The following is a 288,358-nucleotide window of genomic DNA, read 5'->3' on the forward strand; positions in this document are numbered from 1 at the left end:
CAACTGATCATTAATTAATAAATAAGTAAACAAAGATATCAATTATTCATTAGCTCTGCCTACCCCTAGTGTGTGTGTGTGTGTGTGTGTGTGTGTGTGTGTGTGTGTGTGTGTGTGTTGGAGGCACTATCTAAGGATGATCTGACAGGCCAACCACAGTCCCTTTACATGGCCAGATGGGCCCAGCAAGACTCCTTTCAGTCTCGAGCCAGGCAAAGTGTGTGTGGTTTAAGTGGTTCGATTAGGGGTGGAGAGCAGTTGGGTACAGCCAGAGATGGGTGCAATGGGGGTAGCTACTGTGGCTTTAGCTGAGCTGACAATATCAGCAAATGCCTAATGATCCTAGCTGCTATCTTATGCTGGACGAGGTTTATGCACAGAAGCATACATGATTGATAGAGTTTCCAGATTGTGGTGCTATAGAATTGCATGTTGAAGAATTGTAGGATCTCTGTATACTGCTAACATACACATACTGTAGAATTGTTCTTGCAATCAACTTGAATCCACACATTACAATGGATGTAGACTACTTTTCCAAGGTTACGTTTGTCCCTGTTTCCGGTGATCATTACAATGGATGTAGACTACTTTTCCAAGGTTACTTTTGTCCCTGTTTCCGGTGATCATTACAATGAATGTAAACTACTTTTCCAAGGTTACGTTTGTCCCTGTTTCCGGTGATCATTACAATGGATGTAGACTACTTTTCCAAGGTTACGTTTGTCCCTGTTTCCGGTGATCATTACAATGAATGTAAACTACTTTTCCAAGGTTACGTTTGTCCCTGTTTCCGGTGATCGTTACAATGGATGTAGACTACTTTTCCAAGGTTACGTTTGTCCCTGTTTCCGGTGATCATTACAATGGATGTAGACTACTTTTCCAAGGTTACGTTTGTCCCTGTTTCCGGTGATCATTACAATGGATGTAGACTACTTTTCCAAGGTTACGTTTGTCCCTGTTTCCGGTGATCGTTACAATGGATGTAGACTACTTTTCCAAGGTTACGTTTGTCCCTGTTTCCGGTGATCGTTACAATGGATGTAGACTACTTTTCCAAGGTTACGTTTGTCCCTGTTTCCGGTGATCATTACAATGGATGTAGACTACTTTTCCAAGGTTACGTTTGTCCCTGTTTCCGGTGATCATTACAATGGATGTAGACTACTTTTCCAAGGTTACGTTTGTCCCTGTTTCCGGTGATCGTTACAATGGATGTAGACTACTTTTCCAAGGTTACGTTTGTCCCTGTTTCTGGTGATCATTACAATGGATGTAGACTACTTTTCCAAGGTTACGTTTGTCCCTGTTTCTGGTGATCATTACAATGGATGTAGACTACTTTTCCAAGGTTACGTTTGTCCCTGTTTCCGGTGATCATTACAATGGATGTAGACTACTTTTCCAAGGTTACGTTTGTCCCTGTTTCTGGTGATCCATTACAATGAATGTAGACTACATTCCCTAGGCTACCTTCCGTTACTATGAATGTAGACTGCATTTCCTAGGTTACATTTGTACCTGTTTCTGGTGATCCACTTGAGCAGGTATCCAGGTTAAGTGGCTGGTCTAGAGGTCCCTGTGGAGAGACTGCTGCCAACAGGCTAACTCGGCTATTCCCCAGGGGTGCGCGCAATGCTGTCAGAGGTACGCAGCAGATTTGAAATGGAAAATGGAAAAGAAAAGGAAAAGGCCTGATTGTGACGCTAGAGGAAAGGTCAAGAGGTCACCAAATCAATAAATTTATTCCACTTGGAGTCTAGATTTTCCAACTGGGCTGTACATTTGGGTGATGTTTTTTTCTCGACTGAGTAGCCTCGTTTCACTGCCAAAAATAAAATTAAACCATCTAGTGTTCAGCGAAATAACAACATAATGTCAAATACAGGTAGCCTAGTCAAATAATTAACATCCAATCACATTAACCAATACTCTCTCACGGGAATTCCACTAACGGTCCGTATGTAGCCAAACGTACAGTAGATGCTGCTCATTCCGTTTCCTCGAAAATGGATAAATGGTTAAGAAAAATTAAGGCCCATGTCCATAGAGACACATACCAGCTCTACTGGTAGTACTGCTACTACCAGCAGTACTACACCTGCCCCTGTTGATATCACAAGTTGTTCTGCTTCCACGAGCACATCCAATGCTAGCATCAGTAATTCTACATTTGTTGTTAGCCCAGCTAGCATGGACACTGACAGTTGTGAATCTGACGCAGCCGAAGAGCTACAGCCCCCTTACCCGGGAAAGCACCGAACAACAAACAGGGATGTTGGACCATCAAAGAGGCGCAAATATGATGAGAATTACATTGATTTGGGGTTCACTTATATTGGGAGTACTGACTTTCCAACGCCACAGTGTGTTATATGTGCAAAAGTACTATCTCACAACTTGAAGAAACCTTCACTCTTGCGCAGACATTTAGAAACAATTTGAAAAATAAGCCACGGGAGTTTTAATAAGACATGTATAAAAGCAACCGATACCATTAATAAGAAGGGGCCAGAAGCGTCTTATATGGTGAGCTACCGAGTGGATAGGACAGGCAAGCCCCATACTATTGTAGAGGACTTAATTCTTCCTGCTGGGACAATGCTGGAGGAAAAGGCCCAAAAAAACTATACAGACAATGCCTTCATCAAACAACACTGTTTCACGACACATCAGTGACATGGCAGGTGTCACGTCCTGACCATAGAGAGTTCTTATTTTCTATGGTAGAGTAGGTTAGGCCGTGACTGGGAGGTTAGTCTAGTTTATTATTTCTATGTGGGGTTCTAGGTTTGTTTTCTATGTTGGTGATTGTGAATGATTCCCAATTAGAGGCAGCTGGTAATCATTGTCTCTAATTGGGGATCATGTTTAAGCAGCTGTTTTTCCCACCTGTGTTTATGGGATATTGTTTTGAGTTAGTGCACGAAGCATCTCTGTTGTCACAGTTTCACTTTCTATTAAATAATGTGGAACTCAATATCTGCTGCGCCTTGGTCCGACATTTATTCTAGCGAACGTGACAGCAGTAGATGTTTTGAAACAATTACTGCTTTGCATACAAGTCAGTTAATTATATGCGTTACAGCTGGATGAGTCAGCAGACGTGGCGGGCCTGGCACAGCTCCTGGTATATGTCCATTACGTTTATGGGTCAATTAAGGAAGACATCCTATTCTGCAAACCACTGGAAACCAGGACAACAGGAGAGGATGTTTTTAAGGCACTGGACAGCTTTGTGACATCAAATGGACTTTGGTGGTCAAGATGTGTTGGTATCTGTACTGATGGAGCAAAAGCCATGACAGGGAGACATAGTTGAGTGGTAACGCTCGTGCAAGCAGTTGCTCCCGGTGCCACTAGGGTAAACTGCAGCATCCGCCAAGAGGCTCTTGCTGGCAAGGGAATGCCTGACAGCTTGAAAGACGTTTTGGACACAACAGTGAAAATGGTTAACTTTGTTAAAGCAAGGCCCCTGATCTCTCGCGCCCATGTAATGCTTTTACAATATACAGAAGTGCACATATGACACATTTTTATCAAGGCACATTTGACAATTTTTTTTAAATTGAGAGACGAGGTTAAAGTTTTCTTTACTGACCATAATTTTAACTTTTCTGACCGCTTGCATGATGACGAATTTCTCACACGACTGGCCTATCTGGCTGATGTTTTTTCTCGTCTGATGTTTTTTCTCTCCGCATCTATATTCAATGTGCGGGACAAAATTGAGGCTATGATTAAGAAGTTGGAGCTCTTCTCTGTCTGCATTGACAACGACAACACACAGGTCTTTCCATCATTGTATTATTTTTTTGTGTGCAAATGAACTCAAGCTTACGGACAATGTCAAATGTGATATAGTGAAGCACCTGAGTGAGTTGGGTGCTCAATTACACAGGTACTTTCCCGAAACGGATGACACAAACAACTGGATTCATTATCTCTTTCATGTCCTGCCTCCAGTCCACTTACCTATATCTGAACAAGAGAGCCTCATCGAAATTGCAACAAGGGTTCTGTGAAAATATAATTTAATCAGAAGCCACTGCCAGATTTCTGGATAGGGCTGCACTCAGAGTGTCCTGCATTGGCAAATCGTGCTGTTAAGACACTGATGCGCTTTGCAACCACGTACCTATGTGAGAGTGGTTTCTCGGCCTTCACTAGCATGACAACTAAATACAGGCCCAGACTGTGTGTGGAAAAGGATTTAAGACTGAGACCCTCTCCAATACAACACAACATTGCAGAGCTATGTGTGACCTTTCAAGCACACCCCTCTTATTAAACTGTGGTGAGTTATTCACAATTTCTGATGAGCTAGTAAGGTTTTATATGTAAACAGGGGTGCCAACAGGGATTTTGGGCCCCATAAAAAGATATCACATTGGGCCCCACCACCACAGGCCACACCAACCCTGCTCAGTGTCTGTAACCACACACCTGCAGAACCCACACACACCTCCAGAACTCCAGAAGCTTTAAATAAGTCTACCTTTGCAGGCTTGCAACTCTCTTGTAGTCCAATATTTACTGTACAATATTTACTGACAGTGAGCTGTGAAAATATAACACTGTGCAGACATGCATGCAACATTCTGCATACAGTGGAATTCACTATTTGATGCAAGACTGATATGAAATGTGCTAAAGGCCATCTTTTACAGTCTAAATGTCTAAATGTAATTTTAACGGAGAAATTCTTGAAAATTCTCTTAACATTAATGAATAACTTAAAATAAATATAACTTAAATATACATTAACCTCTTTAACCTCAATTAACATGATCATCTATAGAATGATATAACAAACAAAATAATAAAATCTGCAGCAGATTTTTGAACTAAGTATACATACCAACTAGAAAATAAGCAGCTGTAAAAGTAGAAATGGAAAATGGAAAAGAAAAGGGAAAGGCCTGATGGTGGCGCTAGAGGAAAGGTCAAGAGGTCACCAAATCAATAGATTTCTTCCACTTGGGGTCATGATTGTGCACAACAAATTGTATGGCAATCCAGGCATTATTTTGAGATAAATATTCTTCTCAGTCTTGTTCTCAGTCTATTCTCAGTCTTGTTCTCAGCATGTGGGCATCATGTGTGTAGTGATCCAATATCCATAGCCATGCCATTTAACAGATATCACTGGCCCTCGCTCAGTCTTTACTCACCAAGAGCCCAGCGCCGAACCCTCTTGCTGGTAAAGTCACTGATCAAGTCTTTGATGTCCCGCTTTCTAGCTAACTGACTTTCAATGGACAGCATGGCAAGACTGCAAAGCCTGTCCAGGGACATAGTGGACCTCAAATAGTTTTTTTTATCAGTTTTATCTTACTGACAACTCTCTTGCCACCAGCAGTCACAGCCAGTGTGCAAAATATACGTAAAGCAATGCACACTTCTCCCAAAATGCTTTGCAGCTGCATCTTACAAATTACATTCAGGAGACCAAAAGGGGACAAGTTAGGGGGAAAAGTGGCAGCATATACAGTGTTCAGGTGTCTTACTTCATGATGAAACTCAGGTGTAAGATCTCTGGAATATTTCATGATCAGTGGTTGGCACACAGAAGGGGGACTTTATCCTCACTAATCTGCCAGACTTTCAGAACAGCAGAACATTCTTCTACAATTTTGCAGTGGTGTGGAACCTAGTGTCCAAGTCACTTATGATGTTGTCCATAGCAGTAAAAAACACTGTGTTCCGAAACACCGTTGCTGCACTGTCCTGAGCAGTCTCCTCTTGAGAGGTCTCATCATGGAATCTCTTCCTTTTCCTCTGGCAGCTGTGTTCCTTGCTAAATTGAGGTGCAACATCCACTACAGCCTAGGATTCAGAACTGGCCATGACCAGGAGTCCCATATGGCGGCGCATAATTGGCCCAGCGTCGTCCGGGTTAGGGGAGGTTTTGGCCGGGGGGAATTTACTTGGCTCATCAAGCAACTCCATGTGGTGGGCCAGGTGTCTGCAGGCTGACTTCAGTTGTCAGGTGAACGGTGTTTCCTCCGACACATTGTTGCAGCTGGCTTCCAGGTTCAGCAAGTCGGTGTTAAGAAGCGTGGCTTTGGCGGGTCATGTTTCGGGGGACTCGACCATTGCCTCTCCTGAGCCCATTGGGGAGTTGCAGCGATGAGACAAGATCGTAATCACGAAATTAGAGAGAAAAAAGGGGTAACAATTACAACAACCCCCACAAAAAATGTTTTAATAATAATATATCCCTTATGTTCCTTCCATAATACACTGTACAGTGAAGCTTATAGGGGTTTGGACAGCTTCAAATAGTTATGTTCTGTGGCTGATTGTAGGCAGTGGCGATTTTAGCATGTACATTTTGGTGGGAAAAAACAAGTGGGATGCATGCCAGCAAAACCACTACACTACACTAAACAATACATTAATTGCACTACAACGGTGACTAAATTGTGCCCACAAATTGTGCCCACAAACTGGGCCTACATAAAGCTGTCCCAGCAGCAGTCCCAACATCTTACCGCTGTCAAGTCAGCGAAGCCTCGTCGCCCAGCGAAACAGTTCATTCAGCCTCATTTACTGCCTTTAAAAAAACATAGCTGATATGGCTGACTTGCTTAAACAAATGTGGTTTCTAATGACATTTGACATGTACAAACTATGGCATAAGGGGACGAGAAGAGGATAAGAGGCAATCCGTAATTTCGATGAAGACTTTAATGAGAAAGCTGATGGATGTAGTCAATATAACTATTTCTTTAGCACTTTTGAAATGTACAGCGACAGAATTCAGAACATGAGCCGTTCTTACAGTGTTCTCCCTGTACACCAAGTCAGAACCGTAGGATAAATAATGGTGGCATAAAAGCAGACAGTGAAAGCTCTTACAATATTCAATGATTTAATTTCTTTAAAACAGGATATAGGCTACATGTGCACCACTAAGTCAGAACAGTAGGTGAAATTAAGAGGGTCTATGCCCCTTACTTCTGTCAATCTTTACTAACGACATGGCTTTGACTAAAGCCACAATATAGTAGGGGGTGTAAAGCCTATAACACATACGTTTTTCCAGCAGCAGACTATGATCAATAATCAATCAAAAGCCGGACTGAAGTGTAACAAAACAGCCACACAATTTTTTTATCATCAATTTCTCTCATCCAATCGTTAGTAATTTGTGTAAGTGCTGTGCTTGTTGAATGTCCTTCCCCAGAAGTGTGTTGAAAGTCTGTAAAATAACATTGTATCTGGTCAAACACAATGTTTTCCAAAACCTTACTACGGGTTGGTAACAGGCTGATTGGACAGCTATTTGAGTCAGTAAAGGGGACTTTACCATTATTAGGTAGCGGAAGGACTTTTGCTTCCCTCCAGGCCTGAGGGTGTACACTTTCTAGTAGGCTTAAATTGAAGGTGTGGCAATATCATCTGCTATTATGCTCAGTAATTTTCCATCCAAGTTGTCAGACCACCGTGGCTTGTCACTGTTGACAGACAACACAACTTTTTTTGACCTCTTCCACACTCACTTCACGGAATTCAAAATTACAACGCTTGTCTTTCATAATTTGGTCAGATATACTTGGATGTGTAGTGTCAGCGTTTTTTGCTGGCATGTCATGTCTAAATTTGCTCATCTTGCCAATTAAAAAATCATTAAAGTAGTTGGCAATATCAGTCGGTTTTGTGATGAATGAGCCATCTGATTCAATGAATGATGGAGCTGATGGAACTGAGATGAGGTTCAATTCTCTAAATGTCTTGGACAAGATGACTCAATGATGCTGTAAAGCACTTTTGATCAGATTTAGCAACAATAGACATATTTTGAGCGCTGAGAGATAGTTGGGTAGGTGGTATTATATTATTATCACACTGTCAGTTTTCTCCCATTCCTTCAATTTAGAAAATACTTTCCAAGTGCTCCCAGATCAGATAAAACAGTAGGAGAAAATCAACTTTCCCACGTAGATGTTCTCAGTGTTATGATGCTGACATGCTCACAGAAAGGATCATGTCCGGATGGCTTTGGTGAGACTATGTGGGAGTTGGAGGTGTAAACTCACCCTTAACTTTTTGATACAGTCTACTGAATATTTAGCCTGATCCAACATCATGACCGGACTGCTGCAAAGTGAAAATGCAGTCCAATGGGTATAACCAATGTTCCCTCTAATATTTTGGGGCACTGAGCAAATGTTTGGTCTTGTGAGCGGAAACTTGAACGTTGGGAGAATTTTTGTGCAACTTCCGGCGCGTGTTTACAGTGAACACTGAGGTTGTTTTAGTTTTAGACAGTAGCCAATAGCTATTTGAACATAATGTAGGCCTACCAACTAAACCAATGGAGCAAATCCCATAACATTTTCACATGGAAATAGCTTTTCTATGATATAGCCTACAGTAGCCTAAGTGTAGTGTTCAATGCAGGCCTACATTGCATGAGACTTAAAATTGTTTATATATTATGAAGGCTTGACATGAATTCATTATTCTTTACTTGGTCTAACACCATGAGCCAAATTGGTGTCGTAAATTGCATTGTATTGTGTTGTATAATGCAAGGAACCACTTAACAAAATACAATTAATTATTATTACCATACAGAGAATTAGACAACGTAGGCTACCCCTCTGCCTATTGACTTATTTGCATATTCAAGCCTGTCTTAAAATACAACACTGGCCCTTTAATTGCTTTTTACTGGCTTTTCAAAGACAGCTTGCAATGTAGCCTGTTGATGTAGATGGGAATGTGCTCTCTCTGCTGTCTCCTGTAGTCTATGATCAACTCCCTCGTGCTGTTGACCTTGAGGGAGAGGTTATTTTCCTGGCACCACTCTGTCAGGGCCCTCACCTCCTCCTTGTAGGCTGTCTCATCATTGTTGATAATCAGGCCTTACAATGTTGTGTTGTCAGCAAACTTGATGATTGAGTTGGAGACGTGTGTGGCTACGCAGTCATGGGTTTATTTTGGCAGTACCAAAATAAATGATCTATTGATTCTGTCCCCTCGCAACAAAATCTACAGAGCTGAGATTGTTGTATGCCCCATATACAGTTGAAGTTGGAAGTTTAAATACACTTAGGTCATTAAAACTTGTTTTTTAATCACTCCCCAGCCGTCATACTGCTCAGGAAGGAGACGCGTTCTGTCTCCTAGAGATGAACATACTTTGGTGCGAAAAGTGCAAATCACACCTAGAAAAACAGCAAAGGACCTTGTGAAAAGGCTGGCGGAAACAGGCACAAAAGTATCTATACCCACAGTATAACGGGTCCTATATCGACATAGCCTGAAAGGCCGCTCAGCAAGGAAGAAGCCACTGCTCCAAAACCTCCATAAAAATGCCAGAATACGGTTTGCAAATTCACATGGGGACAAAGATCATACTTTTTGGAGAAATGTCCTCTGGTCTGATGAAACAAAAATAGCTGAGTTTAAATATGTTTTGCTAAGGTGTATGTACAATTCATACTTCAACTGTATATAGCATTTTGATGGTGGCAAGAATTGTACATAATAATTGAAATTGAAAAACTCTAAGTGTTGAATCAAGTGTCGTTTTTTTGTACCCGTTTATAAACCATGTGCCATGGAATTGGTACATCAAAAATCTCCTCCCGTTTCTTTTGCAACCTGTATGGAGCAGCTGTCAATATTTATGTCCTCAGATAAAACTGGTATATTTGTATATTCATGCAAGTTCCTTTCCGACAATTTGTATCTTTAATATTCAGCAGACAAACAAGTCCCCCTACCTTCTCCTTTTCTACTTGCCTCCTTCATTTTTGTGGTGCTGCTGCAATCAGCTGGTTTTAAGTTTGGATTGAGCAGATATTCCCATATATTTTGATAACTGCATATGTGACATAACTCCTCCGTTTCTATTTTAAAACATTTTTAGCATAAATCATGTTTTTTTCATTCATCAGTATATTTGAGTTTAACCATAACATGTGTTGTAATATTTGTAATATATTTTCTGGAGGATAAAACTGAAATTGTAACCAGCTTTGTATGGCTTGGTTGAGAATGGGCGGTACTTTAAACTAAATTCCATTTTCAATTAGTCAGAAATTAGAAGTTGTAATCTGAATGAAGGCAAAAAGGCATTTTTTTAACAAAGGATGAGCCTTTCTTAATAATAAACTGTAGAACCATTTGGGGTTTAAGTATAACTTATGTATGAGTGAAGCTTGTAGTGAGATGTTTAAAGCTTTAATATTTTATAATTTTAGCCCCCCAAACTCATATTCCTTATATAAATAGACATGAAATATTTTTTGCTCATATGGTTTAAAAAATTAGTCACCTGGAGTAGGCAGTGCCTAAGTAAGTAAACTGTGATAGGATCAAAAAGTTAATCAATGTGATTTTCCATAAATAGACAAGTAAACTTTCTATTGAAATTAATTGTGGTAAATTCATTAATATTTTTTGAGATGTGAATAACAAGTATGTCTACTTCATCATCTGTCCATTTTATTGGTAAACTACAAGGTAGTGTAAACACTGTATTTTTTACCAATCCAATATGTAATATGGTACACTTGTCATAATTAGGTTTTAATGCAGAGAGGCTAGAAAAGTGATCAAGATCTTCAATGAGACTGTGCAGAGATTCAGATTGCAGACTTAAGAAAAAACTAGAGTCATCGGCATACATTGACACTTTTGTTTTTATCCCCTGGATTTCTAACCCCTTGATATTTTTGTTGGATCTCATTTTAATAGCTAGCATTTCAATGGCCATAATAAATAGATATGGAGACAACAGACAGCCTTGTTTTAATCCTTTTAAAAGTTCAATACTTTCTGAGAAGTATCCCTTATTTACTATTTTACATCTGGGATTGCTGTATATAACTTTAACCCGTTGTATAAGAGATTCACCCAACTTAAAGTAATCCAGGCATTTATATATCATTTCTAGTCGTACTTTATCAAATGCCTTTTCAAAATCTGCTATGAAGACCAGACCTGGTATCTTTGATGTTTCGTAATGTTCAATTGTTTCAAGTAATTGTCGTATATTATATCCAATATATCGTCCATGAAAAAAACCTGTCTGATCAGGATGAATAATATCTGGTAAAACCTTTTTTATTCTATGTGCTATGCATTTCGCCAGGATTTTCGCATCACAACATTGAAGTGTTAGAGGCCTCCAGTTTTTTAAATGGACTGGATCTTTATACTCACCACCTGGGTGCTGTTTGAGTAGTAATTAAATCAGACATTCTTGTTGAGTACCTAAATGTCTACCATTTGTATAAGACTAATAAAAACATGCTAATAATAGATCTTTGAGTATATAAAAAAAAAAGGTCTGATATACCTCTACTAGTATACCGTCAAGCCCTGGTGTTTTTCCAGATAGAAAAGTTTCTCTTCCGTAAGTTGGCCTTCACACAGGTATTTTGTAAGTTTGTTAATTTTACATTATTATTATTATTAGGATAGAAATCCTTACAGTTAACATCATTCAGTGGAAATTGAGGAGGCTGAAAAGAAAACGTATGCTTAAAATCTTTTTCAAAATATCATTCCATTTGTAACAAGTTTCTGTAAATTATTTTTGGTAGAATTTCTATGTTGAAGATTCAAGAAAAGTTTGGGGCATTTTTCACAATTTTCCATTCAATTCGCTTTATTTTTGTAATATATTACACTTGATCGTTCTTGAATAAGTACCTCCATTTATTTTTGTTTTTCCTCTAACCTATTTTGTTCCTCTATAGTACAGTTTCCATTACCATCTATCTGTGCTGTTACTTCCTCTATTTCCTTTATTAGCCTAATCTCTTTTGACCTAAACTGCTTTTGTTTTAATGATGAGTATTCTATTGAATGGCCTCTAAACATACATTTGAAAGTGTCCCATACAATAAGAGGATCTGCTGTACCTATGTTGTACAAAAAAAAAGTAAATAATGATTTATTTTGTCTTAGTTAAGAACAAATTGTCATCCAATAGGCTTTGATAAAATGTCCAATATCCCAGTCCACGTGGAAATTCAGTAAGAGTTATATGGAGGACAATTAGATGGTGGTCCGATCGCATTCGGTCTCCTATTAATACTTTTAAAAAACTTTTGATGCCAGCAAGAACAAGAATAGGAAGTAATCAAGACGAATAGCTCTCACTAGATCAGGGTTTCAACCTCCATATATCCACTAGTTCTAATGTATCCATGATATTTATGATCTCCTTAAGTGCTTGAGGGTGATAGTTTGTAGAATGATTTCCTTTACGATCCATTGAGGTACGTTAATCTATTATTATGGTGGGAGATTATAATACGGTTTATTTTGTTGCTTGTGAGCTTTTCGAAGAAGTGTGGATCATCATTATTTGGCCCATATAGATTAATTATCCAGATCTAATTTTGGTCCATATCTAAAATAATCCATCTTCCTTGTTGATCTGTTTTCACAGTTTGCACAATCGGATCAAAATGTGTTTTAATTAGTATTATCACCCCTTTAGAGTTTCTTTACACATGACAAATCTATTTCTCCTTCCCAGTCCTTTTTCCACCCAACCTCATCTATATTTGTAGAATGAGTTTCCTGTAAATAAGACATTATATTCTTTATTTTTTAGCAATGTAAAAATGTATATTTTTTACGATCTGCTAAGCCGTTACAATTATAACTTGCTATACTTATTTCCCCACTTACCATAATGATACCCAATTTGCAATTATACTTACCACAACCAATGTTTAAAACCATTAAAAAGCACCATGATGATTAAGTGTCCATATAGCTGTAACATAATAATTTGCACTGTTTAGCATACTGTAGCTGCAACTTTGTAAACCTCCAATTGTCCTAATATTCCACCCACTAAAATCTCCCCCCATATCTAGGTCTGTTGTCACTAAGACCATCAGATCATCTCCCTGACTCATGACGCACCTTTGCGTTCTAAGGCAAACCCTTGGTTGCCAATTGGCGTTGGCCAGAGGGAAATATGGGCAGTCCCATGATAACATAAATATCTATGAGGATGCTTTAGAGAACTAACCAAATAACATGGAAAACATTCAGAAAAAAATAAAATGTAACAATAATAAATCATATTAATAGAAATAAATAACAGCACAATCTTATAAATGCATGCTCATATTTAGAAAGTCCTAGCAAGGCGGTAAGCATGTCAGCCCAGCCTGCTCAGTTCATTGGATTCAATTGTTCAAAAGAAATTTGAAAAAATGAAGAGAAAAAACAAGAGAAAACAAGACCAGTCCTTTTTTTTATGTCCATTACATGTAAGACATATTTCATGTAGGTCCTCGTTATGTCCTGTTGTATTCTGACAAAACAAGACCAGTCCTTTTTTTATGTCCATTACATGTAAGACATATTTCATGTAGGTCCTCGTTATGTCCTGTTGTATTCTGACAAAACAAGACCAGTCCTTTTTTAATGTCCATTACATGTAAGACATATTTCATGTAGGTCCTCGTTATGTCCTGTTGTATTCTGACAAAACAAGACCAGTCCTTTTTTTATGTCAATTACATGTAAGACATATTTCATGTAGGTCCTCGTTATGTCCTGTTGTATTCCGACAAAACAAGACCAGTCCTTTTTTTATGTCCATTACATGTAAGACATATTTCATGTAGGTCCTCGTTATGTCCTGTTGTATTCCGACAAAACAAGACCAGTCCTTTTTTTATGTCCATTACATGTAAGACATATTTCATGTAGGTCCTCGTTATGTCCTGTTGTATTCCGACAAAACAAGACCAGTCCTTTTTTTATGTCCATTACATGTAATACATATTTCATGTAGGTCCTCGTTATGTCCTGTTGTATTCTGACAAAACAAGACCAGTCCTTTTTTTATGTCCATTACATGTAAGACATATTTCATGTAGGTCCTCGTTATGTCCTGTTGTATTCTGACAAAACAAGACCAGTCCTTTTTTAATGTCCATTACATGTAAGACATATTTCATGTAGGTCCTCGTTATGTCCTGTTGTATTCTGACAAAACAAGAAGGACGGACACTAATGACTACAAGTAAAAATGTGTCTTAGGCATCACATCACATCCTGCTGTATTCCTTTTGCACCGTGCCATGGTTGTGCCTATCTATCCACGATTTTTGGTTTGGAGAAGTTCTAGTATTGGTTTCCTTACCGTAAGCAGTCCAAGGACAAAGTAATACAGGTAAGGAAACCAATATGTTGAATGTTGGGTGAACTTTCCTTTCAAAGAGGTGTACACTAATTATGATAAACACAGAGCCCAAATGACACACATAATCTGTTATTCTTAGCCTGACATAACATAATTTGTTGGTGGTCTGCCTATCCCTTTCCCCTCTTCCCCCTCCCCTATTTTCTGTGGTGACTGACTCTTGGGTACAGCTAGCCCCAGTGCAGTCTCTCTCCCCTGGTTGATAGTTTAATTACCCCAGATAAATCCATTGGCAATTTGTCATGCTGTGTCTGTGTCTCTTCCCTCCCTCTGCCCCCCCCCCCCCCCCTGGTTCTAAGCCCCTGTAATTAATCACTGTTCACCCGGTCTATGAAGAGAATCTCCAGCACATTATCCCATAATTACCCCACACTAGTAGAGGCATTTGATTCTGGTCAGCAGAGGGCACTCTGGGAAGTGGAGTCCTCACATAGTTGAAGTAAATCTAATCAAGTGTAGGCCAATTTTTTGTTATGTGTTCTGTATGTTTTTATGGGATAAAATGTTTGCTGCCTTGTCTGGCTATTTTTTCTGTCAGATGTTCAGTCCAATGAAGTTTCAGTCAGTGACCATCGACCATCTCCTTGTCCAATGGATCCAAAATGGAGAGGTAGTTTGAAAGCCTGCTGGATGGGGCAGGGATCAAATAGAAGCTGTCTTGTTCTCCTTCTCTACCTCTTGTTTGGCAGAGAAGCCATCTTGTTTTCCATCTCTTCCTCATGTTTGGCAGAGTAGGGTCTAAATGGTTCTCCTGTAGAGTGTTTGGGCCACGGCAGAAAATGGAGGCCTAACTCCCTATCTCACTCCCAGAGTAATTTGCAGATGCTATACGGGGGCGTGTCACCGCGGACCAAAGATGAAAATTGGAATTGGCAGCTGACATGGAACAGGGTCAGTGGATTTGATCTCGACACACACAGATTGTGTGATGGGGACACATCTTGTTTACAAGGGGGTCTGTTAAATCAATGGAATTAGGGGTGTATAATAGTCGAGGAATGTCATTCCAGTCTTTGCAACATGATACAGAAATCTGCTAGATGTGTTAATGTTTTTAACATTCTCTGGAACATCTCCACATCCTAGGTACACTCCACTGATTCCACTCTGATGTAGAATGAACTGATCCAAATATAAACGTGGATTTGTGGGAGGGTTTAGACACAGGTCAGAGTGTTTTGGGGATTCAGAGTGATGAAGCAGATTTACTAAACAGTGTGTGTGCTGGGACAGAAAGGTTCCCGTAGTGCTTGGTCTCGAACTGAGAAAAGAGCAATGAAAAGGGTCTCTAGATCACACAGCATCGGCCATCTTTAACATATGCCTAGATGTCGCTTTCTCACAAATGTGCGAGATCTCATCACTTATTTAATAACCTTTTTAGTATAGCCTAAATAATGTTTTCCAGAATACATTTTCAATGTTTACCCGACTTTATCTGGGGTACTAAATCGTATTCTTGAACAAAATCCTCTATGGTCGTTTTGGGATCCTGGTGTCCGTTTTTTTGTCAGTGCGGAGGTGAAAGCCTGTCAGAAATGGTTAGCTTCTCCAGTGAAACTACTTCTTTGCATCTTATAGCTCCAGGTCTTGCCCTGTGTCTGCACAATTTCTTTCTATCCTCTTGTTTCTCTCCTTTTGTTTAGATAAAGCGAAGGATTAGGGAAGATTTGCCCCCATAAAGTAGTGGTTTGATAGGCTTTTATCCCTCCATGTTGCTAAAGCTGTGTCTCCCCTGGATTAGGCTGCCACAATAGAAACCCTTGTGCTAGGCTGCAGCCCGAGGGTGGACAACCAAACACTGGCTTTGGGAGAAAGGGTGGAAACAAACCTGCCAACTTCGATATGTCAAGTTGGCCAGAGGAACCGTTCGCCAGAGTGGCGGTGGAGTATGTATGGTGGTGTGTTGATCAGTGCTTCCCCATTCCAGTCCTGGAGGGCTGAAACACTTCTGGTTTTTATACTCTCCTTCTTATCAGGGATTAATTCAAACCTGGACACCAGGTGGGTGCAATCAACTACCAGGTAGAAACTAAAAACAGAAGTGTTTCAGCCCTTCAGGCAGATCTAGATTCTACAGGGTCCATTGGAGTCAAACCCTTCAAGGGTGCTACTGACACAGAATATCCAATACCCATTACTAGTACCCAATATGACTTAAAATCAACCTTTCTGGTTACACTATACATTACAGAGCTAATAGGGGCACCAGGGTCCTATTTATGTCAGTTATTATGAGTATTAACACCAATGATTCTCAACCTACGCACCTGTTGAGATGAGTTCTGTGGTTACCCTAAGAGTTGTACTGCCCAGGAATCCTATGGCAAAATGATGCCTTATATCTTTCATATTTAAAATAATCAACAGGGCAATGGACGCTAGGAGCTAACCGAATCCCATTGTGATGCAGGGAGGGACAGTATTTGGTAGGCAGACACTATTTGGCATGAAAGGCCTCCCGAGTGCTGATCTAGGATCAGTTATATTTTAGATCATGATGAATATGATTATTATAGACAGGGATGACTTGATCCTAGATCAGCTCTGCTTGATAAACACGTGCCCAAAAGGTTTGACATCTTTTGTATGCAAGCATGCAGTGTCACTTGTCTCTTAAAGGTCAAATGCAGCCATTTTATCTCAATATTAAATCATTTATGGGTAACAATTAAGTACATTACTGTGATTGTTTGACGATTTTAAATGAAAACAAACAAAAAAAGCTTCTTAGCAAAAAGTATTTGTCAAGTAAGAATTTTGCTAGGACTGTCTGGGAATGGTCTGAGGGGAGGGGAAAACGTTATTGGCAGAGTAACCTAAAGTAGCAGGCGTAAAATAAACTACACTGCTCAAAAAAATAAAGGGAACACTAAAATAACACATCCTAGATCTGAATGAATGAAATATTCTTATTAAATACTTTTTTCTTTACATAGTTGAATGTGCTGACAACAAAATCACACAAAAATTATCAATGGAAATCAAATTTATCAACCCATGGAGGTCTGGATTTGGAGTCACACTCAAAATTAAAGTGAAAAACCACACTACAGGCTGAACCAACTTTGATGTAATGTCCTTAAAACAAGTAAAAATGAGGCTCAGTAGTGTGTGTGGCCTCCACGTGCCTGTATGACCTCCCTACAACGCCTGGGCATGCTCCTGATGAGGTGGCAGATGGTCTCCTGAGGGATCTACTCCCAGACCTGGACTAAAGCATCAACTCCTGGACAGTCTGTGGTGCTCAGTTGGTGGATGGAGCGAGACATGATGTCCCAGATGTGCTCAATTGGATTCAGGTCTGGGGAACGGGCGGGCCAGTCCATAGCATCAATGCCTTCCTCTTGCAGGAACTGCTGACACTCTCCAGCCACATGAGGTCTAGCATTGTCTTGCATTAGGAGGATCCCAGGGCCAACCGCACCAGCATATGGTCTCACAAGGGGTCTGAGGATCTCATCTCGGTACCTAATGGCAGTCAGGCTACCTCTGGCGAGCACATGGATGGCTGTGCGGCCCCCCAAAAGAAATACCACCCCACACCATGACTGACCCACCGCCAAACTGGTCATGCTGGAGGATGTTGCAGGCAGCAGAACGTTCTCCACGGCATCTCCAGACTGTCACGTGCTCAGTGTGAACCTGCTTTCATCTGTGAAGAGCACAGGGCGCCAGTGGCGAATTTGCCAATCTTGATGTTCTCTGGCAAATGCCAAACATCCTGCACGGTGTTGGGCTGTAAGCACAACCCCCACCTGTGGACGTTGGGCCCACATACCAACCTCATGGAGTCTGTTTCTGACTGTTTGAGCAGACACATGCACATTTGTGGCCTGCTGGAGGTCATTTTGCAGGGCTCTGGCAGTGCTCCTCCTGCTCCTCCTTGCACAAAGGCGGAGGTAGCGGTCCTGCTGCTGGGTTGTTGCCCTCCTACGGCCTCCTCCACGTCTCCTGATGTACTGGCCTGTCTCCTGGTAGCGCCTCCATGCTCTGGACACTACGCTGACAGACACAGCAAACCTTCTTGCCCCAGCTCGCATTGATGTGCCATCCTGGATGAGCTGCACTACCTGAGCCACTTGTGTGGGTTGTAGACTCCGTCTCATGCTACCACTAGAGTAAAAGCACCGCCAGCAAAAGTGACCAAAACATCAGCCAGGAAGCATAGGAACTGAGAAGTGGTCTGTGGTCACCACCTGCAGAACCACTCCTTTATTGGGGGTGTCTTGCTAATTGCCTATAATTTCCACCTGTTGTCTATTCCATTTGCACAACAGCATGTGAAATTTATTGTCAATCAGTGTTGCTTCCTAAGTGAACAGTTTGATTTCACAGAAGTGCGATTGACTTGGAGTTACATTGTGTTGTTGAAGTGTTCCCTTTATTTTTTTGAGCAGTGTATATACCCTACATACCGGTCATCACAAAAATCTAAATAACTGTTGGGGGAGGTTCTCTTCTGCCCTGTTCGACCAATCCAAGACGGAGTGTCACCTTGTTAACATCCAAGAGCGGAAGTTGTGTCACAGGCTCTCTTTACATTTCCCCTGAAAACCGGATCATCCGGTTGTTGGGGACTCAGCTGAGGCTATTGGTAGAGAGATTTTAAACTCTTTCTTATTGGTCTATCAACTCATTTACCACCTGTTGATGTCACCAGCAGAGGAACTATAGGAGGACAGGCTCATTGTGATGGCTGGAATGGAATGAATGGAACGGAGTCAAACATGTGGTTTCCATACGTTTGATGTGTTTGATACCGTTTCATTTATTCCATTTCAGCCTACAAAAAGTCTGTCCTCCTATAGATCCTCATACCAGTCTCCTCTGGTCACGAGGCGGGCCAAAACTCCCTGCCACCAGTCTCCATTTCTGTCTACCAAATGTGCAAGCTGAGGGAAAAGAATTCTAGATCACCTGTACTCCAGACACAGAGACGTGTACAAAGCTCTCCCTCGCCCTCCATTTGGTAAATCCGACCACAACTCTATCCTCCTGATTCCTGCTTACAAGCTAAAACTAAAGCAAGAAGCACCAGTGACTCGGTCTATAAAAGTGGTCAGATGAAGCAGATGCTAAACTACAGGACTGTTTTGCTATCACAGACAGGGACATGTTCCGGGAGTCTTCCAATGGCATTGAGGAGTACACCACATCAGTCACTGGTTTTATCAATAAGTGCATCGAGGAAGTCATCCCCACAGTGACTGTACGTACATACCCAAACCAGAAGCCATGGATTACATGCAATATTCGCACTGAGCTAAAGGGTAGAGCTCCCGCTTTCAAGGTGCGGGACTCTAACCTGGAAGCTTACACGAAATTCTGCTATGCCCTGCGACAAACCATCAAACAGGCAAAGTGTCAATTAAGGGCTAAGATTGAATTGTACTACACCGGCTCCAACGCTTGTTCTATGTGGCAGGGCTTACAAACTATTACAGACTACAAAGGGAAGCACAGCTGCGAGCTACCCAGTGACATGAGCCTACCAGACGAGATAAATCACTTCTATGCTCGCGTCGAGGCAAGCAACACTGAGGCACGCATGAGAGCATCAGCTGTTCCGGACGACTGTGTGATCACTCTCCATAGCCGACTTGAGTAAGATCTTTAAACAGGTCAACATACACAAGGCTGTAGGGCCAGACGGATTACCAGGACGTGTACTCCGGGCATGTGCTGACCAACTGGCAGGTGTCTTTACTGACATTTTCAACATGTCTCTGATTGAGTCAGTAATACCAACATGTTTCAAGCAGACCACCATAGTCCCTGTGCTCAAGAACACAAAGGCAACCTGCCTAAATGACTTCAGACCCGTAGCACTCACGTCCGTAGCCATGAAGTGCTTTGAAAGGTTGGTAATGGCTCACAACAAAATTATCCCAGAAACCCTAGACCCACTCCAATTTGCATACCGCCCAAACAGATCCACAGATGATGTAATCTCTATTGCACTCCACACTGCTCTTTCCCACCTGGACAAAAGGAACACTTATGTGACAATGCTATTCATCAACTACAGCTCAGCGTACAACACCATAGTACCCTCAAAGCTCATCACTAAGCTAAGGATCCTGGGACTAAACACCTCCCTCTGCAACTTGATCCTGGACTTCCTGACGGGCCGCTCCCAGGTAGTGAGGGTAGGTAGCGACACATCTGCCACGCTGATCCTCAACACTGGAGCTCCACAGTGGTGCGTGCTCAGTCCCCTCCTGTACTCCCTGTTCACCCACGACTGCATGGCCAGGCACGACTCAAACACCATCATTAAGTTTACAGACGACACAACAGTGGTAGGCCTGACGAGAAAGCCTATAGGGAGGTGAGAGACCTGGCTGTGTGGTGCCAGAATAACAACCTATCCCTCAACGTAGCCAAGACTAAGGAGATGATTGTGGACTACAGGAAAAGGAGGACATAGCACACCCCCATTCTCATCGATGGGGCTGTAGTGGAGCAGGTTGAGAGCTTCAAGTTCCTCTGTGTCCACTTCAACAAACTAGAATGGTCCAAACACACCAAGACAGTCGTGAAGAGGGCACGACAAAGCCTATTCCCCCTCAGGAAACTAAAAAGATTTGGCATGGGTCCTGAGATCCTCAAAAGGTTCTACAGCTGCAACATCGAGAGCACTGGTTGCATCACTGCCTGGTAGGGCAATTGCTCGGCCTCCGACCGCAAGGCACTACAGAGGGTAGTGCGTACGGCCCAGTACATCAATTCTACACCTGCATTGCTTGCTGTTTGGGGTTTTAGGCTGGGTTTCTGTACAGCACTTTGATATATCAGCTGATGCAAGAAGGGATATATAAATAAATTTGATTTGATTTTGATTTGATCACTGGGGCTATGCTGCCTGCCATCCAGGACCTCTACACCAGGCGGTGTCAGAGGAAGGCCCTAAAATTTGTCAAAGACCCCAGCCACCCCAGTCATAGACTGTTCTCTCCACTACCGCATAGCAAGCGGTACCAGAGTGCCGAAGTCTAGGACAAAAAGACTCAACAGTTTTTACTCCCCAGGCCATAGGACTCCTGAACAGGTAATCAAATGGCTACCCGGACTATTTTTATTGTGCCACCCCAACTCTTTTTACGCTGCTGCTACTCTCTGTTTATCTTATATGCATAGTCACTTTAACTATACATTCATGTACATACTACCTCAATTGGGCCAACCACATTGGCTAACCGGGCTACCTGCATTGTGTCCTGCCACCCACCACCCCCTCTTTTACGCTACTGCTACTCTCTGTTCATCATATATGCATAGTCAATTTAACCATATCTACATGTACAGACTACCTCAATCAGCCTGACTAATCGGTGTCTGCATGTAGCCTCGCTAATTTTATAGCCTTGCTACTGTATATAGCCTGTCTTTTTACTGTTTTATTTCTTTACTTACCTATTGTTCACCTAACACCTTTTTTGCCTGTAAGTAAGCATTTCACTGTAAGGTCACTGGGCACTGAACACCTGTTGTATTCGGTGCATGTGACAAATAAACTTGATTTGAAGACAAGAGAGCAATGTGATTTGTTAATGAGGAGTCGAATGCTACCAGAAACCAAGGAATGTGAATGATTGCAAGCAACATGAAATCTATGAAAACACTTACCTTTAGACTCCCATTTTAAAATGTGCACTTCATGCATGAAACATGCAGAAACATGTGTTTCAAGTTAATGAAATGCTTACTTGCAGGTTCCTTCTCGACAATGCAACAAGAGTAAGAATTAGAAAAAGTTACGAATACGAACATAAAGTAAATGGATCAGTAGAACATAATAAACATTTTGTAACGGATGTTGGAAGGAGTGGTACGTGTTCATTTTTATTATTTAAACTGAACACTGATTAACAAAAACAACAAGAGACTAAACGAAACCAGAACAGTTCTGTCTGGTGCAGACACAAAAACAGAAAACAACTACCCACAAAACCCACGTGGGAAAATGCTACCTAAGTATGGTTCTCAATCAGAGACAACGATAGACAGCTGCCTCTGATTGAGAACCACACCAGGCCAAACAACAAAGAAATACAAAACATAGAAACTGAACATAGAATGCCCACCTTAGTCACAGCCTGGCCTAACCAAAATAGAGAATAAAAGCCTCTATGGCCAGGGCGTGACACATTTCAGCATAAGTTTAATACAGGAAGGTACAATTTATAGAACAGTATTTACAGGTGTTTCAAATGCGCAGTATTTCGCAATAATAATAATAAGAGTCTGGTAGCAGTAGTTGTGATGTGTGTGTAGCATGTATGCATCAGTCAAAAGTTTGGACACTACTCAATCAAAGGTTTTTCTTTATTATTATTTTACAATGTAGAAAATAGTAAACATAAAGACATCAAAACTATGTAATAACACATGGAATCATGTAGTAACAAAAAAAGTGTTAAATTAAAATATATTTTATATTCTTCAAAGTAGCCACCCTTTGCCTTGATGACAGCTTTGCAAACTCTTGGCATTCTCTCAACCAGCTTCACCTGGAATGCTTTTCCAACGGTCTCGAAGGAGTTCCCACATATGCTTATTACTTGTTGGCTGTTTTTCCTTCACTCTGCGGTCCAACTCATCCCAAACCATCTTAATTGGGTTGAGGACGGATGATTGTGGAGGCCAGGTAATCTGATGCAGCACTCCGTCACTCTCCTTCTTGGTCAAATAGCTCTTACACAGCCTGGAGGTGTGTTTGGTCATTGTCCTGTTGAAAAACAAATGATAGTTCTACTCAGCACAAACCAGATGGGCTAGCGTATCACTGCAAAATGCTGTGGTAGCCATGCTGGTTAAGTGTGCCTAGAATTCTAAATAAATCACTGACAGTGTCACCAGCTATGCCCCTTCACACCATAACACATCCTCCTCCATGCTTTACAGTATGAAATACACATCCGGGGATCATCCATTCACCCACATCGCGTCTCACAAAGACACGGCAGTTGGAACCAAGCAATGAAGGCCCGATTCACACAGTCTGCTCTGAACAGTTTATGTTGAGACGTGTCTGTTACTTGAACTTTGTGAAGCATTTATTTGGGCTGCAATTTCTGAGGATGGTAACTCTAAAGAACTTATCCTCTGCAGGGTCTTCCATTCCTGTGGCGGTCCTCATGAGAGCCAGTTTCATCATAGCTCTTGAGGGTTTTTGTGACTGCACTTGAAGAAACTTTCAAAGTTCTTGACATTTTCCGGATTGACTGACCTTCATATCTTAAAGAAATGATGGACTGTCATTTCTCTTTGCTTATTTGAGCTGTTCTTGCCATAATATGGACTTGGTCTTTTACCAAATAGGGCTATCTTCTGTATACCCCTCCTACCTTGTCATAACACAACTTATTGGCTCAAACGCATTAAGTGTCACGCCCTGATCTGTCTCACCTGTCTTTGAGCTTGTCTCCACCCCCCTCCAGGTGTCACCCATCTTCCCCATTATCCCCTGTGTATTTATACCTGTGTTCTCCGTTTGTCTGTTGCCAGTTCGTTTTGTTTCGTCAAGCCTACCAGCGGTTTCCCCTCTGGTCCTGTCCCTCAATTTGTTCCTGTTTCCTAGTTTTCCTGGTGATGACCATTCTGCCTGCCCTGACCATGAGCATGCCTGCCATCCCTGTACCTTTGCCCCACTACTCAGGATTACCAACCTCTGCCTGACCCTGAGCCCACCTGCTGTTCTGGTGCCTTACACGCTCTCTGAATTATTGACCCCTGCCTGCCTTGACCTGTCGTTTGCCTGCCCCAATTGTAATAAACATTGTTACTTCGGCAGTCTGCATTTGGGTCTTACCTTAAACGTGATATTAAGAAGGAAAGAATTTGCGGAATTTAACTTTAAGAAAGCACAGCTGTTAATTGAAATGCATTCCAGGTGAATACCTCATGAAGCTGGTTGAGAGAATGCCAGGAGTGTGCAAAGCTGTCATCTCGGCAAAGGGTGACTATTTGAAGAATCTCAAATGAAATGTATTTTGATTAGTTTAACACTTGTTTGGTTACTACATGATTCCATGTGTCTTATTTCATAGTTTATGTATTCACTATTATTCTACAATGTAGAAAATAGTATTCAAAATTATTATTTTTTAAATTAAATGAGTAGGTGTTCTAAAACTTTTGTTAGTTGTTGGTAGTGTATGTATGTCTGTGTGTGTGTGTGTGCGTGGGTAAGTGGATGTGTTCTAAGGTGTGGAGAGTCAGTGCAGTTAGTCCAGTTCAGCTCTGTGCCTGTTGGTATCAGACCTTATGCTCTTATACGGTCTTGACGGAAGCGAGTGAACAGCTCACGGCTGGGGTGTGTTGGGTCCTTGATGAAGCTGCAGGATTTCAACTGGCATCGTTTCGAGTAGATGTCCTGGATGGGTGGGAGCAAGGTCCCAGTGATGTACTGGGCTGTCTTCACCACCCGCTGGAGGGCCTTGCAGTCGTGGAGGGAGCAATTCTCATAGCAGGCCGTGATTCAACAAGTTGCAACCGCTCAGGACGCTCTCGATGGTGCATCGGAAGTGGAGACGCTGTTACGCCCTCTTGACAAGAGTGGTGGTGTTGTCAACAATCAACTTCTTTGTTTTACTGACGTTGATGGAGAGGTTGTTGTCATGGCACCACAATGACAGTTCACTTACCTCCTTGGAGTTAGTGTCTCGCAAAGTCATACAGTCATGGCTCGTACTTGTGTTAAGGGTCAGTGTGGAGGAGGTGCTGTTTCCAATCTTCACAGCCTGTGGTCTGCCCTTCAAGAAGTCCAGGATCCAATTGCAGAGGGTGGTGTCCAGACCCAGGGCTCTGAGCTTGGTGTCCAGACCCAGGGCTCTGAGCTTGGTGTCATATTTGGAAGAAACAATAGTGTTGAATGCTGAACTGGGTTGCGAAAACCTCATAATGACTCAATGTGCTTTGAGAGACTCCATTTTCCACTCTATTAATGCAAAATATCAGTCTAAAATGTGCTCTATTTTTAAGCTGTAAAATTAAAGCCTATGCGTAATAAACATGATTAAACTGTAATCGAAAGTCCTTTAGTTACCATTTAGTGTTTTACCGCTGGAGTTAGTTTATTAAGGCATGTGCTGCCCAAAGTCCTGATATGACTGGATACAGTTTTAGATCCTGAAAGCAGGCAGGCCTACGTCATTCAGAGATGAAGAAGAGCAAAGACACGGATCATTAGAGGCTTCAACATGATAAAGTCTGAACTGACCAGATGCCGGGTATGCAGAAAACAATGAGCCCTAGAGCAATAAAGCCCTTAAATTGAATTGTATTGAGAGAGAAATATCGCTGTAGGCCTAATATAAATTAGTCTTCGTCATGACCCTTGGCTTTAAACCCTTTCGACGCGCTGGACATTAGCCCGCATTAAGTTCTGTAGAAAGCTGATTTGAGGAAGAGCAGCTGGGGGGTGTACCTTCTCGCTTTAATTGCTTTAGAAAGTGTTCCCACAAAGAGACACTGCCCAGATTTGCCTCCCGTTCACGTTCTTATTTCCATCAGTTCACAAGTTAATCCGATTTCTCTCGCATACCCAAATACTCCGTGATATATGTGATGACAAGAGGGTCGGCTTGAAGGAATAAAAACTTTCCCAAAAATAACAACAAACAATGGGAAACGAATGTGCATTTATACGAATTAACTCCCAATTCAGCTTTATTGATGCATTGCCAAACGTGTTGTCGTTATTTTCATTAGGTCTATTAACCCTATAGATAATTAGACTATCACTTAATAGGCTTATTAGTTGAATATTGAAAATTACTATTAGGCCTAAATCATTGTCATCATTATAATAAGGGATTATCATGGCTATTAAGTCACCAAGACCCATCAAGACTCAAATCGGGAACAATTTTTCTTCGACAATAAATCAAAGATTTAAAACAAGAGAATAGCAAAACACACATTCTGATGTTGAATAAACCTCTCATTAAAATGACTGGATCTGCCTAGATCATTGTTGTAGTAGATAGGCCTAATATGATAAAGTATCACAAATAAACATGATTCATAGAGATATTGAACAGTCCATCTGTTGCGCGTAATGATCTCCAGGGCGCGCAGTAACTCGTCCTGCCAACCTGCTCAATCCACCAGGCTATGCCAAAACGGCTTATTCATTCCACAACAATTTAATATCGTTAACACTATTTGCATCATAAGTTTCCCAATTGTCTCATGTAGTCAATCAAGATGTGAGAATTGCACGACCTACAAATAAAATACAACAACATATTCACCTTGAGTGTATTTTTAAAATAATTTCTCCGGCATAGTTGTTATTGACAATTCACCTCTTGACTGGATTGTGACTGTGTCGTGAGTGCCTACACGTTTTCTTTCCGTGTAAAGTCGAAACTTCCATGTATGAATATGACCAAAGATCAAATTGAGTGTAAGATTCACCCCCCCCCCCCCCCCCTCACTTTCTCTCCTCTTGGAGAAATTCGACACAATATGCAAGCACTACATTAGAAGGCTACCCTTAATTCCAGCCTAAACGATTTTTCTCCAGAATAAATCATTTCTAAAAACCTTGAAGAAGAGAGGGACATTATTGTTTTAATCCTCTTAGTAGCAGTCATTTTAAGACCGTTTTTTGGAGGCTGAAATGGCGTCTTGTCTCTGCAATCCTAAACTAAATCCCTTGGGTCCGGGAGAGTTTCTAAAGGCAGCACCCTAGCATCTATTAGCCAGCTCTCCACCGCAGTCTCCTCTGCAAGTGGCTCGACAAAGTCGAAAAGCAAATAAAATTAAAGCATGAGTAACTTAATAGCCCTTTAAACACCTCATGCAAACCATTGTAATTGAAAACGTCATTGAAGCCATTGGCACTTCTTGAATGAACAATCATAAGTTCTTATTTACCACAGATTTGAATGAACCTATTATTAGTATTATTATTGCTATGATTATATGTAGGCTATTATAATGTTACATGTGTTTACAACATGACATGGAAGATTTTAGTCAATATTCCGTGTTCCATTTGAAAATAGACTTCATATTGACCAATTATATACACACAGTAGGCTACAAAGGGCCGACATGCAAAACAATTACCAAATGTATATTTGAATTAAGATAATGAGTCTCAAGGAAACACATATTTCTGCATATCAAAATATAGACTGAGCAACATGCGGGTTTCCCTAATGCATGACCTCTACGTACAATTAAAAGTTTATGGCCTAAGAAAATGAAATTAAAATATGTTGGTGTAGGCCTATATGGCGAGAATAATAATAATAATAATATTGATATTTTGATAGGCTTAATGATACTATGATTCTAACATTAATGTCCAGGAAATGATTAATAAATTAATAATTTAAATCAGTAAAGAGAAAGCTTGGAGTAGAAGAAACCTCTTTTGGTTGACACAGCAAAGGTCCATTTGAAATCCTGCATGACCTCACCAGGCGCTCGAGCTCCTTAAAGCCCATTCGTCGTGCGCGAGCCCGTTAGATGGCAACTCTCGGTATTCTCCAACGACTGGAGAGTGAGAGCACCGCGCGCAGAAAACGGACTACAGTATTCCTGAGGAGTTTGAGTTTTAAAAAATGAGTATACAGGACTAAACAGCACGGAATTGAGAAGTAATATACAAGGTGATACTTTGAAAGCTAATATTCCATTTGAAAACAGCCGGACATAGGCTATAGGCCAAGACCCCACGGGCAGCGTACGTAAGAGGTAAGACCTTTTTGAAAGGCATGCATCTGTATAAACAATCAGGTTGGACCTGTTAGTAAAGTAACATGATGTGTGTCTGTCACAATTCCAGTTTTATTGCATTTCCTTGCAACTTTAAACCTCTTCCATTTAAACATTGGAGCAATATATTGCCCGGGTCTTCTCATTATGCATGGAATACAAGCATTTCGCTACATTCGCATTAACATCTTCTAATCATGTGTATGTGACCAATACAATTTGATTTGAAAAGTCTAAACTGAAACTTAGACTTCAACATTATTTCATGACATTGTTTAAATCTCCGGAATAGTTTCTTAATTTAAATTATCCACGTCTACGGGGGTAATTTTGGGCAAAACTTGAAAAAAGGGTCAATGTAGAAGAAAGAGTGTGTCGCCTGTACAGGCATATCAGCGGGCCGATATGTAGCCTCTACCGTGTCTGGGATAGAACTAAATCCACGGCAATTAGCATAATGAGTGTTAAATCAGCTCCCCAAGGCTATCTGACTTTGTCCACATCGAGAGATTCATATTTTTAGTGATGAAAATGATTTAAAACCTCAATAAAGCAATTGTAAACAATATGTAGGCTACAGGCAATGACACTTATGAGGAACAGTCATATTCAAAAAAGGACGTTATTAATCACACACACACACCTAGTAGTTGAAACCTATTTGCACCTACATTAAACGAGTAGCCAACAGGCGTACCCTATGCATATACTTAACCTTACATCTACCCGCCACTGCAAGCCTCCGGGTAGTGGGGCGGGAGCCGCCATAGACCAGGAGAAACGGCTCCCATTCAACTCCAGTACTCAGGGAGCTAAATAAATATTTTGAGAAGCACCTTCTGTCCCGTTCCTGGCCAAAGTAAAGTGTTCCCTAATGGCCTATGGCATATTCCAGTTTATTGTAAATCATTCCATTGTAAAAATGTTTTTAAAAAATAATAAAATACATGACAGTAAAAAGTAAGCCTATATTTTAGGCCTATGATAATCTCTGTAAATTTGTACTGTATTATTATTCCATCATAAATGATAAATCAATGATAAATGATAAATCAAGATATGTATAGCATTCAGACATAGATCTTAGTAAATGTTCATGCTCCTGCCTTTGGTGACAATAAGAACGTGACTTTATATAAGGTATATCCAGGTTATGAGCGTTCGATTCTGATTATAATTCTGATTATATTAAGCTTTTATTACCAATTTTTATGTAACTTCGAGCATTCTACATTTCTGAATGATCAATTACACGCTGAAATGTTAAGGTCTGGATAGCGGTCTGATACTATGATTTTGGTACTGTATTTCGCTTTATTGTTGGGGTACAAATTCCCGCTGTCACCCTTCGGGCTTTTCATTCCCAAGAGCATATAAAACAAAATAATACCGTTGGCTGTATAATCTTTTCGACATACGTTTCAACTCGATGTAAGTCTACTAGACGAAGAAAATAAATACATCCAAAAGTGACATATTTTAATCCACATTTTTGAGGGATTAAAATGATATTCAAACAAATATTATTGTAGGCCTAGATACATTTTTTGAACAATTCTGTAAAAACTAACGCAATATGAACGCACATGAAGCTAGGCCAACTTTTCTTACAATTAAATAAAACACTAAAACATGATTCGTTTTGACTTGTTTAATTCTCAGGATGCGATTAAATTCGGAACGCACTGACCAACTTCTGATTTATGTGGTAGGTAGCCTTTTCAACAGCAGGCTTGGGGCATTTTCTATCGTAATCTATAGGCTTAATCTGTGTAAATAAAAATGGTTAGTTATGCTATTATGCACGCTATTGTGCTACACATTATGGATAATGACAATAATTAGGCAATTTATAGGACTCAATGAAAATATGATAATATCATTTAATAAATTAGTCTGGTCACACCAATTTATTTTGTGTTCTTTTTCAGAGAAAAGTCCCTGATTAATTTCTGATCATTGTGTAGTTTTCTGTTGACGTTTTTAAATTCTGCTAGCGCTGTAGGGGACCTATAGTTTGCCTATTCAGTAGGCCCACGCCACTTAGCTATTCAGGCACAACGTCAAGTGCGACATTAAATTAATGAATATCAATATACGCATTAATGTTGCGATAACACAGGAGAGTAGGCTAATTATTTCACACAGCCCCTCGGGCTTTAGTGGGGGGAACTCTCATGGGAAGGACTGGTTAAATAGCGAGCTCTCCGTCGGAAAAGGGGTTTATAGGTTTAGTGGCTGGCTAGGTTTCTCAATGCCGTCATATAATAATGTCACTCTCAGCTTGAATCTTCTTAAAGAAACATATTTACAGTTATAGACATATAATAACTGATGTAATATTGGATCATGTCCAAATGCAGCTTCGCCATTAGTTTATTTGAAATCAGCTACTGACAGTTTTAATAAAATGGGCGGCAGGTATCCTAGGTTAGAGTGTTGGGCCAGTGATGGAACGTCGCTGGTTGAAATACCCGAGACGACAACGTGAAAAATCTGTATGTGCCCTTGAGCAAGGCACTTAACACTAATTTGCTCCAGGGGCACCTTAATACTATGGATGACCCTGTAAAACAACACGTCACTGCACCTATCCGGTGTATGTGACAATAAAACACCTTAAATTAATGGAAATAAAAAACGAAGTTTAATATACATACATAGCCTGCATAAATACAAGTGTAATACGAAAATGTTCGATAATCATTTAGGCCACTTGATGTTTAAATCTAGGCCTACATTTGCAGCCCAAGACTTGCTTACAGGTACATAAATCAAACACTGATATTACTGGTTGTACTAATTCAACAATATCGAATTGTTTGAAACAACAATTTATCCCTCTGTATTTACAGGTAACAGCAGCCATGCAGCACTACGGAGTGAATGGATATTCTCTCCACGCCATGAACTCACTAAATGCCATGTACAATCTTCACCAGCAGGCGGCGCAGCATGCCCAGCACGCGCCCGACTACCGGCCGTCCGTGCACGCGCTCACGCTGGCAGAGAGACTGGCTGGTAAGAACTGGTTGCACATTTATTCATTCTACTGCGTAAATCTGTCCATAAGTCAGGCTATCATGCTGTGTGATGGACAAAAATGGCTGTCTTATGTTCAACATGTGTTCTTGAGTTCAATGCAATAAATTGTTACATTGTTTCAGAAAGGCTTATTGATAAGCACTATATGACCTGTTCCTCAATTAAATTGGCCCAATCTCTTTTCCTTCAAACGGCTGCACATTTCAAGACATAATCCTCGAGGCCCGGTATGGCTCCCAGCACAGGAAGCAGCGGCGCAGTCGCACAGCCTTCACTGCCCAGCAGTTGGAGGCCCTGGAAAAGACCTTCCAGAAGACCCACTACCCTGACGTGGTGATGCGCGAACGCCTGGCCATGTGTACCAACTTACCAGAGGCCCGTGTGCAGGTGAGGATACTACTTAGTCAAAATAAATAAACTATTTCACCTGCATCTTAACTTTCAGTATTGGTTGTGTAGAAGAGGGGGAGTGTGGGTGATGAAGAGAAATACTTACTTAACCGTCTTCGTTGCTGGGGGAACATAGGACGATGCTAAAGATCTCCAACATTGCTCGGGGAATATAGGACCATGCTAAAGATCTCCAATGTTGCTGGTGGAACATAGGACGATGCTAAAGATCTCCAATGTTGCTGGTGGAACATAGGACCATGCTAAAGATCTCCAATGTTGCTGGGGTAACATAGGACCATGCTAAAGATCTCCAACGTTGCTGGTGGAACATAGGACCATACTAAAGATCTCCAACGTTGCTGGTGGAACATAGGACCATGCTAAAGATCTCCAACGTTGCTGGTGGAACATAGGACCATGCTAAAGATCTCCAATGTTGCTGGTGGAACATAGGACCATACTAAAGATCTCCAACGTTGCTGGTGGAACATAGGACCATGCTAAAGATCTCCAACGTTGCTGGTGGAACATAGGACCATATTAAAGATCTCCAACGTTGCTGGGGGAACATAGGACCATGCTAAAGATCTCCAATGTTGCTGGTGGAACATAGGACCATACTAAAGATCTCCAACGTTGCTGGGGGAACATAGGACCATGCTAAAGATCTCCAACGTTGCTGTGGGAACATAGGACCATGCTAAAGATCTCCAACGTTGCTGGGGGAACATAGGACCATGCTAAAGATTTCCAACATTGCTGGTCTCAGCTGCTTTTTTTTGTTGCTTCTGGCCATGACAAGTGGATGTTTTTGAGTTCCGCTGTCAAGGAGTTCAAATGCAATTAGTTAAAATGATATTAGTGAGAATTATTTTTTCAAATTTACAGGTTTGACACACCAAAGCCATGTAACAAATCACCAAAATGGACATTATCAGAAGCCTTGGCTATTAGAGAATTATAGTTTATTACAAAGTGATGAAATTGTGTTTATTACTGTATAACAACTGAAATCCGTCCTCTCTCCAGGTGTGGTTCAAGAACCGCCGCGCCAAGTTCCGCAAGAAGCAGCGCAGCCTGCAGAAGGAGCAGCTCCAGAAACAGAAGGAGGCCAACAGAGAGGGAGGTGACGAGGAAGAGGTCAAGACCACCGACCCTTCCACCCAGACATCTCCATCTCCATCCTCCCTCTCGGAGACCATGCGGCCCCAGCCTGCGGAGATGAGTGTGGAGGTGAACGTCACCTCCCCGGAGGCCTCGGACAGCGAGTCGGCTGCAGAGGACAACGGTGAGCGAGATGAGGAGCTGAAGTGGGAGAGGCTGCAGGATACTCATCAGTATCAGCATCAGGGGGAGGTGCAGCAGGGGGGTGCAGGGCTGCAGCCGGGAGGAGGATCTCCATCCTGCAAACGCTTCAGCCCCACACCAGGTGAGAAATCCGATAGACAAAATGTATTTATTATACTGTAGATGCACATATGTCAATTTGTGTTAGTGTGCTCATCCCTTATCTGCAGGATTTCAATGTATTCTATATTATTATGAATTAGTCTTGAAAGCGGAAAATACATCTTTCTCTCTAAAATATTCTCTCTCTCAGACTCTCCCTCCCTCCCCTCCTCTAGCGGTGGCAGCAGTTGTGTGTCCCAAGGCTCCTATGCCTCGTCCCCCCTCAGCCTCTTCCGTCTGCAGGAGCAGTTCCGCCAGCACATGGCTGCAACCAACAATGTGGTCCACTACCCCTCCTTCGACATGAGTACCCCCTCCTCCCTGCCCTACCTGGGCATGAACGTCAACATGCCCTCCCCCCTGGGCTCTCTGCCCTGCCAATCTTACTACCAGTCCCTGTCCCAGGCGTCCATGTCCCAAGTGTCCATGTCCCAGGCCCAGCAGGTGTGGAACAGCCCCTTGACGGGTCTCCAGGCCCCTCCGAGCAGCCTACCCAGCCTCAACAGCAAGACCACCAGCATCGAGAACCTGCGTCTGAGGGCCAAGCAGCACGCTGCCTCCCTGGGCCTGGACACACTACCCAACTGACCCCCTGGACACGCTACCCAACTGACCCCCTGGACACGCTACCCAACTGACCCCCTGGACACGCTACCCAGGGCAGGGCAGCTAACTGGGACACAGTCAGATGTTATGACCCTTTCTACTGACTGGACATTATAGACACTGCATCAGTTTTGTACACTGGGACTGCATGGGACTGGACATTATAGACACTGCATCAGTTTTGTACACTGGGACTGCATGGGACTGGACATTATAGACACTGCATCAGTTTTGTACACTGGGACTGCATGGGACTGGACATTAGATAAGAACCCTACCGGACTATACTTATTTTGACACCCTTGCAGGTGAGATACATACACCCAGTGCAATCTCACTACTATACTGAACAAAAATATAAACATGTAAAGTGTTTGTCCCATGTTTCATGAGTTCAAATAAAATATCCCAGAAATGTTCCATACGCACAAAAAGCTAATTTCATGGTCAAATTTGTTTGCATCCCTGTTAATGAGCATTTCTCCTTTGCCAAGATAATCCATCCACCTGATAGGTGTGGCATATCAAGAAGCTGATTAAACAGCATGATTATTACACAGGTGCATCTTGTGCTGGGGACAATAAAAGGTTACTCTAAAATGTGCAGTTTTGTCACACAACACAATGCCACAGATATCTCAAGTTGAGGGAGTGTGCAATTGGCATGCTAACTACAAGAATGTCCACTAGAGCGGTTGTCAGAGAATTCAATGTTAATTTCTCTACCATAAGCCACCTCGAACATTGTTTTAGAGAATCTGGCAGTACGTCCAACCGGCCTCACAACCGCAGGCCACGTGTAACTACGCCAACCCAGGACCTCCACATCCGGCTTCTTCACCTGCTGGATCGTCCGAGACCAGCCACCTGGACAGCTGATGAAACTGAGGAGTATTTCTGTCTGTAATTAAAGCTCTTTTGTGGTGAAAAAGTAATTCTGATTGGTTAGGCCTGGCTCCCCAGTGGGTGGGCCTGACTCCCAAGTGGTTGGGCCATTGCCTTCCCAGGCCCACCCATGGCTGCACCCCTGCCTAGTCATGGGAAATCGATAGATTAGGGCCCAATGAATTGATTTCAATTGACTGATTTCCTTATATGAACTGTAACTGAAATGGTTGAATTTTGCATTTATATTTTTGTTCAGTATAACTACACATCCCTCCCAAATACATGATCACTGTTAACACAATACACAATTAACTTTCCATGTTACGCAACCATGCACAGAGCTGAAGTCCCGGTTTCAGGACTCGTCTCAAACAGAACACACACACACAGCCCATGTCACTTGTCCACCGAATGCAGAGTAACTAATCCTAAAGGAAATGACTGAAGCACAGTGTCAGGCTCTAAAGAGTCCCCAATCCCCTTCCTCCACGTCCCTTCTCGGCCCTGTCAGTCAAGGTTTGGCTGCACCGAAACAGAATGCTTTGCCATAAGAAGGATTACCTTGGGTTGGGATATCGATGGATTAAGTAAGAATAGAATAAGATGAAATAGAACTGAAAGGGTTCCTAGAGTTTACCATGGTCCACCCTCTCACTCCCTCAACCCATAAAATCAGAAATCTCTGTCCCACTTATGTAACGGAAGGATATCAAGTTGCAGAGTACATAAAAACGATTTTTTTTAAATCAATACAAATAAAAACTTCCTCTGTCATTTCAAATCTTTTGTTGATATTAAAAATCCTGCCAGAGAAATATTGGGTTGTTCAAGCCTGTGATTATGTGGTCATGTTACGTTAATCAGTGGGGTTTGTGTATGTACACACATTTGTATATCACGAGTTTGTGTGGTGACTGGTTAATGCGAATGCTGTGTGTGTGTGTGTGTATGTGTGTGTGTGTGTGTGTGTGTGTGTGTGTGTGTACACGACACTGCTAAGCCACTGAAGGAAGGTTTCCATGAGCTCTTTGATGTGTATCTGGGTAATGTGCTATTAGGAGGGACTTTCCTCGTTGACAGCTCAGAGAATGTGTGGATGGAATTGCGATGCCAGCGGTCTAAGAGAATGCTGGAAACAGGATTAGGCTCATATTCTGGCAGCGCCTGTCACTTCATCAATGGGCTAAGGTTCCCTGGGTGACAGCACTCTTTCTCTGCCCAGCTAAAACCTTTAGTGGGCCCATAAAGGGAGTGAAAGAGGGGGGGGGAAACAATGATTAAATGAATGGTGCGCTATTATTTGGGTTGTGCTGGGACTGTGCTGGGATCAGGGGGGGTATTGTGTTGGGAGGTCTAAGGGGCATGGATTTGGAGGAAGGGGTGGGGGGAGGAGGGGGTACTGGGTGAATGACTGGAGTCTGGGAAGTTATGCTGCATTCATAACATCTCGTAAATTGGTAAATACCAACAAGCGACTAGGAAAAATCTACTTGAACACCCCTCAAACGGGTACATTCTAGTGGGAAACATATCTATCATCTCTGAGCGTTGACTTCTCCCACATGCTAAACTCTGACATGACATATTAAAAGGAAATTACCTACATAACAGCATTTTTGGCAGTTAAATGCAACAAAATATTATTTATAAAAACAATCCATTCTGAATGTTTAACACTATAAATAATTTACGAGCATGACAGCTGTACTTTCAGTTCATGGTTGACGCAGCTTGTTTGCCCTCAGCGTTCAATGAGTTCAAAGCCTGTGAAGGCACAACAGCCTGTGAAGGCACAACAGCCTGTGAAGGCACAACACATTGCGCCCAGTTTACAAGCAGTATTTCCAGAGTTTCCCCAGTGCCGCATTACACATGCATGCACGCACAAAAACACAGACCCAATCCATTGGCTGTTCATAAGGGAGGGCTGTTACACTGATGCTATCGGACAGGGAGGAGGCATGGCAATGTCCCCATAAGGAGAAACCGCAGAAGGTGTATGGTGAAGAACAGTGTCCTGTGAATGTTGACTTCTAGTAGAACATTCCCTTGTATCCAACTGTATCAATCATGCATGTACTACATTTGTTGTTGAATGATGAATAGTTTCATACACATAGTTGTCTGAGCTCTATAGCGGTCTGAATAATCCAGTGATCTCTATAGTAAAATCACTGATGTTTGGTCCATTCGGGAAAGTCAGTAGCGACCAATTAGATGAGTTGAGTATACAGATGTAGGATCTGAATTTGATCACCCTATTGCAGGAGAACTTTCCTGCAATGCATGTCCTTTTCAACGTGTAGGGTGCTTGGAAGTTAAAAAAAGGTTTCTGAAGTTCATATTTTCCACTGATATTTCAGACTTGATTTTCCCTTACGAATGCATTAACCTCTACAAAAATGTCCATTAAATTATAAAACCACATTTCCTGTTGCTGCAGGATTATTTTCCTGCTGTAGCAAACGAGCTCAAATTATGATCCTATGTCCGTACTCAACTTGATGGTTTGTGTTGAATTTACTCAGATCGTTTACTTGATGGGGTGTTTCTGCATATGACTAGAGGAAATAGAATAGTTCATATAACAAACAATGAACAGACTATATAAAAATATGTTTTGTCAAAAACACCGGATAGATGCAGTGAAATGTGTTGTTCTACAGGGTCTGCCATAGTAGTAAGGTGCCCCTGGAGAAAATTAGGGTGAAGTGCCTTGCGGAAGGGCACATTGACAGATTATCAACATTTTTTTTTGTCGGCTCGGGTATTCGAACCAGCTTCCTTTCGGATACTGGTCCAACTCTCTAGGCGTTAGACTACCTGTCTTCATACGCATATGAATGCATTCACAGCCATGACTGCAGGATTACTTCACAGACTTCTCCGCTGAGAATGAGAAAAGTCACCATGACAGGGGTCAAAGGTTAGCGATGCTCCATTCAGCACCACCCACTCTCCCCCCGCAAGGACTGGGTCCATATGCCTGGGACTCTTTGCCAGTGAACTTCTCTCTACATAGTTCTCCTTGTTTAACACTAATGCTATCTGAATATACAACCACTTTTGTTATAAAGACACAATCCCACACATGACCACTTGTTTGCATTCAGCACAGGTCCTTAGAATTAGAACATCTTAGTTACTGAGGAGGATCGGATGCTGACTCTCAGCACAACTCACTCAAACTCCATTCATTTGTTTCCTGACTTAATTTATTAAAATACAAAATTCAGACTTTGAACGTTACATGATGTAAAACACGGCATGCCGGATGCATTTCTGCCTGCTTGAACAGCAATAGCTGAGATATATATGAAAACAGGAAATGACCACAGGGAATCGATAGAACGTCGCACAGAGATGCACAAAAACGACATGACATTCAAAAAGGGTGAATCTTTCCATTAAGCGAGATCAGCCCAAAACAAGTCTACAACCTCTCCTCACAACTTAACCTCACAAGCCTGGACTTAAAGCCATGACTTCAAGGACAGAAGAACGTCAAAATGTTACTAATGTTAGGCCTGGTTAAGGTCAGGGTATGGGCTGCTACTACTTTCCTAGACCTGCTACTATTTCCCCTTTAAAGCAGGGGTCCAACCCAATTTCTGGAGGGCTGTACGTCTGCTGGTTTTAGTTACGTCCTTTCAATGTGTTCAATTAAGACCTAGACAACCAGGTGAGGGGAGTTCCTAACTAATCAGTGACCTTAAAAACCTCTCTGGGATGTGGGACAGTAGCGTCCCACTTGGCCAAAAGTTAGAGAAAATGCAGAGCACCAAATTCAAATAAATTACTATAAAAATCAAACTTTCATGAAATCACACATGCAAGATAGAAAATTAAAGCTACATGTGTTGTGAATCCAGTCAACATGTCAGATTTCAAAAAGGCTTTTCGGCGAAAGCAAACGATGCTATTATCTGAGGATAGCACCTCCACAAACAAAAGAGAGAAAACATTTCAACCCTGCAGGCGCGACACAGACAAGAGGTTTTTGGCATTGTAAAGGTGCAACCATTCAAAGACATAATCAAGGAGACAGTTGTGGTTGCTTCGTGTGATGTATTGTTGTCTCTACCTTCTTGCTCTTTGTACCATGTTTTGTGCTGCTAACATGTCATGTTGCTACCATCCTGTGTTTCCTTGTGTTGCTGCCATGCTACATTGTTTTCTTAGGTCTCTCTTTATGTAGTGATGTGTGTTTTGTCCTATATTTTAAATTGTGTGTTTTATTTTTAATCCCAGCCCCCATCCCCACAGGAGAGCTTTTGTCTTCTGGTAGGCTGTCATTGTAAATAAGAATGTTCTTATCCGACTTGCCTAGTTAAATAAAAGTTACAAAAATAAATACAAATACATACACACAAAGCCATGCTCCGTTTGTTTTTATGACATCGGCTTTGGTACAGCTGTCTAATAAGAATTGCCTAGTTGCCTTGTCTGTTCTAACAATTCTCACAGGCAAAGTATAATGATTCAAGTGATTGCTCGTGATGCGCGCCCCTCAAACTATACAAATGTAACATCCTGAGCGTACCAGACTTGAAACAACGATACAGACGTAGCTGTGCCATTCAATGTATTATATGAGCGGCACTGGTGCTCCAAAGTAAAAATTCCACAGGTCACATTTATAAGTGTGTGTTCCCAAAAATAATCAATTGAATTTTTGTTTGCTGCACACCTGAGAGTTCCTCATGGCGCCACTGCACATTGGTTGAAAACCACTGCAATAGAGCATCACCAATACCAACTGATCCTAGACCTGCTACTGGGCCAACTTCTCCTACGGAAGAACCAACAAGACTCCCTCCACCAGCAGCGCATAGTAACTCCCAGGTCTGCTCACCAGTTTGAAACAATACTTTCACAATACGGCGTAAGGAGTTTGATTGTTGGCCGACAAGTTCTATAATTCTCAGAATTACAGACTAGCACGCAAAAGTTAAATCCTGCTCTGAAAAGTGGATGAGCAGGCCTGTATCTGCAGGCTTCACTAGCGGCTCCTCAGCTTTGTACGGCCGAGATGCTCTTCTTTCTCCCCCTGACTTGGATGCTAATGCTGACACGCACTGTCTGCATTTTTGACTGTATGTGTTTAAGCGCATTTGCAGAGCATTTATCTCCCCAATGTAAACCAATTTGGCTAAAAGGGCTGCATGCCAAGCATGCCGCCAGAGGGAAGATAGGGAAAACTCTCAAACCTAGCAGATTGTGCAAGAGGTGCGTGCAAGTGATGGTGAGGTAGTGAGAAGAGAGGGAGGGGAGGACGAGAGGAAGGGGGGGGGGGTTGATGAACACCTGAAAGCAGCAGAAAAAGGGAAGTGGAACAAACTTAAAAAATAAATAAGTGTCCTCTTGTCCAGAGGGGAAGCTTTTCAACGTTGGAATAGTGGCTCTTAAAACCACTAGAATCTGGATCACGGAATTGTTGAGTCACAGAATCTTAGGAAATGATTGAGAACTCTCGGCTAATCCCGTCACAGAGAGATTTTCAGGCAAATACTTTCAAGATATCCCAGCCCCTATGCAAGAAGAAGCACAGTGCCTGGGCTGGTGCATTGAAAAAAAGCTCCCTTGTGCCACTCCATGTACACCTGTGTCAGCTGTTTGGTAATCTCCCCCATTCTGCTCCTCCTCCCTCCACATGCTCCCTCTTCTGATTGGAGAGTAATGGTGGTTGAAATGGACCAAAGTCCTAAAAGCTGCCAATCTCACTCTGATGTCCCTTTGGAAGTGGCTTTCAGGTCTCAGAGGCAGAACTCAGCACTTTGAACATGCAGGAGCCAGGAGTCATGTTGCGACAGACATGACCTGCGAGTCTACGGCACTAGAAAGACCACAGGGCTCCTTCGTCCCTGAAATGGCACATTAAGACAGAATCATATTAGTTTAGTTGGTGCGATATCGTGTTTTTTGGGGTGTGAATGGGTTGTTATGGCTTTTGAAGTACCTGATTTCATAGCCTGAGGTTTCTGTCAATGAGGTGTTTGGACCTCTAACCACTGGGCCATGACATGAGGACCCTGCTAGATGGTCTGATATGTTGTGTTTTCTTGGTCTGGAGCCAGGTAAAGCCACAGTTGAATGTTGAGCTCTAACTTTTCTCTAACTCTTGTTAGAAAACTCCCCAGTAGTATAGTGTCCATATCAGGACAGCCTTAGTCTCAGTCCTGCTGAGATGGACAACGTACCTCAGGATTCAGTCTGAGTAAATGCCGTAAAGGTGTTTGTCCAACCATGCCCAGACCATAGGTTGATCATCAGTACAGGGTTGTTATTAGCAGAATGTGTGGTGTGGTAGCAGGTACTTCTACCTCTGTGAGCATGATAGTAGGGAACCACTACAGGAGCTATATTAAAAACACACAAGTCATTAACTACAATCAGCTAACATTATTAAAACAATGACATCATCCTGATTACAGTTTGAAGTCAAGCGTTTAAGTAGAACAATTTGAATGTTGTGAGAGAGAGAGAGTGTGTCACTGTAGGTAAGAGACCCGTGTTTGGAAGACACTTGACCTCAACATGATAAATGTGCTCATTCCTAAAGCTTGCACACAAGAACAGAATCACAGAGGGCTATATTAAATAATTGTTTAATTTGAGATACGAAAAACAGACATTTACATTTTAGTAATTTAGCAGACACTTATCCAGAGCGACTTACAGTTCGTGCAGTCATCTTAAGATAGCTAGGTGGGACAACCACATATCACAGGCATAGAAAGGACATTTTTCCTCAATAAAGTAGCTATTAGTAGAGTCAGAGCTAGAAGTCAAATTCATTTTCCTATATAATGATAAATGCATATGTTGATTATAATTGACAAATACCAAGTAATGTCTTACTTCATTAGGGTTCCCTTACATTATAAGTGTGTGTGTGGGGGGGGGGGGGGGTTTAATCAACTGAGGTAAACATAATTTTTCAATTTCCTTGAGTGTGTAAGAAAAATATTACTTCCCATGTACTTCAATTACTATTTAAAGGTCTGGTGCGCTGATAGCAGCCAAGAACGACCCTTAGTGTTTCTCAGTGCACTTGAATCAGTCTTCACTCCAATCTGCTTTCTTAGACATTTAGGATTATCTGGGCGAGGGGGCCTACTCAAGTTACCTCGCATCACAAGAACAATGTTATATTGAATTTTCACTACTTTAAAACCCAGTAACATTTATGTACATAAATGTTTTAACTGTTTGATCAAACAGGTCCCCGTTACCATCTCTCCCTCTCCGTCGACCTCTCATTTCTTATCCTCTCTGACCAGCATCTCAACCTCTCTCATGAATCGCAGACAGAGCTCATCCTGCCAGGGCAGGGCCACACACTGGACGGCCACAGGAAGCCCCTCTCCACCTGTCACTGCCTGTAGACACACACAGCATGCCAAACACATTAGTCCCAACAAATGATGTGCAGATCAGGGCCCGTACTCATAAATCGTTTAATCAGAGTAGGAGTGCGGATCTAGGAAGTTGCCCACAGTCCATCCCTAGTAATCTAAAAGGCTAAACTGATCCTATATCAGCACTCCTTCTCCGAGACACTTTTTGAACATGGGCCCAGTGATCTGATCTCTGCAACACAACAACCAGGACCTCCATCTACTGGTTAAATGTGGAACTGCAGCCTAAGATTCACAGGTTAGTAGCTACATGAAGACATACATTAATGAACAATTATGAGACCATAGTGTTGTATCATGTGCTTAGGCTACAGGTTGTGCCAGCTGAAATGGGTAGAATGGCCACTTCAAGTCAAGATGTAAATATATTTGGAAAGGGCTAAATGTACTGTAAATATTTTAGGAGGAAGAGTTTGTGACTCCGACTACCTTTTTGTAGAGCTTGTCCCAGAGGTCCCCATAGTTTCCCTTGTAGTGCCTGAGTTCTTCCTCATCCTCTGCTGTAACCGTGGAGACAGGAACCACCCCAGCAGGGAAGTTAAGGAGATTGTAGATAATAGTGTAGGTGAGTGTACCTGGAAAGAGAGAAGGAGAAACAACCTAATCACACCACTATCTTGTTACGCATTGGAAAATATGGCATGATTAAGTCAAAAGAAAAGTCTCAAAGTCTCAAACCCCCAAAGGTTAAGTGAATCTTTGAGTGACTCCTAAGTAAATTATACAAGTGGCTTTGGACAACAAAATCAACTCTAAGCAAAAACAGTTAACTTCCTATGCTATAAAAGACAAACCTAAACCCCATTTCATAAGGTGTTAATTTGCCACAGAGAGAGGAGAGGTGGGTACAGACTGGTAAGCTAGCCACAGAGAGAGGAGAGATGGGTACAGACTGGTAAGCTAGCCACAGAGAGAGGAGAGGTGGGTACAGACTGGTAAGCTAGCCACAGAGAGAGGAGAGGTGGGTACAGACTGGTAAGCTGGCCACAGAGAGAGGAGAGGTGGGTACAGACTGGTAAGCTAGCCACAGAGAGAGGAGAGGTGGGTACAGACTGGTAAGCTAGCCACAGAGAGAGGAGAGATGGGTACATACTGGTAAGCTGGCCAGGGTAGTTATGGATGTAGGCTGGACCAACCATGGGACACAGCAGCACATCCAGCTCACACCTCCTCCACTCTGCAATCACCTCATGTATGTAGTCCTTAGAGAACAGATAGAGAGCAACATTTCCCTCAGAACATTGACGCTCACAGCCTTCTCACCAAAGCTAGATGTGTTTTCCAGAACAAAAATATAAAACGCAACAATTGCATATATTTTACTGAGTTACAGTTCATATGAGGAAATCAGTCAATTGAAATAAATTCATTAGACCCTAATCTATGGATTTCACATGACTGGGAATACAGATATTCATGTTGGTCTCAGATACCTTAATAAAAAGGTAGGGGCATGGATCAGAAAACCACCATTTGCCTCATGCATCTCCTTCACATAAGAGTTGATCAGGCTCTTGATTATGGCCTGTGGAATGTTGTCCCACTCCTCTTCAATGGCTGTGCGAAGATGCTGGATATTGGAACACACTGTCGTACACGTCGATCCAGAGCATCCCAAACACGCTCAACAGGTGACATGTCTGGTGAGTATGCAGGCCATGGAAGAACTGGGACATTTTCAGCTTCCAGGAATTGTGTACAGATCCTTGCGACATGGTGCCGTGCATTATCATGCCAAAACATGATGGGTATGGTGGCGGATGAATGGCACGACAATGGGCCTCAGGACTTCGTCACGGTATTGCTAAGCATTCAAATTGCCATTGATAAAATGCAATTGTGTTCATCGTCCGTAGCTTATGCCTGCCCATACCATAACCCCACTGCCACCATGGAGCACTCTGTTCACATCAGCAAACCACTCGCACACACACACAACGCCATACACGTGGTCTGCAGTTGTGAGGCTGGTTGGAAATACTGCTAAATTCTCTAAAACATTGGAAGCAGCTTATGGTACAGAAATTAACATTATCTGGCAACAACAACAACTGGTGGATATTTTTGCAGCCAACAGGCCAATTACACGCTTCCTCAAAACTTGAGACATTGGTGGCATTCGTTTGTGTGACAAAACTGCACATTTTACAGTGGCTTTTTATTGGCCAAAGCACAAGGTGCACCTGTGTAATGATCCTGCAGTTTAATCAGCTTCTTGATATGTCACACCTGTCGGGTGGATGGATTATCTTGGAAAAAGAGAAATGCTCACTAATAGGGATGTAAACAAATTTGTGCACGAAGTACATTAGTGCCTAGTTTGAGAAACAGACGCCTCACAAGTCCTCAACTGGCAGCTTCATTAAATAGTACCCGCAAAACACCAGTCTCAACGTCAACAGTGAAGAGGCCACTCCGGGATGCTGGCCTTCTAGGCAGAGTTCCTCTGTCCAGTCTCAACGTCAACAGTGAAGAGGCGACTCCGGGATGCTGGCCTTCTAGGCAGAGTTCCTCTGTCCAGTCTCAACGTCAACAGTGAAGAGGCGACTCCGGGATGCTGGCCTTCTAGACAGAGTTCCTCTGTCCAGTCTCAACGTCAACAGTGAAGAGGCGACTCCGGGATGCTGGCCTTCTAGGCAGAGTTCCTCTGTCCAGTCTCAACGTCAACAGTGAAGAGGCGACTCCGGGATGCTGGCCTTCTAGGCAGAGTTCCTCTGTCCAGTCTCAACGTCAACAGTGAAGAGGCGACTCCGGGATGCTGGCCTTCTAGACAGAGTTCCTCTGTCCAGTCTCAACGTCAACAGTGAAGAGGCGACTCCGGGATGCTGGCCTTCTAGGCAGAGTTCCTCTGTCCAGTCTCAACGTCAACAGTGAAGAGGCGACTCCGGGATGCTGGCCTTCTAGGCAGAGTTCCTCTGTCCAGTCTCAACGTCAACAGTGAAGAGGCGACTCCGGGATGCTGGCCTTCTAGGCAGAGTTCCTCTGTCCAGTCTCAACGTCAACAGTGAAGAGGTGACTCCGGGATGCTGGCCTTCTAGGCAGAGTTCCTCTGTCCAGTCTCAACGTCAACAGTGAAGAGGTGACTCCGGGATGCTGGCCTTCTAGGCAGAGTTCCTCTGTCCAGTCTCAACGTCAACAGTGAAGAGGCCACTCCGGGATGCTGGCCTTCTAGGCAGAGTTCCTCTGTCCAGTCTCAACGTCAACAGTGAAGAGGCGACTCCGGGATGCTGGCCTTCTAGGCAGAGTTCCTCTGTCCAGTCTCAACGTCAACAGTGAAGAGGCGACTCCGGGATGCTGGCCTTCTAGACAGAGTTCCTCTGTCCAGTCTCAACGTCAACAGTGAAGAGGCGACTCCGGGATGCTGGCCTTCTAGGCAGAGTTCCTCTGTCCAGTCTCAACGTCAACAGTGAAGAGGCGACTCCGGGATGCTGGCCTTCTAGGCAGAGTTCCTCTGTCCAGTCTCAACGTCAACAGTGAAGAGGCGACTCCGGGATGCTGGCCTTCTAGGCAGAGTTCCTCTGTCCAGTCTCAACGTCAACAGTGAAGAGGTGACTCCGGGATGCTGGCCTTCTAGGCAGAGTTCCTCTGTCCAGTCTCAACGTCAACAGTGAAGAGGTGACTCCGGGATGCTGGCCTTCTAGGCAGAGTTCCTCTGTCCAGTCTCAACGTCAACAGTGAAGAGGTGACTCCGGGATGCTGGCCTTCTAGGCAGAGTTCCTCTGTCCAGTCTCAACGTCAACAGTGAAGAGGTGACTCCGGGATGCTGGCCTTCTAGGCAGAGTTCCTCTGTCCAGTCTCAACGTCAACAGTGAAGAGGTGACTCCGGGATGCTGGCCTTCTAGGCAGAGTTCCTCTGTCCAGTCTCAACGTCAACAGTGAAGAGGCGACTCCGGGATGCTGGCCTTCTAGGCAGAGTTCCTCTGTCCAGTCTCAACGTCAACAGTGAAGAGGCGACTCCGGGATGCTGGCCTTCTAGGCAGAGTTCCTCTGTCCAGTCTCAACGTCAACAGTGAAGAGGCGACTCCGGGATGCTGGCCTTCTAGGCAGAGTTCCTCTGTCCAGTCTCAACGTCAACAGTGAAGAGGCGACTCCGGGATGCTGGCCTTCTAGGCAGAGTTCCTCTGTCCAGTCTCAACGTCAACAGTGAAGAGGCGACTCCGGGATGCTGGCCTTCTAGGCAGAGTTCCTCTGTCCAGTCTCAACGTCAACAGTGAAGAGGCGACTCCGGGATGCTGGCCTTCTAGGCAGAGTTCCTCTGTCCAGTCTCAACGTCAACAGTGAAGAGGCGACTCCGGGATGCTGGCCTTCTAGGCAGAGTTCCTCTGTCCAGTCTCAACGTCAACAGTGAAGAGGCGACTCCGGGATGCTGGCCTTCTAGGCAGAGTTCCTCTGTCCAGTCTCAACGTCAACAGTGAAGAGGCGACTCCGGGATGCTGACCTTCTAGGCAGAGTTCCTCTGTCCAGTCTCAACGTCAACAGTGAAGAGGTGACTCCGGGATGTTGGCCTTCTAGGCAGAGTTCCTCTGTCCAGTCTCAACGTCAACAGTGAAGAGGCGACTCCGGGATGCTGGCCTTCTAGGCAGAGTTCCTCTGTCCAGTCTCAACGTCAACAGTGAAGAGGCGACTCCGGGATGCTGACCTTCTAGGCAGAGTTCCTCTGTCCAGTCTCAACGTCAACAGTGAAGAGGCGACTCCGGGATGCTGACCTTCTAGGCAGAGTTCCTCTGTCCAGTCTCAACGTCAACAGTGAAGAGGCGACTCCGGGATGCTGGCCTTCTAGGCAGAGTTCCTCTGTCCAGTCTCCACGTCAACAGTGAAGAGGCGACTCCGGGATGCTGGCCTTCTAGGCAGAGTTCCTCTGTCCAGTCTCAACATCAACAGTGAAGAGGTGACTCCGGGATGCTGACCTTCTAGGCAGAGTTCCTCTGTCCAGTCTCAACGTCAACAGTGAAGAGGCGACTCCGGGATGCTGACCTTCTAGGCAGAGTTCCTCTGTCCAGTCTCAACGTCAACAGTGAAGAGGCGACTCCGGGATGCTGGCCTTCTAGGCAGAGTTCCTCTGTCCAGTCTCAACGTCAACAGTGAAGAGGCGACTCCGGGATGCTGGCCTTCTAGGCAGAGTTCCTCTGTCCAGTCTCAACGTCAACAGTGAAGAGGCGACTCCGGGATGCTGGTCTTCTAGGCAGAGTTCCTCTGTCCAGTCTCAACGTCAACAGTGAAGAGGCGACTCCGGGATGCTGGCCTTCTAGGCAGAGTTCCTCTGTCCAGTCTCAACGTCAACAGTGAAGAGGCGACTCCGGGATGCTGGCCTTCTAGGCAGAGTTCCTCTGTCCAGTCTCAACGTCAACAGTGAAGAGGTGACTCCGGGATGCTGGCCTTCTAGGCAGAGTTCCTCTGTCCAGTCTCAACGTCAACAGTGAAGAGGTGACTCCGGGATGCTGGCCTTCTAGGCAGAGTTCCTCTGTCCAGTCTCAACGTCAACAGTGAAGAGGTGACTCCGGGATGCTGGCCTTCTAGGCAGAGTTCCTCTGTCCAGTCTCAACGTCAACAGTGAAGAGGTGACTCCGGGATGCTGGTCTTCTAGGCAGAGTTCCTCTGTCCAGTCTCAACGTCAACAGTGAAGAGGTGACTCCGGGATGCTGACCTTCTAGGCAGAGTTCCTCTGTCCAGTCTCAACGTCAACAGTGAAGAGGTGACTCCGGGATGCTGGCCTTCTAGGCAGAGTTCCTCTGTCCAGTGTCTGTGTTATTTTGCCCATCTTTTCTTTTTATTGGCCAGACTGAGATATGGCATTTTCTTTGCAACTCTGCCTAGAAGGCCAACACCTCAGAGTCACCTACAACATTCACTGTTGACGTTGAGACTGATGCTTTGCAGGTACTATTTAATGAAGCTGCCAGCTGATAATGGGCCTCTGTATGCATATGTTGATATTCCATTTAAAAAATGATTGCCGTTTCCAGCTATAATAGTCATTTACATGATTAACAATGTCAACTGTATTTCTGATCAATTTGATGTTATTTAATGCTTTTTTTTTTTTTTTTTTTAAAACAAGGAAATGTCAATGTGACTTCAAACTTTTGAACAGTAGTGTACATATTACCTCAACTAACCGGTGCCCCCACACATTAACTCTGTACCGGTACCCCCCTGTGTATAGTCTCGCTAGTGTTATTTTATTGCTGCTACTTTTTACTATTATTTCTTATTCTTATCCGTATTCTTTTTGTGTTGTCTTGGCTGTGTGCTTAGGGTCGTTGTTCTGTTGGAAGGTCCTGAGCGCTCTGGAGCAGGTTTTCATTCAGGATCTCTCTGTACATCTTTCCCTCGATCCTGACTAGTTTCCCAGTCCCTGCCGCTGAAAAACATCCCCACAGCATGACGCTGCCACCATCATGCTTCACCGTAAGAATGGTGCCAGGTTTCCTCCAGATGTGACACTTGGCATTCAGGCCAAATAGATCAATCTTGGTTTCATCAGACCAGAGAATCTTGATTCTCCCTGACCAAGGCCTTTCTCCCCCGATTGCTCAGTTTGGCCAGATGGCCAGCTCTAGAAGTCTTGATGGTTCTAAACTTCTTCCATTTAAGAATGGAGAGCGCTGTGTTCTTGGGGACCTTCAATTCTGCAGACATTTTTTGGTACCCTTCCCCAGATTTGTGCCTCAACACAATTCTGTCTTTGAGCTCTACGGACAATTCCTTCGGCCTCATGGCCTGGTTTTATGCTTTGACATTCAAATGTGGGACGTTATATAGACAGGTGTGTGCCTTTCCAAATCATGTCAAATCAATTGAATTTACCACAGGTGGACTCCAATCAAGTTGTACAAACTTCTCAAGGATGATCAATGGAAACAGGATGCACATGAGCTCAATTTAAAGTCCCATAGCAAAGGGTCTGAATACTTATGTAAATAAGTAGTTTAAAAAATATATATATAAATTAGCAAAAATGTACTTCCGCTTTGTCATTATGGGGTATTGTATGTAGATTAAGGAAAAATAACATTATTTAAACCATTTTAGAATAAGGCTCTAACATAAAGAAATGTGGAAAAAGTTGAGGGGTCTGAATACTTTCCCGAATGCACTGTATATAACAAACATAATATTGTCTATGACTTGTTCAATCGAATGCAACATCATTTTTAATAGACAAAGATATCAAGGTGTGAAATAATATTTATATGGCCTATGTAATCAAAACAAAAATAGTAATTGTGCACACGCATGAAAGAGTCGCCCACAAAATAGTTTTCTGCTGCGGCCGTCACTGTAAAATATAACTCATGGTGCGGTCACTTCGTTGACCTCTAGACTGATATGTGAACCACACCGATTACCAAATGTATACCTACTTCCACATCCGCGTGATGTCTCCACAGGTCTTGCACGGAGCTGGTGAAACAGGAAATGGAGTAATTCATTATGGTTACTTCTGTATTTCATAAACACTGTTACTGATATAAACCTGGAGAACAGGGCTGATCAGACAGCTCACCCAACTCCACGCAGGCTATCCAGAGAAGCAGCGATGCGGGGAAACTGAGGGAGGAAAACGTGTCAGAAATATTCCCAGTCGACCAAATTCTCCAGCACTTTAGACCAAATGCAAACTACTCTTCACACCCTTATACCCCTGTTAACTGCTGAGGGCAGGTGCACGTCATTTGGCGGATGTATGACCCCTATGTATCTATACTGAATTTCCTTAAGCCCCCAGAAAGTATTTGGAATTGAAAAATGCCTGTGGAATATAATCAAAACCAAAGCATTGATGCTACAGTTTCATTAATTGAATATGAAGAAGAAAGACACACTCCTCCACAGGAATTACAATGACGCAGAACTGTGAAGGAGTCATTGGGCGGGGGAATGGGTTCTCCATGGGTTCTCCAACCTTCCCCTTCACTTACTATAGGCTTGAGGAGAATGGAGAGGATTTTCTTCACAGTGCGAGGCAGACTGTAGGGGATAATCTGATCCCTGAGACACAGGTCAACAGGCCCCCCTTTCCTGAAATAACACACAAAACAGAGATTCTTTCATTGACAACATATTTTAGTGTACTGGATAGTTCATTTCACTCCCAGGGACGTTCATTGGGGTAGTTTTGCTAAACTCGTTGGGATTACCAGGGTCATGTTCATTAGGCCCAAAATGGAAGTAAACAGGTTGAAACAGGGAACAATAACATTTTTATTTAACTAGGTAAGTCGGTTAAGAACAGATTCCTATTTACAATGACGGCCTACACCGGCCAAACCCGGACGATGCTGGGCCAATTGTGCTCCGCCCTATGGGACTACCAATCACGGACGGTTGTGATACAGCCTGGATTCAAACCAGAGTGTCTGTAGTGACGCCTCAAGCACTGAGACGCAGTGCCTTAGACCGCTGCGCTACTCCGGAGCCCACCAATATGGACTTGTCTAATGAGAAACACACATTTTTCTAAATATTTTGCTACGGTGTGCCTTACTGAACACAACCCAGGGAAATTTGACTCACAGGTGGCTAAGCAAGGTAGTGCCTCCGTCGCCTAAGAGACCCCTGACAATCAGCTCATGCATGGCATAGATCAGCCTTGGGGGACTGAAGGAAACCAACTAGAGAGAGAGGGAGCGAGAGAGATGGGGGGGTGGAGCGAGAGATGGGGGGGGGGTGGAGGGAGAGAAAGGAATGCAATTTGCAATTACATATCATTACAGTCATGGATCAAACTATAAACTAATTATGCTTATTTTTATGTTTCTGTCATTCAGCAGTCCAAGTCAACACTGTCTGATAAGTGTTCAACCAAGCTCTGATCTGGATTATCACAAATAGATCAGACTGGGGCTGGGGGGTACTCACCGTGTGCCCTGCTTTCTCCAGCAGGGCCTTGGTCTCCCTCAGGGCTCGGCCCATGCTTGGAGAGGGCATGGCATAGCCGTCATTCTCATAGTTACCGATCCTCAGGGGCTTGGAGCTCTGGTATACCTGGAGGAGAACAGAGGAAGAACATAGCAGATGGAAAATCGTTCTATCACAAAATATAATAGTAATATATACTATATAAACGCAACATGTAAAGTGCTGGTCCCATGTTTCATGTGCTAAAATAAAAGATAACAGAAATGTCCCATAAGCACCAAACAACGAAATTTAGACACCCGGTGATTGTCGAGCAAATAAGTGTCGGTCTCACTGTAATTGACGGTTAATTAGCGAACACATTTAACATATCCTGGCTTCCACACATCCATCCATTATTTTAGACAGGTCTAAAGAAGCATGATGTGAAGAAAATGTAGTCTACTTCAGAAGAACAGAATGGTATACAGTGGGTTGTCCTTAAGTTTGGTCCTGATTTAGCTATGGTCCTGATTTAGCTATGGTCCTGATCTAGCTATGGTCCTGATCTAGCTATGGTCCTGATTTAGCTATGGTCCTGATCTAGCTATGGTCCTGATCTAGCTATGGGCTAACACTAGTTCATTTAGCAGACAAGATTTGCTTAGTATTCCGTTGCATTATTTTATATAATGAAGAATACAAGTGAACAAAGCTGAATAAAATAGAAAGGATATTTTCTCAAAACGATGAAGGAGTGCGCTCATGCGGTTAAAAAAGAAATAGGTACTCCTATATGCTTAATTTAGGGTTTGTTCTACAAATGTTGTTTGGATTTTTAATATATTGTAAGGCTGCATGATGCTACTCCAATGATAATGATTTGAGAGAAAAAAATGCTAAAAAAAGGCATGAGCTCTGCTTTGTTTTTTTTTGTGCAGGCTGTGCACACTGTCTGTCTCTCATTCACAATTTGAGAAGCACTTGATAAGCACTTGATATATATATATAATATATATATAAATATTATATATTAAAAACATATATATATACATACATACGTATGTGTATATATATATATATATATATATATATATATATATATATATATGTGTATGTATATATATATATATATATGTGTATGTATATATATGTATATACATGCATACATACATACATACATACATGCTATTTTTTTATCCCAGCGGGAGGCCTTTCGGTAGGCGGTCATTGTAAATTAAAAATAAAAAAAATAAAAAAATCTTAACTGACTTGCCTAGTTAAATAAAGGTTAAATAAAAAAATAAAAATTAACTGCAAAAGTTATGTGCACTACGTCACCACACACAGCCTTTTATCCACAACAAGTCATTTTTGATGTTAACAAATCCCTGGTGGGGAAAATGTTTTGTTTTTATACAGATTTTACACGATTCACATGAAAATCTGTCACCAATTGGATGGAAACCTAGCTAATGATACGTATTCTAGGATACGAGAAACTTCCCCCTGGAGCCTAAGTACAGATCATCTCCCACAATCTTAACCGTAACCATTAGTGGGGGAAATGCAAAACTGACCCAAGACCAGCATCTGGGGGCAACTTCTCCCTATGATAGAGAACCCACCTGTTGGTTGAATGGGATGGGTGGTACCGTGGGGTCCAGTCTGAACATGTGGTCACAGAGCAGAGCCTGCATACAGAGAGCCAGGCTGTCTACGTCTCTAGCCATGGGCCCAAGGGACGACAGCACTGGAACAAGCACAACACAAACAACTTGTGTTATCGTGACAGTGGAAAGTCAGTCACTAAAAGCTAACAAAACCATTAGTTACCATGTCGTTACTATACCAGAGTTACTGTATATAATGCATTAAGCACCCTTTTGAAACAATGACTATATGTTCCACAGAATCAAAGCAGTGCTCACTTTTCTTTTGGAAATGCTTTTTTTGTAGACCTTATGAAGGACTGACAGAAGGGTCAAGTAAAATGTTATCTATTTATTTACTATGCATGAGCAGGGATAAAAGTTACATATTCGAGCCGTACCGGACTTTTGGCCCCGGATACAGGAGCTAGCACCTCGCAAACTAAAAAAAACAAAACAAAAGGAACAAAGAAAGTCAGTCAATATCTAACCAAGAGGTTAGTCTTGTGACGTACTCTTTCTTTGAACTGTGCTCAAGGTTATGAGCATTGTAAATGATAAACATGTTAGGCTGAGTCACCATGACACACACATTCACTAACACACACTAACAGATACATTTGATAAAAACACTAAGGAACACTGACAGACATACTAAGAGTAACAGACCCAATAACACACCCACCCACCTCAGCCTGTTGGCCGTGGGCTTGAAGCCACAGATCCCACAGAAGGATGATGGGATGCGGATGCTGCCCCCGATGTCGGACCCTAAGCCCAGAACCGAGCCCCCTCCTCCGATCAGCGCCCCTTCCCCACCAGACGAGCCCCCTGACGTCTTCTGGGGGTTGTGGGGGTTCAGAGTCTGCCCATAGATAGGGTTACCACAGTCAAAGCTGGAAATTAGGACAATAAACATATTTTTAGGACATATTTAAAGGACTGCTTGCTAACATGACACATGGTATGACCAACCAGCTTTACTCTGGGTGCGGACTAGCCTGGTCTTAGGGCTTCGACGAGGACCACGTCCATACATTCCTCAATCACATTACTCAAGTCAAAGCTCTTGCACTAAATTACATGGCTTACTGTGGTGCACATCTCACCTACTACAGTGTGTCAATGTAGTTCAAGTGTATGTGGCAATCAGTCACCAGTTGACATTGTTTGGTATCCAAATAATATTCTGAAACTCATTTGTTGCATTCACAAGTCTAAAATAACTATATACTTTTGCAGGCCTTGGGGCACGTTGGTCTTGACGAAGGGAATGGCGCCTTGTCTCTTCAGCACTTCAACTAGCACACTGTCCCCTGTGGCAGGCAGGTCCAATTTACAGATTACGCCACACGTAGAGTCATGACCCTAAACATAAAAACAAGAGGAAAAACTAAAACAAGGAAATCATTCATGTAAAAATATATTATTTCAGCAGACGTGCACATCTCTGAACCATCTTACCGGTAGGGCTATTGTCACGCGAGATTCAACTATACTGAACAAAAATATTAACGCAACATGAAACAATTTCAATGATTTTACTGAGTTACAGTTCATAGGGAAATCAGTCAATTTAATTCAATTAATTAGGCCATAATCTATGGATTTCACATGACTGGGAAGGGGCGCAGGGAGGACATAGGCCCACCCAATGGGGAGCCAGGCACAGCCAATCAGAATGAGTTTTTCCCTACAAAAGGCTTTATTACAGACAGAAATACTCCTCAGTTTCATCAGCTGTCCAGGTGGCTGGTCTCAGATGATCCCGCAGGTGAAGAAGCCGGATGTGGAGGTCCTTGGCTGGTGTGGTTACATGTGGTCTGCGGTTGTGAGGCCGGTTGGACGTCCTGACAAATTCTCTAAAATGACGTTGGAGGCGGCTTATGGTAGAGAAATTAACATTAAATTCTCTGACAACAACTCTGGTGGACATTCCTGCAGTCAGCATGCCAAATACACCTTCCCTCAAAGCATCTGTGGCATTGTGTTATGTGACAACTGCACATTTTAGAATAGCCTTTTGTCCCCAGCACAAGGTGCACCTGTGTAATGATCATGCTGTTAAATCAGCTTCTTGATAGGCCTCACCTGTCAGGTGGATGGATTATTTTGGCATAAAATAAATGTTCACTAACAGGGATGTAAACAAATGTGTACACAAACAGAAATTTGCGTTTTGTGCATATGGAAAATGTATGCAATATCTTATTTCAGCTCATGAAACATGGCACCAACACTTTACACGTTGCATGTATATATTTTTTCAGTATAGAAGCACAATCTCTGAACCCAGAACCATGTTACCGGTTGGGCTTATGTCATGAGAGAGTCAACTAGAAGCAAACAAACATATGTTACAGACACGCCTACTGTGGAGCAGCTTCCTGCACACAGATTAAGCCTTGTCCTAAAAAGCATACTCTATGGAGAATCTCCATTTAAAAGTGTTTTAGTCCAGGACTAGGTCTAGGTACAGGGGAAAAGGGCAATGAAACACCTAATCAACACTACCTTGTATCCAATATTTTCCTTGATGCTGACAGGGACCCCATAAAGGAGACCATCCTTGTGAGAGTCAACATCCTCCAGCTGATCCCAACTTTCCAGCAGGACCTCAGTGCAACAGTTCAGTCTCCTATTCACCTCCAAGGTCTGTGGGGAAACAGCATGGGATAAATCAATGGGACTGCTTTGGTAGATTGATAGGCCTAGTAGCATGGTCCCAGATGTGTTTGTGTTGTCAACTCCTATGGTCATGGTAACAAGAGCACAAACAGATCCCAAACAGATCTGGGACCATGGGGGAAAAATGATGCAGTCCACAAAAATCCACAACATGCACATTAGAAATATCTGGTATAAGCTATATGTGAATACTGGGGGTGTTGATTGGATTGTGCATTACCTTTTCCATGTATGAGTGGAACACAGCTTGTGGAGTTAGTGTTCCGTCCTTCAGTTGTTTGGACAGCTCAGCCAGGGACAGTGAGAGGATGAGAGAGGTGTCTGTTTCAGGGTGCTGACATGGGATTCAAAGAAGGAGAATATGAACATTGGGTAGGCCTATACCACCAGATGTCTCTCTCTAACTACACTTTCTGAAAATAAAAATGAAATGTCATGTTATCTGTCATGTCAGTGGGCTAGTCGTGTAGGGGGTCCTCTGAATACCCCCTACTCCTCTTTCCACTTGATGCATGCATGGCTAAGTGAAAACTGGTTTGAACTTGGACTGAGTTTGACATGAAATTGATCAGTTGTGATATAGTAATAGAGTGTCTGACAGCAAGTTCCAGTCACAGCTGTGTCTGACTAATCAGCCGTGTTGAATGTTCATATGTTGATAGCTAGCTTTCGCTTAGCCTATTCATAGAGGCAGAATCCACCCTCGGGTTCTCGAGAGCAAATTTTTGCTAAACTAAAGTCAAATTTACCGACTCGTTGAACTGACAGACAGCATGCTCTGCTCGTTGCAGCGACCTTTCTCTTCGCACTTTTGCCTTCTGAATTTTCTTCCACGACTGTTGGTGTCCGAACCATTTCAACAAAAGGACCAAGGCACTTGCACCGCATGCAGTGACTGTCAGAATCACTGTCCATTTCGGCTTTGCTCCAAAAATAAGTTGTTTATAGTTATCCATTTGGTCCATGACGCCTTTGTTAAAGCTATCCATCCACCTTGAACAACAGACTTTCTAAACTAATGTGGGAACGTTCCATGTTTCATAAACATATATGGTGTGTGATTGCGGCCCGCAATTCGGGGCGTTCCTTAAATGTAGTTTATTCATGCGTCTACAGAAACGCCCCCTATCGAGCATCCCATTGGTTCCGAGCACGCCATCTTCCTACTTGTGTGATACTTGATATTCGGGATTTCCCCTGATTGTCTATGCGATTAAAATGTGTGTCAAATGGGAAATAAAACTATTATCTGAGTTTTTCAGTGGCGAAAGACATGGTCTACCGGAGTCCTAGCTAGCTAACAAGTTAGTAGTGTCCTTCGCTCCGGGCTGCCGATCACCTGCCCTCGTGGTTAACAGAACTGCTGGAAAGCAGTGCCGGACATGCGTGGGCGAAGTACACCTGTCTACGGGTGTGCTAGGTATCGTTAGCTACCGAGGTAAAGCTGGTTGTCACAGAATCATCAAGCTAGATATGATGTATTCTATAAATGTCTAGCATACTTTTACGACCTTTGTTTTGAGTAGAAATGCCAGTGTTGACTTGATAGAAATACATAAAATCTATAAAATGCAATTTAAAGCGGTATAAATCAATAACTAATTCACTGTTTGTTACAGAAACATCAAACTAGGTATGATTTATTCTATAAATGTCTAGCATACTTTTACAACCTTTTTTGAGGAAAAAAATCCATTTTGATTTGATAGAGGGCATGTAGTACGTCTAGAGGGCGTGCGATCAAAGTTCTAACGAGTCTGTTATTCCCTATTAGAAGGGGCCTGGCAGAAGATTCTGCATCTTCATTCATATTAAATTAGATTACAGGATGAAACTACGGGATGAAGGGGTCAGGCCTGACTAACAAAGAAGACAGGTGGATGGATCATGAGAACCAAGAGGATCAACATGGACATTCCACGGCGGAGATAAGGAAAACTAAGAGTGAACCATAACATACATTTTTACTGTATATATATGTAAACATATATATATATATATATATATATATATATGTTTATATAAGCATGGGTAAGCATGGGTATTGAAAGATACCAGAGGGTGGATAACAAAAAAAATCATAATATAAGAAGTACATGTTTGGTTTTTGGGCTAAATGTATACATTATGATTTGCCTTTGAACTGTATGTGAACCCCTCTGCAATCTACTGGCACTAACCATTAAAACTAGGACTTCAACCAGGCTCTACACTCAGTTGCCACTTTATTAGGTTCACCACCCTGATTCACAAAAATAAATTGCTCCTACATACAGCAAGTCCAGCGGTCTTGGCTTACTAGGCACTAAAGCATGCAGAGAAGTATTCAGGTATTCTGTTACTGTTTGTTTGAACTTTAGAACGTGCAAAATGACAACACAGTCTGTGATGGTCTACAAAACTGTTTTTTTTTTTAAATAATTCCAACACTCAGCTTTTACTGACTGTAATAAACTCCAACTGGACTTAAGAACTACCTGCCCTCCAGGACACCTACACCACCCGATGTCACAGGAAGGCCATAAAGATCATCAAGGACAACAACCACCCGAGCCACTGCCTGTTCACCCCGCTATCATCCAGAAGGCGAGGTCAGTACAGGTGCATCAAAGCTGGGACCGAGAGACTGAAAAACAGCTTCTATATCAAGGCCATCAGACTGTTAAACAGCCACCACTAACATTGAGTGGCTGCTGCCAACACACTGACTCAACTCCAGCCACTTTAATAATGGGAATTGATGGGAAATGATGTAAAATATATCACTAGCCACTTTAAACAATGCTACCTAATATAATGTTTACATACCCTACATTATTCATCTCATATGTATACATATATACTGTACTCTATCATCTACTGCATCTTTATGTAATACATGTATCACTAGCCACTTTAACTATGCCACTTTGTTTACATACTCATCTCATATGTATATACTGCACTCAATACCATCTACTGTATCTTGCCTATGCCGTTCTGTACCATCACTCATTCATATATCTTTATGTACATATTCTTTATCCCCTTACACTTGTGTCTATAAGGTAGTAGTTTTGGAATTGTTAGCTAGATTACTTGTTGGTTATTACTGCATTGTCGGAACTAGAAGCACAAGCATTTCGCTTTACTCACATTAACATCTGCTAACCATGTGTATGTGACAAATAAAATTGGATTTGATTTGAACAGTCTATCTCCTTTCCCAGTTTCATCAACAGTTTTGAATTCACGCTGTTCCAGATGCAAAGGGGGGTTGTACCTAATAAAATGACCACTATCTATAGACTTTCCAGAATGTGTTCTGGGAATACCCGGGGTTATTAAACATTTGGCTGTAAGTGTTAAACAGTTGAATCCATTACCTCAAGGGAAAAAGCCTGAAAAAGGAAATACTGATAATGTAGGCATTCGCCTACGTTAGCTCAACCATCTCGTGGAGGACCTACCGATCCTGTAGAGGTTCAAATGTATTTTTCTTTTGGAAACCTTGATAAGTATGTAACTTCTCGAGCCTTGGTCGTGGCACTTCCCTACAGTGCCTCGCTCCACTCCTATTACCCAGGTGCTCTCATTTGTTGACTTCTGTAACCATAAAAGCCTTGGTTTCATGCATGTTAACATTAGAAGCCTCCTCCCTAAGTTTGTTTTATTCACTGCTTTAGAACACTCTGCCAACCCGGATGTCCTAGCCGTGTCTGAATCCTGGCTTAGGAAAACCACCAAAAACCCTGAAATTTCCATTCCTAACTATAACATTTTCCGACAAGATAGAACTGCAAAAGGAGGCAGAGTTGCAATCTACTGCAGAAATAGCCTGCAGAGTTCTGTCTTACTATCCAGGTCTGTACCCAAACAATTCGAGCTTCTACTTCTAAAAATCCACCTTTCCAGAAACAAGTCTCTCACCGTTGACGCTTGCTATAGACCACCCTCTGACCCCAGCTGTGCCCTGGACACCATATGTGAATTGATTGCCCCCCATCTATCTTCAGAGCTCGTGCTGCTAGGTAACCTGAACTGGGACATGCTTAACACCCCGGCCATCCTACAATCTAAGCTTGATGCCCTCAATCTCACACAAATTATCAATGAAACTACCAGGTACAATGCCAAATCCGTAAACACGGGCACCCTCATAGATATCATCCTAACCAACTTGACCTCCAAATACACCTGCTGTTTTCAACCAAGATCTCAGCGATCACTGCCTTATTGCCTGCATCCGTAATGGGTCTGCGGTCAAACGACCACCCCTCATCACTGTCAAACGCTCCCTAAAACACTTCATCGAGCAGGCGTTTCTAATCGACCTGGCCTGGGTATCCTGGAAGGATATTGACCTCATCCCGTCAGTAGAGGATGCCTGGTTATTCTTTAAAAGTGCCTTCCTCACCATCTTAAATAAGCATGCCCCATTCAAAAAATGTTGAACCAGGAACAGATATAAGCCCTTGGTTCACTCCAGACCTGACTGCCCTTTACCAGCACAAAAACAGCCTGTGGCATACTGCATTAGCATCGAATAGACCTTGTGATATGCACATTTTCAGGGAAGTTAGGAACCAATATGCACAGGCAGTTAGGAAAGCTAAAGCTAGCATTTTCAAACAGAAATTTGCATCCTGTAGCGCAAACTCAAAAACGTTCTAGGACACTGTAAAGTCCATGGAGAATAAGAGCACATCCTCCCAGCTGCCCACTGCACTGAGACTAGGAAACACTGTCACCACCGATAAATCCACTATAATTGAGAATTTCAATTAGCATTTTTCTACGGCTGGCCATTCTTTCCACCTGGCTATCCCTACCCCGGTCAACTGCCCTGCACCCCCCACAGCAACTCGCCCAAGCCTCCTCCATTTCTCCTTCACCCAAATCCAGATAGCTGATGTTCTAAAAGAGCTGCAAAATCTGGACCCCTACAAATCAGCCAGGCTAGACAATCTGGACCCTCTCTTCCTAAAATTATCTGCCGAAATTGTTGCAACCCCTATTACTAGCCTGTTCAACCTCTCTTTCGTATCGTCTGAGCTGGTTATGGGTGCACCTCAGCCACACTCAAAATCCTAAATGGTATCATAACCGCCATCGACCTGGCCAAGGCTTTCGACTCTGTCAATCACCACATTCTTATCGGCAGACTCAACAGCCTTGGTTTCTCAAATGACTGCCTCGACTGGTTCACCAACTACTTCTCTGATAGAGTTCAGTGTGTCAAATCGGATGGCCTGTTGTCTGGGCCTCTGGCAGTCTCTATGGGGGTGCCACAGGGTTAATTTCTCGGGCCAACTCTCTTCTCTGTATACATCAATGATGTCGCTCTTGCTGCTGGTAATTCTCTGATCCACGTCTACGCAGACGACACCATTCTGTATACTTCTAGCCCTTCTTTGGACACTGTGTTAACTAACCTCCAGACGAGCATCAATGCCACACAACTCTCCTTCTGTGGTCTCCAACTGCTCTTAAATGCAAGTAAAACTAAATGCCGGCTCTTCAACCAATCGCTGCCCGCCCATCCAGCATCACTACTCTGGACAGTTCTGACTTAGAATATGTGGACAACTACAAATACCTAGGTGTCTGGCTAGACTGTAAACTCTCCTTCCAGACTCACATTAAGCATCTCCAATCCAAAATTAAATCTAGAATCGGCTTCCTATTTCGCAACAAAGCATCCTTCACTCATGCTGCCACACATACCCTTGTAAAACTGACCATCCTACCTATCCTCGACTTTGGCGATGTCATTTACAAAATAGCCTCCAACACTCTACTCAACAAATTGGATGCAGTCCATCACAGTGCCATCCATTTTGTCACCAAAGCCCCATATACTACCCACCACTGCGACCTGTACTCTCTCGTTGGCTGGCCCTCGCCAAACCCACTGGCTCCAGGTCATCTACAAGTCTCTGCTAGGTAAAGCCCTACCTTATCTCAGCTCACTGGTCACCATAGCAGCACCCACCCGTAGCATGCGCTCCAGCAGGTATATCTCACTAGTCACCCCCAAAGCCAATTCCTGGTTTGGCTGCCTTTCCTTCCAGTTCTCTGCTGCCAATGACTGGAATGAACTGCAAAAATCACTGAAGCTGGAGACTCATATCTCCCTCACTAGCTTTAAGCACCAGCTGTCTGAGCAGCTCACAGATCACTGCACCTGTACATAGTCCATATGTAAATAGTCCATCCAACTACCTCATCCCCATACTGTATTTATTTATCTTGCTTCTTTGCACCCCAGTATCTTTATTTGCACATTCATCTTCTGCACATCTATCACCCCAGTGTTTAATTGGTATATTGTAAATACTTTGCCACCATGGCCAATTTATTGCCTTACCCTCTTATCTTACCTCATTTGCACACACTGTATATAGACTTTCTCTACTGTATTATTGACTGTATGTTTGTTTATTCCATGTTTAACTCTGCGTTGTTGTATGTGTTGAACTGCTTTGCTTTATCTTAGCCAGGTCGCAGTTGTAAATGAGAACTTGTTCTCAACTAGCCTATCTGGTTAAATAAAGGTGGGAAAAAAGTACAAATATGCTCGGAGCTCCAGCAAGGGTAGAGGTGTAAATAGTCGGGACTGTAAAACCTTGCCACATTGCTCAACAGCAGCCTCTTGTGTTCAGATCGGGCACCTGTGAGTTCAACCTTGGAAGTATAGTTGCCGAATGTGTATATCCTTCTGCAAAAATGTGCCGACTAAAGGCTTCTGTGTTGAGCAAGCAGTGTGACAAGAATCGGCCGGCTGCCGACACTTGCTTGAAGGAGGCATATGCGTACCCTTGACTATTCCGCACCTGCTGAGTAGTTGCCCGGACAGAATGAGAATTTGGAAATGAACAAATGGGACGGAAGAAAAAGTGGGTCAAAAAATGTTTTTACTTCTTTTAAACATCGATCAGCTGGATGTGTCCATTTGTATTCCATACATTACCAATTGCAGAATGACTCTCTTGAACAATGAACTCCCTACTTTGATATTGCAGTCTTGGCAATGTAGACCAGCCTTCCAATTTCAGTTCAAGGCAAGGAACCATTAGACTGGCAACTAACCATATTGAGATTGGAAGCAAATATAATCTCATAAAAATGCACACTGTTTAGCACTAAAATACAATTCCAAGGTTGCAATTGGTGAGCGTTTAATCTTGAAAAAGCTTGACATGTTCTTTTTTTTTTTACGACCAAAAAAAACGCCTCGCTCTGGAGAACCCTTTGCTACAGGGTGTGGGAAAGGGTCAAAGCACAGACAGTGAGAGAACAATGTTGTATGCAACGGTGGTGGACAGATTGTGTCTTTGAAGCACAACCGTTTATAACTATGGGTTCCAGAAAACATCTGTAAATGTGTCAACAATGCACAACAAATGTGTGTCCTCTTTTTTTCCAGTCTTCAATGCGAAGCAAGACTGCTCAATGTGTGCTTTGCATCATCCACAGAAAAATGATGACCATCTGGCTTTGTTTTTGTGTAATTTTTATTCAAAGACTGACATTTTGCAATTGAATAAAAATCCTATTTAATTTGAAAATTTTCCTCATTGCAAAAGCATGTAACAGAATTTGGGTATTCCAGAACTGTAATTTACATGTAAATAAACATAACCCTGTTTTATGTTTTTAATACTGCAGATAGAATGCTCTGTGTGCCAGAGATGGCACCATTCAGTTTGTCTTGGGATGACAAAGAAGAACTTCAACAAAGCCAAAACAGAAAATGATTGAAAGGGGCTTTTTTGCTGTTAAATTAGAGACGTATAAATAAATGACTGGTGTGCCTTGTAACTACTTTAAAATGTGGAACTGTTGCAATAAAATGCAGACATTGATTTGACATACAATTTAAGATTGTAAACATTGTACAATCTTGTAAACATTGTCTAACTTCATATATAACAAATGTAACTTGAAATTAACACTTCTTTAAAGTTATGCAAATCAATGCATATTTTCACTTTTTTTCTGTGACAATCACTGAATTAGTTAATGATTTTTTCATCTGTAAATGCAATATTTGAGATGATGTATTTCTATCAAATCAAAACTGGAACATGTATGATAGACATGTATAGAATAAATCATACATCGTTTGATGTTTCTGTGACAAACAGTGAATTAACGTTAGTTATTGATTTTTACCGCTTTAAAATGGCATTTTATAGATTTTATTTATTTCTATCAAGTCAAAACTGGAATTTCTACTCAAAACAAAGGTCCTAATAGTATGGTTGACATTTATAGAACAAATCATAACTAGCTTGATGATTCTGTGACAAACGGTGAATGAGTTATTGATTTTTACATTTTTAAATGGCTTTTGGCGAATGTGCGAATATAAAACCAACTTCGCCTCGATTCGTTAGCTACCTACCTATCTCTTCTGCTGTGTACTGGGGTCCTAACTAGCTAGCAAAATGTCCTTCGCTCCCGCTTGCTGTACACCTGTCCTCGCCGTCGTTAATAACATAACTTCGGGAAACAGTGCCCGATAAGCGGGGGCGAAGTTCACCGGTGTGTTAGCTAACGTTACCTATCCTGCCTGCTGTGTACCGGAGTCATAGTTTTCCAACTCGCAAATTATTACCCAGAGTCCTAAACGCCTGCCAAACAACTGACATCGTTAACAGAACTGCGTCTGCGAAGGACGTGTCTATCTACTGTTGTCCTAACTAGCACATGGTTAACAAAACTGCGGGGGCGAAGGACGTGTCTATCTACTGTTGTCCTAACTAGCAAGCTACTGTTGTCGCCCCCGCCCCTTATTCTGTGGGGTTTACTGTAATGTACTTGAGCGCTCCCGCATGTGAAACGGAGTCCTATTTTAGAAATGGACCTATAGAAGTATAAAGAGGGGTTCCTGCAGATGCAGGAACGCCCCGAATTGCGGGAGCCCTTCCGGGCGAGCACGAGACAAGATGAGGAACTAACTAGCAGAGGAAGCCTGGTTTTGCCTGTGTACGGTAGAGGACGCAGTTGATGGTCCAGTTCATAGATCCTATTAAATTAGTATACAAATTCCGAATTCTATGGTCCAGTTTGCCTTCGGATGATTGCCTGGCTACCCAGTCTCATTGCTCTGGCCAAACGCCACGCCACGGTCTTCTCTGCAATGAAGTAGCTATGTAGCGATCAGTAGAGGCACAGACATTCGGATGGGGAACCTGTGATACATATTTCATGGCACATTAGGCTACTCTTGTGCCATATAGTATGATTGTATCTTATCAGGCATGCAATACAAGGTTTTAATTATGTGAAATTGCGTTTAAGCTAAACATAAAACAATTGTAATGCTTTGCAATTATCCAGTTTAGACCAAATTAATGTATGCTGCACTTGTCAAATTGATGCATAATTCCGTCTCAATAGCTATACCGCCAGCTGATAGACAAGATTAGACACATCATCCAATATATTAAATCCAACCACAGAAAACAAACACTGATTCAACACTTAATTTATAATTTATTCACATGAACAAATACAGTGTGTATGAGGTTACAACTTAGACTCAGAGGAATCCTTTAAAACCAGGTACTTGTCACTTAAGTTAAATGGTAGTTGTCTATATCTGACAAGGAACTTCTGCCAGTAGTGCAGGGAGCTGGAGGGACTTTACTTGACAGAATGGAAGACTTTGTGAGCCACCTGTAGGACAGAAATTAAAGGACAAGTTATTGCAAACTGTCTTGTACAAATGTATGCAAAGTGAGTGACACTTGCCTCCTAAAGTAGCTAGTCATCCCATCCAAAGTTGGGAGTATTTTCTATTCATTCCTCCTGTCTGACGATAGAAAGCACCCAGACTTATCACCAAATGAGGTTCGGTCCACTCATATGTCCCTGTTTCTCCACAGCCTTCTCCTCCATCCTGCTATTCAACTACTGTTCTCAAATTATAACATCTCCAATCATGAGGAACTTAATGAAGGAGGAGCATGCGATAGAGTAAATCCACTGACTCCTGGATATAATCTTGCTTGTAGAAGTTCAAATGTTGAGTCATCTAATTTACCCATGCATCAGTTGTGGTGGTACACCTGGATGATTAGCCCAATGCTGACAGTAATACTAGGCTATTATTTTCCCTAGAGATATAGGGAGGGAGTATACTACTACGCATCTCAATAGTCTTAAGTCGCTTTCTCTCCATCATCTGCACTGACGTGAAGGAACTGGACAGGTGAATGCAAACACCCAGTATGGTTTCAACCACAGTTCTGTCAACTGTTTTCAGAACAGTACAGATGAAGGAGAGGAGACAAGGAGAGGAAACCACTATATACTATTGAGATGAACCCACTGATATCACTCTCCTGTCAGTCTGACAGCCAGCCTCAGTGTCATGTTCATTATTGGCAGACAGAGAGATCTACCTCCAGCCTACATACAGTACCAGTCTGTAATATCTATGTGTTTCAAGCAGACCACCATAGTCCCTGAGCACAAGAACACCAAGGTAGCCTGTCTAAATGACTTTCGCCCCGTAGCACTCACATCTGTAGCCATGTAATGTATTGAAAGGCTGGTCATGGCTCACATCGACACCATCATCCCAGACACCCTGGACCCACTCCAATTCACATACCGCACCAACAGATCCACAGATGATGCAATCTCTATTGCAGTCCACACTACCCTCTCCCACCTGGACAAAAGGAACACCTATGTGAGAATGCTATTCATTGACTACAGCTCAGCGTTCAACATCATAGTGCCCTCAAAGCTCATCAATAAGCTAAGGACCCTGGGACTAAACACCTCCCTCTGCAAATGGATCCTGGACATCCTGACGGGCCGCCCCATGGGGGTAAGGGTAGGTAACGACAACACGGGATTCTCAACACGGGGTCCCCTCAGGGGTGCGTGCTCAGTCCCCTCCTGTACTCCCTGTTCACTCATGACTGCACGGCCAGGCATGACTCCAACACTGTCATTAAGTTTGCTGAAGACACTACAGTGATAGACCTGATCACCAACGACGATGAGACAGACTACAGGGAGTAGGTCAGTGACCAGGCAGTTGTGTTGCCAGGACAACAGCCTCTCCCTCAACATCCGCAAGACAAAGTAGCTGATCATGGACCACAGGAAATGGATGGCCAAGCACGCCCCCATCCACATCGACGGGCTATAGTGGAGAGGGTCGAGAACTTCCAAGTTCCTCGGTGTCCACATCACTAATGAATTAACATGGTTCACACACACCAACACAGTCATGAAGAAGGCATGACAACGCCTCTTCCCCCTCAGGAGGCTGAAAAGATTTGTCATGTGCCCTCAGATCCTCAAAAAGTTCTACAGCTGCACCATTGAAAGCAACTTGACTGGCTGCATCACCGATTGGCACAGCTACTGCCTGGCATCCAACCACAAGGCGCTACAGAGGGTACTGCGTACGTCCCAGTACCTCACAGTGGCCGGCTCCCTGCCATCCAGGACCTCTAGGTGGTGTCAGATGAAGGCCCTAAAAATGTTCAAGGACTCCAGGCACCCAAATCACTGATTATTGTACTTTTAAATTTAAAACATGGCTATTAATCTAACCAAACCTGTACACGAGTTATCTGTGGTTCCTCATATGTAAGACTACAGTTGATGATAGTGTTGTTGTTGTTGTTAGAATGATATATTATTGGATGTAATGTATTGGTATTTTGTATTGTTTTAGTGAGTTTTGTATTGTGGCTGTGTAATTGTCCTTAACTGCCCAGGGACTACGAATGCAAATTATCTTTTGGCTATCCCCAGCACATTTACATGGCCGTTGCATTATTGTAATATTGATGTTGATTAATGTGCATTGTCCCCTATAAATAAATAAAACAATACATTAGACTGTTCCCTCTGCTACTGCACGGCAAGCGGTACCGATGCACCAAGTGTGGAACCAACAGGACCCTGAACAGCTTCTACCCTCAAGCCATAAGACTACTAAATAGTTAACCATATAGCTACCCAGACTATCTGCATTGACCCTCTTTTGCAGTAACTCTTGACTCATCACATACGCTGCTGCTGCTACCTATTATCTATCCTGTTTCCTAGTCACTTTACCCCCTACCTATATGTACAGTTGAAGTAAGAAGTTTACATTCACTTAGGCTGGAGTCATTGAAACTAGTTTTTCAACCACTCCCCAAATTTCTTGTTAACAAACAATAGTTTTGGCAAGTCGGTTAGGACAAGTCATTTTTCCAACAATTGTTTACAGACAGATTATTTCACTTATAATTCACTGTATAACAATTCCAGTGGGTCAGAAGTTCACATACACTAAGTTGACTGTGCCTTTAAACAGCTTGGAAAATTTCAGAAAATGATGTCATGGCTTTAGAAGCTTCTGATAGGCTAATTGACATAATTTGAGTCAATTGGAGGTGTACCTGTGGATGTATTTCAAGACCTACCTTCAAACTCAGTGCCTCTTTGCTTGACATCATGGGAAAATCAAAAGAAATCAGCCAAGACCTCAGAAAAATATTTGTAGACCTCCACAAGTCTGGTTCATCCTTGGGAGCAATTTCCAAATGCCTGAAGGTACCACGTTCATCTGTACAAACAATAGTACGCAAGTATAAACACCATGGGACAATCATACCACCATGGGCCGTCATACCGCTCAGGAAGGAGACGCGTTCTGTCTCCTACAGATGAACGTACTTTGGCGCGAAAGTGCATCTTAATCCCAGAACAACAGCAAAGGACCTTGTGAAGATGCTGGATGAAACGGGTACAAAAGTATCTATATCCACAGTAAAAAACTGTCCTATATCGACATAACCTGAAAGGCCGCTCAGCAAGGAAGAAGCCACTGCTCCAAAACCGCCATAAAAACGCCAGACTACAGTTTACAACTTCACATGGGGACAAAGATCGTACTTTTTGGAGAAATGCCCTCTGGTCTGATGAAACAAAAATAGAACTGTTTGGCCATAATGACCATCGTTATGTTTGGAGGAAAAAGGGGGAGGCTTACAAACCGAAGAACACCATCTGAACCATGACGCACAGGGGTAGCAGCATCATGTTGTGGGGGTGCTTTGCTGCAGGAGGGACTGGTACACTTCACAAAATAGATGGCTTCATGAGGTAGGAAAATTATGTGGATATATTGATGCAGCATCTCAAGACATCAGTCAGGAAGTTAAATCTTAGTTGCAAATGGGTCTTCCAAATGGACAATGACCAAGTATACTTCCAAAGTTTTGGAACAATTGCTTAAGGACAAAGTCAAGGTACTGGAGTGGCCATCACAAAGCACTGACCTCAATCCTATAGAATATTTGTGGGCAGAACTGAAAAAGTGTGTGCAAGCAAGGAGGCCTACAAGTCTGACTCAATTTACACCAGCTCTGTCAGGAGGAATGGGCCAAAATTCACCTAACTTATTGTGGGAAGCTTGTGGAAGGCTACCCGAACCGTTTGACCCAAGTTCAACAATTTAAAGGCAATGCTACCAAATACTAATTGAGTGTATGTAAACTTTTGACCCACTGGGAATGCGATGAAAATAAATAAAACCTGAAATAAATCACTATTCTGACATTTCACATTCTTAATAAAGTGGTGATCCTAACTGACCTAAGACAGGGATTTTTTACTAGGATTATATGTCAGGAATTGTGAAAAAAATTATTTTAAATGTAATTGGCTAAGGTGTATGTAAACTTCCGACTTCAACTGTGCATATCTACCTCAATTAGCTCGTACCCCTGCACATAAACTCGGTACTGGTAGCCTGTGTATATAGCCAGGTTATCGTTACTCATTGTGTATTTATTCCTTGTGTTTTTTTCTATAATTCTTTCTCTGTATTGTTGGGAAAGGCCCGTAAGTAAGCATTTCCCTGTTAGTCTACACCTGTTGTTTACAAAGCATATGACATAACATTTGATTTGAGTAGGCTCTACCAAGACCTGCAGGCATTATCAATGAAGTCACATGCACTCTCATGCCTGCTTGTATGTATTCCCTTGCACCCCCTTCTTCACTGTTGGTGAAAGTTTATGGGTAGATCTCACATACACAGTGGTCCCGCGCATGGAGGAAGTCGAAAAGCTCCTCGGTGCAGTCCTCTCTGGTTTCGGACTTGGAGCCGACCCTGGATTCACAGTCCTCCAGTTTCGCCCTGGCGTGGACGCAGTGCTCTGCCTGCGCACACTTGTCCCGCACCACCTCAAGGGGGTCCTGGAACAGATAAACCAAGGTCAATAAGTACACAAACCATCTATTCCCCTGCCTGGTCTCAGATCTGTTTGTGCTATAGCCAACATGTCTGGCATAACAAACGACCATAGACTTGGCTATAGCTCAAACAGATCTGGGACCAGGCTATTAATTCCCTCCAGTTAGCTATGTTAGAACATATGATGTGGGTTTTAGAACAAATGCAAGGTGGGCAGATTATGCTGCATCAAACAAAATCGATTCATACCACCATATCTTCCTCCTCCTCCTCTTCCTCCTCCTCCTGAAAGAAAACACATTTTAAACCACTCGAAACATTACACCGATGTTACACACCCTAGCAGATTATTGGCTAACTAGCTAGCGAGTATGCTAACGAATCTGCTAGCCACTTTGGCTCTCTCAAGTTTGGCCTTTAACAAATGAGCCCGTTCATTATTTAACGAGATATTGAATATAACATGGTGAGTTCACGTCTTACATCTTCAGGTTCCCCGTTCAGGATCATTTTCTCCTCGAAAACCATGACGTTTATGCTCTTGACCTGGTATGACCCACTGTTAGATGATGAATTTGATGTTGGAGGACGGACCAGTCCAGGTCACTCACCGGATGTTATCGTGTCGTCACATTACTTCGAGTGTCCACTAGTTACCACAGCCACAAAGTCGATTATATGGTTATATCGTAGACATATTTTTGTTATTCCTTTTTGGTCTTCATTTAAGGTTAGGCATAAGATTATCAGTGGGTTACGATTGGGGCTAGGTTTAAGATCACATTTTAAGAAGATAAATTGTAGAAATGAGCGAGGTTTATAACTTTGTGGCTATGGTAACTGGTGACGACCCGCTACTTCTTCTATGTTTAATAATGGCATCTAGTTGAGTCACTGTACGCTACTGCTGCATTGTGCAACGGAATAGTTACATACCTTTTAAAGGGACTCAGTCACGTACAGGACAGCCATTTCACATCTAGACCTATTTCCCAAATTCGAAATCCCCCCCCCAAAAAAAATTCTAAATGAAACACCCCGAAAATTGTTTAAGAACAGAGTGAGTTCTCCAAGATCAAAGGGCAAAGTCCAAGAAAAAAGAAGAAAAAAATTGATTGGCCTTTCTAGTGTCCATATTCAAATGATTGTTTTTACTTCACCTTTATTTAACCAGGTAGGCCAGTCGAGAACAAGTTCTCATTTACAACTGCGACCTGGCCAAGATAAAGCAAAGCAGTGCAACAAAAACAACACAGAGTTACACATAAACAAACGTACAGTCAATAACACAATAGAAAAATCTATGTACAGTGTACGCGAATGTAGAAGAGTAGGGAGGTTAGGCAATAAATAGGCCATAGAGGCGGAAAAAATACAATTCAGCATAAACACTGGAGTGATAGATGTGCAGATAATGATGTGCAAGTAGAGATACTGGGGTGCAAAAGAGCAAGAGGATAAATAACAATATGGGGATGAGGTAGTTGGGTGTGCTATTTACAGATTGGCTGTGTACTGGTACAGTGGTCAGTAAGCTGCTCAGACAGCTGATGCTTAAAGTTAGAGAGGGAGATATAAGACTCCAGATTCAGTGATTTTTGCAGTTCGTTCCAGTCATTGGCAGCAGAAAACTGGAAGGAAAGGCGGCCAAAGCAAGTGTTGGCTTTGGGGATGACCAGTGAAACATACCTGCTGGAGCGCGTGCTACGGGTGAGTATTGCTATGTTGACCAGTGAGCTGAGACTTATAGATGAGCTGGAGCCAGTTTGGCGACGAATATGTATTGAGGGCCAGCCAATGAGAGCATACAGGTCGCAGTGGTGGGTAGTATATGGGGCTTTGGTGACAAAACGGATGGCACTGTGATAGACTACATCCAGTTTGCTGAGTAGAGTGTTGGAGGCTATTTTGTAAATGACATCGCCGAAGTCAAGAATCGGTAGGATAGTCAGTTTTACAAGGGTATGTTTGGCAGCATGAGTGAAGGAGGCTATGTTTCTTTGCGAAATAGGAAGCCGATTCTAGATTTAATTTTGAATTGGAGATGGTTAATTTTGAATTGGAGATAATGGCTGTTGTCATATCGATCCCGTTAACGGGATCTCAGGACTAAGAAGTTAATGTGAGTCTGGATGGAGAGTTTACAGTCTAACCAGACACCGAGGTATTTGTAGTTGTCCATATATTCTAAGTCAGAACCGTCCAGAGTAATGATGCTAGTCGGGCGGGCGGGTGCGGGCAACAATCGGTTGAAGAGCATGCATTTAGTTTTACTTGCATTTAAAAGCAGTTGGAGGTCACGGAAGGAGTGTTGTATGGCATTGATGCTCGTTTGAAGGTTTGTTAACACAGTGTCCAAAGAAGGTCCAGATAGAAACAGAATGATGTCGTCTGCGTAGAGGTGGATCAAAGAATCACCAGCATCAAGGGCGACATCATTGATGTATACAGAGGAAAGAGTCTGCCCAAGAAATGATCCCTGTGGCATCCCCATAGATACTGCCAGAGGTCTGGACAACAGGCCCTCCGATTTGACATACTGAACTCTATCTGAGAAGTAGTTGGTGAACCAGGCGAGGCAGTCATTTGAGAAACCAAGGCTTTTGAGTCTGCCGATAAGAATGCTGTGATTGACAGAGTCGAAAGCCTTGGCCAATTCGATGAAGACGGCTGCACAGTACTATCTTTTATCGATGGCGGTTATGATATCGTTTAGGACCTTGAGCGTGACTGAGGTGCACCCATGACCAGCTCAGAAACCAGATTGCATAGTGGAGAAGGTACAGTAGGATTTGAAATGGTCAGTAATCTGTTTGTTAACTTGGCTTTCGAAGATTTTAGAAAGGCAGTGCAGGATAGATATAGGTCTATAACAGTTTGGGTCTAGAGTGTCTCCCCCATTGAAGAGGGGGACGACTGTGTCAGCTTTCCAATCTTTGGGGATCTCAGACAAAACAAAAGAGTGGTTGAATAGGCTACTAATAGGGGTTGCAACAATTTCGGCGGATAATTTTAGGAAGAGAGGGTCCAGATTGTCAAGCCCAGCTGATCCAGATTTTGCAGCTCTTTCAGAACTTCAGCTGTCTGGATTTGGGTGAAGGAGAAGCGGGGGGGGGTGGGGGGTGGGGGTGGGGGGGGGGGGGGGGGCTTGGGCAAGTTGCTGCAGGGTGTGCAGAGATGTTTGCTGGGGTAGGGGTAGCCAGGTGGAAAGCATGGCCAGCCATAGAAAAATGATTATAGAAATGATCCTTAATCGTAGATTTATCGGTGGTGACAATGTTTCCTATCCCCAGTGTAGTGGGCAGCTGAGAGGAGGTGCTCTTATTCTCCATGGACTTTAGAGTGTCCCACATTTTGAGGGAATTAGTGTTACAGGATGCACATTTCTGCTTGAAAAAGTTGGCCTTTGCTTTCCTGACTGACTGCGTGTATTGGTTCCTGACTTCCCTGAACAGTTGCATATCGCAGGGACTATTCGATGCTATTGCAGTCCGCCACAGGATGTTTTTGCGCTGGTCGAGGGCAGTCAGGTCTGGAGTGAACCGAGGGCTATATCTGTTCTTAGTTCTGCATTTTTTGAAAGGAGCATGCTTATCTAAGATGGTGAGGAAGTTACTTTTAAAGAATGACCAGGCATCCTCAACTGACGGGATGAGGTCAATATCCTTCCAGGATACCCGGGCCAGGTCGATTAGAAAGGCCTGCTCGCAGAAGTGTTTTAGTGAGCGTTTGACAGTGATGAGGGGTGGTCGTTTGACTGCTGGCCCGTAGCGGATACAGGCAGTGATCGCTGAGATCCTGATTGAAGACAGCGGAGGTGTATTTAGAGGGCCAGTTGGTCAGGATAACGTCTATGAGGGTGCCCTTGTTTGCAGATTTAGGGTTGTACCTGGTGGGTTCCTTGATGATTTGATGATTTGACTTCTATTTCTGACGCAGATCGCGCTGCAAGTCATGCCCCTCCCATCTACTCATTGGTTTATAGAAGCAGGTACCCACGTGCCATCTCCCCGGTATCTTATTCGTGCCATTTCCTCATTGATAGGATGCAGCATCATATGGATATGTATGCAACAAAAGTTCAACATTCACCTTCTGTTACCATTTCTGTCAAGCCGTCTACACATACAGTTTGACTCATACGTTTGATAAATCCAACTTATACGTCAATCACACCAACAGCGTCGTTGCATTTCGGTACACCAGAATTACATTCTGAAAGACTGCATTTGCCTTGCAGCATTGCGTTGCAGAGGCAGTTGCAGTGCATTCGGTGTGGTGCATACAGTGGATTTATTGAACATATGTGTCAAACTGTATGCATAGAGGAGGGAGCAGAAGGTGAATGTTGAACTTTTGTTGCATTCATATCCAGATGATGCTGCATCCTATTTTGAGCAGCGTGTTCAAAGAGTTATGCACCACACCTAACGCACTGCAACTGCCTCTGCAACGCAATGCTGCAAGGCAAACTCAGCATTTAATTGGAAATGAATGTAATTCTGATGTACCAAAATGCGATGACTTATAAGGGCACAGAGCGAGACCCAGATGCAGACATGGGAGGCAGACGGTTCGAGTCTCTTGATATTTATTATAATCCAAGGGGCAGGCAAGAGAATGGTCGTGGACAGGCAAAAGATCATAAACTAGGTCGTCCAGGAGGTACAGAGTGGCAGGCAGGCTCGAGGTCAGAGCAGGCAGTATGGTCAGGCAGGCTGGTTCAGAGTCAAGGGTCAAAACTGGGAGGACTAGCAAAAACAGAAATAAGGAAAAAACCAGGAGCACAGAAAACCACACTGATTGATTTGACAATACAAACTGGCAACAGACAAACAGGACACAGGAATAAGTACCCAGGGACTAATGGGGAAAACAGGTGACACCTGGAGGTGGGTGGAGACAATCACAAAGACAGGTGAAACAGATCAGGGTGTGACAATGACGCTGTCGGTGTGTTCGAAGTGTAAATCATGCAACACGAATTTATTTAAAAAATATTTTGTCAGTATACGATGAAGAATAAAGGGATATAGTTCACAAACTGCATAAGAAGTCTATAGCATTATGTTCACACAATGAAGTACAGTAATTAGCTAATACTGATTAAAAACTGTGTGGTTCAAGCCCTGAACGCTGATTGGCTGACAGACATGTTATATCAGACCGTATACCACAGGTATGACAAAACATTTATTTTTACTGCTCTAATTATGTTGGTAACCAGTTTATAATAGCAATAAGGCTCCTCGGAGGGTTGTGGTATATGGCCAATATACCATGGCAAAGGTCTGTGTCCAGGCACTCCGCGGTGCGTAACACCAGCCCTTAGCAGTGGTATATTGGCCATATACCACAAACGTCAGAGGAGCCTTATTGCTTAAATCTACCCTCCTGTCTCTCCTCCAGGTAAACTAATGCGTCTGGGAGAGAGCTTGACCAGGATGGAGCAATTCCTCTTCTTCACCTTCATACAGAGGTTCTTGTTCTCCATGCCGCCCAGAGTGAAGCCCGTGATGGGACGACAACTTTGGCATCACCCTGTCACCCGTTCCCCATGACATCTGTGCCACCCCGCACCAATGAGAGGGCACGGATCCATTGAGATGGCATGGTTTCTTCACGCCACAGTAACAGTTAACATAATTACATGAGCAGTTTCACTCATCATCAATAAGCTCATAATAATCATACACCCTGTTTTGAACGGTCATGAGACAGTTATTTACATAGACGGTTAAAATGATCATTAGTAAGCCCATGTCTTGTTTTGCAGAAGATTTTAAATTAGTATGATTAAGGTAAGTATAGATAAAAAGGACTTGCCTTGACTGACCTTTGAACTATATTCTGAACTCTGATTATATATCGTCAAGGTAGTATTTTGAATTTACCTGCCACCTTACAGGAGCAGAGTATGTTCAAGCTATAAAAAAAAATGCTATGTTATGTTTTTCAGGGAAGTAAATAAGTAAAGTAAACACATTTTGTATACAATGTCTTCCAGAAATATAATTTCCAGTAAAAAAAAATGAAGAAAGAATTTGAATGCAATTCTAATACACCACTCTTACAATATAAACATCATGATGCACCAGATGGATGCTGGAATTCTCTCCACCTCTACTACCATATATTTCTTCAGTTAGAGTACAAAATATTTTAGACAGGCTTGACAAACAATGCTATTTATCTTCATCAACCAGTTCATGCAGGGCCTAGTCCTACACAAAGCACAAGGAATTCATATCAATCGTATTTTCTTGATTCCTCAAATTCTCCCTCCTCGTCTCCTTCTCAAGGCACATTCCTCCAATGTATTTTGAGAAGGAGGCAAGGAGACAGAACACAAGGAATCAACAAAATACAATAGAGATTCACCCAAGGCGTCTCATCGAGGCAAGGCACAGATTTTGAAGGGCTTTGGTCCACTGGTGATGCCCACCTGGCCCTCCAGGCCCAGCTCCCAGCCCTGTGGAGGTGTGAAGGTGAACCTCTGGAGCAGAAAGGTGAAGAACAGAAACAGCTCCATCCTGGCCAGCTGCTCCCCTGGACACATCCTCTTACCTGAGCAAGAGTAGAGCACACACACAGATACCTTTAACATGAGGATGGATTGTGTGTGTGTGTGTGTGTGTGTGTGTGTGTGTGTGTGTGTGTGTGTGTTTGTTCTCCACTCTTCCACCCTCCGTGTCTTGGCAGAATCTATGGAAAATGAAAACCCGAACAATCCTGTTTAAAGACCCTGCAGTAGCACATTTGGTTTTGAACAACCATTTCTCTGGTAGGGAGGATTGAAGGAAGATAGCTTTGTGATACACGTTTGGGAGACAAATTAAGGGTTTCTGTTATGAATTAACAGTAACATTTTACATTTTAAAGGGTAATGGAAACAGAAAGTACATCTAAGCAAAGAGATGTATTCAATCCACTAATACTAAACATGTGTATTTAACATAAACACATCTCTACATTTAGTATTTTGATCATTGACAAGGTTTATTTGAGCTATGGTCAGCGCCATTTTAAATTGCCATAGTAACGACTGACGCCAGTGCGTCACTGGCAGGAATCATCAAATTGTCTGTGGTGTTGAGGCTTCGAACACACCGACAGCGTTCGGCACACCAGAATGACATTGATTTCCAATGAAACGCTGCGTTCGCCTTGCGTTCAGTGTGGTACAAACGGTGTGGTGCAAGCTATACTGTTACTAGCTGCCCAGTGTAGTTACCATTCCTTTCCAATAGATGGGAGCAACAGCTAGTTGAAGTCACTGCTCTAGCGACAGGGACACGGGATTAGTGCGCGTTGAGAGTTATTTTATTTTATAAGCAAGTTTCTGGTTATGCTTGAACCTGTCGTTATAGTGGACAAGCTAACCAATACTATTTTTTACAAAAGGCGCAGGCACTATGTCTTGAAAAAAAGGATAGATTTACTAAATGAACTGGTTTTATTCAAACTCTATGTAAATGCCTTTGCTTCTGGGTATGCGCGCCTTAGGGAAGAAACGACACACGCCGTACACCTCGTCTAATTCTCCCTTGTGCCCATAGGGTGAACTGGCGATAAACTGCCAGCCTGTATGGTAAGCAAACAAAATCATTGAAGTTAGTCTGATACCGAAACTAAATCACAATGTATCTATGAGCACGCCCCGTTATTGGTTAGAATGAGGTTTCATAAATCATGACGCTGTCTGCGATTAGAACTCCGGTCGTCTAATCAAAAGGTAAATGTCTTACCATCGCGCCAAAAGGCGCTGGTGAAACACATCGTTATAAGATACTGATTATATATTGTAACGACCCTGGGTTTATAAGCACGGAAATCGACCCTGCCGCACGAGCATGGTTTTGCGGCACAGTCGATAGCGCGCCGGACCTCGGGCTAAAAGGTCGAGGATTCGAGACCTGCTCCCTGCTGTTTCATTGCAATATATTGAGCACATAACCACTACTGATATTAACCTTACATTATTTCATTCTCTGTAATAAACTAATTCCCAGACTTGGAGCTACTCTGTAAATTCAGCTATTTTTGGGAATTCCAAAATTCTCTCCTGCCAGTGATGCAGCAATGCTAATATGGCGATGTACAGTTCCAATCCTAGTGTTTCCATTCCCCTTTAAACGCATGTTCATAATACATTACCTATAGAAAATGGGATAAAATTGTCTTTTTTGACAAATTTTCCATTTTTATCCAGGAAATGTCCAGGATTGAACTGGTTAGGGGTTGCATACTCATCTCTGTCCTGTAGGATTGGTTTTAACATTGGAAGTACCATCATTCCCTGTGCAAAACAGAAGAGTCAATTTGTCAAACACCATTGCCAGTAAAACCTTCAGTGTGAAGTCAACATGCACTATTGAACCAGCACGCATCAACTCAAACATTCAGTTGATCATGTACTCCAGCAGTAGAATCACAACATATCCATCGACCCTACACCCACCTTGGGCACTAGATAGCCCGCCACGGTGGTGTCCTTATTGGCCACTCTGGGAGGCGTGAAGGGGACGATGTTCCCAAACCTCTGGATCTCGTGGATCACAGCGTAGGTATATGGCATGTCGGCTCGGTCATCCATTGAGGGCTGGCGTGCCGAACCTATGACCTCATCGATCTCCGCTTGCACCTTCTCTACGGACGGAGTCAGAATGAGGAAGTTAGTGATTGGCTAGGGCAGATGGCTGCATAGCGCATGCAATATAATGGATTAACAAAGCCATAAAACAAGTCATTTTCCTGCTAAACACTAGGCTATTATAACAGAGTACTGTTAGGGCCTGTTTACGCTTAGCGCCTATTTCCTGAACACAGATGAAGCCTAGTTCTGGATTAAAAAACATGCTCAATGAAAATGTTCTATTGTATCTGGGAAACCAGCCATTTGAAACCAATTTTTTTTAATACTAATAGATGTGTTCCTGCCAGTGTCACACTTTGAATGTCGGGGTACTTGGCCATGTACAGCATTGCCCAGAGAAGGGTGTTGGACGTTGTTTCTGTCCCGGCACCAAACAGATCCACCACGCAGTGCAGCAGGTTCTCCTCAGTGAAGCCAGCCGCCCCATCCTGATTCTGTAGGGGGAATGGTTAAGTTGAGGGCAAATCATCATGCATTGTCAGGCTGTGGGGAGTTTGCTGACAAAGTCATATTAAACCACAAATGTACAATTGTCTTGACAAAATTTGCCCAAAATATGACAAACTATATTAACACGGCTATCGTAATTCTAAAGAAATGAGAGTAGATCACAGGGAGTAACTGTTAAAGATAGAATAGAGCTGAAAAGGTCAGGCTGTGGTATTACCTTCTCTATCTCTTCCAGGTAACAGTCTATGTAGTCTCTGGGGTTGGACGGGTTCCTGTCCTCTTTGTGTTTCTCTACTTCCTCCTTGATAAACTGCTTTATGGTACCAAGGTTGATAAAGGCTGATTGGTGCCTCCCAGGTAAATAGTGCAGCAATGTGGGAAACTGATTATACATCTGTCGAAAGAACATGAAATTAGCCTGAGATGGTAGATTTCCTGATTACAATGTGTGTCCTTGCAGATGCTGTGCACTATAATTCACTTTGCCAAAGAGATACACTGATCACCCAACAGAGAATAGCAGACACGTCTGTGTCGTTGTAACCATACCCGTCCACAGAAGGTAGCAGGCAGCTGTAAAATGTCCTCAGAGCATTTCAGCATGTGTTGGAAGTGGTGGTCGTTGTATTCAAACCTACAACCAAACACCAGGGTGCAAACGATGTTGGCCACTGCATTGTTGGTGATGTCTTCAGGGTTAAAGGGCAGGCCTGAAACAGTTCAGAGGTTGGGTCAAAGATGGTGGATAAATGAAGATGTCTTACTCAGACAGTTTAGACACAGATGGAACAATGAGCCAGATATTTCACCGGATGTAAAAGTGTGAAGCAGCTGGTTGACGGTTCCAAACAAAAACAAATACGGTGATGAGAGGAAGCCCAGTGGCCATCAGTGGGAGATCATGGACCCAGATGGATTGTGGCCAACATTATGAAACATTTGATCTCAATACAGTTTTCTGTTCCAAAAACTAAAATCTGTTATGACCAGATTGGACTCAGTTTTGTAGATTTTACCCTTTGCATAAAAAAACAACAACAACAAAAAAAAGCATTGTTTAGAACTAGTGCAAGGGTGAATTGAGTTATTGCACATGCACACTTCACAGAGTAGGCGTTCCCCAATGGAAATATGCAAATAACTACATCTCAAGATGCTTGTTCATAGCATTCATTTAAAAGTAGAGAGAGGATACCTTGATCAGAGACTGTTGGAAATTAAAGCTAAGAAACATCTGGACTTCACAATAGCAACGTTTTGGGTTTGAATGCCAGATAGCAATTAACCATACAACAACTAGCCATTCTGGATAAGAGTGCCAGTTAAACAACTGAGACGGTGGTTCATTCCCTGGTTTGGGCACCATAAAAGTGTAGCATAAACGCTGACTTCACCTCTCTCTGCCAAGTAGACATCACACAGGAAGTGGCTTTCCTGGAGGATGGAGGTCTCCAGAGTCTTCTTCCCCACTCCAAAGTATTTGAGCGTGGACACGGCAAAGCGCCTCTGCTGCCGCCACATGTGACCGTTAGAGGAGATCAGGCCTAGATAACCATCATCCGGTCAAGACATAGAGACAATGACAGAATTACTAAGATTAAATATAACTAAATAAGACCCAATATGATTGTGTGGTTCTGCCTGATGGGTCATTCTTGAATTGTGGTGGTATTGTGGCTTTCCGATAACTTTGGCACCATTTTGTAAAAACACAAAAACGTGACAAATAATAAATCTATTGCTGTTTTATTTAACTGTTATTTAATGTGCAAACCAATGTAAGTCCTTTATACTGAAAAACATATATTTTTATGTATTGTAGAAAATACTGGGGGCTAGCTAATTGGGGCGGCAGGGTAGCCTAGTGGTTAGAGTGTAGGGGCGGCAGGGTAGCCTAGTGGTTAGAGTGTAGGGGCGGCAGGGTAGCCTAGTGGTTAGAGTGTAGGGGCGGCAGGGTAGCCTAGTGGTTAGAGTGTAGGGGCGGCAGGGTAGCCTAGTGGTTAGAGTGTAGGGGAGGCAGGGTAGCCTAGTGGTTAGAGTGTAGGGGCGGCAGGGTAGCCTAGTGGTTAGAGTGTAGGGGTGGCAGGGTAGCCTAGTGGTTAGAGTGTAGGGGTGGCAGGGTAGCCTAGTGGTTAGAGCGTTGGACTAGTAACCAAAAAGTTTCAAGTTCATATCCCCGAGCCGACAAGGTACAAATCTGTCGTTCTGCCCCTAAACAGGCAGTTAACCCACTGTTCCTAGGCTATTATTGAAAATAAGAATTTGTTCTTAACTGACTTGCCTAGTAAAATAAAACATTTACTTGTCCCACTGGTGATATTTAGAAGTGTTGTGAAATGCTTTGGGGATTTAGAGATATTATTTTGAATGCTAGACAGTGAAAAAAAAGTATTCATGTCAAGTTTGTCGTATAGAGGAGACCAAGGCGCAGCGTGATATGAATACATTCTTCTTTTAATAACGAAAGAACACTAAATTAACAAAAACGACCGTGACGCTATATAGAACGAGTACTGACATGCAACTACACATAGACAATAACCCACAAAACCAAAATGGCAACCTAAATAGGATCAATAATCAGAGACAACGATAAACAGCTGCCTCTGATTGGGAACCAATTCAGGCCACCATAAACCTGCATTACCTAGACATACAAAAAACCCATAGATATACAAAAACCCTAGACAGGACAAAAACACACATACCCACCCTCGTCACACCCTGACCTGACCAAAATAATACATAAAACATAGATAACTAACGTCAGGGCGTGACAATGAAAGATATTGTACAGATCAATAAAAACAAAGAAGACTATTAAAACACTTGCATAATGTGTTTCCTTCAGTGTTATGTCATTGAAAATCACTGATTACAAAGATATACAAGGATCTTGAGCATCACCTCAAGTGGCAAACTGTTATTGGGGGAGGGGTCTATATTAAAGAAAATTATGTCATAAATGTGAGGATTCCATTGATCATGTGGTGTGTCTAAATCCAAAGCCTCACTTGGTGTCAATTTAAATAAAGATAAATAACATTGTGAGCAAAATGATTAATCATATCACTTTAGTAAATGTTTTTTAAAGGATTGTGACCTCCATTCTAGAAAATGTAACAAAAAATGTCTCATTGGTGTTATTACTTTTACTGGTGGCACAATGTCATACTGGTCAAACTTATTTCAATTAATTAAACCAAGGTTTCCCAAACTCGGCCCTGGGGCCCCTCCTGGGTGCACATTTTGGTTTGTGTACCCGGGGGGGACCCAGGAGTTTGGGAACCCCTGCATTAAGCTACCATATTAGCCTACCCAAGCCTCTGCTTATCCTGTCGTTCAGGGGGTAAGATGGCCGATCGGTGAAGGCATCGGCCTGATCCACAAAGGCTTCCTTAAAGCCTCGGAGACCTGAGAGGAGCACACAGCGGTTCCCTCCACCCAGGTCTAGTGTAGTCACATCCCCGTAGGTCTCTACAAACTATAGAAAACACACTTTAGTGAGCATGCCACACTAAGCACACTAATTACATCATAATTTATTAGATAGGTTATCTACAAAAACAATGGATGATTACAGAATGACTAGATCCAATTGGTCACTGAGTATAGCATATTTTGTTCTTGTGGAAAAGCCTATGGAGATGTGGGGAAAAAAATGTGCTTTCTAGAACCTAAAAGGGTTCTTCGGCTGTCCCCATAGGTTAACTCTTTAAAGAACCCTTTTTGCATCCAGGTAGAACCTTTTTGGGTTCCATGTACAACCTTTTCCCCAGAAGGTTGTACATGGAAAGCAAAAGACTTCTAGCTGGAACCAAAAAAGGTGTTCCACCTGGAACCAAAAAAAGTGTTCCACCTGGAACCAAAAAAGGGTTCCACCTGGAACCAAAAAAGGTGTTCCTATGATGGACAAGCGAAGAACCCTTTTGTAACCTTTTTTTCTAAGAGTGTATAATTTGAGCAGTTACACACGACCTTATCTCTCACGTGTCCTTACCTTTTTAAAGGAGCCTATGTGGTCCTTGATGCTGATATTCAGCATATTCCCAACAAAAGGCAGGGGGAAGGGGCCTGGTGGGTAGTTCTTAGGCGGCAGATCATGGATGTACTTGGTCACCAACAGAACCAAGAGGAACAGGAGGACCCCCTTGGTATCGATCCACTGTCCCACCAGACAGACTAACGCCTCCAACATGGTGGAAACCCTCACTGAACTCTCTGGTAATGCGTACAGAGGCAGTAGAAACCCTGAGTATAAGTCTTTACTCTTAAGGCATGTATTAGAAGATCACATGTGGTCAGCGGACAAAACCGTAAACTTTTCTCTAGAATAAACAAGTCTTATTCTGTAAGAGAACATAAATCCATGGAGGACTGCAGTGATATAGAGCAGAGTTCAACAACTTCTACCTTTCACAAATGTAAACACATTCCTTGCCTCTCCGGCCAAACCAATGAGGAAAAGGTTTCCTAAAATGGTACTTACATTTGTAGTTTTGTGTGACCCAGCTGTCTCAGCCTGTTCAGACGGACTTTTACTGGGGCAAGAATTCAGTCTGGGATATTCGTACATTTGTTACGCAATAGCTGCACAATGAAGGTCTCTGTGATAGGCTAGTTACACAAGGGAATATTTGCCTGCAATGTGCCAATACAGACTACTACATTCTATTTCCTAATATTTTCACGTGTAGACAATCTACATAGAGAAACTTTCACTTTATTATATCATTGATGATTTTCAATACATGAAATATCACAAACTATAAGCACGTGAGAGCTATATTACATAACAATACATAACAGCACTATCCACGTAGTAAAGGTCAAATCCAAACTCGGTACACAAGATCAACAATAATCAACTAAACTGTGAAGGGCTCTCTTGCATTACATAACATGTTTTTAAAAACATTATTTTCCCTTCCTACAGAAATCTTCCCTCCCTGTCACCCTCCTCAGGTGAAGAGAACCTGCCCAGAAACAGAATGGATTGGGTCTGGTTGTGTCTAATGAAGAAAATTAAGGGGTGGTCTGCCGTGAAGTAATGCATGTTACTGAAACCGTACATTTTGCCCTCTGCCCCTGTGGACGCGCCTGCCTCTGTGCCTCTCTCATTCACGTCTACGAAGGCCTTGTGGGCTACAGTGGATAGGTAGACTTCCTCTTCCATCGCTGCGCTCATCCCAGATAGGTCTGCTCTGCCCTGGTCGAACACATCCACCATGCCCAGCGAGGCCAGGGGTGTGTTCAGCTGATAGTCCTCCTGCAGTTTAAACTTGGGGATTGAAACCTGGACTTTGGTCCTCGTGCCCATTTTCTGCCGTTTGGTCCACTTGTGGATCCTCTCCGGTGTCAGCTCTCTCTCCAGCTGTGTCAGACAGTGGAGAATGACAAACAGGGGATGATGTAACCACAGGAGGTTGGTGGCACCTTGATTGGGGAGGACGGCCATGTGGTAATGGCTGGATCGGTATACGTGGAAAAGTATCAACAACATCAAACACATGGTTTCAATGTGTTTGATTCCATTCGCTCCGTTCCAGCCACTATTATGAGGCGTCCACCCCTCCACTGGATGTAAAACAGCACAACTCTATATTGGCGGTATATGAACCTTGCTGCCAGTCTTACATACAGTATGTTAACGCATTTAAAAGGTAAGAAGAGATATGTTTTTGTAGTCAGTTTGTGGAGAAATTTGCTTTGTGACATATTACTTTCCAAGCAATTAAATGACGGCAGAGGTTTTCACTATATCTACAGTGCCTTGCGAAAGTATTCGGCCCCCTTGAACTTTGCGACCTTTTGCCACATTTCAGGCTTCAAACATAAAGATATAAAACTGTATTTTTTTGTGAAGAATCAACAACAAGTGGGACACAATCATGAAGTGGAACGACATTTATTGGATATTTCAAACTTTTTTAACAAATCAAAAACTGAAAAATTGGGCGTGCAAAATTATTCAGCCCCCTTAAGTTAATACTTTGTAGCACCACCTTTTGCTGCGATTACAGCTGTAAGTCGCTTGGGGTATGTCTCTATCAGTTTTGCACATCGAGAGACTGACATTTTTTCACATTCCTCCTTGCAAAACAGCTCGAGCTCAGTGAGGTTGGATGGAGAGCATTTGTGAACAGCAGTTTTCAGTTCTTTCCACAGATTCTCGATTGGATTCAGGTCTGGACTTTGACTTGGCCATTCTAACACCTGGATATGTTTATTTTTGAACCATTCCATTGTAGATTTTGCTTTATGTTTTGGATCAATGTCTTGTTGGAAGACAAATCTCCGTCCCAGTCTCAGGTCTTTTGCAGAATCCATCAGGTTTTCTTCCAGAATGGTCCTGTATTTGACTCCATCCATCTTCCCATCAATTTTAACCATCTTCCCTGTCCCTGCTGAAGAAAAGCAGGCCCAAACCATGATGCTGCCACCACCATATTTGACAGTGGGGATGGTGTGTTCAGCTGTGTTGCTTTTACGCCAAACATAACGTTTTGCATTGTTGCCAAAAAGTTCAATTTTGGTTTCATCTGACCAGAGCACCTTCTTCCACATGTTTGGTGTGTCTCCCAGGTGGCTTGTGGCAAACTTTAAACGACACTTTTTATGGATATCTTTAAGAAATGGCTTTCTTCTTGCCACTCTTCCATAAAGGCCAGATTTGTGCAATATACGACTGATTGTTGTCCAATGGACAGAGTCTCCCACCTCAGCTGTAGATCTCTGCAGTTCATCCAGAGTGATCATGGGCCTCTTGGCTGCATCTCTGATCAGTCTTCTCCTTGTATGAGCTGAAAGTTTAGAGGGACGGCCAGGTCTTGGTAGATTTGCAGTGGTCTGATACTCCTTCCATTTCAATATTATCGCTTGCACAGTGCTCCTTGGGATGTTTAAAGCTTGGGAAATCTTTTTGTATCCAAATCCGGCTTTAAACTTCTTCACAACAGTATCTCGGACCTGCCTGGTGTGTTCCTTGTTCTTCATGATGCTCTCTGCGCTTTTAACAGACCTCTGAGACTATCACAGTGCAGGTGCATTTATACGGAGACTTGATTACACACAGGTGGATTGTATTTATCATCATTAGTCATTTAGGTCAACATTGGATCATTCAGAGATCCTCACTGAACTTCTGGAGAGAGTTTGCTGCACTGAAAGTAAAGGGGCTGAATAATTTTGCACGCCCAATTTTTCAGTTTTTGATTTGTTAAAAAAGTTTGAAACATCCAATAAATGTTGTTCCACTTCATGATTGTGTCCCACTTGTTGTTGATTCTTCACAAAAAAATACAGTTTTATATCTTTATGTTTGAAGCCTGAAATGTGGCAAAAGGTCGCAAAGTTCAAGGGGGCCGAATACTTTCGCAAGGCACTGTACATATGAGTGGAGGCTGTTAAGAGGAGGACGGCTCATAATAATGGCTGGAACGGAGCAAATGAAAAGGCATCAAACCATGTTTGATGTATTTGATACCATTCCACTGATTCTGCTCCAGCCATTATCACGAGCCCGTCCTCCCCAATTAAGGTGCCACCAACATCCTGTGCTTCATACTGGAAAAGTTGTGGATGTATGATCCACAGAGTATTGAACCATGGTCTTCCACACAACACAAGACTAATAGTCCTCTGAGCTGTCGTGACTTGACTTTAACATTAATCTGAAGACTGTTATTTATCTAAATTACTGAAATATGTTTAATTGTTACCTAATTAAATTAATCATGCAACGAGTAACTCATTAGGATCTGGGGCACCATGAGAGCGGTTCTTTAAAGAGTTACCATCTCCCCAATTCAACTCTAAAGGGTCTTTACCTATCACATCTATAAACAGTCAACTTATTAATCATAACCTCGTATCATATCGTCATTCTGAACAGTCGTAACCTCCTTGCATCTGCAAAAACCCGAACCTTACTTCAGTACTACATAAATTGGTATATTTATTTACTAGCTAATTAAATGGTAACACAGGATAAACATACACAGTTAATATGTTAAAAAACAGGTCCCTAGCGGAATGACAACAACGTGGCTGCTTGTTACAAAAGAGATGGAGAGGGAGGGAGAGAGTGGGACAGAGACACTTAACATTGGTACTTTCAGAAACTACTCTCACTTACAGTAACCATATACTTTGCACACGAACTGCCGCCTTCTTTGAGTAAGAAATCATGAATGCATTTACATGAAATGCCTTGGTTCGCCGGATCTCTCTCTTGGAAAGGGAGTTGGGTCTTTTCGCGGCACACTTGTAAGGCTCTGATTGTTCAAAAGAGTTCCAACAAGTCTTCTACCTTTGTTCTCCTCTGTAGTTGTCTGGTATCTGGTGACTTGTCGTGTAGTCCTGAACAGAACTACATAGTTTATTTTTCTTCCATTTGAAGATGCTTCTTTGAAGATAGGCTAGCCAGACGTGTAGATGGTTCCCAGTGGGGTTATGAGAGTAGCGTAATACGATTGTTTGAGCAGAGTATTAGAATGGTCCTACTTAAATTTGCTTTCGAAGATACTTTACTTAGGACAGCTAATCAGCCATACCAGAGATTGTCCGGGAGGTGACTTTATCGTCTCTACCTCATGTTGAGATTCACAGTTCAAACCACTTTAAATGTGCAGCTGCAGCTTTATGCTTTTCTGGTCTAGTATGTTAATTTCTTGACAGTTTGTTTGAAATGGGCGGTTCCGTCAGGCTGACACATTCTCTGACCTCACTCTGGGGGCGTGACTTGTCACCTGTATAAAGTTTTATGTAAAATAATTATCTCTTATAGTTTCTCAAATCACATTCCTCTCTTAACAGAAACACTTTCATCATTTTTCATATTACATGCACAACGCATAGTATGGAAACTTCGTACATGTAGTGAGTATACTTTCCAAGTTACAGTAGTTCCTTCATAACATTTTTAATGACATCACAAAATAACAAACAAAATTACATTAGTGTTCTCTAGATTGCCTCTGACCATTCCCCACGTTCTATGTTAGAAATATTGTTCCAGTATTTGCTTTTGAACGTGTTAGAGTTTCGTCAGGAAAGGTCTCTTGAAACAAAGGACATGCCTTGGTGAATATTGGAGAGGGAGACCTGAATCTTTGTTAGTTGAGAATTATCTGTTAATTGAATGATTAGAATATTCCGCCCTGAAACATATAATTGTATGGAATTGATTAGAATGTATGAAATCATAATCAATAAATGTGTAGTCCTAGTCAGAATTAGGGTAAAACAATATGTCTTTATGGTATTTTAAAACACAGACTGTCTGAGCTCGGTGCCGACCTGACTAGAGCTTTGGGAGAGAACGGGGAGTATGTCTCAAGGACAAGGTCACTATCTCTGTCGGCTGGGTAGTGAGACAGACAGGACAAGGTCACTATCTCTGTCGGCTGGGTAGTGAGACAGACAGTGTAGCAGGACAAGGTCACTATCTCTGTCGGCTGGGTAGTGAGACAGACAGTGTAGCAGGACAAGGTCACTATCTCTGTCAGCTGGGTAGTGAGACAGACAGTGTAGAAGGACAAGGTCACTATCTCTGTCGGCTGGGTAGTGAGACAGACAGTGTAGAAGGACAAGGTCACTATCTCTGTCGCCTGGGTAGTGAGACAGACAATGTGTGTGTAGCAGGACATTGTGTGCGTCTGTTTGTGTGTGTGTGTGGTGTGAATGTATGGGCGTGAGAAGTCAGTATAAAATGAAGGTCTATGTATTGTGCTCGCCAGAACGTTCCCGTGAATAAACCTTTTTGACTATTTAGCTGGGCCTCCGTCTGTTTCATTCGACCAGGATCTTACAAATTCTGCTTTGCCATCTGTTCGGCGGTATCTCCTTTGGCCCCCAGATAGACCATGGCCAGAGCTGAACTGATGCTCAGAGGGGAGAAAAATATGTTTCCATCTGCATGGTTTTCACTCAGTGTACGATAAAGGCCCAGAGCAAACGCTGTGTTTGAGTTCCGAACAGTGGATGAAGGGTTGCTGAAAGGTATTGCCTCACCTTCTTTGGACTTATTTGGACTTTGTTGCCGAACGCAGCCGCTGAAACCAGATCCCATCTCAACTCTGCGAAGAATTATGGATGAGAAAGGCTACTCATCCATAATTGTTTTTAATGACATCAATATAGATTATATTAAACAGATGTCTGTCTATAAACAATGACTGGTTGCGGGACTATGGAAAAATAGAGATAAATATAGTCTACTTACATTGGTGTTTGTCGTTGCTCTGAAACCCCTTTTCCTTCTACCGTTTATCAAGGAGGACACTTCTTTTCTAAGTGGGAGTGGTTGCAGGAGAAGGAGATGAGGATGTGGTTTCACTTTTCTCAGTGGTTCCCTCTCCCATCGACTCTGTGTCAGTATCATAATCCTGGCTTAGTTACCACTTTACAAGCTATAGAAATAGGCCTCATTGTAAATATACATGCATCTATGTGGGTCTTACAGGCACTAAATGGTATTTTGACCAACCATATCAGATCTTTCCACTTCAGATCTTTTTCAAAGCTGATCTGATTTTCTATTCCCAAAACTAGATTATGAACAGAGTTGACTAAGTTTTGTAGGCTTTACCCTTTGTAAAAGTTTATTAAAACCGAGATGTTTAAAGGAGTACAAATGGTAATTGAGTTTTTGCACACACGCACTTCAGAGTAGGCGTTCCCTAACGGAATTATGCAAATACATGCTAGAACGCGCCAATAGGCTCATACTTGACTTCTTGCTTGTTTTGCCCACTATGACTCGTTGGTTCCCAATAGAAACGACAGATTGTGGTCTATCATGGTTGAGCTATAAACATCTTTGGTTGGGCGTTGCCAAGATGTACACTCGTTTGAATTATTAAATGGCGACATCATGTGGGCAAGGCAGAAATACACACAATGAAAGCAAGGCGGAAAGAGTTTATGAATCTATTTCTTTATTTCAAATCCCTAAGGTCGATGTCCACGCCCCCCGCTGAAATCTAATTAGCATAATACAAAAATCTCCATACAAATCCATCAGTTTAAACTAGAGATATCTGTTATTTGCATTGGATGCATCTCAATCCCCTCTGGAAAGATGAGACTCACGAACACGATGGTGTTTTGCTATACGACCCCCACAAGCTTGTTGGGACTCCTCTGAAGTCGATCTGCCAATTTATGTCTGTAGCGTCCGAACAGTTTGGGCTACACGCTAATATGACCCCTCTGTGGGTGAGACTCTCACAACAAGTACATGTCGGTTGTTTTGCTCAAGGACTAGGACTCACAAGACTCACAAGAATGGAAGTATATAGAGACTGTTTGGTGGCAAAAAATATGTCCAAAATAAAAACAAATGTTTCCTGATCTTTCTTAAATCTTTCAGATATTTTTCATGTAGTGATACTTTAAGGGGTCTTAAAATTCAAAATGTACATGACCAAGGGTGCTCCATTCTTAAAGGGGACATCAGTAATTAGCAGAACATAACACTTGGTATGACCTTCTTTAAACAATTCCATATAGCTTAGGGGAACCCCTGTCCCCACCCACCTTCATTAATACCAAGCAATAGACTTGCAGCGGGGTCTATGTCCTATCTCCTCTGGATTCTTTCCTCCATGACCCAGAAACCGATAAGTGTTGGTGGAGTGTGTCAATTTGTTAGTAAGCAAAAGGAAAACGGTTCTCCCCTCATCGACAGCCTCCTTTCAGCGTGGAAGGCAAGTGTAGGCTATCCTACCAATAGAGATAGATAGAGAACTCATCTTTGTATCTGGGGAACCACTACTTCAAGGTCTCAGAGCAAGTGACGTCACCGATTGAAACGCTATTTAGCGTGCACCGTTAACTAAGCTAGCCGTTTCACATCCGTTACACTAGTGATGTGTAGATCAGCAGTTTTTACACCTGCAACCGCCTACAATTGCTAATAACCCATCGGAAACCGCAAGACTATATGTCAAAAAGTGAAAATCTGAGGCCCGCACCCGACCCTAACCAGCTAATATAGAAAATGAACTGCAGGCTACAGTCCGAGACAGCGGAATGATTTTTTTGACAGGCGGTGCATGATTTTTGTGCCTAATTAATAATGTTTCTGCTTATAATTTCCTACATTTTGGTAGGCTACTTGTTAGTCAACTTGTTTATAAATAGATACAGTGCATTCTGAAATGATTTTTTTACACATTTTGTTACAGCCTTATTCTAAAATGGATTAAATAGTTTTTTCCCCCATCATTTATCTACACAAAATACCCCATAATGACAAAGCAAAACAGGTTTTTAGATAAAAAAAAAAGTTTCTCTCATTCCTCTCTGCAGATCTTCTCAAGCTCTGTCAGGTTGGATGGGGAGCGTTGCTGCACAGCTATTTTCAGCTCTCTCCAGAGATGTTTGATCGGGTTCAAGTCCGGGCTCTGGCTGGGCCACTAAGGGACAATCAGAGACTTGTCCCAAAGCCCCTCCTGTGTTGTTTTGGCTGTGTGCTTAGGGTCGTTGTCTTGTTGGAAGGTGAGCCTTCGCCTCAGTCTGAGCGCTCTGGAGCAGGTTTTCATCAAGGATCTCTCTATACTTCTCTCTGTTCATCTTTCCCCGATCCTGACTAGTCTCCAAGTCCCTGCCACTGAAAAACATCCCCATAGCATGATGCTGCCACCACCATGCTTCACCGTAGGGATGGTGCCAGGTTTCCTCCAGACGTGATGCTTGGCATTCAGTCCATTGAGTTCTATTTTGGTTTCTTCAGACCAGAGAAACTTGTTTCTTAGGTGCCTTTTGGCAAACTCCAAGCGGGCTGTCATGTGCCTTTTACTGATGAGTGGCTTCAGTCTGGCCACTCTACCATAAAGGCCTGATTGGTGGAGTGCTGCAGAGATGGTTGTCCTTCTGGAAGGTTCTCCCATCTCTACAGAGGAACTCTGGAGCTCTGTCAGAGTAACCATTGGGTTCTTGGTCACCTCCCTGACCAAGGACCTTTTCCCCCGATTGCTCAGTTTGACCAGGCGGCCAGCTCTAGTAAGAGTCTTGGTAGTTCCAAACTTCTTCCATTTAAGAATGGTGGAGGCCACTGTGTTCTTGAGGACCTTCAATGTTGCAGACATTTTTTGATACCCTTCCCCAGATCTGTGCCTCGACATCATCCCGTCTCGGTTTTTGCTTAGACATGCACTTTCAACTGTGGGACGTTATATAGACAGGTTTATGCCTTTCCAAATCATGTCCAATCAATTGAGTGGTGGACAGGTGGACTCCAATCAAGTTGTAGAAACATCTCAAGGATGATAAATGGAAACAGGATGCATGCACCTGAGCTCAATTTCGAGTCTCATAGCAAAGGGTCTGAATATATATATATATATATATATATATATATATATATGTAACGGATGTGAAACGGCTAGCTTAGTTAGCGGTGCGCGCTAAATAGCGTTTCAATCGGTGACGTCACTTGCTCTGAGACCTTGAAGTAGTAGTTCCCCTTGCTCTGCAAGGGCCGCGGGTTTTGTGGAGCGATGGGTAACGATGCTTCGTGGGTGACTGTTGTTGATGTGTGCAGAGGGTCCCTGGTTCACGCCCAGGTATGGTTTAAAATTATACTGTTACATATATATTTTAAATAAATGTGCAAAAATGGCTAAAACCTGTTTTTGCTTTGTCATTACGAGGTATAGTGTGTAGATTGATGAGGAAAATGTGCAAAATTTCCAAATTACATCCGTTTGACCGGTTGTAAAGATATTAAGATGATGTGAGAGGTTATAGACTTACAGTCAGTGTCCAGATTTCAGTTTCCACCATGCACCTGAGCTCAATTTCGAGTCTCATAGCAAAGGGTCTGAATACATATATATGTAACGGATGTGAAAAGGCTAGCTTAGTTAGTGGTGCGCGCAAGGGAACAGTAGACTACAGTTCCCTTGATGTCCCCATCTTGTGACTGTCTAATTTGTATAGCGCCTCACAATCATCACGCTCCTATCATCCTCTTTAACTACTTCACCAAATCATTCCCAAACATTACTTTTCTGGCCCTCACTTCCCTTTATTTTAAACTCTCAATTTTGCAGCTTTTCTCTTATTGAATTAAACTCCGATGTTGTCCTTTTTGCCTAAGTGGATCGACAACCTTTTTCTGCCCGCTCCCAAAAGCATATGATTGGCGTAAGTAGTAAAGTTAGATGGTGCGTCATCAGCACTCCATTATTGGTTAGACCGGCCATAGCCACTCGTTTACATAGAGGGTTAAGAGAACTAACGTAGCAGGTTAGGATAATTAAGGTGGCAGGTTTAGAGAATTAAGTTAAGGTTAGGAAAGGAGTTAGGTTTAGCTAAAATGCTACAGTTGTCAACAATCGACATGTTGTGCAACCCAATCAGTCAGTCAAAACGGTATTGAGTGGCAACAAAAATGCCCAATGAGCTGATTCGCTTTTCCATACATCCTGTTCTGTTCATCCGCACACTTCTGTTGACACGCCCACTTCCAGACACTCCATGAATGCAGTTACCCATGATTTTTAAAAAAATCAGCTATTGTTTTCTTGAAGGAGTAAAGTATGCGAACAGACTAAAAGTATACGCTACTTATCCCTTTGTCTATAAAATGTCTTGCACAACTAGCTACATTTGTTTTTAATCACTTTATACATTTATTTTGTAAACGTCGTTTGCGTGACTGACTGATCTACAAATAACATGGAGTAGTAATTTATGAATATTTATTTTTGTTGATCAGTCTGCCGGCAGTTGCCTGCAATGTCAACTGCTATGTCAATCAAGCCCTCTCATTTAATACAAGCGTGTTTTTTAAAAACACTTTCCCTCTCCTCTACTACCTTTAACGCGAGGCCAGAGAGGAAGGCTCAGAGAGGACGCAGGAGTTGAGCAAATGCAATTGAGACAGGGAAAGGCCACTGACTCTCGGTTGTTGGATCGACAATGTCCATAATGAACGTGCTCTTGTGTTATATATATATCTTTTTTTTTTCATCAAGCAATTCAGTATTAAATTGCACTTTATATTAATTAATTTAACTTTAACTTGAAAACGTAAGGATAGCAAGGCAAACTTAAAACAAAAAAGTCAACCAATGTTTGACGTCATAATCAGTTCTCTGAGACTTGATTATGACGTTAGTCGATGTAATTTGAACAGTGTCGGGACAACAACCCGAGTCAGGGATCTTCTTCACTGACTGTAGACTGAGAACATTATACAAGATTTAGGTAATATTTTCTAAATGTGATGTCCTTGGTTTTATCATATGTGCATGTTTAGCCTATTTTCCCATACTTTTATTAATTGATTTCACCTCGCAAGATGCAAAGGAAAGTTGCCACGATTATTAATGAATCATTCAATAGAAAGGGGGGGAAGAATTGTTGCTGACCAGATATTGCCACAGGGTGACGCGTAAAAAAGACGAGAGCACCTAAAAGGCAGCCTTAACTCAAAATAAGAGGGTGTTTTGTAACTGTCTGTCTGGCCCGCGGACTCCTCCTCCACCTAACTGTCAGTAGCAACGTTCTGGTTGAGTCCCGTTTGCCTTGTGCTAGCAAATACTGTAGCAGATTTTTTTTGTGAAAGTGTTACGAAGAGCCAACAAAGGGGTTGGCTCTTTATACCCCGTTCTGTCTACCACTAAATTGTTGTTCGGAAATGTATAGGGCTGCTGGTTGCAATTAGCCAAGTTATCGTTCCATTTGAGAGAGGTTACATTTGACAGCTCGCCACCTGGGACAGGGAGCTTTGCCTCTGCCTTACCCATGATGGCGACCCAAGAAGCGGGTAAGTCTGGACAAAATATATCAGTTTGTTTACACCAAGTTTGTTTATGCATGTTTAATGGTACAAGCTAGTTACAGTAGCTATGCCGTGAACTCGTGACGTGCTGTAACTAACAGTTTGCAAGGCAGATTAATGACTTTTTTCTCATATGGGGATGATGCTGTTCGTGTCCGTGAGACGGCGGCTGAAGTGTCAGCATCTTGTTGATAAAACATAACGCGTACTGATGTTCACAACATGCACGAGTATCTCTTTGACACACAGACTTTTGAGAAACAGTTTCCAAGCTTCTAGGGGCACAGTCAACACATTTCCTATTATTTAGATGGCAATTATGTGCTGTTTGCTTTAAAATGACTCAGCCGGGTTTTTTCTCTCTCGGTCTCTTTCTCTCTGTGTGTGTGTGTGTGTGTGTTGTGGTCTATTTTTCTATGTAGCCTGGCTGTGTGTATGGCAGTAGTCATGCTAGCTCTGCCAGCAATGCCTCCATGACCTGCCCCTCCCTTAACAGGAACACAGAACGTTCAAACCCTAACTCTCCTCTCTGATGTTCTAGGAGGAACATCATCCAATTTACTAATGAGGATCAGCTTCAAGCTGTTACTGAAACACACGTGTCTTTGTTTATGTGTATTTTATACGGCTGTTCTCCTGTGTGTGTCAGGTCTAATGATGCTATTTTGTAGTGTGTGGACTGTATTTGTGTCCCCATGTAATTATAGGCTAGCAAGCTACGAAAAAATAAAATATTCAGACCCCTTTACTTTTTCCACATTTTGTTACGTTACAGCTTTATTTATTTTTTTAGAACTCAATCTACACACAATACCCCATAATGACAACGTTTTTAGACATTTTTGCAAATAAAACATAACTTTATATAAGTATTCAGACCCTTTGCTATCAGACTCGAAATTGAGCTCAGGTGCATCCTGTTTCCATTGATCATCCTTGATGTTTGATTGGAGTCCACCTGTGCTAAATTCCATTGATTAGACATGATTTTAGAAAGGCACACATCTGTCTATATAAGATCCCACAGGTGACGGTGCATGTCAGAGCAAAAACCAGGCCATGAGGTCCAAGGAATTGTCGGTAGAGCTTTGAGACAGGATGATGTCGAGGCACAGATCTGGGGAAGGGTACAAAAAATGTCTGCAGCATTGAAGGTCCCCAAGAACACAGTGGCCTCCATCATTCTTAAATTTAAGAAGTTTGGAACCACCAAGACTCTTACTAGAGCTGGCCACCCGACCAAACTGAGCAATCGGGGGAGAAGGGCCTTGGTCAGGGAGGTGACCAAGAACCCGATGGTCACTCTGACAGAGCTCCAGAATTCCTCTGTAGAGATGGGAGAATCTTCCAAAAGAACAACCTCTGCAGCACTCCACCAATCAGGCCTTTATGGTAGAGTGGCAAAACATAAGCCATTCCTCAAAAGACCCATGACAGCCTGCTTGGAGTTTGCCAAAAGGCACCTAAAGGACTCAGACCATGAGAAACAAGATTCTCTCGTTTGATGAAACCAAGATTGAACTCTTTGGCTGCATGCCAAGCGTCACGTCTGGAGGAAACCTGGCATCATCCCTACGGTGGCAGCATCATGCTGTGGGGATGTTTTTCAGCGGCAGGGACTGGAGACCAGTCAGGATCGAGGGAAAGATGAACGTAGCGAAGTACAGAGATCCTTGATGAAAACCTGAACACTCTGGAGCAGGACCTCAGACTGGGGCAAAGGTTCACCTTCCAACAGGACAACGGCTCTAAGCACAAGGCCAAAACAACGCAGGAGGGGCTTTGGGACAAGTCTCTGATTGTCCCTGAGTGGCCCAGCCAGAGCCCGGACTTGAACCTGATCAAACATCTCTGGAGAGACCTGAAAGTAGCTGTGCAGCAACCAACCTGACAGAGCTTGAGAAGAATGGGAGAAACTCCCCAAATACAGGTGTGCCAAGCTTGCAGCGTCGTACCCAAGAAGACTCGAGGCTGTAATCACTGCCAAAGGTGCTTCAACAATGTACTGAGAAAAAGGTCTGAATACTTATGTTAATAATACTTACGCAAATAATACATTTGAGAAATTCTAACTTGTTTTTGCTTCATCAATTTAATGAATTTATAGAATAAGGCTGTAATGTAACATAATGTGGTGGAAAAAGTTGTGGTCTAAATACTTTCCGAATGCACTGTAGATGAGGGGTTGATTAGATTGCAGGATCAGGTAAAGCAAGAGGGGAGGAGAGCTTAGTGAAGGAGGGAACTGAAGGCTATTGTAATGAGAAGAGGATTGGGAAGCGGGATAAAGCGCTGAGATGGCAAGAGACGCCATTTTCAGTGGAATAGAGGATTTGAGAGAATTAGCTTATGGTACAATATGTTCAGTGATGCTAAAGCTTATTTTCACACCAGAGGAAGGTAATGTATTCCAGACTCCATTGCATAACAATGAGAATGCTATTAAGGCTACTTTAACCTGGCTGGCTGGATGTTTTTACCCAATCTCATGGTGTTGGCTCAATCCCACTTGATCACTTGACCTACATCAGTGTCTTTTTGTCTGTCAGTAACCATAGATCAGTGTCTGTCCTTTTCCATGCCCTAGCAACCTAAACTTGTTGTTAATTGTTTACTGTAGTGTTGTCAAAGCTGCGGATAGTGTGGGCCACCTTCCTTTTTCTCAACTCTGTTGTCTGAATTTGCATATCACTCACATGTCTGACTTCCTGTCTCACCACACACCACATCCTCTTACACCTTATGCCATGCCTTTACCCTGTATTTTGGCTTCTCTGCAGTACTCGAGCCACATGACTTGAGTCACAAATTTGATAACTTGAGACTTGAGTCCCGATTCTTGAGCCTCCAAGTCAACTTTGACTTGAGACTGACTTGATTATCTTGCCAGGTTTTGTCTCTGTGGATTGCTCTCCACGCAGCCAGAGACCGTACCGCACTTGCAAAAAACAGATTGGGTAGTGAAACGCACACACTGCTCTCTGATTGGAGCAGCAAACTCAATCAAAACAGGTCTGAGCTAGTGCAGTGAGATGGTTTTGTGTGAAGCTGAATGGAGAAAATTAAATACAGTGCAAGTCAAAAATTTGGACACACCTACTCATTCAACAGTTTTAATTTGATTTTGACTATTTTCTACATTGTAGAATAATAGTGAATCAAATCAAATAATCAAATCACATGCGTGGAATACAACATCTTACAGTGATGCTTACTTCCGAGCCCCTAACCAACAATGCAGTTTCAAAAAATACAGATAAGAATAAGAGGTAAAAGTAACAAGTAATTAAAGAGCAGCAGTGAAATAACAATAGCGGGACTATATACAGGGGTCACCGATATTGTGTCTAATTGCGGGGACACCGGTTATTTGAGGTAGTATGTACATGTAGATAGAGTTATTAAAGTGACTGCATAGATGACAACAGAGAGTAGCAATGGTGTGGGGGGGAGGGAGTAGCCATTTGACTGGGTAGCCATTTGACTAGATGTTCAGGAGTCTTATGGCTTGGGGGTAGAAGCTGTTTTAGAAGCCTCTTGGATCTAGACTTGGCGCTCCGGTACCTCTTGCCGTGCGGTAGTAGAGAGAACAGTCTATGACTAGGGTGGCTGGAGTCTTTGACAATTTGTAGGGCCTCCCTCTGACACCACCTACCGCTGTAGAACCTTTGAGGACCCATGCCAAATCTTTTCAATCTACTGAGGGGAAATAGGTTTTGTGGTGCCCTCTTCACAACTATCTTGGTGTGCTTGGACCATGTTAGTTTGTTGGTGATGTGGACACCAAGGAACTTGAAGCTCTGATCCTGCTCCACTGCAGTCCCGTCGTTGAGAATGGGGCCGTGCTCGGTCCTCTTTTTCCTGTAGTCCACGACCATCTCCTTTGTCTTGATCACGTTGATGGAGATGTTGTTATCCTGGCACCACACGGCCAGGTCTCTGACCTCCCTATAGGCTGTCTCGTTGTTGTCGGTCATCAGCAAATTTAATGATGGTGTTGGAGTCGTGCCAGGCCGTGCAGTCATGAGTGAACAGGGAGTACAGGAGGGACTGAGCACGCACCCCTCTGACGGGGCCCCTGTGTTGAGGATCAGCGTGGCGCATGTGTTGTTACCTACCCTTACCACCTGGGGGCGGCCCATTAGGAAGTCCAGGATCCAGTTGCATAGGGAGGTGTTTAATCCCAGGGTCCTTAGCTTATTGATGACCTTTGAGGGCACTATGGTGTTGAACACTGAGCTATAGTCAATGAATAGCATTCTCACATAGGTGTCGCTTTGGTCCAGGTGGGAAAGGGCAGTGTGGAGTGCAATGGAGATTGCATCATCTGTGGATCTGTTGGGGTGGTATGCAAATTTGAGTGGGTCTAGGGTTTATGGGATGATGGTGTTGAGGGCCATGACCAGCCTTTCAAGGCACTTCATGGCTACAGATGTGAGTGCTACGGGTCGATAGTCGTTTAGGCAGGTTACCTTAGTGTTCTTGGGCATAGGGACTATTGTGGTCTGCTTAAAACATGTTGGTATTACAGACTCGGAAAGGGAGAGGTTGAAAATGTCAGTGAAGACACTTGCCAGTTGGTCAGCGCATGCTTGGAGTACACGTCCTGGTAATCCATCGGGCCCTGTGGCCTTGTGAATGTTGACCTGTTTAAAGGTCTTACTTACGTCAGCTGCGGAGAGCTTTATCACACAGTCTTCCGTAACAGCTGGTGCTCTCATGCATGTTTCAGTGTTATTCACCTCGAAGCTAGCATAGATGTAGTTTAGCTCGTCTGGTAAGCTCGTGTCGCTGGGCAGCTCTCGGCTGTGCTTCCCTTTGTAGTCTGTAATGGTTTGCAAGCCCTGCCACATCTGACGAGCGTCAGAGCCGGTGTTCGACTCGATCTTAGTACTGTATTGACGCTTTGCCTGTTTGATGGTTCGTCGGCAAGCATAGCGGGATTCCTTATAAGCTTCCGGGTTAGAGTCCCGCTCCTTGAATGCGGCAGCTCTGGCCTTTAGCTCAGTGTGGATGCTGCCTGTAAACATTGGCTTCTGTTTGGGGTATGTACTGTGGGGACGACGTCATCGATGCACTTATTGATGAAGCCAGTGACTGATGTGGTGTACTCCTCAATGCCATCGGAGGTATTCCAGAAAATATTCCAGTCTGGGCTAGCAAAACAGTCCTGTAGCATAGCATCTGCTTCATCTGACCACTTTTTTTATTGATCTAGTCACGGGTGCTTCCTGCTTTTTTTGCTTGTAAGCAGGAATCGGGTGGATAGAATTTATGGCCAGATTTGCCAAATGAAAGCTTTGTATGCGTCTGTGTGTGGAGTATAGGTGGTCCAGAGTTATTTTTCCTCTGATTGCACATTTAACGTGCTGATAGAAATTTGGTAAAACAGATTTAACTTTCTCTGCATTAAAGTCCCTGGCCACTAGGAGCGCCGCTTCTCGGTGAGCGTTTTCTTGTTTGCTTATGACTGAATACAGCTCATTAATGTGGTCTTAGTGCCAGCCTCTGACTATGGTGGTATGTAAACAGCTACGAAAAATACAGATGGAGGTAGGTAGTGTGGTCTACAGTTTATCATGAGATAAACGTCAGGCGAGCAATAGACTTCCTTAGTGCACCAGCTGTTTTATTTTTTTTTACAAAAATACATAGTCCGCCACCCCTTGTCTTACCAGACGCGGCTGTTCTATCCTGCCAGTACAACGCATAACCAGCCAGCTGTATGTCGTTCAGCCACGACTCTGAAGCATAAGATGTTACAGTTTTTAATGTCCCGTTGGTAGTTTAATCTTCCGCGTAACTTGTCGATTGCACATTTGCAAGCAGAGTGGAGGAAGTGGAGGTTAATTGGATCGCCTGCGAATTCTCAGAAGGCAGCTGGACCTTCGGCCCCTCTTTTTCCGCCTCCTCTTCACACAGATCATGGGTATCGGGGCCTGCAGTGTGTCCTTTGCGTCGGGCTCGTTAGAGTGGTGAAAGGAAAAAGAGGATTCTGCTAGTCCGTGGTGAGTAATCGCAGTCCTGATGTCCAGAAGTTTTTTCGGTCATAAGAGCGGCAACATTATGTACAAGATAAGTGACAACGCAAATAAGAAAAAACAAAAAAACACAATTGGCTGGGGGCACGTAAAACTTCTGCCATCTTCTCCAGCGCCATTTTAACCTGAAGACATCAAAACTATGAAATAACACATGGAATCATGTAGTAGCCAAACAATTGTTAAACAAATCTAAATATATTTGAGATTCTTCAAAGTAGCCACCCTTTGACTTGATGACAGTTTTGTACACTCTTGGCATTCTCTCAACCAGCTTCACCTGGAATGCTTTTCCAACAGTCTTGAAGGAGTTCCCATTACTGACACCAGCAAAGCACCCCCACTCCATTACACCTCCTCCATGCTTCACGGTGGGAACCACACATGCTGAGATCATCCGTTCACCTACTGTGCGTCTCACAAAGACATGGCGGTTTGAACCAAACATCTCAAATTGGGACTCAGCAGAACAAAGGACAGATTTCCTCTGGTTTAATGTCCATTGCTCGTGTTTCTTGGCCCAAGCAAGTATCTTCTTATCGTTGTCCTTTAGGAGTGGTTTCTTTGCAGCAATTTGACCATGAAGGAATGATTCATGCAATCTCCTCTGAACAGCTGATGTTGAGATGTCTGTTACTTGAACTCTGAAGCATGTATTTGGGCTGCAATCTGAAGTGTAGTTAACTCTAATGAACTTATCCTCTGCAGCAGAGGTAACTGAAATTTTCCGAATTGACTGACTTTTGTCTTAAAGTAGTTATTTTTTTGCTTATTTGAGCTGTTGAAGTCTATATCAAGATATTTTACCAAATAGGGCTATCTTCTGTATACCATACCTACCATGTCACAACACAACTGATTGGCTCAAACGCATTAAGAAGGAAAAAAATTCCACAAATTCACTTTTAACAAGGCACACCTGTTAATTGAAATGTTTGGGCACATTGTAGAATAATAGTGAAGACATCAACTGTGAAATAACACATATATGGAATAGTAACCAAAAAAGTGTTATAAAATCTAAATATATTTTATTTGGATTCTTCAAAGTAGCCACCATTTGCCTTGACAGCTTTGCACATTCGTGGCATTCTCTCAACCAGCTTCATGAGGTGTAATGCATTTCAATGAACAGGTGTGCCTTGTTAAAATTACATCTGTGGAACTTCTTTCCTTCTTAATGCATTTGATCCAATCAGTTGTGTTGTGACAAGGTATCGGTGGTATACAGAAGGTGACTCCAAACTTTTGACTGGTACTGTACATATGAGATGAGTAAAGCAGTATGTAAACATTTATTAAAGTAACTTGTGTTCTGTTAAAGTGGCCAGTGATTCCATGTCTATGTATATATGGCAGCAGCCTCTAAGGTGCAGGGTTGAGTAACCGGGTGGTAGCCGGCTAGTGATGGATATTTTACAGTCTGATGGCCTTGAGATAGAAGCTGTTTTTCAGTCCCAGCTTTGATGCACCTGTACTGACCTCTCCTTCTGCCAGTTAGCTAATGCTAATCCGTGCTAGCTCTGTTTGAAAGTTGAAGTTCATTCCTTCACAGCCACAGTTAGCATTGCACGGAGTAATATGTAAATTACAAAGTACGCACCAAAAAAATTCTAAGGTTAGTTTTATCCCTAACCAGATCTGGCTTTATCAGGCTTTACCCAAATCACCTTGCATATCTGGGTTTGATAGCTCTAGCCTTTTCATATGACTGGGGGTGCATGAGAGAGCAGTGTGAGGTGCTGTAGATTAACTGGATTAGAGATTATACAGGAGAGCATCTGTCAGAGAGCCTCTCTCCTACCACCAGCTCTGGGCTACTGCTACCACCAGCTCTGGGCTACTGCTACCACCAGCTCTGGGCTACTGCTACCACCAGCTCTGGGCTAGCGCTATGCTACCTAGGCTACCTCTTGGGAACCTCAATTCCCTTTTTACTGTAACTGTACATCTCATCTATTTTTAACAACATATAAAAGCCTAATGACTGTTACAAAGTGTTATTATTGATTTGCTGTGTGTGTGGGATTCCTCCGGTTAAAGCAGTTCGTATACCACAGTATCCTGTATGAAGTATTGTCTCTGTCTCTCTCTCTCTGTCAGACATGTCGCGGCGCAGTATGAGGCTGGTTTTAGGGGGATACTACCACCAGTCATCAGACGATGATGAGTCCTCCTCAGTTTCCTACAGGGAGAGCCCCGTGAGGTGTGTTTGTGTTTCATGTTGTACCGTATAGCCTAATACAGTAGGCCTGACAGTTGCTTGAACAAAGCCCTTTCTCTCTCTCAGGGTTTTTACTAAGAGGAAGACAGGTGGTCGTAAAGTGGCGGCCTCTCGTACCTCCAGCCGGGCCAACAGCGTGGCTAGCACCGCTAGCAGCAAGGGTAGTACAGTGGAGCCACCCATCAATGCTGAGGACTACATTGGTACGGTTCACACCACTTCCTGCATCCACAGTCCTATTGACACTCAGTCCTACTCACTCAGTTACTTTCATTGTCTAGGCCTATACTGTATACACTGTACAGTATAGCTTTGTATTGCAGCTGCCTCTTTGTCTATGGTTATAGTTAGCTATTATGGCTATTCAAAACGAACCATCTGACTCTCTCTCTTTGTCCCCACACCCCCTGCCCTTCAGGGGTCTCAAGCTTGGTTCAGAGAAGGAAGACCTTCCAGGAACCTCTTGCCCCAGCCCCCAGCCTGAACCTGGCTCCCAGCCCCATGGGCTTCTCGTCCTGCCAGACCGGCCTGAACCAGGCTCCCAGCCCCAGGGGCTTCTCGTCCTGCCAGACCGGCCTGAACCAGGCCCAGAGCCAGACCAGCGCCATGGACAGCTCTGGTTACTCCTCTTCAGAGGCAAGACGTTACAGAGGATACTCTGGAGACTCCTCCTTAGGCGAACAAAGGGCTAGCGCCAGCCAGAGATCTGGCACTAACAGGACAAGTGCTAGAGCCAATTGGAGTGAGTACTGTGTGTGTGCTAGCGTAGCATTAGCTGGTCTCTATGATTGTAGCTTGTTTGTTAGCATTAGCTTTATCTCTCTCTTCTCCTGTAGCCCCTCCGTTTATCCCGGCCGATGTGGGGAAGGCCATTCTAATTGCCATCCTCCTCATCCTATTGACCTTCGGTGAGTGACCTCACACTACAGAATCAGACAGTCTATAGTTCTATAGAACTTCCATGAAAAGAACCAACATCACTGTTACTTTATTGGTGCCAGCAGTACATTGTCCACAGATGACATGCCTAACCATAGTACTTACTGACAATTTAAATAGCAGAAGTACAACACACACCCATTGTTGACGAGCAAAAATGTTCAAAATGTTGTCTGTGTAGCCTGTCCTGTATGATAATGTGCTCCTTAGTGTATTCAAGTCTATTCTACCCCTTTCTGCTAGGCTGCTGGCTCCTTGCCCCCTTGGTATGGGCCACCCTGACTTCAGCCCTGAATGCTATCACTATGACCCTGAACCGACCTGTCATCACCCCAACTCTGCCACCTGTCTTCACTACGCCACCTGTCAAGGCTATGGTAGGATCTGATGGGACCACATACCCGGCAATAATCTCTCTTTCTCTTGATTTGGTAGGATGCTACATTGACGCTCTGCATGTGTACTCCTGGATTGTACAGTTAAAAGCTTGTTTGTTGAAACTCTTTCTGCAGGATGGAGCTTCGGTATTGCATTCTGCTCTGGAAGCCAAGATGAACACCATCCTAGTAAGAGAGACAGAGAGAATGCACAAACTATACTGCATTTGGGTGTATTCATTTGGTTAACTCACTTGTGTCCGTGTTCTCCCGCAGAGAGAAATTGAAATTCTTAAGAAGAAGGAACACCAGCAGAAATTTGTAACTGAGGTGAGTGCTCTATAGTGCAGTATTATGTGGAATGGGGTGTCATAAGGTCAGTCTAGTATGGAGAACAGGGTTTCAGTTATAGATGTCTGTAGTAGTGTGATAGGGAGTCCTCTTATAGGGCTCTATAATAGTGCAGTATTTGGGAAATAGTGTTTTCTTTTTTATGTAATATATACACACACACACACACACAACTGTTGAAAAGTTTGGGGTCACTTAGAAATGTCCTTGTTTTTGAAAGAAAAGCAAAAAAAATAGTCCATTAAAATAACATCAAATTGAACAGAAATATAGTGTAGACATTGTTAATGTTGTAAATGACTATTGTAGCTGGAAACGGCTGATTTTTAATGGAATATCTACATAGGCCCATTATCGGCAACCATCACTTCTGTGTTCCAATGGCACGATGTGTTAGCTGTTAGCAGTTGTTATTCTTCAATAACACAAACCCCAAAGCAAAATGTATTTATTTGAAAAGGACAAATCATAGATGCTATGCTGGGAGGTAGATGTTAATTCCCCCTGTTGTCCTCAACTTTTCTCCACAGAACAAATAACAGGATGTCATTTATAACCCCCCAACCTAGCTTGGGGTTAACCAATCAGAAGTCCTTGCAGTACAACTGGGCCAATGGCCATATAACAAGTATCCTGCTCCAGACTCAATGTACAGAACGTAGCTCTGATTTCAGGACTGACATTCCACAGATTCTAAACAGCTGTTGAACTGAAAACCAACTCCTATTTACATTGACAATTCCCTATTGACCATAGTACTCCATTTAGTTTAGTACGCTCGTCCTCATCCTCTGCGTTGTGTGTTTATCTTCAAAATATTATTGTATAGCTAATCTAAGTTTAGCATTTTAAAATGCTAATTGATCATTAGATAATTTTGCAATTATGTTAGCACAGTTGAAAACTGTAGTACTGATTTAAAGAATCAATAAAACTGGCCTTCTGTAGACTAGTTGGGTATCTGGAGCATCAGCATTTGTGGGTTCGATTACAGGCTCAAAATGGCCAAAAACAAAAAACTAACTTCTGAAATTCATCAGTCTATTCTTGTTCTGAGAAATTAAGGCTATTCCATTTGTGAAATTGCCAAGAACCTGAAGATCTCGCACAACGCCTGTGTACTACTCCCTTCACAGAACGGTGCAAACTAGCTCTAACCAGAATAGAAAGGGGAGTGGGAGGCCCCGATGCACAACTGAGCAAGAGGACGAGTACATTAGTGTCTAGTTTGAGAAACAGACGCCTCACAAGTCCTCAACTGGCAGCTTCATTAAATAGTACCCGCAAAACACCCGTCTCAACATCAACAGTGAAGCAGCTACTCCAGGATGCTGGCCTTCTAGGAGGAGGTGTGATGGTGTGGGGGTGATTTGCTGGTGACACTGTCTGTGATTTATTTAGAATTCAAAGCACACATAACCAGCATGGCTACCACAGAATTCTGCAGCGATACGCCATCCCATCTGGTTTGCGCTTAGTGGGACTATCATTTATTTTTCAACAGGACAATGACCCAACACACATCCAGGCTGTGTAAGGGCTATTTGACCAAGAAGGAGAGTGATGGAGTGCTGCATCAGATGACTTGGCCTCCACAATCACCCGCCCTCAACCCAATTGAGATTGTTTGGGATGAGTTGGACCGCAGAGTGAAGGAAAAGCAGCCAATTATTCTTTTTTTTTTTTTTTACCTTTATTTAACTAGGCTAGTCAGTTAAGAGCAAATTCTGAGTTAATTGTGCGCCGCCCTAATAGGACTCCCAATCACGGCTGGATGTGATTCAGCCTGGATTCAAACCAGGGACTATAGTGACGCCTCTTGCACTGAGATGCAGTGCCTTAGATCGCTGCGCCACTCGGGAGCGCAGAATATGTGGCAACTCCTTCAAAACTGTTGGAAAAGTATTCCAGGGGAAGCTGGTTGAGAGAATGCCAAGAGTCCAGGCAAAGGCAAAGGGTGTCTACTTTGAAGAATCTAAATGTAAAATATATTTTGGTTTCTTTAACTTTTTTTAGTTACTACATGATTCCATGTGTTATTTCATCGTGTTGATGTCTTCACTATTATTCTACAATGTAGAAAATAGTAAAAATAAAGAAAAACCCTGGACTGAGTAGGCGTGCCCAAATTATTGACTGGTACTGTATATATGTTCTATAGAATTGTTGTATATTTACGTATATGGTTGAGATGTAGTGCTCGTCTATCCCAACAGATGGTAGAGAGACTGCAGACAGACTTGGCAGACGTGAGAACAGACATGAGGGACGTGAGAGTGAGAGTGGACAGGTGAGTGTGTGTCCGGCCCAATCCAGAACCTGCCCCCTAGCTTCTGCCCCTAGCCCCTACCTCCTAGCATCTACCTCCTGCCCTTAGCCCTAGCTCCTGTCCCATGCTCCCTAGGCACTTGGGAAGATTTGAAAGCAGTGAAAACATACTCCCATACTTTTTCTGTTCACCAATCTAATGTCCAAACCTTGTTTGCAAAAAAAACCTTGGATTTAAGATTTCCTCTCTAGGTTTCTTCCTAGGTTTTGGCCTTTCTAGGGATTTTTTCCTAGCCAACGTGCTTCAACACCTGCATTGCTTGCTGTTTGGGGTTTTAGGCTGGGTTTCTGTACAGCACTTTGAGATATCAGCTGATGTACGAAGGGCTATATAAATACATTTGAAATTTGATTTGAAGACAATCTTGACTTAGCAAACTCACAAAACATTTTTAAAGGCTGTCTCAGGGGGTTGAAGATAAATAAATATCTCTGTTTCTCACTGGACAATTAAGTTCTATTTTTTTCTATTGTAGTGTGAATCCACTGGATTGGGAGCATCGTTTGAGCGAGCAGACAGCCGGCTTCATCAGTCAGGTGGGCGAGCTGAAGGACCAACACACACACGTCAAGCAGCGAGTCGCTGCCCTGGAGGACCAGAGTGCCACGGTAATGTACACAAAACACGCAAACTCAAGTCAAATTTGTAGCACTGAACTTTTGCACTTTCTTAAGTGGTTCTGCATAAGAGATGGTGCTAAATAACTCAAATGTGAATGGTAGAGTCCAAAATGACACCCAATTCCCTACATAGTGCACTACATTTCCCATTTTAGTCATTTAGCAGACGCTCTCCTCCAGAGCGACTTACAATTACTTTTGACCAGAGCCCTATGGTAGTGCCCTATATAGGGAATGGGGTGCTGTTTGGGACACAATAATTGATGAGCCATTGATGAGCCTTCCTAACCTAATGGATGTGGTCTCTCTGTGTTGTGTAGCTGGGGAAGCAGGTCTACTCTGTTCAGAACCAGCCTCCTCCAGCTCCCAACCCCACCACAGCCAACACACACCTGACCCCTGAGCTCGAAGAGGCCATGGCCAAATGGCTGCATGAGAATGTGCCCCAGAATGAGCCACGGATGGTGAAAGAGGTTGTGAAGAACTGCAGTCCCCTATTGGCTGACAGGATGCCAGACTTTGCCTTGGAGTCCCAAGGTGCCAGTGTTGTGAGCACACGGTGTTCCGAGACGTACCGTACCCGCTCGGCATGCGTGTCCTTCCTGGGTGTACCCCTCTGGTACCCCTCTGAGAACCCCCGCACTGTTATCCAGGGTCAGGCGGTGCAAGCTGGGAAGTGCTGGGCGTTCTACGGAGCGCAGGGCACCCTGGTCATCGCCCTATCTCATCCTGCCCACATCACCCACGTCACACTGGAGCACCTGCCGGTCTCCAACGCGCCCACCGGACGCATCGACAGCGCGCCCAAGGCCTTCTCTGTCTACGTGAGTCATCTGTGACCTCTAGCCCTTCCCTGACACTCTATTCAGTGCACAACTTTTTCCCAGAGCCACATCTACATAATCTACTGTTGAAGATTTCCTACAGAGATGTTTAGAGCAGTATGGTGAATATCTTTAACGCTGATGACTCATTTCTGTCTTTAAAAATCGGTCTCATTGCTTTCTCTTTCTGTGCAGGGTATGTCCACTGAGACAGAAGACGGCACCTGGCTGGGAACCTTCACTTATGACCAGCACGGAGGGGCAATCCAGACCTTCCAACTGCCTGTGAGTCCCATCATTTAAACTTTGCCTCGGTTGTATTCATTAGTACACACCGTTTAAAACATGAAGCAATACATTTTGCTACAGAAAATTAGTGTTTCTTATTGGACAAGTTCAGGTAGTCCCTCTTTCAGTTTTTCTTCCATTTGGTGCCTAGTGAACACGACCTCCGGTTAGGATTACTAGGTTATTTTTTTATTATGCAACAGACTATAGCTGAAATAAGCCTGGAATAGAACTGGACTAGGACCATAGAACTTCGTTCTAACTACCTAGCTAGTAGCTACTGTTGACCCTAATGCAGTATCCATTCAGTCATCAGTTGTGTTGCTTGTTCTAACCCTTTACCCTTCCTGTTCTCTATGTCAGAATCCTACCAGGGCCATCTATTATTTTGTGGAGCTGCGTGTTCTGAGTAACTGGGGTCACCTGGAGTACACATGCGTGTACCGCTTCCGTGTGCACGGACACATGGCCGCCTCCTCCAAGTGAGAGGCGTTCATCGTCCACCTCAACCGCAGACCTCCGAGGCTTCGCTTTCATATCAGAGCAACGTTCTTTTTGCATCTCAACATTATGACGGACCATAAATAAATTTATTTATTTGGCGTAATCAGGATGGCTTCCTAAACTGGCTTCTGCCGGGTGTGAGGTCAGAGGTCAGCAAGGTTTTGTTACAATTTGCAGTTTCATTTCTGGCAGAGGTTTTGACCTGGCTAATAGGAGTGTGGGGATGGGTTTTTGAGAGTTTCAAATTTAACTGTGTGTGTGTGTGTGTGTGTGTGTGTGTGCTTTTGAGCATTGATTATTTGTTTGCATTTTAACGCCCGACCACAGCGGACAAAGATTTCAGATTGTACTTTGAATGTGTGTTCATGACAATCCCTCCTGTGTTACTGGGCTCTTATTTTGTTTAATTTCATCTGTCTTAAAATTATATACAAAGGTTTAATTATGGTTAAAAAGAGCGTTGTTGGATGTATATATTGCAAGAATCAAGATGTATTGTTCATTATTTTATTAGTCTGATAAGAATAGGATGTAATATGTTTGTAAATGATTTTTCTGTTGGCCTGAATGGTTAAGTCTCGACCCACCTTGCCAATAGGCTTCCTATTACAGGATGAACTATATGATTGTAGATGCTTTCTACTTTGCATTTGGTAATGCACTGGTGTTTCAATGTCCTTTATAATAATAGAGACTAGAGAGAAATAGACAGGAGCACACTGAGGTTGCAACGTATTATCTTTCACATTTTTAAAACCCCCTTTTCCCCAATTTCATGGTATCTAATTGGTAGTTACAGTCTTGTCTCATCGCTGTAACTCCCGTATGGGCGAAGATCGAGAGCCGCGCGTCTTCCGAAACACAACCCAACCAAGCCACACTGCTTCTTGACACAATGCCCACTAAACCCGGAAGCCAGCCGCACCAATGTGTCGGAGGAAACACCGTACACCTGGCGACCGGGTCAGCGTGCACTGCGCCTAGCCCGCCACAGGAGTCGCTTGTGCGCGATGGGACAAGGACATCCCTGCCGGCCAAACCCTTCCCTGATCCGGATGACGCTGGGCCAATTGTGCGCAGCTCCATGGGTCTTCCAGTCGGGCTGGCAGCCTGGACTCTGGAATCTCTAGTGGCACAGCTAGCACTGCGATGCAGTGCCTTAGCCCACTGTGCCACTCGGGAGCCCTGGAACATATTGTCTGAATTCAAAAATACAGCTTAGTTTACATGACTTGCAGCATTTATTTAAACTTTATTTTGTCTTAATTTGTCTTTTTACCAATTTTGATCAGTTTAATAGTAAATACATAATTGCTCTTACCAATTTTACTGCAATACTTGAATAACTTTCACCTCAAAGCAATGAGTCCATTGCAATGATGTCTAAATGTCAGGCTTTTCTACTTCTAAACATTTGTAAATGGCAAAAAAATAACCTTGTACTTTTTGCTAGTGTTTGATGAAAATAATCAGGAACTTTTTTTATTTCATGTTTTAAATCATTATGTTTACAATTACAGTATTATGTGCAGCAGTGGTAGCTATAGACTAACAAAAGACTGATCACAAAAAGAACCAATACAGTATGATTAGCTCTCAATAGCATTTTATTTCGGTATTGTGTTTTTCTGATGTTACGGCAGTGAAACATCATACTTAACGCTGGGTCAATTTGAAGTTTGTCCAAATAAAACAGAATATAAGTAAATAATTTCCCCATAGGAATGTAGTTCAATACCTGAAATGACTGGCTATGTATCCACCTCATTTTCGAATGCTTTTAAAACACGGAAGCCATATGCGGAAACTATGGTTACAACTTCCTCCTAATCATAATTCATATATACAGTACCAGTCAAAAGTTTGGAGACACCTACTCATTGAAGGCTTTTTATTTGTACTAATTTCTATGTTGTGGAATAATAGTGAAGACATCAAAGCTATGAAATAACACATGGAATCATGCAGTAACCAAAAAAGTGATAAACATATCAAAATATATTTGAGTTTCTTCAAAGTAGCCACTCTTTGCCTTGATGACAGCTTTGCACACTCTTGGCATTCTCTCAACCAGCTTCACCTGGAATGCTTTTCCAACAGTCTTATAGGAGTTCCCACATATGCTGAGCTCTTGTTTGCTGCTTTTCCTTCACTCGGGGCGGCAGGTATTAATAGTATTTCATCTCTCCTCAGACTAATATTATTCTGTTGGTCCTGTGGGTACATTTGCCACTGTTCCCCCCTTGTGTGTTGCGCTGTCATGGTGTATTTGTATTTAGTGGTTGGAGCATTGGGCTAGTAATCGAAAGTTGCGCAATTCGAATCCCCGAGCTGACAAGGTAAAAATCTGTCATTCTGCCCACTGTTCCTAGGCCGTCATTGTAAATAAGAATTTGTTCCAAACTGACTTAAATTTATGTTTTTTTTTTAAACAAGAAAAACATCCCAAACCATCTCAATTGGGTTGAGGTCAGGTGATTGTGGAGGCCAAGTCATCTGATGCAGCACTCCATCACTCTTCTTGATCAAATAGCCCTTACACAGCCTGAAGGTGTGTTGGGTCATTGTTCTGTTAAAAAAAACAAATGATCGTCCCACTAAGCGCAAACCAGATGGGATGGCGTATCGCTGCAGAATGCTGTGGTAGCCATGCTGGTTAAGTGTGCCTTGAATTCTAAATAAATCACAGATCGTGTCACCAGTAAAGCACCCCCACACCATCACACCTCCTCCTCCATACTTCACCGTGGGAACCACACATGTGGAGATCATACGTTCACCTACTCTGCCTCTCACAAACACACGGCGGTTAGAACCAAAAATCTCAAATTTGTACTCATCAGACCAAAGGAACAGATTTACACCGGTCTAATGTCAATTGCTTGTGTTTCTTGGCCCAAACAAGTCTCTTCTTCTTATTGGTGTCCTTTTACTAGTTGTTTCTTTGCAGCAATTCGACCATGAAGGCCTGATTCACGCAGTCTCCTCTGAACAGTTGATGTTGAGATTTGTCTGTTTCTTGAACTCTGTGAAGCATTTATTTGGCCTAAAATTTCTGAGGCTGGTAACTCTAATGAACTTATCCTTTGCAGCAGAGGTAACTCTGGGTCTTTCCTGGTGCGGTCCTCATGAGAGCCAGTTTCATCATAGCGTTTCATGGTTTTTGCGACTGCACTGGAAGAAACTTTCAGAGTTCTTAATGTTCCATATTGACTAGCCTTCATGTCTTTAAAGTAATGATGGACTGTCATTTCTCTTTGCTTATTTTAGCTGTTCTTGCCATAATATGGACTAGGTATTTTGGCATATAGGGCTATGTTCTGTATACCATCCCTACCTGGTCACAACACAACCGATTGGCTCAAACACATTAAGAAGGAAATAAATTCCACAAATTAACTTTTAATGCACACCTGTTAATTGAAATACATTCCAGGTGACTACCTCATGAAGCTGGCTGAGAGAATTCCAAGAGTGTATAAAGCTGTCATCAAGGCAAAGGATGGTTACTTTGAAGAATCTCAAATATATTTTGCTTTGTTTTAACACTTTTGGTTACAACATGATTCCATATGTGTTATTTCATAGTTGTGATGTCTTCACTATTATTCTACAGTGTAGAAAATAGTAACAATGAAGAAACCCTGGAATGAGTAGGTGTTTCCAAACTTTTGCCTGGGACATATATATACATTTATATACTGACTGTATGACATATACTCTGAAATTGAACGTACACATTTTTGGGGGTTACTTTTCTGCAATAGTGCTCTTTGACAGAGTGGCATTTTGACAGGTACTTGATCAGATGTTTAGAATTGGGACATACTGTACTTAACCAAGTGTGTGTTATATTGGCACGAAATGGGAAAAAAATATTTTGAAACAGGAAGGTAGTACCTGAAGTTGTTTAACAATTCAGAATTGTTTTGTGTTGCAAAATTGTTGCTACATTGTACCCAACTGAATACGGCACAGGTGAACATAATGCTCATGATATTGGTTTGTATTTATTTAACCATGTGCATATCAAACATAATTGAATGAAGGACATTGTGTTATTTATGAGTTTTTCAAATTCTCAGTGGTAAATGATATTTATTTGCTATGGATCAGGTCATTGATAATGCATCAATATTGTACCATGTAATTAATGTAGGGTAATGTAAAATGACTGCAGAAGTCTTCCCTTGGACTGTTAAATCCAAGTCCAGTCACTCGTGTGGTTTGAAAGTTAAAAAATACTTTAATTAATGGGCTACACCATTATTAAAATTGTATCGGCTTACTGTGTCTGATACAAAATGGAGGAGATGCAGTTGTATAGCCTTGACTCACTTTGTATCAGACACCCTGATGAAGGCCTAAGCCGATGCGCATTAGTGTATTTTAATGTTGTATCCCATTAATGAAAGGCTTCCTAAAGTTCAACCCCACCAGGTTCCTTGACTTTGATTGTTTATGCCACTTATCACTTATTTGATATTGTAATTTTCCCATACATTTTTCAATTCCTATTCCCCTCAAAGAGCACCTGTGGTTGTTTTGTAATACCTGAAGCGCTTCTGCTCTGTTTGTTTTTTAAGATGTTATAGACATTAGTGACAAATAAAACTTCTCAACCCTGTTTCTTTTATCAACTGATTATTTTAACTCAAATTGCTCAGCAATGCTTTAAAGTAAAGCTACAGTGGCTTCAGAAAGTAGTCATACCTCTTGCCTTACTCAACATTTTGTTGTGTTACAGCCTGAATTCAAAATGGATTAAAGTGAGTTTCACCCATTTACCCACAAGTGAAAACTTGTTTTTATGACTTTTTGCACATGTCTCATTTACAGAAGTATAATAATATTTTGAAGATAAATACACAACGCAGAGACAGAGAACGAGAGGTCAAGAGACAGAGAACGAGAGGTCAAGAGACAGAGAACGAGAGGTCAAGAGACAGAGAACGAGAGGTCAAGAGACAGAGAACGAGAGGTCAAGAGACAGAGAACGAGAGGTCAAGAGACAGAGAACGAGAGGTCAAGAGACAGAGAACGAGAGATCAAGAGACAGAGAACGAGAGATCAAGAGACAGAGAACGAGAGATCAAGAGACAGAGAACGAGAGATCAAGAGACAGAACGAGAGATCAAGAGTACTAAGTCAATAGAGTAGTAACGTTCAATAGGGAATTATCAATGGAAATAATTGGTTTTCAGTTCAACATTTGTTAGGAACGTCAGTCCTGAACTCATAGCTACGTGTGGCAAGCTCTCATTGGTCCAACCTGAAGTAGGATACTTGTTATTTGGTCATTGGCACAGTTTTATTGCAAGGAATTCTAATTGTCAACCACAGGCTAGGGATTGGTTATAAAGTACATCCTGTCCCTTTGTTCTGTGGAGAGAATCACAGGGGACGGGCGCATGAACAGCAACCATCAATCGCCCTGCATGATTTGTTCTCTTTGAATAAACCTATTATATGTGAGCTTTTCTGACAGCTGGTGCTTAAAGCTAGTGAGAGAGATAAGTATTTCCAGTTTCAGAGATTTTTTGCAGTTCGTTCCAGTCATTGGCAGCAGAGAACTGGAAGGAAAGGCGGCCGAAGGAGGAATTGGCTTTGGGGGTGACCAGTGAAATATACCTGCTGGAGCGCGTGCTGCAGGTGGGTGCTGCTATGGTGACCAGAGAGTTGAGATAAGGCGGGGCTTTACCTAGCAACGACTTATAGATGAACAGGAGCCAGTGGGTTTGGCGACGGATGTGAAGCGAGGGCCAGCCAACAAGAGCATACAGGTCGCAGTGGTGGGTAGTATATGGGGCTTTGGTGACAGAAAGGATGGCACTGTGATAGACTGCATGCAATTTGCTGAGTAGAGTGTTGGAGACTATTTTGTAAATGACATCGCTGAAGTCGAGGATCGGTAGGATAGTCAGCTTTATGTGTGGCAGCATGAGTGAAGGATGCCGATTCTAGATTTAATTTTTGATTGGAGATGCTTTATGTGAGTCTGGAAGGAGAGTTTTCAGTCTAACCAGACACCTAGGTATTTGTAGTTGTCCACATATTCTAAGTCAGAACCGTCCAGAGTAGTGATGCTGGATGGGTGGGTAGGGGTAAGCAGTGATCGGTTGAAGAGCATGCATTTAGTTTTGCATTTAAGACCAGTTACAGGCCACGGAAGGAGAGTTGTATGGCATTTAAGTTCATCTGGAGGTTAGTTAACACAGTGTCCAAAGAAGGGCCAGAAGTATACAGAATGGTGTCGTCTGCATAGAGGTGGATCAGAGAATCACCAGCAGCAAGAGCGACGTCATTGATGTATACAGAGAAAAGAGTCGGTCTGAGAATTGAACGCTGTGGCACCCTCACAGAGACTGCCAGAGGTTCAGACAACAGGCCCTCCGATTTGACACACTGAACTCTGTCAGAGAAGTAGTTGGTGAACCAGGCGAGGCAGTCATTTGAGAAACCAAGGTTGTTGAGTCTGCCGATAAGAATGTGGTGATTGACAGAGTCGAAAGCCTTGGCCAGTTCGATGAATACAGCTGCACAGTGTTGTCTCTTATCGATGGCGGTTATGATATCGTTTAGGACCTTGAGCGTGGCTGAGGTGCACCCATGAAGTAGTTGGTAAATCAGGCGAGGCAGTCATTTGAGAAACCAAGGCTGTTGAGTCTGCCGATAAGAATGTGGTGATTGACAGAGTCGAAAGCCTTGGCCAGGTCGATGAATACAGCTGCACAGTATTGTCTCTTATCGATGGCGGTTATGATATCATTTAGGACCTTGAGCGTGGCTGAGGTGCACCCATGACCAGCTCGGAAACCAGATTGCATAGGGGAGAAGGTACGGTGGGATTCGAAATGGTCAGTAATCTGTTTGTTAACTTGGCTTTCGAAGACCTTAGAAAGGCAGAGTAGGATAGATATAGGTCTGCAGCAGTTTGGGTCTAGAGTGTCTCCCCCTTTGAAGAGGGGGATGATCGCGGCAGCTTTCCAATCTTTGGGAATCTCAGACGATACGAAAGAGAGGTTGAACAGGCTAGTAATAGGGGTTGCAACAATTTTGGCAGATAATTTTAAAAAGATATGGTCCAGATTGTCTAGCCCTGCTGACTTGTAGGGGTCCAAATTTTTCCGCTCTTTCAGAACATCAGCTATCTGCATTTGGGTGAAGGAGAAATGGGGACGGCTTGGGCAAGTTGCAGTGAGGGGTGCAGGGCGGTTGACCTGCACCCCTCAGGGGTAGCCAGGTAGGGGTAGCCAGGTGGAAAGCATGGCCAGCCGTAGAAAAATGCTTATTGAAATTCTTAATTATCGCGGATTTAGCGGTGGTGACAGTGTTTCCTAGCCTCAGTGCAGTGGGCAGCTGGGAGGAGGTGCTCTTATTCTCCATGAACCTTAGTGTCCCAGAACTTTTTGGAGTTTGCGCTACAGAATGCAAATTTCTGTTTGAAAAAGCTAGCCTTTGCTTTCCTAACTGCCTGTGTATATTGGTTCCTAACTTCCATGAAAAGTTGCATATCGCTATTCGATGCTAATGCATTATGCCACAAGATGTTTTTGTGTTGGTCAAGGGCAGTCAGGAGTGAACCAAGGGCTATATCTGTTCCTGGTTCTACATTTTCTGAACGGGGCATGCTTATTTAGGAGGGTGAGGAAAGCACTTTTAAAGAATAACCACACATCCTCTACTGACAGAATGAGGTTGATTAGAAAGGCCTGCTCGCTGAAGTGTTTTAGGGAGCGTTTGACAGTGATGAGGGGTGGTTGTTTGACTGCGGACCCGTAGCGGATACAGGCAATTAGGCAGTGATCCCTGAGATCCTGATTGAAGACAGCGGAGGTGTATTTGGAGGGCCAGTTGGTCAGGATAACGTCTATGAGGGTGCCCTTGTTTACAGATTTAGGGTTGTACCTGGTGTGTTCCTTGATGATTTGTGTGAGATTGAGGGCATCTAGCTTAGATTGTAGGACTACCGGGGTGTTAAGCATATCCCAGTTTACAAATGGTGTCCAGGGCACAGCTGGGAGCTGAGGGGGGTCGGTAGCAGGCGGCAACAGTGAGAGACTTATTTCTGTAGAGATTAATTTTGAAAATTAGAACTTCGAACTGTTTGGGTATGTGTAACAGGGTTATATTGGTGATTCCCCTTGCCACTTTATTGTTAAGCCAATGGGTTTTTGGTTTGAGTTTGTCTTGCCTTCACCTACTCAACCTGGCATCTTATTGGCTGGTTTGCGTAGCTTGCTTACGAGGGGGGATGTTCCAGTTAGAATCGTCCCAGTGAACAAGCACCAAACCAGCGGTAAGTTGTTGGTTGCAAAGTACTGTACATCAAAAGTGATTTTTATACTCTCAAGTGATGATTTAAATGTACAATTTATATCAAATTGTTTGTAGATGTTATTCGAACATCACACATAAGATGCAGCGGTTTTTGGAGAATATTTGTTGTGCATTTTGTTGTAAAGAATTCCCAGCAGTACTAGCTAGCAACTTACTGTGTCTGGTGGGGGGGGGGTTCATATATTTTGTACAGTGCATGAGTGCAGAGTTGGATGGTGAGACGTGCATTGCATGACGTGCAATTTTGTGCCGTTCCTATCAGGTACATTGTTAAAGATATTATATTGTAATTGTATTATTTTGGTAACTACCCCAGTGAACAAGCACCAAACCAGCGTGCGTGAGTGCAGAGTTGGATGGTGAGACGTGCATTGCATAACGTGCAATTTTGTGCCGTTCCTATCAGAATAAATCTACATGACTGGTGCTACATGTTGGAGTTCCGTGTCGATGACTGATTGTACACAACGCAAGAAGAGTACTGTTACATATGGACCTGGAAAGTATGACATTACTTTGCAGGCTATCTCTGCAGTAGACTGTAACTCCTCCCCCTTTGGCAGTTCTATCTTGACGGAAAATGTTATAGCTGGGTATGGAAATCTCAGAATTTTTGGTGGCCTTCCTAAACCAGGATTCAGACATGGCAAGGACATCAGGGTTGGCAGAGTGTGCTAAAGCAGTAAGTAAAACAAACTTAGGGAGGAGGCATCTGATGTTAACATGCATGAAACCAAGGCTTTTTCGATCACAGAAGTCAACAAATGAGAGTGCCTGGGGAGATGCAGGGCCTAGGTTTACCTCCACATCACCCGCAGAACAGAGGAGGAGTAGGATGAGGGTGCGGCTAAAGGCTATCAAAACTGGTCGCCTAGAGCGTTGGGGACAAAGAATAAAAGGAGCAGATTTCTGGGCGTGGTAGAATATATTCAGGGCATAATGTGCAGACAGGGGTGTGGTGGGGTGCCGGTACAGCAGAGGTAAGCCCAGGCACTGGGTGATGATAAGAGAGGTAGTATCTCTGGACATGCTGGTTGTAATGGGTGAGGTCACCGCATGTGTGGGAGGTGGGACAAAGGAGGTATCAGAGGTATGAAGAGTGGAACTAGGGGCTCCATTGTAAACTAACCTGAACAACAGTATACAAGGCATATTGACATTTGAGAGAGACATACAGCGAGGCATAAAGTAATCGCAGGTGTTGATTGGGAGAGCTAGCTAAAACAACAGGTGAGACAACAACAGCTAATCAGCTAACACAACAACAGCAGGTAAAATGGTGATGACTAGGCAGAGAGGGTCGGATTAACTACTGAGTTCGCGGCTGGGGCCGACGGATAAAAATAAATAAACAGAATGGAGTACCGTGATTAATGGACAGTCCAGCAGGCATCAGCTATGTAGCCAAGTGATCATAGTTTCCTGGGGGCAGCAGTAGATGGAACAAGGAAGCCGCCACTATGTTAGCACGCGGGCAACATGGCGTTTAAAGATAGTAGTCCGGGGATAGTAGGAGCGTCTGCCCCGACGGAGGCCGGTTGAAGGCACAGCGGATGGAGTATTCGTCAGCAGAACAGTCGGGGTGGTGCGACAGGGCGCCGTGTCTAAAGAGAATCCAAGCCAGATGGCAAAAGGGGTATTATAGAATTTAGTTTGCTAGCCGGGAGATGCGCCTGGCTCACGGCTAACACGGCTAACTGGTGCTAGCTTCGTAGCAGTGGCGTTAGCCACTATAGCCAATCGGTAGCAGCGGTGATCCGGTGCCAAGGTCCAGAGTTTACAGCAAGGATCCGGTGGAGTATTGGGCTCTAGCCGTGTATGAGTGGGGTTCGGGTGAACAGCTGAGTAGGCCGGGAGGTGGGCCTCAGGGATAGCTTCGGTGCCACGGTGAATGCAAGCTAGCTGTTAGCTAGCTGTGAAGATCAGAAGTAGTGGTCCAGGGATTATGGCAGGAATCCGGCGTTGGAGAGACAGTCCGATACTGGTAGACTAGCGAGTATTATCCAGGCTAAAAACAGGGCTGATATATGTGCAGAATGTAAAAGCCGCTAGCAGTGGCTAACAATGACTAAATAGCTTGTAGCTAATTAGCTGGTTAGCTTCTGGAGGTTCTTGAATGTGTTCTAAAATAAAAAATAATAGCGACTCCGTATCACTATGGGTGAGGCAGGTTACCAGAAGGTATAATCAAATTAAAAATCGAAAAGAGATTAAAAATAAATAGAAATATATATACAAAAAATATGAAAAAATACAAAAGTACAAAAAAAACACGTCTTCACTGCTACGCCATCACTGAGGTATAAAGAACTGGAGACAGCATCCAAGATGGCCGACAGTTGTTTTCAACGCATACACCGTTTTGTGGTAGCTGCCATCTTGCTAGTTACCGATAGAGTCATTGCATTTTGGTACACCAGAAGTACATACATTTCCAATGGAACGCTGCGTTTTCCTTTCAACATTGTGTTGCAGAGGCAGTTGCAGTGCGTTCTGTGTGGTGCATACATTGGCTTTATCAAATGTATGCCTCAAACTGTATGCCTCACTGTATGCATAGAGGACTTGACAAAAATGGTAGCAGAAGGTGAATGTTGAACTTTTGGTGCACACATATCAAGATGATTACCATTTTGCTCAAGATGCTGTAGGTGTGATAGAGGCCTTGCTGGGACTATTTTGCCTGTACACTAGTAACGGAGCAGCATGAGCAACAACTTCATCATGAGCGCAGGAAGCTTTTGGGCAGTCTGCCAGTGTTACCAGGGACTGCATGGCTGCAACTAGTTGGGGGAGGTGAAATCTAATTTTGCACCACCACAGTTACCACAACCACTAGAAACATGAAAAGTAATTTTGTGTAAGCAGTTGTATGCAAGTCATTTATTGAAGACTAAATGTGCTCTAGCTAGCTCTACATGTACGTTGTGCCGTACAGTTAGTTGTACGATTTGTTTATATTCAACACAATGCAATCACAACAATACACACAAATTGTTATACAATAAAAAGTTTGTGAAAATAGTTTCTGCAAAAGCTATGCAGTTATGAATTGCCTGTTAATAATTTGAGATGTGTCCCAATGAATCACGCAGTTAATCAGTAAAGTCTAGTGGCATTATACACCTGGCCAACCTCGATCATTGTTTCTGTCTTAAGTAACCTCATTTCTTTATCTGTGAGATTGAAATTCAATCCATACAACATTGTGTACTGCACACAAAGTGTTTTTACATTTTGTGTGCCTGTCATGAATTTCCAATGAGCCATTTGTGCCTATTTCACAATCTGTGATACTGGGTTGGCTAGAGAATCTGGTAACTATAATGGATAATCTGTGTCAAGGGGTGTTGTGCTTGTTACAGCCCACAGAGGGAGCCGCTGCCTAGTCAGTGAGTCAGTTGAATGAGAGAGGCACCAGATACACTAATGATTTTAAACCTGATATTCAGGGTGAGTTATAAAGCATAGCATAGATGCATACATTCCTCCTGCAGGAATTAGCCTATTATGGATTCATTTGACACATTTCTGCAGGAATTAGCCTATTATGGATTCATTTGACACATTTCTGCAGGAATTAGCCTATTACGGATTCATTTGACACATTTCTGCAGGAATGTGAATTGTTGTTGTGATGGCACCGGAGGGGATGTCTGCTGTATTACTGGCTCTTAACCAACCGAGCTATTTATTTTTTTATTTTTTGCGTTATTCGTAACTTCTTTTGTACATAATGTTGATGCTATCATCTCTTGTGCCTGAAAAGAGCTTCTGGACATCAGAACAGCGATTATTCACCCCAAATTGGACAAATAGTTTTTCTTTAATGAGTCGGACAGGAAGAATATACTCCAAACACCCGAACAGGCCCTCATCCACGTCATTCGCTGGAGAAGGAAACAGAGATTTTGCAGAAAGAGATCAAGGTGCCTTGTGACGATCAGGCAACGAGTGGCTAATCTGACTTTGCCCTCTGTACTGCTAGCTAACGTTCAATCGCTGGAAAATAAATAGGACGAACTGAAAGCATGTATATCCTACCAACGGGACATTAAAACTATAATATGTTATGTTTCACCAGGTAGTGGATGAACAACGACATTAATAACATACAGCTGGCGGGTTATACACTCTATCGGCAGGATTTAACAGCAGCCTCTGGTAAGACACAGGGACGCATATTTGTAAACAACAGCTGGTGCACGATATCTAAGGAAGTCTAGAGGTTTTACTCTACCTCAAGCGAGCATCTCATGATGCCAATGCCATGATTACTGTATATATGTGATAACCTTTGTATGCCTGCAATGCTCAATGATGGAAAAGTACTGGGTAAATGGAGATGTAGTGCTTTAGTTCTCAGGCTGAGAACTGCCTGCACCTGCTGATAGTCACGCAGCCTCAAGGCCATCTTATAGTAGAGTGAGAACCTGATCACCGACAACGATGAGACAGCCTATAGGGAGGAGGTCAGAGACCGTGTGGTACAAGGACAACAACCTCTCCCTCAACGTGATCAAGACAAAGGAGATGATTGTGGACTACAGGAAAAAGAGAACCAAGCACGCCCCCATTCACATCGACAGGGCTGTAGTGGGGCAGGTTGAGAATGTCAAGTTCCATGATCCAAGCACACCAAGACAGTCGTGAAGAGGGCACGACAAAACCTATTCCCCCTCAGGAGACTGATAAGATTTGGCATGGGTCCTCAGATCCTTAAAAGGTTCTACAGCTGCACCATTGAGAGCATCCTCACTGCCTGGTATGACAACTGCTCAGCCTCCGACCGCAAGGCACTACAGAGGGTAGTGCCAGTAAACAGCCTCTACCCCCAAGCCATAAGACTCCTGAACAGCTAATCAAATGGCTACCCAGACTATTTGCATGCCCCCCCCCCCACCTCTCTCTTCTACGCTGCTGCTACTCTGTTATTATCTAGTCACTTTAATAACTCTACCGACATGTACATATTACCTCAAAACAGGTGTCCCTGCACATCGACTCTGTACCGGTAACCCCTGTATATAGCCCCGCTATTGTTATTTACTGCTGCTCTTTAATTATTTGGTATTCTTATCTCTTACTTTTTGGGGGGGGTATTTTCTTAAATATTTTCTTAAACAACTGCATTGTTGTATTGGGCACATGTAATTGATTCTCTTAGCAGACGCCATTTCTTTGCAGTGGTAACCTGTTCGAGTATAAATGTAGCTGTATCTCAAGAGACACCATATATTTCTGAGTATTTTCAATTCTGTCGTATTATACATCACAGTCAGCCCACGTTAAAGCACACAGCTTTATTCAAACAGAACATTCAGCCCACATTAAACCACACAGCTTAATTCAAACAGAATTGGTCTTATTTTTTTCATATTTCTTGGCACTGCTAGAGGCTAAGGAATTCTCCTGTGGTGATGTACTGTAGCCTATACATGTGTGTATTTCTCATGCTTACGGCCAATAGGAAAGGATAGGATGAACTTTAATATCCTCCAGGGGAGAATTGTCTTCGACACACAGTACTCCTGTATACATTGCACGTTACCCATCAATAGCCACAAGAAGCCTAATGAAAGGGTCTCCAGGGGACCTAATACTGTATTCAGAATCTAAAGCATTGGATAATAGGACATGGATGCATACACACACACACACGCATTCATGCGCACACACGCACACACACAGAGAAAGAGAGAGAGCAAAACACACACAGAGAAAGAGAGCAAAACACACAGATAAAGAGAGAGAGCTAAACACACAGAAAGAGATAGAGCAAAACACAGAGAAAGAGAGAGAGCTAAACACACAGAAAGAGAGAGAGCAAAACACAGAGAAAGAGAGAGAGAGCTAAACGCAGAGAAAGAGAGAGAGCTAAACACAGAGAAAGAGAGAGAGCTAAACACACAGAGAAAGAGAGCTAAACACACAGAGAAAGAGAGAGAGCTAAACACACAGAGAAAGAGAGAGAGCTAAACACACAGAAAGAGAGAGAGCAAAACACACAGAAAGAGAGAGAGCTAAACACAGAGAAAGAGAGAGAGCTAAACGCAGAGAAAGAGAGAGAGCTAAACACAGAGAAAGAGAGAGAGCTAAACACAGAGAAAGAGAGAGAGCTAAACACAGAGAACGAGAGAGAGCTAAACACACAGAGAGAAAGAGAGAGAGCAAAACATACAGAGAGAAAGAGAGAGCTAAACACACAGAGAGAAAGAGAGAGAGAGCTAAACACAGAGAAAGAGAGAGAGCAAAACACAAAGAGAGAAAGAGAGAGAGCTAAACACACAGAGAGAAAGAGAGAGCTAAACACACAGAGAAAGAGAGAGAGCAAAACACACAGAGAGAAAGAGAGAGCTAAACACACAGAGAAAGAGAGAGAGCAAAACACACACAGAGGCACTGAAACACGGAGAGAAAGCTACAAGACAATATTCCCATAAAACAGGGACACATTTGATACATAAAACCCTCTATTTTCCAGTCTAAATTATTTTTTGTTTAAAAAAAAAATCCACACTTTATTTGCTGTCTCAATACCAATTGGGATACAATCCTTGATGGTATAGTACCTCAGAGACAGGCTTCTCTGTAACTTAACCATAGATGATACTGAAGAGGAGAAAGAGGAGGAGGAGGAGGATGAGGAGGAGGAAGGGCATTTCACAGTGCTGCAACAGTTCATCTTGAGCTGGACACAATGGATGAAGCCAGTGGTGGTCCCTGTAGCAATGAGATTGTGATGATGGGAAGAGAGGACATTGTATGCTTTAGGGACACAATGTACAGCACCCTGTCCTTCTAAAAATATATACGCAATGTGTGGAGGCCACAGGAATTAGAAGAAGAATATGACCGTTGTCCAATGGAAACTTCTGGTTTATTCCAACCCCGCCGAAAGACACACATATAGAGGTTGGAGAAAGGAGGAGGAGGAGGTGGATGAAGAATGTAGCCCTAGAAATGTGTGTCCATCTGACTTCCCTTGGCACCGGGCAGAACCACTCCGTTGCTGTTATCCTGCCACCTCAGCCACCTCATATGGATTTCCTTTTGGACCTGATACAAACAGATACACACCCAGAGAATGAGGAATTAGAATACTAGAATGGACGATGATGGGATAAAGGGCAACCATTTTGGTCAGGAGTTGGTCAAATATGATTTGCCAGTACTGTGATAAGATCATTGTGCAAAACAATGAATGTGAAGAATTTATCTGCACTGTATCTGTGTTAGCTATATTGCCAGACAGTTTTAGAGGAATGATTCCATACATTTTTCAAATTAGCTGCCAACATTCCATTCAAAGTCAATCCCCAGCTATACACTGGCTCAAAACAGTTGATGATAGGACAGGCCAGTTGTAAATGTACTGATATTGTATCATATAACACCACTCACAGATTTCCAAGAAAACAGTATCTAAAACATTTATGGTCTATTTACATATATTTTAGAGGCTATTTATACAGAAAGTGTATAAAACCCATATAAACTGTATTTATAATTATACGACAGGTTGATTATAATTCCATTACACAATTTTGGATATATTAAATGCCTTATTTGTATTTTCCTGCATAAGTAAAAGCAGGGAATGCATCACCTATGCCTCTACTGCCATTCAATCCAATTAGACTGGTTTGGAATTTCTTCTTGACCAAGATGGCTGCCATTTTCGCCCCATTATGGAACTTTATGACATAGCCCCTCTAGTAATTTAATAGAATCTAAATGCACACACACAAAGACCTCAGATTACATCACCACAGACATTGTAGGAGATACTTCAGATCACGACAGCCAGTTTTTAGTGTTGTTGAAAATGATTGGATGGATGAATAAATGAACGAATTAACAAACAAATGAAAGAAATTAATTGGAAAAAATGAATCACTTATTGACTATTGTGTGTTTCTATATACAGCAGCACTGAGCTTCATTGCTGAATTACACAAGCTAGTCATTAAGTGGTGCACATCTGAAAAAACCCAGCTGGGGTCAAATGAACTGATTTCTAAGCACTCGGTGTAAACTCAGTAGGGATGAATATTTTCCCGAAAAGCTACCAAGTTTCAATACCGGGTCTCGGAAAATACCGCAAAAATCAGATGTGCCCCATCTACACCGTTTAAAACAAAGATGTGGTCACTATGGGCTCTCCCCAAATAAGAGTGGTGCTGCGCCAACCTGTCCGCTTGACTACGCCACTTTCAGAGCAAATTAAACTGATAGAGTAACTATCGTGCATTGCTAAATATATTTGATCACCAATGACATTGTTGTGAATTGCAAAACAGGCCTTTCATAGATTCATAGCGTTATCATGTTTCTCAATTAATTCAGCGCATTTCGACACAGAGGGGGGGGGGGGGGGGGGGGGGGGGGGGGGGGGGGTGGAGAGTGGAAATTGTTTAAATATCAAGGTATCTTAACGGGGATCATCTCTACTGTCATACCGTTTGTTGATCACACATTCTCTCCCGAAGCTCTCATACGGGCAGCAGGTGGGTGGGTGCTAACATTTGTCCTATTTCACACATGTGCATGTATTATGAGACACCCTCGGAGAGTGGGTTCACGGCCAGGGATCAAACATTATGTGTTTGTTCCACATCCCACTCCTCCTGAGACACCCTCGGAGAGTGGGTTCACGGCCAGGGATCAAACATTATGTGTTTGTTCCACATCCCACTCCTCCTGAGACACTCTCGGAGAGTGGGTTCACGGCCAGGTATCAAACATTATGTGTTTGTTCCACATCCCACTCCCCCTGAGACACCCTCGGAGAGTGGGTGCACGGCCAGGGATCAAACATTATGTGTTTGTTCCACATCCCACTCCCCCTGAGACACTCTCGGAGAGTGGGTTCATGGCCAGGGATCAAATATTATGTGTTTGTTCCACATCCCGCTCCCCCTGAGACACCCTCGGAGAGTGGGTTCACGGCCAGGGATCAAACATGATTGACTGTGACCCTGGAGCAATGTTGTATATTTTTGTGGAATTGCATTGGTGCGACATTGGGGATGTTGTATTTATTTGGCAGGTCTTGTCATTCGATTTTTCAGGAAATGTGAAGAGTGTTCCAGAGACAACCCCGGGATCCATGGTAACCCATGTTAATAACCCCGGGATCCATGGTAACCCATGTTAATAGCCCCGGGATCCATGGTAACCCATGTTAATAACCCCGGGATCCATGGTAACCCATGTTAATAACCCCAGGATCCATGGTAACCCATGTTAATAACCCCGGGCTCCATGGTAACCCATGTTAATAACCCCGGGATCCATGGTAACCCATGTTAATAACCCCGGGATCCATGGTAACCCATGTTAATAACACCGGGATCCATGGTAACCCGTGTTAATAACCCCGGTATCCATGGTAACCCATGTTAATAACCCCGGGATCCATGTTAACCCATGTTAATAACACCGGGATCCATGGTAACCGATGTTAATAACACCGGGATCCATGGTAACCCATGTTAATAACCCTGGTATCCATGGTAACCCATGTTAATAACACCGGGATCCATGGTAACCCATGTTAACACCTAAAACACCTGTGTAAGTTGCTTTGGCTACAGGCATCTGCTCAATGGCTTATATTGCATTATTAGCTTCTGATTTATATCAAAGCAACATTTAGAGAGCAGAATGGTTGGTGTTTATTATTGTTGGAACGTTACTGAAGGCTACTCACCTCTTGATTGAGAAAGCAGTAGAGGATCGCTACTATCAGCCCCTACAAGACAGAGGATATATCATCAATAACTCAATATTTATAGATTTTAAGTACCCAGATGTTCTCAAAATTTAAGAGAAGTATAATTGTTGCAAGTATAATTGTACATAAAGCCATAAGAGGTATATTATATACTGCTGCACAGATTCAGCCATAGCGTCAACAGCTGAACGGCCGCAAATATGTATTGTGCTTGTTAATGAGCTCGCTGTAAGCTATGCTAGTGTTGAACTAGTTGATGAGACTGGTTGTAATTCCCAACATAGAACAAATCAGTTCTCAGCTGTTTCTCACTCTTCCCATGAACAAAGCCTGTAGTAGAGCTCATTTATGATAGTTTATTCCTGTTTCTCATAGTTGCCTAACGGTTTATTTTTCTATATTTGATAAGTATAATTGTTGTCATTATCTGTTGTCTAGTACTGTCTTTTTGCTATCTAGGGCCATCTGCTTTAAGTGCTGTATGTCTCCCCAGTTGCGTACTTGTGGTGTGAACTGCTGACTGCTCATAACTTGCAGATGATTGTTGACACATTCACCAGAATCAATGGGCAGGGCAATTTGTGAGTTGTTTTGGTAATCAGTGACTTTATTGGTTTCTACTCTCCTAGGCAATCAGCAATTAGTACAGGGAGGTGTGCTCTCCACCTGTGCTTGGCAATTAGCAATTAGTGTTAGTTCTTCAGTCTCCCCTGGTTTCTCAGCGGCAGCTGTAAATGGCGGGTCGTGTCAGTCTCGTCGGAAAAGACCGTCGCCGGAACAAAGATGGTTCTGCAGAGTTATAATGAAGGAAGGAGAGGGAGGCTACCCACCATTATCTCATTTGAATATCTTACAAAGTTATTTACAGATTCTCATTTAGCTCTTTTGTAGCTTTGGGGGGGGGGTGTGTGTGTGTGTGTGTGTGTGTGTGTGTGTGTGTGTTCTATACCTGTTCGCTCCTCTCCCTGCAGGCTTTACAAATGTTTCCCACCCCTTGGCTGCAACTCTTAGTGTAGCCTGTGCACACAACCCATGTGGAATTCAAGTTCTCTGGCAGCATTTGGAACTGCCGATCTACGGTCAAGAACACATAGTTCATCTCACCCTATGCTGCCCTTCACTCCCTTTACTTGTTTGGCACTGATGGAGACCCAGAGAACACTGCTGCTCTCTGACCACATTTTCTTTCATAGTCCAAGAGCATCTGGGCGTCGCAGTGATGGCACAGGGCTATTCATTTCTCTTAACTGGAGATTTTATGTTTTCTCCCTCTCTCACCTCCATCTCATGTGAATTCCATGCAGTCGCTGTCATTTGTCCACTCAAGCTTAACATTGTCGTCATCTATCACCAACCAGGTGCCCTTGGGGAGTTCCTCAATGAGCTTGACACCTTTAAGCAAATTTCCTGACAATGGCTCACCACACTTCTTACTTTGCAACTTCAACCTTACCGACTTCTGCCTTTGATTAATTTATTTCCAACTCTCTTTCCCCTCTTTGCCCCTTGACCTCACCCTTTCCCAATCCCCTCCAACTCACAAGGCAGGCAATACACTTGACCTCATCTTTACAAGAGGCTATTCACCTACTAACCTCACTGCAACCCCCCCCCCCCCCCCCCTCAGGTCTCTGATCACTACCTTGTTTCCTTTGTCTCCCTTTCCTCCAACCCTAACCACTCAGCCCCTACCCAGATGGTCATGCGCCATCGCAATCTACGCTCTCTCTCCCACTACTCTCTCCTCTTCTATCCTATCATCTCTCCCTTCTGATAAATCCTTTTCCTTCCTGTCTCCTGATTCTGCCTCTTCGGCCCTACTCTCCTTCCTTTCCGCATCCTATGATTCGCACGGTTTCCTCCCAGCCGGCTCGGACCTTCCCTCCTGCTTCGTGGCTGAGTGACTCATTGCAAGCTTACTGAACAGGGCTTCGGGAAAAAATGGAGGAAAACTAAACTTCCGGAGGTCCTATCATCCTTTCAGTCTCTCTCTACCTTCTCTTCCTCTGTGTGTGCTGGTAAAGCTACCTTCTCAATCTAAATTGCAGGCTTCTGCCTCCAATCCTCTTTCCACCTTCTCCTCCCTCCTTAATCCTCCACCCCGTCCCTCTCTACTGACGACTTTGTCAACCACTTTGAAAGAAGGTTGACAACATCCACTCCTCAACCACTCAACCTATTGAGTCCAATAGTCCCAATCAAACAGAACTACCATATGCCTTGACCTCTTTCTCCCCTCTCTCCAGATGAAATCCTGCGACTAGTGAGGTCTGGCAACCCGACAACTTGCCCTCTCGACCCCATACCCTCCTCCAGACCATGTCTGGAAACCTCCCATTCCTCACTTCCCTCATCAACTCATCTCTGACCACTAGCTGCTTCCCCTCGGACTTCAAAATGTCCTGAGTCGCTCCCCTCAAGAAACTCACAAGGCTCCCCTGCATCAACTCATCTGATGTGAAAACCTACAGACCTTCTCTATTTTCTTTCCAAAACACTTGAGTGTGCTGTCTCTAACAATCTTCTTGAATGTAACCAGTCAGGCTTCAAGACAGGTCACTCAACTGAGACCGGCCTTCCTGTGTCATGGAGGCTCTCCGCACTGCCAAAGACAACTCTCTTTCCTCATCCTCCTGCCTTCAACACAGTGAACCATCAGAACCTCCTCGCCACCCTGGCTCTGCATCCTACCTCGCAGGCCAGTGCCATGCTCTACCCACTGAGCCACACAGGAGTCCTCTTCTCGCATCCTCACATGGTCTCTCCTATCATCCTCACATGGTCTCTCCTATCATCCTCACATGGTCTCTCCTATCATTCTCACATGGTCTCTCCTATCATCCTTACATGGTCTCTCCTATCATCCTCACATGGTCTCTCCTATAATTCTCACATGGTCTCTCCTATCATCCTTACATGGTCTCTCCTATCATCCTTACATGGTCTCTCCTATCATCCTCACATGGTCTCTCTTATCATCCTCACATGGTCTCTCCTATCATCCTCACATGGTCTCTCCTATCATCCTCACATGGTCTCTCCTATCATCCTCACATGGTCTCTCCTATCATCCTCACATGGTCTCTCCTATCATTCTCACATGGTCTCTCCTATCATCCTTACATGGTCTCTCCTATCATCCTCACGTGGTCTCTCCTATCATCCTCACATGGTGTCTCCTATCATCCTCACATGGTCTCTCCTATCATCCTCACATGGTCTCTCCTATCATCCTCACATGGTCTCTCCTATCATCCTCACATGGTCTCTTCTATCATCCTCACATGGTCTCTCCTATCATCCTCACATGGTCTCTCCTATCACTGCTATGCGGTTGATACTCTACTACTTTTCTCCCATGGCACCCGCTCCTCCGCACACGCCACTGGCTTCCAATCGATGCTCACATCTAGTACGAGACCATGGTGCTTGACTACGGAGCAACAAGAGGAACTTCTCCTCCCCACCTTCAGGCTGTGCTCAAAGCCTACACCCCAAACCGAGCACTCCGTTCTGAATCAGGGTTAGTTTGGCAGCTGGGGTGAAAAAGGAACAATTAAGTTAGAGGACACCAAGTCTAGATTTAATCTTAGCCTGCGGCTTGGCTATGTGCTAAGAGGACAGTGTACTGTCTAGCCATACTCACAAGTACTTGTATGAGGTGACTATCTCAAGCTCTAAACCCTCAGAAGTAGTAATCACACTGGTGGGGAAAAAGGCATTATTTTTACCAAACCACACGACCATTGTTTTGGAAGTGATCAGACCCTAGCCTCATGTGACCTTGGATAAAATATTGACAATCAAGTGTTTCTACGGAGCTGTCTGGTCCACTAGCCCGGGCTGTCTCCCTCTATCAAGCACTTGATCTTACAGAGGGAGAGGAGCATTCTAGAGGGCATGATTGGGCAGAGCAAGTGATAGCTTGAAAACATTTTTGGGGATGTTATCCAATTTTATTTGATCAGATTTTTTATAAGTTTTGTAAAAGGCCAAATGAAAAACTAATATGCTATGATTATCAGGCTTTACATAGCTTGAGAATTGTTCATGTAAGTAACTGCTCTTTTTCAATATTCTGATGCCTTTTTTTACAGGCTGTAAAAGTGGAATCCCAGGAATAATTTATGTAAATTAGATTTATATAAATATTAATTACATACGATGTACATGCCACAACACATTTTGAGGCAACATATCCACTTCATAAGACTGTGTCAGTGTTTTCTTTAGCCGGTAATGGCTGGCTTTTAATCTATTAAAAATAAAAGCAGATGAATTAAATTGGCACCGGTGTATTGTCCAGGAGAAGAGGGGAAAAAATCCATTGCGAAATAATGCATTTGAGCCTATTCATTGATTGAAATAGCAGTCGCTGTAGCGAGAGTGAAACGTGCTTCAATAAGACACATCAGTGCACAACAATTCTAAAAGCATTGGTGTGTAAAAATACTCTTTTTTTTTCAAATGATAAATTGAAACTCGCATAGGCAACTAGACAGGCTTCACTCGCCGAGGGGGGCATAGCCGATGTTCTCCGCTGGTGCCAATAAGAGGCTACTTTTCGCTCAATTAAATTGCGAATTTTGCTTATTAAAAGACCGAGACTTTTCATTCTTATATTAACAGCAATAGCCATTTCGCTTTCCAAATTGTTTTTCTATTTGGTATTTGCCGAGCGCTCTGGCCAAATTGTATGCCCTTCCGACTGTAGGCTATGCGATCTAAAACAATCAGCAGCTTTAAAAAAAAAAATAAGCCAATGATCCTCTGTGGCCAAATCATGCTTTCTGGTGTAGTAGCCTATTTTGAATGATTATATTTGTTTATGTATAGAGGAGTAAGCTATTTAGGGAACTTCTAGCTTCCCTATCTTTATAGATGCCCCACCTATTTATTCTAACGTCTTCAAATTGCTCATCAGAATTCGGTTAGAATGCCGCACGCTGTTATATTTTGTGTTAAGATGAATTTCCATAAAGTAAATGTGACTTCTGGAATTTTGAGCACAGTGAGTGGATGCCCCTCAGGTTGCCCAACCAATATGGATCCGGTACATTTCTTAAATGAAAGGCTTCCGGTCAAGTGTCCGGAGCCCACATTTTCCATCGGAAATCCTGGTGTGTGCGTGTGTGTGTGTGTGTGTGTGTGGATCAGAGTACCTGAAAGGACCCCATGCAGAGCTCGAACCAGAGGCGCACGCTAACATTGAAGTAGTCAGGTAGGAAGTTAAACACCATGTAGGGGGTCCCGAAGAGGGGGATGAGGAGCAGGGTTGACTTAGTCAGCCGTCTAGCAGAGAGGGGGGGGGGGGGGGGGGGGGGGGGGGGGGGGTGGAGAGTGGAAATTGTTTAAATATCAAGGTCTCTTAACGGGGATCATCTCTACTGTCATACCGTTTGTTGATCACACATTCTCTCCCGAAGCTCTCATACGGGCAGCAGGTGGGTGGGTGCTAACATTTGTCCTATTTCACACATGTGCATGTATTATGAGACACCCTCGGAGAGTGGGTTCACGGCCAGGGATCAAACATTATGTGTTTGTTCCACATCCCACTCCTCCTGAGACACCCTCGGAGAGTGGGTTCACGGCCAGGGATCAAACATTATGTGTTTGTTCCACATCCCACTCCTCCTGAGACACTCTCGGAGAGTGGGTTCACGGCCAGGTATCAAACATTATGTGTTTGTTCCACATCCCACTCCCCCTGAGACACCCTCGGAGAGTGGGTGCACGGCCAGGGATCAAACATTATGTGTTTGTTCCACATCCCACTCCCCCTGAGACACTCTCGGAGAGTGGGTTCATGGCCAGGGATCAAATATTATGTGTTTGTTCCACATCCCGCTCCCCCTGAGACACCCTCGGAGAGTGGGTTCACGGCCAGGGATCAAACATGATTGACTGTGACCCTGGAGCAATGTTGTATATTTTTGTGGAATTGCATTGGTGCGACATTGGGGATGTTGTATTTATTTGGCAGGTCTTGTCATTCGATTTTTCAGGAAATGTGAAGAGTGTTCCAGAGACAACCCCGGGATCCATGGTAACCCATGTTAATAACCCCGGGATCCATGGTAACCCATGTTAATAGCCCCGGGATCCATGGTAACCCATGTTAATAACCCCGGGATCCATGGTAACCCATGTTAATAACCCCAGGATCCATGGTAACCCATGTTAATAACCCCGGGCTCCATGGTAACCCATGTTAATAACCCCGGGATCCATGGTAACCCATGTTAATAACCCCGGGATCCATGGTAACCCATGTTAATAACACCGGGATCCATGGTAACCCGTGTTAATAACCCCGGTATCCATGGTAACCCATGTTAATAACCCCGGGATCCATGTTAACCCATGTTAATAACACCGGGATCCATGGTAACCGATGTTAATAACACCGGGATCCATGGTAACCCATGTTAATAACCCTGGTATCCATGGTAACCCATGTTAATAACACCGGGATCCATGGTAACCCATGTTAACACCTAAAACACCTGTGTAAGTTGCTTTGGCTACAGGCATCTGCTCAATGGCTTATATTGCATTATTAGCTTCTGATTTATATCAAAGCAACATTTAGAGAGCAGAATGGTTGGTGTTTATTATTGTTGGAACGTTACTGAAGGCTACTCACCTCTTGATTGAGAAAGCAGTAGAGGATCGCTACTATCAGCCCCTACAAGACAGAGGATATATCATCAATAACTCAATATTTATAGATTTTAAGTACCCAGATGTTCTCAAAATTTAAGAGAAGTATAATTGTTGCAAGTATAATTGTACATAAAGCCATAAGAGGTATATTATATACTGCTGCACAGATTCAGCCATAGCGTCAACAGCTGAACGGCCGCAAATATGTATTGTGCTTGTTAATGAGCTCGCTGTAAGCTATGCTAGTGTTGAACTAGTTGATGAGACTGGTTGTAATTCCCAACATAGAACAAATCAGTTCTCAGCTGTTTCTCACTCTTCCCATGAACAAAGCCTGTAGTAGAGCTCATTTATGATAGTTTATTCCTGTTTCTCATAGTTGCCTAACGGTTTATTTTTCTATATTTGATAAGTATAATTGTTGTCATTATCTGTTGTCTAGTACTGTCTTTTTGCTATCTAGGGCCATCTGCTTTAAGTGCTGTATGTCTCCCCAGTTGCGTACTTGTGGTGTGAACTGCTGACTGCTCATAACTTGCAGATGATTGTTGACACATTCACCAGAATCAATGGGCAGGGCAATTTGTGAGTTGTTTTGGTAATCAGTGACTTTATTGGTTTCTACTCTCCTAGGCAATCAGCAATTAGTACAGGGAGGTGTGCTCTCCACCTGTGCTTGGCAATTAGCAATTAGTGTTAGTTCTTCAGTCTCCCCTGGTTTCTCAGCGGCAGCTGTAAATGGCGGGTCGTGTCAGTCTCGTCGGAAAAGACCGTCGCCGGAACAAAGATGGTTCTGCAGAGTTATAATGAAGGAAGGAGAGGGAGGCTACCCACCATTATCTCATTTGAATATCTTACAAAGTTATTTACAGATTCTCATTTAGCTCTTTTGTAGCTTTGGGGGGGGGGTGTGTGTGTGTGTGTGTGTGTGTGTGTGTGTGTGTGTTCTATACCTGTTCGCTCCTCTCCCTGCAGGCTTTACAAATGTTTCCCACCCCTTGGCTGCAACTCTTAGTGTAGCCTGTGCACACAACCCATGTGGAATTCAAGTTCTCTGGCAGCATTTGGAACTGCCGATCTACGGTCAAGAACACATAGTTCATCTCACCCTATGCTGCCCTTCACTCCCTTTACTTGTTTGGCACTGATGGAGACCCAGAGAACACTGCTGCTCTCTGACCACATTTTCTTTCATAGTCCAAGAGCATCTGGGCGTCGCAGTGATGGCACAGGGCTATTCATTTCTCTTAACTGGAGATTTTATGTTTTCTCCCTCTCTCACCTCCATCTCATGTGAATTCCATGCAGTCGCTGTCATTTGTCCACTCAAGCTTAACATTGTCGTCATCTATCACCAACCAGGTGCCCTTGGGGAGTTCCTCAATGAGCTTGACACCTTTAAGCAAATTTCCTGACAATGGCTCACCACACTTCTTACTTTGCAACTTCAACCTTACCGACTTCTGCCTTTGATTAATTTATTTCCAACTCTCTTTCCCCTCTTTGCCCCTTGACCTCACCCTTTCCCAATCCCCTCCAACTCACAAGGCAGGCAATACACTTGACCTCATCTTTACAAGAGGCTATTCACCTACTAACCTCACTGCAACCCCCCCCCCCCCCCCCTCAGGTCTCTGATCACTACCTTGTTTCCTTTGTCTCCCTTTCCTCCAACCCTAACCACTCAGCCCCTACCCAGATGGTCATGCGCCATCGCAATCTACGCTCTCTCTCCCACTACTCTCTCCTCTTCTATCCTATCATCTCTCCCTTCTGATAAATCCTTTTCCTTCCTGTCTCCTGATTCTGCCTCTTCGGCCCTACTCTCCTTCCTTTCCGCATCCTATGATTCGCACGGTTTCCTCCCAGCCGGCTCGGACCTTCCCTCCTGCTTCGTGGCTGAGTGACTCATTGCAAGCTTACTGAACAGGGCTTCGGGAAAAAATGGAGGAAAACTAAACTTCCGGAGGTCCTATCATCCTTTCAGTCTCTCTCTACCTTCTCTTCCTCTGTGTGTGCTGGTAAAGCTACCTTCTCAATCTAAATTGCAGGCTTCTGCCTCCAATCCTCTTTCCACCTTCTCCTCCCTCCTTAATCCTCCACCCCGTCCCTCTCTACTGACGACTTTGTCAACCACTTTGAAAGAAGGTTGACAACATCCACTCCTCAACCACTCAACCTATTGAGTCCAATAGTCCCAATCAAACAGAACTACCATATGCCTTGACCTCTTTCTCCCCTCTCTCCAGATGAAATCCTGCGACTAGTGAGGTCTGGCAACCCGACAACTTGCCCTCTCGACCCCATACCCTCCTCCAGACCATGTCTGGAAACCTCCCATTCCTCACTTCCCTCATCAACTCATCTCTGACCACTAGCTGCTTCCCCTCGGACTTCAAAATGTCCTGAGTCGCTCCCCTCAAGAAACTCACAAGGCTCCCCTGCATCAACTCATCTGATGTGAAAACCTACAGACCTTCTCTATTTTCTTTCCAAAACACTTGAGTGTGCTGTCTCTAACAATCTTCTTGAATGTAACCAGTCAGGCTTCAAGACAGGTCACTCAACTGAGACCGGCCTTCCTGTGTCATGGAGGCTCTCCGCACTGCCAAAGACAACTCTCTTTCCTCATCCTCCTGCCTTCAACACAGTGAACCATCAGAACCTCCTCGCCACCCTGGCTCTGCATCCTACCTCGCAGGCCAGTGCCATGCTCTACCCACTGAGCCACACAGGAGTCCTCTTCTCGCATCCTCACATGGTCTCTCCTATCATCCTCACATGGTCTCTCCTATCATCCTCACATGGTCTCTCCTATCATTCTCACATGGTCTCTCCTATCATCCTTACATGGTCTCTCCTATCATCCTCACATGGTCTCTCCTATAATTCTCACATGGTCTCTCCTATCATCCTTACATGGTCTCTCCTATCATCCTTACATGGTCTCTCCTATCATCCTCACATGGTCTCTCTTATCATCCTCACATGGTCTCTCCTATCATCCTCACATGGTCTCTCCTATCATCCTCACATGGTCTCTCCTATCATCCTCACATGGTCTCTCCTATCATCCTCACATGGTCTCTCCTATCATTCTCACATGGTCTCTCCTATCATCCTTACATGGTCTCTCCTATCATCCTCACGTGGTCTCTCCTATCATCCTCACATGGTGTCTCCTATCATCCTCACATGGTCTCTCCTATCATCCTCACATGGTCTCTCCTATCATCCTCACATGGTCTCTCCTATCATCCTCACATGGTCTCTTCTATCATCCTCACATGGTCTCTCCTATCATCCTCACATGGTCTCTCCTATCACTGCTATGCGGTTGATACTCTACTACTTTTCTCCCATGGCACCCGCTCCTCCGCACACGCCACTGGCTTCCAATCGATGCTCACATCTAGTACGAGACCATGGTGCTTGACTACGGAGCAACAAGAGGAACTTCTCCTCCCCACCTTCAGGCTGTGCTCAAAGCCTACACCCCAAACCGAGCACTCCGTTCTGAATCAGGGTTAGTTTGGCAGCTGGGGTGAAAAAGGAACAATTAAGTTAGAGGACACCAAGTCTAGATTTAATCTTAGCCTGCGGCTTGGCTATGTGCTAAGAGGACAGTGTACTGTCTAGCCATACTCACAAGTACTTGTATGAGGTGACTATCTCAAGCTCTAAACCCTCAGAAGTAGTAATCACACTGGTGGGGAAAAAGGCATTATTTTTACCAAACCACACGACCATTGTTTTGGAAGTGATCAGACCCTAGCCTCATGTGACCTTGGATAAAATATTGACAATCAAGTGTTTCTACGGAGCTGTCTGGTCCACTAGCCCGGGCTGTCTCCCTCTATCAAGCACTTGATCTTACAGAGGGAGAGGAGCATTCTAGAGGGCATGATTGGGCAGAGCAAGTGATAGCTTGAAAACATTTTTGGGGATGTTATCCAATTTTATTTGATCAGATTTTTTATAAGTTTTGTAAAAGGCCAAATGAAAAACTAATATGCTATGATTATCAGGCTTTACATAGCTTGAGAATTGTTCATGTAAGTAACTGCTCTTTTTCAATATTCTGATGCCTTTTTTTACAGGCTGTAAAAGTGGAATCCCAGGAATAATTTATGTAAATTAGATTTATATAAATATTAATTACATACGATGTACATGCCACAACACATTTTGAGGCAACATATCCACTTCATAAGACTGTGTCAGTGTTTTCTTTAGCCGGTAATGGCTGGCTTTTAATCTATTAAAAATAAAAGCAGATGAATTAAATTGGCACCGGTGTATTGTCCAGGAGAAGAGGGGAAAAAATCCATTGCGAAATAATGCATTTGAGCCTATTCATTGATTGAAATAGCAGTCGCTGTAGCGAGAGTGAAACGTGCTTCAATAAGACACATCAGTGCACAACAATTCTAAAAGCATTGGTGTGTAAAAATACTCTTTTTTTTTCAAATGATAAATTGAAACTCGCATAGGCAACTAGACAGGCTTCACTCGCCGAGGGGGGCATAGCCGATGTTCTCCGCTGGTGCCAATAAGAGGCTACTTTTCGCTCAATTAAATTGCGAATTTTGCTTATTAAAAGACCGAGACTTTTCATTCTTATATTAACAGCAATAGCCATTTCGCTTTCCAAATTGTTTTTCTATTTGGTATTTGCCGAGCGCTCTGGCCAAATTGTATGCCCTTCCGACTGTAGGCTATGCGATCTAAAACAATCAGCAGCTTTAAAAAAAAAAATAAGCCAATGATCCTCTGTGGCCAAATCATGCTTTCTGGTGTAGTAGCCTATTTTGAATGATTATATTTGTTTATGTATAGAGGAGTAAGCTATTTAGGGAACTTCTAGCTTCCCTATCTTTATAGATGCCCCACCTATTTATTCTAACGTCTTCAAATTGCTCATCAGAATTCGGTTAGAATGCCGCACGCTGTTATATTTTGTGTTAAGATGAATTTCCATAAAGTAAATGTGACTTCTGGAATTTTGAGCACAGTGAGTGGATGCCCCTCAGGTTGCCCAACCAATATGGATCCGGTACATTTCTTAAATGAAAGGCTTCCGGTCAAGTGTCCGGAGCCCACATTTTCCATCGGAAATCCTGGTGTGTGCGTGTGTGTGTGTGTGTGTGTGTGGATCAGAGTACCTGAAAGGACCCCATGCAGAGCTCGAACCAGAGGCGCACGCTAACATTGAAGTAGTCAGGTAGGAAGTTAAACACCATGTAGGGGGTCCCGAAGAGGGGGATGAGGAGCAGGGTTGACTTAGTCAGCCGTCTAGCAGAGAGGGAAGAGAAAATACGTGTTCATGTTTATCAAATGTATTGGTCGCATACACAAATTTAGCGGGTGTAGCGAAATGTTGGAGTAAATGTGATTGTGTACAATAATGCATTTCAAAGTAATTTACGAGTGGGAAAATACTGGTATCATATTATAGGTATTCATGTCTTTTTTTTAAGTCTACTTCACTGACATTTGAGAATATAATAGGGCCTACATATGCATGAGGGCTTTCAAGGCTCTAGTCAATTACTCTGCACTGTCCCCCAATAAGGTACTCATCTACTAAGCCTCTTGAGTGGTGAAGTGGTGTAGGTTCCAGGTGGGTGAATCAGACCTTGCCCACATTGGAAGCGTTCCATTACAAAAACATGTTTCCTTCGGCCCTTGACTACTCTCCTTCCTGGATATCAAGAGACTGGATAGGTAAGTAATAGGTCGATTTTCCACCGTTGTTTTCACCTGTTAGTGCTCTCAGATCTGTGAGGGAAAGTTAAATGTGCGTTTTAGAAGTGAAATCCAGCTATGATTACAGAAGGTAGCAGACAGACATCCACATGAAATGAACTAGAGGAACTGAAGTGAGCTGAATGGAAATGTACTTACATGAACTGATCATTTGATTTCAGTTCATTTAAGTAAATTGACTCCGGTTCAAAGTTTGATGCAGTTTTGCCTGTATAGGAAGCCTCCTAGCTCATTAAAACTGCAACAGAGCTCTTCATAAGAGGCCTGTTTCTGAACTCTCTAAAAGCACCCAACAGTGTACATGAAAAGTGCTTTACAATTCGTACACGTTCTCTCTCTAATTGCTGAAATGTACTCCATTTAACCAGTGCCATGCAGCAGCCAAGCCACTGAGAAGACCGTTCCCTTCAGTAATCCTCTAAATCAAAGATTATTTGTCACGTGCTGAATACAACAGGTGTAGACCTTGCAGTGAAATGCTTACTTACAAGCCCTTAACACATTTGTCTTAACTTGTTGGTTATCAATTTTTTACTTAAGTAAAAAAATATATAAAATAAAAGTAACAAATAATTAAACAGCAGCAGTAAAATATCAATAGCGAGGCTATATACAGAGGGTACCAGTGCAGAGTCAATGTGCGAGGGCACCGGTTAGTCGAGGTAATGTACATGTAGGTAGAGATAATGTGACCATGCATAGATGATAAACAGAGAGCAGCAGTAGCAGCGTAAAAGAGGGGTCTGGGTAACACTTTGGGATAGTAGCTGTTAAGCCTTTTGGACCTAGACTTGGCGCTCTGGTACCGCTTGCCGTGCGGTAACAGAGAGCAGTCTATGACTAGGGTGGCTGGTGTCTTTTTAGGGCCTTCCTCTGACACCGCCTGGTATAGAGGTGCTGGATGGCGGGAAGCTTGGCCCCAGTGATGTACTGGGCCGTACACACTACCCTGTTTAGTGCCCTGTGGTCGGAGGCTGAGCAGTTGCCATACCAAGCAGTGATGCAACCAGTTAGGATGCTCTCGATGGTGCAGCTGTAGAACCTTTTGAGGATCTGAGGACCCATGCCAAATCTTTTCAGTCTCCTGAGGGGGAATAGGTTTTGTCATGCCCTCTTCACGACTGTCTTGGTGTGCTTGGACCATGTTAGTTTGTTGGTGATGTGGACACCATGGAACTTGAAGTTCTCAACCTGCTCCACTACAGCCCCGTCGATGAGAATGGGGGCGTGCTCGGACCTCCTTTTCCTGTAGTCCACAATAATTTCCTTTGTCTTGATCACATTGAGGGAGAGGATGTGGATGTGTCATTACCTACCCTTACCACCTGGGGGTGAGTGCATATGGATCGGTAGTCATTTAGGCAGGTTGCCTGTACCCAAGAACACTATGGTGGTCTGCTTGAAACATGTTGGTATTACAGACTCGGACAGGGAGAGGTTGAAAATGTCAGTGAAGACACTTGCTAGTTGGTCAGCGCATGCTCGCAGTACACGTCCTGGTAATCCGTCTGGCCCTGTGGCCTCATAAATGTTGGCCTGTTTAAATGTCTTACTCACGTCGGCTATGGAGAGCGTGATCACACAGTCGTCCGGAACTGCTGATGCTCTCATGCATGCTTGCATACTTGCCTTGAAGCGAGCATATTATTAGCTCGTCTGGCAGGCTCGTGTCACTGGGCAGCTCGCAGCTGTGCTTCCCTTTGTAGGCTAAATGGACTGAACTTCAGTGACCCCAGAATGTGCCTGAGCAACAACCTTCATTACCTACTTCTGCATTGCATAAGGTACTCAGAATAATATGTCAGTCAGTCATTATGGTGACTCTGTCTCTCTCCTCAAAATGGAGACTAGGAAAGTTGACTTCACTCAGATCTCCCATTTATCTGTTGCAGACAGACATCATAATAGATGGAAAAGTAGATATAATCTAGATTGTATCCTATAATTGTCTCCCCCTGTCTTTTCCGGGCAGTAACTTCCCATTGGAACTGCCCAATCAAATCATCTCCCCCATATCGATCCATTCTTGTATCACCCAATGGAAGAAAATAAAACCTCACCTGTAGTGGTCGGAGTTGTTGAACTGGATCAGACGAGGGTTCAGTTTCTGTATCAGGATTTTGATGATGTTCAGAAAGAGGATGAAATTGACCTGTTGATTTAATACAAATTGTATCAATCATTTTATAAAGCCCTTTTTTTTATCCACAGTGTCTGAGTGCTTTACAGTAACACAACATGAGTACAACTATAGAAAAACTTGGAGACAATCTTCCCAAGGGGATTCAATAAAGTAAACTAAACAATATTCCTGCTTTTCTGAGTTGCAACTTGCATTGCCATGGCAACAGGAAAACCAATCTGTACTTGGTATGGATTCAGGACAATTTCCCTGCCTAGAATTGACAGAGATCAATGGAGAAATATCAGAATAAATCACAAGTTCCCTGTCACATAAGTAAGGGATAAGGCTATGCATTCTATGGAAAATAATGAATGACATGGAAGGTGTTCCACGACGTGCTGAGTGGAACCACAGAACAATGAGACGGATATTTCACTGGATGTATGAACGTGAAGCATCTGCTTGGCGTTTCCACTTACTCCCAAATATGGTAGCGAGAGGAAGCCCATTGGCCGGCAGTGGGAGAAGATGGCGTGAGATGGATTTTGGCCGACATTCTGCACATTTTCTCATCAATGAAACATTTGATCTCAATACAGTTTTCTGTTCCCCAAACTAGAATCATATGAACAGAGTGGAAGACTTTACCCAAACTAGAATCATATGAACAGAGTGGAAGACTTTACCCAAACTAGAATCATAGGAACAGAGTAGAAGTCTTTACCCAAACTAGAATCATAGGAACAGAGTGGAAGACTTTACCCAAACTAGAATCATATGAACAGAGTGGACTAAGACTTTACCCTTTGGCCTCTGCCCACCTTCTTGCTTGTTCTGCCCACTATGACTCGTGTTCCCATTGGAAACGACAGGCTGTGGGCTATTGGTTTAGTTATAAAAATCTTTGGTGGAACTAACCTTCCAAAGAGTTGCAGAGTTTTCAGAGAAAGCATAAAGACACAGGTTGATTATCCTTTTTGTACCATGGCTATAATTTAACACATTTGCAGCAAGAAATGTCTTCAACCGCCGCTGAAGTTGCCTTGGTAACCAAACAGACTTGCCAGTTTAGCTAACTTTACCATCAGTCCTAGCTTGCTATTACGAAAATCTAATTCAACAATGCCTGTACTGTTTTCAATTTGACTTTTGCTTTCAAAATCAGCTCAAACATAGAACATGTAAGAATGAACTATATCATTGAATTCTACCATGCTGACATACTGTACCATAAGTTATTTAAGCAGTAAGGCCCGAGGAGGTGTGGTATATGGCCAATATACCACGGCTAAGGGTTGTTCTTGGGCACAACGGCAATCAGCATTCAGGGCTCGAACCACCCAGTTTATAAAGGGAATACTGATTGGATGAGCAGCGTTCCAAGCCTTGCTGTATTGGCCGTCATACACACCTATGCCTGCTAACAGTTCCATCTGAAAATGATTACCAAATTATTACATAATATCATGTTCATGTAGCTGTCTGAATCATCTTGTGTATTTATATCAACTCACATTATCCCCCCTTGCTTCCAGTCTAGTATTTAGTTTGGTAAAGCAGAGGTTAATATGAACCTTGCTGTCTGCCTGTCTGGAAACATTTCACTGTTGAATTTTGATCTCTGTAGTATCATACATAATCTAGTCTGGGCACTGTTCACTCTTAACTTTATCTGAGCCAGTTGAAATTATGCATCAACGTCATTATCATAGGACATGTCCAAGAAAATGGCAATAGATAAAATGATCAAACAAACGTAAATGCAGCTTGTGTAGTGTCATTGGGGGGGCCCGAGTGGCGCAGCGGTCCAAGGCACTACAGACCCAGGTTTGATCCCGAGGCTGTATCACAACCGCAAGTAATCGGGAGTCCCATAGGGCATCGCACAATTGGCCCAGCATCATCCGGTTTAGGAAAGGGTTTGGCTGGGGTAAGCCATCATTGTAAATAAGAATGTTCTTAACTGACTTGCCTAGTTATACGAGGAAAAAAAACTGGTTCAATGTTTGACGTGAATGAGTTAGCTGAAGTTTGCTAATTAGCTAGCAAGTGACAAGAACGTTATCGGCATACACATCACAGACAAACTGAATTGGTCCACTCACACAGACAGCATCGTGAAGAAGGCGCAGCAGCGCCTCTTCAACCTCAGGAGGCTGAAGAAATTCGGCTTGTCACCAAAAGCACTCACAAACTTCTACAGATGCACAATCGAGAGCATCCTGGCGGGCTGTATCACCGCCTGGTATGGCAACTGCACCGCCCTCAACCGTAAGGCTCTCCAGAGGGTAGTGAGGTCTGCACAACGCATCACCGGGGGCAAACTACCTGCCCTCCAGGACACCTACACCACCCGATGTCACAGGAAGGCCATAAAGATCATCAAGGACATCAACCACCCGAGCCACTGCCTGTTCACCCCGCTATCATCCAGAAGGCGAGGTCAGTACAGGTGCATCAAAGCTGGGACCGAGAGACTGAAAAACAGCTTCTACCTCAAGGCCATCAGACTGTTAAACAGCCACCACTAACACTGAGTGGCTGCTGCCAACACACTGACACTGACTCAACTCCAGCCACTTTAATAATGGGAATTGATGGGAAATGATGTAAATATATCACTAGCCACTTTAAACAATGCTACCTTATATAAATGTTACTTACCCTACATTATTCATCTCATACGCATACGTATATACTGTACTCTATATCATCGACTGTATCCTTATGTAATACATGTATCACTAGCCACTTTATACTATACTATGCCACTTTGTTTACATACTCATCTCATTTGTACATACTGTACCCGATACCATCTACTGTATCTTGCCTATGCTGCTCTGTACCATCACTCATTCATATATCCTTATGTACATATTCTTTATCCCCTTACACTGTGTACAAGACAGTAGTTTTGGAATTGTTAGTTAGATTACTTGTTATTACTGCATTGTCGGAACTAGAAGCACAAGCATTTCGCTACACTCGCATTAACATCTGCTAACCATGTGTATGTGACAAATAAAATTTGATTTGATTTGATTTGATTTGATTTATCCAGCCTGTGTAGCCACCATTTTGTTTAGAATGGATGACCAGTTCTGTATCACAGTACAGAATACCTTCCAGTATTCAAGATATAGCACTGCCTCATGTGCCTTATTGTTTAAAGTGGAACTGACAGTGTTTTAGCAACATGAAATCTTATTCAAATTGGTCCATTTACACCCCCAGGAAGAATGACACTTTTTTTAAAACAATTTCTGGCAAACGAGCACTTAAAAATTGTAATTTCCATAAATCCATAGAATGTTTGAGAATGACGTATAGTAAGGCCTTTGTGAAAATTCTATAGCAATATAGAGTGGGAAAGCGGCCAAGTTTGGACAATTAATTAATTTCCTTCCAGGTCTCTGCTGCCAATGACTGGAACGAATTGCAAAAATCACTGAAGTTGGAGACTTATCTCCCTCACTAACTTTAAGCGTCAGCTGTCAGAGCAGCTAACCGATCGCTGCAGCTGTACACAGCCCATCTGTAATTAGCCCATCCAACCAACTACCTACCTCATCCCCATATTTGTTTTTCTGCTCTTTTGCACACCAGTATTTCTACTTGCACATCCTCATCTGCACATATATCACTCCAGTGTAAATTGCTCAATTGTAATTACTTTGCCACTATTGTCCTATTTATTGCCTTACCTCCTTACGTCATTTGCACACACTGTATACAGATTTTCCTATTGTGTGATTGTACGTTTGTTTATCCCATGTGTAACTCTGTGTCGTTGTTTTTTGTCGCACTGATTTGTGTTTATCTTGGCCTGGTCGCAGTTATAAATGAGAACTTGTTCTCAACTGGCCTACCTGGTTAAATAAAGGTGAAAAAAATAAAAAATACTGCAGTACTGTAAATGAAACCTAAAAAAACATATGTCTACACAGACTATAGGTGCGCTATAGCCAATCAGAGCTACAGTAGGCCTATATGCAAATATAGGCCTACTGTATCGGTTGCTTATGCACATCAACAACAAAATCAACCAACGCTTGCCAGAGCGAGATGAGCTCAAATCTAACGAGGTAACATTAGATAAACCCTGTCAAACTTTTTCAGCTAGTTGGGCGTCAAAATTGCACTGATAAACGATGTGGAAGAGTAGCCTGCTCGCTCTTCTGCAGCTTGCCCCAACCCACGTTTTGACAACTGAATGGGAACTTACCTGCCTGCCCGTCCATTTGGTCAATGACAAATATATTTGATTGACAACTAAGAGACATGCTAACTGTGGATAACAGTCGTTCAAGTTTAGCATAGCTAGCTAGTTAGCAAATGCTTTTAGCTTGCTAAATAAATAGCTAGCTAGATAAATAGATATGCTAGCACAGGGGTGTCAAACTCAATCAGCTCACGGGCCATATAGATAAAACACAACAAATTCACCCTTTATAATGGCCACTTATGTACATAGAATGCTGTATATAGCATTGTAACATTAAAACAAAAGAGATATAATATTTGTCCAACATTTGCTGCTATTTCACTGTAAGTTCTACCTGTTGTATCTGGAGCATGTGACAAATAAAATTTGATTTGATGCTTGCAGATGTGCATAATATGCTGCGACCCTAATCCGAAAGTGTTTAACTCCAACTAACAAAAACGTAGCTATAGGTTGTTGTAACATTTTAAACATGTAATATTTTTTCAATGCACTGCATGTACAGTATCACTGGCAGTGATGCCAATTTAGCAATTTTGTTGCTAGATTTAGCAACTTTTCAGACTACGCTGGCAACTCTTTTTTTCTTCAAACAGCACCTAGCAACAAATTTAGCTACTTTAAAAAATGTATTTGTAACTTTTAGCAACTTTTGAAAAGTGACTCAAACGCTAAAATGCATTTTCCCTCTAAATGACACAAAAGCGATTTTCTCTGTCACACAGTCAGTCACAACACATGTGCCTGGCTGAAAAAGTGCATTGTGAGTGATGTCAGCAGCAGGCGCTCAGCTCGTGCACAGGCAGCAGCAGGCCAGCAGCAAATCATTGTTGGCTGACTCAGCAGCAGTAGTACGGGTTCGATGAGCCAAACCCAATGATTATAGTTGGTCACTAATGTTTGATCTTGAACAGAACTTACAACATCAATCAACATGTCTCAATCAAAATTTTACAGCCAGAAGTACAGAAAAGAGTGGGAGTCTGTACCTGAACAAATGTCAAATCATATTTTTTGCAGAGATAGCCAGTCAATTTGAGTAACGTTATTATGTATTCTACATAATGACGCAGTTTTACGTTATCACGCAATGACATCACAACGTAATTTAGCAACTTATAGCAACAAATCAACCTGCCTCTAGCAACTTACCCTGAAAATTAGTTGGCAACACTGAACTTGTGCGGGTGAATGCAACATTGCCATATGGTGCACTCAATGTATTGTAGTTGAATAGCTAGCCTAGGCTATTGCTCAAATGTTGCTGTCATAGGCCTATTCATGGTGTCTTGTTGCAGGTTTAGTTTTTTAGTTATTCATTCTCAAGCTTTAACAAAAGACCAAAGCCAGAATACAACATTTTAGTAGCCTAGCTAGGACTGTGGCATGTGTCTGTACACTTTCCCTCCACTGTGTGCTGTAAATGGGACACACGAAAGCAGCACAATTGAATTTGAATACACTGATGCAAGCACATCAGGCTGTAATTACTAGATGACTCAACTGTTGACTCATTTATACTGTCCTATTTGGCCCGCAGGCCTTGTGTGTCCTATTTGGCCCGCAGGCCTTGTGTGTCCTATTCGGCCCGCAGGCCTCGTGTGTCCTATTCGGCCCGCAGGCCTCGTGTGTCCTATTCGGCCCGCAGGCCTCGTGTGTCCTATTCGGCCCGCAGGCCTCGTGTGTCCTATTCGGCCCGCAGGCCTCGTGTGTCCTATTCGGCCCGCAGGCCTCGTGTGTCCTACTCGGCCCGCAGGCCTCGTGTGTCCTACTCGGCCCGCAGGCCTCGTGTGTCCTACTCGGCCCGCAGGCCTCGTGTGTCCTATTCGGCCCGCAGGCCTCGTGTGTCCTATTCGGCCCGCAGGCCTCGTGTGTCCTATTCGGCCCGCAGGCCTCGTGTGTCCTATTCGGCCCGCAGGCCTCGTGTGTCCTATTCGGCCCGCAGGCCTCGTGTGTCCTATTCGGCCCGCAGGCCTCGTGTGTCCTACTCGGCCCGCAGGCCTCGTGTGTCCTACTCGGCCCGCAGGCCTCGTGTGTCCTACTCGGCCCGCAGGCCTCGTGTGTCCTATTCGGCCCGCAGGCCTCGTGTGTCCTACTCGGCCCGCAGGCCTCGTGTGTCCTACTCGGCCCGCAGGCCTAGTGTGTCCTATTCGGCCCGCAGGCCTCGTGTGTCCTATTTGGCCCGTAGGTCTTGCGTGTTCTATTCGGCCCGCAGGCCTCGTGTGTCCTATTTGGCCCGTAGGCCTTGCGTGTGCACTAGCCTATTAGCCACGTTATGACTGACTTGTGATCATTGCTCTTGCTAGTTTGATTGTATTGACGTTCCCAGCCTTAGTTACATTTGTCCGTTTCTGTTCAAAATATTGAGTCATTGAAACTGAATCAGTGCGTGCATCCTGAATTGGTGGAGGCAGCAAACAATATACCAGGCCAGCTGTGATTTACAACTTGATAGCAATATTTTTGGGACTACAAAGAAATGTATTGGTGAATTATATTAATTATGCATTGAACTGCATCCATCTATTCTGCCAACAATGTCTTACTGTACGTCATGGAATTTGTGAAATATAACCTATTTTTATAACCTCTTAAAGTTGGTTTTGAGGCATAAACTGGGAATTATATATTTTTGACTGATATTATGATTGTTTGTTTGTTTAATATCTGCAAAGTAGTTAATGCTTTAAGTTCCACTTTAAATAATGTGTACTCTAGAATGCCCTTCAAGCTAGTCAGAAAGAAGTATTGAACAATGCCATGATATAAATGGCCTATAATTAGTAAGTATCTCCCTTTAAAATATGACACATTGTGTATGACTGCACCCTTGTAGGGTCTACTTACCCCGATAGAAACAACAATTGGCCCTTTTACGATCCACCAATAGGGGGAGTCCTCATTGATGTCCCAGCATCTATAGGAGGAGATGCGAACGATCGGTCAGACAGAACTCTCTGGTGGGAGTCTTTCTCTGTGAATATTATAGTTCCATGTAAACACTGACGGTACAACCCTACTGAGAATAGCGAGTAGCACATTTTCCAGAGGAAAGAAAATGGCTTCAATTGAGGACAGGATCCGATTAGGGTTATCAGGTATACAGTGCATTCGTAAAGTATTCAGGTCCCTTGACTTTTTCCACATTTTGTTACATTATAGCTTTATTCTAAAAGGTATTAAATATATTTTTCACCCTCATAAATCTACACACAATACAATACCCCATAATGACCAAGCAAAAACAGATGTAGACATTTTTGCAAATGTATTAAAAATAAACTTCACATTTACATAAGTATTCAGACCCTTTACTCCGTACATTGTTGAAGCATCTTTGGCAGAGATTACAGCCTGGAGTCTTCTTGGGTCTGACGCTAAAAGCTTGGCACACCTGTATCTGAAGACATTCTACCATTCCTCTCTGCAGATCCTCTCCAGCTCTGTCAGGTTAGATAGGGAGCGTTGCTGCACAGCTATTTACAGGTTTCTCCAGAGATCAGGTTCAAGTCTGGCCTCTGGCTGAGACACTCATGGACATTCAGAGACTTGTCCCGAAGCCAGTCCTGCATTGTCTTGGCTGTGTGCTTAGGGTTGTTGTCCTGTTGGAAGGTGAACCTCTGCCCCAAGTGGGCTGTCATGTGTATTTTACTGTGGAGTGGCTCCTGTCTGGCAACTCTACCATAAAGGCCTGATTGGTGGAGTGCTGAAGAGATGGTTGTACTTCTGCAAGGTTCTCCCATCTCCACAGAGGAACTCTGAAGCTCTGTCAGAGTGACCATCGGGTTCTTGGTCACGCCAAGGCCCTTCTCCCCCGATTGCTCAGTTTACCCGGGCCGCCAGCTCTAGGAAGAGTCTTTGTGGTTCCAAACTTCATCCATTTAAGAATGATGAAGGCCACTATGTTTTTGGGGACCTTCAATGCTGCAGAAATACTTTGGTACCCCTACCCAGATCTGGTAGCGGTACCAACACAATCCTGTCTCTGAGCTCTTAATTGGAGGTGGACTTCAATTAAGTTGTAAAAACATTGCAAGGATGATTAATGGAAACAGGATGCACCTGAGCTCAATTTCAATTCTCATAGCAAAGGGTCTGAATACCTACAGTATGTAACCTCAGCAAAAAAAGAAACGTCCTCTCACTGTCAACTGCGTTTATTTTCAGCAAACTGAACATGTGTAAATATTTGTATAATCATAACAAGATTCAACAACTGAAACATAAACTGAACAAGTTCCACAGACATGGACTATGTGAATAATGTGTCCCTTAACAAAGGGTGGGGGGTCAAAATAAATCAAAAGTAACAGTCAGTATCTGGTGTGGTCACCAGCTGCATTAAGTACTGCAGTGCATCTCCTCCTCATGGCCTGAACCAGATTTGCCCGTTCTTGCTGTGAGATGTTACCCCACTCTTCCACCAAGGCACCTGCAAGTTCCCTGGCATTTCTGGGGGGAATGGCCCTTGCCCTCTCCCTCCGATTCAACAGGTCCCAGGTCCCATTGCTCAACGGGATTGAGATCCGGGCTCCTCGCTGGCCATAGCAGAACACTGACATTCCTGTCTTGCAGGAAATCACTCGCTGAACGAGCAGTATTGCATTGTCATGCTGGAGGGTCATGTCAGGATGAGCCTGCAGGAAGGGTACCACATGAGGGAGGAGGATATCTTCGCTGTAAAGCACAGCATTGAGATTGCCTGCCATGACAATAAGCTCAATCCGATGATGCTGTGACACCCCGCCCCAGACCATGACGGACCCTCCACCTCCAAATCGATCCCACTCCAGATTACAGGCCTTGGTGTAACGCATATTCCTTCAATGATAAACGCGAATCTGACTATCACCCCTGTTGAGACAAAACCGCAACTCGTCAGTGAAGAGCACTTTTTGCCAGTCCTGTCTCGTCCAGCGACGGTGGGTTTGTGTCCTTAGGTGACGTTTTTGCCAGTGATGTCTGGTGAGGACCTGTCTTACAACAGGCCTACAAGCCCTCAGTCCAGCCTCTCTCAGTCTATTGCAGACAGTCTGAGCACTGATTCAGGGATTGTGCGTTCCTGGTGTAACTCAGGCAGTTGTTGCCATCTTCTACCTGTCCCGCAGGTGTGATGTTCGGATGTTCGGATCCTGTGTAGGTGTTTACACGTGGTCTGTCACTGCTAGGATGATCAGCTGTCCGTCCTGTTTCCATATAGCGCTGTCTTAGGCATCCCACAGTACGGACATTGCACATTGCTTTGGCCACATCTACAGTCCTCATGTCTCCTTGCAGCATGTCTTAGGTATGTTCTTGCAGATGAGCAGGTATCTTGGTGTTTTTCAGTGTCAGTAGAAAGGCCTCTTTAGTGTCCTAAGTTTTCATAACTGTGACCTTAATTGCCTACCGTCTGTAAGCTGTTAGTGTCTTAATTAACGACTGTTCCACAGGTGCATGTTCATTAATTCTTTATGGTTCATTGGACAAGCATGGGAAACAGTGTATAAACCCTTCAGAATGAAGATCTGTGAAGTTATTTGGATCTTTACGTATTATCTTTGAAAGACAGGGTCCTGAAAAAGGGACGTTCATTTTTTTGCTGAGTTTAGATAAAGTTTTTTTGAAATTATTTTGTAACCTGTGTCACGCCCTGACCTTAGAGAGCTTTTTATGTCTCTATTTTGGTTTGGTCAGGGTGTGATTTGGGTGGGCATTCTATGTTCTTTTTTCTATGTTTTGTATTTCTTTTTTTTGGCCGGGTATGGTTATCAATCAGGGACAGCTGTCTATCGTTGTCTCTGATTGGGAACCATACTTAGGTAGCTTTTTCCCACATGGTTTTTGTGGGTCGTTGTTTTCTGTTTAGTGTTATCTGCACCTGACAGGACTGTTTCAGTTTCGTTTATTCACTTTGTCATTTTTGTTTCAGTGTTCTGTTTAATAAAAAGTCATGAACACTTACCACGCTGCGCTTTGGTCCGATTCCTCCTCTTCAGAAGACGACACCCGTTACAACCGCTTTTTGCTTTGTCATTATGGGGTATTTATTGTGTTTGAGGAAAATACATCATTTTTATACATTTTAGAATAAGGTTGTAATGTAAAAATGTGAAGGGGTCCAAATGCACTATACAGTACTGTGAGAGAATGACAGAGTAATACTCACTCAGTATCCTCAAAATACACCCTGGACCCAATCCATATGACTGTGAAGATGATGGGTACACCTAAAAAAGTAAGGCCAAGAATCAACTTGAAAAGGAAACATGTTCATGTAAAATCATAATGTTAATGTAATGAGTGGAGGCAAATGTAAAAGTTTGTGAAGATGGAAGAAGGAATGTGCTGTTTGGCTGAACATGAGTGACATATAGTAATTATAGAAAATAAGATGTACATTTTGGACTAGTCGGTGGAATGTAACAATTATATGCTGAGATGTAGCACTTACTGAGTAATTATGGAGAACATAGAACTAAGTACTACTTGCAGTAGCTGGACAGGTTTTTCTAGAACTTCTCGGTAACCTACTCCCCGTTCTGCTTCAGTTAAATACACCTGAATGTCTAAGGACCAAGCATTGAAATGGTAAAAGTTATGTATTTAAGCATTTCATTAACTGAGTGGGAAACACCTGCTGTTCACATCTCAGCAGAATGTGCATCATGATCCGATTGCGGGAGAAATGGTGACAGAACTATTAATTATCAATCTGTTGATTCATATGCATATCAAGGAGGCACCTCATCGAAGAAAAAAATCTGTATTTCAGATGATTAATAACTGTAATAAGCATGCAACACTAGACAGCATAGGGGGGAAAAAATATTATTCAACTCTTAATCCAATCCAAAATACCAGTGAGAATTGCCACAGGCCAATAAGTTTAACTTAGATGGTTCCATAATGAAAGTTTACTCCTATGTAGAGAGTTATTTGTGCCATTTAAAAATAGTAAGCAAGTGATGTTTTGTTTTGCACAGTTTGAGTTCATTTGAATTCATTCTAAAAGCGCATAGTGGAATGAATATCAAACAGGATTTGAATAGTGACACACCACGAACCCAAGCCACATAAACAAATGGGTCTTAAATGAACTAAAGGAATTACTACAGACAGACAGGGGCGAGGTGGAAAGTGCTTACCCCAGCCCAGCAGGCCAAAGCCCAAGAGGCAGCGACGGTAGTGGTGGAAGGAGGAGAGGAGCAGTGAGTTGAGGTAGAGGGCCTCAACCAGGAGCCAGAAGAAGTTAGTCATGACACAGTAGTGACAGAAGGCCACTGATGCCTTACAGGCTGCCTGGAGAGAGGGGGAAAACAGGGAAGAGGTAATTGAGAGAGACAATCAGAGAGAGAGAGATGGCATGGGAAGGAAGACTGAGAAAGAGAGGTAACAGTAGTGGGAAGTGGAAGGTGCAGTGGTTGATTTACGGTGGAGAGGGTGCAGTGGTTGGTGTCGTCGCTGGCGAATAGTGTGGCGTCCTTGATGAACACAGCCACCGCCTTTAGCATGAAGGTGACAAACAGCTGGATGTGAATATAGTTCCTGGCACAGTGAAGCCTCCTGGGAAGAACCACAGAACACGGTCAGGACCAAGGACCGCAGGTTAAACACAAAGCAGGGTCAGGACCAAGGACCAGAGGGCAAACACAAAGCACGGTCAGGACCAAGGACCACAGGGCAAACACAAAGCACGGTCAGGACCAAGGACCGCACACACAAAACACCATCAGGGCCAAGGACCGCACACACAAAACACCATCAGGGCCAAGGATCGCACACACAAAACACCATCAGGGCCAAGGATCGCACACACAAAACACCATCAGGGCCAAGGACCGCACACACAAAACACCATCAGGGCCAAGGACCGCACACACAAAACACCATCAGGGCAAAGGACCACACACACAAAACACCATCAGGGCCAAGGATCGCACACACAAAACACCATCAGGGCCAAGGACCGCACACACAAAACACCATCAGGGCAAAGGACCACACACAACACCATCAGGACAATCTTCAACTTAAGCCTACTAGAAAGTGTGTGCCCTGAGGCTTGGAGGGAAGCAAAAGTAATTCCTCTACCTAAGAATAGTAAAGCCCCCTTTACTGGCTCAAATAGCCAACCAATCAGCCTGTTACCAACCCTTAGTAAACTTTGTGTTTGACCAGATAAAATGCTATTTCACAGTAAAGAAATTGACAAGACTTTCAGCACACTTATAGGGAAGGACATCCAACAAGAACAGCATGTACACAAATGACTGATGATTGGCTGAGAGAAATGTATTATAAAAAGATTGTGGGGGCTGTTTTGTTAGACTAGACAGTGCGGCTTTTGACATTATAGATCATAGTCTGTAGTCAATCTCTCCTGGCTCAAAGTGGAGGAGAGATTGACTTCATCACTACTTGTATTTGTGAGAGGTATTGAAATGTTGAATGCACTGAGTTGTCTGTTTGAACTACTGGCACACAGCTCGGATACCCATGCATACCCCACAAGACGTCTCTTCACAGTCCCCAAGTCCAGAAGACTATGGGAGGCCCACAGTACTACAGAGCCATGACTACATTGAACTCTATTCCAATCAAGTAACTCATGCCAGCAGTAAAATGAGATTTAAAAAACAGATAAATATACACCTTATGGAACAGCGGGGACTGTGAAGCAACACAAACATAGAAACATGCATACAAACACATGATAACATACACACTATACACACATGGATTTTGTGTTATAAATATGTGGTAGTAGAGTAGAGGCCTGAGGGCACACATTTATGTTGTGAAATCTGTTATGATTTTATATTTAACCTTTATTTAACTTGGCAAGTCAGTTAAGTTCAAATTCTTATTTACAATGATGGCCTACCCCAGCCAAACCCGGACGACGCTGGGCCAATTGTGCGCCGCCCTATGGGATTCACAATCACAGCCGGATGTGATACAGCCTGGATCCGAACCAAGGACTGTAGTGATCCCTCTTGCACTGAGATGCAGTGCCTTAGACCGCTGCGCCACTCGGAGCATGTACTGTAATGTTTTTAAAATGTATAACTGCCTTAATTTTGCTGGTAGAGTAGCTGCTGCCTTGGCAACTGCTAATGGGCAACAGCTAATCCATAATAAATACAAATACAAAAGGACCACACACACACACACACACACACACAACCCTGTCAGGACAACCCTGTCAGGACAACGGACCACACACACAACACCGTCAGGACAAAGAACACACACCCACAACACCGTCAGGACAGAGGACACACACACACACACACACACACACACACACACACACAGAACACTGTCAGGACGAAGGACCACACTTCTCAACCAACAATTGAAAGACATTAAAATTAGGTCAAGGAGAATAGTACAACAATAGGGGAGCCTCAGGTTTAGAAACAATAATATGTTGAGAAGAGTCCCTTAAGCAAGATGGTCCTGGGGCTCTGTTCACAAACACACCCCACAGAGCCCCAGGACAACAACACAATTTGACCCAACCAAATCATGAGAAAACTAAAAAACTATAACTTGACACATTGGAAAGAAATAACAAAAAACAGAGTAAACTAGAATGCTATTTGGCCCTAAACAGAGAGTACACCGTGGCAGAATACCTGACCTGTTGCCACAAGAAAAGGGAATCCAGTGAAGAACAAACACCATTGTAGAAACAACCCATATTTATGTTGATTTATTTTCCCTTTTCTACTTGAACTATTTGCACATAATATGACATTTGAATGTCTTTATTCTTTTGGAAGTGTAATTTTTACTGTTAATTGTTTATTTCACTTTTGTTTATCTACTTCACTTGCTTTGGCAATGTTAACATATGTTTCCCATGCCAATAAAGCCCTTAAATTGAAATTGAATTGACAGAGAGAGAGAGAGAGAGAGAGAGAGAGAGAGTGCGTGCTGGCGTTAGCAGGTGTTTGTTACTGAGATCATAAATTATAGCACTCGGCTTTAGTATGCCACCCCCCTCTACTGTATTACAGTAAAGTATGCAAATTCTAGCCATTATTTTTCTTCACCCAACAACGACCTCAAAACAATCTCCTGTTGTGACCTTTGACCTCCTCCTACCTGAAGAGCAATAGGATCACCACGGCGATGAAGAGGAAGACCAGGGAGGTGCCGTAGCCGATGGTGTAGATCAGCTTGACAGTGGCAAAGTAGGAGTCCTGCATAGGTTTCACATAGAGATCAGAACCCATATTCAGGATCAGAGTAGTGGAACTGATCTAAGATCAGCTTCACCATGTCCATATACTTTTGTTCATTATGATCTAAAAACAAACAGATCTTATATCGGCACTCCCACTTGACCCCAGGACCTGTACTCATGAAGCCTCTCAGAGTACGGGTGCTCATTTAGGATCAGTTCTCTATTTTAGATCATAATAAGTACAATTATATGAACAGGGGGACCTGATCCTAGATCAGCTTTGAGGCTCTGGTGTCATTCCATGTCATTTCAGCAAGCCATGACACCCACTCAGATTGTTCTGAAATCGTTTCTGTAGTTAGAAACAGATAAGATAATAATTCCTGAAACACTATATCCAGAGTAGTGCAGGTGCAGGCAGTGATCGGTTGAAAAGCATGCATTTAGTTTGACTTATATTTAAGAGCAGGGGGGCTGAGTCACTGGCTTGCTAGTGCTCTCCCATGCCGTCCCTAGGAGGGGTGCATCAAGTCTTGACAGAAGTCAAGTCACTGACGTTACAGCCCCCCAAAGAGTTAGTCTGTCTTATCTGGTGAAATTTTCCTGCCTTATCTGGTTTCCTGTGTGATCTTAAGCATGCTTCCTCTAATTCTTCCATCTCTCTCTTCGCTCGCAGAGGACCTAGGCCCTAGGACCATGCCTCAGGACAACCTGGCCTGACGACTCCTGACTGTCCCCTTCCCCAGTTGACCTTTCTGCTGTTCTGCCTGCTGCTATGGAACCAGACCTGTTCACCGGACCTGTTCACCGGACCTGCTACTTTATCCCGGAACTGATGTTTTAACCCTCCATCTCTCTCTGCCACATCTGCTGTCTCAACCTCTGAATGCTCGGCTATGAAAAGCCAACTGACATTTACTCCTGAGGTGCCGACCTGTTACACCCTCTACAACCACTGTGATTATTATTTGACACTGCTGGTCATCTAGGAACGTTTGAACATCTTGAGGAACAGTGTAGTCTTAATGGCCATGTACTCTTTTAATCTCTCTTTTAATCTCCACAGGCACAGCGAGGTTCCTGCTTTCTAGTTTTTTTTTCCTAGCCACCGTGCGTCTACTGTATATCTGCATTGCTTGCTCTTTGTGGTTTTAGGCTAGGTTTACCTATAAGCACTTTGTGACATCTGTTGATGTAAGAAGGGATTTTTAAATACATTTGATTGATTGAAAGTATTATGGAGCTGTTGCTTAGAGTATTGATAATTCAACCTTTGTAATGCACTCCCTTTGAACATGGTGACTTTTATCCCCCCTCACCACCCCCCAGGTGGTGAGGGTAGGCAACAATATCTCCTCCCCGCTGATCCTCAACACTGGGGCCCCACAAGGGTGCATTCTGAGCCCTCTCCTGTACTCCCTGTTCACCCACGACTGCGTGGCCACGCACGCCTCCAACTCAATCATCAAGTTTGCGGACGACACAACAGTGGTAGGCTTGATTACCAACAACGACGAGACGGCCTACAGGGAGGAGGTGAGGGCCCTCGGAGTGTGGTGTCAGGAAAATAACCTCACACTCAACGTCAACAAAACTAAGGAGATGATTGTGGACTTCAGGAAACAGCAGAGGGAACACCCCCCTATCCACATCGATGGAACAGTAGTGGAGAGGGTAGTCAGTTTTAAGTTCCTCGGCATACACATCACAGACAAACTGAATTGGTCCACTCACACAGACAGCATCGTGAAGAAGGCGCAGCAGCGCCTCTTCAACCTCAGGAGGCTGAAGAAATTTGGCTTGTCACCAAAAGCACTCACAAACTTCTACAGATGCACAATCGAGAGCATCCTGGCGGGCTGTATCACCGCCTGGTATGGCAACTGCACCGCCCTCAACCGTAAGGCTCTCCAGAGGGTAGTGAGGTCTGCACAACGCATCACCGGGGGCAAACTACCTGCCCTCCAGGACACCTACACCACCCGATGTCACAGGAAGGCCATAAAGATCATCAAGGACATCAACCACCCGAGCCACTGCCTGTTCACCCCGCTATCATCCAGAAGGCGAGGTCAGTACAGGTGCATCAAAGCTGGGACCGAGAGACTGAAAAACAGCTTCTATCTCAAGGCCATCAGACTGTTAAACAGCCACCACTAACACTGAGTGGCTGCTGCCAACACACTGACACTGACTCAACTCCAGCCACTTTAATAATGGGAATTGATGGGAAATGATGTAAATATATCACTAGCCACTTTAAACAATGCTACCTTATATAATGTTACTTACCCTACATTATTCATCTCATATGCATACGTATATACTGTACTCTATACCATCGACTGTATCCTTATGTAATACATGTATCACTAGCCACTTTAAACTATGCCACTTTGTTTACATACTCATCTCATTTGTACATACTCTACTCGATACCATCTACTGTATCTTGCCTATGCTGCTCTGTACCATCACTCATTCATATATCCTTATGTACATATTCTTTATCCCCTTACACTGTGTACAAGACAGTAGTTTTGGAATTGTAAGTTAGATTACTTGTTATTACTGCATTGTCGGAACTAGAAGCACAAGCATTTCGCTACACTCGCATTAACATCTGCTAACCATGTGTATGTGACAAATACAATTTGATTTGATGATTTGATTTGATTTGAAATTAGCCATTGAAGTCACTTGCAATCTTTACCATAAATGAGTGTGACAGTACCAAGTGTTGCCCACTAGATGTCGCTGTTCCTGCTACTGCCACCACACCCTTTTATAAATGTTTCTGGTCTCTTGTGTTTTATAAAATTGTCTTTGCAACTTTGGGTAGAAAACCAATTGCTTTTGCTCATGATGATAATATCAGTCCCATGACTTGAATGAGATTTCCAACTATAGGTTTTTTTTTACAACTGCCACCAGTTTGGCCCCAAAACATTTACAACATTGACATGTTAAACACCATACCATTATTTGACTATGAAACCCTGAAAACCAATGGTGTTCACTACATTGATGGTTTATATTTAGGATAATGTTTACAGCTTTATCATGGTATTTTAAATACATTTTTAAATAATCTTATTTGATGTTATATATATTTTACATGTGATGGGGCCACACAGAGGGCCAGAGATAATTACATACACTTGTAATAATTTTGTAATAAATACCCAAAAAGGCCACCAGATGTCATCGATAAATTCATATATTCCTTGAAAGTTACCAACATTTTGGTTGTTTACTGGTAAGTTTCCAGTAATATACCCTCCCTTTGCAACCCTACCCCTGAACCTTATCTCTAAACTCTCTTTCACCTCTGGAATGGGAACGTCGTCGCCCACACTACAGGCTGTGTGGTACGGGGGGAAGGGTCGCGACCATCCGATGCTGGTGCAGTTTCTGCTGACTGACCCTGCTGAGGTAGAGGCCAAAGGTTAGGGGTCACCGGGGATGAGAAACAGAACCCCCATGAGGGGCGGGACTATGGGCTGTCAGTCACTGTGACTGACAGGGATTGAAAGCCAGTGGAAAACGGACAAAGATAATTACTGTATAAGAGAAAAACCATAACATATTACCTGTATATCATTGTACTGTATATTGTATTTATACTTTATACAGTACTGTCACATACACATCCATACATCTCCACCCACTATGTGAACTCATACACAAATGTCACCTGCACCTGTGCTATTCCCCCAAAAAGAGAAGACAGCAGGACAGGTTGTGTTGATCATCTCCCCAACTGCAGCATATGGCCAGCACACCACAGAGTCCCAGAACGGTAGACAACCTTCCAGAGAGCGAGAGAGAGAGAGAGAGAGAGAGAGAGAGAGGTGATGTCTAGTCTACAGTACATTCATTCATAAAGCTACTAATTACACACAATGTTTTCATGTCTTTAATGAACACACCATGAAAACATTCACAGTGCAGGGTGGAAAAAGTATGTGAACCCTTGGAGGTGTTGGATGCAATGTGGTTGATACTTGCACTGGCCATCGGATAGGGGTGGAGTGATGGTGAAGACGATACCAAATGTTAGATTTTTTTGGTTGACCCTCCTTTGGCAGCAATAACCTCAACCAAACATTTCTGTAGTTGCAGATCAGACCTGCACAACGGTCAGGAGGAATTTTGGACCATTCGTCTTTACAAAACTGTTTCAGTTCAGCAATATTCTTGGGACGTCTGGTGTGAACCGCTCTCTTGAGGTCATGCCACAGCATCTCAATCGGGTTGAGGTAGGACTCTGACTGGGCCACTCCAGAAGGCGTATTTTATTCTGTTGAAGCCATTCTGTTGTTGATTTACTTCTGTGTTTAGGTTGTTGTCCTGTTGCATCACTCAACTTCTGTTGAGCTTCAATTAGCGGACAGATAGCCTAACATTCTCCTGCAAAATGTCTTGATAAACTTGGGGATTCATTTCTCTGTCGATGATAGCAAGCTGTCCAGGCCCTGAGGCAGCAAAGCAGCCCCAAACCCTGATGCTCCCTCCACCATACTTTACAGTTGGGATGAGGTTTTGATGTTGGTGTGCTATGCCTTTTTTTCTCCTTGCATAGTGTTGTGTGTTCCTTCCAAACAACTCAACTGTAGTTTCATCTGTCCAGAGAATATTTTGCCAGTAGTGCTGTGGAACATTCAGGTGCACTTTTGCAAACTTCAGAAGTGCAGCAATGTTTTTTTGGACAGCAGTGGCTTCTTCCGTGGTGTCCTCCCATGAACACCATTTTTGTTTAGTGTTTTACGTATCGTAGACTCGTCAACAGAGATGTTAGCATATTCCAGAGATTTCTGTTAGTCTAGGATTCATCTTAACCTCATTGAGCATTCTGCGCTGTGCCACTCAAGGACATTCAGAGACCTGTCCCAAATCCACTCCGGCCTTGTCTTGGCTGTGTGCTTAGTGTCGTTGTCCTCATTGAAGGTGAACCTTCACCCCAGTCTGAGGTCCTGAGCACTCTGGAGCAGGTTTTCATCAAAGATCTCTTTGCTCTATTCATCTCTTCCTGACTAGCCTCACAGTCCCTGCCGCTGAAAAACATCCCCACATCCAGCATGCTACCACCACCATGCTTAACCATAGGGATGGTGCCAGGTTTCCTCCAGACATGATGCTTGGCATTCAGGCCAAAGAGTTCAATCTTCATTCCATCAGACAAGAGAATCTTGTTTCTCATGGTCTGGAGACCTTTAGGTGACTTTTGGCAAACTCCAAGCGGCTGTCATGTGCCTTTTACTGAGGTGTGGCTTCTGTCTGGCCACTCTACCATAAAGGCCTGATTGGTGACAAAAATGTCTAAACACCTGTTTTTCTATTTATCATTGTGGGGTATTTTGTGTAGATTGATGATGGGAAAAAAGTATTTTAATCCATTTTATAATAAGGCTGTAATGTAACAAAATGTGAAAAAAGGGAAGGGATCTGAATACTTTCTGAATGCACTGTATATAGACCTTAAAGGGATAGCTCACCTCAACTATGCCCTGTATATAGACCTTAAAGGGATAGCTCACCTCAACTATGCCCTGTATATAGGCCTTAAAGGGATAGCTCACCTCAACTATGCACTGTATATAGGCCTTAAAGGGATAGTTCACCTCAACTATGCCCTGTATATAGATCTTAAAGGGATAGCTCACCTCAACTATGCACTGTAGCTCCTCTCTTTTGTTATTTTATAATACACTTACTACTTTTACACTAGAATCGTTTTGGAATCTGCTCTTTCAACAAACTATTGTCTATAAACCATTTATTCAATGCCAGACTCTCATGTTTACATGTGAACATACTGTATATCATATTATGACTGACTATTCATTGAGATGAGCAGTAAACTGGAGAGTGAGAAAATGTAATGGCTCATTCTAAGACGATAGTGACACGGATACCTAGTGTACTGTGGTTGTTGTCATGCTCTGCGATGTATTGAAGACAATGCCGCTCCTCTCTCTCCAGCTGTAATATATACTCGCAGTCTGGGTGCAGACTGGACAGATCCTGGCGAGAGAGATGGGTCGGGGAGAGAAAGAGAAACAGAAAGTGAGGCAAATATTGAACCAAGTTGAAACCATAGAAACAAAACCAATCATTCTTCTCTTAAGTGTAGGGAAGAACACTCACGTCTCCCCAGAAACCCACCTGAATGGCTATTGAAAAAAGTAATGAATGTTATCTACTAGCTGAGATGTCTGCACATTTTATTATTCATTTTAAGTGCACCCAGATGAAATGACATTTTTGAAATTTGAAGGTGGCTATTCCCAAGGAAAAAAATTACACAAAACAACTTGACATTGACAGAGTCTGTATCCCGAATGTCAGAGAAAGGAAAATTAACCAACAAGACCAACAGAACCCTGAACAGCTTCTATCCCCAAACTATAAGACTGCTAAATGGTTAGTTAAATAGTTGACCAATAGCTACCTGGACCATCTGCAATGACCCTGTTGACTCATCACATAAGCTGCTGCTACTGTTTATTATCTATCCCATTGTCACTTTACCCCTACCTATATGTACAGTTCAAGTCAGAAGTTTACATACACCTTAGCCAACTACATTTAGACTCCGTTTTTCCACAATTCCTGACATTTAATCCCAGTTAAAATTCCTGGTCTTGGGTCAGTTAGGGTCACCACTTTATTTAAAGAATGTGAAATGTCAGAATAATAGTAGAGATAATGATTTATTTCAGCTTTTATTTCTTTCATCACATTCCCAGTGGGACAGAAGTTTACATACATTCAATTAGTATTTGGTAGGATTGCTGGTGTAACTGAATCAGGTTTGTAGGCCTCCTTGCTCGCACATGCTTTTTCAGTTTTACCCACAACATTTCTATAGGATTGAGGTCAGGGCTTTGTGATGGCCACTCCAATACCTTGACTTTGTTGTCCTTAAGCCATTTTGCCACAACTTTGGAAGTTTGCTTGGGGTCATTGTCCATTTGGAAGACCCATTTGCGACAAAGCTTTAATTTCCTGACTGATGTCTTGAGATGTTGCTTCAATATATCCACATCATTTTCGTACCTCATGATGACATCTATTTTGTGTACCAGTTCCTCCTGCAGCAAAGCACCCCCACAACATGACGATGTGCTTCACGGTTGGGATGGTGTTCTTCGACTTGCAAGCTTCCCCCTTTTTCCTCCAAACATAACGATGGTCATTATGACCAAACAGTTCTATTTTTGTTTCATCAGACCAGACAACGTTTCTCCAAAAAGTATGATCTTTGTCCCCATGTGCAGTTGCAAACCGTAGTCTGGCTTCTTTAAGTCGGTTTTGGAGCAGTCGCTTCTTCCTTGCTGAGAGGCCTTTCAGGTTATGTCGATATAGGACTCGTTTTACTGTGGATATAGACACTTTTGTACCTGTTTCCTCCAACATCTTCACAGGGTCCTTTGCTGTTGTTCTGGGATTGATTTGTACTTTTCGCACCAAAGTACATTCATCTCTAGGAGACAGAACGCATCTCCTTCCTGAGCAGTATGACAGCTGCGTGGTCCCATGGTGTTTATACTATTGTTTGTACAGATGAACGTGGTACCTTCAGGAGTTTGATAATTGCTCCCAAGGATGAACCAGACTTGTGGAGGTCTACAATTTGTTTTCCGAGGTCTTTTCTGATTTCTGTTGATTTTCCCATGATATCAAGCAGAGGCATTGAGTTTGAAGGTAGGCCTTGAAATACATCCACAGGTACACCTCCAATTGACTCAAATTATGTAAATTAGCCTATCAGAAGCTTCTAAAGCTATTAATTCATTTTCTGGAATTTTCCAAGCTGTTTAAAGGCACAGTCAACTTAGCGTATGTAAACTTCTGACCCACTGGAATTGTGATGCAGTGAATTATAAGTGAAATAATCTGTCTGTAAACAATTGTTGGAAAAATTACTTGTCATGCACAAAGTAGATGTCCTAACCAACTTTCCAAAACTATAGTTTGTTAACAAGATATTTGTGGAGTGGTTGAAAAACGAGTTTTAATGACTCCAACCTAAGTGTATGTAAACTTCTGACTTCAACTGTACACGTCTACCTCAATTCCCTCGTACTATTGCACATCGACTAGGTATGTCACGGATCTAACAGATTTCCAAACCTGGATTGTGCAACATTTGCCTGTTTTTTTGTTTTTGTTTTATTCTTCAAGCTCTGTCAAATTGGTTGTTGATCATTGCTAGACAAACATTTTCAGGTCTTGACATATATTTTAAAGTAGATTTAAGTCAAACTCGGCCACTCAGGAACATTCACTGTCTTCTTGGTAAGCAACTCCAGTGTAGATTTGGCCTTGTGTTGTAGGTTACTGAGACAGGTGAAAGGAAGTGCGAGCGAGAGACATTAATTCATTGAGTTTTCTCTAAATGACACATTCGTTTCAATTAGGGTCGCAGGTCATTGTCATGCCAAGTCGCCTGAAGTCAATATGTACATAGGCAAACCCTTAGAGCCCTTTAACTTAGGCCTAGACTGCTCTGAATTACTAAGTACCTGTACCTTGACATTAGATGCCGATTATGGATCTATCTACTATAGTTTATCTTTCCATCAATCTATCTGCCTATACTTACTGTACAGTCATATACATCCAGTCCTATACACCCAGTCCTATACTTACAGTCCATTTACCTACAGTTCCTTTACCTACAGTCCTTCTAAAAATAAATTGCGTTTTATAAAAGCATCTAAGATATACATATAAACTAGATGGTCATTTTCCATGAAGTAAAATTGTGTGACTTGCTTCAGCTCTTTAAAAAGTATTTTTGTGGCGGTGGACAAGATAGCCTGAATATGTGAAAGTTGGTTTGGTGACTAATTTGAACGGTTCAAGAGTTACTGTTGGTGTGTTATTTTATGCAAATGTTGATAAGAGTTTTATGAATTTCAAGTTAGGAAAGCCTGAATATTAAGCGTCTGATGCTCAGTTACACCTGCAGAGATGATTGTGTGGTGCCTGGATGATCAGATAAAGTAACCAGACATATGAAACCATTATCTTCTAGGTGGGAAGTATAATATATACAGTGCTCTTTACAAGGCTAAGCAGGTACGGGGAAAACATTTCGTGTGCCTGCGTTCGTGTGCCCGTGTGCCTGTTTTCGTGTGCGCGTGTGCCTGCGTTGGTGTGCGCGTGTGCCTGCGTTTGTGTGCGTGTGTGCCTGCGTTCGTGTGCCCGTGTGCCTGCGTTCGTGTGCCCGTGTGCCTGCGTTGGTGTGCGCGTGTGCCTGCGTTTGTGTGCGCGTGTGCCTGCGTTCGTGTGCCCGTGTGCCTGCGTTCGTGTGCCCGTGTGCCTGCGTTCGTGTGCGCGTGTGCCTGCGTTTGTGTGCGCGTGTGCCTGCGTTCGTGTGCCCGTGTGCCTGCGTTCGTGTGCCCGTGTGCCTGCGTTCGTGTGCGCGTGTGCCTGCGTGAACGGAGGACTGGAGGAAGCAACACACGCATATTTCTTCCATTTCCGTGTGTGAGAGTATGTTTGTGGAATTGTTAGTTTTAGGATATGTTGAGTGGTTGTGTGGATGGACATACTCTGCATTTGGAAAGTATGCAGACCCCTTGACTTTTTCCACATTTTGTTATATTACAGCCTTATTCTAAAATTGATTAACCTGTATTTTTCCCCTCATCAATCTACACACAAAAGACAAAGCACAAAGTTTTTTTTTGCAAATGTATTAAAAATGAAAAATATCACATTTACATAAATATTCAGACCCTTAATTCAGTACTTTGTTGAAGCATCTTTGGCAGAGATTACAGCCTCGATTCTTTTTAGGTATGACGCTAAAAGCTTGGTACACCTGTATTTAAGGAGTTTCTCCCATTCCTCTCTGCAGGTCCTCTCAAGCTCTGTCAGGTTGGATGGGGAGCGTCGCTGCACAGCTATTTTCAGGTCTCTTCAGATGTTTGATTGGGTTCAAGCCTGGGCTCTGGCTGGGCCACTCAAGGACATTCAGAGACTTGTACCGAAGCCACTCCTGTGTTGTCTTGGCTGTGTGCTTAGGGTCGTTGTAATATTGGAAGGTTAACCTTCACCCCAGTCTAAGGTCCTGAGCGCTCTGGAGCAGGTTTTCATCAAGGATCTCTCTGTACTTTGCTCTGTTCATCTTTCCCTCGATTTTTAGGGTTGCAAAGGGTCGGAAACTTTCCTGGAAATTTCCTGACATTTTCTGGAAGTTCTCCATGGGGAGTTAATTTGGGGAATTTTGCTTAAATTCATCAACAAAAGTTAGCTTATATAGTTAGCTTATACTTTTAGTAAGTAGTAGGCAAGACAGATTTCAGACACAGACAGTTTCGTGGCTTTTACCGACACACTCTGAATTCCATATCGCCCCCTAGACACTTGTCTTAATCTCAGAGGATTGGCTACATATCAGCGTTACGGTAATCACTTCTGATTGGTTGCAATAGGTCTATTGGTTCTAATTGGTTGCCATAGGCCTATTGGTTCCATCTATCCAATCCTCTCAGATCTACAGTAGTGCCTAGGGTGTAGGGTCTAAGGGTTAGGATTAAGATGTAGGGCTAGGGGTTAGGGTCTAGGGTCTAGGGATCAATATGGAACTGAGCATAAGCAGAGTAGAGTCACTCTGTGTTTGTCTGGATCACTGTTAGGTTAGTAGGGTTAATAACTAGGTAATTACAAGTCTCTGGGTAGAAGAGTAGAGAAAAAAGGATACCAGAAGAGGAGAGCAATGTGTGTTCTGTATGATGTAGCTAGTGGCATAGTCACTTCAACTAAAATAATCTCAGGGTTTATGTTTACATTTGTAAGATATGCAGGTCATGTTGTCGGTCATGTTGGAAAACGCTAAGAGAGCTAATGCTAACCACATCACTACTGTAATTGACCTTTGAACTTGTTTGTGTAGAGCATTTACACTGGTTGCTCTTATTGGCTTCATTACAACAATATCATCAACAATAACAACATGTGTGTGTCAGTAACACGCTTGTCAAATTCTCCATATGGGAATATTTCCCACCAGACGTTATTGTCTCCTGGTTTGGCAGTTGCTATAAAATGGATAATTGTCGTTTTGAAAAACCAGGTCACGTTGATTCTGATAAAGGACTTTATTTCTTTGGATAAGCCGAGGCACAACGACGACATAATCTCCCTGGAGTAGAAAAGTGTAGATAACTCACAGGTTGGTCGGGGTCTCTCTCATACACACATCCATATGTCAGTCTTGTCACTGAAAAAGGTTACATTTTGTTTTCCTGTTTCCTGTCAATTCTTCACTCTTCAAATGAAGGCTACCCAATAGAAACTTTCAGTCCCACTTTAGGCATTACAACTTTTAAAGGCTTTATGTAGCATACATAACATCTTCATAAGCACTTTAAAGATGCTTCACAAATCCTTATAATATGTACATAGCTATCTCAATTACCTCGTACCCCTGCACATCGACTCGGTACTGGTACTCCCTGTATATAGCCATGTTATTTTTTACTCATTATAGTTATTCACTGTGTATTTATGCCTTGTGTCACTATTTCTAATTTGATTTTATATTTTTATCTTATCTTTAACTCTGCATTGTTGGAAAATGACCCTTAAGTAAGAATTTCACTGTTAGTTTACACCTGTTGTTTACAAAGCACGTGACAAATACAATCTGATGTCATACCATATTAAGGGTGTATTGGAAGGGGGATACCTAGTCAGTTGTACAACTGAAATCTGTCTTCCGCATTTAACTCAACCCCTTTGAATCAGAGAGGTGCCGGGGACTGCTTTAATCGACATCTTCGGCACCCAGGGGGAACAGCAGCTTAACTGCCTTGCTCAGGGGCAGAACAACAGATTTTTACCTTGTCAGCTCGGGGATTGGAACCAGCAACTTTTCGGTTACTGGCCCAACGCTCTGGGTGCATTGCCAAATGTGACCAAATGTTCTGATGTGAAAAGCAAAGTGCTACAATTGAATAAAATCAGTCAGATATCATGGTGGAGTTCAATGCTCAACTTCTAACTTTGTCGGTAAAAACACTTTTTAGTAATTTTTGTAATACTTGACCCAGTTACCTGGTTATTTTGTTTGCACTGCCTTTCTGTCTCAATCTGACTACAGAAATTTTTCAGAGGAAGAGGGATAAAGAGCGGTTAAAGTTTCAATGTAGCAGTTTGTATGTCAATACGGGCCTCCCGAGTGGTGCAGTGGTCTAAGACACTGCATCTCAGTGCTAGAGGCCTTACTATAGACACCCTAGTTCAATTCCAGGCTGTATCACAACTGGATGTGATTGGGAGTCCCATTGGGCGGCGCACAATTTGGCCGGTGTAGGTCGTCATTGTAAATAAGAATTTGTTCTTAACTGACTTGCCTAGTTAAATATAGATCAAATCATTTCTGGGTAACAATTAAGTATCTTACTGTAAATGTTTTCAATTAAAATGGTCAAAAAGAAACAAAAATAGCTTCTTAGCAAAAATGTATTTCTTAAGAGAGAATTTTGCTAGGACTGTTTGGAAGTTGCCTGAGCGGGGAGGGGAAAACTGAAAACTAGCTGTTATTGGCAGAGAGGTTTGGAACTCTTTTTCTTATTGGTCTATTAACTCATTTACTGGTGATGTCACCAGGAAGGCCAAAACTCCATCCCACCAAAACAGGCTAACATTTCAGGTGGTCTTTTCCAACAGCTCTTACACTAACAGAGCATTATCATTATTTTCACAATTCCACAGAGGAAATATACACTGAGTATCCAAAACATTAAGAACACCTGCTCTTTCCATGACATAGACTGACCAGGCGAATCCAGGTGAAAGATATGATCCCTTATTGATATCACTTGTTAAAGGAGACAGGTTAAAGAAGGATTTTTAAGCATTGAGACAATTGTGACATGGATTGTGTATGAGTGCCATTCAGAGGTGAATGGGCAAGACTAAATATTTAAGTGTCTTTGAACGGGGTATGGTAGCATGGCCAGGCCAACGCTGCTTTTTCCCCCCACACTCAACAGTTTCCTGTGTGTATCAAGAATGGTCCACCACCCAAAGAACATCCAGCCAACTTGACACAACTGTGGGAAACATTGGAGTAAAAATAGAGAGAGAGAGAGAGAGAGAGAGAGAGAGAGAGAGAGAGAGAGAGAGAGAGAGAGAGAGAGAGAGAGAGAAATACATTAGCGGAGAGAGAGAGAGGATTTTAGTTATTATGCTTAGAGAGGAAGCACACACACTTCAATGCAATATGTTTATTCCATACTAGGCTACTACCTCTGGCTGTGCAACAGTGTAGACTACAGTAGGGATCCCTATGTACAGCCTGCACCTCCATTGAGGAGAAAGTGGGTTCTATAAAGCACTAAACTCGAGCAGAGTATACACAGTATAGATACAATTGTTGGGGAGAGGGTAAGATAGACAGATGTGTGTGTGTGTGTGTTCCTGCAATTCTACAGATGTTTCCATGGGGGCAGAGAGGTACTGTAGCACCATTTGGAACATAGCCATAGAGATGGACAAATAAGAGAGCTCTCTTGACAAATAACTCCAGACGGTAAATGGAACGTTCCACTCTCGCCAAATCTGCGATTGTAGAGTGAGAGCGGGGGGGAGAAAGTAAGAGAACGAAAGAGAGAGAGAGAGAGGGATGTATAGTCTCCAGTACATTAATTCATGTGTGACAGAGAGAGCGAGAGAGAGAGAGAGAACGGGAGAGGGTGAACAGATAACCAGAGAGACCCATATTATAATTATTATTGTTGTTGTTGTTATTATTATCAGTGTTTAGAATTATTTCTCGTTATGCTGCAGTTAGAGGTCTTGGGTCATCGGAATGGAATGAGGTAAGAGACGAGCAGTCACATCTCACCACCAAGCTTAGTTTGGTAATCACTCTGTTGTTGTCACCACCAAGCTTAGTTTGGTAATCACTCTGTTGTTGTCACCACCAAGCTTAGTTTGGTAATAACTCTGTTGTTGTCACCACCAAGCTTAGTTTGGTAATCACTCTGTTGTTGTCACCACCAAGCTTAGTTTGGTAAGCACTATGTTGTTGTCACCACCAAGCTTAGTTAGGTAATCACACTGTTGTTGTCACCACCAAGTTTAGTTTGGTAATCACTCTGTTGTTGTCACCACCAAGCTTAGTTTGGTAATCACACTGTTGTCACCACCAAGCTTAGTTAGGTAATCACACTGTTGTCACCACCAAGCTTAGTTTGGTAATCACTCTGTTGTCATCACCAAGCTTAGTTTGGTAATCATAATGTTGTTGTCACCACCAAGCTTAGTTTGATAATCATAATGTTGTTGTCACCACCAAGCTTAGTTTGGTAATCACACTGTTGTTGTCACCACCAAGCTTAGTTAGGTAATCACACTGTTGTTGTCACCACCAAGCTTAGTTTGGTAATCACACTGTTGTTGTCACCACCAAGCTTAGTTTGGTAATCACACTGTTGTTGTCACCACCAAGCTTAGCTTGGTAATCACACTGTTGTTGTCACCACCAAGCTTAGTTTGGTAATCGCTATGTTGTTGTCACCACCAAGTTTAGTTTGGTAATCACAATGTTGTTGTCACCACCAAGCTTAGTTAGTGAATAACTCTGTTGTCACCACCAAGCTTAGTTAGGTAATCACAATGTTGTTGTCACCACCAAGCTTAGCTTGGTAATCACACTGTTGTTGTCACCACCAAGCTTAGTTTGGTAATCATAATGTTGTTGTCACCACCAAGCTTAGTTTGGTAATCACAATGTTGTCGTCACCACCAAGCTTAGCTTGGTAATCACTCTGTTGTTGTCACCACCAAGCTTAGTTTGGTAATCATAATGTTGTTGTCACACCAAGCTTAGTTTGGTAATCACTCTGTTGCTGTCACCACCAAGTTTAGTTTGGCAATCATAATGTTGCTGTCACACCAAGCTTAGTTTGGTAATCACACGGTTGTTGTCACCACCAAGCTTAGTTTGGTAATCACTCTGTTGTTGTCACCTCTAAGCTTAGTTTGGTAATCACTCTGTTGTTGTCACCACCAAGCTTAGTTTGGTAATCACTCTGTTGTTGTCACCACCAAGCTTAGTTTGGTAATCACTATGTTGTTGTCACCACCAAGCTTAGTTAGGTAATCACACTGTTGTTGTCAACACCAAGTTTAGTTTGGTAATCACTCTGTTGTTGTCACCACCAAGCTTAGTTTGGTAATCACTCTGTTGTTGTCACCACCAAGCTTAGTTAGGTAATCACTCTGTTGTCACCACCAAGCTTAGTTTGGTAATCACTCTGTTGTCATCACCAAGCTTAGTTTGGTAATCATAATGTTGTTGTCACCACCAAGCTTAGTTTGATAATCATAATGTTGTTGTCACCACCAAGCTTAGTTTGGTAATCACACTGTTGTCACCACCAAGCTTAGTTTGGTAATCACTCTGTTGTCATCACCAAGCTTAGTTTGGTAATCATAATGTTGTTGTCACCACCAAGCTTAGTTTGATAATCATAATGTTGTTGTCACCACCAAGCTTAGTTTGGTAATCACACTGTTGTTGTCACCACCAAGCTTAGTTTGGTAATCATACTGTTGTTGTCACCACCAAGCTTAGTTTGGTAATCACACTGTTGTTGTCACCACCAAGCTTAGCTTGGTAATCACACTGTTGTTGTCACCACCAAGCTTAGTTTGGTAATCACTATGTTGTTGTCACCACCAAGTTTAGTTTGGTAATCACAATGTTGTTGTCACCACCAAGCTTAGTTAGTGAATAACTCTGTTGTCATCACCAAGCTTAGTTAGGTAATCACAATGTTGTTGTCACCACCAAGCTTAGCTTGGTAATCACACTGTTGTTGTCACCACCAAGCTTAGTTTGGTAATCATAATGTTGTTGTCACACCAAGCTTAGTTTGGTAATCACTCTGTTGCTGTCACCACCAAGTTTAGTTTGGCAATCATAATGTTGCTGTCACACCAAGCTTAGTTTGGTAATCACACGGTTGTTGTCACCACCAAGCTTAGTTTGGTAATAACTCTGTTGTTGTCACCTCTAAGCTTAGTTTGGTAATCACTCTGTTGTTGTCACCACCAAGCTTAGTTTGGTAATCACTCTGTTGTTGTCACCACCAAGCTTAGTTAGGTAATCACACTGTTGTTGTCACCACCAAGCTTAGTTAGGTAATCACACTGTTGTTGTCACCACCAAGCTTAGTTAGGTAATCACTCTGTTGTCACCACCAAGCTTAGTTTGGTAATCACACTGTTGTTGTCACCACCAAGCTTAGTTTGGTAATCATAATGTTGTTGTCACACCAAGCTTAGTTTGGTAATCACACTGTTGTTGTCACCACCAAGCTTAGTTTGGTAATCATAATGTTGTTGTCACCACCAAGCTTAGTTTGGTAATCACTCTGTTGTTGTCACCACCAAGCTTAGTTTGGTAATCATAATGTTGTTGTCACACCAAGCTTAGTTTGGTAATCACTCTGTTGCTGTCACCACCAAGTTTAGTTTGGCAATCATAATGTTGCTGTCACACCAAGCTTAGTTTGGTAATCACACGGTTGTTGTCACCACCAAGCTTAGTTTGGTAATCACTCTGTTGTTGTCACCACCAAGCTTAGTTTGGTAATCACTCTGTTGTTGTCACCACCAAGTTTAGTTAGGTAATCACACTGTTGTTGTCACCACCAAGCTTAGTTAGGTAATCACACTGTTGTTGTCACCACCAAGATTAGTTAGGTAATCACTCTGTTGTCACCACCAAGCTTAGTTAGGTAATCACTCTGTTGTCACCACCAAGCTTAGTTAGGTAATCACTCTGTTGTCACCACCAAGCTTAGTTAGGTAATCACACTGTTGTCACCACCAAGCTTAGTTTGGTAATCACACTGTTGTTGTCACCACCAAGCTTAGTTAGGTAATCACACTGTTGTCACCACCAAGCTTAGTTAGTGAATAACTCTGTTGTCACCACCAAGCTTAGTTAGGTAATCACTCTGTCCATTATTATCCTGGACACACACACTGTCATACTGTTAGCTTGGGACAGGAATATGGTTTTAATTTGGCAGATGTCACATACATAAACCTTTGGAGATAAAGTTTGTTCATTGGTAACCAGACTCTAATGGCTAGTGGAATCAGTCATAACCCTCCAAGCTGAACATAGAGTATTTGCTTGGCTATTTTTAGCTCTGGTCCATGTCGTTAGTGTGAGCTCCTAATCAAGGTTTTTAATGAGCATGGAGAAATTCACACTAACGTCGTGGACCAGAGATAGGTTATTAGGTGTCTCTGCAAAAGTGAATGGGCCCAAGAACACCATTTAATTTTCACTGATCACATTTCATTTTGACGGAGACAACATCACCCTTGGTTCTAGTTAAATCAGAGCACCGTATGCCTAGCCTGGTCCCATCTGTTTGTGCTCTTGCAAACGACATAGCTGTCATTGAAAAGCTGAACACGACATTGTCATTGGCATGACAAGGAGTTGGCATGATAGCACAAACAGACTGGCCCCGGGGCTACCATAGGCCCACCCATGTGGAGGAAGAGGAAAGCCAACACGGTCATATATGACCAGTATATTCCAACAACAATTTAGTACAAACCTAGCCTGGTGGTCCGAGATCTAATTGTGTTGTCTTGTCAACTACTAGGCTATATGGTCATTGTCATTGCCACACATCAGCCATAGGAGTCTGCAAACAGACAGCACAAACAGATCTGGGACCACCAGGCTAACACAAATCCTACTTTTATATGGGAACACACAGTCTACTTTTAATTTCATGATTGAGATACAGTTCATTTAATAGCCTGGCTACACTTCAAAATGTGGATATAGGGTGACTGCCTTGTGGCACAAACAACATTCATTAATAAATCACATCATTACTCTGCAGATACCACGTAGTCCCATGGGATTAACATTAACCTTGAAGAATTACTTTAATTATAATTTCCCTATGGAGGGGAGGAGCAGGGCTTATTAGAAGACAATCAGTGTCAGCACAAACTCATTCATTATGGGGCTTTCGTGCCATGGATTTAATTACACCAATGAAAGACCCCTCCACACTCACACAAACACGCAAACGCACGCAAAACACATGTACAGACACACACTTAAAATTTGATATAGCTATCTCCTTGCAGTCTTTCAAATGAATTATAATGGGCTCATCACGCTCTAGCGACTCCTTGTGGTGGGCCGGTTGCCTCAGGCTGACTTTGGTCATCAGTTGAACAGTGTTTCCTTCGACACATTGGTGCAGCTGGTTTCCGGGTTAAGCGAGTGGGTTTTAAGAGGTGCGGTTTGGCGGAGCACGTTTCAGAGGCTGCATGACTCGACCTTCACCTCTCCCGAGCCGTTGGGGAGTTGCAGCGGTGAGACAAGATCGTAACCACAAAATTGGGTAGGAAAAGGGGGTAAAAATAATATATATTTTTTTATACACAGCTACATCAAAGTTTGATATTTCAAAAAAGGAAATAAAGGGATGAATGAAAGTGTACACTGAGTGTGGTGGACCATCCTTGATACACACTGGAAATTGTTGAGCAGGAAAAACCCAGCAGTGTTGCAGTTCTTGACACAAAGCTGTGAGCATGGCACCTACTACCATAACCTGTTCAAAGGCACTTAAATATTGTCTTGCCCATTCACCCTCTGAATGGCACACATACACAGTCCATGTCTCAAGGCTTAAAAAATCCTTCTTTAACCTGTCTCCTCCCCTTCATCTACACTAATTGAAGTGGGTTTAACAATGGACATCAATCAGGGATCATAGCATTCACCTAGATTCAGCTGGTCAGTTTATATCATTGAAGGAGCAGGTGTTCTTAATGTTTTGTACACAGCGTATTTCTTCATCATACACGTGACATTTTAAGTTATCCAAAACATGTAGGCGATAACCTATTCTGTATACATGCGTGTACCCTAATTGTCAATGCTTCGGCAGTTGTTTACACTTTTAGAGGCTAATGCATGCACAATACGGTCCTCAACATCTGTGTACAGTAAGTCATATTGTGGAAGAAAGCACTTCAAATACTTACAGATGGAGCCAAAGACGTCACGAAAATAATCCAATAGAGAAGGACACGCATCTTGAGTGTTCGATGCTGTTTGAATGCGTCAGATCAATTTAGCAAACCGTCCACTCTCACTGAACTGCCGTCTATTTAATTAAGTCTCCAATGACATGCGCTGAAGAAGGTAGCGGAAAACCTATCTCCCTACCACAGGGAGAGATGCATCTAAAACCATATCTCCGCTGCGTTGGAGCCTGCGCGTGCCACCGGCGGTCTACACTACAAAGTCACATTACTGAAGCTAGAATCTGTTTGAAATGTGATTATCACATCTAACACTACCCATGTAAACTTTTATTGTGGGTTTACTGCGCCTTATGTGCGTTAAACCCAGTGTCCGACTGTATTCCAGTCCTTTCTTGTGCATCATTGGACATTTCTGTAAGCATGTGTGGGGTGTAATTAGGGCCATTTTCACTTTGGACAGATCACCTGTAGACTGGAATGTACACAGTTGATTTTCCTCTTTATTTTAATCTTAGAAGTCAATACATACATTAACATTAAAGCACAATGCGCACTTAATTCACTAATGGCCTGGTAGCTTCGGCGCACACATCAATGCACATTTTCGCCTCATCTTGTTGTCACGGCTGCCCCCAAGCTGCGTGGATACGATAGTCTATGATTCCATGTAGGTATGGTTACCGGAGCGCCAAGTCTAGTTCCAAACGGCTCCTTAATAGCTTCTACTCCCAAGCCATAAGACTGCTGAACAATTAATCAAATGTGTGATGAGTGTGTGTTGCCTTGTTAATGTCGAAAAGCGGAAGTCAAGGGTGATATGATCCATCACTATCTGTTCTACGTTTGTCGTGTCTAGACATGGTATTGAAATGAGTCTCTTATAAGTCCACTGTGTCTGCATTGTGACCAGAGTTCCTGGTGCCACCCTGTAAGAAAATTATTTAACAGATATTCTTTTAACATAAAATGTTTATTTTTTTTACGACAATTATTGATGCCATAAGTCAATGATACCTGTCAATGGACAAGATACAATGGATCCTCTGGAGGTGGTAAGGAAGATCTGATCACAATCAGATCACAATGCATATCTTAATTGAATACTTCTGTCTAAAACTGTGAGCCCAATCAGAATGTGGACAAGATGCATGTTAGCACCAGATACCAGCACCAGATATAAACAGGGCTAAAGACTTCCAACCTGGAACAGGTGTGAGGAGTTAGGAGGAGGAAGAGAGTGACATCATTAACAAACTTTATTTTTAAGTTGAACTGTACATGTTTTTACATCATAGTGACTGCATAGATAAAGAATAGGGTCATGTGGATTTCACTGAAGTCACATGATGCTGGTGGCAGACTTGAAAGCCCTCAGTTTGTTAATTAAAAAAGATAGGATATCTTTCCCTGCACAATCTCTTTTACAAACACCAGAAAATACTATCAAAATACTATTCCTTGTGACATTGTAAATCATTATTATTGCTAAATTCCATCCAAAAGTGCAAAACTGTAGAGAAAATATGAGGCTTTGTATACAAATTGCACACATTTAGACCACTTATAAAATACAAAAGAAAAGCTCCCAATAAAAATGGAAAACAGTTCTCTGTAAAAGCAGCATTCGATGTAGCTTCTGAGCCCCATTGGTGTAGGTAGGGTGAAGTTGCCCCTAGAATCTGATCTTCGGTCAGTGTTGAAATTTTCCTCACTAAGGGTTAAGGTTATGACTGGTGGAGGGGAAGCTCATCCTAGATCTGTACTAAAGGAAAATTCACCCCAGAGCTGGCTTCATTAGTGAAGAACATTGGTCGCCTCCTTGACTGATGGTATGACTGAGATGTCATTCCTTATTGCTTTCAGATACTATAATACAAACAAAGGAAAATATCAACACTTAGGATCCTTACAAGAACAAAAAAACAGAGGTCCTATTTATACACGGTATCTAAAATGTATGGCTATAACAAAATACTAAAATCCCTTATAACGAAACATAACAAAATCATATGATGGTATATAATCTATAGGCCTGTTGTTATGCTCAATCCAGATCTTATCCAAAGAGACCTTACACAAACATAAGCTTGCCGTGGTACACTACACTATGCCTTGAGGTGCTCAGGGAGGATAGCCTAAACACAAAAGAGTATAAGCCCTGGGCACAGCAGTGTATTCTCAAAGTTGCGGACTATAGCAAGAACTGGCTATGCAAAACACGTGTAAATCCACACTTGGAAAATCGTAATTTTTTATCTTTAAAGTGCAGTTTTATATGTGTCTATTGTAATTAAAACATAATTCAAAACTATGTTGAAGGGGAACTTATCTCCTATAGGCAAAAGTTGGCACTTGCTTTGTCAGTAAGTGACATTGAGCTTATAGGTCACAGTAATAGATCATGTTAGTTGATAGTGTGCTGTATAATATAACCTTGAAGCAATACAACCAAATTATTATGTTGCAGTTATCTTAATGAAATTATCATTAAACATTCTTTTGCATCAAAACCATTTGAAAATTGATTTCTTAAAAACGATCCTTTTGGGATATAAATGCTCCCCACGTGCTTTTTACATTAGAATAAATATTGCAGTCTTTCATTTGAAATCTTGAAACTATGGAAAAACTTGAGGAAAGCCTATTAACGGTCGAAGAGAGTTCCTCTATAGTGTATAACCCATGAGTCTGAGTTCAATTTGTTTAAACAGAAGGCTTCAAAAGCTCCCACAGACACAAGCAATTGGTAGCAAAGCTTTCAATCTCTTGTATTACTTAGTGCCCATTTCCCCCCCACACAATTATCTTCCCTTCAGCCTGGCAGCATTTGAGGATGACACAAAGTAACTGCCTCCTCCTAAACATAATGTAGTCTAGCTGTACTTGTTTTATTAACATTATTCATGTTTTTGTAGCATGAAAAATATGCTATTTTGTTCAGTATTGTCCTCTGTATTGTGTGATTACAATGTGAGCAGTTGCTCAATAAGTGTCATCTTACTTGTGGACACTGTGTTAGTCCATGATAGAAAACAATCATAGCTAATAACATTGTATAAATGTGTACGCAATAACCTCTCTATCTCTGTTTAACAAGACCATGTAGTGAACTCATAAGGCTACCCTTTTAACTCTTCACCTGTGGTTAAGTTTTGAATTCCTGGTTTTCCTACAGATGTAGGATCTAAATTTGGACCCAGTTTGCTACAGCAGGAAAATAATCCTGCAGCAACAGAAAATGTTAATTATTATGTGGATTATAATTAATTGGCATTTCTTTAGGGTTTGATAGATTTTTGTAAGGGAAAATCAAGTCTGAAATGTAAAAGTGGAAATAACAAACTTTAGAAGCCTCTTTAAGCCTCAAATACACAACAGGTTTTACATTTCATGAAAGTTCTCCTGCAAGAGGGTAATCAAATTAAGACCCTACATCTGTACGTTTGTTTCACCACATACTCTATGTGAAGAGTCCATTAGTTCAAAACAACCACCATGTCTGTAGGGTGTTTGTGCTCTAACTAAAACATGACCAACACACTCAAAACATAAAAACATTAGTGTTAAAAATATAGGGATCCAACAAAAACTTTTTTTTTTTTATATATATAAAAGAGCAAAACCAAACATAAAATAGTGTACTTGGTGGGGCATCCAGAAACAAATACGCATTTGAAAAAAAACTATAACCTCCACCCTGCGTAAGTATCCATTATCCAGGCTTAGAAGTCACTCCCATCGTATATAATCGTCTTCTCGATTGTCAAGTGGTAGAGGACTTTCTTTGAGATGAACCTGTCAGGGTTGTAGTGAAGAAATAGAACAATATAACATTTTGCAACAAAAATGAAACCCTCATAAGCAACTTCATAGTACTGCAGTGCTTCAGAGAGCTGTGTCATCCTTCACCACAAGGGCACATGGGAACTGGAGACTGACTTGATGCTAGCGATAGATGTTCTACAGAAGCACACTGCCATGAGAAGGTGCGTTTCAGTGTGGTTACGGTTAAGAACGTGACTGTTTTGCCTATCGTTCGCTGAGAAGGGATAACGTTCTGCTCTACACAAGCACAAGGAGAGGTAAAGAGTGTCGACTGACTACAAGGGTAATTCTAATAATAAAGGTGTGTGGTGTATCATACCTTGAGAAGGAGTTGTCAAAGATGAGAGTGTAGAGACCAGGGTTCCTGACTTTCAGCTGGCCTTGGATGGTCTCTTTGTGAGAGTTACAGCGAGTCAGAGGAATCAGCACCTGAGACGAGAACACGAGAATAAGTCCTAGCTTATAACACTCAGTGATAATATTGTCGATGTGGAGCCGTTTATATTTGAGATATTAAAGTTCATGTTCAAAAAGAGGCCCCAATCTTCAGTCTTGTTGTAATCTGATAGGTTAATTTAATTGGGAATTGGGACGTGGGGGAGCCCTTCTTTTAGGTGACCATTCAAAACCCAAAGTTATTTTATTGAGAGTTTTAGCCCCCGCCCTCTCCTGTCCCTATGGAAACATCTTTCTCAAAGCTAAGGATCCGGACCACGTTCTGCTCGTGTTATTTTACACACACTATGTAGCTACTGCTCACACTCCCCGTCCGTTTACGTTTCAGTCTTTACTCAACCTCTTCTGAACCATGATGATGTAGCCTATCTCTCTACTTTTAAACAGCTGAAATGAAAACCTTGTGACGTTTTAAACGAACATTCCCACAAATATTTATTGTCAGTTGTAACATATATTGCAGTTCCACAAGCAGGACACAGTCCCTAACACATTGCATTGGAGCAAAAACAATCAGTGTTTTCTGTGATGATGTAGAATCATCTTTGTAGTTGCTGCCATATTGTAGCCACTAGCCACCAGCCACCAGCCACTAGCCTGAGTTCCTGAAAAACAGAATGTAACAGAATGCATTACGTTCAATTCTAGGCTGTCTCCACCGGCTCACAATTGACCCAGCGTCGTATGGGTTAGGGGAGGGTTTGGCAGGCCGGGATGTCCTTGTCTCATCGTGCTCTAGCGACTCCTGTGGTGGGACGAGTGCATGCACACTGACACGGTTGCCAGGTGTACATGTTTCCTACGACAAGAATTTTGAAGGTGTCCAATTGTGTCAAGAAGCAGAGCGGTTTGGCGGGGTCGTGTTTCGAAGGACACATGGCTCTCGACCTTCACCTCTGCCGAGTCCATACGGGAGTTGCAGCGATGGGACAAGACTGTAACTACCAATTGGATACCACAAAATTGGGGGTATAAAAAAAATAATATTATAACAATAATAAAGTTCACTGATGTCATGTTTTGACCTCTTATTTTTCAGAGTTCCCAGCTGTCTTGAAAGCACCATAAAACTCATGGTAGGCTACCCTTCGCCGGCTCTTATCAGTGCACTCTTCTGCATTAAAACCAAATATCGATCCAGGTTGGATGTGACAGCAGAGATGAGGTGCTCACTGTCGACCACGCCCCCTGACTTTGAGAAGCTCTGACGCGACATGCATCAAGCACACCCATCTCATTAGTGGTGGTGAGATAAGATACATTACGTAAGACTAATTTGAGATTGACTGTCATATCCCCACAATAAATGTATGGATCATGAGTTGAGAAGACAATCAGAAATACTGTTAGAATGTTTTTCAATTTTCTGTCATAGCCCCAAATATATATATTTTTTACATTGACTGTTAATTACATACTTTTTTTCAAATGGATCGGGTCTCGAAAATGTTCAGATGTCAAAATGGGGTGGTGGTCCCAAAAGGTTTAGGAACCCATGCTTTAAAGGGTTCCCTTTCACCTGTTACCATGGTTATGCATGTTGCTTTTCATAATTGTTTCCATTAGAAGCATTTACATTTAGGCCTGTCCATAGTAGAGGTTGACCGATTATGACTTTTCAACACCAATACCGATTATTGGAGGACCAAAAAAAGCAGATACCGATTAATCGGACGGTTTTTATATATATTTGTAATAATGACAATTACAACAATACTGAAGGAACAATGAACACTTATTTTAACTTAATACAGTATAATACAGAAATAAAATCTATTTCGTCTCAAATAAATAATGAAACATGCTCAATTTGGTTTACATAATGGAAAAACACAGTGTTGGAGAAGAAAGTAAAAGTGCAATATGTGCCATGTAAAAAAGCTAACATTTTAAGTTCCTTGCTCAGAACATGAGAACATATGAAAGCTGGAGGTTCAATATTCCCAGTTAAGAAGTTTTAGGTTGTAGTTATTGGAATTATGAAGCGTTGACTATTTCTCTCTATACCATTTGTATTTCATATACCTATGACTATTGAATGTTCTAATAGGCACTTTAGTATTGCCAGCATTAGCTCCGGAGTTGATAGGCTTGAAGTTATAAACCGCGTGTGAATCAAGCATTGCTAAGAGCTGTCGGCAAACGCAGTAAAGTTTGAATGAATGCTTACGAGCCTGCTGCAGCCTACCCGCGCTCAGTCAGACTGCTCTATCAAATATCAAATCATAGACTTAATTATAATATAATAAACACAGAAATACGGAACCGTTCCGTATTTTATCGAACGGGTGGCAACTCAAGTCTAAATATTTCTGTTACATTGCACAACCTTCAATGTTATGCCATAATTACGTACAATTCTGGCAAATTAGTTCACAACGAGCCAGGCGGCCCAAATTGTTGCATATACCCTGACTCTGCGTGCAATGAACGCAAGAGAAGTAACCCAATTTCCCTAGTTAATATTGCCTGCTAACATGAATTTATTTAACTAAATATGCAGATTTAAAAAAAAATACTTCTTTGTAATGATTTTTAGAAAGGCATTGATGCTTATGGTTAGGTACATTCGTGCAACGATTGTGCTTTTTTCGCGAATGCGCTTTTATTAAATCATCCCCCGTTTGGCGAAGTAGGCTGTGTTTCGATGATAAATTAACAGGCACCGCATTGATTATATGCAACACAGGACCAGCTAGATAAACTAGTAATATCATCAACAATGTGTAGTTAACTAGTGATTGTGTGAAGATTGATTGTAAGATAAGTTTAATGCTAGCTAGCAACTTATCTTGGCTCCTTGCTGCACTCGCGTAACAGGTGGTCAGCCTGCCACGCAGTTTCCACATGGAATGCAATGTAATCGGTCATAATCGGCGCCCAATAATGTCGATTACCAATTGTTATGAAAACTTGAAATCAGCCCTGCCTATTAATCGGTCGACCTCTAGTCCATAGTTAATTCCCTGGAGTGCAATGGACTACCTGAGCTGCACCAGGCTGCTTGCTCTACTTTAGGTGAAAGGTCAATAAAGAGTTCTGTTCTCAGCAGGGGGAGCTCCTCTCTCATTTACACTGCTCTCGGGTGAAGCTTCCCCTACAGGTACAGATTTAGAATAATCTTTCCGTTCTCAATCCAGAATTTAAACATTAGTTAGGGAAATGCAAAACTGACCAGAGATCAGCGTCTAGGGGCAACATCATCCTACACTATTTAGACTCAACAAGGGTTATTATTAGCTACTGGGATCATCTGCAGCAACAGGCCTCCTAATCACGGCCCTGGAGAGCAACAGGCCTCCTAATCACGTCCCTGGAGAGCAACAGGCCTCCTAATCACGGCCCTGGAGAGCAACAGGCCAACTCATCTTAGTCTTGATGACTGCACAAAATCCTGCTTGTACCTCCAATAGCTCTTTAGGTCCAGGGTTAGTGACTGACCACTGGTCTATGAGCGGAGCTGGTCCATAGTGGTCCTACCTTGGACTGTTCCACCGGGACATCGGTGGTCTCACGGTACACCACGCTGAAAGAGATGCTCTTGGGCTCCGAGGAGAACACCCAACTCACGGTAGGCCCACAATCGACCACGGCGATGTTGATCACGCTGTAGCAACTGGACTTGACAAAGAGCTCTCGGGAGCCATCGCCAAACTGAGAGATGTCTTCGATGCTGAGAGGGACAACCAGCCTGCAAACACAACCAGATAGCAGAGGAAGAGTAGGCATTGATTTGACTGAGATTACAACTTGAGTTTTCACACACAATACACTGGCAGTCTTGGCCAGGATTTGGTTTCTTGATCAGCGTAGGTATTGTGGAAAAAGGAAGTACTGGCAGAGGAAGCTGTAACGGTAGTGCTTTTATTTCCAACATACATGTGTGATTGTGTGTGTGCAATTGTGTCTGTGCGCGCAAGGTTCTAGACTCACGTGACTTCTCCAGACTTGAGAAGGGTGATCTCTGTGTCCTGCACAGTGGGTACATTCTCTTCCGGGTCGTCTGGGGACACTGCTCCTGTGCCTCTGCAGGTCATGGGTGGAAAATAAGTATTTGGTCAATAACAAAAGTTTATCTCAATACTTTGTTATATACCCTTTGTTGGCAATGACAGAGGTCAAACGTTTTCTGTAAGTCTTCAAAAGGTTTTCACACACTGTTGCTGGTATTTTGGCCCATTCCTCCATGCAGATCTCCTCTAGAGAAGTGATGTTTTGGGGCTGTTGCTGGGCAACACAGACTTTCAACTCCCTCCAGAGATTTTCTATGGGGTTGAGATCTGGAGACTGGCTAGGCCACTCCAGGACCTTGAAATGCTTCTTACGAAGCCACTCCTTCGTTGCCCGAGCGGTGTGTTTGGGATCATTGTCATGCTGAAAGACCCAGCCACGTTTCATCTTCAATGCCCTTGCTGATGGAAGGAGGTTTTCACTCAAAATCTCACGATACATGGCCCCATTCATTCTTTCCTTTACACGGATCAGTCGTCCTGGTCCCTTTGCAGAAAAACAGACAGAAAGCATGATGTTTCCACCCCCATGCTTCACAGTAGGTATGGTGATCTTTGGATGCAACTCAGCATTCTTTGTCCTCCAAACACGACGAGTTGAGTTTTTACCACCGTTCTTGTGATCATTTTTACCCCACGGGGTGAGATCTTGCATGGAGCCCCAGATCGAGGGAGATTATCAATGGTCTTGTATATCTTCCATTTCCTAATAATTGCTCCCACAGTTGATTTCTTCAAACCAAGCTGCTTACCTATTGCAGATTCAGTCTTCCCAGCCTGGTGCAGGTCTACAGTTTTGTTTCTGGTGTCCTTTGACAGCTCTTTGGTCTTGGCCATAGTGGAGTTTGGAGTGTGACTGTTTGAGGTTGTGGACAGGTGTCTTTTATACTGATAACAAGTTCAAACAGGTGCCATTAATACAGGTAACGAGTGGAGGACAGAGGAGCCTCTTAAAGAAGAAGTTACAGGTCTGTGAGAGCCAGAAATCTTGCTTGTTTGTAGGTGACCAAATACTTATTTTCCACCATAATTTGCAAATAAATTCATTAAAAATCCTACAATGTGATTTTCTGGATTTTTTCCTTCTCATTTTGTCTGTCATAGTTGAAGTGTACATATGATGAAAATTACAGGCCTCTCTAATCTTTTTAAGTTGGAGAACTTGCACAATTGGTGGCTGACTAAATACTTTTTTGCCCCACTGTACCTACTGGGCTGATTAACACTATGGGACTGACCAGAACCGTACCGTGCTGTGCTGGACCACATTTTGCTTTCACATTGTCCTTTCCAGCACGGTTCTAGTATGGTGGATATGTAACCTGGCCCAGTACAGCTAGACTTGGCTCCTGTGTAACCTGGAACAGTACAGCTAGACTTGGCTAAGCTTGGCTCCTGTGTAACCTGGAACAGTACAGCTAGGCTTGGCTCCTGTGTAACCTGGAACAGTACAGCTAGGCTTGGCTCCTGTGTAACCTGGGTCAGTACAGCTAGGCTTGGCTCAGCTTTGCTCCAGTGTAACCTGGCCCAGTACATCTAAGGCTTGGCTCCAGTGTAACCTGGCCCAGTACAGCTAGGCTTGGCTCAGCTTGGCTCCAGTGTAACATGGCCCAGTACAGCTAGGCTTGGCTCAGCTTGGCTCCAGTGTAACCTGGCCCAGTACATCTAAGGCTTGGCTCCAGTGTAACCTGGCCCAGTACAGCTAGGCTTGCCTCAGCTTAGCTCCAGTGTAACCTGGCCCAGTACAGCTAGGGCTTGGGTCCGTAGGGGGATCGACTAGATCACCAGAAGGATACAGAGTGAAAGTGTGACAAGTAAAGCTCTATATTTCGAAGGTTTCTCAGATGACTGAGAAACCTGTAAAGAGAGTGACTTATTGATGGCTACGGTGAGTCACAAATACATTTTTTGGAATGATCTTGGGTGACATCGCTCACTTTGTTCATGGTGTGTTTTTTGATAACGACACCCCTCACAAACAAGGGTCCAATCAAGCCGAAGCAATATCTGAGATTAGAATATTCTCTAAAACGGGAGACGATGATATAAGAAATCACACTTATAAATGTGGATGTCTTAAATCGCACCTCTGGATGCATAAACTCACAGTCATGTTCTCTCCCATTGTTTACTCCTGGGGTTCTCCTTGGTCTGCTCATGCCTTCCATTTACAATCATTTCAGCAGCAGGTGTTCATAAATGGAAGGCAGCAGAATGTGTGAAGGTCACACTGAACTTTTTGTCTTTCAGAGATTTGAGAGAGAGTTTGTCATGGCTTTGACATGACTGTTTGAGAGAGAGTTTGTCATGACTGGACACTTGGACTGTGAATGCTGTGTTTGTGTGTGTATGTGTACGTACACATTTGTGTGTGTGTGTATGTGTACGTACACATTTGTGTGTGTGTGTGTGTGTGTACATACACATTTGTGTGTGTGTGTGTGTGTACGTACACATTTGTGTGTGTGCGCGCGGGCGTGTTTAATTTGGCTAGGTATCTGTCCACGTCTGGTTGCACTCACATGTCTAGCGCCCCCAGTGGCCGTGTGTCCTGTTCTCCCTCCAGTGAACCGCCTGTTGTTTGGGACAGTGAGTCACTGTCGTAGGTCCCATTCACTTCCTCCTGCGTGATGATGTCATAGGCCGCGTCATCAGACTTGGCGCTGGGGTCCGACACTGCACAGGACACAGGACGTCAAACCAGTCATGTACCTGTAACACTTTACTGTAGCCTCTTATGTATACATTCATAAAGCCTTCATAAGAGCTGCATAAGACATGACAGGAAGTCAAACCTATGCCTATTCTAATACCAGACAGTCATACACGTTTTACACAGAGAAAAGCCATTGTTATGATAACATTGTGTGTTTATGCACAACAGATTGTGATCACCAAGGCTTTTCTCTTGATGTACTTACCAGCCTGTCTACTATCCTCTGAGGTAGAAGCAGTGTTGCCAAAAAATGTTCAGGGTAAGTTGCTAGAGGCAGGTTGATTTGTAATGACGTAAAACTGCGTCATTATGTAGAATACACAATAACGTTACTCAAATTGACTGGCCATCTCTGCAAAAAATAGGATTTGACATTTGTTCAGGTACAGACTCCCACTCTTTTCTGTACTTCTGGCTGTACAATTTTGATTGAGACATGTTGATTGATGTTGTAAGTTCTGTTCAAGATCAAACATTAGTGACCAACTATAATCATTGGGTTTGGCTCATCGAACCCGTACTACTGCTGCTGAGTCAGCCAACAATGATTTGCAATTTGCTGAAATTGCTGCTGGCCTGCTGCTGCTTGTGCACGAGCTGAGCGCCTGCTGCTGACATCACTCACAATGCACTTTTTCAGCCAGGCAGGTGTGTTGTGACTGACTGTGTGACAGAGAAAATCGCTTTTGTGTCATTTAGAGGGAAAATGCATTTTAACATTTGAGTCACCTTTCAAAAGTTGCTAAAAGTTACAAATACATTTTTTAAAGTAGCTAAATTTGTTGCTAGGTGCTGTTTGAAAAATAAGTTGTCAGGGTAGTCTGAAAAGTTGCTAAATCTAGCAACGAAATTGCTAAGTTGGCATCACTGGGTAGACGTATATCCTATATGTTCAAGCACTTCTCTTTTTATATGGGCATAATCATAGAATTACATATAAAATCCCTATTCATTTAATAGGGTCTTTATGGGCCTAATAGTGAAGATATGCTGTTTAACTTTGAAAATGTATTAGCCTACCTTTTAATGTGGCATAAACACAACAGGTCATGATGTTTTTATCCGATTGTCAAACAATTACTCCAAAAGGCTTGCCTGACGACTCAAACTGAATTATTCCGCTGCATTATGTTCACTAGATACTTTAGTTCGCTAGATACTTTTTGTGGCGACTTCAAAATGAGGGGTGTTGTACAAAACAAAGTCATCCGAGATTGGATCATCTCTAATCAACTAGAGTATCAAAGTTCTGGCTCTGGCCCAACCCATCAGTTTCTGGGTCCAATCAGAACAGTTAGAAGGTGTTTGCGTCCTAGAAATCGTTGGGGGGGTACTCGGATCCAGACTCATTGCGGAGAAGAAACAAACGTCCGTGGGTGTGGAATAGCGTTTGGCCGTAGCAAGGAGTTTGGGTAGCCAGGCAACATGTAGGCTACCTGCACACGTTACTCAGGGATGGCAGAACAATAGGCTGTGCAGGGGGAAAAAATAGCTTTTAAGCCTCATTTAGATATTTTTCTGCTTATAATTTTTGACATTTGGTAGGCTATTTCTTAGTCAACTTCTTAGTCTATAATTAGATAGATGCAGTTTGTATTCTGTCATTACTTGATGCTTGTCCAGAATATTAAAGAAAGCCTTGATCACCACAATAATGGCATACATTTATAGAATGATCAATGCATCATCAACAATCTAGTTGACATCAGTAACGTTTTATTTTTCATTTCTGCTTCTCTCACAGAAAGAGGCCATTTAGGGACTGAATATAGGTTAGGATAATTTAAAAACCTACAAGGACACAAGCAAAGGCTGATAATATTGACTAAGATCTACACTGAGTGAAGGCAGGGTGCACAGATGGACAAATTGGAATTTCAAAAGTTTGACCGGTTTAAAGGAAATGAAAAGGTGTGAAAATGATCCAAAATCTTTCTGATAGTATTTCAACGCATATTTTATGTGGATAAAAATGAGATACTGTCAGCTTTTATGTCTAAAATACATAGTTAACCTCTAGCACTTAGCCATCCCGGATCCGGGAGCGTGAATACAGACTCAAGCTCATTACCATAACGCAAGAAGAAATACGATTCTTGAAAATAAAGTTGGATTTGTTCTTGGAAATGTTTTTAATTCCAAGATAGCTAAACCCTTCTCTTAAACTCAGGGCAGTGAGAGAATAAGCTAATCAAAGCAATTGAACATGTTTAATTCACTTACAAACTTTATCTAAAAGTTTATCTAAACGCAATCTCCGCTGCGAGTTTTGTCATTTTCAAATGAAAGCAGTAAAGCAGAATGGAGAGTAAAGAAATTAGATTTAAAAATGTTTCCCTTTTTGCTCAGAACAGGGTAAACCCCTAGAATCAATCACATTTATAAAGTCCTTTTTATATCAGATGTCACAAAGTGATGTACAGAAACCCAGCCTAAAACCCCAAACAGCAAGCAATGCAGATGTAGAAGCACAGTGGATAGGAAAAACTCCCTAGAAAGGCAGGAACCTAGGAAGAAACCTAGAGAGGAACCAGGCTAGGGGTGGCCGGCACCCCACACCACTTTTTGTAAAGTCCCCCCATGGAGGGGACCAAGAGTATTGGGACAAATTCACTTATATGTGTATTAAAGTTGTCAAAAGTTTAGTCTTTAGTCCCATATTCCTAGCACACAAGGACCTCATCAAGCTTGTGACTCTACGAACTTGTTGGATGCATTTGCTGTTTGTTTGTTTTGGTTGTGTTTCATATTATTTTGTGCCCAATAGCAATGACTGGTAAATAATGTATTGTCATTTTGGAGTCACTTTTATTGTAAATAAGAATATAATATGAACACTTCTACATCAATGCGGATGCTACCATGATTATGGATAGTCCTGAATGAATCATGAATAATGATGAGTTACAGAGGCATAAATATCATACCCCCCAAAAAAATGCTAACCTCCCCTGTTATGGTAATGGTGAGAGATTAGCATGTTTTGGGGGTATGATATTTGTGCGTTTGCATATGTGTGTACATCTCACCTTTAACCCTGGGAGTGGGTTTGTAGGGGGCTGGTTCGGGGGGTGAATGAGGCCCAAAACTGAGGGGAGGTGGCTGGGTATCGGAGGGGCTCAGCTCACCCTCGGTGAACCTCTCCACCACGGCGCTGTGCTGGGAGTAACACTCCCTGCAGCAACGCTCCTTCTTCCCACTGTGCTTGGTCATCACAAAGTTGTTACTACAGTAGTAGCAGAAGACACGTCCACACAGCCTGAAACAAGAAGAGTGTACTGTAGTATTATAACACTGTGGAACATTCACCCAAAACCTGAAACCTCTCAGATTTTCTAAATTTCTGGAAACTATTGTATCACAGTGCAATAGAGCGGAACACCTTTTCTCTCAACATCAATTCAAGAGTGACATTCAAATGACCAGTCAGACCGAAGTCTGTGGAAGCCACGATACAAACAAAACAAAGTCACCGACTCTCTCTGACGTGTCCAGTCAGCTCTAAAAGCAATAGAAGCACTGCCATTACAGCTTCCTCTGCCAGTACCTCAATTACCTCGACACCGGTACCCCCTGTATATAGCCTCCACATTGACTCTGTACTGGTACCCCCTGTATATAGCCTCCACATTGACTCTGTACTGGTACCCCCTGTATATAGCCTCCACATTGACTCTGTACCGGTACCCCCTGTATATAGCCTCCACATTGACTCTGTACTGGTACCCCCTGTATATAGCCTCCACATTGACTCTGTACCGGTACCCCCTGTATATAGCCTCCACATTGACTCTGTACCGGTACCCCCTGTATATAGCGTCCACATTGACTCTGTACCGGTACCCCCTGTATATAGCCTCCACATTGACTCTGTACCGGTACCCCCTGTATATAGCCTCCACATTGACTCTGTACCGGTACCCCCATGTATATAGCCCCGCTATTGTTATTTACTGCTGCTCTTTAATTATTTGTTATTCTTATCTCTTCCCTTTTTGGGGAATTTTCTTAAAACTGAATTGTTGGTTAAGGGCTTGTAAATAAGCATTTCACTGTATTCAGCGCATGTGACAAATAAACATTGGTTTGATTTTACTTCCTTTTTCCACTACACATGCGCTGATCACTAATCCAAATCTCGGCCAAGACTGGCAGTGTATTGTGTGTAAAAACACAAGTTGAAATCTCAGTCAAATCATTGCCTACTCTTCCTCTGCTATCTGGTTGTGTTGCTAGTAGCGCTTAACATGTTGTCCATTGTTCCTGTAACAAGACATAACAAGGCCATCTAGTGAGTCAGCGCCCTCTCTGTGCCCACCTGCAGTTATGTCGGCGTAACCACCAGGTGAAATGGGCCTGGCAGCCCAGGCAGTGGGTGGTCTCCTTGTCCTGCAACAACCGCTCCTCTGCCCACAGCTTCTGCTCAAACTCCAGAGCGTCCGATTTCTGCCACAGAACATCCTTATCCCTGCAGACACACACACACACACACACACACACACACACACACACACACACACACACACACACACACACACACACACACACACACACACACACACACACACACACACACAACACATTTTTTATGTTTGGATCCAGCATGGAAGTACAATGGACCCAAAAGATCACAAACACAGACAGACACCCAAAGACAGACACACACAGGTGGGCGGTTAAGGCGTCAGCATGCTTCAGCTCCGCTGGCGGCTAGCCGAAGTCGGCTCGTTGAACCGAACAGGTGTGCTCAAATAAAAGACATTCACTTGAAAAACACAGAAAAAGCGGCAATAGTACTGTTTGTCTATTTTGAGACGCCGTAGCCAGCATTCACTTCCTCACAATATTCAGAATTAATCTAAGATAATTTAAGAAATCTGATATTAACTTTGACGTTTTGGACGAGAAGATCTTAGTCACGTGATTTTACATCTAACTAAGATGTTTGGAACAGTATTTCTCAATGACTAAATGTGCATGAAAACGAGTCGTCTCTCGTTGAATGACAACAAAAACTTTACTGAAGAATCCCTACTGTTGACCAATCACCGATGTAGGGGCGTCGACTTTGGCTACCAACTTCGGTTTGCCTCAAGAAAAAAATGTGTGCCCGAACAACCGGAAAAAAACGTAAGTAAATCCAAAACTAACAAAAACATCACAAAATGTTGTCATAATATTTGCACAAAGTCTTCCGGCTGGGAAGCATGCGGATGCCTTTAGAGGGCAGGTTACATCAGTCTGGTTGTTCCCCTCTTCAAAATCAGGATATTGTCTGCTCAGTTAGGTTTCTTTAGGCATGGTTTCTTTGTAATCAGTGAATCATACATTTTTGTGATTTGTGGGTATTTGAGGACTAAACTTAGTGTCCACCTGCTCATGGACTCTCTAACATCCCCAAGGACTGCGGTTGAAAACGAGCTAAAACCGTCACTTTCACTGAAACGTCGATTCATGTGTACTGTCCCTGTAAAAATGAGCTCAATAAAGTCAACAAAATCATTATTCATGCTATTCTGGTTATATTGTCCTAATCTAATTTTACATGCACTTCCAACGACCCCCTGTTCTGATGTACTGTACGTCTCTCTGCCAATGAGCAGTTGGAATATAAAACAATGTAGGAGTAAATTAAGACAAACAAAAAAGATTGTGGTTAAATAAGGACACCCCAGGGGAGCTGGCATTGTGTTTTATGCCCTACAGGGGATGAGAGCTATGCAAATAGGAGAGACACACACACACATATACACACATACACACACACACATAGAGAGAGAGAGAGAGAGAGAGACACATAGACACAGACACAGAGAGAGAGAGAGCGAAAGAGAGACACACCCAGACACAGAAAAAGAGAGAAAGAGCGAGAGAGCAATGCCTGCCAAAAAAACTGAAAATTCATAAGCAGACGAGAGCTGTCGCTTTCTGTTCCCTCTTAATATCCCCCCTCGCTGTCTTCCTCCTTGATATCCCCCTCTCACTGTCTTCCTCCTTGATATCCCCCTCTCGCTGTCTTCCTCCTTGTTATCCCCCTTTTGCTGTCTTCCTCCTTGATATCCCCCTCTCGCAGTCTTCCTCCTTGATATCCCCCTCTCACTGTCTTCCTCCTTGATATTCCCCTCTCACTGTCTTCCTCCTTGATATCCCCCCTCGCTGTCTTCCTCCTTGATATCCTCCTCTCGCTGTCTTCCTCCTTGATATCCCCCCTCACTGTCTTCCTCCTTGATATCCCCCCTCGCTGTCTTCCGCCTTGATATCCCCCCCTCGCTGTCTTCCTCCTTGATATCCCCCTCTCACTGTCTTCCTCCTTGATATCCCCCTCACTGTCTTCCTCCTTGATATCCCCCCTCACTGTCTTCCTCCTTGATATCCCCTCTCACTGTCTTCCTCCTTGATATCCCCCTCGCTGTCTTCCTCCTTGATATCCCCCTCTCGCTGTCTTCCTCCTTGATATCCCCCTCTCACTGTCTTCCTCCTTGATATCCCCCTCACTGTCTTCCTCCTTGATATCCCCCCTCACTGTCTTCCTCCTTGATATCCCCTCTCACTGTCTTCTTCCTTGATATCCCCCCTCGCTGTCTTCCTCCTTGATATCCCCCTCTCGCTGTCTTCCTCCTTGATATCCCCCCTCACTGTCTTCCTCCTTGATATCCCCTCTCCCTGTCTTCCTCCTTGATATCCCCCTCGCTGTCTTCCTCCTTGATATCCCCCTCTCGCTGTCTTCCTTCTTGATATCCCCCTCTCACTGTCTTCCTCCTTGATATCCCCCTCTCACTGTCTTCCTCCTTGATATCCCCCCTCACTGTCTTCCTCCTTGATATCCCCCCTCACTGTCTTCCTCCTTGATATCCCCTCTCACTGTCTTCCTCCTTGATATCCCCCTCGCTGTCTTCCTCCTTGATATCCCCCTCTCGCTGTCTTCCTTCTTGATATCCCCCTCTCGCTGTCTTCCTCCTTGATATCCCCCTCTCACTGTCTTCCTCCTTGATATCCCCCCTCACTGTCTTCCTCCTTGATATCCCCCCTCACTGTCTTCCTCCTTGATATCCCCTCTCACTGTCTTCCTCCTTGATATCCCCCCTCGCTGTCTTCCTCCTTGATATCCCCATCGCTGTCTTCCTTCCTGATATCCCCTCTCACTGTCTTCCTTCTTGATATCCCCCCTCGCTGTCTTCCTCCTTGATATCCCCCTCGCTGTCTTCCTCCCTGATATCCCCCTCACTGTCTTCCTCCTTGATATCCCCCTCTCTGTCTTCCTCCCTGATATCCCCTCTCACGGTCTTCCTTCTTGATATCCCCTCTCACTGTCTTCCTCCTTGATATCCCCCTCTCTGTCTTCCTCCCTGATATCCCCTCTCACTGTCTTCCTTCTTGATATCCCCCCTCGCTGTCTTCCTCCCTGATATCCCCCTCACTGTCTTCCTCCTTGATATCCCCCCTCGCTGTCTTTCTCCCTGATATCCCCTCTCACTGTCTTCCTCCTTGATATCCCCCTCTCACTGTCTTCCTCCCTGATATCCCCTTCACTGTCTTCCTCCTTGATATCCCCCTCACTGTCTTCCTCCCTGATATCCCCCTCGCTGTCTTCCTCCCTGATATCCCCTCTCACTGTCTTCCTTCTTGATATCCCCCTCGCTGTCTTCCTCCCTGATATCCCCCTCTCTGTCTTCCTCCCTGATATCCCCTCTCACTGTCTTCCTCCCTGATATCCCCCCTCGCTGTCTTCCTCCCTGATATCCCCCTCTCGCCGTCTTCCTCCTTGATATCCCCCTCTCGCTGTCTTCCTTCTTGATATCCCCCCTCGCTGTCTTCCTCCCTGATATCCCCCTCTCGCTGTCTTCTTCCTTGATATCTTGGGATTCTTTCTGAATTCCGAATGGACTACTCCTAGGCAAAGATCCCTCCTTTCGTCAGATCCCTCTCTCCCTCCTTTATGTCAGATCCCTCCCTCCCTCATTTTCATCAGATCCCTCTCTCCCTCCTTCATGTCAGATCCCTTCCTCCCTCCATTATGTCAGATCCCTCTCTCCCTCCTTTATGTCAGATCCCTTCCTCCCTCCTTTATGTCAGATCCCTCTCTCCCTTCTTTATGTCAGATCCCTCCCTCCTTTATGTCAGATCCCTCCCTCCCTCCTTTTCATCAGATCCCTTTCTCACTCCTTTATGTCAGATCCCTCTTTCCCTCCTTTCATCAGATCCCTCTCTCCCTCTTTGTCAGATCCCTCTCTCCCTCCTTTTCATCAGATCCCTCTCTCCCTCCTTTATGTCAGATCCCTCTCTCCCTCCTTTTCATCAGATCCCTCTCTCCCTCCTTTTCATCAGATCCCTCTCTCCCTCCTTTCCATCAGATCCCTCTCTCCCTCCTTTTCATCAGATCCCTCTCTCCCTCCTTTTCATCAGATCCCTCTCTCCCTCCTTTTCGTCAGATCCCTCTCTCCCTCCTTTTCGTCAGATCCCTCTCTCCCTCCTTTATGTCAGATCCCTCTCTCCCTCCTTTATGTCAGATCCCTCTCTCCCTCCTTTTCATCAGATCCCTCTCTCCCTCCTTTATGTCAGATCCCTCTCTCCCTCCTTTTCATCAGATCCCTCTCTCCCTCCTTTATGTCAGATCCCTCTCTCCCTCCTTTATGTCAGATCCCTCCCTCCTTTATGTCAGATCCCTCTCTCCCTCCTTTTCATCAGATCTCTCTCCCTCCTTTATGTCAGATCCCTCCCTCCCTCCTTTATGTCAGATCTCTCCCTCCTTTATGTCAGATCCCTCTCTCCCTCCTTTATGTCAGATCCCTCCCTCCTTTGTCAGATCCCTCTCTCCATTCTTTTCATCAGATCCCTCTCTCCCTCCTTTTCATCAGATCCCTCCCTCCCTCCTTTATGTCAGATCCCTCTCTCCCTCCTTTTCATCAGATCCCTCCCTCCCTCCTTTATGTCAGATCCCTCCCTCCTTTGTCAGATCCCTCTCTCCCTCCTTTTCATCAGATCCCTCCCTCCCTCCTTTTCATCAGATGAGACTGTCAGTGGTGAGATGGCATTACAAAGACCCATACTGTGCTCGCTATGGGAGAGCATCCTCAGAGGACACACTCCCCACAGGACTCAGCCAAGAGGGTAGAACCAGACCTTGCTATCTGATCACCCAAACGAAGGCAGAAAACAACAACACCCTTTCCAGTTTCTAAACAAAAGCCTGTCTTAGATCTACAGATCAAAGGTTCAGCTGTCGCTTTGTATTTTTCTTCCCGCGCTCAGGATAGTGCAGAGGAGGGACTAGGTCGTACTTGATAAGTTCGATGAGGCGCTCCTCCAGGGTGCTCTTGGTTCGGTATAGGTCGTCGATCTCTGCGGTCGTCCTAAGGTAATAACTACGTTTGTCCACCTCGGCCTGCTCCAGTTTCTGCTTTAGCTCCTCACACACCGCCTGGACCGTTGAGAGAGCCTCCTCAGCACTAAATGACAGAGAGATAAGGGAGAGAAAAATATTAAAGTACAAGGCTCTGCATGGTCAATCCGACATCTAAAGTTGCCGTACAGCATTTACTGCAATGAGGACTCCACAGAAGTCAGAGCATTCATACTTCTTGCGCATCGCGGAGCAGAGTCGAGCTGCTGTGAAGGAAGTTGTCAAGGAAGTTAGATTGTATTTATACAGGACCTCCTGCCCCTACCTACCATCAACCAATCATGTCAATGCGGAGCTATACGGAGCCCTTCGCAGTGCGGCGCTAGCTCGATTTGGCCTTCGCAAGCCTCCGGAGGCTCCGCAATTGCATCACACTCTCTGTACAGAGACTCCGGATCGCATTTCTGGAGTAAGCATAAATTGGCTTTAACTGCCCACTAAATATTTGTACAAGTTAATATTCTGTTAACTCATCCCAAATAATGTTGTTGACTTGTCCTATACTAGTATATGTGGCCAAAACATAAATTGGAGAAAAAACACTTCAAAAACCCCACCTCAAACTTGTATCTCAAAAAGATTGTTTAAAAAATGCTTGCTATTTCCTCATAGAGCATGATGTCATGTTGGCTTGTTGGCTGAGCTGGCCAATCAGCGGTCTACTTCCATGAATATTTTAATGACTGGTATACGCCCACCCCATTTTGTTGTTGAGGTACTCCCACTTATTTCCAACACATGAAAGCTGCTTTTTAACATACTTAGTAATAAAAACGTTAAATTAATTATAGGCCATATTTCATAGAAATCTGGAAATACTGGACAGTTACTTTAAGAGAATGGAAGAGGGAGTGTGTACGATTACATGGTGTTGACTGTATCAAATCAAATCAGAGTTTATTTCTCACGTGCGCCGAATACAACAGGTGTAGTAGCCCTCACAGTGAAATGCTGAATACAACAGGTGTAGTAGACCTTACAGTGAAATGCTGAATACAACAGGTATAGTAGATCTTACAGTGAAATGCTGAATACAACAGGTGTAGTAGACCTTACAGTGAAATGCTGAATACAACAGGTGTAGTAGCCCTCACAGTGAAATGCTGAATACAACAGGTGTAGTAGACCTTACAGTGAAATGCTGAATACAACAGGTATAGTAGATCTTACAGTGAAATGCTGAATACAACAGGTGTAGTAGACCTTACAGTGAAATGCTGAATACAACAGGTGTAGTAGACCTCACAGTGAAATGCTGAATACAACAGGTGTAGTAGACCTTACAGTGAAATGCTGAATACAACAGGTGTAGTAGACCTCACAGTAAAATGCTGAATACAACAGGTGTAGTAGACCTTACAGTGAAATGCTGAATACAACAGGTATAGTAGATCTTACAGTGAAATGCTGAATACAACAGGTGTAGTAGACCTTACAGTGAAATGCTGAATACAACAGGTGTAGTAGCCCTCACAGTGAAATGCTGAATACAACAGGTGTAGTAGACCTTACAGTGAAATGCTGAATACAACAGGTGTAGTAGACCTCACAGTGAAATGCTGAATACAACAGGTGTAGTAGACCTCACAGTGAAATGCTGAATACAACAGGTGTAGTAGACCTCACAGTGAAATGCTGAATACAACAGGTGTAGTAGCCCTCACAGTGAAATGCTGAATACAACAGGTGTAGTAGACCTCACAGTGAAATGCTGAATACAACAGGTGTAGTAGACTTTACAGTGAAATGCTGAATACAACAGGTGTAGTAGCCCTCACAGTGAAATGCTGAATACAACAGGTGTAGTAGACCTTACAGTGAAATGCTGAATACAACAGGTGTAGTAGACCTCACAGTGAAATGCTGAATACAACAGGTGTAGTAGACCTCACAGTGAAATGCTGAATACAACAGGTGTAGTAGACCTCACAGTGAAATGCTGAATACAACAGGTGTAGTAGCCCTCACAGTGAAATGCTGAATACAACAGGTGTAGTAGACCTCACAGTGAAATGCTGAATACAACAGGTGTAGTAGACTTTACAGTGAAATGCTGAATACAACAGGTGTAGTAGACCTCACAGTGAAATGCTGAATACAACAGGTGTAGTAGACCTCACAGTGAAATGCTGAATACAACAGGTGTAGTAGACCTCACAGTGAAATGCTGAATACAACAGGTGTAGTAGACCTTACAGTGAAATGCTGAATACAACAGGTGTAGTAGACCTCACAGTGAAATGCTGAATACAACAGGTGTAGTAGACCTTACAGTGAAATGCTGAATACAACAGGTGTAGTAGACCTCACAGTGAAATGCTGAATACAACAGGTGTAGTAGACCTTACAGTGAAATGCTGAATACAACAGGTGTAGTAGACCTCACAGTGAAATGCTGAATACAACAGGTGTAGTAGACCTTACAGTGAAATGCTGAATACAACAGGTGTAGTAGACCTTACAGTGAAATGCTGAATACAACAGGTGTAGTAGACCTCACAGTGAAATGCTGAATACAACAGGTGTAGATAGACCTCACAGTGAAATGCTGAATACAACAGGTGTAGTAGACCTTACAGTGAAATGCTGAATACAACAGGTGTAGTAGACCTCACAGTGAAATGCTGAATACAACAGGTGTAGTAGACCTTACAGTGAAATGCTGAATACAACAGGTGTAGTAGACCTCACAGTGAAATGCTGAATACAACAGGTGTAGTAGACCTCACAGTGAAATGCTGAATACGACAGGTGTAGTAGACCTTACAGTGAAATGCCGAATACGACAGGTGTAGTAGACCTTACAGTGAAATGCCGAATACGACAGGTGTAGTAGACCTTACAGTGAAATGCTGAATACAACAGGTGTAGTAGACCTCACAGTGAAATGCTGAATACAACAGGTGTAGTAGACCTCACAGTGAAATGCTGAATACAACAGGTGTAGTAGACCTTACAGTGAAATGCTGAATACAACAGGTGTAGTAGACCTCACAGTGAAATGCTGAATACAACAGGTGTAGTAGACCTCACAGTGAAATGCTGAATACAACAGGTGTAGTAGACCTCACAGTGAAATGCTGAATACAACAGGTGTAGTAGCCCTCACAGTGAAATGCTGAATACAACAGGTGTAGTAGACCTCACAGTGAAATGCTGAATACAACAGGTGTAGTAGACTTTACAGTGAAATGCTGAATACAACAGGTGTAGTAGCCCTCACAGTGAAATGCTGAATACAACAGGTGTAGTAGACCTTACAGTGAAATGCTGAATACAACAGGTGTAGTAGACCTCACAGTGAAATGCTGAATACAACAGGTGTAGTAGACCTCACAGTGAAATGCTGAATACAACAGGTGTAGTAGACCTCACAGTGAAATGCTGAATACAACAGGTGTAGTAGCCCTCACAGTGAAATGCTGAATACAACAGGTGTAGTAGACCTCACAGTGAAATGCTGAATACAACAGGTGTAGTAGACTTTACAGTGAAATGCTGAATACAACAGGTGTAGTAGCCCTCACAGTGAAATGCTGAATACAACAGGTGTAGTAGACCTCACAGTGAAATGCTGAATACAACAGGTGTAGTAGACCTCACAGTGAAATGCTGAATACAACAGGTGTAGTAGACCTTACAGTGAAATGCTGAATACAACAGGTGTAGTAGACCTCACAGTGAAATGCTGAATACAACAGGTGTAGTAGACCTTACAGTGAAATGCTGAATACAACAGGTGTAGTAGACCTCACAGTGAAATGCTGAATACAACAGGTGTAGTAGACCTTACAGTGAAATGCTGAATACAACAGGTGTAGTAGACCTCACAGTGAAATGCTGAATACAACAGGTGTAGTAGACCTTAAAGTGAAATGCTGAATACAACAGGTGTAGTAGACCTTACAGTGAAATGCTGAATACAACAGGTGTAGTAGACCTCACAGTGAAATGCTGAATACAACAGGTGTAGATAGACCTCACAGTGAAATGCTGAATACAACAGGTGTAGTAGACCTTACAGTGAAATGCTGAATACAACAGGTGTAGTAGACCTCACAGTGAAATGCTGAATACAACAGGTGTAGTAGACCTTACAGTGAAATGCTGAATACAACAGGTGTAGTAGACCTCACAGTGAAATGCTGAATACAACAGGTGTAGTAGACCTCACAGTGAAATGCTGAATACAACAGGTGTAGTAGACCTTACAGTGAAATGCCGAATACGACAGGTGTAGTAGACCTTACAGTGAAATGCCGAATACGACAGGTGTAGTAGACCTTACAGTGAAATGCTGAATACAACAGGTGTAGTAGACCTCACAGTGAAATGCTGAATACAACAGGTGTAGTAGACCTTACAGTGAAATGCTGAATACAACAGGTGTAGTAGACCTCACAGTGAAATGCTGAATACAACAGGTGTAGTAGACCTCACAGTGAAATGCTGAATACAACAGGTGTAGTAGACCTCACAGTGAAATGCTGAATACAACAGGTGTAGTAGACCTCACAGTGAAATGCTGAATACAACAGGTGTAGTAGACCTCACAGTGAAATGCTGAATACAACAGGTGTAGTAGACCTCACAGTGAAATGCTGAATACAACAGGTGTAGTAGACCTCACAGTGAAATGCTGAATACAACAGGTGTAGTAGACCTTACAGTGAAATGCTGAATACAACAGGTGTAGTAGACCTTACAGTGAAATGCTGAATACAACAGGTGTAGTAGACTTTACAGTGAAATGCTGAATACAACAGGTGTAGTAGACCTCACAGTGAAATGCTGAATACAACAGGTGTAGTAGACCTCACAGTGAAATGCTGAATACAACAGGTGTAGTAGACCTTACAGTGAAATGCTTAATACAACAGGTGTAGTAGACCTTACAGTGAAATGCTGAATACAACAGGTGTAGTAGACCTCACAGTGAAATGCTGAATACAACAGGTGTAGTAGACCTTACAGTGAAATGCTGAATACAACAGGTGTAGTAGACCTTACAGTGAAATGCTGAATACAACAGGTGTAGTAGACCTTACAGTGAAATGCTCACTTACAGGTTCTAACCAATAGTGCAAAAAAGGTATTAGGTGAACAATAGGTAAGTAAAGAAATAAAATCAACAGTAAAAAAACAGTGAAAAATAACAGTAGCGAGGCTATAAAAGTAGCGAGGCTATAAAAGTAGCAAGGCTACATACAGACACCGGTTAGTCGGGCTGATTGAGGTAGTATGTACATGTAGATATGGTTAAAGTGACCTTGCATATATGATGAACATTGAGTAGCAGTAGCGTAAAGAGGGGTTGGCGGGTAGCGGGACACAATGCAAATAGCCCGGTTAGCCAATGTGCGGGAGCACTGGTTGGTCGGGCCAATTGATGTAGTATGTACATATGTACATGAATGTATAATTAAAGTGACTGTGCATATATGATAAACAGAAAGTAGCAGCAGCGTAAAAGAGGGGTTTGGGGGAGGGTCACAATGCAAATAGTCTGGGTAGCCATTTGATTACCTGTTCAGGAGTCTTATGGCTTGGGGGTAAAAACTGTTGAGTGTCCTAGACTTGACACTCCGGTACCGCTTGCCATGCAGTAGTAGTGAGAACAGTCTATGACTGGGGTGGCTGGGGTCTTTGACAATTTTTAGGGCCGTCCTCTGACACCGCCTGGTGTAGAGGTCCTGGATGGCAGACAGCTTAGCTCCAGTGATGTACTGGGCCGTTCACACTACCCTCTGTAGTGCCTTGCAGTCGGAGGCCGAGCCGTACCAGGCAGTGATGCAACCAGATGCTCTCGATGTTTCAGCTGTAGAACCCTTTGAGGATCTCAGGACCCATGTCAAATCTTTTTAGTTTCCTGAGGGGGAATGGGCTTTGTCGTGCCCTCTTCACAACTGTCTTGGTGTGTTCGGACCATTCTAGTTTGTTGGTGATGTGGACACCAAGGAACTTGAAGCTCTCAACCTGCTCCACTACAGCCCCGGGCGTACTCAGTCCTCCTTTTCCTGTAATCCACAATCATCTCCTTAGTCTAGATTACGTTGAGGGGTAGGCTTTTATTCTGGCACCACCCGGCCAGGTCTCTGACCTTCTCCCTATAGGCTGTCTCGTCGTTGTCGGTGATCAGGCCTACCACTGTTATGTTGTCTGCAAACTTAATGATGGTGTTGGAGTCGTGCCTGGCCATGCAGTCGTGGGTGAACAGGGAGTACAGGAGGGGACTGAGCATGCACCACTGGGGGGCTCCGGTGTCGAGGATCAGTGTGGCAGATGTGTTGCTACCTACCCTCACCACCTGGGGGCGGCCCGTCAGGAAGTCCAGGATCCAGTTGCAGAGGGAGGTGTTTCGTCGCAGGATCCTTAGCTTAGTGATGAGCTTTGAGGGTACTATGGTGTTGAATGCTGAGCTGTAGTCAATGAATAGCATTCTCACATAGGTGCTCCTTTTGTCCAGGGCAGTTTGGAGTGCAATAGAGATTGCATCATCTGTGGATCTGTTTGGACGGTATGCAAATTGGAGTGGGTCTATGGTCTCTGGGATAATGGTGTTGATGTGAGCCATTACCAGCCTTTCAAAGCACTTCATGGCTACAGACGTGAGTGCTACGGGTCTGTAGTTATTTAGGCAGGTTGCCTTTGTGTTTTTGGGCACAGTGACTATGGTGGTCTGCTTGAAACATGTTGGTATTACAGACTCAATCAGGGACATAATCTTTGACTCATGCACTTACATAAGAGAATAGCAGACAGAATTGTCTTGTCGATTCTGTACGATGCGTTTAAAAATATCTTAAGACGGGCTACTTAGCTCATCTAAATGGAAAGGTTGTTTTCTGTGTGGGGTATAATAGGTAAATGCCGGGGTTATAGCCTTACCTGGTGACAGAGTCTCTTAGGTGCTGAATCTCTCCCTCACTCTGACAAATGGCTGCTTCGGACTTTGTGATGTGAGCATCCTTCTCTCCAATCAGCCGTGAGTACTCCTCATTCACCCCCTTCATCAAACATAATCATAACATGCAGTAGTTATAAAAATAGAACCAACAAACTTTCAGAAACAGATGTTTGATCGGTTGATAAATTAATACAGACCAAGGATTAAGAAGTCTACAGAGGAGCGATGCTTTGTAAATTAACAGCCTATCTCTCTCCTTCACTCAGATTGTCATAGCACAGTACAGGCAGATTAATTACAACGTGTCACATCCTGTCTAGGCAAGGACAGGAAGGAGATTAAGACCACTCTGCTCTCTGTTTTATTATACTCGGCTGATGAACACGGAACTCTAATCTGTTTCGTATTAATTAACCCGGTCAAGTGTGTACAGGCCTGCTCTTCTTTCATATTCATTTCTTTGCCCTCCCTCATATGTATTCCTAGGCATCTCTAATGAAAACGTAAAAACATACGCCAGAGCAGACAGGCTGGACGTGTGCACATCTGACTTTGTCATCCACCCAATTATATGATCATCTTATGAATTCTTAAGATTCTTATGAATCTTACTGATTCTTTGCTTTCAGCTATTTCAATGTCAGCTATTTCAATTGGGTCTAATGACAGTGCTGAACAGACATGCCATGTAGCCAATCATTTTTTTCTCTGCCAGTGTTTCCCAAAGTGTTTTACTGTATGTATCTCGATTGTGATTTATTAGGATCCCCATGGTGACGCCAATGGCAACAGCTAGTCTTACTGGGTTCCGGCATATAACGAAATATACATTACAGACAAAAGACATTACAGACAAAAGACATTACAGACAAAAGACATTACAGACAAAAGACATTACAAGACAAGGGATTGAAGACTGTCTGTTATATTGCACTCTTGTCATACAATGCATTCGGAAAGTATTCAGACCCTTTGACTTTTCCCACATTTTGTTATGTTACAGCCTTATTCTAAAATTGATTAAATAAGGAAAAAATCATCACGATACACCCTATTGACAAAGCGAAAACAGGTTAAGAAATTTTTGCAAATGGATTACAAATAAAGAACAGAAATACCTTCCTTCTATACATAAGTATTCAGACCCTTTGCTACTAAATTCGAAATTGAGCTCAGGTGCATCCTGTTTCCATTGATCATCCTTGAGATGTTTCTACAACTTGATTGGAGTCCACCTGTGCTAAATTCAATTGATTGGACATGATTTGGAAAGACACACACCTGTCTATATAAGGTCCCACAGTTGACAGTGCATGTCAGAGCAAAAACCAAGCCATGAGGTTGAAGGAATTGTCCGTAGAGCCCCGAGACAGGATTGTGTCGAGGCACAGATCTGGGGAAGAGTAACAAAAAATGTCTGCAGCATTGAAGGTCCTCAAGAACACAGTGGCCTCCATCATTCTTAAATGGAAGAAGTTTGCAACCACAAAGACTCTTCCTAGAGCTGGCCGCCCAGCCAAACTGAGCAATCGGGGGAGAAGGGCCTTGGTCAGGGAGGTGACCAAGAACCCGATGGTCACTCAGACAGAGCTCCAAAGTTCCTCTGTGGAGATGGGAGAACCTTCCAGAAGGAAGCAGCACTTCACCAATCAGGCCTTTATTGTAGAGTGGCCAGCCGGAAGCCACTCCTCAGTAAAAGGCACATGACAGCCCACTTGGATATTGCCAAAAGACACCTAAAGACTCTCAGACCAGACTCTCTGGTCTGATGAAACCAAGATTTAACTCTTTGGCCTGAATGCCAAGCGTCACGTCTGGAGGAAACCTGGCACCATCCCTACAGTGAAGCATGGTGGTGGCAGCATCATGCTATGGGGATGTTTTGTTCAGGACCTCAGAATGGGGCAAAGGCTCACCTTCCAACAGAACAACAACCCTAAGCACACAGCCAAGACAACCAAGGAGTGGCTTCGGGACAAGTCTCTGAATGTCCTTGAGTGGCCCAGCATCACTGCACCAGGTCAAACATAACTGGAGAGACCTGAAAATAGCTGTGCAGTGATGCTCCCCATTCAACCTGACAGAGCTTGACATGATCTGCAGAGAAGAATGGGAGAAACTCCCCAAATACAGGTGTGCCAAGTTCGTAGCGTCATACCCAAGAAGACTGAAGACTGTAATCACTGCCAAAGGTGCTTCAACAAAGTACTGAGTAATACTTGTGTAAATGTGAACATTTCAGTTGTTTTTTATTGTAAATTTGCAACAATTTATTGAAACCTGTGTTTTCTTTGTCATTATGAGGTATTGTGTGTAGATTGATGAAGAAGAAAAAACAATTTAATATATTTTAGAATAAGGCTGTATTGTAACAAAATTTGGAAAAATACAAGGGGTCTGAATACTTTCTGAATGCACTGTATGTGAATAATGTGAAGAGGTGAAGATACAGACCTCTAACTCTGAGACTTTAGCCTCCAGACCGGACACCCTTTCCTGCTCCTTTGGCAGCTGGACTCTCAGTTTCCCCAGCTCATCATTCACACTCTGGATAGATAGAGAGTAAAACACACAGGTGTTCAAATGGAGAGTAAAACACACAGGTGTTCTAATGGAGCGTAAAATACACAGGCATTCTAATGGAGAGTAAAACACACAGGCGTTCTAATGGAGAGTAAAACACACAGGTGTTCTAATGGAGAGTAAAACACACAGGTGTTCTAATGGAGAGTAAAACACACAGGTGTTCTAATGGAGAGTAAAACACACAGGTGTTCTAATGGACAGTAAAACACACAGGTGTTCTAATGGAGAGTAAAACACACAGGCATTCTAATGGAGAGTAAAACACACAGGCATTCTAATGGAGAGTAAAACACACAGGTGTTCTAATGGAGAGTAAAACACACAGGTGTTCTAATGGAGAGTAAAACACACAGGTGTTCTAATGGAGAGTAAAACACACAGGTGTTCTAATGGACAGTAAAACACACAGGTGTTCTAATGGAGAGTAAAACACACAGGCGTTCTAATGGAGAGTAAAACACACAGGTGTTCTAATGGAGAGTAAAACACACAGGTGTTCTAATGGAGAGTAAAACACACAGGTGTTCTAATGGAGAGTAAAACACACAGGTGTTCTAATGGACAGTAAAACACACAGGTGTTCTAATGGAGAGTAAAACACACAGGCGTTCTAATGGAGAGTAAAACACACAGGTGTTCTAATGGAGAGTAAAACACACAGGTGTTCTAATGGAGAGTAAAACACACAGGTGTTCTAATGGAGAGTAAAACACACAGGTGTTCTAATGGTGCCAAGTAATTATTAACTATTTTATTAATCACATTGCTCTTAATGCTGCTTTTCGACTAACACCAGTGTTACACTAGTGCATACACCTTTATGATATACTAGGGAAATTGTGTCTCCGTAGCTAGGGCTGACAGTGAGGACTTGTGAAGAGCAGAATCAACATCCTCCGCTGGGTGTTGAAGTCCACAGTTAGACATGGTTATTTAAATGTCAGCTGAAAAGTACCAGTGGCCTGGCTTTGGCCCCAAGTTAGAGCAGGTCCGCATGAGTCATGGCCCAGTGAGACACGGGTGCTGACCCCCGCAGATGGAAACAGAAAAGTCTGAGACTTTTGGGTAAACACTGGGTGGAAATACACCATAAACTGCCCTTTCATGTGCTGCCGTAATGATATGATTTTGCTCCTGTCCAGGATTCCCCCAAGGCACACGCTTTTCACAGAACTCCAGTCAAACTCACCTTGATCTGGTTCTGATGATTCATGCTCTCAGAGCTCATCTGGAACTTGACCGCCTCCATCTCCTCCCGACTTGAGTCTTTGAGGCTCCTCACCTGGCCCTCCGCCTTCTCCAGCTTCTCCTGGAGTTCCAGCATGGCTACCGGAAGGTTCTCCATCATCCTCAGCTCCTCTCTCAGGCTGCCGTTCTCCTGGCGAAGGGCGGCCATGCAAGCCTCCTGCCGCTCCACCTCCCTGGACGTCCGCTCTTCTAGCTCCCCTATCCTGCCTGCCTCCCCCGCCCAGCCTTCCTTGGCCTCCTCCCTTTCTGCCGTCAGTCTACATATGGTCATCCCAAGCTCTGCCATCTCTGTATTGGCCCGGTGGAGGCTCTCGCGTGTCTCAGCATTCTCCATGGCCAGCCTCTCGTTCTGGGTCTTGAGTGTGGCCAGCTCTCCTCTGACGGAGGCCTCAGCGGCAGCCAATTCTGCCCGGGTGGCTGCCTCCACCCGGTCACGCTCCCTGCTCAGTGCCTCTTCCCTCTCATTGCACTGCAGGAGCTCGGCTACGTGCCTCTGGTTGAGTGCCTCGGTCTGGGCTTTAAGCTGCTCCGTTAGGGTCCTGAGTTCGTCTCTCTGGGCCTCCGTCACCTCCAGCTGAGCCTGGCTCCTCATCCTGTCCTCCGCAGAGGTGTTCAACTGCACCCTCAGATCCAACACTTCTGCCTGGAGCCTGGTCACTTCCTTCATGTTCACCTCCAGCTGGCCCTCTACCATGGTCATTTTGGCGGTTATCTCCTGGCTCTCCTTGGCCTGGGCAGAGCTCCTCACTAGCTGGGTTCTCTCCACCGTTTGCTTCTCGGTGGTGACCCTCTCTATCAGCTTTGTCTTTTTGGCGCAGGCCTTTTCTGCATCTGTCTTAGCCTTCTCCAGTGCCCTACCCCTGGCCTCTAGGGCCTCCACCCTGGCCTGGAGCTCTACACAGCCTTTCTCCTTGTTCTCGAGCTGGGCCTGCCGGTCTTTGAGCTGCTCCTGCAGGCTGGCCTCACTCCTGCGGGACCGACCCAAGCTCTTCTCCAGCTCTCCGATCTGCCCATGGATGGCCTTCAGCTCATCCTGCATGGAGCTCAGGGCCGCCCTCACTGTGGCCTGCTCCTCCCTCAGGCCTAGGTTCTCCTGCTCCAGCCGTTTACCGGCGGCGTCTGACACCTCGGCAGCCATGGCTGCCCTCTGCAGACTCTCGTCCAAGGCCCGGTTCTCCTCCCGCAGCCTCCTGTCCTTCTCATCCACAGTCACTTTGGCGTCGTCCAGCTGGCTCCTCAACTGCTTGTCAGAGGCCCTCAGAGCAGCCACCTCACCCTCAAGGGCTACCCGGCTTTCTGCCAGCTCCTTCTTCAGCTCCTCATTCCTCTTCACTGTGCCCAGCAACTTCCCGTTCAGCTCCATCAGGTTGGTGCACTGGGTCTTGTACTCCTCGATCCTATTGGCTTGCTCCCTGACGCTGGACTCCAGTTCTGAGAGGTTGGCGCTCAGGCCATCGCGCTCTGTGGTCAGGCTATGGCTCTGGACCTCCAGGTGCTGGAGCTTGTGGGTGCTGGAGAGCAGCTCCGCCTCTCTGCTCTTCAACTGCTTCTTCAGGTAGAGGAGTTCCACCTCCAAGGCTTCTTTCAGATTGCCCATGCTTCCCTGGATCTCCTCTTTCTCTTCCTGCGCCCTGTCCCTGGCCTCCTCGGCCTGTATCTCCCTTTCTTCCAGAGCACTCTGGAGGTCATGCAGCTGCCTCTGCAGGTTGCTGGCCTCCTTCTCCCTCAAAGTCAATGCCCCCTGTAGCTTGTCAATGGCGTTACACTGCTCCTCTGCACACTCTGCGAACTTAGACTTCTCCTCTGCAGCAGACTTTGACAGCGCCTCCAGCTTGGCCTCATCCTCCTTTGCTGCCACCTCCTTGACCCTTAGCTCATTTGCCAGCTTCTCGGCCTGCCGCCTCCTATCCTCTCCCTCTGCCAGAGCCTCTATCTTCCCCCCCTCTGCCTCCTTCAGTCTGTCCAGCAGCTCGTGGATCTTCTGTGCTGAGTCAAAATAGCTGGTCACCTGCTGGCCCTTCTCATCCAACACACCGTCCAGCTTGGCCATTAGTTCTACGTTCTTCCCCTCTGCGGCCACCAGCTTCTCCTGGAGGTGGCGCTGTTCTGCTTCCCTGGCCCTCTCCCCAGCCCTCAGGGTCTCCAGCTCGTGGGACAAGGCCTCCTCACGCCTCTCCAGGGCTTTCAGGGTCCCTTGCATACCCTGCTGTTCCTCCTGTGCGGTCAGCGACACATCCAGCTGCCTCTGGAGCTCCCCCACCACGCCTTTGAGCTCAGCACCCTCCTCCCCCATCAGGCGCACCCTGTCCTGGAGCTCCCGCTGCTTCAGCTCTGACTGGTCCAGCTCCAGGCGGAGCTCGTCCAACATGCTCACCTCCACGCCGGAAGGCAGCGACTCGTTCAGCTCGCTCAGCATGCCCGGGCCGTACTCAGGACTGCCGGGGAACTCATGAGCGTGCTGGGGGAGGGGGGGGGGGGGGTTATTAGAGAAACAGGGTACTAGAGTGAGTACTGCAGACTTGACACATTGTTAAGACTTCACTAGAAATACTGTATGATCTCACAAGATATGACTAGCTCCTTATAGAACCATATTAGTCCCAGTAGAGTAAAAGCTCTGAGGATCTGTGTCAGTACCTGTGAGTATGTGCTGGCCAGGCTGTTAATGCTGGAGCTGCGACTGGGTGGTTTCCACATGTGGCCAGGTGAGTTGGGCATGCCCAGTGTCCTCCTGGAGATAAGAAAACACACATGTGATGAGGGGACATCACCAAGTGTCTACATTTGATCAATTCCTCAATCCAATGCGCAGCATCTTGAGTGTGGGGTGCATTTATAAACATAATGACTTTGCAATTGGTTACCGTGCAAAGGTGGGCCAGGACGAGTCAAGGTCATGACCCCTGGAAGCCACGTCAAACTGGATCTCGTTGAGCTCATACAGGTGACTTACGATGTCAACACTGAGGTGGGATTTCAGCAAGGGGCTGCGAGCATAGTACCAGTCACTGCAAGGAGAAGGAGAGAAGCATATACAGGGAAATGATTTGAGAGATAGGCATAACAACACACATGTGCATACATTCACATAGAAATACCTTCACTAACACACTTGGATTGTTCCTTATATTAAATCACTTCGACACATACAAAAAGTACTTTTTTGCACTAATGTACATGCCTTTTACAAACACACAGGTACATTTCACAAGTACATAGAGCATATAGACGTGGTTCTGTACAACGGGAGAAGTAACTTTTCGAGAAGCGGATTGGTACAAAATGCTGTATCTATACTGAGTCAGACAGCGTCTACTCCCCTCCCACTGAACACTGCTTCCAGTAACCTTTGGCAACATAAGAACCAGCACACTGTTTTTACTCACCTGAGGAACAGGGAAACGTTTACAGAAGTAAAACACCACAAAGGAAAAGAGAAATGAAAGGCGCTAACAAGAATCAGGAAGGAGACGTTGTTTACTTGAAACAATCGATTTCAGAATAGTAGTCTGTAACATAAACAAGTCCCTTCATTTAGCCAAACACTATCCCAGACGTGAACCTATGACCTACGCACCCATGTTTAAAGGCTAAAACTGTTGCTGGAGTGGGGTCAGGTTTGAGATTTGAAAAAGAAAAGTGTCTGCTCACTTTGCAGTTTCCAAGTATGATATTTATTTGAGACTTGACCCCCTCTTTGCAGCAGGGATTTCAACCAATGACCTGTGAATCCTGTGCTGGGTTGAGTTTTACCTGGTCACCCTTTGGTTCATCAGGCACTGCTGCAGCGTGTCGGCCAGTCGCTGGTGCACCAGGGAGTAACGAATGAAAGCCCTGCCTTTCCCCAGAGAAGTCTTCAGCTGGAAGGGAAAAGTACAGGAAATATTCACAGTGCTGTACAGCAAATATATGTGATAGCTGTTCCTCTGCCAATGAGGCCTTAAACTAGCGTATGTTTCCTGAATGTGTCCATTAAAGGTGATAGTTAAAATCAGAGTTCGTCAGACATTTTCATTCCTCAAAAGTGGTCTATAATCAATCATCCATATTCAACTAAATCTGTTGTGTAGATCCTGTTAACAAATAGGATTTGTTTTTCATGGCTAGTATCCACTACCCGGCAGAATGCTAAATTCCCCCATGCCCTTATAACTACTTATCACTGAGACTGACAATTGAATGCATCTATGTTAATTATGCAATCCGTGACAGCTGCAATGTCAGGAGTATTATCCGTTTCATCACACAAGGGAAATATGCGTCAAAGTAGATTTGGTAGATCATTTGTAGATACAGTTAATTTGTTCCTTCATTATTTCACATTTGGTGAAACTGTAATGGTATACATAACTTCAGATATGTTTGCTGTGACCCATAAAAAAGTGGTAAAGAACTCTAAAGATAGAACGTCATTATGTATGAATTACTACTATACATTGTGTAATAACAGTTGACAATCCTTATAATTGACCTTTAAAAGTGCTGATCTCAATACCTCAGGGATGGATTTGACAAAGCGGATACCATCGTTGGCTCCTTTGATCTTGGCCAGACAGTCGCTGAAATAATCCCAGTAGTCTTTTCTGGTGCCAAGAAATGTTGTCTTCTCCTTCTGGTCAAACTGAAAAGCGTAGATGACGTGTTAACGACAAATTGTATGTGACCTACTGTACAGAGATCTGAACAATGCCATATTGGTGAGCATAGCAGGTTGGCCTTGATTTTACTTGGACTCTGTGCGGCGGTTTCCTGGACACAGATTACACCTAATCCTGGATTGAAAAGCATGTTGCTTAATCTGTGTCTGGTAGGAAAAAAAAACGTATTGATCTATAGATGTTTTGATTAATTAACCAGTCCTGGATGTTGCTTTGGGGCCTTGGTCCCGCCTAAAGAAAGGGAAAACACTGTTCGTACTATACCACTGTCTATGAACAGTGAGTGACTCACCTGTAGAAGGTACTCCAGTTTGTAGGAGAATTTCTGCAGATTGGGACTATCATCTGTGATTGGCTCCCCATTCTCCCTGTACTCTTTAGTGAGCTCAGCAACAGCATCTGTGGTTCAGAGAGAGGACAAGAGAGAGAGAGAGAGAGAGAGAGAGAGAGCGAGAGCGACATGTTTTTCCTCTATTTATACAATGTTCTACATTGTAGAATAATAGTGAAGACATAAAGCTATGAAATAGCACATATGTAATCATGTAGCAACCAAAAAAGTGTTAAACAAATCAAAATATATTTTATATTTGAGATTCTTCAAAGTAGCTACCCTTCGCCTTAATGACAGCTTTGCACACTCTTGGCATTCTCTCAACCAGCTTCCAAAAGTCCTGAAGGAGTTCCCACATACGATGAGCACTTGTTGGCTGCTTTTCCTTCACTCTGCGGTCCAACTCATCCCAAACCATCTCAATTGGGTTGAGGTCGGGTGATTGCGAAGGCCAGGTCATCTGAATCAGCACAGCTGTTCTTGCCATAACGTGGACTTGATATTTTACCAAATAGGGCTGTCTTCTGTATATCACCGCTATCTTGTCACAACACAACTGATTGGCTCAAATGCATTAAGGAAAGAAATTCCACAAATTCACTTTTAACAAGGCACACCTGTTAATTGAAATGGATTCCAGGTGACTACCTCATGAAGCTGGTTGAGAGAATGCCAAGAGTGTGCAAAGCTGTCATCAAGGTAAAGGGTGGCTACTTTGAAGAATATCAAATATAAAATATATTTTGATTTGTTTAACACTTTTTTGGTTCCTACATGGTTCCATATGTGGTATTTCATAGTTTTGATGTCTTCACTATTATTGTAGAATGTAGAAAATAGTAAAAAATAAAGAAAAACCCTGGAACGAGTAGGTGTGTCCAAACTTTTGACTGGTACTGTACATCGACGTTACACAAGTATTCCCCTCACTCATACACAGCTGACAGGAACTGAGTTTCTACTACACGAGCTTTACCTGTTGAGAGAAACACATTACTGTGATCGTCCCTGACTTGGTAGCCTCTTTCTCCTGAACTAAACAAAAAAAAACGTAAATCGATCTAGGCCAATAGGCACAGTATCTGTGGAACGTTTTAAGTGGGCACAGAAACCCTAAAATTTCTAGAAACCATTACAATGTACCAAAAATACAGTACACACAGTCAGATGTAATATCCTCACAGTGCCCTGGATACATTTCAATGGTTTCCAGGTCATATACAGGTCAAACCAGATGGAGTCAAAAGCCCAGTATATCCACCCAGGCATGTCTCCCCAACCCCTACCCACAACCTCTAACTCCACACAGATGACCCCTTCCTCACACATCCCAGCTCAGTACAATTACCCACTTGCCTCTCATCCAGCGTAAAAACAGGAAAGACACCCGTGACGGGTGCACCCTGAGGCTAAGCACCCCCTCTCTCTCTCGCTGCATGCTGACAGGGCCTCTCTGTCGCCCCAGCCACACCCTGGGGGGTACACCCCGGGGACTGGGGGAGAGGGTCGGCTCCATGATGTCGTCCCAATGAGGAGACCGGACAACCAATGTGTGGAAAGAAATGCTGTCGGGCTTGAAGCCGAGGCCAAGCCAGTTACATCGAGGCCACTGCAACCCTTCTGTCACTTTCTCTACCTCTGTGATCCTACTCTCTTTCTATCTTTCTCTCCCTCTCTGACTCTCGATGTCAGCCGACAGTGGTGGTCTACCCCTGTAACTATCACACAGGCCCGCACGCACTGGTTGTTACAAAGGGACCGACACGCGAGAAGTCACACGCAGTCACGCACACGCACACAAAAACACACAATGGCAGTGTACCATGCAGATCTCTGATAATCCTCTGAAGCTGGCTCTCCCCCACACCGCCGGCCATGGTCCGACTGGCTCTATGGCAACCAGGTCACGGGGTGATACACAGTCTGCTGAATCAGAGAATCAGATGGACAGTCAGGAACAAAAGACAAGCATGTACTGACACACACACACACGCGGGCGGGCGGACTGGGACCAAAAATCTACCCCCATTATTAGCTACATAATGATCATTTAGACAATTTAGACAATCCGACTGGGCTAAAAATGGACCAGCCCAACATCTCAGTACTACATCCCTTTCTCATTCTATCTGTCATTCACTCACTATATCACACACACACATGCATGCAAACACACACATACAGTCAAACACACACACACACACTTTCATTACACATTTCTAAGCACCGCTGGAGACCATGCTGTGTTTCCCAACTTGTGGTTTGAACTCCACCTACCTTGGTCGTGGCTAAAAAAAATAAAATATTTGATTCTGGTACATAAGCCTGTGAGCTCAGTGTTACCTCAAGACAAGTCTGAGAAAGAAATAGATGAGCTTTCTATGAGTTCCACAGGGAACTCACTTTTAGAATATGGTATTCTTGGATTTTGAATATGGTATTCTTGGATTCTGAATATGGTGTTCTTGGATTCTAAATATGGTGTTCTTGGATTCTGAATATGGTGTTCTTGGATTCTGAATATGGTGTTCTTGGATTCTGAATATGGTGTTCTTGGATTCTAAATATGGTGTTCTTGGATTCTGAATATGGTGTTCTTGGATTCTGAATATGGTGTTCTTGAATTCTGAATATGGTGTTCTTGGCTGCCTGGTTGCATAGAGATCACCCTCTGCGAGGCCAGAACAAACAGCTGCATCTGGTTTTCATGGGAAATGGAAAGAGATCCTGTGACGCAACTACCACATTTGGACGTTAACAACAAATATTGTACAGTATGAAGATAGGCAGAAACTGCTTCTCCAGGTGAAATCCCTGATCACACTTGTAGGTGAACGTCATGACCACGTTGGCTTGCTAAGCTCATGCGTAGAAACACGTCAGCGGGTTTAATGGTCATCTCGCACTGAACTGAGCATGTGCAGGCCGTCAAATCAAAAGCACTTCTTCGATATAAGTTGTTTTGGACAAAAATGAAAAAGTGTCAGTTTGTCACGTTCACGAGGTTGGAGTATTAAGATGTTCAACTAGTTAAGTCATTTGCTCAAATCTAGGTCGTGCCTTTAGATTTCAAGAAAATTAACAAAGGAATCATTTTTCACTTCACTCATTGACTTCTCAAACTCCAAACCCCGGCCTGGTCTGTTTAGTCTGTTTCGCAAGTTCCACCTATGGTTTTTAGAAACGTTGTATTAACAAAGCGAAACCAGGCAACACGCCACCTTTACATACTGGCCACACCAGCACGTTGCGTGTGCGAGTGTGGCAAAATAAATGTACACATACATTACATGGCCAAAAGTATGTCACCTCCTCGTCGAACATCTCATTCCAAAATCATGGGCGTTAATATGGAGGTGTTAATATGGAAGGCTTTCCACTAGATGTTGGAACATTGCTGCGGGGACTTGTTTCCATTCAGCCACAAGAGCATTAGTGAGGTAGGGCACTGATGTTGGGCAATTAGGCCTGGCTAGCAGTCGGTGTTCCAATTCATCCCAAAGGTGTTCGATGGGATTGAGGTCAGGGCTCTGTGCAGGTCAGTCAAATTCTTCCACACCGATTTCGACAAACCATTTCTGTATAGACCTCACTTTGTGCACGGGGGCAATGCACGGGGGCATTGCACAGGGGGCATTGCACGGGGGCATTGGGGTGGCAGGTACCCTAGTGGTTAGAGCGTGGGCCATTAAACGAAAGGTTGCTGGGTCAAATCCCTGAGCTGACAAGGTAAAAATCTGTTGTTCTACCCCTGAACAAGGCAGTTAACCCACTGTTCCCCGGTAGGCCTTCATTGCAAATAAGAATTTGTTCTTAACTAACTTGCCTAGTTAAATAATGTTTAAATAAATAAAAAACAATTACCTTGTTATGTTGAAAGAGGAAAGGGCCTTCCCCAAACTGTTGCCACAAAGTTGGAAGCATAGAATAGTCTAGAATGTCATTGTATGTTGTAGCATTAAGATTTCCCTTCACTGGAACTAAGGAGCCTGAACCATGAAAAACAGCCCCAGGCCATTATTCCTCCTCCACCGAACTTTACAGTTGGTACTATGCATTGGGGCAGGGAAAATAACAATCCAATGTTTATATCCCAGGACAAATTAGCTGGCAACAGCAAGCTAGCTATCTAAATGTCCATGAATGTCTCATGTGTTTCTTCCTGTCCCCATTAATATAGTTGGTTCAGAGTTATTTTTGATATTTCAAACTGCATGTCCTGATCTCATCCTGTGTGGATGGACAAAATCAACATGTGCAAGATGGCGCACACGGACGCCCAGTGTAGTCAGCATGTAACTCCTCCTCCACATTTACTGGATTGGTTCTCCAGAGCAGAAGATAACCTTCCACGACAGGGCCATAAAAAATGAAATGCTGCTCAGGTGTTTCCGTTATGCCTGCTACGTCACATGCTGACTAAACTGGGCACGTGCATGCGTCCGCGTGCACCATAACACACATGTTGATTTTGTCCATCTAGACACGCAGATTGAAATATCAAAACAAACTCCGAACCAACTATATTAATTTGGGACAGATCGAAACCCATGAAACATTTATGGACATTTAGCCAGCTAGCGAATATGTCCTGGGATATAAACATTGGGTTGTTATTTTACCTGAAATGCACAAGGTCCTTTTTTTCTGGAACTTTGTAGAATTTTGACTCATTTTGAGTTAAAAGGTGAAACCTAGTTAGTTTCTAGTAATCTCTCCTCCTTCAGTCTTCTTCTTCTGTGGACTTTATATGGCGGTTGGCAACCAACTTTAAGGTGCATTACCACCACCAACTGGACTTGCCAAATTCTATTTTAGCGCCTGGCTACTCAGACACCAGTTGACGTGCACGAGCGTTTTGGATGAAATTATTGAATAACATGTATGTGTACATTTATTTTGCAACGTTCTTGCAGGCAACGCAGGTGGTGTGGTCAGCATGTTAGGTTACATAGAGATTCTTCCATTTACCACAGCATCCATTGCCTCACCTCCACACCTATCATTTACTGTACTGAGAGTTTTGCTTAGTCTTATCTACGATAGGTGAAGTGGATATTATTAGGTTGGCACTCAGGCTACAAAGGCAAAATGTCTATAAAATATGCAATCCAACCTTCAGGCCAATTCTAAAATAACGTATCAGACTTCTTAATTCAACTGTCTTTTATTTTGGTTCTTCCTTTCTTTTTTTATCAACGTTCTTTCTCTCTCTATCTATCTTAGCCTAGTAACGCAGTTTAATGTGATGGCTGCAAATGTGCACTGTATTATACACAGTTGAAGTCGGAAGTTAACATACACTTGGGTTGGAGTCATTAAAACTAGTTTTTCAACCACTCCAAAAATGTCTTGTTAACAAACTATAGTTTTGGTAAGTTGTTTAGGACATCTAAAGTAATTTTCTAACAATTGTTTAAAGACAGATTATTTCACTTATTGTTCACTGTATCACAATTCCAGTGGGTCGGAAGTTTAATAATTACACTAAGTTGTCTGTGCCTTTAAACAGCTTGGAAAATTCCAGAAAATGATGTCATGGCTTTAGAAGCTTCTGATAGGCTAATTGACATCATTGGAATCAATTGGAGGTGTACCTGTGGATGTATTTCAAGACCTACCTTCAAACTCAGTGCCTCTTTGCTTGACATCATGGGAAAATCAAAAGAAATCAACCAAGAAAATCAGCCAGTCTGCAAAAAATGTGGTTCATCCTTGGGAGCAATTTCCAAACGCCTAAAGGTACCACGTTCATCTGTACAATCAATAGTATGCAAGTATAAACACCATGGGACCACGCAGCCGTCATACCGCCCAGAAAGGAGACGCGTTCTTTCTCCTAGAGATGAACGTACTTTGGTGCGAAAAGTGCAAATCAATCCCAGAACAACAGCAAAGGACCTTGTGAAGATGCTGGAGGAAACAGGTACAAAAGTGTCTATATCCACAGTAAAACGAGTCCTATATCGACATAACCTGAAAGGACGCTCAGCAAGGAAGAAGCCACTGCTCCAAAACCGCCATAAAAAAAGCCAGACTACGGTTTGCAACTGCACATGGGGACAAAGATCATACTTTTTGGAGAAATGTCCTCTGGTCTGATGAAACAAAAATAGAACTGTTTGGTCATAATGACCATGGTTATGTTTGGTGGAAAAAGGGGGAGGCTTGCAAGTCGAAGAACACCATGCCAACCGTGAAGCACGGGGGTGGCAGCATCATGTTGTGGGGGTGCTTTGCTGAGGAGGGACTGGTGCACTTCACAAAATAGATGGCATCATGAGGCAGAAAAATTATGTGAATATATTGAAGCAACATCTCAAGACATCAGTCAGTAAGTTAAAGATTGGTCGCAAATTAGTCTTCCAAATGGACAATGACCCCATACATACTTCCAAAGTGGCTTAAGGACAACAGAGTCAAGGTATTGGAGTGGCCATCACAAAGCCCTGACCTCAATCCAGTAGAACATTTGTGGGCAGAACTGAAAAGTTTACACCAGCTCTGTCAGGAGGAATTGGCCAAAATTCACCCAAATTATTGTGGGAAGGCTGTCCGAAACATTAGACCCAAGATAAACAATGTAAAGGGAATGCCACCAAATAGTAATTGAGTGTATGTAAACTTTTGACCCACTGGGAATGTGATGAAAGAAATAAAAGCTGAAATAAATAATTATATTATTCTATTATTCTGACATTTCACATTCTTAAAATAAAGTGGTGATCCTAACTGACCTAAAACAGGGATTTTTACTAGGATTAAATGTCAGGAATTGTGAAAACCTGAGTTTAAATGTATTTGGCTAAGGTGTATGTAAACTTCCAACTTCAACTGTATATTGCGTGTGTGTTTAAATTGCATAGTTGTATCCTCTGAGTGGAACAGACTGTATTGTGGCTGCAACAAGAATCAGATCATTGAAAACTGTTGCGTAAGAACAGGGTAATGTTTAGCGTAAGAACAGGGTAATGTTTAACTATCAATCCCCGGAATGCGAAAACATTGGGCACTAGTCCTTTAAACATTTTACTTGACGCTTAAAGTTGATTATGTTCGCACACAACAAGGTTTTATTCATGAGAAAATCCATCGATCGATTGTAATACGCGAGAGACTAAAAAGGTTCACTCAGACCGCGATGTTGCCAAAAGAGGAAGTGGGGAGGAACTGTAAACTAAGTGAAACTATTCCTACATTGTTGTATAATTTTGCTAATTGTTGGATAAAGGGAACCGAAAACTGGGAGCGGATTTATTATGGTTTGTATTTCAAAAAGAACAAGCTGTCCAAACGTAACAATATAGACTGTACTTCATTCTTAATAGCTATTCAAATTAAAACACTAATTGCCAAATAATTTGACTCTAGACTACAGTATGTTAAACAACACATTTGACTAAAACCCTAAATAAAATGGGCTGGTATGTCCACATAGCTAATAATGTTGTTATTATCTGACTATATCCAGTGACAGTCTGTCCTTGGCATGTATATAGCCCTAAATCAGTTATTTCATTCTAAGTGAATGTACATAAAACACATTTATATTAATATAAACAAATAGACATTGATCATTTAAGGGAAAAAAACTACTTAAACGTACGTTAAACTGCGTGATCCATGAAAATCCAGATAGTTTACGTCCACACACAATCTTGCTATGTATGGGCCGGCAACAATAACTGGATTGACAAGTACGTCAACCACTTACAATGCGAGAATGAGGACAAGGGCAAGGGGTTTCCACTAGTTACTACAGCCACAAAGTCAAAATTGGCTATTGGCCTATCGTTATTTTTTAAAGCTTTTTGGTATTTATTTAAAGTTACGGTTAGGCATAAACATAGCAGTGTGATTAGGTTAAGGTTTGCGGTTAGGGATAGGTTTAAAATCAGATTTTAAGAAGATAAATTGTAGAAATAGGCGGTGAGTACGACTTTGTGGCTGGGGTAATTAATGACGACCCAAGGGCAGAGGACTCGGTATGTGTAGTTTGGTTGTAGAGTATTACAAGGTAAATAGTAAAATCATGTGGGATGATTAATGTAGGACTGGTTTATTTCTCAGGACTACCACACCCAACTCAGGCATGATTTGTAGGAGATATGCTTTTAGCCAGAGCTGCACAGGCGAAGAGAAGGGGTTTACTTCTACCCAATATCTGCCCGTGAAAATATGACCACGAAGTGGGTTGAAACCTGGTCTCAGAGCATTTCGTATTCTATAGGTAAATCCGAGACACTCCATTTATACTGAACAAAAATATAAACGCAACATGTAAAGTGTTGGTCCCATGTTTCATGAGCTGAAAATAAAAGATCCCAGAAATGTTCCATATGCACAAAAAGCTTATTTCTCTACAATGTTGTGCACAAATTTGTTTACTGTCAAATCAAATTTTATTTGTCACATACACATGGTTAGCAGATGTGAATGTGAGTGTAGTGAAATGCTTGTGCTTCTAGTTCCGTTAGGTAGTAATACCTAACAAGTAATCTAACCTAACAATTTCACAACAACTACCTGCATAGGCAAGATGCAGTAGATGGTATAGAGTAGAGTTTATACATATGAGATGAGTAATGTAGGGTATTAAACATTATATAAAGTGGCATTGTTTAAAGTGGTTAGTGATACATTTATTACATAAATGTTTCATTATTAAAGTGGCTAGAGATGAGTCAGTATGTTCGCAGCAGCCACTCAATGTTAGTGGTGGCTGTTTAACAGTCTGATGGCCTTGAGATAGAAGCTGTTTTTCAGTCTCTCGGTCCCCGCTTTGATGCACCTGTACTGACCTCACCTTCTGGATGATAGAGGGATGAACAGGCAGTGGCTCGGGTGGTTTCATGTCCTTGATGATCTTTTTGGCCTTCCTGTGACATCGGGTGGTGTAGGTGTCCTGGAGGGCAGGTAGTTTGCCCCCGGTGATGCAATGTGCAGACCTCACTACCCTCTGGAGAGCCTTGCGGTTGTGGGCGGAGCAGTTTCCGTACCAGGCGGCGATGCAGCCCGGCAGGATGTGTGTTTTTGGTGACAAGCCAAATTTCTTCAGCCTCCTGAGGTTGAAGAGGCACTGCTGCTCCATCTTCACCACGCTGTCTGTGTGGGTGGACCATTTCAGTTTGTCCGTGATGTGAACGCCGAGGAACTTAAAACTTTCCACCTTCTCCACTACTGTCCCGTTGATGTGGATAGGGGGCTGCTCCCTCTGCTGTTTCCTGAAGTCCACAATCATCTCTTCTGTTTTGTTGACATTGAGTGTGAGGTTATTTTCCTGACACCACACTCCGAGGACCCTCACCTCCTCCCTGTAGGTCGTCTCGTCGTTGTCGGTAATCAAGCTTACCACTGTAGTGTTGTCTGCAAACTTGATGATTGAGTTAGAGGCGTGCATGGCCATGTAGTCATGGGTGAACAGGGAGTACAGGAGAGGGCTGAGAACGCACCCTTGTGGGGCCCCAGTGTTGAGGATCAGCGGGGTTGAGATGTTGATACCTACCCTCACCACCTGGGGGCGGCCCGTCAGGAAGTCCAGGACCCAGTTGCACAGGGCGGGGTTGAGACCCAGGGTCTTGAGCTTAATGACGAGTTTGGAGGGTACTATGGTGTTAAATGCTGAGCTGTAGTCGATGAACAGCATTCTTACATAGGTATTCCTCTTGCCCAGATGGGTTAGGGCAGTGTGCAGTGTGATTGCGATAGCGTCGTCTGTGGACCTATTGGGGCGGTAAGCAAATTGGAGTGGGTCTAGGGTGTCAGGTTAGGATGAAGGTGATATGGTCCTTGGTGAGTCTCTCAAAGCACTTCATGATGACGGAAGTGAGTGCTATGGGGCGATAGTCATTTAGCTCAGTTACCTTCGCTTTCTTGGGAAAAGGAACAATGGTGGCCCTCTTGAAGCATGTGGGAACAGCGGACTGGGATAAGGATTGATTGAATATGTCCGTAAACACACCAGCCAGCTGGTATGCACATGCTCTGAGGACGCGGCTGGGGATGCCGTCTGGGCCGGCAGCCTTGCGAGGGTTAACACGTTTAAATGTTTTACTCACGTTGGCTGCAGTGAAGGAGAGCCCACAGGTTTTGGTAGCGGGCTGTGTCAGTGGCACTGTGTTGTCTTCAAAGCGAGCAAAGAAGTTGTTTAGTTTGTCTGGGAGCAAGACATCATGGTCCACGAAGGGGCCGGTTTTCCTTTTGTAGTCCGTGATTGACTGTAGACCCTGCCACATACCTCTCGTGTCTGAGCCGTTTAATTGCGACTCCACTTTGTCTCTATACTGACGCTTAGCTTGTTTGATTTCCTTGCAAAGGGAATAGCTACACTGTTTGTATTCGGTCTTGTTTCCGGTCACCTTGCCCAGATTAAAAGCAGTGGTTCGCGTGTTCAGTTTTGCACAAATGCTGCCATCAATTCATAGTTTCTGGTTGGGAAATGTTTTGATAGACGCTGTGGGTACAACATCACCGATGCACTTGCTAATAAACTCGCTCCCCGAATCAGCATATTCATTCATGTTATTGTCCGACGCTATGCGGAACATATCCCAGTCCACGTGATCAAAGCAATCTAGAAGCGTGGAATCCGATTGTTCGGACCAGCGTTGAACAGACCTAAGCAAGGGTGCTACCTGTTTTAGTTTCTTTCTATAGGCTGGGAGCAACAAACTGGAGTCATGGTCAGATTTTCCGAAAGGTGGGTGGGGGAAGGCTTTATATGCATCGCGGAAGTTAAAATAACAATGATCCAGGGTTTTGCCAGCCCGGGTTGCGCATTCGATATGCTGATAAAATGTAGGGAGCCTTGTTTTCAGATTGGCCTTGTTAAAATCCCCAGCTACAATAAATGCAGCCTCAGGATATGTGGTTTCCAGTTTACATATAGTCAAATGAAGTTCTTTCAGGGCCGTTGATGTGTCTGATTGGGACGGAATATACACGACTGTGATTATGATCGAAGAGAATTTTCTTGGTAGATAATGCGGTCGGCATTTGATTGTAAGGAATTCTAGATCAGGTGAACAAAGGGACTTGAGTTCCTGTATGATCACACCACGTCTCGTTAATCATAAGGCATACACCCCCGCCCTTCTTCTTACCAGAGAGATCTTTGTTTCTGTCGGCGCGATGCGTGAAGAAGCCGGGTGGCTGTACCGACTCTGATGACGTATCCCGAGTGAGCCATGTTTCCGTGAAACAAAGAACGTTACAATCTCTGATGTCTCTCTGGAAGGCAACCCTTACTCGGATTTCGTCTACCTTGTTGTCAAGAGACTGGACATTGGCTAGTATTATACTCGGGAGCGGTGGGCGATGTGCCCTTCTACAGAGCCTGACCAGAAGACAAATCCGTCTGCCCCTTCTGCAGCGCCGTTGTTTTGGGTCGCCGGCTGGGATCCGATCCATTGTCCTGGGTGGTGGACCAAACAGAGGATCCGCTTCGGGAAAGTCGTATTCCTGGTCGTAATGTTGGGGAGTTGACATTGCTCTTATTTATATCCAAAAGTAAAAATTAAAAAAAAAAAAAATGAATTCTAAAATGAGTCGTTTTGTCACACAACACAATGCAACAGATGTCTCAAGTTTGGAGGGAGCGTGCTCAAAACAAGAACAGTTCAAATAAGCAAAGAGAAACGACAGTCCATCATTACTTTAAGACATGAAGGTCAGTGAATGGGGGAGGGGGGGTTACCACGGTAGCCTACCATGGAGGGGGGGGATTTACCACGGTAGCCTACCATGGCGTAGTGGCTCTGCATATAATTACTGATTCATGAATTCTTATATATATTATATATGGCTGTACATATGGTTTGTGTGGTTCTGGTTCATTTATGTCACTATTTTTTCCGCAGGCTCTAGGCCTAATTCACATTCCATGTGAAAACCTACAACATTCTTCTTGAAAAGAATGCAGATGTTTCAATGTCGTTATAACCATGAGAAATTAAACACAGAAAAAAAAACAGAAAAAAAAATCAAGAACAGCTTCACAAGACACCATAACATAACAAAGGTTGGCCGGATGCAGTAGATCGCCTACAGGGTGAAAACAAACAATACAATACAAACAATGGCGATTCAACTCGTAGAATCATCTGGAAATGAAAATGACGGCCAATGTTCTGTGGTCAGAGGCAATAGCACAATCACCTGCTGCTTTTTACTGTTCAACAGCACGTTCTGTTTTGTCCTTTATTTGTTGATTATTCTGGTCTCTATAGGGTGTTCCATCTCTATAGGGTGTTCCATCTCTATAGGGTGTTCCATCTCTATAGGGTGTTCCATCTCTATAGGGTGTTCCATCTCTATAGGGTGTTCCATCTCTATAAGGTGTTTCATCTCTATAGGGTGTTCCATCTCTATAGGGTGTTCCATCTCTATAGGGTGTTCCATCTCTATAAGGTGTTTCATCTCTATAGGGTGTTCCATCTCTATAAGGTGTTTCATCTCTATAGGGTGTTCCATCTCTATAGGTTGTTCCATCTCTATAGGGTGTTCCATCTCTATAGGGTGTTCCATCTCTATAGGGTGTTCCATCTCTATAGGGTGTTCCATCCATCTCTATAGGGTGTTCCATCTCTATAAGGTGTTTCATCTCTATAGGGTGTTCCATTTCTTTTTAAGATTTCTTGGAGTTCTCGTAATGAACTGCTTTCCTTCTTGCTTACACACTGGGCACATTGGCCGGACATGTTAATATTGCTGTTTGAGCCTCACTACCTCTTCCCCCTCAAGAACATCTGGACATCCGCAATGGACACACACATCTGGGAATGACACTGTGATTGCTGAGTAATACTGCGTCACCATTTGCATTCCACAGGTTAGCCCCTTGAAACCATCTATCTGCTCGTGATATGGATTGTCTTCTTGGAAAAGGTCTGAACCACATGTTAAAATTGTTCTCATCCCGAATGCGTTGGACTATCTTCTGTTCTTCTTTAGGCAGCTTTTGGCATACAAGCACCTTGATTTCTCACATTCAACATAGTTGATGGTCGCTCTCCCCTTTCCACTGACCATGGCAGCACACCTCTTTACACGTTCTATATTTGGTGTCAGAGAAGGACTATCCTTGTCAGGGGTTGTCCAGGCTGTACAGGTCATCAAATGTCTGATGCTCACATCTGTCTGCTGTCAATATTGGATCAGGCACAAAGCTTCATTTCTTAAATTGTTCTTCTGGCAAGAAGTACCAGCATGGATTTTCTCCCTCACATTTCTTGATCTGTACCATGTATTGTGACATCTTGAAATGTGTGACCTGGAATTGCTTGTACTTTCCTTGTTAAGGACTTTTACGCTGAGGTCATGTATCATGTCAACTTCTGTATCAATGATGTTTAATTGTTATGGAATATTGGCAATTTCTTCCTGTGTTTCGGGCTGATGTACTCCTACGTGTGTTCCTTGCCAGGCGCTCAAACCGGCCAATCACAAGAGCTGCAACAGGATGCACATCATTTTCAAAAACCTCTGGTTGTTTGGTGGCTGTTTCACGTGGGCGTGTCATTGTGCCTCACTTCTTCACACGCTTCTCATTTGATTCTTCCATCTTCTCCCTAGGGTCAGGGTAGCCAGGGCTGTTCCCTGAAGCCCCAAGTTTAGAAGGGAATTAACTCTCTCGGCAGGGTTGGCCCAACTGTCAGCTGGTGCTGTTCTACAGGCGATAAGCATGTCAAGATCCAGTTGAACAAACAGGAGTGTGTGGCATGCTTAAACAGAGGCATACATGGTTCTGTGGTCTGGCCCAGATTGATTGATCAAGATTGACTTGCTGAGAGAGACATCATCTTCAATGTAGTTCTCTCCTCTGACGATGCTGAGATTTTCAACTGTGTGTCGAAGGGAGCTGGATGGCTGGAAAACCTTGTCCTTCACAGTGACATGAACTTTCCCATCATATAATGAACTAGATGGAGATGCTGGGATGTCTGGGATCAACATGACAAACGGTACAAGTCCACTGTTGTTGTAATCATCCAGGACCTCTACACCAGGCGGTGTCAGAGGAAGGCCCTAAAAATTGCCAGAGTCCCCAGCCACCCCAGTCATAGACTGTTCTCTCTACTACCGCATGGCAAGCGGTACCGGAGTGTCAAGTCTAGGACAAAAAGGCTTCTCAACAGTTTTTACCCCCAAGCCATAAGACTCCTGAACAGGTAATCAAATGGCTACCCAGACTATTTGCATTGTGTTCCCAACCCCTCTTTTACGCTGCTGCTACTCTCTGTTTATCATATATGCACAGTCACTTTAACTATACATTCATGTGCATACTACCTCAATTGGGCCGAGCAACCAGTGCTCCCGCACAGTGGCTATCCGGGCTATCTGCATTGTGTCCCACCCACCACCCGCCAACCCCTCTTTACGCTACTGCTACTCTGTTTATCATATATGCATAGTCACTTTAACCATATCTACATGTACATACTACCTCAATCAGCCTGACTAACCGGTGTCTGTATGTAGCCTCATTACTTTTATAGCCTCGCTACTGAATATAGCCTGTCTTTTTACTGTTGTTTTATTTCTTTACCTACCTATTGTTCACCTAATACATTTGTTTCACTATTGGTTAAAGCCTGTAAGTAAGCATTTCACTGTAAGGTCTACTACACCTGTTGTATTCGGCGCACGTGACAAATAAACTTTGATTTGATTTGAATCATGGTCGGCAGCTGCTAGAACTGGCCCACTCACAGGAGCAATGCTTGGATGTCTGCCTCTGTTACAAGTCCCTCCTATAGGCTGGCCAGGTTCTCCAACAGGGATGATTGCCTTATCATCCACACATAACATTTCACAGTCCTTCTGCCACATGCAGGAAAACTGTTTAATGTAGTTCCACTGTACTGCAACAAACTATGAGTATTGTTGTCACTTTTTTATCACCCGAGACTGGACCATGACCTTGAGGTCAAACCTTCCTGTGTACTAGAGAGCAGACATGGACCATGACTGTTGGGTGTAAACTGCCATCTTAAAATCAAATCAAATCAAATTTTATTGGTCACATACAGTGGGGCAAAAAAGTATTTAGTCAGCCAGCAATTGTGCAAGTTCTCCCACTTAAAAAGATGAGAGAGGCCTGTAATTTTTTTATCCTAGGTACACTTCAACTATGACAGACAAAATTAGAAAAAAAAATCCAGAAAATCACATTTTTGGATTTTTAATGAATTTATTTGCAAATGATGGTGGAAAATAAGTATTTGGTCAATAACAAAAGTTTATCTCAATACTTTGTTATATACCCTTTGTTGGCAATGACAGAGGTCAAACGTTTTCTGTAAGTCTTCACAAGGTTTTCACACACTGTTGCTGGTATTTTGGCCCATTCCTCCATGCAGATCTCCTCTAGAGCAGTGATGTTTTGGGGCTGTTGCTGGGCAACACGGACTTTCAACTCCCTCCAAAGATTTTCTATGGGGTTGAGATCTGGAGACTGGCTACTCCTTCGTTGCCCGGGCGGTTTGGGATCATTTGTCATGCTGAAAGACCCAGCCACTTTTCATCGTCAATGCCCTTGCTGATGGAAGGAGGTTTCACTCAAAATCTCACGATACATGGCCCCATTCATTCTTTCCTTTACACGGATCAGTCGTCCTGGTCCCTTTGCAGAAAAACAGCCCCAAAGCATGATGTTTCCACCCCCATGCTTCACATTAGGTATGGTGTTCTTTGGATGCAACTCCGCATTCTTTGTCCTCCAAACACAACGATTTGAGTTTTTACCAAAAAGTTATATTTTGGTTTCATCTGACCATATGACCTCCCAATCTTCTTCTGGATCATCCAAATGCTCTCTAGCAAACTTCAGACGGGCCTGGACATGTACTGGCTTAAGCAGGGGGACACGTCTGGCACGGCAGGATTTGAGTCCCTGGCGGCGTAGTGTGTTACTGATGGTAGGCTTTGTTACTTAGGTCCCAGCTCTCTGCAGGTCATTCACTAGGTCCCCCCGTGTGGTTCTGGGATTTTTACTCACCGTTCTTGTGATCATTTTGACCCCACGGGCTGAGATCTTGCGTGGAGCCCCAGATCGAGGGAGATTATCAGTGGTCTTGTATGTCTTCCATTTCCTAATAATTGCTCCCACAGTTGATTTCTTCAAACCAAGCTGCTTACAAATTGCAGATTCAGTCTTCCCAGCCTGGTGCAGGTCTACAATTTTGTTTCTGGTGTCCTTTGACAGCTCTTTGGTCTTGGCCATAGTGGAGTTTGGAGTGTGACTGTTTGAGGTTGTGGATAGGTGTCTTTTATACTGATAACAAGTTCAAACAGGTGCCATTAACACAGGTAACAAGTGGAGGACAGAGGAGCCTCTTAAAGAAGAAGTTACAGGTCTGTGAGAGCCATAAATCTTGCTTGTTTGTAGGTGACCAAATACTTATTTTCAACCATATTTTGCAAATAAATAAATTAAAAATCCTACAATGTGATTTTCTTTTTCTCATTTTGTCTGTCATAGTTGAAGTGTACCTATGATGAAAATTAAAGGCCTCTCTCATCTTTTTAAGTGGGAGAACTTGCACAATTGGTGGCTGACTAAATACTTTTTTGCCCCACGTATTTAACAGATGTTATTGCGGGTATAGCGAAATGCTTGTGCTTCTAGCTCCGACACTGCACTAATATCTAACAAGTAATATCTAACAGTTTCACAACATATACCCAAAATACACGTAAATCTATGTAAGGAATGGATTAAGAATATATATACATATGTCAGAGTGGCATTGGACTAAGATACAGTGGCATAGTAGAGAATACAGTATATACAATATTTACACACAATTAAAGTGACTAAGATATCGTAGAATAGTATAGAGGACAGTTTATACATATGAGATGAGTAATACAATATTTACACACAATTAAAGTGACTAAGATATCATAGAATAGTATAGAGGACAGTTTATACATATGAGATGGGTAATACAATATTTACACACAATTAAAGCGACTAAGATATCGTAGAATAGTATAGAGGACAGTTCATACATATGAGATGAGTAATGCAATATTTACACACAACTAAAGTGACTAAGATATCGTAGAATAGTATAGAGGACAGTTTATACATATGAGATGGGTAATACAATATTTACACACAATTAAAGCGACTAAGATATCGTAGAATAGTATAGAGGACAGTTTATACATATGAGATGAGTAATACAATATTTACACACAATTAAAGTGACTAAGATATCGTAGAATAGTATAGAGGACAGTTTATACATATGAGATGGGTAATACAATATTTACACACAATTAAAGTGACTAAGATATCGTAGAATAGTATAGAGGACAGTTTATACATATGAGATGGGTAATACAATATTTACACACAATTAAAGCGACTAAGATATCGTAGAATAGTATAGAGGACAGTTTATACATATGAGATGAGTAATACAATATTTACACACAATTAAAGTGACTAAGATATCGTAGAATAGTATAGAGGACAGTTTATACATATGAGATGGGTAATACAATATTTACACACAATTAAAGTGACTAAGATATCGTAGAATAGTATAGAGGACAGTTTATACATATGAGATGGGTAATACAAGATACAGAGACATTATTAAAGTGGCTCGTGTTTCATTTCCTTAAAGTGGCCAGTGATTCCTTAGCCACTGTATAGATGGGATTTTAGTTTCTGGTGGAAGCCGCTTTTCCACTGTGTCACGCAAGTCCTCAACTGATATAGCAAGAGGTAAGTACAAGTACTCCCCATGTCTGATCTTTGACCTAAACTGTGTATTCGTTAAAATACTTCTGTACTTCATCCCAAAAGGGCTGGAATGAGGATTGTGGTTTGCCATTCAGCTTCCTTAAATCCATGATCAGGTCTGGGTCATCACCATCAAGGAGGAATAAGGATACTCTCTCATCAAGTAGGCCCTGTTCATCATTGTTTGCTGACCTCTTTGTCATCAGTTAGAAACTGATACATTTCTCTCAGGAAGTAGCTGTTCACTTTGGCAGCATGTGCATATTTCTGTTTACTTGAGTAAGGCAGCTCCAAAATGCAGGTGTTTCAGCATTGGGGTGGCAGGGTAGCCTAGTGGTTAGAGTGTTGGACTAGTAACCAAAAGGTTGCAAGTTCAAATCCCCGAGCTGACAAGGTACAAATCTGTCATTCTGCCCCTGAACAGGCAGTTAACCCACTGTTCCTAGGCCATCATTGAAAATAAGAATTTGTTCTTAACTGACGTGCCTAGTTAAATAAAAGATATCTCAGTGCTTTTTGTGGTGGGGCAAGCCAGCAGCGTTGCGCTGTGATTTGCTCAGTGTTCTGTCACTCATGGAGACACTCATGGAGACACTACGCCAATGCCTAAGGGTCGCCTAAGCACCGCCTCGAAAAGTCTAGCCCCTTGGGTGCTGTCATAGAGTTACATTAGAAGTTCCCAACCAAGAAGGCTCAAGGTCATTGGCCACAGATAATATTAAGTCAAATCACGCTATATCTACAGTATCTTTGATTGGACTGTCAATATCATACTTTCAAAATTTTAGCTAGCAGTCATCATCATGAATCAAGTTGACAATCTACTGGCAAATCCTTTTAAATCCTTGTTATGTGAAGAGAAATAATGAAGAGAAATGATAGATAAAACGTATCGATGCTCAACGGCCATTGGACATAAACATTACACAACAAGTTGGAAATCGCAAATTCAACAATGAATGGTTTGGAATGAATCAGTGGCTAACTGCAAGCATTGCAAAGCAATCATTAGTCTGCTTTTCAGTGGAGTGGCTGTGTGGTACCAAGTCTAAGATTAAGGGTCTATTTTGATAGTTTAGAATTATAATTCAACATTGGCCATGTGTCACGATCGTCTGAAGAAGTTGACCAAAGCGCAGCGTGGTAAGCGTACATTTTTGTTTATTATCATAAATGTCGCCAACAAAACAAGAAACAAAGAAACGACCATGAAGCTTACAAGGGATATAATGCCACTAACAAAGATAACTTCCCACAATAACAAAAGGGAAAAAGGCTGCCTAAGTATGATTCCCAATCAGATACAACGTTAGACAGCTGTCCCTGATTGAGAACCATACCCGGCCAAAACATAGAAACAGAAAAACATAGAAATAAAGAAACCAGAATGCCCACCCTAGTCACACCCTGGCCTAACCAAAATAGAGAATAAAACCCTCTCTATGGCCAGGGTGTGACACCATGCTATCAATGAAGCATGATTTGTGGTGCGCTCAAAACAACTGTTAATTTGGAACTGTAAAATCTGACTTAAGTGAGTTCAAGACAACAGGGAACTCGGGGAAAATTAGCTACGACTGGGAAAATACGTTTTGAACTTTCATCCAACTTAAAATTGTAAATTCGGAACTGGGGCCTCTTTCTAGAGCTACGACCTGAAGATCACTGACGTCATCATGATTTAACCTTTTTTTTCTCGAGTTTCCAGTTGTCTTGAAAGCCCCATAAATCCAGAGAATGTCGGACTTTGATGACAAAGTTTGATTAGAAAATTTGCCCACGAAGGACCGCTACGTCACCTTCCTGTCCAAGTAAACACAGCACAACAAGGTGTCCAAAACTGTCTTGTATGCTACTGCATAAATTATGTAATATGCCAGGGAGATATGCATGCTATAGCTAATAAAATAATACTAAGTGTATGTTGTGTAGTAAGCTGTTAGTAGCCATGTGCCTCACCCTAATCATTTGATCTATATTCACCTCTTAATTTTGCCTACTCTTCTGACTTGGTGTGCACATGTAGCCTATTATCTGTTTTTGAGAAATGTAATCATCAAATATTGTAAGAGCTTTCATTGACTGCTTATATGCATGCACCCTTTATTTATCCTACGGTTCTGACTTGGTGTACAGGGAGAACACTGTAAGAATGGCCCATGTTCTGAATTCTGTCTCTGTACATTTCAAAAGTGCTGAACAAATAGTTATTGACTACGTCCGTCCTAGCTCGCTCCTGAATGTCTTAATCGAAATTACGGATTGCCTCTTATCCTCTTGTCATCCCATTATGCCATAGTTTGTACATATCAATTGTCAGTAGAAACCACATTTGCTTAAGCAAGTCACCCATATCAACTATGTTTTTTAATGGCAGTAAATGAGGCTGAATGACCTGTTTTGCTGCAAGACAAGGCTCTGCTGATAGCCAGGTGTAGCAGTGGTAAGGTGTTGGGTCTGCTGTTGGGACTCTGCTGTTGGGAAAGCTTTTGTCACCGTTATAGCGCAATTAATGTATTGTTTAGTGTTGTGTAGTGGCTTTGCTGGCATGCATCCCACCATTTTTTTTTGCCCCGCCAAGATTTACAGGCTAAAATCGCCACTGCAGCTGACACACTTAGATTTCATCAATCATATTGACTTCAATTTTGTTGTCCAAAATACTAATCAGCTTGCTCTGCGTCTTTGCTGAATAATGCCCTGATCTCTAGCCAGTTCATTGGTTCAATTACATTGTTGTTTCATCCAATAATCGATTCTAATAAAATAAAAAATATGCATTAACCAATAACCGTTAATTTAACCGACTGTTTGTTTATAATGAGGGACGTCCCACGTTTAATCTGGACACAACAACAGTAGGAATTTGCGCTGGTTTCAGCGATGACTGCATGAAGGAGAAATGAAACATCTGCACGTCGGCTGATGGTGCGAGGGTGTGCGTTTCACTGTCCAATCCAAGACTCGAACATGATCTGAGCGCTTGATCTGTGGTGGTTTGGTCCCTTGCGCATCAACTTGAGAAAGCCGACAGTTCATTACAACCAAAGCGCCGCATATATTGGCCCAAAAATAACAAATATATATTTTTTTTTTTGTCCGGCCTTTGTCCGGTCTTACGCTGGAGCTGTAGAGGAAGAGATACGTTATGGGGGGTGTTTATAACAGAGATGCAGTACCTTACCTTCATCACAACTCCCCTGTCCTCATTTCATTGTGTAGCCTAGCAGGGACAGTGAGGCCATCACGCTAAACCATTATGACGGGTACGACAGGTACGTTTGATTTGGTTAATGATATAGTATGCCACATTTTTCAAACTTCATTCTAGAGTTAAACCCAAACAAAACTATAGAGCAAAAACAATAGACATTTTTTACATTTTAATTGTTGCAGTTTCAGGTGTTCTCTTTTTTATGCCTTTTTATATTTCTGTAATTGTAGTCGTAGGTGTGTTTCTAAATCATCTGAATTATTTGAATTGCTGCTTTAAAAACAGTGTATTGTGAATGAAGATGTGATGTAATTGATTTAATCTGCACTCTTCACTTTTCAAGATTTCAGCCATGCCATGGGCGATATTGAAACCAACGGCGCCGGTTACGAATATGATGAGGGTTATACAGACGAGGTCTGTAACAAGAGCGGCGTTGTCAAGTTTGGCTCCATCGCCACCCCTGCCTTCTTCTCTGTGGTGACTATCCTGAGTCTAGCGGGCAACATCCTGGTCCTGGCCATCCTGGCCAAGTACGAGAACCTCAAGTCTCTCACCAACATCTTCATCCTCAACTTGGCCCTATCTGACCTGGTTTTCACCTTTGGTCTGCCCTTCTGGGCAGCCTACCACATCTGGGGCTGGACCTTTAGCCTGATCCTCTGCAAGACCGTGACCTTTGTCTTCTACGCTGGCTTCTACAGCAGCGTTTTGTTCCTGACCATCATGACTATCCACCGCTACCTGGCCGTGGTGCATCCTCTGTCCGACCATGGTTCCCAAAGGGGCTGCTACGGGGTCACAGTCTCTCTCGTCATCTGGGTTGTTAGTTTTGTGGCGGCCGTCCCTGCTTTGATTTTCAGCTCTGTCCAAAAGAACCCCCATGAAGAAGACAACCATTTTTACTGTGAATACTGGGATCCGCTGTGGAAGAGAGTGGGCAGCTACCAACAGAACATCTTCTTCTTGGCTGCTTTTGCAGTGATCGGGTTCTGCTACGTGAGGATATTGAGGACAATCTTCAAGTCAAGGTCACACATGAGGAATCGAACCGTGAAGCTGATCTTCAGTATCGTGGCAGTATTTTTCATTGGCTGGGCGCCTTACAACGTGGTGATATTTCTGAGGTTGTTGACTGACTATTCCGTAGCACCTTTCAATACTTGTGAAGTCAGCACATGGCTTGACTATGGGTTCTATGTGTGTCGACTGATTGCTTTCTCCCACTGCTGTCTCAACCCTGTCTTCTACGCATTTGTTGGGATTAAGTTCAGAAATCACTTGAAGGTGATCTTGCTGAAGCTTTGCCATCGCCAAAGCACCATGGATACACAACAGATTAGATTGCCTAACATTTACTCGATGGGATCAATGTACTAGCACAGGGGTCTTCAATCTTTTCTTGCCCAGGGACCCACGCCAGGCAAACCGGCGACCCAAAATAAGTCACATCTTGTCAAATCAAAATCTAATTTATTGGTCACATACACGTGTTTAGAAGATATTATTGCGGGTGTAGTGAAATGCTTGTGCTTCTAGCTCTGACAGTGCAGTAATATTTAACAAGTAATATCTAACAGTTTCACAACAACTACCCAAAATACACGTAAATCTAAGTAAGGAATGGATTAAGAATATATATATATGCCAGAGTGGCATTGGACTAAGATATCGTAGAATAGTATAGAGTACAGTATATACATATGAGATGGGTAATGCAATACTTACACACAACTAAAGTGACTAAGGGACTTATACATATGAGTAATGTAAGATACAGAGATATTATTAAAGTGCATAGTGTTTCATTTCCTTAAAGTGGCCAGCGATTCTTAATCTATGTCTATAGACAGCAGCCTCTGATGTGCTGGACATGGCTGTTTAACAGTCAGTGGTGTAGTATATATACAGTATATACAGTGCTTTGCGAAAGTAATCGGCCCCCTTGAACTTTGCGACCTTTTGCCACATTTCAGGCTTCAAACATAAAGATATAAAACTGTATTTTTTTGTGAAGAATCAACAACAAGTGGGACACAATCAGGAAGTGGAACGACATTTATTGGATATTTCAAACTTTGTTAACAAAACAAAAACTGAAAAATTGGGCGTGCAAAATTATTCAGCCCCCTTAAGTTAATACTTTGTAGCGCCACCTTTTGCTGCGATTACAGCTGTAAGTCGCTTGGGGTATGTCTCTATCAGTTTTGCACATCGAGAGACTGAACATTTTTCCCATTCCTCCTTGCAAAACAGCTCGAGCTCAGTGAGGTTGGATGGAGAGCATTTGTGAACAGCAGTTTTCAGTTCTTTCCACAGATTCTCGATTGGATTCAGGTCTGGACTTTGACTTGGCCATTCTAACACCTGGATATGTTTATTTTTGAACCATTCCATTGTAGATTTTGCTTTATGTTTTGGATCATTGTCTTGTTGGAAGACAAATCTCCGTCCCAGTCTCAGGTCTTTTGCAGACTCCATCAGGTTTTCTTCCAGAATGGTCCTGTATTTGGCTCCATCCATCTTCCCATTAATTTTAACCATCTTCCCTGTCCCTGCTGAAGAAAAGCAGGCCCAAACCATGATGCTGCCACCACCATGTTTGACAGTGGGGATGGTGTGTTGCTTTTACGCCAAACATAACGTTTTGCATTGTTGCCAAAAAGTTCAATTTTGGTTTCATCTGACAAGAGCACCTTCTTCCACGTTTGGTGTCTCCCCCAGGTGGCTTGTGGCAAACTTTAAACGACACTTTTTATGGATATCTTTAAGAAATGGCTTTCTTCTTGCCACTCTTCCATAAAGGCCAGATTTGTGCAATATACGACTGATTGTTGTCCTATGGACAGAGTCTCCCACCTCAGCTGTAGATCTCTGCAGTTCATCCAGAGTGATCATGGGCCTCTTGGCTGCATCTCTGATCAGTTTTCTCCTTGTATGAGCTGAAAGTTTAGAGGGACGGCCAGGTCTTGGTAGATTTGCAGTGGTCTGATACTCCTTCCATTTCAATATTATCGCTTGCACAGTGCTCCTTGGGATGTTTAAAGCTTGGGAAATCTTTTTGTATCCAAATCCGGCTTTAAACTTCTTCACAACAGTATCTCGGATCTGCCTGGTGTGTTCCTTGTTCTTCATGATGCTCTCTGCGCTTTTAACGGACCTCTGAGACTATCACAGTGCAGGTGCATTTATACGGAGACTTGATTACAGACAGGTGGATTGTATTTATCATCATTAGTCATTTAGGTCAACATTGGATCATTCAGAGATCCTCACTGAACTTCTGGAGAGAGTTTGCTGCACTGAAAGTAAAGGGGCTGAATAATTTTGCACGCCCAATTTTTCAGTTTTTGATTTGTTAAAAAAGTTTGAAATATCCAATAAATGTCGTTCCACTTCATGATTGTGTCCCACTTGTTGTTGATTCTTCACAAAAAAATACAGTTTTATATCTTTATGTTTGAAGCCTGAAATGTGGCAAAAGGTTGCAAAGTTCAAGGGGGGCGAATACTTTCGCAAGGCACTGTACATATGAAATGTGTGACGCAATATGTAAATCCAATTTAAAACTGACTAAGATACCGTAGAATAGTGTGGAGTGCAGTTTATGCATATGAGATGAGTAATGCTAGATACGGAAACATTATTCAAGTGGCTAGTGATCCATTTCTAAAAGTGGCCAGTGATTCCTAATCTATGTCTATAGGTAGCCGCCTCTGATGTGCTTGTGATGGCTGTTTAACAGTCTGATGGCCTTGAGATAGAAGCTGTTTTTCAGTCTCTCGGTCGCAGCTTTGATGCACCTATACTGACCTCGCCTTCTGGATGATTGAGGGAATAACAGGCAGTGGCTCGGGTTGTTGATGTCCTTGATGATCTTTTTGGCATTGTTAGGGCATCATGTGCTTTAGCTGTCTAGGAGGGCGGGAAGTTTGCCCCCGGTAATGCGTTGGGCAGACCGCACCACCCTCTGGAGAGCTTTGCGGTTGTGGGCGGTGCAGTTGCCGTACCAGGCAGTGATACAGCCCGACAGGATGCTCTCAATTGTGCATCTGTAAAATGTTAATGTAAAAGTGTTATGTCAAATTTATTTATCCTCCTGAGGTTGAAGAGATGCTGTTGTGCCTTCTTCACCACACTCTCTGTGTGGGTGGCTGCCCACTCATATCATCAGGTTTTGTAAGGGCGCAGCTTTGGGTTTAGAAATGGGGGGGACCAGTGGAGGCTCCTCAGAGGAGGAAGGGGAGGACCATCCTCTTAGTGAATTTCATAAAACTAAAAATGGTAAAGCATTGAAAAAGTTATCCTTTTTAGATAAAACTATACTACATAAATATTCACATTTCATCAAATAATTGATTAAAGTACACTGTTTTGCAATGAAGGTCTACAGCAGCCTCAACAGAAGTCAATATACCAAGAGGAGGACGGAAGCTAGCTGTCCTCCGGCTACACCATGTTGCTACCTTACAGAGTGCTGTTGAGGCTACTATAGACCTTCATTGCAAAACAGTGTGTTTTAATCAATTATTTGGTGACGTGAATATATTTAGTATAGTTTTATCTAAAAAGGATCACTTTTTCAATGTCTTAACATTTTTATTTTTATGAAATTCACTGAGAAGGATGGTCCTCCCCTTCCTCCACTGAGGAGCTTCCACTGTTTTACACAATCTAATATGACCCTTTTGGGGTCATTTTGAGGTCACTTTTATTGTAAATAAGAATAGAATATGTTCAGGGCCTAAAATAAATACCTGCCAAATGCAGGTAGATTTCTGGCATTGGCGGATAAGATGTCTATTTCACTAGCCATTGGCGGGTGGGCAGGGCTCCACAGTGTGACCATTTCACTCGCATTTGTGAATAGAAATAGTCAAGTATGATAACAAAAACAGCAGTAGCTGTTTCAAAGTAGTTCTGCCGGTTTGTTTCATACCTGGTAAATTAAATCGCACAAAGTCAAAGAACTACCTATCCAATATAGCCTATGCCACCTCGCGCTGCAACACTGCTTGGCTGGGGGCTGTGGGCATATGAAGATCTGAGTGAAAGATTCATTTTTAGAAACGCTGCGCACAGGCATAAAAGTTGGTCTAATTTACTTTAACCCTTGTGTGGTGTTCAGGTCTGTGGGACCCATTTTCAATGTTTATTCAAATAAGAATTATACAATGAATCATTTTTCCAAGCTGAGACTCATTGGTATTGGCTCATTTTCTGTGAAGAACATGTAAAAGAACACATTTTCATTGAGTACACACTGTACACATGTTACATGTGTGGTGTTCGGGTCCACTGTGGAAAAGTGTGTGTGTAGGTGAAAACAAGTAAAAATGAAACAAAAAGGTTTGCTGTGTGCCTTCACTCCTGTCTTCATTCTTGTGTTCCTCCTCCCTGGGCCTGCTGTTTCTACACAGCACCAAGAACCTGTCTGTCTCCCTGCCTGTCTGTCTTCCTCCTCCCTCGGCCTGCTGTTTCTACACAGCACCAAGAACCTGTCTGTCTCCCTGCCTGTCTGTCTTCCTCCTCCCTGGGCCTGCTGTTTCTACACAGCACCAAGAACCTGTCTGTCTCCCTGCCTGTCTCCCTGCCTGTCTCCCGCTTTTCTCGCACTCTTTACCCTTTGTAGTGTGTGAAACTATGTCTTGCGGGAAACTGCACAATGCTATTACAATACATTATTTCGATACATTGTAAAAAATGCCGTATTTTCCCACACTCGACCCCAGCACAAACATGACTGGAGTTGCGTAACCACGGTAACCTCCTGCCCTTAAAGGGGCAGGTGAAAATGTTTGTCTCATCCGTGATATTCTGGTTAAAAAACTCAGGTCACAAATATGAAATTAAACAATATACCACATTACTTCTTACTAGTAATACATTTATTGTTTTAGAAAGATTACAAATCATGATCATATTTTTTTTTGTGTTTTGTTGGTGTAATTTTAGCTGGGAAAAATAGTTTTGGCTGGTAAAAAATCTGAGTGACTGATAAATATTATAATCTACCTGCCACAGTGGCTTGTGGAACAAAAAGCTCATTTTAGGCCCGGAATTTTTAACACTTTTACATGAATTTGGATGCTACCATGATTATGGATAATCCTGAATGAATTGTGAATAATGATGAGTGAGAAAGTTATAGACGCACAAATATCATACCCCCCCCCCAATTTTTTTTTTTACCTCCCCTCTAATTGTAATGGTGAGAAGTTAGCATGTCTTGGGGGTATGATATCTGTGTGTCTGTAACTTTCTCACTCATCATTATTCACGATTCATTCAGGATTATCCGTAACCATGGTAGCATCCACTTTTTATTATTGTAAATAGTGTTCTTTAATTGTATCTTGTTCTTTTCAATCGGTTGTATTTTAATAACAACTGCAATGTATAAAAATCACATTTCAAATAAAGTTAGTATTGGTATGTAAACAGATCTGAAATAATTACTGTACAAAGGCTACTACAATGCAATGGATTCTAGGACAGATACAGAAGAGGACAGACATTTTGAAAATCACTAATGAGAGATTTAAATATCGGGATATAGACCAAGGGGTTTAAGGGTATAGGTTAGAACCGGGTGATGTCAGTGTGCTCATCCCTGACCATCCCTGTTAAAAGCAAGGATAGAAGTCAAGGATGACCGTGAGTTCTGGAGACAGCTTCACACACTCCTGTAGTTTGACAAGCTCTGTCCGCCTGCTGTTCCTCCAAAGAATTCTCTGTCCACATTTTTGGACTGTGTGATGCTTTAAAAATATATAATTTTAAGAAACTTCAACTAGGGTTCCACTGCCCTCTGCTGGGGAAAGAGAGAAAAAAAGAGGAAAGGTTTACATAACCAGACCCCTTTTAATGCTTATCAGAGTAGGATCAGGTCCCCTCTGTCCATCTTAATCTTATTAATTATGATGCAAATGGAAAAACTAGATCCGACTCTGAGACGCTTCATGAATATGTACCCTGGTATTCCCAGGCGGTCTGTCATCCAAGTAGAACCTAAGCCTGACTCTGCTTACACACACACCCACACACACGGTGGGTTAAGGTGTCAGCATGCTTCAGTTTGGCTGGCATCTAGCCTAACTCGGCTAGCATACTCCCTTAAAATGCTCCCTTCGCTTGAAAAACGAGAATAAAATGGCAATAGTACTGTTTGGCCATTTTGAGACGCTGTACCCAATATACTCTTCCTCAAAATAGTCTGAATTAATCTAAAATAACTAAAGAAATCGGTCATTAATTTTGACAGTTTTTCAGAGGAGATCTTAGTCGCACAATTTTACATCTAAGATCTTTGGTGTAGTATTTCTCAAGTGAAAAAATGTGCATGAAAACAATTTGTCTATCTTTAAATGACACCAGAAAAAAATACAACCCGAACGTAAAGCTACATGCAGAAAGCAACTACACACAAACAAGATCCCACAAACTAAAGGTGGAAAAAAGTCTGCCTAATTATGATCCCCAATCAGAGACAACGATAGACAGCTGCCTCTGATTGGGAACCATACCCGGCAAACAAAGAAATAGAAAAACTAGAATGCCCACCCAAATCACACCCCGACCTAACCAAATAGAGAAATAAAAAGGCTCTCTAAGGTCAGGGCGTGACACCATGGTGCCGAAGTAATTACAATATTGCAATTAAACACTGGAATGGTAGATGTGCAGAAGATGAATGTGCAAGTAGAGATACTGGGGTGCAAAGGAGCAAGATAAATAAATAAATATAGTATGGGGATGAGGTAGTTGGATGGGCTATTTACAGATGGGCTATGTACAGGTGCGGTGATCTGCTCTGACAGCTGTGAGCTGCTCTGACAGCTGAATATTACTTAGCCAAGCTTCTAGACCAAGATCTCAGTCTTGTATAACACTAGCCAACCATGTGACTTATTTACATGTTGCCGCAGACAGGAAGTAGAATGGAGTGTGTGCTCGCAAACATTGACATCGGTTTTGATTTGAAGGGGGTGGTAGCATCTAACAATTGGATTTAATTATTTCCTGACCACCGCTCGGTGATGCAAACAACTCATTTATTTTCAGAACCGTCCACTGACCACGGATGTACTCTCCGACGTGGTTAAAGCATAGCAAAACAGGCACAGACTTTCATTGTCATTCTTACATCTTACTATTGTATTGTTGATGTGTTGATGTTAGCCTATACTCATGTATTTCAATCTATAATTGCCATGTGGGTATATTAACTCAAATCAACAAGTTCAACAACATGACCCAGCTGTTCCACACAAAAACAACTTTTTCATATTTCAATCTTAAATATTGCCAGATGGTTTTTTTCCCACTAGGTGTTGTTGTAAATCCCTTTTGGTATTTGTGAGTTCAACATTGTTCAACTATCTGTGTACTGCATCGTATTCAACCACAAGTATACTGCTGTATTACTGAGCTATGGCATGTGGTGGAAGAAGGGGAACATAATCATAATAGGACTAATAGCGTACAAGACAAGACACGGGGAGGGAAGCTCAAAATAAAAATATGCCAGCCAGAGGAGCCAGTGTATGAATTAAACTGATTTGCACATAGTGGCCGATGACATTATTGCAGGAAAACTTAAATCCAATTGACCTAATCTCTACCAGCCTGTCACATGCAACTAGAGGGGGAAAAAACTAGACCACCTTTACTCCACACACAGAGACGTGTACAAAGCTCTCCCTTGCCCTCCATTTGGCAAATCTGATCATAATTATATCCTCCTGATTCCTGCTTACAAGCAAAAACTAAATCAGGAAGCACCAGCGACTCGCTCAATACGGAAGTGGTCAGATGGCGCATACAGTGCCTTGCGAAAGTATTCGGCCCCCTTGAACTTTGCGACCTTTTGCCACATTTCAGGCTTCAAACATAAAGATATACAACTGTATTTTTTTGTGAAGAATCAACAACAAGTGGGACACAATCATGAAGTGGAACGACATTTATTGGATATTTCAAACTTTTTTAACAAATCAAAAACTGAAAAATTGGGCGTGCAAAATTATTCAGCCCCTTTACTTTCAGTGCAGCAAACTCTCTCCAGAAGTTCAGTGAGGATCTCTGAATGATCCAATGTTGACCTAAATGACTAATGATGATAAATACAATCCACCTGTGTGTAATCAAGTCTCCGTATAAATGCACCTGCACTGTGATAGTCTCAGAGGTCCGTTAAAAGCGCAGAGAGCATCATGAAGAACAAAGAACACACCAGACAGGTCCGAGATACTGTTGTGAAGAAGTTTAAAGACGGATTTGGATACAAAAAGATTTCCCAAGCTTTAAACATCCCAAGGAGCACTGTGCAAGCGATAATATTGAAATGGAAGGAGTATCAGACCACTGCAAATCTACCAAGACCTGGCCGTCCCTCTAAACTTTCAGCTCATACAAGGAGAAGACTGATCAGAGATGCAGCCAAGAGGCCCATGATCACTCTGAATGAACTGCAGAGATCTACAGCTGAGGTGGGAGACTCTGTCCATAGGACAACAATCAGTCGTATATTGCACAAATCTGGCCTTTATGGAAGAGTGGCAAGAAAGCCATTTCTTAAAGATATCCATAAAAAGTGTCGTTTAAAGTTTGCCACAAGCCACCTGGGAGACACACCAAACATGTGGAAGAAGGTGCTCTGGTCAGATGAAACCAAAATTGAACTTTTTGGCAACAATGCAAAATGTTATGTTTGGCGTAAAAGCAACACAGCTCATCACCCTGAACACACCATGCCCACTGTCAAACATGGTGGTGGCTGCATCATGGTTTGGGCCTGCTTTTCTTCAGCAGGGACAGGGAAGATGGTTAAAAATCAGGAAGAAAACCTGATGTAGTCTGCAAAAGACCTGAGACTGGGACAGCGATTTGTCTTCCAACAAGACAATGATCCAAAACATAAAGCAAAATCTACAATGGAATGGTTCAAAAATAAACATATCCAGGTGTTAGAATGGCCAAGTCAAAGTCCAGACCTGAAACCAATCGAGAATCTGTGGAAAGAACTGAAAACTGCTGTTCACAAATGCTCTCCATCCAACCTCAATGAGCTCGAGCTGTTTTGCAAGGAGGAATGGGAAAAAATGTCAGTCTCTCGATGTGCAAAACTGATAGAGACATACCCCAAGCGACTTACAGCTGTAATCGCAGCAAAAGGTGGCGCTACAAAGTATTAACTTAAGGGGGCTGAATAATTTTGCACGCCCAATTTTTCAGTTTTTGATTTGTTAAAAAAGTTTGAAATATCCAATAAATGTCGTTCCACTTCATGATTGTGTCCCACTTGTTGTTGATTCTTCACAAAAAAATACAGTTTTATATCTTTATGTTTGAAGCCTGAAATGTGGCAAAAGGTCGCAAAGTTCAAGGGGGGCGAATACTTTCGCAAGGCACTGTACATATGAAATGTGTGACGCAATATGTAAATCCAATTTAAAACTGACTAAGATACCGTAGAATAGTGTGGAGTGCAGTTTATGCATATGAGATGAGTAATGCTAGATACGGAAACATTATTCAAGTGGCTAGTGATCCATTTCTAAAAGTGGCCAGTGATTCCTAATCTATGTCTATAGGTAGCCGCCTCTGATGTGCTTGTGATGGCTGTTTAACAGTCTGATGGCCTTGAGATAGAAGCTGTTTTTCAGTCTCTCGGTCGCAGCTTTGATGCACCTATACTGACCTCGCCTTCTGGATGATTGAGGGAATAACAGGCAGTGGCTCGGGTTGTTGATGTCCTTGATGATCTTTTTGGCATTGTTAGGGCATCATGTGCTTTAGCTGTCTAGGAGGGCGGGAAGTTTGCCCCCGGTAATGCGTTGGGCAGACCGCACCACCCTCTGGAGAGCTTTGCGGTTGTGGGCGGTGCAGTTGCCGTACCAGGCAGTGATACAGCCCGACAGGATGCTCTCAATTGTGCATCTGTAAAATGTTAATGTAAAAGTGTTATGTCAAATTTATTTATCCTCCTGAGGTTGAAGAGATGCTGTTGTGCCTTCTTCACCACACTCTCTGTGTGGGTGGCTGCCCACTCATATCATCAGGTTTTGTAAGGGCGCAGCTTTGGGTTTAGAAATGGGGGGGACCAGTGGAGGCTCCTCAGAGGAGGAAGGGGAGGACCATCCTCTTAGTGAATTTCATAAAACTAAAAATGGTAAAGCATTGAAAAAGTTATCCTTTTTAGATAAAACTATACTACATAAATATTCACATTTCATCAAATAATTGATTAAAGTACACTGTTTTGCAATGAAGGTCTACAGCAGCCTCAACAGAAGTCAATATACCAAGAGGAGGACGGAAGCTAGCTGTCCTCCGGCTACACCATGTTGCTACCTTACAGAGTGCTGTTGAGGCTACTATAGACCTTCATTGCAAAACAGTGTGTTTTAATCAATTATTTGGTGACGTGAATATATTTAGTATAGTTTTATCTAAAAAGGATCACTTTTTCAATGTCTTAACATTTTTATTTTTATGAAATTCACTGAGAAGGATGGTCCTCCCCTTCCTCCACTGAGGAGCTTCCACTGTTTTACACAATCTAATATGACCCTTTTGGGGTCATTTTGAGGTCACTTTTATTGTAAATAAGAATAGAATATGTTCAGGGCCTAAAATAAATACCTGCCAAATGCAGGTAGATTTCTGGCATTGGCGGATAAGATGTCTATTTCACTAGCCATTGGCGGGTGGGCAGGGCTCCACAGTGTGACCATTTCACTCGCATTTGTGAATAGAAATAGTCAAGTATGATAACAAAAACAGCAGTAGCTGTTTCAAAGTAGTTCTGCCGGTTTGTTTCATACCTGGTAAATTAAATCGCACAAAGTCAAAGAACTACCTATCCAATATAGCCTATGCCACCTCGCGCTGCAACACTGCTTGGCTGGGGGCTGTGGGCATATGAAGATCTGAGTGAAAGATTCATTTTTAGAAACGCTGCGCACAGGCATAAAAGTTGGTCTAATTTACTTTAACCCTTGTGTGGTGTTCAGGTCTGTGGGACCCATTTTCAATGTTTATTCAAATAAGAATTATACAATGAATCATTTTTCCAAGCTGAGACTCATTGGTATTGGCTCATTTTCTGTGAAGAACATGTAAAAGAACACATTTTCATTGAGTACACACTGTACACATGTTACATGTGTGGTGTTCGGGTCCACTGTGGAAAAGTGTGTGTGTAGGTGAAAACAAGTAAAAATGAAACAAAAAGGTTTGCTGTGTGCCTTCACTCCTGTCTTCATTCTTGTGTTCCTCCTCCCTGGGCCTGCTGTTTCTACACAGCACCAAGAACCTGTCTGTCTCCCTGCCTGTCTGTCTTCCTCCTCCCTCGGCCTGCTGTTTCTACACAGCACCAAGAACCTGTCTGTCTCCCTGCCTGTCTGTCTTCCTCCTCCCTGGGCCTGCTGTTTCTACACAGCACCAAGAACCTGTCTGTCTCCCTGCCTGTCTCCCTGCCTGTCTCCCGCTTTTCTCGCACTCTTTACCCTTTGTAGTGTGTGAAACTATGTCTTGCGGGAAACTGCACAATGCTATTACAATACATTATTTCGATACATTGTAAAAAATGCCGTATTTTCCCACACTCGACCCCAGCACAAACATGACTGGAGTTGTGTAACCACGGTAACCTCCTGCCCTTAAAGGGGCAGGTGAAAATGTTTGTCTCATCCGTGATATTCTGGTTAAAAAACTCAGGTCACAAATATGAAATTAAACAATATACCACATTACTTCTTACTAGTAATACATTTATTGTTTTAGAAAGATTACAAATCACGATCATATTTTTTTTTGTGTTTTGTTGGTGTAATTTTAGCTGGGAAAAATAGTTTTGGCTGGTAAAAAATCTGAGTGACTGATAAATATTATAATCTACCTGCCACAGTGGCTTGTGGAACAAAAAGCTAATTTTAGGCCCGGAATTTTTAACACTTTTACATGAATTTGGATGCTACCATGATTATGGATAATCCTGAATGAATTGTGAATAATGATGAGTGAGAAAGTTATAGACGCACAAATATCATACCCCCCCCCCCAATTTTTTTTTTTACCTCCCCTCTAATTGTAATGGTGAGAAGTTAGCATGTCTTGGGGGTATGATATCTGTGTGTCTGTAACTTTCTCACTCATCATTATTCACGATTCATTCAGGATTATCCGTAACCATGGTAGCATCCACTTTTTATTATTGTAAATAGTGTTCTTTAATTGTATCTTGTTCTTTTCAATCGGTTGTATTTTAATAACAACTGCAATGTATAAAAATCACATTTCAAATAAAGTTAGTATTGGTATGTAAACAGATCTGAAATAATTACTGTACAAAGGCTACTACAATGCAATGGATTCTAGGACAGATACAGAAGAGGACAGACATTTTGAAAATCACTAATGAGAGATTTAAATATCGGGATATAGACCAAGGGGTTTAAGGGTATAGGTTAGAACCGGGTGATGTCAGTGTGCTCATCCCTGACCATCCCTGTTAAAAGCAAGGATAGAAGTCAAGGATGACCGTGAGTTCTGGAGACAGCTTCACACACTCCTGTAGTTTGACAAGCTCTGTCCGCCTGCTGTTCCTCCAAAGAATTCTCTGTCCACATTTTTGGACTGTGTGATGCTTTAAAAATATATAATTTTAAGAAACTTCAACTAGGGTTCCACTGCCCTCTGCTGGGGAAAGAGAGAAAAAAAGAGGAAAGGTTTACATAACCAGACCCCTTTTAATGCTTATCAGAGTAGGATCAGGTCCCCTCTGTCCATCTTAATCTTATTAATTATGATGCAAATGGGAAAACTAGATCCGACTCTGAGACGCTTCATGAATATGTACCCTGGTATTCCCAGGCGGTCTGTCATCCAAGTAGAACCTAAGCCTGACTCTGCTTACACACACACCCACACACACGGTGGGTTAAGGTGTCAGCATGCTTCAGTTTGGCTGGCATCTAGCCTAACTCGGCTAGCATACTCCCTTAAAATGCTCCCTTCGCTTGAAAAACGAGAATAAAATGGCAATAGTACTGTTTGGCCATTTTGAGACGCTGTACCCAATATACTCCTCAAAATAGTCTGAATTAATCTAAAATAACTAAAGAAATCGGTCATTAATTTTGACAGTTTTTCAGAGGAGATCTTAGTCGCACAATTTTACATCTAAGATCTTTGGTGTAGTATTTCTCAAGTGAAAAAATGTGCATGAAAACAATTTGTCTATCTTTAAATGACACCAGAAAAAAATACAACCCGAACGTAAAGCTACATGCAGAAAGCAACTACACACAAACAAGATCCCACAAACTAAAGGTGGAAAAAAGTCTGCCTAATTATGATCCCCAATCAGAGACAACGATAGACAGCTGCCTCTGATTGGGAACCATACCCGGCCAACAAAGAAATAGAAAAACTAGAATGCCCACCCAAATCACACCCCGACCTAACCAAATAGAGAAATAAAAAGGCTCTCTAAGGTCAGGGCGTGACACCATGGTGCCGAAGTAATTACAATATTGCAATTAAACACTGGAATGGTAGATGTGCAGAAGATGAATGTGCAAGTAGAGATACTGGGGTGCAAAGGAGCAAGATAAATAAATAAATATAGTATGGGGATGAGGTAGTTGGATGGGCTATTTACAGATGGGCTATGTACAGGTGCGGTGATCTGCTCTGACAGCTGTGAGCTGCTCTGACAGCTGAATATTACTTAGCCAAGCTTCTAGACCAAGATCTCAGTCTTGTATAACACTAGCCAACCATGTGACTTATTTACATGTTGCCGCAGACAGGAAGTAGAATGGAGTGTGTGCTCGCAAACATTGACATCGGTTTTGATTTGAAGGGGGTGGTAGCATCTAACAATTGGATTTAATTATTTCCTGACCACCGCTCGGTGATGCAAACAACTCATTTATTTTCAGAACCGTCCACTGACCACGGATGTACTCTCCGACGTGGTTAAAGCGTAGCAAAACAGGCACAGACTTTCATTGTCATTCTTACTTCTTACTATTGTATTGTTGATGTGTTGATGTTAGCCTATACTCATGTATTTCAATCTATAATTGCCATGTGGGTATATTAACTCAAATCAACAAGTTCAACAACATGACCCAGCTGTTCCACACAAAAACAACTTTTTCATATTTCAATCTTAAATATTGCCAGATGGTTTTTTTCCCACTAGGTGTTGTTGTAAATCCCTTTTGGTATTTGTGAGTTCAACATTGTTCAACTATCTGTGTACTGCATCGTATTCAACCACAAGTATACTGCTGTATTACTGAGCTATGGCATGTGGTGGAAGAAGGGGAACATAATCATAATAGGACTAATAGCGTACAAGACAAGACACGGGGAGGGAAGCTCAAAATAAAAATATGCCAGACAGAGGAGCCAGTGTATGAATTAAACTGATTTGCACATAGTGGCCGATGACATTATTGCAGGAAAACTTAAATCCAATTGACCTAATCTCTACCAGCCTGTCACATGCAACTAGAGGGGGAAAAAACTAGACCACCTTTACTCCACACACAGAGACGTGTACAAAGCTCTCCCTCGCCCTCCATTTGGCAAATCTGATCATAATTATATCCTCCTGATTCCTGCTTACAAGCAAAAACTAAATCAGGAAGCACCAGCGACTCGCTCAATACGGAAGTGGTCAGATGGCGCATACAGTGCCTTGCGAAAGTATTCGGCCCCCTTGAACTTTGCGACCTTTTGCCACATTTCAGGCTTCAAACATAAAGATATACAACTGTATTTTTTTGTGAAGAATCAACAACAAGTGGGACACAATCATGAAGTGGAACGACATTTATTGGATATTTCAAACTTTTTTAACAAATCAAAAACTGAAAAATTGGGCGTGCAAAATTATTCAGCCCCTTTACTTTCAGTGCAGCAAACTCTCTCCAGAAGTTCAGTGAGGATCTCTGAATGATCCAATGTTGACCTAAATGACTAATGATGATAAATACAATCCACCTGTGTGTAATCAAGTCTCCGTATAAATGCACCTGCACTGTGATAGTCTCAGAGGTCCGTTAAAAGCGCAGAGAGCATCATGAAGAACAAAGAACACACCAGACAGGTCCGAGATACTGTTGTGAAGAAGTTTAAAGACGGATTTGGATACAAAAAGATTTCCCAAGCTTTAAACATCCCAAGGAGCACTGTGCAAGCGATAATATTGAAATGGAAGGAGTATCAGACCACTGCAAATCTACCAAGACCTGGCCGTCCCTCTAAACTTTCAGCTCATACAAGGAGAAGACTGATCAGAGATGCAGCCAAGAGGCCCATGATCACTCTGAATGAACTGCAGAGATCTACAGCTGAGGTGGGAGACTCTGTCCATAGGACAACAATCAGTCGTATATTGCACAAATCTGGCCTTTATGGAAGAGTGGCAAGAAAGCCATTTCTTAAAGATATCCATAAAAAGTGTCGTTTAAAGTTTGCCACAAGCCACCTGGGAGACACACCAAACATGTGGAAGAAGGTGCTCTGGTCAGATGAAACCAAAATTGAACTTTTTGGCAACAATGCAAAATGTTATGTTTGGCGTAAAAGCAACACAGCTCATCACCCTGAACACACCATGCCCACTGTCAAACATGGTGGTGGCTGCATCATGGTTTGGGCCTGCTTTTCTTCAGCAGGGACAGGGAAGATGGTTAAAAATCAGGAAGAAAACCTGATGTAGTCTGCAAAAGACCTGAGACTGGGACAGCGATTTGTCTTCCAACAAGACAATGATCCAAAACATAAAGCAAAATCTACAATGGAATGGTTCAAAAATAAACATATCCAGGTGTTAGAATGGCCAAGTCAAAGTCCAGACCTGAAACCAATCGAGAATCTGTGGAAAGAACTGAAAACTGCTGTTCACAAATGCTCTCCATCCAACCTCAATGAGCTCGAGCTGTTTTGCAAGGAGGAATGGGAAAAAATGTCAGTCTCTCGATGTGCAAAACTGATAGAGACATACCCCAAGCGACTTACAGCTGTAATCGCAGCAAAAGGTGGCGCTACAAAGTATTAACTTAAGGGGGCTGAATAATTTTGCACGCCCAATTTTTCAGTTTTTGATTTGTTAAAAAAGTTTGAAATATCCAATAAATGTTGTTCCACTTCATGATTGTGTCCCATTTGTTGTTGATTCTTCACAAAAAAATACAGTTTTATATCTTTATGTTTGAAGCCTGAAATGTGGCAAAAGGTCGCAAAGTTCAAGGGGGCCGAATACTTTCGCAAGGCACTGTATGTATGCTACAGGACTGTTTTGCTAGCACAGACTAGAATATGTTCAAAAATCAAATCAAATTTATTTGTCGCATACACATGGTTAGCAGGTGTTAATGCAAGTGTAGCAAAATGCTTGTGCTTCTAGTTCCGACTATGCAGTAATATCTAACAAGTAATCTAACAATTCCACAACAACTACCTTATACACACAAGTGTAAAGGAATGAATACGAATATGTACATAAAAATATATGAATGAGTGATGCCCGAACGGCATAGGCAAGATGCAGTAGATGGTAAAGAGTACAGTTTATACATATGAGATGAGTAATGTAGGGTATGAAAACATTATATGAAGTGGCATTGTTTAAAGTGGCTAGTGATACATTACATCAAGATGGCAAGATGCAGTAGATGGTATAGCGTACAGTATATACATATGAGATGAGTAATGTAGGGTATGTAAACATTATATCATATAAGTGGCTAGTGATACATTACATCAAGATGGCAAGATGCAGTAGATGGTATAGAGTACAGTATATACATATGAGATATGAGAACATTATATAAAGTGGCTAGTGATTGTTAAGGGATTTTTATCAATAATGACTAATTATGGATACATTTCAATCAGGACTGACTAATCAGAATACTATTATGTTACTGTATATGTATGAATTTTCTTTTAATCCTAGTACTGAATATAATGTGTGTAATTATAATCAAGAAGTAGAACAATGACTGTCTGTTCCTTGGTAGAAATGAATGAACTTATCGCCAGACTGGCTAGAATGCTTATCTACACAGGCAGACCTTGGCTCGGGTCATAAATGATCTAAATTAGGAGAGACGATGTGGGAAGGCTTGAGAACTATACAGCCTTTGTACCAGGGTGAAGAAGAGACGGGACAGTTCGAAAACTAATGACGTCATTTTCAGTTTATAACCTGTGGTAAACTGTATCATGTTCAGTACTCTCCAGAATAAACGCTGCTGGTTGATTTTGAGACTGGTCCCTGTCCATTTTATGCAAATAAGAGTCTTACAAATTCTTAGGGATTGACAGAGTGTTTCATTTTAATTGGGTATTAAAACATATAGGAATATAATTCCTGTAACAGTGATACATTTAATTCCATCAACATGGCAAGATGCAGTAGATGGTATAGCGTACAGTATATACATATGAGATGAGTAATGTAGGGTATGAAAACATTATTTAATATAAAGTGGCAAGTGATAAATTGATTACATCCATTTTTCCATTATTAAAGTGGCTGGAGTTGAGTTAGTATGCTGGCAGCAGCCACTGTTGGCTGTTTAACAGTCTGATGGCCTTGAGATAGAAGCTGTTTTTCAGTCTCTCGGTCCCAGCTTTGATGCACCTGTACTGACCTCGCCTTCTGGATGATAGCGGGGTGAACAGGCAGTGGCTCGGGTGGTTGTTGTCCTTAATGATCTTTTTGGCCTTCCTGTGACATCGGGTGGTGTAGGTGTCCTGGAGGGCAGGTAGTTTGCCCCCCCCCCCCCCCCCCCGGTGATGCGTTGTGCAGACCTCACTACCCTCTGGAGAGCCTTAGGGTTGTGGGCGGAGCAGCTGCCGTACCATACAGCCCGACAGGATGCTCTCGATTGTGCATCTGTAAAAGTTTGAGTGTTTTTGGTGACAAGCCGAATTTCTTCAGCCTCCTGAGGTTGAAGAGGTGCTGCTGTGCCTTCTTCACCACGCTGTCTGTGTGGGTGGACCATTTCAGTTTGTCCGTGATGTGTACGCAGAAGAACTTAAAACTCTCCACTACTGTCCCGTCAATGTAGATAGGGGGCTGCTCCCTCTGCTGTTTCCTGAAGTCCACGATCATCTCCTTTCTTTTGTTGACATTGAGTGTGAGGTTATTTTCCTGACACCACATTCCGAGGGCCCTCACCTCCTTCCTGTAGGCCGTCATGTCGTTGTTGGTAATCAAGCCTACCACTGTAGTGTCGTCTGCAAACTTGATGATTGAGTTGGAGGTGTTCATGGCCACGCAGTCATGGGTGAACAGGGAATACAGGAGAGGGCTGAGAACGCACCCTTGTGGGGACCCAGTGTTGAGGATCAGCGGGGTGGAGATGTTGTTACCTACCCTCACCACCTGGGGGCGGCCCGTCAGGAAGTCCAGGACCCAGTTGCACAGGGCGGGGTCGAGACCCAGGGTCTCGAGCTTGATGACGAGCTTGGAGGGCACTATGGTGTTAAATGCTGAGCTATAATCGATGAATAGCATTCTTACATAGGTATTCCTCTTGATGGGTTAGGGCAGTGTGATAGCGATTGCGTCGTCTGTGGACCTATTGGGGCGGTAAGCAAATTGGAGTGGGTCTAGGGCGTCAGGTAGGGTGGAGGTGATATGGTCCTTGACTAGTCTCTCAAAGCACTTCATGATGACGGAAGTGAGTGCTACAGGGCGGTAGTCATTTAGCTCAGTTACCTTAGCTTTCTTGGGAAAAGTGACAAGGGTGGCCCTCTTGATGCATGTGGGGACAGCAGACTGGGATAAAGATTGATTGAATATGTCTGTAAACACACCAGCCAGTTGGTCTGCGCATGCTCTGAGGACGCGGCCGGGGATGCCGTCTGGGCCTGCAGCCTTGCGAGGTTTAACACATTTAAATGTTTTACTCATGTTGGCTACAGTGAAGGAAAGCCCGCAGGTTTTGGTAGTGGGCTGTGTCAGTGGCACTGTATTGTCCTCAAAGCAAGCAAAAAAGTTGTTTAGTCTTTCTGGGAGCAAGGTATCGTGATGCGCGACGGGGATGGTTTTTCTTTTGTAGTCCGTGATTGATAGACTCTGCCATATACCTCTCGTGTCTGAGCCGTTGAATTGCGACTCCACTTTGTCTCTGTACTGACGCTTAGCTTGTTTGATTGCTAAGCAAGGGAATAGCTACACTGTTTGTATTCGGTCATGTTTCCGGTCACCTTGCCCTGATTAAAAGCAGTGGTTCGGTGTTCAGTTTTGCCAGAATGCTGCCATCAATCCACGGTTTCTGGTTGGGGAATGTTTTAATAGATGTTGTGGGTACAACATCACCAATGCACTTGTTAATAAACTCGCACACCGAATCAGCATATTCGTCAATGTTGTTGTTCGCCGCAATGCAGAACATGATCGAAGCAATCTTGAAGTGTGGAATCCGATTGGTCGGACCAGCGTTGAACAGACCTGAGCAAGGGCGATACTTGTTTTAGTTTCTGTCTATAGGCAGGTCAGCTTTTCCGAAGGGAGGGCAGGGGAAGGCCTTATTTTTTTTATTACCTTTATTTAACTAGGCAAGTCAGTTAAGAACAAATTCTTATTTTCAATGACGGCCTAGGAACAGTGGGTTAAATGCCTGTTCAGGGGCAGAACGACAGATTTGTACCTTGGCATCTCGGGGGTTTGTACTTGCAACCTTCCGGTTACTAGTCCAACGCTCTAACCACTAGGCTACCCTGCTGCCCCATGTGTTGCGGAAGTTAAAATAACAGTGGTCTAGGGTTTTGCCAGCCCTGGTAGCACAATCGATAAACTGATAGAATTTGGGGAGCCTTGTTTTCAGATTAGCCTTGTTAAAATCCCCGGCTACAATAAATGCAGCCTCAGGATATGTGGTTTCCAGTTTACATAGAGTCCATTGAAGTTCTTTCAGGGCCGTCGATGTGTCTGCTTGGGGGGGAATATACATGACTGTGATTACGATCGAAGAGAATTCCCTTGGTAGATTATGCGGTCGGCATTTGATTGTGAGGAATTCTAGGTCAGGTGAACAAAAGGACTTGAGTTCCTGTATGTTGTTATGATCACACCACGTCTTGTTAATCATAAGTTCTTCTTCTTACCAGAGAGATGCTTGTTTCTGTTGGCGCGATGCGTGAAGAAACCAGGTGGCTGTACCGACTCAGATAGCGTGTCTCGAGTGAGCCATGTTTCCGTTGTTCAACGTTGTTGACATGTTAGGGTACCCAAAAGTAGTTCCAAGTAGTGTTTTCATCTTAAACAGCGATATTGTTGCAGAAATAAGCGTTGTTTACATAGCAGGAATGATAATAAAGTAATTTTGGCTGTAATGATCTCCAAAATCTGACGCTAATAGCTTCTCGAATCCCATTGTGACGGGGGGGGGGGGGGGGGGGGGGGGGGCTTTGGCAGGAGGTCACTATTTGGCATGACATACCCCAAGGGGTGCATGTTTTGGTTTTTGCCCTAACACTACACAGCTGATTCAAATTATCAAAGCTTGATGATGAGTTGATTATTTGAATCAGCTGTGTAGTGTTAGGGCAAAAACCAAAACGTTTAGGAAACCAAGTTTAGCGTTTAGTTCAGGTTTAGCTGAAATGATGCCCCTGCGTGTGCTGAAGGGTGATATGGACTTAAGCATGATAAGGGAGAAAAATAGGCCTTTTAAAGATGTTATTTAAAAAAAAATGTTTTATTTAACCTTTATTTAACTAGACTAGTCAGTTAAGAGCAAATTCTTATTAACAATTAAGTCCTACCGGGGAACAGTGTGTTAACTGCCTTGTTCAAGAGCAGAACGACAGATTTTTACCTTGTCAGCTCGGGGATATGATCCAGCAACCTTTTAGTTACTGGCCCAACACTCTAACCACTTGGGGCGGCAGGTGTGATTAGAGCATTAGGTCAGTAACCAAAAGGTTGGCAGATCAAATCCCTGAGCTGACAAGGTAAAAATCTGTTGTTCTGCCCCTGAACAAGGCAGTTAACCCACTGTTCCTAGGCTGTCATTGTAAGTAAGAATTTGTTCTTGCCCAGTTAAATAAAAAATAATATTTAAAAAATAGGCTACCTGCAGGGTACAAACATTATTGGGCAAAGACAGCAGCACAAAGGGCAAGAAGGTAGAGACAACAAAGCAACCACAACTGTCAGTAAGAGTGTCCATGATTGAGTCTTTGAATGAAGCGATTCAGATAAAACTGTCCAGTTTGAGTGTTTGTTGCAGCTCGTTCCAGTTGCTAACTGCAGCGAACTGAAAAGACAAGCGACCCAGGGATGTGTGTGCGCTTTGGGGACCTTTTACAGAATGTGACTGGCAGAAAGGGTGTTGTATGTGGAGGATGACACTGCAGTAAATATATCAGACAGGGGGGAGTTATCTCCTCTGGACATTTATGTGTGCATTCTGTTGAACCGAATTGTGAGAGGGTAGAGAGAAAAACAAGAAGTAGAAAAGAATGTGAGAGAGATGTAGCCTACTAAAAACTGTGGCAACGTATGAACTTTTTGAGGTGCTTTTCCACTATACAAGCGTGTGTGAGAGAGACAGCGAGAGCGGGTATTGACAGTTAGGGCTCCAATATACATTTTCTTGTGATGCCAGCCACTGACCAGCAGAGGACGTTAAAGCATAACATAGGAATTCACATTCATAGGCTCTGAAATATCCTATGAAAAACTGATGTGGTTACTCCGCTCAGGCGTCTCTTTTTTTATATATGTTTTTACCAAAGGCAATACAGTATGACGATAGGTAGAAAGTGCATATCCAATAGAAATCCCCGATCACACGTGTAGGCGATGTCATGGCGACGTTAGCTAAAACGTGAAAGTGATAAACTTAAATTTTTATTTTCGTCAAAAACAACTTTATATTATATACTTTATATTATAAAGTTGTTTTTGACGAAAATAAAAATTTACGTTTATCACTTTCACGAGGTTTGAATAATTAAACTACTTAAGACATTGGCTCTTATCTAGGTTGTGCCTTCATATTTCGAGAATATAAAGGCACAATAAACTAATTATTAATTTTTCACTTCTCTCATTGACTTCTCAAACCCCAAACCTGGCCTGTATGGTCTGTTTCACAAGCGTTCCCGGAAGTCTCACGATGTTGCACCTCTGGGTTTAGAATGTGTGTTTTTTCGCCTGCTACGGTAGTTTACATTGTGTGACGCTTGGACTTGGATACTGACAGGATGGATGTTGGTGGTCATGAGCCGTGACCACACTGTTTGTCTATGGTCGTGACAGAGGGAGCTGCGTTGACAAAGAACAGAGGACCGAAGGAAATATTATTATATATTTTTTCCAGGCCTAAATGTCTGACATCTTTTGAATGTCTGACATAGGCTAATTAGCCAATCTGCTAGAAAATATATATTTTTCAAATAGACTCACGCATATATATTTAGATACTTGTTCTGTTCACTAGGCCTACTGATTATTGAATATTCATTTAATGTCGGCATATGTCTTTGAGATTTACCCCCCAAACACTACTTTGAAATATGGGATCGAAAATGGTAGGCCTAAGGACAAAGGAGACATGTAGGCCTAAAATACAACTAATGTTGGACCTAAGCTTGCATCTCTGAGCATACAGTATACTGTACCACACCATACCCACATCGAGTGTCTCGCCTCCTGCTTTGATGGATGACCCTGCAGGTTGCTGGCGCACTGATACCACCAAATCTCCGTCGGCGAGGTGGTCCTGTGAGTTTTACACCTAATTCTGCCAAGTTTCCAAAGTCATCCGGGATCCTGTAAAGACTGCACTGAGGTAAAGACATTTTGTATTCCTAGTTGAATTAGTTAGAGAGCGTAAACAAAGTACAAATGTTTTTTTACATTTGAATTTCAATAGCTCCTTGGTCATGTGACCTACTGACTTCAAACAAGGTTCAGAATGTCCACTGACCACCCTTCTATATTGCACACCCTTTAGTTTGTCCATTTTCATCTCAAACGATTTTACATGAATTGTTCAAACATTTAATTTCAATAGCTCCTTGGTCATGTGACCTACTGACTTCAAACAAGGTTCAGAATGCACACTCAGTGGGCCTACAAATTTCACACCCTTTAGTTTGTCAATTTTCATCTCACACCGTTCTTGACAGGGTGTGGTCGGAGAGATGCTGGCCCTCTCCTGATGCGCATGTTTGTCGGAGAACCTGGTACTAAAGCACTCGTAGACGACCTAATTCTGGGTCAGGGTTTCGTATGTAGCAGAGTAGCTCACTCGCTGCGATCTATTGAAAATCAGCCCTCGATCCAAGCTTTTGTCCGTGACGGAAGGCATCTTCGTCCACCATACTCCTTCTTTACTTATGGGTTACCAGGTGCACGTAGAAGGGCCAGGGGCCAGAGACAGAATGTGAGAGATTCCAGGCAGGTGGGTAGAAGGCATAAGACATTGACATTGGGCTCTGGATAGGTAGGGGGCTAGGTGGTGGTCGCCCATCCGCCCAGGCCATCCTCTAGTGGGACTGTCAGTCAGGTTGGGACTCGTTGTGGAAGTCAAAAGGTCACCAGGTGCACGAGGCGGCCTCCCCCAAGGCGGGGGGGGGGGCACTCAGAGTCCGAGCAGGGGCGGCCGGACTCAGGGGCTGGGGGCAGTACTCAGGCTGTAAAGGTTGGGTTGGGGACTTAGTCTCTGAGTGGATTAAAGCAGGTGGGTCACCAGGTGCACAGAGCTTGTTTCAGGTTACCAGGTGCACATGGACACCTCCATCAAGGCGGGGGGGGAACTCCGAGTTCAAGCAGGGGTTTTTAGGTCACATTTCCAAGTAGCTATTGAAATTAGATACATTAAAAAACATAGAAAATTCATGTAAAATTGCATGAGATGAAAATGGACAAACTAAAGGGGGTGCAATGTGTAGGCCCGCTGAGTGTACATTCTGAACCTTGTTTGAAGTCAGTAGGTCACAACCAAAAAGCTATGTGTGTGTCTATGCCATCGGGTTAGCTAGAACCAGTTTTGAATGTTGTAAGAGTAATGGTTAAAGAGCTATTGAAATTTGAACATTTGAATTGTCACTATGTTGACGGTCCCTAGCTGCTGTTGGTGGACGTAAGGAAAACTACAGGCGAATGAATATCCAACCTGAATCTGTCTTTATCTCGTTAATGACTGCAACCCCTGCAAAATGAACAAAGCAAGATAAAGGCTTCTGATAATTTAGCTGATTTAGCCTATTATTTTTCTCTGTAGATCTATATGTTTATTTCATATAGACTATTTAGCTATAAGAATAGACTACATCATTGTAGAGCCAGCTAAATAATAATGATAACCATAATTGGCAAGGTAGGTTACCAGGTGTAAGCTATGCTGTTTCAATTGAGGTTTTTCATGCAAACCTCTCATGTGAATATTGAATATCTGGCCCAAGAGACACTTGTTAGAGATAATTGATTGACAGTGTTCTGGGTGTTGTCAAATGCATTAACTTAAGAGTTTGATCCAAATGACAGAGAATTCCTTAATTATCATTGTTGCACAATATAATATTATCAGAAATACATTCAGAAGACCAATGCTATTAATTGTACATGTCGCATTAATTTATTCAAATTCATTAATGATTTTAGCACACACTGTTTAGTTATTCTCCGTCATAAAAGGTTAAGATATTAGTCAAAACAAACACGGCCTAATAGTATTTTTCTCAAGTCAACATCTTCACGGATATGATTTTAAATACGCCCCATTGCTCTATAATTAATTTTGGACTAAGCCTTGGAGCATTTTACAAGGCACATGGGATGTTTTCCTTTCAAATTTCCCGCTTAGCCTATATTTCAGTGCATATCCATTCTCAATAGGCCTATAAGACAACAACAAAAATGTCCTCCCATTTGCCCTCGATAAAACGTCAAATAATAATTAATAATTGTATAAATAATGGTTAAGGGGGCGCAACTGCGCGCCCTTATCTCTCGTCACCACATTGCACCGGTGTTCAGCTCGTTCCCCACACTAAGCGCCACACTGGACATGATGTGGAATTATATAAAACCTCACTTCCAGTTTCCACACAGTACGTCAGTGAATCTAAAACCTCAGACATGGACGACCCTCGACAAAATGGCTCCACACATACTCTTATCAACAACACTCCGGCTACGGTAAGGACAGCACACCCAAATAGGCATTATCAAGTCATATTTGTTGTTGGTATGGATTTGTGGATATGTTATCTGTAATGGAAATATAGAAAATTGTTTATCATTGTTCGTTCCTATTTCTGATTGAAAATGCAGGCCAATTTGTTTCTCGGTCAAGGGAAATACAGCAGTTTGCCTATCGATTTGGCGTTCACTTTATCTACCAATATAATAGGCTTCGATATTTTCCTTTTTTATTCGTTTAGCAACATATCCTCAGTCAATTTCCACTATCCACATACTTTGGGAAGGCTATAGGCTAAGAATAATTTGTGGACGATAATTTCATTATGATTTAGGTTACGGAGCATTAGCCTAATATATTCGTTATGTAGGCCCAGTCTAAATATGTTATTAATCTCTACATCTTTATAGGCTATTGTGAAACAGAAAAGGACCACTCTGTTTCTGTAAAAATGTGTGAAGCCAAGGTCTATCTACACAGTTTGGCTATGGAATGAAAAGGTTTTCGCCTCACATTTTGTGCACTCTAAAACCTGATTTAATTCGGTTCAAACGTACAAAACCATAAGTTAATAATGAATGATAGCCTAAAATAAACGACGCAAAAACGTACTCCATACCCTGTTATTGTCATTACCTTTTAAGCGCACGAGCCATAACCAAAACAATATTGGTTGTGAAAAACACTACACTTATTCCTTTAGCAGCATGGGAAGAAATAACATTTGCAGCATGGAAGAAATATATTTAATTTGAAACTAAGTTATGCTCAAGCAAAAAAGTAAGAATATATCAAATAAAATACATTCAAAAGAAAAAGACAATGAACGAAGAATTATGAGCTCAATTGAAAAATATGTGCTCAAGAGTGACAGCGGTTATCATTGCAACTTAATGAATATGAGTGTGGTATAGGCTGCTATATTATAACGATAATGATCCAGCGAAAGACAAAGGCTAATTATATTGATGTTTAATTTAGGGGATCCATGTATGTGAAATGTTGTCTATTTTATTTTGTCTAAGTCTATTGTCTGTAATAGACATTAAAAGGAAGCGTTATCTCTGCGTGGACATTTAAAAATATATACTTTTGTATTTTTTTTATTTAGACAATTGTCTAAAAATCCCAAATATATATATATATATATTTTTTTTTTAAATGTCCACGCAGAGATATCGCTTCCGTTTAACGGCGCGACGATTGTTGGGCAAATGCAACAATGTGGAAGAATGATTAGGACCCCTCCCTGTTAAAACCTGTGCGTTATCAGAATTGTTATCCACCCTGCCAGTTAATAGCAGCTTATAAGGTCAGGGTCACGTGAACGTGGAGTACCAGTTAGAACAAAGCCAGCTATGTTACATTCTCTATTTATCTTTTATGTACAGGCCAAATAGAACAACAATTGTTTTAAAAAGCAATACTATTCTCTAAAGTAGTAGCCATGTCATGTGATATGATAATTCCGATCTGATGGACTACAAGAGTGCATTCAAAATTGTTAATTGGTTTATAGCCTGTAATTGACAAGGGCAGCAGTAATGCAACAGTGTGCTCAAACAGTTAAACACGTTGATAGTATAGGCCTATGCACCCACCTCTAGACCAAGAGCAAATGAATGGATGCAGCTATCTGCCTGCTGAATTGGTTGATGAGGTGGCGTGCGCGGGATTGACAGTACTGGACCCGCAGTGTCGCGACCGCAGGAGTCTGCATTTTTGTATACTCATTAGAAAAATGAGTTTATTCATTAGAACATTTTTATATTCATAACATTAAAGCATAAGCATAAAAGCTATCTTGTTTTTGCAGGTGACATCAAGGATTAATATCGCCAGATGAGTGGGGTCTTTTCGATGCTCAACTCAGTCAATCTCGGATAAGCCTACCATTAAGCCTTTGCGTTTTTACTAGGCTATTTCATGCATTTTTACGCACGGTCGAATCTATCGAATAGCCGTTGAAATGATGGAAAAACGGAAACCAGAATTTAGGCATCTCAGTCCTATTGTCAATGGGTGCAAGTCCCCACAGCACGACAGCCTGACTACTTCCATAACAGGTCGTGTCAGTGGGGAGGGGGGCGAAGCTGTTAGCGAGACACAGGAAAACACGACTGCGGCGTCGGGGGACTCAGCTGAGAGGAAGCGCGTCCCCAGGGAGCACTGCAACGGGACTATCTTCATTAATGGCGTTTCCAAGGAAACGGCGTACCACAGCGAGCTAAAAAAGTTAGTACCGGTTATCGAATTGGCCAGGGGAGGAGGACCGGTGGATATAAAAGCTAGGGAGCAGACGGCAGACATTAACCACAAGGTACAGACCACGGAGCTGTGCAGACCGCAAATACCCCAGCCACTGGATTCCCGGGACCCGTTGTTGAGCGAAACTCGAATGGTGCAGTTGAGCCCGCTCGCCTTCCCTCTCCCTGCACGAGCGATGCTGTACAGTAACTTTGCTCAACCACTCGCCACAATGAACAGGTAAGGCATACTAACCGTTTGGAAATGTTTTTATGTCCAAATTATGTGCGTGGTCTTGAGATGTTTATGCTGTGGGTCAGCGCAATTATTGTTGGATATGTATTGGATTTATGTAGCCTAGGTCTATCCCAAGTTTAGGCCTGAAATGTGCATTCCGATTTAAATTGTTTTCATTATTATTATTGGCTATTAAATAATAGTAATAATAATAATGATTTGTGTTATTATAAATGCTTTGCGTTTTTCATTTCTTACTTTGCAAATGGAAATGCGTAGGCCTATATTAACTGTCATAGTTATGTCCAACAAAATCACCAGTATAAAAGTCTATAGATATATTAATGTGTGGTCTAATTCCACTTCTAATTCTAATTACTTTCTCTAGTGGCTATGGTGGCGAGACAGAACAGTATGGCATGTACCCCAGCCATAGGATCAAACGACGACCCGCGCCTTATGAGATTGAAATCAACGATGATAATGGTAAGAGTATTTTAGATTTTAATAATTATGTCTATCCACACTTCGCTCTGGATATTGCATCAAACTGTCAGGGTGCAAAGGGAGTTTCTGGACAATAGTCATTTTAAAGAGAAAAGCTGCAACAGGAATACAGAGAGACTGACAACTTGTAAAGTGCTGCATCAAGTCTAACTGTCATACCATTAAAGTGTGGTTTAACACAGAGAGCTGACATCTGGGTTGGTGGTCTTTAGACAGAAGGAAAGGGCATGTAGGGAATAGGGATGACAAACTCAGGTTCTGGAAGGCCACAGTGCAAGCTTTTGTTAAAGCCTAGCTCTAACACATCTGATTCAACTATACTGTACATACTGCTGGTGTATGCAGACAGTGTATTATCAAACATATCAGAATACCTACAGTATTTAACACCCTCTCCTCCTCCCCCTTTCAGGCTCACAGCCTAAAATTGTGCGGCGGATCTTCACCAACAGCCGCGAGCGTTGGCGCCAGCAGAACGTGAACGGCGCGTTCGCTGACCTCCGCCAGCTCATCCCTACCCACCCGCCCGATAAGAAGCTCTCCAAAAACGAGATCCTCCGACTGGCCATGAAGTACATCAACTTCCTGGCCAAGCTACTGGACGACCAGGAAGGTGTGGTGGGGGGCGGCAGTGGTGCTGAGGGGGCCTGGGCTCCCGAGGGCCATGAGGAGAGCCTGGTCCGGGAGGAGCTCCTCCAGGGCATGCTGTCATCCAGCAACTCCAGCTGCGGGAGTCTTCTGGGAGGGGATGGGAGTCCCGACAGCTACACCGAGGACCAGGACTCGTCTGTCGACTCTCGAACGCAAACCTCCAGGGTTCTCCATCCTCACTCTGGACTCCATATGGACGAACACAACCACAGATGACTCAGCATTTTCCCTATGTGGAGAAGAAAAGAGACAATGTGAGAAGCAGGAGGTTGGCGATTTGGAGCATTTTTCCACCTGGGTAGAGAGGGGTCAATAGGGTGTGTCGAATGGTGATGCATTTGTGTTGTGTACAGATTTGCTCTCTCTCTTCTTCCTGTTTCGCTCAATGGCTCTGTCTGTTATTGGCCAATCCAGAGGAGGGTGTGTTCTCTGGTGGAACATGTCCCAGCTGCTGTTGTAAGCAGGTGATGGATTTGGAAGTACAAACTAAGTTGAAAATGAAGAAAATATTTAAAAACAGTGAAGGTGTTTCTGGAAAAAGGCATGAAATTGCAAAATGATACCTTTTCTTGTCTAAGGTGAAAGTTTGTTTAGGTACACTGCTTGACTCTAAACAAGAATGAGAACTGTGTTCTTAAGTACTACAGACTACTAAATTTAAGTGACTTGTCTTCATTTTAGGGTCCGCTAAAGTTAATTTGAGTTCCTTTAGAACCTAACATTTGGGGTTTATCAAATAATAATGTCCAGACCTGAAGTCCAGAATTGGTTTTCTTGAAGATCACCTCATTAGTTGTTGGATGGCACAGTTAATCCCCAGCACAAATAGTTATTCAGTGAGATAACTGATAATAACCGATAATCGGTCAAGACAGAAAAAAAGTGAGATCTCAGTGTGGCTGTCAATGTTGAGAGAAGAACAAAATGTTTAAAAGTCTACTTGTTGATGTGATATTCACATAAACCACATGGTTGCAATATTTACCATACAAAATGTAATTGAGATAAGTACGACGCAAGTGCACACACACACACACCATTCGAAGTTCACACACACACACCATTCGAAGTTCACACACACACACCATTTGAAGTGCGCACACACACACACACACCATTCGAAGTTCACACACCATTCGAAGTTCACACACACACACCATAGAACTTTACACACACACACCATTCGAAGTGCACGCACACACACACACACCATTCGAAGTTCACACACACACCATTCGAAGTTCACACACACACACACACCATTCGAAGTTCACACACACACACACACCATTCAAAGTTCACACACACAAACACCATTCGAGTTAACTGAGAGCCAAAACAAAGGAGGAAATGATTCCTGTCCAATAACAAAACAATAAAACAACATTATAATATCTCTGTATCTAAAGATATTTAAAGACAGGTACAACAAGCATTCCACTCTTAGTGTACATAAAACGGACAATGGAAAAAATGTTCAACTCCTTCTTTCCCTGTAACCACGGTACATTGAGTTTATCCTATTTTTACACATTCACTTCTTTCATTTATCTTTTATTGATAACATTCATAAAGGAAGTGTTTTACCACTGTATTTAACATAATGTACATGCTATTTCAGCATACTATTGAGTAACCAGAATTGGTACCTTTTAATTCTATGATGATATAAAGTTGTTTTTTTGTGTGTGTGATATTTTGTAGGATAAAACTTTTCCATCTATAAATACATGCAAAGTTATATCTCAGAGAATTGTATGAAACCACAAAATAAAAAAAATGGAGAAAAATAACTTGACAATCGTGTGCTGTTGTGCTAATCGTTTCCACTTGTTACATGTTATATTTGTCCATCATCTATTAGACAAATCTATTTTACTTTAAACATTTCAAAAATAAAAGTATTGAAATCAACCAGGTGGACCCATAGAACTACGCATAGAATCATAGTGAATTATAGGATATGTGGGTAGACCCCTCACAGGAAGATGCTTCCCATTTTGTGAATTAGAGGCCTGTCTGCAATCTGCATGGGCAGTTTTTTTGCAAACAAAGACATGGTGTAAACATTGTTCGGTGCATGAGTTTGAATTAAACTGGAATTCAATCAAAGGCAGTAGTATAATTTATGCCTACTCCAAATTGGTTTTCAAATAGAGATACAGTACATGGAAGGAATTGGTATGAGGAAGGAATTGTATTTATTTATTATAATAATTTTTTTATGTTGACCCCAACCCCCAAAACTATCCATTAAAAATGCCAATTGAATTTCAACCCATTTTTAGGGAAGTTCCCATCATTTGAAATTCCAATCCCTAAAGATCCATCCACAAACAGACCCCACAATCAGGATAGATGCCTCTTCAGATGAGATGCAATGGGTCCAATGTAACCTTCGTGTTCCCACCATATGAATTGACCACCATTGTTATTATCCACTAATATGATTGTGATAGAGTGGAGCTAGAAGGTATTTAAGGGGGCACTGGGTAGCAGTATGTCCTGATTACAGCTCTATGATGAGTGGAGCGATGGTGCAGATGACTGATAAGAATCACAGCCAATGAAAAAGCCATCAGAGACGGAGAGGTCAGGGTACTGGTCCCGTAGGGAATGAAGGGGTGTGTGTGAAATACTAACGCATCACCAGTTCCCATCGCGGTCTACGGGCATCATTTTAATTTCAGGAGAACATGGGAAAAGAGCCTAATGGTTAGAAGCCGAGATATACCGTCTCTTTATAAATGGCTCTGATTGTAAGTAAACTAGTATATCACACAAAATATGAGCATATGGGTCAATATTATATGTGTATATGTGGGTAAATATTATATGTGTATATTTAAGCAATAAGGCCAGAGGGAGTGTGGTATATGGCCAATGGCTGTTGTTATGTACGACGCAACGAGGAGTGCTAGGAGACAGCCCTTAGTCGTGGTATAATAAACATATATCACGAACCCCCATGGTGCGTTATTGCTATTATAAACTGGTTACCAACGAAATTAGAGCAGTAAAAATAAATGTTTTGTCAAACCCATGGTATACGGTCTGATATACCACGGCTTTCAGCCAATCAGCATTCAGGGCTCGAACCATCCAGTTCATAAGTAAGAATATATTATGTATGTATATGTGTGTATATATTATGTGTGTATATGTGGGTATATATTATGTGTGTATATGTGGGTATATATTATGTGTGTATATGTGGGTGTATATTATGTGTGTATATGTGAGTACATATTATGTGTATATGTGGGTATATATTATGTGTGCATATGTGTGTATATATTGTGTGTATATGTGTGTATATATTATGGGTGTATATGTGGGTATATATTATGGGTGTATATGTGGGTATATATTATGTGTGTATATGTGGATGTATATTATGTGGGTATATATTATGGGTGTATATGTGGGTATATATTCTTCGTTAAGAAGGACTACATTGATCTCATACTGCACATGAAGAACCCAGATTAAGACTAGTCCACAATTCAAAGGCACTTTCAATAGAGATTTTCCATTGGGATTCATTTTTAGTCCAGGACTAGGTTTAATTTGTATGTCCAGGGAACTGGCCGTTAAGGAAGTAATGACACAAATACACAATGAGTGAGGTGCTACATCACCCCAGTATTTACACAGCAACTGTGCACTTGTCTCACCCCCACTATAATGACACAGGCAAACACAGAGATTAAACAAACACAGGTTTATATTTCAGAGGCCTTCACATAAAAGACGTGGATTATGTTCTGTAGCTACAGTGTATTCAGAAAGTATTCCAACTCCTTGACTTTTTCCACATTACAGCCTTATTCTAAAATTGATTCAAATGTTTTTTTTCCCTCATCAATCTACACACAATAATTCATAATGACAAAGCAAAAACAGGGTTTTAGAAATGTTTGCAAGTGGATACATAAGTATTCAGACCCTTTACTCAGTACTTTGTTGAAACACCTTTGGCAGTGATTACAGCTTTGAGTCTTCTTGGATATGACGTTACAAGCTTGGCACACCTGTATTTAGGGAGTTTCTCCCATTCTTCTCTGCAGATCCTCTCAAGCTCTTTCAGTTGTATGGGGAGCGTCACTGCACAGCTATTTTCAGGTCTCTCCAGAGATGTTTGATCGAGTTCAAGTCTGGGCTCTGGCTGGGACATTCTGAGACTTGTCCCGAAGCCACTCATGCGTTGTCTTGGCTGTGTGCCATTGTCATTGTCCTGTTGGAAGGTGAAACTTCATGCCAGTCTGAGGTCCTGAGCTCTCTGGAGCAGGTTTTCATCAAGGACCTCTCTGTACTTTGCTCCGTTCATCTTTCCCTCGATTATGACTAGTCTCCCAGGCCCTGTTGCTGAAAAACATTCCTTCGAACTCACGGCTTAGTTTTTGCTCTGACGTGCACTGTCAACTGTGGGACCTTAGTCTCATAGCAAAGTGCCTGTGTTACTTTGTAATAAATTTGCTAACATTTCTTAAAAATCCTTTTTGCTTTGTCATTATGGGATATTGTGTATAGATTGATGAGCATTTTTATTTTATTTGATCCATTTTAGAATAAGGTTGTAAATGTAACAAAATGTGGAAAAAGTCAAAGGGTGTGAATACTTTCCAAATGCACTGTATGTATAGAAATTCATTTAGGCTGGTGTGCAATGGACATTTTATAGGCACTGTACACACACGCACGCACGCACGCACACCGAATGTCATATCTTTATACTTGCAACAGCGATCCAACAATATTAATTACAGGTCTGTGCCACACTTATCTACCAATTATGTATTGCTTTCAGGGTAACACTCAGAATAAGGCCTTCCAGATATTAACAAAACATCAGCCCCATCCATAAAAACCACTCTGGTGTATATCCACCTATAGATTGAATATGTTCATTTCACATTCATGGCATTATGTCCACTCAAGCGTATTGAGTATGAGAGCGAGTTCCCTCCATTGAAATAATGGATTAAATCGAGACACTTTAACTCAGCAAAATCACAGCGGATTCTTGCCCCTTTTTAACTCTTAGAACCCTTCTCCCATAAGAAGACAGTGAGAGAGCAGTCAGAGCAGCCAGGAGCCAATCTGGGAATGCGTTCCAAATGGCCCCCTATTCCCTACATAGTGCACTACTTTTGACCAGAGCCCTATGGGCCCGTGTCAATAGTAGTGCACTGAATAGGTTGCCATTTGGGCCTTTCAAACAAAAACCAGTGTTACAGACAGATAACAAAATAAAACCTCTTTATGGCTGGAGATAACTAGATAGACAGGGGGAGAAATCAATTAAAGGCACCCTCCCTCCCTCCCTCCTCCCATCCCTCCCTCCCTCCCTCCTCCCTCCCATCCCTCCCTCCCATCCCTCCCTGTCTCTGTGTGTGGTTGATGGGATGGATGGGATGGGCCATATGGGAATTGTGTTCTCTCCAGAGAACAGAACTGAGGGCTGGTTCTCAGCAGGTAACGGGACAGTGGGGAGAGACGCTACTACTGGCTCTCAGGGTCGCTATCTGATATCATTGCCAACCTACTCCCCTGAGGTGTGTGTGAGGGAGAGAGAGAAAGAGAGAGGGGGGAGAAGGGGTGGTGTTAATGAGAGGGCGGGGTTGGCTGAAAGGGACCTGCTAATTTGGCTGGTGCTAAGGTTAGGACAAAGCCTAGTACTGATGGACTGTATAAACTGACAGACAGACAGGCGGATGGACAGACACACACACGCTCATCATGTGTCCCTGGAGTCCAGAGGGGGTGTGTCCCCTAACCTTCCTGCACATCCCCCTTTCTGCTCGACTAATCCAGCCTTTTACATTTCCCCGTCATGCCTGAAATAACAACATGCACCCATGTGAAGCCCACTGCACCATCTATACCCATGCAGGCTACAGTAACTACTGAAAGTACAAAAGTATGGCTCTGCTAAACGTCAACTTTGACTGCAAAGTCAGCTCCCTTGTTGCATTATGTCAGTCATTCTGGCGCATTGTCAAGTTCACCTTTTTAATGAGATATAGTAAACTATAGTTTTCTGATAACAACTCATCCTAGTATACAACTCTAAATCATGTTAGAATTATAAATTAAGCAGGAGAGGGCTGTTTAACTCAGGCTAATATAGTTTACTATAAAAAAATAGATTTTGTCAAGTGGTAACTCCTTAGTGGGCAAAAACTGAGTTCCACGGTTCTTTTAAACTAGAACCTCCAGTGACATATTAGAAGTGTGGTCATGAGACACTAACCAAGCCAAAGTCCTTCTTCAGAGATTAATATTTATTCTCTAGGTTTTTGTGTGTTTCCACTGAGCTGCTATTGGAGTGTGTTTATATAGTCTACTTCCTGGTCACTATAGTGGAAAATCCCCTGTACCAAGTGTTATGTATTGAAGTGGACCTAATAAGTAAATGTTCTCTAATTATGTGTACTTTTGTAGGACAGAGAGATTCATTTGCACATCTGAAATAATACAAATATTTTCATATTTTCTGTTAATAGATGGATGGCCTACAAATGTCAATCTCTGAACGAAATCAGCAAATAAAACATGAGGTTATAGCGATTATTACCGAATCATCACCAGTTGTTTGTCTAAGCAGGCATGGGTTAATTATTAACCGAATACTGTGCCAGGATGTGTGTTCTTTACATGCCAAAAAACACAACTGAGCTACATAGAACAAACCTATTCCGAAGAGTTGCTCACGAGCCCATTTTGGGATCTAAAAACAACATTTTGTGAATTTTCAGAGTCAACAATGGGGAGAGATCCTACTGTGGTTATATGGCTGATGCTGACTTTGGGAGAAGTCACAGCTCAAATAGGTAAGAACTGAAACTAATGGTTACATTTGAAGTTTATAGTAGCCTACAAAAAGAAATAGCTGCCTTATGTGACTGCATGCTGTTCCAACTCACTGTTGATAAGAGTGGGGAGCATAAAATATAATATATATACACTACCGGTCCAAAGTTTTAGAACACCTACTCATTCAAGAGTTTTTCTTTACTTTTACTATTTTCTACATTGTAGGATAATAGTGAAGATATCAAAACTATGAAATAACACATATGGAATCATGTAGTAACCAAAGTGTTAAACAAATCCAAATACATTTTTTATTTGAGATTCTTCAAAGTAGCCACCCTTTGCCTTGATGACAGCTTTGCACACATTCTCTCTACCAGCTTCATGAGGTAGTCACCTAGAATGCATTTCAATTAATTGGTGTGCCTCGTTAAAAGTGCATTTGTGTTGTGACAAGGTAGAGTGGTATACAGAAGATATCTCTATCTGGTAAAAGACCAAGTCCATATTATGGCAAGAACAGCTAAAATAAGCAAAGAGAAATGACAGCCCATCATTACTTTAAGACATGAAGGTCAGGCAATCTGGAACATTTCAAGAACTTTGAAAGTTTCTTCAAGTGCAGTCGCAAAAACCATCAAGCGCTATGATGAAACTGTCTCTCATGAGGACCTCCACAGGAAAGGAAGACCCAGAGTTACCTGTCTCTCATGAGGACCGCCACAGGAAAGGAAGACCCAGAGTTACCTGTGCTGCAGAGGACAAGTTCACTAGAGTTACTATCCTCAGAAATTGCAGCCTAAATAAATGCTTCACAGAGCTCAAGTAACAGACCAGTGGTGGAAAAAGTACCCAATTGTCATACTTGAGTAAAAGTATAGATACCTTAATAGAAAGTTACTCAAGTAAAAGTGAGAGTCACCCTGTAAAATAGAGTAAAAGTCTAAAAGTATTTGGTTTTAATAAATATACTTAAGTATAAGTGCTTTTGGTTGTCAGGAAAAATGTAAGGAGTAAAAAGTGCAATCTTTTCTTTAGGAATGTAGTGAAGTCAAAGTTGTAAAAATATAGTAAAGTAGTTAAGTTAAGTAAAGTACAGATACCCCCAAAAACGAATTAAGTAAAATTATTTACACCACTATAACAGACACATCTCAACATCAACTGTTCAGAGAAGACTGCAGGGAATCAGGCCTTCATGGTTGAATTTCTGCAAAGAAACCACTACTAAAGGACACCAATAATAAGAAGAGATTTACTTGGGCCAAGAAACACGAGTAATGGACATTAGACGTGTGGAAATCTGTCCTTTGGAAAAATTTGAGATTTTTGGTTCCAACCGCCGCGTCTTTGTCAGACGCAGTGTAGGTGAACGGATGATCTCCGCATGTGTGGTTCCCACCGTGAAACATGAAGGAGGGGGAATGATGGTGTGGGGGTGTTTTGCTGGTGACACGCTCTGTGATTTATTTAGAATTCAAGGCACACTTAACCAGCATGGCTACCACAGCATTCTGCAGCAATACGCCATCCCATCTGGTTTGCGCTTAGTGGGACTATAATTTGTTTTTCAACAGGACAATGACCCAACATACCTTTAGGCTGTGTAAGGGCTATTTGACCAAGAAGGAGAGTGATGGAGTGCTGCATCAGATGACCTGGTCTCCACAATCACCCGACCTCAACCCAATTGAGATGGTTTGGGATGAGTTGGACCGCAAAGTGAAGGAAAATCAGCCTATGTGAGAACTCTTTCAAGACTGTTGGAAAAGCATTCCAGGTGAAACTGGTTGAGAGAATGCCAAGAGTGTGAAAAGCTGTCATCAAGGCAAAGGGTGGCTACTTTGAAGAATCTCAAATATTATATTAAATGTTGATTTGTTTAACACTTTTTTGGTAACTACATTATTTCCTAGTTTTGATGTCTTCACTACTATTCTACAATGTACAAAATAGTAAAAATAAAGAAAAACCCTTGAATGAGAAGGTGTCCAAACTTTTGACTGGTACTATATATATATATATACACACACACACACACATATATACACACACACACACACACACACACACACACACACACATATTAACATATATATAATATACCAGTGGTTGAATTTTCCTAACAGTGTGCAATAATTTTCCATAATGAACCATCTATTCATTCATTAAAAATATTATTTTTTACAACAAATGTTTGGCCTTTTACTTACTATTTACATGTTCCCTCTGTCAGCATAATGCATGAGTAGGTTCATGGAGTTGTTTTCTCTGCTCATACAGGAGTAATAAAGGCCTAGTTCACTCATTTTGTGGGGGGAAATGTTTGTATTTTTTATTTAGTTATATTTATCAGGGGGTGCTGCAGCATCGTTAGCACCCCTACTTCCTACAGCTATGCGTATAGTTTTGAGAGATGAATGACACATTGCCTGGGGTTTCTTGATTCTCATCAGTTAAGAGCCTTCAGCCAGAGGATAAATTAATATTGTCACTCAAGAGTTTATCTTGACTGCCATGTTAATAATCCCATCAACTGGGACGATAACTCAAGAGAATAAAAATCACATTACAGAACATTAGAATGACAAGTGACAGACATACAACATTGTCTAAATTAAACGTTTAAAGGTGCAACCTGTAACTTACATGACCGGGAGACCCATGAGGTGAAGCACAATTGGCCCAGCGTCGTCTGGGTTAAGGGAGGGGTTTTGCCGGCCGGGATTTCCTTGTCACATCGCACACTAGCGACTCCTTGTGGCGGGCCGGGCACCTGCAAGCTGATTTCATTCGCCAGCTGGATGGTGTTTCCTCTGACACATTGGTGCGGCTGGCTTCCGGCTTAAGCGAGCAGTGTGTCAAGAAGCAGTGCGGCTTGGCAGGGTCGTGTTTCGGAGGACACATGGCTCTCGACCTCCGCTTCTCCCGAGCCCGTAGGGGAGTTGCAGCGATGGGACAAGACTATAACTACCAATTGGATATCATGAAATATATATTTTAAACAAGTGCTCTATGCAACAATTGCACCTGTAACAACATGAGGAATCAAAACGATTTCTTAATTGAGCACCGTTAAAGCGGCAAAATGTACATTTTTGGGTGACATGACCAAATTCACATAGAAATAGTAGTTATAGATCTGTCACTGTCATTGAAAGCAAGTATAAGAACCTGCAGATCTGTTTTATGTGCTCTATTTCTATGCTTCCCGTTCTTAAGTTTTGTTTTTTGCGTCTTTTACTTTTAGCCTCAAACAGCTGAGAATATTAGATTTTAGTTAAGATGATACAATGATACGTGTTTCTCTTGTTTTGTCACATAAACTGAATTTAGACGAACTATTAGACTTTTAGCGACCAGGAAACGACAGAGAGATTTCTGCATATTGCACCTACACACCGGTATCCAATGATGACTTCCCCCCTATGTCCTGACTCTAAGATAAGGTGGAGCGGGCACTGCCACAGTGGCTGACAGGCATCATAGCTGTGGCCGTGTTTCTCTTCCTCATCTTCGTGGCGTTTCTGGTCAACAAGGCCTGGTGTCAGGACTCGAGGTGAGCCAAGACACCATGTCACCTGCACCCAACGGCATGAGATTGACAAAACGTTATAATTGCTTCTGAATCTGAATGTATACCATTGATTACATGAAGGCCTGACACCAAAGAATGTGAGTGTGGGAAGACCCCTGGGTATGCCAACACCAATGGAGACAGCTATGATACCAGCCTGGACATGTTCAGGTAAGATGCCACTTAATCGCTCTTGTTTCGTAGTCTACTTTTCTTTTTTCTTTTTTCCCCCTTTTTCTCCCCAATTTCATGGTATCCAATTGTTTTAGTAGCTACAGGCTCGGGAGAGACGAAGGTTGAAAGTCATGCGTCCTCCGATACACAACCCAACCAAGCCGCACTGCTTCTTAACACAGCGCGCATCCAACCCGGAAGCCAGCCGCACCAACGTGTCGGAGGAAACACCGTGCACCTGGCAACCTTGGTTAGCGCGCACTGCGCCTGGCCCGCCACAGGAGTCGCTGGTGCGCGATGAGACAAGCCCTACCTTACCCGGACGACGCTAGGCCAATTGTTGCCCCACGGACCTCCTGGTCGCAGTCGGTTACGACAGAGCCTGGGTGCAAACTCAGAGTCTCTGATGGCACAGCTGGCACTGCAGTACAGCTGCAGTTCAGCGCCCTTAACCACTGCGCCACCCGGGAGGCCGTAGTCTACTTTTCTAACAGTACAGTACTAGTGACCCACAGAGAAATAATGTTGGTGTGTGTGCAATTACAGTAGGGCCTGTGTTCTAATAAGTATGTGTGTGTGTGTGTGTGTGTGTGTGTGTGTGTGTGTGTGTGTGTGTGTGTGTGTGTGTGTGTGTGTGTGTGTGTGAGACCCACAGGAGCAGAGATCACGAGGGTGCATATGAGAACATGGACCTCGAAGGTATTGAAGACAAAGTCACTGTCATGTGACCAATGAGAACCAATAGAAGCCACCAATCTGTGGTTTGTCGTGGACGCGCGCACACACACACACACACACACACACACGCGCGTTGTTTCAGAGACATGCAAAAGCAATTTACCAAGAGCAATCCAAGCAAGTCGCAAAAAGTTTCAAGATCAGTAGATATCCATTAAAGTGAATCTTAGAGTGTAGAATCTTGTCCAACAACTTTCTGATTTGTTTAAAAAGCTACAGTACATATGGGCCTAATGTGTGATAGAACTCTTAAAACCCATTCCTGCAGTCAAATGACCAAATCGCCATCTAGTGGCCTCATGGGTGGAATGTTATTCATATTTTTCATAATATCATAAAACATTTTTTAAATTTTTTTTACAGAAGAAAATCTGGTGTTTCTATTTCAGATCATTTTGTTATACTGTATTTCAGTCTTCTGTGATGTATATAAAGTGTAATATTGGGGTGCAAACTCAAAATGTAATACATTACAACTCTAGATCTGGTATGGTCTTCTTTTTTTATAAGCTCATAACCATGTGTGTGAGGTGTATACTTTTGTTTCAAAGTAGATTTGTTTAAGACTCCCAAGAAGCACTCTGCATGACCCTGATTTAGCCCACTGAAGTATTAATAATATACAGACATGAAACATAAAAGGAACAATCCTCATAACAATGGAAGCAATTGAGATTTTCCTTAACAGTGTATCAATGAGACATGGTAGAATGACCTCTTATTAAAATACATGTATTTTAAGGACTGAACAGCCACACTTGAAGATCAGAGGGAGGACATGGTGGAAATGGTTGTGGTCCCCTTGTATTTAATAAAACCTCATCATCAAACAATGAATCAGAATTCATAAAGAGCATCAATGTAGGAACACACTCAGTACACACATTTAAAGATACGACTTGCAATTGTGATCATAGACAATATATTTTTCACACAAGTTCTTCTATAGACCTACAGTGCATTCGGAATGTATTCAGACCCCTTGACTTTATCCACATTTTGTTACGTTACAGCCTTATTCTATAATGGATTAAATACAAAACATTTTTTTTGTGTGTGTAGATTGATGAGGGAAAAAATGCACTGTATATACTCTGTATACACGTTTTACAGCATAACTTGTCATATGTGGACATATGAAAGGTGGATCGTTTCTTTGGATTTGAAAATGCGATTCAACGATCAATGAGGTGAATTAAGATGTTTTCTGTGGCGCTAAGGTTGAGCAGTCAGTTCATCGGTGGCATCATAAGACGGAAATATTGGGAGTTACAGGATCATCATCAGTACAACTTCTGATGAACACACACACGTATGTGTACACACACACACACAGCCTATGGCTGATTGACACGCTTAGGACAAGGCCAGACAAAAGCTAAAATTCAACAGTAGATGGAGAGATCACAGGAGGAGAGGGAGGGGGAGAGAGAGCAGTGAGTGGCCGGATGTGTGCATTTAAAGGGATTGAGCATTAAGACTTGACAGCGCTAGGCTCTCACAGAACTAAGACTGACATATGATAAATAGCCACTGTCTACTCTAGCACATCAGAGACTTATGGCACAGCAGTAGTTCCCTTAAGAGGCACCACATGGCACTAATAGTACACTTCCTCTAAATCCTAGGACCACTTCTGAGTATTCAAGGCGCATATTTAAGACACAGCCTACAATTAGATATTGCCACCAGATTGCACTTCAACTTTTTTTTAACTAAGTCAGTTAAGAACAAAGTCTTATTGGGTTAACTGCCTTGTTCAGGGGCAGAATGACAGATTTGTACCTTCTCAGCTCGGGGATTTGATCTTGCAACCTTTCAGTCCAACGCTCTAACCACTAGGCTACCTGCCACCCTTTAACTGAGACGGGTTTGAGAGTTAATATGCAGGGTTAATATACAGTGTCGACCAGGGTCGTATTCATTAGGGCACGGCGTAGCAAAATGTTTTTTTTATTCAGTTCAGGTAGTCCCTCCTTGTTTCAAACCATTTTTCCTAGTTTGGTGCCTAAGGAACATGACCCCTGGGGAGTCTCAAAGTGTTATGGAGGAACATGTTGTCACTTCCTGTGAGTGTGGAGGGGTTTACGGGAGACAGACGAAGGGCTCAGAGAGAAACAGGATATCCTGTCATTGTTGGATGTGGCAAGCTTCTCACCACTGGACAGGACAGTGTGAAGCCACAGACACACATGGGTCGTATTCATTAATGCTTTTTCTTCGCAAAAACGAAAACAAGCGTATCTTACTGGACAAGTTCAGTCTGTCCCTTCCTGTTTCAGACCATTTTCTTCCATTTGGTGCCTAATGAATACAGCCCTGCTATATGATGATTAACATGTCTCATAACAAGAAAATAACGGATCATTGTTGATTCTCATAGTTCCCAAAAATGGTGTAAAAAATAATCAATTGTTTTAGTGTGAAAAGCTAAAGAATAAGCTTGCAGTAACATACAGGTAGTACCATCCACGTAATATAAAGGCAGGTCAAACTACAAGTATTAGCACCTGGTATGATCTGTCTCACAACTTTAAAGAAAAGCTTCCCTGTAGGGCCTCCCGAGTGGCACAGTGGTCCAAGGCACTGCCACACAGTGCTAGCTGTGCCATTAGAGATTCTGGGTTCGAGTCCAGGCTCTGCCGCTGCCGGCCGCGACCGTGAGACACATGGGGCGGCGCACAATTGGCCCACCGTCGTCCGGGTTAGGGGAGGGTTTGGCCGGGTTAGGGGAGGGTTTGTCCTTGTCCCATCGTGACCTAGCGACTACTCCTGTGGCGGGCCAGGCGCAGTGCACGCTGACACGGTCTACAGGTGTACGGTGTTTCCTCCGACACATTGGTGCGGCTGGCTTCTGGGTTAAGTGGACATTGTGTCAAGAAGCAGTTAGGCTTGGTTGGGTTGTGTTTCGGAGGACGCACGGCTCTCGACCTTCGTCTCTCCCGAGTCCATACGGGAGTTGCAGCGATGGGACAAGACTTTAACTACAAATTGGATACCACGAAATTGGGAAGAAAAATAAGTAAAAAAATGAATAAAGAAGCTTCCTACAGCAACTTCCTGCAGGACTACACAAGGTACTAGTGACACCAGCCGGTAGTTGGGTGGCCTTTATAACTGCCTTTGAATGTCTACAGAGGGAGCTATGTCATTTTTACGAGCATGCTATGAAGTGTATTAGAAGTGCACGGCTGTTTACCAGTTTCTATAGAATGCATTTCTTCTTCCTTTGGCCATGTCTAGCCTAATCACTGTTGAACTGAGTAGTGTTGTGATGTAAGAGCCAGGAGTTTAAATGGTCTGTTTACAACAAGTATGACATGATATGAGACAAATGGACAAGTGTCTGTGATGAATGAGAATGTGTCAACCTGACAGTGACTAACTAGCCTATTGTGCATGTGTGTGCGTGTGTGTGTGTGTGTGTGTGTGTGTGTAGTATCTGTCCAGTTTAGTGCGTCCTGCCGAGACCATTCCTCCTCACAGTTTTCACATTAGCAGTACCTGCAGCTAACATCGCTAATGGCTAATCAGTGTCTCCCCATAAGGGAGATGCTAAGCTAACGCTAGGCTAACAGTGAAGAGACCTCCTTAACCAACTGAACCATTCATATTGCCCTATCAGTGTTCTATGATGTGTGATCACACAAAGTTGAAATGACACAAAGAGATCCGATATTCACATATAAAGCTTCCCACTTCGCTTCCTCGCTTCATAATATCCAAACATTCACAATTTTGAGTCGTGTATCCAGTCAGTACAGCGGTTGAACCGCCCTCACAGTGAAGCTCATAAGATGGCACACAGGAAATGAGGTGTCCCTACCTCCTCAACCCCCCATATACAGTCCTCTTATTTCCCATGGTTCAACCACATGTGTTAACTATTGACTGAATCCTTCCAGAACCAATGTCCCCTTCAAGTTAACGGGCTGTTTAATGGGCTGGAGACGGGCATCAGTTGTTGGTCAACTCTTTCCAACATGTTGGGGAGTTCAAACCAGTTCAAGGGGTAGAGTGTGTGTGAGCTAGGACAGCACATCCAGGGTGACGGCCCCTTTCTGTCTCTTCAGTATGGCCACAGCCAGCTCGTGTGTGGTCCCTTCCAGACTCTCTCCGTTCACAGACAAGATCTGGTCACCCCTCTTCAGACGCCCGTCCACCGCTGCTGCCCCCTGCAGCGACAACAGGGGAATGCACGCACACACGCGCACACACGCACACGCGCACACACACACACACACACACACACACACACACACACACACACACACACACACACACACACACACACACACACACACACACACACACACACACACACACACACACACACACACACACACACACACACACACACACACACAAAATGGTGGAAATACAAAAATTGGCCTTGTTACAGTATTTTTTAAATGCCACCTTATGATCCTTCCTCCCTTCTTTCAAGTAATCACTGATCTGTTTGTGTGTGTGTGTGTGGGGAAGGGAATTTTGCTGCCATCTAATGTCCCAGAGGGGAAATCAGGACATGTGTGTGATGGTGCAGAGTTGGAGATGGTTACCTTGCTGAAGACAGTCTTGATGTAGATGGGCAGGTCTCCATGAGGGCTTCCGAAGCCTCCTACGATGCTGAAGCCCAGGCCGTCAGCACCCTTCTCCAGGCAGATACTCTTGGGCTTGGGGGCTCTGCAGAGAGCATCACATTGTAAAATAAGCACTGTGTAGCTTCAAAACAGGGAGGGGGGAACTATTATTTTGATCTCATGCATCCATTGCTCGGTTTATGAATTTGGGAGTGGTTACATTTCTCCTAGCCCTCAGCTGTTTACCAAGGGCTGGGTGACTGCTGTTTTGTTTTTTCAACTCCCGGATTGGTCCTTTAACCTTTAGGGGAGAAGAGAAAAAACGAGCCTCAGATCAGTGTCTGAGAGATACTTAGTCCAACTTACTCTGGTTCCCCTGGCTGTGTCTCGGAGCAGCTGCTAGTCGACATACTCTCCACCTGACTGGCTATAGCACTGATGTTGGTGTCAGCAATCACCTTTAAAACACACACACACACAGACACATGTGCACGGACAGAAGACAAAACAATGCACGTGTCAAGTTTTACAAATTATTATTAACCAGACATGATCTGTGCAGGAGTGTGTGTCTTTCTGTGTGTGTGTTTTTTTTTGTGTGTGTGTGTGTGTGTGTGTGTGTGTGTGTGTGTGTGTGTGTGTGTGTGTTATAGACAAGGATGAGTGCCAGTGTATGATAAGCCTATCATATCAAAGTACAGTACATGCGATATGTGTTCAAAATCAACCCCCTATTTTAAACTTTAACGTCCCTCATGGCTGAATAGAATTGCAGAAGAATGGATTTTACTACAGACAGGTCCTGGATCAAAGCCACAGAACTACACAAAGGCCTAATGTAGCAATCATTTATCAATCCTCTCTCTCTCTTTAGTTAGACTTTAGACTTTAGTTGTCTTTAATGAAATATTCAGTCAGCCACATATCGAGGGTGGCAACGGTCTGTCAGCATCTGTTCATTTCCATATTTAATCAACCGAGAGGCAATTAAAAATCTGAAAACAACAACAACAAACAAAGGTTAATTAACGGACGATTAACAAACGACTGGTGGGCTGTGAAGGGAACGTTAGTGGAACGTTAGTGGAACGCTCCCCAGCCATCGCCTGCACTTATCTTACTAACACACCTTCTTTATAGACAGAGAGGGGGAGTGTAGGGGTAGAGAGGGTGAGGAGGAAGGAGAGAGAGAGATGGGAGGGAGAAGGGTGGGAAAGAGGAACAGAAAGGGGAAGGATAGGAGGGGGGGAAGTGGGAGAGGGGAACACAGCAAAATAGACAACAGAGCCAAACCAGTGTTTAGAGGAGAGAGAGAGAGAGAGAGAGAGAGAGAGAGAGAGAGAGAGAGAGAGAGAGAGAGAGAGTGAGAGAGAGAGAGAGAGAGAGAGAGAGAGAGAGAGAGAGAGAGAGAGAGAGAGAGAGGGCAACACAGAGCCAAACCAGTGTTTAGAGGAGAGAGAGAGTGATAGAGAGAGAGAGCGATAGAGAGAGAGAGAGAGAGAGAGAGAAACAGAGCCAAACCAGTGTTTAGAGGAGAGAGAGAGAGAAACAGAGCCAAATCAGTGTTTAGAGGAGAGAGAGAGAGAGAGAGAGAGAGAGAGAGAGAGAGAGAGAGAGAGAAACAGAGCCAAATCAGTGTTTAGAGAAGAGAGAGAGAGAGAAAGGGGCAATGTTCTCTTCCTTTGTTAGAGATGGAATCCCCAGCAGGGGGAAACCGCGCCACTGTCCCCACCAGCAGTACATATATATATATATATATATATATATATCTCATGCTGTTCTGATGTGATGCAGTGATGGAAAAGGGGGAAAACTGTGTTTTCTTGTTTGCAGTAACTTCTTTGTTGTTGTAATATCACAAACGGACGTGGCAGTTTGACCAGTAAGGATCCCAGCTTACTTGTGTGTATGGAAATGAATAACAGATAGGGGGATGAATGAAGGGGAGGGATGGATAGAGGATGAAGAGAGAGAAAGAGAGACAGGTAGAGGTCAAAAGAGAGCGAGAGGGAGAGAGAGTAGAAGAGAGTTGAAGAGAGAGGGAGAGGAGAGAGAGTAGAAGAGAGTTGAAAAGAGAGGGATAGCGAGAGAGAGTAGAAGAGAGTTGAAAAGAGAGCGAGAGGGAGAGAGTAGAAGAGAGTTGAAAAGAGAGCGAGGGGGAGAGAGTAGAAGAGAGTTGAAAAGAGAGGGGGAGAGAGAGTAGAAGAGAGTTGAAAAGAGAGGGAGAGGGAGAGAGAGTAGAAGAGAGTTGAAAAGAGAGGGAGAGGGAAAGAGAGTAGAAGAGAGTTGAAAAGAGAGAGAGGGAGAGAGAGTAGAAGAGAGTTGAAAAGAGAGCGAGAGGGAGAGAGAGTAGAAGAGAGTTGAAAAGAGAGGGAGAGGGAGAGAGGGAGAGAGTAGAAGAGAGTTGAAAAGAGAGCGAGAGGGAGAGAGAGTAGAAGAGTTGAAAAGAGAGCGAGAGGGAGAGAGAGTAGAAGAGAGTTGAAAAGAGAGGGAGAGGGAGAGAGAGTTGAAAAGAGAGTGAGAGGGAGAGAGAGGAAGAGAGTTGAAAAGAGAGCGAGAGGGAGAGAGAGTAGAAGAGTTGAAAAGAGAGCGAGAGGGAGAGAGAGTAGAAGAGAGTTGAAAAGAGAGCGAGAGGGAGAGAGTAGAAGAGAGTTGAAAAGAGAGTGAGAGGGGGAGAGAGTAGAAGAGAGTTGAAAAGAGAGGGAGAGAGAGTAGAAGAGAGTTGAAAAGAGAGGGAGAGAGAGTAGAAGAGAGTTGAAAAGAGAGGGAGAGAGAGTAGAAGAGAGTTGAAAAGAGAGGGAGAGAGAATAGAAGATCGTTGAAAAGAGAGGGAGAGAGAGGGAGAGAGTAGAAGAGTTGAAAAGAGAGCGAGAGGGAGAGAGAGTAGAAGAGTTGAAAAGAGAGCGAGAGGGAGAGAGAGTAGAAGAGAGTTGAAAAGAGAGCGAGAGGGAGAGAGTAGAAGAGAGTTGAAAAGAGAGTGAGAGGGGGAGAGAGTAGAAGAGAGTTGAAAAGAGAGGGAGAGAGAGTAGAAGAGAGTTGAAAAGAGAGGGAGAGAGAGTAGAAGAGAGTTGAAAAGAGAGGGAGAGAGAGTAGAAGAGAGTTGAAAAGAGAGGGAGAGAGAGTAGAAGAGAGTTGAAAAGAGAGGGAGAGAGAGTAGAAGAGAGTTGAAAAGAGAGGGAGAGAGAGTAGAAGAGAGTTGAAAAGAGAGGGAGAGAGAGTAGAAGAGAGTTGAAAAGAGAGGGAGAGAGAGTAGAAGAGAGTTGAAAAGAGAGGGAGAGAGAGAAAAAGTACAAAAAATGTATGAACTCACTACTGCAAGTCACTATGTATTTATTTTTTATTGAACCCTTATTTAACTAGGCAAGTCAGTTAAGAACAAATTCTTATTTACAACGACGCCATACCCCGGTCAAACCCTAACCCGGACGACGCTGGCCCAATAGTGCGCCCCCCTATGGGACTCCCAATCACGGCCTGTTATGATACAGCCTGGAATCGAACCAGGGTCTGTAGTGACACCTCTAGCACTGAGATGCAGTGCCTTAGACGGCTGCGCCACCCGAAAGCCCGAGTGACTCTGGATAAGAGTGTCTGATCAATGACGTATGTAAAGCCAGAGAGGTAGGTCGAGAGAGAGAGAGAGAGAGAGAGAGAGATGGATAGAGGAAAGAGACAGCAAAAGAGAGAGAAGGTCGAGAGAGACCAAAGTTGTGAACGAGAACGAGAGAGGGGGCAGAGAGAGATCGAGTCAGACAGTAATTGCTGGGTGTCCTGGGTGGCGTGTGTGTGTTTGGTGTAATCAGCACCAGGCAGCTAGTCTAGTCTAACAGTCCAGTCTAACAGTCCAGTGTAACAGTCCAGTCTGACAGTCCAGTGCTGACAGTCCAGTGCTGACAGTCTAGTCTGACAGTCCAGTCTGACAGTCCAGTCTAACAGTCCAGTGCTGACAGTCCAGTGCTGACAGTCCAGTGCTGACAGTCCAGTGCTGACAGTCCAGTGCTGACAGTCCAGTCTAACAGTCCAGTCTAACAGTCCAGTCTAACAGTCCAGTCTGACAGTCCAGTCTGACAGTCCAGTCTGACAGTCCAGTGCTGACAGTCCAGTGCTGACAGTCCAGTCTAACAGTCCAGTCTAACAGTCCAGTCCAACAGTCCAGTCCAACAGTCCAGTCCAACAGTCCAGTCTGACAGTCCAGTCTAACAGTCCAGTCTAACAGTCCAGTCCAACAGTCCAGTCCAACAGTCCAGTCCAACAGTCCAGTCTGACAGTCCAGTCTGACAGTCCAGTCTAACAGTCCAGTCTAACAGTCCAGTCCAACAGTCCAGTCCAACAGTCCAGTCCAACAGTCCAGTCTGACAGTCCAGTCTGACAGTCCAGTCTGACAGTCCAGTCTAACAGTCCAGTCCAACAGTCCAGTCCAACAGTCCAGTCCAACAGTCCAGTCTAACAGTCCAGTCTGACAGTCCAGTGCTGACAGTCCAGTGCTGACAGTCCAGTCTAACAGTCCAGTCTAACAGTCCAGTGCTGACAGTCCAGTGCTGACAGTCCAGTGCTGACAGTCCAGTGCTGACAGTCCAGTGCTGACAGTCCAGTCTAACAGTCCAGTCTAACAGTCCAGTCCAACAGTCCAGTCCAACAGTCCAGTCCAACAGTCCAGTCTGACAGTCCAGTCTGACAGTCCAGTCTAACAGTCCAGTCCAACAGTCCAGTCTAACAGTCCAGTGCTGACAGTCCAGTCTAACAGTCCAGTCCAACAGTCCAGTCCAACAGTCCAGTCTAACAGTCCAGTCTGACAGTCCAGTCCAACAGTCCAGTCCAACAGTCCAGTCCAACAGTCCAGTCTGACAGTCCAGTGCTGAGGCTGCTGGAGCCGGACCGATAGAGCAGCATTAACATAAAGGCCTGGGATTATCTGACCAAACTGCCAACCGGCTGCAACAAGCTGATAACCACACAGTGTCCGGACGGTAGCGTGCACGCGCACACGCACAAGCACGGCAGGATCTACCAATGCACACACATACGGTACACATTAGGTACACACACTGCTAAACACAGACACACACAGGTTTTTCAAGAATGTATATTTGAAAAATGTATGATTTTATTTACATCTCTTATCAGGAAACATTTATTTGATGGATGTAAAATAATAGGCAATTAAAAAACAATGTGGTTACATTGAGTGATGGGTGTCATCACGTTTGATAACTGATATTTCATTTGACCATACAGAGATGTGTGTGTGTACTGTGTGTGTGTGTGTATACTGTAAGGACCGATGCTGGAGACAAGTACAGGGAGTGAACATTTAATGGAAAACGGACAAAAAAAACAAGAACAGTGGACAGGGAGAACAAAACGACATGAAGACAATAATGCTGACATGGGGAACCAACTGAGGACCAGACAGATTTAGAGGGGCAATCAACAAAGTAATGGAGTCCAGGTGAGTCCAATGAGCGCTGATGCGCGTAATGATTGTGACAGGTGTCCGTAATGAAGGGCCCTTGAGCGCCAGAGAGGAGAAGCGGGAGCAGGCGGGCGTGCATTTAGAAAGTATTGACTTCTTGACTTTTTCAAAAAAAATAATTTACAGCCTTGTTCTAAAATGTATTAAATATGTTTTCCTCATCAATCTACACACGATAACCCATTATGACAAAGTGAAAATAGTTTTTTCAAATTTTTTTGCAAATGTATTAATAAAAAACAGAAATACCTTATTTACATAAGTATTCAGACCCTTTCCTATGAGACTCGAAATTGAGCTCAGGTGCATCCTGCTTCCATTGATCATCCTTGAGATGTTTCTGCAACTTGATTGGAGTCCACCTGCGGTACATTCAATTGATTGGACATGATTTGGAAAAGCCCACACCTGTCTATATAAGGTCTCACAGTTGAAAGTGCATGTCAGAACAAAAACCAAGCCATGAGGTCGAAGGAATTGTCCATAGAGCTTTGAGACAGGATTGTGTCGATGTACAGATCTGGGGAAGGGTACCAAAACATTTCTACAGCATTGAAGGTCCTCAAGAACACAGTGGCCTCAATCATTCTTAAATGGAAGAGGTTTGGAACCACCAAGACTCTTCCTAGAGCTGGCCGCCTGGGTAAACTGAGCAATCGGGGGAGAAGGGCCTTGGTCAGGGAGGTTACCAAGAACCCGATGGTCACTCTGACAGAGCTCCAGTTCCTCTGTGGAGATGGGAGAACCTTCCAGAAGGACAACCATCTCTGCAGCACTCCACCAATCAGGCCTTTATGGTAGAGTGGCCAGACGGAAGCCACTCCTCAGTAAAAGGCACATGACAGCCCACTTGGAGTTTGCCAAAAGGCATCTAAAGGTCTCCAGACCATGAGAAACAAGATTCTCTCTTTGGAACTCTTTGGCCTGAATGCCAAGCGTCACGTCTGGAGGAAACCTGGCACCATCCCTACGGTGAAGCATGGTGGTGGCAGCATCATGCTGTGGGAATGTTTTTCAGTGGCAGGGACTTGGAGACTAGTCAGGATCAAGTAAAAGATAAACGGAGCAAAGTACAGAGATCCTTGATGAAAACCTGCTCGAGAGCACTCAGGACCTCAGACTGGGGCGAAAGTTCACCTTCCAAAAGGACAGCGACCCTAAGATCACAGGCCAGACAACGCAAGAGTGGCTTCAGGACAAGTCTCTGAATGTCCTTGAGTGGCCCAGCCAGAGCCTGGACTTGAACCCAATTGAAAATCTCTAGAGAGACCTGAAATTAGCTGTGAAGTGACGCTCCCCATCCAACCTGACAGAGCTTGAGAGGATCTGCAGAGAAAAAGGGGAGAAACTCCCCAAATACAGGTGTGCCAAGCTCGTAGCGTCAAACTCAAGAAGACTCAAGGCTGTAATCGCTGCCAAAGGTGCTTCAGTTAAGTACGTAATAAAGGGTCTGAATACTTACGTAAATGTAATATATATATATATATATACATATATACAGTGCCTTGCGAAAGTATTCGGCCCCCTTGAACTTTGCGACCTTTTGCCACATTTCAGGCTTCAAACATAAAGATATAAAACTGTATTTTTTTGTGAAGAATCAACAACAAGTGGGACACAATCATGAAGTGGAACGACATTTATTGGATATTTCAAACTTTTTTAACAAATCAAAAACTGAAAAATTTACCGTGCAAATTTATTCAGCCCCTTTACTTTCAGTGCAGCAAACTCTCTCCAGAAGTTCAGTGAGGATCTCTGAATGATCCAATGTTGACCTAAATGACTAATGATGATAAATACAATCCACCTGTGTGTAATCAAGTCTCCGTATAAATGCGCCTGCACTGTGATAGTCTCAGAGGTCCGTTAAAAGCGCAGAGAGCATCATGAAGAACAAGGAACACACCAGGCAGGTCCGAGATACTGTTGTGAAGAAGTTTAAAGCCGGATTTGGATACAAAAATATTTCCCAAGCTTTAAACATCCCAAGGAGCACTGTGCAAGCAATAATATTGAAATGGAAGGAGTATCAGACCACTGCAAATCTACCAAGACCTGGCCGTCCCTCTAAACTTTCAGCTCAAACAAGGAGAAGACTGATCAGAGATGCAGCCAAGAGGCCCATGATCACTCTGGATGAACTGCAAAGATCTACAGCTGAGGTGGGAGACTCTGTCCATAGGACAACAATCTACAGTATATTGCACAAATCTGGCCTTTATGGAAGAGTGGCAAGAAGAAAGCCATTTCTTAAAGATATCCATAAAAAGTGTCGTTTAAAGTTTGCCACAAGCCACCTGGGAGACACACCAAACATGTGGAAGAAGGTGCTCTGGTCAGATGAAACCAAAATTGAACTTCTTGGCAACAATGCAAAACGTTATGTTTGGCGTAAAAGCAACACAGCTGAACACACCATCCCCACTGTCAAACATGGTGGTGGCAGCATCATGGTTTGGGCCTGCTTTTCTTCAGCAGGGACAGGGAAGATGGTTAAAATTGATGGGAAGATGGATGGAGCCAAATACAGGACCATTCTGGAAGAAAACCTGATGGAGTCTGCAAAAGACCTGAGACTGGGACGGAGATTTGTCTTCCAACAAGACAATGATCCAAAACATAAAGCAAAATCTACAAAGGAATGGTTCAAAAATAAACATATCCAGGTGTTAGAATGGCCAAGTCAAAGTCCAGACCTGAATCCAATCGAGAATCTGTGGAAAGAACTGAAAACTGCTGTTCACAAATGCTCTCCATCCAACCTCACTGAGCTCGAGCTGTTTTGCAAGGAGGAATGGGAAAAAATTTCAGTCTCTCGATGTCCAAAACTGATAGAAACATACCCCAAGCGACTTACAGCTGTAATCGCAGCAAAAGGTGGCGCTACAAAGTATTAACTTAAGGGGGCTGAATAATTTTGCACACCCAATTTTTCAGTTTTTGATTTGTTAAAAAAGTTTGAAATATCCAATAAATGTCGTTCCACTTCATGATTGTGTCCCACTTGTTGTTGATTCTTCACAAAAAAATACAGTTTTATATATTTATGTTTGAAGCCTGAAATGTGGCAAAAGGTCGCAAAGTTCAAGGGGGCCGAATACTTTCGCAAGGCACTGTATATATATATATATTTTTTTAATTTGCAAACATTTCTAAAAAGCATTTTTGTTTTTGTCATTATGGGGTATTGTGTATAGATTGATAAGGTTGAATAAAAAAAAATCTATTTTAGAATAAGGCTGCCACATAACAAAATGTGGAAAGAGTAAAAGGGGTCTGAATACTTTCCCGAATGCACAGTATGTATATATTGTGTGTCTCTGTGTGTATGTGTTCCATGTGTGAACCTGGATAATGATCTGTGTGTACCTGGAGAATGATCTGTGTGAACCCAGAGAATGATCTGTGTGAACCCAGCCCAGAGAATGATCTGTGTGAACCCAGAGAATGATCTGTGTGTACCTGGAGAACGATCTGTGTGTACCTGGAGAATGATCTGTGTGTACCTGGAGAATAATCTGTGTGAACCCAGAGAATAATCTGTGTGAACCCAGAGAATGATCTGTGTGAACCCGGAGAATGATCTGTGTGAACCCGGAGAATGATCTGTGTGTACCTGGAGAATGATGCTGCCGTAGGCATTCTTCAGCATGGTGACTACATCCCCATGGGACAGGCCTTCCAGAGACTGGGAGTTGATACTCACGATCCTATCACCCACCTGGAGGAAGGGAGGAAGGAAGGAAGGAAGGAAGGAAGGAAGGAAGGAAGGAAGGAAGGAAGGGGAGAGAGAGAGAGAGAGAGAGGGAGAGAGAGAGAGATACACACAAAAACACGCCAGGGTGAGCCATCACAGACAGTAAGGGGATTCTAAGACACTGTGCGTTCTCTCGCACACTCACACACACGCACGCACACACACATACGTACCTTGAGCCGGTGCGTCTTGGCTGCCACCCCGTTGGCCTGGATCATGGCCAGGAAGATGGGGATATCCCCGAGAGGACTGTCCTTCCCCCCAGCTATACTGATCCCCAACGCATCAGTAGGACCCTGAGAGATATCGTCAATGCTATTATCATTATTAATAATAAACTGGTATAGAAGAGGATATTGTGATTGTTGTCATCATTTTCATGACAATAAAGAAAGCTTCTAGAGTTGAATTGGCAGAGTATACAGTATAGTCTATAGATATAAATGTGCATATTATGAGTAGTTTAAACCCACTAAACATGACTGGAGACAGCTCAACTCACCCTTGTGATCTCCACAGTGCGTATACCTGTTTCTGCAGCTACAACAAACCCAGAAAGGGAAATAGATGAGGACGGGAAACTAACTGTGTGTAATTCCAGACCGGGCAGTTTCTGAACCTTTTCCTACAGTTACACTCTCTGTGGAAAGGGACTGGTCCTACTCTCTGTGGAAAGGGTCTGGTTCTACTCTCTGTGGAAAGGGTCTGGTTCTACTCTCTGTGGAAAGGGTCCTACTCTCTGTGGAAAGGGTCCTACTCTCTGTGGAAAGGGTCTACTTTCTATGGAAAGGGTCTGGTCCTACTCTCTGTGGAAAGGGACTGGTCCTACTCTCTGTGGAAAGGGTCCTACTCTTTGTGGAAATGGTCTGGTCCTACTCTCTGTGGAAAGGGTCTGGTTCTACTCTCTGTGGAAAGGGACTGGTCCTACTCTCTGTGGAAAGGGTCCTACTCTCTGTGGAAATGGTCTGGTCCTACTCTCTGTGGAAAGGGTCTGGTCCTACTCTCTGTGGAAAGGGTCCTACTTTCTGTGGAAATGGTCTGGTCCTACTCTCTGTGGAAAGGGTCTGGTTCTACTCTCTGTGGAAAGGGGTGGTCCTACTCTATGTGGAAAGGGTCTGGTTCTACTCTCTGTGGAAAGGGACTGGTCCTACTCTCTGTGGAAAGGGACAGGTCCTACTATCTGTGGAAAGGGACTGGTCCTACTCTCTGTGGAAAGGGTCTGGTCCTACTCTCTGTGGAAAGGGTCTGGTCCTACTCTGTGGAAAGGGTCTGGTTCTACTCTCTGTGGAAAGGGTCCTACTCTCTGTGGAAAGGGTCTGGTCCTACTCTCTGTGGAAAGGGACTGGTCCTACTCTCTGTGGAAAGGGACTGGTCCTACTCTCTGTGGAAAGGGACTGGTCCTACTCTCTGTGGAAAGGGACTGGTCCTACGCTCTGTGGAAAGGGACTGGTCCTACTCTCTGTAGAAAGGGACTGGTCCTACTCTCTGTGGAAAGGGACTGGTCCTACTCTCTGTGGAAAGGGACTGGTCCTACTCTCTGTGGAAAGGGACTGGTCCTACTCTCTGTGGAAAGGGACTGGTCCTACTCTCTGTGGAAAGGGACTGGTCCTACTCTCTGTGGAAAGAGACA

At 43.0% G+C, this 288,358-nt stretch overlaps 12 protein-coding genes across 15 annotated transcripts in view; 5 read left to right on the forward strand and 7 right to left on the reverse strand.

Annotated features, from left to right (window-relative positions):
- Positions 1 to 30,810: 30,810 nt before the first annotated feature.
- Positions 30,811 to 33,418, forward strand: LOC139415130 (diencephalon/mesencephalon homeobox protein 1-B-like). Its single transcript, XM_071162983.1, has 4 exons — positions 30,811 to 30,964; positions 31,197 to 31,375; positions 32,411 to 32,810; positions 32,982 to 33,418. The coding sequence occupies exons 1-4, from the start codon at positions 30,811 to 30,813 to the stop codon at positions 33,416 to 33,418; spliced, it is 1,170 nt and encodes a 389-aa protein (XP_071019084.1).
- Positions 33,419 to 40,916: 7,498 nt separating this feature from the next.
- Positions 40,917 to 63,406, reverse strand: LOC139415138 (fatty-acid amide hydrolase 1-like). 2 transcript variants are annotated; one of them, XM_071162996.1, is made up of 15 exons: positions 55,676 to 55,989; positions 55,147 to 55,260; positions 54,753 to 54,893; positions 53,473 to 53,606; positions 52,928 to 53,134; positions 52,640 to 52,680; positions 52,215 to 52,339; positions 50,608 to 50,733; positions 50,263 to 50,360; positions 49,668 to 49,767; positions 49,253 to 49,296; positions 49,110 to 49,149; positions 42,839 to 42,947; positions 42,175 to 42,320; positions 40,917 to 41,706 (listed from the first exon to the last, which is right to left on the reverse strand). In XM_071162996.1, the coding sequence occupies exons 1-15, from the start codon at positions 55,913 to 55,915 to the stop codon at positions 41,584 to 41,586; spliced, it is 1,788 nt and encodes a 595-aa protein (XP_071019097.1). In that variant the 5' UTR covers positions 55,916 to 55,989; the 3' UTR covers positions 40,917 to 41,583. The 2 variants fall into 2 exon arrangements, with proteins under 2 accessions (XP_071019097.1, XP_071019106.1); XM_071163005.1 differs by lacking the exon at positions 55,676 to 55,989 and adding an exon at positions 63,316 to 63,406 and having other exon boundaries at positions 40,919 to 41,706.
- A 983-nt stretch (positions 63,407 to 64,389) lies between these two features.
- LOC139423149 (cytochrome b-c1 complex subunit 6, mitochondrial-like) lies at positions 64,390 to 69,749 on the reverse strand. Its single transcript, XM_071174882.1, has 4 exons — positions 69,616 to 69,749; positions 69,382 to 69,417; positions 68,973 to 69,134; positions 64,390 to 64,592 (listed from the first exon to the last, which is right to left on the reverse strand). The coding sequence occupies exons 1-4, from the start codon at positions 69,658 to 69,660 to the stop codon at positions 64,560 to 64,562; spliced, it is 276 nt and encodes a 91-aa protein (XP_071030983.1). The 5' UTR covers positions 69,661 to 69,749; the 3' UTR covers positions 64,390 to 64,559.
- Positions 69,750 to 74,097: 4,348 nt separating this feature from the next.
- On the reverse strand, positions 74,098 to 83,433 carry LOC139423212 (cytochrome P450, family 2, subfamily AE, polypeptide 1). 2 transcript variants are annotated; one of them, XM_071175010.1, is made up of 10 exons: positions 82,728 to 83,433; positions 82,239 to 82,459; positions 81,557 to 81,722; positions 79,633 to 79,782; positions 78,788 to 78,948; positions 78,456 to 78,632; positions 78,084 to 78,222; positions 77,594 to 77,781; positions 77,290 to 77,431; positions 74,098 to 75,699 (listed from the first exon to the last, which is right to left on the reverse strand). In XM_071175010.1, exons 2-10 carry the CDS (start codon positions 82,434 to 82,436, stop codon positions 75,524 to 75,526), a joined length of 1,497 nt encoding a protein of 498 aa, XP_071031111.1. In that variant the 5' UTR covers positions 82,437 to 82,459; positions 82,728 to 83,433; the 3' UTR covers positions 74,098 to 75,523. The 2 variants fall into 2 exon arrangements, with proteins under 2 accessions (XP_071031111.1, XP_071031188.1); XM_071175087.1 differs by having other exon boundaries at positions 77,594 to 77,776; positions 78,082 to 78,222.
- On the reverse strand, positions 83,169 to 88,310 carry LOC139406586 (leukocyte elastase inhibitor-like). The gene is made up of 2 exons (XM_071149782.1): positions 88,051 to 88,310; positions 83,169 to 83,706 (listed from the first exon to the last, which is right to left on the reverse strand). The coding sequence occupies exons 1-2, from the start codon at positions 88,308 to 88,310 to the stop codon at positions 83,169 to 83,171; spliced, it is 798 nt and encodes a 265-aa protein (XP_071005883.1).
- Positions 88,311 to 93,724: 5,414 nt separating this feature from the next.
- On the forward strand, positions 93,725 to 113,158 carry LOC139423676 (SUN domain-containing protein 1-like). The gene is made up of 13 exons (XM_071175318.1): positions 93,725 to 94,019; positions 102,179 to 102,281; positions 102,366 to 102,502; positions 102,718 to 103,041; positions 103,136 to 103,207; positions 103,482 to 103,615; positions 103,751 to 103,804; positions 103,892 to 103,945; positions 106,183 to 106,256; positions 106,771 to 106,903; positions 107,236 to 107,739; positions 107,935 to 108,024; positions 108,391 to 113,158. Exons 1-13 carry the CDS (start codon positions 93,998 to 94,000, stop codon positions 108,511 to 108,513), a joined length of 1,824 nt encoding a protein of 607 aa, XP_071031419.1. The 5' UTR covers positions 93,725 to 93,997; the 3' UTR covers positions 108,514 to 113,158.
- Positions 113,159 to 123,828: 10,670 nt separating this feature from the next.
- Positions 123,829 to 174,728, reverse strand: LOC139415148 (growth hormone releasing hormone receptor, like). Its single transcript, XM_071163016.1, has 13 exons — positions 174,647 to 174,728; positions 161,497 to 161,605; positions 159,282 to 159,389; positions 158,908 to 159,005; positions 155,497 to 155,594; positions 152,814 to 152,946; positions 152,529 to 152,682; positions 151,550 to 151,610; positions 148,249 to 148,318; positions 141,109 to 141,200; positions 138,445 to 138,574; positions 133,260 to 133,301; positions 123,829 to 123,930 (listed from the first exon to the last, which is right to left on the reverse strand). The coding sequence occupies exons 1-13, from the start codon at positions 174,695 to 174,697 to the stop codon at positions 123,829 to 123,831; spliced, it is 1,248 nt and encodes a 415-aa protein (XP_071019117.1). The 5' UTR covers positions 174,698 to 174,728.
- A 1,159-nt stretch (positions 174,729 to 175,887) lies between these two features.
- On the reverse strand, positions 175,888 to 218,520 carry LOC139423385 (FYVE and coiled-coil domain-containing protein 1-like). 2 transcript variants are annotated; one of them, XM_071175098.1, is made up of 18 exons: positions 218,396 to 218,520; positions 212,612 to 212,712; positions 210,748 to 210,854; positions 210,293 to 210,418; positions 209,551 to 209,657; positions 208,662 to 208,805; positions 208,435 to 208,528; positions 205,739 to 208,255; positions 204,418 to 204,510; positions 201,945 to 202,063; positions 194,935 to 195,102; positions 189,975 to 190,124; positions 188,686 to 188,915; positions 185,463 to 185,616; positions 182,864 to 182,956; positions 182,411 to 182,621; positions 178,794 to 178,903; positions 175,888 to 178,444 (listed from the first exon to the last, which is right to left on the reverse strand). In XM_071175098.1, exons 2-18 carry the CDS (start codon positions 212,664 to 212,666, stop codon positions 178,372 to 178,374), a joined length of 4,551 nt encoding a protein of 1,516 aa, XP_071031199.1. In that variant the 5' UTR covers positions 212,667 to 212,712; positions 218,396 to 218,520; the 3' UTR covers positions 175,888 to 178,371. The 2 variants fall into 2 exon arrangements, with proteins under 2 accessions (XP_071031199.1, XP_071031225.1); XM_071175124.1 differs by having other exon boundaries at positions 212,612 to 212,715; positions 218,396 to 218,476.
- A 13,512-nt stretch (positions 218,521 to 232,032) lies between these two features.
- LOC139415156 (chemokine (C motif) receptor 1a, duplicate 1) lies at positions 232,033 to 233,677 on the forward strand. The gene has a single exon (XM_071163029.1). It carries the CDS (start codon positions 232,122 to 232,124, stop codon positions 233,142 to 233,144), a length of 1,023 nt encoding a protein of 340 aa, XP_071019130.1. The 5' UTR covers positions 232,033 to 232,121; the 3' UTR covers positions 233,145 to 233,677.
- A 24,190-nt stretch (positions 233,678 to 257,867) lies between these two features.
- LOC139423586 (T-cell acute lymphocytic leukemia protein 1 homolog) lies at positions 257,868 to 262,947 on the forward strand. The gene is made up of 4 exons (XM_071175206.1): positions 257,868 to 257,958; positions 259,779 to 260,449; positions 260,835 to 260,932; positions 261,366 to 262,947. Exons 2-4 carry the CDS (start codon positions 259,932 to 259,934, stop codon positions 261,818 to 261,820), a joined length of 1,071 nt encoding a protein of 356 aa, XP_071031307.1. The 5' UTR covers positions 257,868 to 257,958; positions 259,779 to 259,931; the 3' UTR covers positions 261,821 to 262,947.
- Positions 262,948 to 268,311: 5,364 nt separating this feature from the next.
- Positions 268,312 to 273,746, forward strand: LOC139415163 (PDZK1-interacting protein 1-like). Its single transcript, XM_071163043.1, has 4 exons — positions 268,312 to 268,440; positions 271,868 to 271,982; positions 272,082 to 272,171; positions 272,830 to 273,746. The coding sequence occupies exons 1-4, from the start codon at positions 268,374 to 268,376 to the stop codon at positions 272,900 to 272,902; spliced, it is 345 nt and encodes a 114-aa protein (XP_071019144.1). The 5' UTR covers positions 268,312 to 268,373; the 3' UTR covers positions 272,903 to 273,746.
- A 2,825-nt stretch (positions 273,747 to 276,571) lies between these two features.
- The window catches only part of LOC139407154 (inaD-like protein), a 294,625-nt gene continuing 282,838 nt past the window's right edge, over positions 276,572 to 288,358 (reverse strand). Inside the window, 6 exon segments of the mRNA XM_071151082.1 lie at positions 276,572 to 277,087; positions 277,475 to 277,598; positions 277,862 to 277,953; positions 286,588 to 286,692; positions 286,902 to 287,024; positions 287,231 to 287,268. Coding sequence (XP_071007183.1) covers positions 276,941 to 277,087; positions 277,475 to 277,598; positions 277,862 to 277,953; positions 286,588 to 286,692; positions 286,902 to 287,024; positions 287,231 to 287,268 — 629 coding nt within the window. The 3' untranslated portion in view covers positions 276,572 to 276,940.

This window comes from Oncorhynchus clarkii, chromosome 1 (assembly GCF_045791955.1).
Source record: "Oncorhynchus clarkii lewisi isolate Uvic-CL-2024 chromosome 1, UVic_Ocla_1.0, whole genome shotgun sequence".
Classification (NCBI taxonomy): Eukaryota; Metazoa; Chordata; class Actinopteri; order Salmoniformes; family Salmonidae; genus Oncorhynchus; species Oncorhynchus clarkii.

Coding starts and splice junctions, on each gene's coding strand:
- LOC139415130 (XM_071162983.1), top strand. CDS start 30,811: ATGCAGCACTACGGAGTGAATGGATATTCTCTCCACGCCATGAACTCA. Junction 30,965..31,196: donor GCTGGCAGAGAGACTGGCTG/GTAAGAACTGGT, acceptor GCACATTTCAAG/ACATAATCCTCGAGGCCCGG. Junction 31,376..32,410: donor TACCAGAGGCCCGTGTGCAG/GTGAGGATACTA, acceptor TCCTCTCTCCAG/GTGTGGTTCAAGAACCGCCG.
- LOC139415138 (XM_071162996.1), bottom strand. CDS start 55,915: ATGGATAGCTTTAACAAAGGCGTCATGGACCAAATGGATAACTATAAA. Junction 52,681..52,927: donor CCCACGGCCAACAGGCTGAG/GTGGGTGGGTGT, acceptor TGTTTTTTTTAG/TTTGCGAGGTGCTAGCTCCT. Junction 50,361..50,607: donor TGGAGAAAGCAGGGCACACG/GTGAGTACCCCC, acceptor CTCTCTCTCTAG/TTGGTTTCCTTCAGTCCCCC.
- LOC139423149 (XM_071174882.1), bottom strand. CDS start 69,660: ATGGTTTTCGAGGAGAAAATGATCCTGAACGGGGAACCTGAAGAT. Junction 69,418..69,615: donor TGAACGGGGAACCTGAAGAT/GTAAGACGTGAA, acceptor GTTTTCTTTCAG/GAGGAGGAGGAAGAGGAGGA. Junction 69,135..69,381: donor AGGAGGAGGAAGATATGGTG/GTATGAATCGAT, acceptor TATCTGTTCCAG/GACCCCCTTGAGGTGGTGCG.
- LOC139423212 (XM_071175010.1), bottom strand. CDS start 82,436: ATGTTGGAGGCGTTAGTCTGTCTGGTGGGACAGTGGATCGATACCAAG. Junction 78,223..78,455: donor ACCTGGAAGAGATAGAGAAG/GTAATACCACAG, acceptor TTCCCCCTACAG/AATCAGGATGGGGCGGCTGG. Junction 75,700..77,289: donor TTTTATCCCATTTTCTATAG/GTAATGTATTAT, acceptor ACTCTTGCTCAG/GTAAGAGGATGTGTCCAGGG.
- LOC139406586 (XM_071149782.1), bottom strand. CDS start 88,310: ATGGGATCTGGTTTCAGCGGCTGCGTTCGGCAACAAAGTCCAAATAAG. Junction 83,707..88,050: donor CAGATGGCAAAGCAGAATTT/GTAAGATCCTGG, acceptor ATACCGATCCAG/CCATTACCACATGGCCGTCC.
- LOC139423676 (XM_071175318.1), top strand. CDS start 93,998: ATGATGGCGACCCAAGAAGCGG. Junction 94,020..102,178: donor GATGGCGACCCAAGAAGCGG/GTAAGTCTGGAC, acceptor TCTCTCTGTCAG/ACATGTCGCGGCGCAGTATG. Junction 102,282..102,365: donor TACAGGGAGAGCCCCGTGAG/GTGTGTTTGTGT, acceptor TCTCTCTCTCAG/GGTTTTTACTAAGAGGAAGA.
- LOC139415148 (XM_071163016.1), bottom strand. CDS start 174,697: ATGCGTGTCCTTCTCTATTGGATTATTTTCGTGACGTCTTTGGCTCCA. Junction 159,006..159,281: donor TTTTTGGGGGAATAGCACAG/GTGCAGGTGACA, acceptor CTACCTCAGCAG/GGTCAGTCAGCAGAAACTGC. Junction 141,201..148,248: donor CAATTGTTGTTTCTATCGGG/GTAAGTAGACCC, acceptor TTAAATCAACAG/GTCAATTTCATCCTCTTTCT.
- LOC139423385 (XM_071175098.1), bottom strand. CDS start 212,666: ATGGCCGGCGGTGTGGGGGAGAGCCAGCTTCAGAGGATTATCAGAGAT. Junction 204,511..205,738: donor ATCATCAGAACCAGATCAAG/GTGAGTTTGACT, acceptor CTATCTATCCAG/AGTGTGAATGATGAGCTGGG. Junction 185,617..188,685: donor ACCCACTCCCAGGGTTAAAG/GTGAGATGTACA, acceptor TGTCCTGTGCAG/TGTCGGACCCCAGCGCCAAG.
- LOC139415156 (XM_071163029.1), top strand. CDS start 232,122: ATGGGCGATATTGAAACCAACGGCGCCGGTTACGAATATGATGAGGGT.
- LOC139423586 (XM_071175206.1), top strand. CDS start 259,932: ATGATGGAAAAACGGAAACCAGAATTTAGGCATCTCAGTCCTATTGTC. Junction 260,450..260,834: donor CCACTCGCCACAATGAACAG/GTAAGGCATACT, acceptor TACTTTCTCTAG/TGGCTATGGTGGCGAGACAG. Junction 260,933..261,365: donor TGAAATCAACGATGATAATG/GTAAGAGTATTT, acceptor TCCCCCTTTCAG/GCTCACAGCCTAAAATTGTG.
- LOC139415163 (XM_071163043.1), top strand. CDS start 268,374: ATGGGGAGAGATCCTACTGTGGTTATATGGCTGATGCTGACTTTGGGA. Junction 268,441..271,867: donor AGAAGTCACAGCTCAAATAG/GTAAGAACTGAA, acceptor CCTGACTCTAAG/ATAAGGTGGAGCGGGCACTG. Junction 271,983..272,081: donor GCCTGGTGTCAGGACTCGAG/GTGAGCCAAGAC, acceptor GATTACATGAAG/GCCTGACACCAAAGAATGTG.